The 260,747-nt window shown below is 41.7% G+C and overlaps 9 protein-coding genes across 15 annotated transcripts; 6 read left to right on the top strand and 3 right to left on the bottom strand.

The window, feature by feature from the left end:
• The first annotated feature begins 35,057 nt into the window (after positions 1–35,057).
• Positions 35,058–38,405, top strand: LOC119629489 (uncharacterized). The gene is made up of 2 exons (XM_038015429.2): positions 35,058–36,132; positions 36,453–38,405. The coding sequence occupies exons 1-2, from the start codon at positions 35,998–36,000 to the stop codon at positions 38,388–38,390; spliced, it is 2,073 nt and encodes a 690-aa protein (XP_037871357.1). The 5' UTR covers positions 35,058–35,997; the 3' UTR covers positions 38,391–38,405.
• Positions 38,406–48,918: 10,513 nt separating this feature from the next.
• Positions 48,919–49,572, top strand: LOC101741139 (uncharacterized). The gene has a single exon (XM_004922809.1). The coding sequence runs from the start codon at positions 48,919–48,921 to the stop codon at positions 49,570–49,572; it is 654 nt and encodes a 217-aa protein (XP_004922866.1).
• Positions 49,573–67,367: 17,795 nt separating this feature from the next.
• LOC101737468 (GDP-Man:Man(3)GlcNAc(2)-PP-Dol alpha-1,2-mannosyltransferase) lies at positions 67,368–78,542 on the top strand. The gene is made up of 9 exons (XM_038015489.2): positions 67,368–67,529; positions 67,720–67,947; positions 69,012–69,244; positions 69,691–69,908; positions 70,415–70,537; positions 71,098–71,259; positions 74,198–74,396; positions 77,444–77,627; positions 78,375–78,542. Exons 1-9 carry the CDS (start codon positions 67,510–67,512, stop codon positions 78,451–78,453), a joined length of 1,446 nt encoding a protein of 481 aa, XP_037871417.1. The 5' UTR covers positions 67,368–67,509; the 3' UTR covers positions 78,454–78,542.
• Positions 78,543–78,945: 403 nt separating this feature from the next.
• On the bottom strand, positions 78,946–81,788 carry LOC101735450 (ubiquitin-fold modifier 1). Of its 2 annotated transcripts, XM_004922772.3 has the most exons (4): positions 81,639–81,788; positions 81,502–81,558; positions 79,823–79,953; positions 78,946–79,112 (listed from the first exon to the last, which is right to left on the bottom strand). In XM_004922772.3, coding segments are annotated over exons 1-4 (264 nt in total). In that variant the 5' UTR covers positions 81,641–81,788; the 3' UTR covers positions 78,946–79,038. The 2 variants fall into 2 exon arrangements, with proteins under 2 accessions (XP_004922829.1, XP_012552672.1); XM_012697218.4 differs by lacking the exons at positions 78,946–79,112; positions 79,823–79,953; positions 81,639–81,788 and adding an exon at positions 80,028–81,371.
• Positions 81,789–83,950: 2,162 nt separating this feature from the next.
• LOC101740850 (uncharacterized) lies at positions 83,951–98,912 on the top strand. 4 transcript variants are annotated; one of them, XM_062671999.1, is made up of 15 exons: positions 83,951–84,521; positions 85,164–85,810; positions 86,132–86,289; positions 87,190–87,362; positions 88,627–88,722; positions 89,134–89,260; positions 89,336–89,397; positions 89,968–90,086; positions 90,286–90,380; positions 91,391–91,463; positions 93,920–94,049; positions 94,694–94,817; positions 96,161–96,292; positions 97,392–97,568; positions 98,026–98,912. In XM_062671999.1, exons 1-15 carry the CDS (start codon positions 84,066–84,068, stop codon positions 98,193–98,195), a joined length of 2,739 nt encoding a protein of 912 aa, XP_062527983.1. In that variant the 5' UTR covers positions 83,951–84,065; the 3' UTR covers positions 98,196–98,912. The 4 variants fall into 4 exon arrangements, with proteins under 4 accessions (XP_062527983.1, XP_012552670.3, XP_012552669.3 ...); XM_012697216.4 differs by having other exon boundaries at positions 83,952–84,521; positions 85,164–85,806; positions 86,128–86,289; positions 87,190–87,332; XM_012697215.4 differs by having other exon boundaries at positions 83,952–84,521; positions 85,164–85,806; positions 86,128–86,289.
• Positions 98,913–99,483: 571 nt separating this feature from the next.
• Positions 99,484–216,264, bottom strand: LOC101740576 (glucosylceramide transporter ABCA12). The gene is made up of 70 exons (XM_038015485.2): positions 216,102–216,264; positions 176,640–176,729; positions 175,202–175,292; positions 174,389–174,518; positions 172,963–173,102; positions 171,951–172,078; positions 171,132–171,311; positions 169,201–169,364; positions 168,632–168,892; positions 167,854–168,106; positions 167,529–167,711; positions 166,123–166,355; positions 165,608–165,821; positions 164,840–165,016; positions 163,763–163,995; positions 162,844–162,989; positions 161,879–162,009; positions 160,484–160,675; positions 160,083–160,294; positions 159,394–159,629; positions 158,632–158,762; positions 157,588–157,776; positions 156,184–156,911; positions 155,544–155,793; positions 154,407–154,589; positions 153,388–153,647; positions 152,557–152,725; positions 152,050–152,216; positions 150,924–151,176; positions 150,126–150,266; positions 149,622–149,833; positions 149,123–149,259; positions 148,511–148,641; positions 146,464–146,676; positions 145,363–145,567; positions 145,010–145,150; positions 143,754–143,893; positions 142,909–143,136; positions 142,009–142,144; positions 141,035–141,143; positions 139,407–139,601; positions 138,072–138,192; positions 136,434–136,624; positions 135,832–135,970; positions 133,711–133,909; positions 132,514–132,715; positions 131,739–131,936; positions 129,870–130,031; positions 123,582–123,693; positions 122,317–122,558; positions 120,235–120,386; positions 119,406–119,574; positions 118,305–118,448; positions 116,460–116,568; positions 115,658–115,806; positions 114,504–114,710; positions 113,747–113,927; positions 112,355–112,467; positions 110,897–111,044; positions 110,102–110,209; positions 109,148–109,299; positions 108,382–108,527; positions 107,235–107,380; positions 106,018–106,159; positions 105,499–105,596; positions 104,734–104,882; positions 103,916–104,098; positions 103,432–103,577; positions 102,095–102,207; positions 99,484–101,188 (listed from the first exon to the last, which is right to left on the bottom strand). Exons 2-70 carry the CDS (start codon positions 176,703–176,705, stop codon positions 101,069–101,071), a joined length of 12,129 nt encoding a protein of 4,042 aa, XP_037871413.1. The 5' UTR covers positions 176,706–176,729; positions 216,102–216,264; the 3' UTR covers positions 99,484–101,068.
• A 6,864-nt stretch (positions 216,265–223,128) lies between these two features.
• On the top strand, positions 223,129–238,487 carry LOC100862758 (TRAF3). 2 transcript variants are annotated; one of them, XM_038015184.2, is made up of 10 exons: positions 223,129–223,776; positions 227,390–227,503; positions 228,064–228,209; positions 229,287–229,500; positions 230,360–230,501; positions 231,819–231,988; positions 234,860–235,055; positions 235,834–235,949; positions 237,146–237,301; positions 237,761–238,487. In XM_038015184.2, the coding sequence occupies exons 1-10, from the start codon at positions 223,663–223,665 to the stop codon at positions 237,983–237,985; spliced, it is 1,593 nt and encodes a 530-aa protein (XP_037871112.1). In that variant the 5' UTR covers positions 223,129–223,662; the 3' UTR covers positions 237,986–238,487. The 2 variants fall into 2 exon arrangements, with proteins under 2 accessions (XP_037871112.1, NP_001243916.1); NM_001256987.1 differs by lacking the exon at positions 230,360–230,501 and having other exon boundaries at positions 223,663–223,776; positions 229,287–229,528; positions 237,761–237,985.
• A 536-nt stretch (positions 238,488–239,023) lies between these two features.
• Positions 239,024–252,582, bottom strand: LOC101735308 (NEDD8 ultimate buster 1). Of its 2 annotated transcripts, XM_004922771.4 has the most exons (13): positions 252,369–252,581; positions 251,706–251,965; positions 251,469–251,569; positions 250,224–250,345; positions 249,461–249,618; positions 248,784–248,980; positions 247,281–247,405; positions 245,675–245,838; positions 245,159–245,327; positions 243,852–243,941; positions 243,287–243,392; positions 242,412–242,493; positions 239,024–241,200 (listed from the first exon to the last, which is right to left on the bottom strand). In XM_004922771.4, exons 1-13 carry the CDS (start codon positions 252,492–252,494, stop codon positions 241,074–241,076), a joined length of 1,827 nt encoding a protein of 608 aa, XP_004922828.1. In that variant the 5' UTR covers positions 252,495–252,581; the 3' UTR covers positions 239,024–241,073. The 2 variants fall into 2 exon arrangements, with proteins under 2 accessions (XP_004922828.1, XP_062527985.1); XM_062672001.1 differs by lacking the exon at positions 239,024–241,200 and having other exon boundaries at positions 242,446–242,544; positions 252,369–252,582.
• Positions 252,583–252,626: 44 nt separating this feature from the next.
• On the top strand, positions 252,627–254,609 carry LOC101747105 (uncharacterized). Its single transcript, XM_004922770.5, has 4 exons — positions 252,627–252,809; positions 253,224–253,267; positions 253,580–253,768; positions 254,435–254,609. Exons 1-4 carry the CDS (start codon positions 252,748–252,750, stop codon positions 254,593–254,595), a joined length of 456 nt encoding a protein of 151 aa, XP_004922827.3. The 5' UTR covers positions 252,627–252,747; the 3' UTR covers positions 254,596–254,609.
• Positions 254,610–260,747: the final 6,138 nt, after the last annotated feature.

The raw sequence follows: 260,747 nt of genomic DNA, 5'->3' as shown, positions 1-260,747 counted from the left end.
TATGCATATTCTTAGCCAGTTCATGAAATCAAGAGATAAAGTAAAGAACAGAAAACGAAAGTGGGTGTCCCATATCAACAGTTAGTTCGATATTATAATCAACATGTGGGAGGAGTCGACCTGTGCGACATGTTGATAACTCTTTATAGAATATCTTTCAAAAGCCGACGTTGGTACATAAACATTTTTGGCCAAATGTTAGATATAGCAGTTAACAATGCTTGGCTTCTCTATAAAAGGAAATGCAACAAAAAGAGCCTAAAAAATATTAGACAAAGATTGGCGGTTGAATTGACGCAAAAAGGAAGGTCAGTTCAAATAGAACTATAAAGTCAGTTATTGAAAAAGGCGCTAATCCAAAACCCTAACTCTAGCCGAGGCTCCCAGATTCTGTACGTTACGATGGCTACAACCACTAGCCTGGATATACAACGTACGGACGTTAAATTCTACAAGGACAATAAAACGAACATACTCTGTTTTAAATGCAAGCAGAGGTTGTGATTAATGACGAAAAGAAATTGCTTTTATAATTTCCATCTTAAGTAAATAAGTACATTATTCTAGATTAATTTGTATTGATACTTTTGGGAACCAGAAGACTGATTGTTTTGTATATACATTCGTGTTGATGATGATATTATGAAGATTTTATGTACATTGATCACCATGTTCAGAATATAAATATTTTATGTCAAAATTACTTGTTTCTATAATTCTTTCCCTTTGACAGTGGGAACTATACTGCACACGGTAGGAGTGCAGCAGTTTCTTATAAACTTGATAACGTCCAGTATAATAGATGTACATTTTTCAGGAAATTGAAAAGGTATATTTTTTCAATCATATTTTAGGGTTTCTTACAAGCTAAGAATCAAGATCTGGAAAGATTCTGCAAATTCAATTTTAAAAAACAATCCGTCGTATTAAGGTTTAAAATAAAAAAAGTAAAAAAAGTATGTTTGTTTTCTGAAGAGTGGTAGTTGATTAAAAAAATACTGTTTTTGTTTTCTATGGTCAAAAGTCTTGTCCATTGAATTAGGTCACTATGGTTCTCATGGCCTCAATTATAGGAGTGTATACGAAACAGAGAATTATTGTATAATCATACATTAAAAGATAACAGAATTATAGCTTCAATTCAATTTCCAAAATGCGCGTAGATACCTTCTAGTTAATTCTCATTCCAATTGTGTGAATTGAATGAATTTCGAAAAATCCTATTACGAAAATAACACCCAACAAAAAACGGCACATAGATAACTATCATGAAGATATGTTGAAGTTAATGAAAGCAAAATTGGAGAGATCTGAAAAAAAAAATACATCTACTAGTAAGTACACTTTTAACAGTGTCGCTGAGACTTTCAAGAAGTTTCCTAAATGAGAGCAGGTTCAATAAAATTTAAAATTTAAGATAATATAACGCGCACATCCCTATTTGTTCTCCTCCTGGGTCTTGGAGGGGCATGCATGCGGGCGGAGGGGCAAAGATGCCGCCGACCGACCACGAAGCTTCTAGAAAGGAGTCAGTTGAACAGTCGATATAGAAGCATCGAACTATGCCTTACATCGATATCATTAAAAACTATACACCTTAAACTGAGTGTTCGAAACCAATCCGTTGGAATTTGAATTTTTACCACGGCAACACGGGTCGCGATTTGACATCTGTCACTTTGTATGTGACGGTCTACGCTAACGATTTGTATTATCGCTAATCCTTATCCATTCCTGCCCTAAACCCTTCTCCCTAAGTGATACGGCGTGAGACGACGAGGTCATCGGTTCCGGTGAGTGATTAGATGATATTTTGTTAAATTTTGTTAAAATAGTATATTCGGCACCGCGGATCGCGGCACATGTTCGACGCGCACCTCGTGCTGGTTTCTGGAGCCCTAGGCTGCCACGAGGGCGCTGGGTTCGGATCGAACACTGAGATAGTAACAATTCGTTTTAAGTGGCGTCCCAACTAGTGGTCGCGAACCCAGCGTAAATTAGATTTTCGTACCGTATTAAAATCGTTTTGTCGTCTACCTAAATAGTTCGTTGTGTGTGCTAGAAGCTGCCGCCACGCAAAGTACGTACAGGTGCTAACATGAGTGAGAACCAGTCCAGCTCGGAAGATGAAGCCGTAAGACCTTATGTCTGGGGACCAGTTGACTTCATTCCTTGCCGCCTTCACGAAAACTCAGGCGGAAGTGAATCGGCAACTCGTTGCATCCCTTATGACATCGTATGCGAGAGGTGGCTCAGGTGCACCCCCTGAAGGGTCCGGTGCTGCGATAGCATCCTCACAAACACCCACGTCGTTAACAAGTAAGTCCGGCAACATGTCTAAGTGTACTGTTATATATATGTACTGAACCCTAAATGCTGATACCCTCGAACCGCTGACTAGACGGTCCGAGGTAGAGAATTTAGAGGAGACCGGAGAACAGTCAATAGAGAGCGAACTGTCTTAGAGTACGGGTGTGGCTGCCGGAATTGCTCTGAGAGTTATCATTCCATATTGTATAATTCAAATAAATAGTTCGTATCCTAAAAGTTTCCTTTTTTAAAACGACCAAAATAAAAGAAAAAAAAATCCCATAACAAATTGATGGCAGCGGTGAGATGCGAAAATCGCCAGTTCGCGGATCCTAAAATCATTAAAACTAAAACATTATAAACTGTGCCGTGCCCGGTGAAAAGTGAAGAAGAAGACCATATAATTCATCTGGACATCCAAATTCAAGATGAGTAAATCGTAATGCAGAAATTTTAATATCCACCTTAAAATAAGAAACATTAAAATACCACATCCAAGTCTAGACGTCGCCTTATCGCTCCGGAATATATCGAAATGCAGTTTTGAGCTGCGTTATCTTTTACCTGTAAGTCTTTGGTCATAGCCAATTAATAATTAAGTTAGAGATCCTGGATAGACAACTAAAACCATTTTATATTTGATGTTGAAATTATCTGTGTCCGAATTATATCCTATTAAATTAAAGTAACGTTAATCGTAGTTCTAGATCGTAATGACACTCTTCATTATTATTTTTGAATATCATCGTATCAATTTGTTTCACCGTAATGGTTAAGGGTACCACAACATCAAAATCCGAAGATAACATATTATATATAGACATCCCAGAACTGCCTCCATCTCCCTGCGAACCTGTAAAGTCACCGAGGGTAACAAGATCAACTTCTGTGCAACCAATTACAATGGAGTTAAACACAATATTCAAATTCATCAAAGCATATGACGGCAGCCGTGAAACCTTAAACTCATTTTTGGTAAACTGCGAAAATGAGCGGGGCTTCGGATGCGAGTATGAGAGCTCGCATCCGAAGCCCAGAAATCGATTTTATTCAAATATATCCTCAGTCAATTGAACGGCAAAACGGAAATTGCCTGCTCTATCAAAGAATTTTCAACCTGGGAGCAGTTAAAAGAATTTCTAAAAAATCAGTTCAGTGAGAGAAAGTACTAATCTCATCTTCTAACAGAGCTCCAAGAGATCAGGCAGGATCCGCAAGAAAATGTTAACCAATATGCCTTAAAGGTGGAAACCCACATTTCACAACTACTCACTGAAATCTCCTTAGCTAACGCAAAAAGTAAAGAATTACCCAGACGCACTATGGCTATGGAAGACCTTGTCCTCCATCATTTTCTCATGGGATTACACCCTAGAATATCTAATATTGTGAGGTGCAGGTCCCCCAGGATCCTAAATGAAGCCATTAGAAAAGAATCAGCAGACACTTTATAGACGTCCACAGCCCGAACAGAAATTTGGTAATTTTAATAGAAACAAACCAAGTTTTAGTACATCCAGACCGGAGTATAGGGCTAATCCGCAAAAAACATTCATCCCTTCAAATCAAGGACCACCCCAAGCCTTCTGCCGGTACTGTAAGCTGCTAAAATGATAAATAATATGTACAGGCTAGTTACACACAGTGTTCCAGCATACACATCAGCTTCAACAGAGAATGATTTTTATTTATGGCATCAGAGAATGGCACATTTAAATTTTGAAGATTTAAATAAACTATCAGAAAGTGCAGGAGTCAAATTAGAAAATACAGACAAAGTGATATGTATCTCATGTTTGGAAGGGAAGCAGACAAGATTTCCATTCCCTTCAGAAGGTTCCAGAGCACAAGCAAAGCTAGAACTTATTCACTCTGATATCTGTGGTCCAATGGAGACACTGTCTCTGGGAGGAGCTCGCTACTTTCTTACATTCATCGATGATTTTACAAGGAAAGTATTTGTATATGTATTAAAAAGAAGATCTGAAGTATTCCAAAAATTTCAAGAATTTAAAGTATTAGTTGAAAATCAACTTGATTTGACAATAAAAACTCTCCGCACAGATAATGGGGCTGAGTACTTGAGCAATGAATTTCAGGGTTTCCTAAGAAATCTGGGATTATACATCAAACCTCCACTCCGTACTCGCCACAACAAAATCGTTTAGCGGGAAGAATGAACCGCACATTGTTAGAAAGAGCCAGATGTATGCTTTTAAATGCAAAACTTCAGAAGCATTATTGGGCAGAAGCTGGCTTACATCACCAATAGGTGTCCAACAAGAGCTTTAGCCTTTTTAACACCAGAAGAAATGTGGAGTGGTAAAAAGCCAGATATCACACATATGAAACTTTTTGGCTGTGAAGTGATGGTACATGTTCCTAAAGAAAAAGCTAAGAAGTGGGACTCAAAGACAAATAAATTGATATTCATTGGATATAGTGAACAAACCAAAGGATACAGGCTTTTAGATCCCAAAACAAGAAAAATCATTATAAGCAGAGATGTGATTTTTCTAGAAAGCTCAGTAAAAGGAAATTATGTCGTGAGTAATTATATTATGTAAATATAACATGCAAGATGCGAACTGCAATAATATCTCAGTAAGTCCACACACCATTCTGGAGAAAAGCACTGAGTATGTGGACAAGAATATTCCATACCGAGAGGCAGTTGGATCACTAATGCATCTGGCTGTGGTAAGCAGAATGTATAGCTATGCAAAAAGGTAGGGAAGCAAAGATTTTAGGCAAGAATATAATAGACTTGAGGTTGAATGCCACTGAAACAAAGCATATTGTCCTAGCAGGTTATGCTGATGAATCTGGGACTTGCTCAGGTAGCTCTTGGTGATAGACACTGGCAAAATGTGTATGCTACAGTCGATGTTGTGATTACTCTGCAAGACAACAAGTTACTTACACCGGGAGGTGTTTCGTGCATTTTCTCAGATGGAAGTTGCACAGATGTGGAGCTAGGATTCTTAACATGGGACCACCAGACAAGGAAAAACTGTGATAGAACCTCGTACCATGTTCTGTATACGGTAATCGCATCCAAAGTGATTGTTATAGAAGTCTACTGCAAGTCCAACATATACACTGTATTCTGTGAAGTCTGGAGGATTTCTAGCAACCTTAGTTAAGACTGGCGAGATTGATGTATGCGGTATGAAGATGTCAACAACTGGTCATACTAAATTGATTGTTCAAGAAGTTACAAATGGAGTTCGATACTTCTCAGATGATTTGATACCTGCTAAGGACATGGACCTTTTCCTATATGTCAATGCTAAGTTCACATATCTTGAGAGGCACACAAGAAGGAAGTTGACAAGTACAGGGTGGCCCATAAGTCCTTTGAAAAGTAGAATTTGAATAAAACGAACAGGGCGCGCGTGAGCGGTGCAGGGGAAGCGGGGGGAGTAACTTCGGTTTCTGGGAATTTAGTCGCGATGGAGCGTTTTACCGGAGCGGACCGTGCGTTTTGTGTGCGCGAGTTTTATAAAAACGACAATTCGGCAACCGTTGCGCGGCGTAAATTTCGAGAACACAAAGGTTTACACAACTTTGACGACACTCCCACTCTTCAAACGATTAAGAACTGGGTTGCTAAGTTCGAGGAGACCGGTTCGACGTTAGATAAACCGCGGTTGGGTCGCCCAAGGACGTCACGTACGGAACAAAACATAGACACAGTGACACAGTCTATTCGCGAAAATCCGACACAGTCAACTCGTAAGCGCGCCAGAGCATTAAACGTATCCAGGACATCGTTACAACGGATTTTGAAGAAAGATTTACATATGCACCCTTACAAAATTCAGTTGGTTCAAGAATTAAAGGAAACTGACGGTATTCAAAGACAAAATTATGCGAATGAAATGTTGAATCGGTTTACTTCCTTCAATAACATAATGTTCTCTGACGAGGCTCATTTCCATCTTAACGGGCATGTTAGTAAACAAAATTGCCGCTATTGGAGCCCCATCAATCCAAAACTTAAGCATCAGAAGCCCTTACATAGTCCGAAAGTGACTGTTTGGGCCGCTATGTCAGCCCATGGTATCCTAGGGCCTTACTTCTTTGAGGATGGCAGAGGGCGCGCAGTTACTGTTACGTCGGAGCGATATGTGGCTATGATCGAAGAGTTTTTCATACCAGAATTGCAAAACTTTTCAGGCTTTAATGCCAGGACGTGGTTTCAACAGGATGGGGCCACTTCTCACACCTCTAACACTGCTATGCCCGTTATCCGTCAACTTTTTCCTGGCAAAGTTATCTCTAAGAGAGGAGACATTTCCTGGCCTCCACGTAGTCCAGATCTGACCCCGATGGATTTTTTTTGGGGCTACCTTAAGGCTAAAGTATACGACACAAACCCGCGGTCAATTGAGGCCCTAAAAGAAAACATCCGCAGAGAAATGACAAGCATTTCAGCAGTGACGTGCCGCGCAGTCATCGACAATTTTAGACGTCGTTTGCAAGAGTGCCGTGATCGCAACGGATTACATTTAGGAGATGTTATTTTCAAAAAATAATTCCCGTTTTTTAAGCTTTTTATATAAATAAAAATTTAATTCATAATGTAATTAGTTTTATTTTAATAATTTTTTTTTCATATCAAAGGACTTAATTGTATGTTTCTTTCATGAAAGAACTCTGTGAGGTGAAAAGGCATAGTCTGAAAACTCTCTTGACAATTGCCTCTGTTGACCCTGTAGAGTTTGCATACATTTACATAGGGAAACTAAGATATACAGCTCTGCTGATGGGTGAAGTTGTCGATATAGTCCAGTGTAAACCAGTTTATGTCACAGTTGCCCATGTTGACACATGTTATATGGAACTCCCTATTAATTATACTGGAAAACTGTACTTTATGACCCCCAAGTCCCACATCATTCAGAGAACTGGAACGCCCTTGACATGCACTATGTTTATGCAGCCATCTTATAAGTTAGAGAGTAGGTGGTTTGCTTCATCTAATCAAGTTATACTTGTTAAGGAACCAACAAAGATGTCAGTAGGAATGAAGCCCACGTAGACCTATACAGATGCCGGTGATCTAGCAAAAGCGGGGATCTATAGTGAAGAGAACCTAACTCGACTGAGAAGCCAGATAATGTACCCTGCTGAGAGGAAGGCTATCACACAGGTCATATTAGCTACTATTAACGAAGACTCCGTTGTTACAGATGCAACGATGTTTAGAAATCTAATCACACCTGAGGCTATAAAAGAGTCAGTGAATGATTTCTTTAGTACAATATGGTCACACTTTAACTCAATAGGGTCTTTCTTTTCAGGTGTCTTTGGTATAATGTTGGTATTCAAACTCATAAAGATATTCTTTGACAACATCATCAATGCTCGAGGCCTCTATGAAGTATATGGATTTGGTTGGAGACTGGTAGCAGGCGTATGGGATGCTGCTACCACATATCTTCTATCTCCTACCAGAGTATGGAAACATCAACAAAGGAAAGAAACTGGAAAACCACCAAAATACTCGGAGTTTATTGAGGGAACAGCACCAAAACTGGACATAGAGACTCCAGTCTTGAGTGATCCAGCGCCTGTTTATCCCAGGATTTATCATGATACAATGATTGACGTACCGTGTGTACATCCAATAGAGGAACAAGGAGCATCGACTTCATCAGAGTCTAATTCAGAGATAAAGAAACATACACGAGTATCTAAAGGAAAATATATTTACTAAAGCTCTGCCTAGAGATAAGTTACAGTATCTTAGCAGTTAGCTTGGTATTAAGAAATTAAAAGTTTGTTAATACTGTATTAAACTTAATATAAGCTTTGGTCAGTTTGATAACTTAATTGTGTTTTAAGTTCAGATTGTTATATATGTTCTAATGATATCTATGTATTTAAGTTAAAGGGTTCAAATTTGGTGAGAGTGTTGAAATTAGAAAGTTGAACCCTACTTTATAGTCTATTGGTGTGATAAGTATATCTCTATTTTATACTTCAATATAATCTATGTAAGTCTGTGATTCCGTTTCCGGGTCTTTGATAGAACTCTCGCAAATAAAACTACGTGTTGTAAAACTGCTATACTTTCATTTAATTCAACAACCAGGAGTGGACTGCAATACCGGTGACATCAAGGCCGCTTAACTCATCGGCGGTGATACCCTATATACTCTTCATTCCTAACGTCCGAATACACGAACGGATCAGTCAACTACCTGGCGAGAGGTCACACGGTCGATCCGACTAACTGGAAAGACAAGCAGTACAATTGTTCAGAGTGGATAATGCCGAGGTCAAACTGTTGCCACGTGCCGGGCATGAAGTCGGCGGTTCTAGTTGTAGTGGATGCATCGGAAAACTCGCTACCTGACGCATATTCATTCACATCCGGGGCGGTGAAATTGAGTAGGGGAGAGTGGGGTAATTGAGAACGGCGGGTAATTGGGAATAGCTAGGTAAGTACTACTTCCCGCTATACTAGATCGTCCCGATATTTTTCAACGCATGCTTCCAGCATCCCTCAGTTCGTAGGCAACAGCGAGAGTGAAAGGCTGCATGCTGTCACGGTAAATCAAACAATTTTCATTACGTTTTTTATGTAAATTTTGTCATGTGTTACAATAGATGCTATCAATTTTTTGAGTTCAAATAGCACCCCATTTAGTTACTATCATGTACGTACTGTATGTATTCAAACCTTACGCGACTTGAAGTTCGCCAAAAATTATATTGAGCATAGCGGCCATTTTACTTTGTATTGACTACTTCGGGCAATTGGGAATGGCATCAGGGGGGTAATTGGGAACATTTCTAATTTCCCCTTGCGTTCTTAATTACCCGCAATGCCTAGAAATTATGTACATAAGACTGAAACAAAATACAAAATTGAAGATCTTGCATTTGAAGAAGGTTTTAGAAAATGAAAATGAATGAGTTGTACTGTATAATGCGTAACGAAATATTAGAGTCACCACCGACAGAGGATTGGATCATGTGCACCATGTACATAAACTCTTGAACACATGAAAAATACACTGCCGGCAAGACTAGTCAAGGTTAATATGTGATATGTGCCGATCAAACAATTTGTAGTTATTATCGAGATTTAATTGTGTCCATCCTGTTTGTCCCGTACCGTTCCCATTTCCTCCGCGGGACGATCTCAATTACCCCGTATGGTATCGGGTAAAAAGGAACGCTATTGTTTTTTTTATTTATTAAATTTTTTAATAAAACGTTGATTTTGGAGTTTTTTTTTGTTATCAATAAGTAGACAGGTAAGCAAAGCTTACGTTTCAATAAAAGTTAATTGTGTTTATGACTTTTTTCTATTAGTTTTGAACATTTGAAGTTAAGTGTTCCCTATTCCCCCACTTTCCCCTATATAACTGCGAAAAGAGGGCGGATAGTGTCGCAGGACAACCCGTTGCTAAGTGCTACATCTGTGGACAAATTAAGAAACAATTGGTGGAGAACCCCCCTCATTAATTCCATACACACGGATTTACTAGCAGCTATGAGCGAGATCGAGGGTACGCTGTTGGTCGAGGGTGTTAACCAGGCGGCATCCAGCGCTGCTGCTGAATGTTATGCAGCTCTGTATAATGGAGTTTGCATGGAGCCGGCTAATCGCTCGTATGTGGCGAACTCGTGTGCGCTTTACTGCGGCAACAGGAACAGAATGTACAGAGTCCCCAAAGATATACTGTTCCGGCAAATTGCTAGCTGTCCCTCAGTGGAGAGGCGCGGGGAGGGAGGTTTCGGCTCGCGGCTGGGAGCGCGGCCGCCGGCCACTTCTCCAAGGACTAGCTAAGCGTACGCGCAAAATTTTCAATTCAAAACACAATTTCGGCCACGGCAATTTGTAATCAATTTGTAATAATTATTATAGTAATGTCACAAGTTTAAACCGTAATTTCATTAAGAGAACCTACATACAAAACATTGGTGACCCCGACGTGATTAACGATATCGAAACGCTAAGCAAAGGCGCACGGACCTCGGACCCGCTACGACCGCTGCGTGACCTTTACGCACGGAGCGTATGATCGCTGCTCGACGCAATAGAAGGTTCCAGACATCGCGCTATGCAATTTGGAGTGCAGACGGAAGGATCTCAATAAGGACGGCATATTATCCAGCTTGAAGCCCGCCGGTCAGCGAAGTCTACGCGCCGCAGCCACAGCTTAGCCAGGAAGTGCCCAGTCCCTGCCTGTCTGTATGCTTTAAACGTATTTTAATTATCTTCACGGCTGTTTTATCATCTCGTTTGCCTGAATAGCATTGCCACTTTTATATCCCTGTCTATCGCAATTATTCAGCTATTGCCGTGCAGCCCACTGTGTTTTACCATTATATTTCATAATTAATAGATCTCACATTATTAAACAATATACTTTTTTTAATTAATTGCAACTTATTTACAATTAAGAATACTTAGCTTCACTATTATTAAACTTTTTTTATATATTTTTTATATTGTTTTGGTTCAGTTCTGTTATATAAGTAACTAAATATGTTTAGGGGCGGTGAATCTGATACTAAATCCCCTTTAGGGAGTGCGCTTTCATTAAACGCACCACAAATCAGTATAAATAGCGATTTAAAAGATTTAAACAATAAACGTAGCTCAGTCAAGGGTCGTGTCACCAAATATAAGAATTTTTTGAATGCATTTACTGAAGAGACGTCAATCTCGCGAAGCGATTATTATTTAATCGAACAAAGGTTTGAACGCTTCCGAGAGATGCTCACAATTTTCGATGACATTCAAGCGCAGATTGAGACCTTAAATTCAGAGGACCTAGATGGTGAATTAGATATTAGAGAAAATATTGAGTCTGACTTTTCTTTACTAATTGCAAAAACGAATATTTTAGTGTATTTTAGTGTAATACTAATATTATAGTTTAGTATTATATTTTAGTGTATTATTTAGTGTATTTTAGAAAAGAATGCGCCATCTGGATCTCTTCATTCTGAATGCAGTTATCATTCCAATAATTGTAATAATAATCACAATTCGATGGGATTTAAACTACCCGTCATAAAGATTTCAAATTTCGACGGCAACTACTTTAAATGGTTGGAATTTCGAGACTCATTTTCTTCTCTCATTGATCAAAACAACAAAATGGAACCAATACATAAGTATTATTATTTAAATTCTTATCTTGAAGGGGAAGCCTCTCGCGTTATCAGCAACCTGGAAATTAGCTCGGCCAACTATAACGTGGCATGGGAGCTTCTTTGCGAGAGGTATAATAACATCAAGCATCTCAAAAGCCACCATTTGCATGCGTTATGTAACATGCAACAGCAACGCGATTCAGCAAAGAGCTTAAGGTACCTGATTGATAATGTTTCAAAAAATTTACGTGCGTTAAAGACTTTGGGTGAAAAAACCGATACATGGGATTCTTCAGTCATACATTTAGTCTCAGCCAAGCTCGACAGTCCCACTAGTGCTAAATGGGAAGAATTTAAAAATACTTTTAGTGAAAGTCCCTCCTTAAATGACTTCTTTCAGTTTTTAAAAGGCCGTTCGGATGTTCTAGAATCCATACGTCATAATAATAAGCCCGAACGACAAGCCAATAATTTTAAGGGAGAAACAAATTCATCTTTTCATAAATTTGAAAGGTCTCATGCAAAATCCTTTGCAATTTCAGCCTCGTCTGCGTCTTCTTCTGTGGCGTGTGTTCTGTGCAACAGCAGGCATCGCCTGTACGACTGTGATTTGTTCCTGGGAAAGCCGGTTGACGAGCATATCACCGATGTGGTGCGGTTGAAGCTGTACTTCAACTGTCTGCGCAAAGGTCACTCTTCTCGTCAATGCATGTTACGCCCTTGTTCTTCTTGTAAACAGCGACATAATTCTCTGTTGCACAAGGGTGGTTCTCAGGCTGTAAATACTTCCGACACACACGCTGTTGGCGACAGCGGCGTCGCCCCATAATTATAGAATAAGTTGAAGAATATAATAGAATATAGAATAGAATAATAGATTTATATAGATACGTACATAGACATAGAGTTATAACAAATAGATAAATAACAAATAGATAAATTATATAGAGTGCATATAGATAGATAAGGATATAGATAACGTGCACATAGATTTTACTAAGAATAGAACGTAAGTTGCTTTGAAATAAATAGTATACACTTTTGCTTTATTATTCCCGATAGTTTTAAGATTAGCATATTAACTTAAATGAACACGCGCCCGGCCCGCGTCCCGAAACGATGTAACAAACAGCATTTATCTGTGTTCAGGACCGGGTATTTTGTTTATACGGGCGCGTCATATAGATTAAGCATAGAATAAGTTATATGTATCGATAGGGATTACAACATAGAATAGTTACGTATAAGGCATTAGTATATACATTTATTAAATAAATAGATATAACGAATAAACCGAGCCGATCATAGTGAAAATGATCTCGACGAGAGCCGTATTTTACACGAGATCTCTGTAGGGTAACATTCCGAGGTAGTTAAGCGACCCTGCGACGCTGTCAGGTACCTGCCGACCTGCCGACCGACCCTCGACCGACTACCTGCCAACCGCCAGCCGCCGACCCTCCGAACGAAGATCACAAAAAAACGCACGACTAAAGACATCTGCGCCTCGAAGATATTTATTGAAGAATTGAAGAATTGAAGACTATTGAACAGATCGTCGGTTATTGAACATAGAAGAAATTCGGTTGTATTGACAGATCGGTCGGCTCGGTTTACGTTAATTAGTAAAGTTTTGTTTTAATTTCGAGTGAGCTTGTACGATATCGTACGCCTTAGGACCCTACATCGACTGCTTCAGATCGACACGAATAATCGCCACGAGACGGGCATCCGGCGTCTTATAGGATTTCAAGAAATCTTATAAGATTCATAAACCCGTCCAACCTGGGTTGGCGTCACTCGCCTTATCGACACGGGTGACGTGCTGCGTACCCAACAGCTGGTCCTTCGAGCCGGATCCAGCGATTATTCAACGATGCCGATCACCAGGAGCAACAAGGGATCATCGAGGGAACAGCCACTCGAACCTGCGGTTCAAGAATCCAGTCCGGAGGCAACAGAAGCGACGTCGTACGAAACATACGAGAGCTCCGCGACCGGTACGACCCAGAACACAAAACTTGAAGAGGCAACGACGCGGACACGTGGTAAAAATAGACCCGCGTCGAAGAAATCGCTACGACGTAAGGAACTGGCAGCGAGAGCGGAGCTGGCGGAAAAAGAATTGATAGAAGCACAAGCAGCCACCATAGCCGCCAGACTCCGCCTGCAATTGATTCAGGCCGAAAGCGAAGACGACGATGATTCCATTATAGAAGAGCCAAAGGACCGGGAGGACCAGGTCAGGGCCTGGGTCCAGACGTCAGCGGGCAGTATGGACAAGGAGCCCGCAGGCGCGCACATTGAAAACTGCCCCGTCAGCAAGGCCAACATAGAAGATTGCAGCAACAGGGACCTGGCTAAGGCGATAGTGGAAGCGGTGAGGAGCGCAACGACCAAGGAGCTGCCACCACAACCCGACTACATGCATCAGTTGCCGACGTTCGAAGGCGACTGCAGGGAGTGGGTGGCCTTCAAGGCTGTCTACGAGGATACCGCTCCACTCTTCTCAAGCGCTCAAAACATGGCGCGGCTGAGAAGAGCGCTGAAAGGACAAGCCAGGGAAGGAGTTCGCAGCCAGCTGTACTCCGAGAGCACACCGGAGGAAGTAATGGAATCACTGCGGCGGTACTATGGAAGGGCGGACGCTTTAGTCTTAGCGGAGCTAGACCGCATACGAAGACTTCCGACGATAAGCGACTCCGCCTACGACATTTGCTCACTGGCGAGCAATGTTAACAATACCGTCGCAGCGATCAGGGGACTGCGGAAACCCCAATATTTGATGTCGCCTGAACTGCTGAAGAGCATCGTCGACAAGATGCCGACCATCCTGAGGTTCCGGTGGTACGACCACATTATCGATAAAACTAAAGGAGACCCGGACCTCAACACGATGTGCGGCTTCCTGAACAAGATGGCGGACCGGTGCGGGCCACACGCCGTGGCCGAGGTGGCAACAAAAAGACAACCATGGAGGCGACAGGCGACGCACGCCACAACCGACTGCACCGAGCGCGCAACTTCGGACAGAGTAATAATAGACAAGCCGGCGTGCCCGCAGTGCAAGGAAGGACACCCGCTGTATGATTGTCCGAGGTACGAGAGAGCTACGGTGCAGGAACGATGGAGAATGGCAAAGGAGTCGCGCCTATGTTACAAGTGCCTCAACGGTAAGCACCGGAAGCAATCGTGTCAACGACCGCCATGCCGCACGTGCAAGCGCTGGCATCACCACTCGCTACACAACGAGAAGCCGGAGACAGAGCCAGCAGAGAACAGGGAAATCGCGAACAACGTGCGACTTCCCATCAACTGCACACAGATCAGCAGGGCGTACTTGAAGATGGTGCCCGTTGAAGTGTACGGGCCGTTGGGATCGACGACGGTGCTGGCCCTGCTGGACGAAGGCTCCACGGTAACTCTCCTGGACTCGAGCGTGGCGAAGCAGATCGGCCTGAAGGGACCCAAGGAGACGCTCCGCCTCGAGACCGTGGGCGGGAAGACCCTAACGAAGAAGGACTCGATGAAGCTTAACATCCGAGTTCGAGGGCTTCACCAGCGGCAGAAGAGGACGATCGTCGGAGCGCGCACAATGGATGACATGAGCCTTGCACCCCAGCGACTGAAGAGGGAAACCATCGAAGGCTACGCGCACCTGAGGAGCCTGGCGGACCAGTTATATTACGATGAACAATCCCCCAAACTATTGATCGGGCAGGACAACTGGGAACTCATCGCCGCCAAGACGACGCGCAGGGGCAGGAGGAACCAGCCGGTAGCCTCATTCACCCAATTGGGATGGGTGCTACATGGTCTCGATGGCAACAACGCCAAAGAGGTCAACTTCCTCACCTGCGCCCATGTATCGATGCGTGAAGAGGCCTTGGACAGACAGGTGAAGGAGTACTTCATGATAGAGTCGAACCCAAGCGTCCGAGCACGGATATGGAGGCGAAGGCGCTCGACATCTTGGAGAAGGAGGACGACAGAGGTCGGAGACGCGAGGACGGCCGCTTCGAAGCTTGGACCTACAATCCCTGTTCGGAGTGTTGTTGCGGTTCCGGCAAAGGCTCGTCACGGTTGTCGCGGACATCAAGGAGAGGTTCCTGCAGATAAGGATCAGGGACGTGGACCGCGACAGCCTGAGATTCCTGTATAGAGAAGATCGACGCGAGGCCGCTCCAAAAGAGTATAGAATGACGTCGGTCATATTCGGAGCGGCCTGTTCACCGAGCACGGCGTCGTTCGTAACAAATAAGAATGCCAAGGATTACGGACATCGATATTCAGAAGCCGCGTGGGCAATAGAAGGCGCTGCATTCTTGCGAGCCTCGCAGGCGGTGTGACCCCAGGAGACATAGAGCTGGGGTCGAAGGAAGAAAAGACCCTGGGCCTGCGGTGGTTCTACGAGTCGGACGAGATGGGATTCCGGACACATCCACGAGACCCAAAGGATGTAGAAGCACGGACCCCGACCAAACGAGAAGTGACTAGCGCGGTAATGTCAACCTTCGACCCTATGGGGCTGGCATCACCCGTGCTAATAGCAGGGAAAGCGCTCATTCAGAGCATTTGGCGGAGCGGGATCGACTGGAACGACGTCATCCTGGAAAAGGACGAGGTGGCGTGGAAGCGCTACATGGAGAACCTTCGCATGCTGCAAGGCCTCCGAATAGCAAGGTGCTTCTCGTGCTGTAACACTGAGGGGGAGCTGCACACATTCACCGACGCCAGCGAGAAGGCCTACGCGTGTGCAGTCTATTGGCGTCAGAAGACAGACGAGAGCACCTACCGCGTCACGCTTCTAGCAGGGAAAGCCAGGGTGACCCCACTGAGACCAGTCTCTATCCCAAGGCTGGAGCTGCGAGCTGCACTGCTGGGGACAAGGATGGCCCAGGCGATAGCGAACGAATTGGACATCGCGGTCGGCAGAAGGACGTACTGGACTGACTCCAGTACAGTCCTGACATGGATAAAGACCGACCCACGCACGTTCAAACCTTTCGTTGCGCACCGACTCGCCGAGATAGAAGAGTCAACGAAGCCCCAAGAATGGCGATGGGTGCCTGGCTCGCAAAACCCAGCAGACGAAGCAACTAGAGAGGCGCCGGCGGATTTCGACCACACGCATCGGTGGTTTAATGGACCTGAGTTCCTGACGTGGGATGAATCGCGCTGGCCCAAGCCGCGAACATTCAAGCAAGAACCGTCTGGAGAAGAGAAAGAGGCCTTCCTGGTCGCCACGGCGAGGACCGCTGACGCTCGACCCACGCCCGATCCGCACAGATTCTCGAGCTGGGTCAAGTTATTGAGAGCAACAGCCAGGGTCCTCCAATTTATCGAGCTGTGTCGACCCCGGAAGGAGAGCGCCTGCGTGTCCAGACAATTGGAGCAGCAAGATCCCACGTGGAGGACGACGCGAGCGAAGCAGCCCCGATCAACATGGAAGATAAGGACTCCAGAAGCACCTACAGAAGCGTGGCTGCCGCTTGATCCGCCCCACTTGAAGAAGGCGGAGAAGATCCTACTGAGAAGCAGCCAAGGAGAGAGTTTCGGTGAAAAAGATCCCGAACGACACCCCAAGTTGCGACGGCTCGACGTCGTGATGGAAGATGGCCTGTTGCGCCTGCGCGGACGTATCGACGCAGCGCAATACATAGATGCAGGCTGCAAGCGACCGATCGTGCTGGACGGGAAGCACGTGATAGCGAGATTATTGATCAAACATTATCACGAGGCGTTCCAGCACGGTAACCACGCAACGGTGATGAACGAGGTGCGGCAGCGCTACTGGATCCTAGGTCTAAGATCGATCATTCGAGCGACGGCCGTCCGATGCCAGTGGTGCAAGGTCTATCGGAGTACACCACGACTACCGCCCACCGGAAACCTGCCGATAGAGCGGCTACGACATGGAGAGCCGCCGTTCACCTGTGCTGCCGTCGATTACTTCGGGCCGATGATGGTGACTGTAGGACGACGTCACGAGAAGAGGTGGGGCGTGCTGTTCACATGCCTCACCACGAGAGCAGTTCACATGGAGCTAGCAGCGTCACTGACGGCAGACTCAATGCTGTTAGCGCTGCGCAGGATGGCCGCCCGACGAGGAATGCCCAAAGTCATTTACAGCGACAATGGGACTAACTTCGTCGGCTAACGCGAGGGAAATAGACGTCGTGTCACGGGCCGCTCAGATGAACATAAAATGGAAGTTCATCCCGCCAGGAGCGCCGAACATGGGAGGCGCGTGGGAACGTTTGGTGCGGTCCGTGAAGACCGCGCTGGCAGTCACACTGAAGGAAAGACACCCGAGGGAAGAAGTTCTGCACACTCTTCTGTTGGAGGCGGAGCACGTCGTCAATTCAAGACCGCTCGTCGCTAGGGAAGAGAGTTGGGAGTCAGAAGCACTCACGCCGAACCACTTTCTCATAGGGAGGTCCTGCGGAGCTCCGAGCATCGGCGACTACAGAGACGAAGACCTGACCGGCAAAAGGACATGGAGAGTGGCGCAGCGTATGGCGGACCACTTCTGGAGTAGGTGGGTCAAGGAATACCTGCCTACGCTGCTGCCCAGGAAGATCGACGGGAGAGCAGCTGGCGAGGACTTGCAGTGTGGGGATACCGTCCTCATAGTGGACTCCACGCTGCCACGCAACACATGGCCGCGCGGGCAAGTTGTCCACACCTACCCAGGCCCCGACAACCGTGTACGAACTGTCGACGTCAGAACGAGCGGCGGTCTGCTTAAGAGACCTGCCTCCAAGATGATCCTGCTGGTGCCTGCAACGAGCGACGAGCCCACGCCCATAGAGTCGCCACGACAAGGAGTCGGTGCTACGCACGAGGGGGAGGATGTTGGCGACAGCGGCGTCGCCCCATAATTATAGAATAAGTTGAAGAATATAATAGAATATAGAATAGAATAATAGATTTATATAGATACGTACATAGACATAGAGTTATAACAAATAGATAAATAACAAATAGATAAATTATATAGAGTGCATATAGATAGATAAGGATATAGATAACGTGCACATAGATTTTACTAAGAATAGAACGTAAGTTGCTTTGAAATAAATAGTATACACTTTTGCTTTATTATTCCCGATAGTTTTAAGATTAGCATATTAACTTAAATGAACACGCGCCCGGCCCGCGTCCCGAAACGATGTAACAAACAGCATTTATCTGTGTTCAGGACCGGGTATTTTGTTTATACGGGCGCGTCATATAGATTAAGCATAGAATAAGTTATATGTATCGATAGGGATTACAACATAGAATAGTTACGTATAAGGCATTAGTATATACATTTATTAAATAAATAGATATAACGAATAAACCGAGCCGATCATAGTGAAAATGATCTCGACGAGAGCCGTATTTTACACGAGATCTCTGTAGGGTAACATTCCGAGGTAGTTAAGCGACCCTGCGACGCTGTCAGGTACCTGCCGACCTGCCGACCGACCCTCGACCGACTACCTGCCAACCGCCAGCCGCCGACCCTCCGAACGAAGATCACAAAAAAACGCACGACTAAAGACATCTGCGCCTCGAAGATATTTATTGAAGAATTGAAGAATTGAAGACTATTGAACAGATCGTCGGTTATTGAACATAGAAGAAATTCGGTTGTATTGACAGATCGGTCGGCTCGGTTTACGTTAATTAGTAAAGTTTTGTTTTAATTTCGAGTGAGCTTGTACGATATCGTACGCCTTAGGACCCTACATCGACTGCTTCAGATCGACACGAATAATCGCCACGAGACGGGCATCCGGCGTCTTATAGGATTTCAAGAAATCTTATAAGATTCATAAACCCGTCCAACCTGGGTTGGCGTCACTCGCCTTATCGACACGGGTGACGTGCTGCGTACCCAACACACGCGATCATAACTACAGCAGAAAATGAGGTTGAGGGGGATCATGATGACAATATAATGAGTATGTCAGTCTCAGTTAACAACCATGTATTGCTTTCAACAGCGTTAATAGAAGTTTATAATTCAAGCTCAAATAAGCGTCTAACAATTCGAGCGCTGCTGAAAGCGGGAGTCAAACGTCTTTAATAACCAGTAAGGTAAAAAATGAATTAACCTTGACTCCTCAGCCATACAGGCTCGCTATTGTAGGTGTAGGTAATCAGCCTTTATCTAATACTATGCAACGCACCAAGTCAGGGCATAGGCCGGCACTGCACTCTGTGGCAGTCACCCTCAAAGGAAACCTGGAAACTGCTGACGAGTTGCTGGAAAGAGTAAAGAAGGCGGTCGACGCCAGGGCAACGGGATTAAAAATTAACAAGGTCAGGAAAGCAAAAAACCAGACAGTAATTCTAGGGTGCGACACGGAAGCTGAACTAGAAAAAGTCAAAAGTAGAATTGAAAGCAAAGGGGAAGGCCTAGTTGTAGCGCGAATTCAAAACAAAAACCCTCTCGTCGTCCTTAAAGATGTCTTCTTGGACAGTGAGGACGACGAGATGGTCAAGGTGCTGCACTCACAGAACCGGGATGTCTTCACGGGACTTGAAGAAATAGAAGAAATAGATAAAGAAATCACAATAAAATACAAGAAAAGGACGAAGAACCCGAAGACAGGGCATGTTGTGGTCCAGGTCAGACCTGTAGTATGGTAGAGGATGACGGGGGCTGGAGCCCTTTACCTTGACCTGCAAAGGATCAGGGTGGAGGACCAGTCTCCGTTCGTCCAATGCACGAAATGCTTAGCTTTTGGACACGGCCGAAAATTTTGCACTGAAAGTGCGGACAGATGCAGCCACTGCGGCGGACTAACGATTCACTGCACAATGATTTAACAAAATTTTGGGAATTAGAGAAAATTCCTACAAAGAAAAATATATTAACTGCAGACGAAATTGAGTGTGAAAATCATTTTAAAAAACATACATACCGTGATGAGGATGGACGTTTCCATGTGAAGCTCCCTCTACTGGCAGAACCAGAATGCTTAGGGAATTCATATAATTTTGCTAAAAAACAATTTTTATCCTTAGAGAAAAGGTTATCACGAGAGCATAATCTAACACAAATGTACTCACATTTTATAAAAGAGTATAAAGATTTGGGCCATTTATCAGAGTCTAGTAAATTAATTCCTGAGCAATCATTCTTTATTCCTCATCACCCAATTTTTCGCCCTACTAGTGAATCAACGAAGTTACGCGTCGTTTTTAATGGAAGTTCTAAAACCACTTCTGGTTATTCGTTAAATGATTTACAAGTTGCATGCGTTAAATCGGCAAAATATCATCTCAAGCGCATGTTGGGACAGACTCATTTAACTTCCGAAGAGCTGGCTACGCTATTTAGTCAAATTGAGGCGATCTTAAACAGTCGGCCCCTCTGTCCTTTATCCTCAAGTCCAAATGACCTACAGCCTCTTACCCCTGGGCACTTTTTGATAGGTGGACCTTTAAATTCATATCCTAATGAAAACTTTGCGGACAGAACCTACAGAACCAGGGACAGATTTCTACGCCTCGAGTTCCTGCGTCGACTGTTTTGGAAGCGGTGGATGTTGGAGTACATAACACAATTGCAAGCCCGACAAAAATGGCGAACTCCTGGCACATCGCTGCAATTAGGGGACTTGGTACTCCTAAAAGAAGAAAACGCTCCTCCCATGCACTGGAAGGTGGGACGAATCACTGCTCTGTTCCCGGGAGGGGACGGAGTTGCTCGGGCGGCGGACGTCCGGACTACTACTGGCACGTACCGGCGTGGCATTCGGTATTTATGTCCATTACTGGATCCAGCAGCGTCTTCATTGGAAGCAATAGCTTCCAACGCCCCGAAGGATGTTCCGGCACATTGCTAGCCGTCCCTTAGTGGAGAAGCGCCGGGAGGGAGGTTTCGGCTCGCGGCTGGAAGCGCGGCCGCCCGCCACTTCTCCAAGGACTAGCTAAGCGTACGCGCATAATTTGCAATTCAAAACACAATTTCGGCCACGGAAATTTGTAATCAATTTGTAATAATCATTATAGTAATTTCACAAGTTTAAACCGTAATTTCATTAAGGGAACCTACACACAAAACATATACTAATGTCACAGGCGGTCGCAATCACGACTTAGACAGTCTCGACTGTGTTCGTTGAGCGCCGGGGTGTCCCACATTGCAGCGCAAGTAATGACGGACATAATTCCGACGAAGCACGTGGATTTAGTGAAGGAGGCGTGGGAAAAAACATCATCCAAGGCGATGGAGAAGATGGAGGAAAAACACAAGCAACAACAAAAGAAAGAACGGGAACACCAATTTATGGGCAGTGGGACTCAAGAAGCCCACGAGACAGACGTACAAAGCACGTAAATACGCTTTCCCTGGGCTGCATGAGCACGGCATACCAATTGGAGTACTCGGGTGTTGTGGACAGCAGTTTACTAGGTGAACTGGTGTCACCGAACGAACTGCAGAAACGTCCACAGGGCATCGAGTCGCTCAGGAGGTGTTCCGGCAATGTGCCTAGGAATTGGCCGATACAGCATGATGTGTCATGCTCATATCCACTATACTTTTACTACAAGGGACTTCTGAAGTTAGGACAACGAATCATGGCGCGAGAACTCTGGTATTTGCTCGGTGTGATCAAGTCCAGATGGAATTATGTTAAATCAAGGTTTGAGGAAAGCTGTATAGACGACTTCTTCAGACAGATGCTGAAGCAAGTTAGTAGATATTGTTTCCCAAGAGTATTCTCACACGGACCGGCGTACCAATTGTTCTGCCACCTTAATGCACTCACGGGGTTGGGGGTTGGTGCTTCCCGCTTCCGTAGGTTTAACCCGCGTTTCCCTACAAGTGACCCCTGGGTGGTGCTAAACGGGAGCCAAGAACAAAACCGGTGGTAGGACGTAGTCCGACTGGCTGGCGACCACCCTCCAACTAGTCCGCCGCCAAATAGCCTAGCTGTGTTCCGGCGTGTGGGTTGGAGAGCCAGTTCTATTCCTTCCCTTTCCCCTTCCTTGTTGGGGGTGAGTCTTGGTGATGCCTGGAACATGCGGAATAGAAGTGTGTGCGAGCACGCGGGACGTGACTGGTTGACGGGGGTATAGGGAGACCCAGTGAAACGGTATTCGCCGCCACCCGCCGGTCAGTAGGGGACCTGAACCCGGGTGTCACTACTAAACTCCGCCCCGGGAAGCTGTCCCGCCAACCGGTGTAAAATCCTGTCGTGCGGTCGCCGTGCCGGAGTCGGAGACCGGAGTGGATCCCGGCGATCGTACGCAGGGTGGACTGGGGGTCCTTCCATGCCCTGCGTGGTTGAACATACACTGTGTTCCGCGCTTTATTCAGGTATTGCCTTGATTTCGCCTCGAACGTCCTACCTCTCCTAATCCCACTCTCCCAACAAATCAAAATTCATGACAGTCCGAAAAAGAAATAGGGTTTTATCGGCGACTCCCCATTCCACATTTAACGTGGATTACACCACCACCTTGAGACGGCGCAGCCTTTTTTTTTTTTTTTTTTTTTTTTTTTCGGGTAGAAGGCCGAACCTCTTACGAGGTCCCCGCGCAAATGGGGCGCGCGGGGTATGTGAGACTCAACGATCTGCATGGTGTTGTGAGCAGACCGCGGGCCCAAGGATTTTAGAGCCCACCCACTAAACGACTCCCCTGCACTCTTACACCCGACGTCCGATCCCCTCCGAGGTCAGAACCCGGATGAGGTAGGGGGGCTACCGCGGTCAACACTACAACCAGACGGCGCGGCTCACCCCAAGGACGCCCAGCCGACGGAGCCTTCGAGGCGAATCGAAGGCTCTGAAACGTCGGCCGTCTCGGTACGGCAGCCCGTCGGGCCGCCCAGACGGTGCCGCTGGTGTCCCGGAATACCCCGCTGGACCAGAACCAGCCTGCCGGGTCGGGACGCGATACACCGTCGACCGGTCGCTCTATTCATTCCACGGCAGCGCGCTAGAGTGCTGGTAGCGCGCCGCGCGGCCTCACCCCCTCAGGTCGCCCCTTGACCTTCACCGGGGGGAGGTCGCCACCTACAGGGGCCGGGACGTACGGGCGTATTCCCGCCTCCGGCCCCCGGCTCGACGGCGACGGATCGGTGCGGAAAGGGAAGAGCTCTCCTTCTCTCGCTCCGCCGCCTCCTTCTGCGAGATGGTGGACTCGCAGAAGTCGAGCATCGCCTTCCAGGACGCGTCGCTGCCGAGCATCGTAGCCACGACGCGCCGCAGCGAGAGGTCCTCTCCTATGACCGCGACGAGGGCGGCGCGTTGCTCGTCGAATCCAGAGCAACGCGCCAGCGTGTGTTCCGCTGTGTCTTCCTCGTCGCGGTCCGCGCAGTGGTGGCACTGCGCCGTCGGTTCCCTTCCGGCTATCTTGTGCAAGTACCGGCCGAAACAACCATGGCCGGTAAGCATCTGCGTTAGCCGGAAGGTGAGGCATCCGCGGTCGCGGCCCACCCAGTCCGCGAGAACCGGGCGGACCGCCTCGACGGTTCGGAGGCCGGCCGACGGGTCCGCCAAGCGGCGAGACCACGCCTCCAGCACGGACCGCCGAGAGTGGAGCCTCCGCGCTCGAACTACACCTTCGCCGGGGCGCCCTTCCCCCCTAGAGCGGAGGTCGCTACGCCACCTGTAATCGGCAGCGAGCGCCTCCGCCTCCAGGTCCCAGGGTGGCGCCCCGGCGAGCAAGCACGCCGCCTCGAAGGAGACGGTGCGGTATCCTCGGATCGCCCTGACCGCGATCGCACGCTGCGGACGTCGCAGAGCCGCGACGTTCTTGCGGGTCAGGGCGCGGCACCATACGGGAGCCCCGTATAGTGCCATCGACCGCACCACCCCCATGTAGAGGCGGCGCGCCACCTGATCGGGACCCCCGACGTTTGGAAGCAGCCGGCTCAGAGAGCCGGCCGTCGCCATCAGTCGAGGGCCCAACTTCTCAAAGTGAGCGCGGAAGTTCCACCGACTATCCAGTTCGAGGCCGAGGTACCGAAGACCGGTCACCCCAACCCCGACGCGGACGCCTCCGATCACGAGGTGGGCACCCACAGGCGGCGCTCGTCCCGGCCCGTGAAAAAGCAGGGCCTGGGTTTTATCGAGCGCCACCTCGAGCCCCAACCGTCGGATCCTAGTGACGACGTGTGCCACGCCTGCGCACGCCAGACGGGCAGACTCCCGGTAGTCCCTCCCCGGAGCCACGACCAACGTGTCGTCGGCGTAACATATTACGCTCAGCCCGGGGAGGGGACCCCGAATGACGCCCCGCAGGACCCAGTCGTAGCCGATGTTCCACAGCAGGGGGCCCAGGACAGACCCCTGCGGAACACCGCGCTCGACGGGGAAGCGGTACATCGTCCCACCGTGTCCGATGCACTGGATCGACCTGCCCTCGAGGTAGGAGCCGATCAGTCGGCGGAGGTATGCGGGGACGCCGTGATACTCCAGCGCCCCCGCGATCACCGACCAGGGCAGGGTGTTGAAGGCGTTCCTTACATCTAAGGATAGCGCCATCGCCACCCCGCCCCGGGATACGGCTTCGTCGGAGAGGGCCCGCACGCGCAGAATTGCGTCGATAGTCGAGCGGCCCTCTCTGAAGCCGTATTGCTCCGCCGAAAGATCGGGACCCGTCTCGGTCAGGTGCCGGACGATGCGGGCGGCGACGATTCTCTCGAGCATCTCGCCCGCTTCGTCCAGCAACACGATGGGGCGATAGCCCGCGGGTGAGTCCGCGGGGCGCCCGTCCTTCCGCAGAAGGACCAGTCTGCCCGTCTTCCATTTCGACGGGAACCGTCCCGACTCGAGGCACGCTTCGAAAAGCCCCCCGAGCCGGTCCCCTAGGGCCTCGAAGGCCAAGCTCCAGACCCGGCCGTGAACGCCGTCAGGGCCGGGGGCCGTGTCCTTCGCTCTCATTTTGGACACGGCCGCATGGATCTCCGCCCCCGTGATAGGGGGAGGGGGCTCCTCGGCAGCGGGAACGCTGGGGCGACGTGGAGGTGTGCCCCACGTGGCGTCCATCTGGGGGGGCTCAAAGTCCCCCCCCCGCTGCCGGCGGGAAAAGCGCGGAAACTATCTCCCGCAGCTGCCGAGGCTGGAGCCGCTCGGTCACCGGGAGCGCCCACGGCTGCAGTTTCCTGCGAACCATCTTGTATGGGCGCCCCCAGGGATCTTCGTCGAGCGACTCCAGGAGAGTCTTCATGCTCTGCTTCTTGGCCTCGCCGATGGCCAGCTGCAGCGCCGTCTGCTTTTGACGACAGTCAGCGTGCAGCTGGGCCGCCGTCTCCGCGAACGCAGCGTCGCGACGACGGCGGCGGCGGTGGCGTGCGCTCCGGCGGCGCGCCCTCACGCACTCCTCACGGAGTCTCGCGATCTCGGGCGACCACCAGAACGCACCCCCACGTGGTGCTCGGGGGCCGACCCGGGGCATGGCGGCATCACAAATGTTTGCCATGGTGCCCCGGAACCAGTCGACCTCCGCATCCACGTCCGCGAGCCGCGCGGGTTTTGGCGCCCACGCAGCAACAGCGGCCGCCTCCATCAGCAACTCCTTGTTCATCCGTTTCAAGGCCCACCTGGGGAACGAACGGGGCGCACCTTGCGGGAGCTCCTCCTCGCCGCGGGCGCCCGCGGCTGACGAGACGGCGCAGCCTGCCCTCCTTTTTCTAACGGAGACGCAGTTCTAACGGAGACGCAGATATCTGCTCCGGATGATACCTCATACCTTGAATACCCCGGCTACGTATTGGAGCATAACTTCCTGCGTAAAGCCGGGGTGTGTGTATTCGTCCGGGCTGATGTCTGTTGTCGCCGTCTTCGTGGCCTCGAACAACGGGACCTGTCCTTCTTGTGGCTGCGCGTAGATCACGGGGGCTGTACCCGAATCTTGCGTGCCTGTACAGGTCCCACAGCAGTGATGCAGGTTCAGCTCTGATAGAGCATGTGCAAGAGGGGACTAACCGCGTGCTTGAGCAGTACCCTTCTGCGAAGGTGGTGGTTCTTGGAGACTTTAACGCTCACCACCAAGAGTGGTTGGGGTCCAGAACCACTGACCTCCCGGGTCGGGTCGAACTTACATCGTCGGATAACAGACCAGTAGCATTAATTAAGTTAAAGTTTAATTGTAACCACTTAAATTTTTAATAAGCTTTAAATTCATTTTCGGTTTTTTCAAGACTTAGGCTGCGACCTCCGTAATTGGCGCAGGTAGGATCTTGAGAAGCAGTGCGCGCGCGATTCGAGGAGGACCTCTAATATCGAAACCCAGCGATCACGCATTGACGCTGCCCGCACTATTAAGTGTTTTATCTCGAGATTCGAACTTTGGTAGACTCGCGGCCGAAGGCTATCCACTTGAACTTCAGTGGACCGAAGATAATGAAAAATCTGTAAGAACCCGTCACAATTTTCACCCTCACAATCAGGCAGATCAATCGCAATAGGGAGCTAGCTACTGGAGCTAGAGTTAATAGAAATATCGACCTTTTTGAATTAGAATTAGACTCAGGTATAGATAGGTTATTTAGTGGTAGTATAGTAGAAATAATGGACCCTGACACGATTTATAAGGCCTGGCGCTCAGTGCCGGAATTCGACAGGAATCCGAATGTTCTCACGAGTTTCATTCGAATTTGTGATCAAATTGTAATTCAATATCTAAGAGCTGAGCCAGGCGCGGAATTAACTAACTTATGTTAATTGAATGGAATTCTAAATAAAATTACTGGTAATGCGGCAAGGGGGGTTGGTGCTTCCCGCTTCCGTAGGTTTAACCCGCGATTCCCTACAAGTGACCCCTGGGTGGTGCTAAACGGGAGCCGAAAACATAACCGGTGGTAGGACCTAGTCCGACTGGCTGGCGACCACCCTCCAACTAAAGTCCGCCGCCAAATAGCTTAGCTGTGTTCCGGCGTGTAGGTTGGAGAGCCAGTTCTATTCCTTCCCTTTCCCCTTCCTTGCTGGGGGTGAGTCTTGGTGACGCCTGGAACATGCGGAGCAGACGTGCGTGCGAGCTCACGGGGCGTGATTGTTTGACGGGGGTATAGGGAGACCTAGTGAAACGGTATCCGCTGCCGCCCGCCGGTCAGTAGGGGACCTGAACCCGGGTGTCTCCACTAAACTCCGCCCCGGGAAGCTGTCCCGCCAACCGGTGTAAAATCCTGTCGTGCGGTCGTCGTGCCGGAGTCGGAGACCGGAGTGGATCCCGGCGATCGCACGCAGAGTGGACTGGGGGCCCTTCCATGCCCTGCGTCGGTCTCTCACGCAACCCGTGGTCGAGCACGTACTATGCTCCGCGCTTCATTCAGGTGTTGCCTCGATCTCACCTCCAACATCCTACCTCTCCTAACCCTACTCTCCGAAAACTTAAGAATCATGAAGACGACAAAAAAAAAGAAAAGGGTTTCACAGGCGGTCCCCCATTCCACATTTAATGTGGATTTCAGCAATGTCAGGGGCCTACATAGCAACCTTGACGCCGTACACCACCACCTTGAGACGGCGCAGCCTTTTTTTTTTTTCGGGTAGAGGGCCGAACCTCCTACGAGGTCCCCGCGCAAAAGGGGCGCGCGGGGTATGTGAGACTCAACGATCTGCATGGTGTTGTGAGCAGACCGCGGGCCCAAGGATTTTAGGACCCACCCACTAAACGACTCCCCTGCACTCTTACACCCGACGTCCGATCCCCTCCGAGGTCAGAACCCGGATGAGGTAGGGGGGCTACCGCGGTCAACACTACAACCAGACGGCGCGGCTCACCCCAAGGACGCCCAGCCGACGGAGCCTTCGAGGCGAATCGAAGGCTCTGAAACGTCGGCCGTCTCGGTACGGCAGCCCGTCGGGCCGCCCAGACGGTGCCGCTGGTGTCCCGGAATACCCCGCTGGACCAGAACCAGCCTGCCGGGTCGGGACGCGATACACCGTCGACCGGTCGCTCTAATCACTCCACGGCGGCGCGCTAGAGTGCTGGTAGCGCGCCGCGCGGCCTCACCCCCTCAGGTCGCCCCTTGACCTTCACCGGGGGGAGGCCGCCACTTACAGGGGCCGGGACGTACGGGCGTATTCCCGCCTCCGGCCCCCGGCTCGACGGCGACGGATCGGTGCGGAAAGGGAAGAGCTCTCCCTCTCTCGCTCCGCCGCCTCCTTCTGCGATATGGTGGACTCGCAGAAGTCGAGCATCGCCTTCCAGGACGCCTCGCTGCCGAGCATCGTAGCCACGACGCGCGGCAGCGAGAGGTCCTCTCCAATGACCGCGACGAGGGCGGCGCGTTGCTCGTCAAATCCAGAGCAACGCGCCAATGTGTGTTCCGCTGTGTCTTCCTCGTCGCGGTCAGCGCAGTGGTGGCACTGCGCCGTCGGTTCCCTTCCGGCTATTTTAAAAAGGTACCGGCCAAAACAACCATGGCCGGTCAACATTTGCGTCAGCCGGAAGGTGAGGCATCCGCGGTCGCGGCCCACCCAGTCCGCGAGAACCGGGCGGACCGCCTCGACGGTTCGGAGGCCGGCCGACGGGTCCGCCAAGCGGCGAGACCACGCCTCCAGCACGGACCGCCGAGAGTGGAGCCTCCGCGCTCGAACTACACCTTCGCCGGGGCGCCCTTCCCCCCTAGAGCGAAGGTCGCTACGCCACCGGTAATCGGCAGCGAGCGCCTCCGCCTCCAGGTCCCAGGGTGGCGCCCCGGCGAGCAAGCACGCCGCCTCGAAGGAGACGGTGCGGTATCCTCGGATCGCCCTGACCGCGATCGCGCGCTGCGGACGTCGCAGCGCCGCGACGTTCTTGCGGGTCAGGGCGTGGCACCATACGGGAGCCCCGTATAGTGCCATCGACCGCACCACCCCCATGCAGAGGCGGCGCGCCACCTGATCGGGACCCCCGACGTTTGGAAGCAGCCGGCTCAAAGAGCCGGCCGTCGCCATCAGTCGAGGGCCCAACTTCGCAAAGTGAGCGCGGAAGTTCCACCGACCATCCAGTTCGAGGCCGAGGTACCGAAGACCGGTCACCCCGACCCCGACGCGGACGCCTCCGATCACGAGGTGGGCACCCAGAGGCGGCGCTCGTCCCGGCCCGTGAAACAACAGGGCCTGGGTTTTGTCGAGCGCCACCTCGAGTCCCAGCCGTCGGATCCTTGTGACGACGTGTGCCACGCCTGCGCACGCCAGACGGGCAGACTCCCGGTAGTCCCTCCCCGGAGCCACGACCAACGTGTCGTCGGCGTAACATATTACGCTCAGCCCGGGGAGGGGACCCCGTACGACGCCCCGCAGGACCCAGTCGTAGCCGATGTTCCACAGCAGGGGGCCCAGGACAGACCCCTGCGGAACACCGCGCTCGACCGGAAAGCGGTACATCGCCCCACCGTGTCCGATGCACTGGATCGACCTGCCCTCGAGGTAGGAGCCGATCAGTCGGCGGAGGTATGCGGGGACGCCGTGATACTCCAGCGCCCCCGCGATCACCGACCAGGGCAGGGTGTTGAAGGCGTTCCTTACATCTAAAGATAACGCCATCGCCACCCCGCCCCGGGATACGGCTTCGTCGGAGAGGGCCCGCACGCGCAGAATTGCGTCGATAGTCGAGCGGCCCTCTCTGAAGCCGTATTGCTCCGCCGAAAGAGACGGCGCAGCCTGCCCTGCTTTTTTTAACGGAGACGCAGATATCTGCTCCGGATGATACCTCATACCTTAAATACCCCGGCTACGTATTGGAGCACAACTTCCTGCGTAAGTTGAAGGCTGCGGGGCCGTAGCCGAATCTACGCGTGCCTCTACAGGTCCCACAGCAGTGATGCAGGTTCAGCTCTGTTTGAGCATGTGCAAGAGGGGACTAACCGCGTGCTTGAGCAGTACCCGTCTGCGGAGGTGGTGGTTCTTGGAGACTTACGCTCACCACCAAGAGTGGTTGGGATCCAGAACCACTGACCTCCCGGGTCGGACTGCCTACGATTTCGCTTTGGCCTACGGCTTCTCCCAGCTGGTGACACAGCCCACCCGTGTCCCAGATATCGAGGGGCACGAGCCTTCTTTGTTGGACCTTCTGCTGACCACAGATCCGGCCGGATACAGTGTGGTGGTCGACGCTCCGCTTGGATCGTCTGATCACTGCCTTATTCGTGCTGCCGTACCACTCTCTCGTCCTGATCGTCGAACGACGACCAGGTATCGAAGAGTTTGGCGGTATATGTCAGCAGATTGGGATGGATTGCGTGAATTTTACGCATCCTACCCATGGGGGCGGTTCTGCTTTTCCTCTGCTGATCCTGACGTCTGTGCGGACCGTCTTAAAGACGTGGTGCTCCAGGGGATGGAATTGTTTATTCCCTCCTCTGAAGTGCCCGTTGGGGGTCGCAGCAGACCCTGGTATAACAATGCCAGCAGGGATGCTGCACAACTCAAGCGGTCCGCATACGTGGCATGGGATAATGCCAGGAGACGTCGGGATCCTAACATCTCGGGGGAAAGGCGGAAATATAACGCCGCTTCCAGGTCCTACAAGAAGGTAATTGCCAAGGCGAAGTCGGAGCACGTCGCTAGAGTTGGCGAGCGATTGAAGAGCTATCCCTCCGGGAGCCGTGCTTTTTGGTCGCTCGCCAAAGCTGCAGAAGGAAACTTCTGCAGGTCTAGTCTCCCACCACTGCGCAAGTCCGATGACAGTCTGGCCCACAGCGCGAAAGAGAAGGCTGACCTTCTGGTCAAACTCTTCGCCTCGAACTCGACTGTGGACGACGGGGGTGCCACACCACCGAACATCCCCCGGTGTGATAGCTCCCTGCCGGATATCTGCTTCACACAGTGTGCAGTCAGGCGGGAGCTCCGACTCCTGGACGTCCATAAGTCGAGTGGGCCAGACGGCATCCCCGCAGTGGTTTTGAAAACGTGCGCCCCTGAGCTGACACCTGCGCTAACGCGTTTGTATCGCCTCTCTTATTGCACTAACAGGGTTCCGTCTTCATGGAAGACCGCCCACGTCCACCCTATCCCCAAGAAGGGTGAGCGGTCGGACCCATCGAGCTACAGGCGTATCGCGATAACTTCCTTGCTTTCCAAGGTGATGGAGCGAATTATAAATACACAACTCCTGAAGTATCTTGAAGATCGCCAGCTAATCAGTGACCGACAGTACGGTTTCCATCACGGTCGCTCAGCTGGCGATCTTCTTGTATACCTTACTCACAGGTGGGCTGAAGCCTTGGAGAGCAAGGGCGAGGCTCTTGCTGTGAGCCTTGATATCGCGAAGGCCTTCGACAGGGTCTGGCATAGGGCACTTCTATCGAAGTTACCATCTTACGGAATCCCCGAGGGTCTCTGCAAGTGGATCGCTAGCTTTTTGGGTGGGCGGAGCATCACGGTCGTTGTAGACGGTGACTGTTCTGATACCATGACCATTAACGCTGGCGTTCCACAAGGTTCGGTGCTCTCCCCCACGCTTTTCATCCTGTATATCAATGACATGCTGTCTATTGATGGCATGCATTGCTATGCAGACGATAGCACGGGGGATGCGCGATATATCGGCCATCAGAGTCTCTCTCGGAGCGTGGTGCAAGAGAGACGATCAAAACTTGTGTCTGAAGTGGAGAACTCTCTGGGACGAGTCTCCGAACCCGATAAAGACACAAGTTTGCGCGTTCACTGCGAAGAAGGACCCCTTTGTCATGGCGCCGCAATTCCAAGGAGTATCCCTGCAACCTTCCGAGAGTATCGGGATACTTGGGGTCGACATTTCGAGCGATGTCCAGTTTCGGAGTCATTTGGAAGGCAAAGCCAAGTTGGCGTCCAAAATGCTGGGAGTCCTCAACAGAGCGAAGCGGTACTTCACGCCTGGACAAAGACTTTTGCTTTATAAAGCACAAGTCCGGCCTCGCGTGGAGTACTGCTCCCATCTCTGGGCCGGGGCTCCCAAATACCAGCTTCTTCCATTTGACTCCATACAGAGGAGGGCCGTTCGGATTGTCGATAATCCCATTCTCTCGGATCGTTTGGAGCCTCTGGGTCTGCGGAGGGACTTCGGTTCCCTCTGTATTTTGTACCGTATGTTCCATGGGGAGTGCTCTGAGGAATTGTTCGAGATGATACCAGCATCTCGTTTTTACCATCGCACCACCCGCCACCGGAGTAGAGTTCATCCATACTACCTGGAGCCACTGCGGACATCCACAGTGCGTTTCCAGAGATCTTTTTTGCCACGTACCATCCGGCTATGGAATGAGCTCCCCTCCACGGTGTTTCCCGAGCGCTATGACATGTCCTTCTTCAAACGAGGCTTATGGAGAGTATTAAGCGGTAGGCAGCGGCTTGGCTTTGCCCCTGGCATTGCTGAAGTCCATGGGCGACGGTAACCACTCACCATCAGGTGGGCTGTATGCCAGTCTGCCTACAAAGAAGGACTGTTAATTCAAACGGGATACCCGAAAGCTGACAAGGCATTCGTAATGCTATATGTAATTAACAATTTTTCAGACCAGAGAGACGAAACCGCTCTTTACAATGACCTTTCACTATTAAGACAAGGAAACAGCACACCCATTGAGTTTTTTGAAAAATGCCAGAACCTCTTCAGTACCATAATGACTTACGTCACATTGCATGAAACGATTAGCACCACTATTGAGGCTAAACATGAATTATACAAAAAAATTAACGTTACAATCTTTTGTGAGAGGGCTTAGAGAACCTCTGGGGTCACGTATTCGATGTATGAGACCCAATACAATTGAAAAGGCACTGGAATTTGTCCAAGAGGAACATAATTTATTTACAACAATGTAATGAAAACGCTGACAAACGCCATTCATATACGCCGCAACAGCAGACCCGTGGGCCACCTAAAGTTCCCGGGTTCACCGTCTTCACGCCACCTAAACCATTTAACATTATGCCACAGCCGCAATCGTATAGACCGATAATGATGCAACCGCAAGCCGGTTACCAGCCGCCTAACAACTTTTACCAGCCGCGGATGCCCGTCGCACACAGCAGATGTTCCGCGCGTCTCCACCTACCTACAACCCCCAAATGGCATTTAGATTTCCTTCGCGTAATAACCCCCAATATATTGGACCGAAACCAATGAGCGGAGTTAGTCATTTTGTTATCAAAACGCTTTCGCCTACGATGTTGGGACATGACTGGCATAAATTCGGGAATCCACCACCGTCAAATTATTTCAAAACGCGCGAAATCTAATATAAGAAATTCTCGTGTCACAGTTTTCGTTGCCATACTCCTCCGAAACGGCTTGACCGATTTTGATGAAATTTTTTGTGCTTATCCGGTATCTATGAGAATCGGCCAACATCTATTTTTCATCCCCCTAAATGTTAGGGGTAGTCCTACCCTAAATTTTATTTTTTATTTTTTAGACAAAATTTTTAATTTCTATTTTTTTATGATACAACATACAAAAATACATACAACTCTAAATTTGCACTTTTTTATCACCAACCCTTGCTTTTTAATAGTCATTTTCATAATTTTATCATTTTCTATCCCGCTCGATAACATCAATTATTATCACTTGGTAAGTTATCCCCTCCATGTGTCACTTCTCACCCTGTAAACAGCACGGAGTAGAGATGTTACCTCTACAGTTTTCGGCTATTTTTAGTGTTTATGCTTCAAGCGTAGTAGTTAAACATTTTTAGTTCATCGCCTTGCATGTCAGATGGAAAATGTACAAAAAAATTGCCTGAAGATTTCACTAACGATACAATCACAAATGTCGACGGATATCCAATATATCGTCGGAGGAATCCAGATAATGGCGGACAATCATTTATTAAAAACATCAGCAATACAGACATTGATATTGACAATCGTTGGGTCGTGCCATATTCGCCCCTGCTGAGCAAAACATACAATGCTCATATTAATGTTGAGTTCTGCAGCTCTGTGAAGAGCATCAAATACATTTGCAATTATGTCCATAAAGGCAGTGACATGGCGGTGTTTAGAGTGGAAAATATGAATGTACCATGGCACACAAACATTCGCTTGAGGCGTTGAACAGGACATTGAAAGATATTAAAAACAACGACAAACTATTTGGTTGCACTCTGTTAGTTCTTACAGGTGACTTCAGACAAACACTTCCCGTCATTCCACGTTCAACATACGCTGATGAAATCAACGCCTGCTTAAAATCATCGACATTGTGGCGTAATGTTGAAATAGTACAGCTGAAAGTAAATATGCGCGTTCAAATGCTTCAAGATCCATCCGCTGAAACATTCTCAAAACAACTCTTAGATATCGGTGATGGAAAAGTCACTATAGCTGAAACTGGATACATAAAATTAGCGAATGATTTCTGCACTATCATTGATTCGCAAGATGCTCTCATTGAACAAGTATTACCCGATGTACACACGAATTACATAAATCTCGAGTGGCTTGCAGAAAGAGCAATGTTAGCTGCAAAAAATGTGGACCTTGACATTTTAAATCTGAAGATACAACAGTTTTTGCCAGGGGACTTGGTATCATATAAATCAAATCAAATCAAATCAAATCAAATAAAAAAATTTTTATTCAACATAAATGAAAGTACATACTTGTTGAACGTCAAAAGAACTACCGCCAATTCACAAGAACTAGCCTCCGTCCTGAGAAGAATTGGCAAGAAACTCAGCGGGCATGTTTTTTTTTTTTTTTTTTTTTAATAAATTGTTATTTTTTTTTTTTTTAATATTACATTATTTTTTTTAAATATGAGTTTTTTACAATGAGTATTATAACGTAACAATTACTACAATATTGAAATGCCCGGAGCGAGCAACTCATTCCCACTTTGTGCAATCTTCTAGATAATCATTGACTTTATAGTAAGCTTTATTGCACAGATGTTCTTTAACAGTTTTCTTAAACCTATGTATATGTAGGTTCTGAACATCTTGTGGGATTTTGTTGTACAGGCGCACAGACAAACACCCGAATGAATTTCGTATCTTATGTAACCTACTCATCGGCACAACAAGCTTGTGTTTGTTCCTAGTATTTCTATTATGTATGTCCGACTTTTTAGGAAACTCCTCAATATGTTTACGAACATACATCAAATTTTCAAAAATGTACTGGGATGGCATAGTGAGAACTTTAATTTCTTTAAAGATCATTGGGCGTTTTTTACCCGCTTTTTTTAAAGTCGCGAACATAAACCAAAACACTTTTAAATCATAGTGCTTCCAATCATATTTAATATTATGTGGTTATTTTAATTCATAACAATGGGAAAATGGAAATAAAAGTAAAATGAAATTCATATTTTAAGTTGACTATTTGTCCTAATTACTAAATATGACCGCTCAGTAAGTTAAAATATCACTCCGTGGTATTTTCGTAAAGTCAACCTGACTGATATCCGATAAGTGGGTGTGCATGTTGCGTTCTCTTTCTCGCCCATTGTCGTAAAACAGGTTTGGTTGCGCTCGCGCAGGTAGCTAGCTTATCTTACTACAACGCAGTCCTTCGTCATCCGTCGTAGCGATCTGTGTTTTACTGTGTTCCCATTGTGTTCTGAGTCTACTAATTACCTACTGCTTGTTTACTGGATTTTGTTTGCCTTCGTGTTGGATTTGGCTGTGAAATGGAACGACGAAATAGTTGTGTGTCGTGTGAGCGATCAGTTCTACGTCGTAGAAGACATCGTCTTACACAAATGTTTTTAGAAAGATATCATGACTATGCAGTACTATTATTACAAGAAATAATGCCACGGGAGGTAAGTTTCTCAATATTTATTATATATATTAAACATTCCTGTTATATACATCCTGTAACAAAAGCTAGGCAGCTATTTTTTCTTTCGGGATTTCCATTTTGGTTCCATAGAAAAAGTTGTTTATGACGGTTAGAATGCCCCCTAAAATATTACTACACTACATTGTATGAATAAGTACTCACAGCCACGTCAGCCAGCTGTGACGTCATACCAGTCCTTTTCAACCATTGAAACTGTTCATTCCTTGGTCATAGTGTATTTCGTTGTGACCTTTATTATTATGATTATCAATTAATAACCGTAAAATAAACTTGTTACAGATTGCATTTGATGGAACACTATCAATATGCAACCCTTGCTGGCTGAGATTTTATCGCGCAGTGCAAGTCCGGCCAGTAGACGATCCATTACCTCAGCAAGTTCAAGAACCATTACCCCAGCAAGTACAAGAAGAGGAAGTCCAAGAAATAGTAGTTGACGTTCAACAACAACAAGACATAGGTCTTATGACTATTCCTGGATATTTGCGTGTATCTAATACTGCTCGACGCTGTGTTTTTCAAAACTGCAGAAACGTACCAGCAAATGCTGTGCCAAAATATGTCAGGTTACATTTTTTTCGTATTAATAAGCTATTCATACCAAAACTTGCTCGAGTTTGCCAACCCCATATGATAAACAATGAATGGGAAGATCTACTTAATGAGCAAATACCTCTTCATGAAAACTTTAATAGTGCTCATGTTCTCGATATTATCGAGCTGTATGAATGGAGATTGGAACGAGGAACTCAGTTGGACTTCGAAAATATTGAGGAGATAGATGACAATGAACTACATTTTTATACGGGTATGGATAAAATTCAATTCAATAATATTTTGAATCAAACATCTTCTCTACGTGATAGAACCAACAGTTCTGCTACTGTTTTGGGACTGTATTTAGTTAAAATAAGAACAGGTGAACCAGACGAGCGTATAGCTTCTATGTTTAATATGTCGAGAAGAACATTGGAACGAAAACTAAAAATAGCTCGAGAATGTTTATCTGAAGAGTTTGTTCCCCGCCATCTGGGTTTGGATCACATGACGAGAGAAGATGTAGTAGCTCGCAACTTAACCATCCCGAGTCATATTTTTGGAGGTAACCAGAATGAACCTGCGGCCATTCTTGTGTGTGATGGAACATACATATACGTGCAAAAAAGCTCCAACTTCCTTTTTCAGAGAAGAACGTATAGCCTGCACAAATTCCGCAACTTAATAAAACCCTTTTTAATTGTATGCACAGACGGCTATATTGTAGACGTATTAGGCCCGTATCCAGCTATTACTACGGATGCCGAAATAATGCGTCACATGATGGAGGAGGAAGTTTGGTATTGGTTTCTGAACGCCAACGATATTTTCATATTGGACCGCGGCTTTAGAGACTCTATCCCTGCCATCGAAGAGCATGGATATGATGCACATATGCCGCCAACAAGGACGAGAGGAGAGCAGTTGAGCACAGTAGATGCAAATAAATCACGTCTAATCACTATGTGTCGTTGGGTGGTAGAGACTATTAATGGTCGCTTTAAAAAAGACTTCAAAATATTCCGCCATGTTTATTTTAATGTAGCGCTTACAAATATGATGACTGATTTTAAAATAACTGCAGCACTTATCAATGCCACTTATCAGCCATATAGAGATAACGCTCATGCCGCAGAGTTTATAAATATAATAAATGAGAATATAAATAGAGAAAATGAATTGGTTGATTACGTGATTCGAAACAACTTAAACAGGCAAAGAGTTGCATTCACGCCGATAGAGGCAAACAATCCCGAATTAAGAGATTTTCCACAATTAACTTACGACGAGCTATTTTTATTTACCTTGGGAATATACCATTTGAAATTGGCCAAATTTTATTGCCATGAACACATGCGGCCAAACGGAGTGTATATAATGGAATTATACCATCGCAGAGAGTTGGTAGAAAATAAAATATTAATACGAGGCAGAATACAGTCTCGTCACATAAGAGCAAAACGCTATTATACATATATACTAATAAATCCGGCATTGCAAGGAAGACAAAGCCTCGAAGGGTATTACTGTTCCTGTATACACGGCCGCCGCACTGTAGGGAGTTGCGCGCACATCGCCAGTGTGGTATACTTTTTATCTTGGGCTATATATCAAGAAGAATTTCACGCACCTGCGGCGTTTTTAGACGAAACTCTTGTAGATTTGGATGCGGCAGAATAAAAGTAAAGAGAAAAACATGTTTTTTTTATTCCTTTTTTCCTCTTGAATTATTGCACAAAAAAGTAAAAAAAAATATATTTTTTTAATGTCCAGTTTCTCCTTATTCCCACGGCTCACAGATATGGGACCTATACCATTGTAAACTAGATTCAATTGCCTATCCACCAGACCTAATTTCATTTTTGTTCGCTGTAGGTAAGTGTCCCATACAAAGGTGCCCGATGTCTTTTCTCCCTCAGGGATTCCCTTGAGTGCATGTTATAAATAGCGCGTATAGCTCTTTTCTGCAGAATAAATATCGTTTCTACATCGGCCGCATTGCCCCATAGCAAAATGCCATAGGACATGACACTGTGGAAGTAACTAAAGTAAACTAAACGAGCCGTGTCCGCGTTTGTTAACATTCTAATTTTTTTTACTGCGTATGCTGCAGAGCTGAGCTTACTCGCCAATTTATGAATATGAGGTCCCCATTGCAGTTTGGAGTCCACTGTTATACCAAGAAATACGGTTGACTCAACAAGCTCCAATGATTCCTCAGAAACAATTACATCACTATCCACTTGTCTCACATTTAAAGATGGTTTAATACATTTTAAAGTAAATTTAATACATTTAGTTTTCTTACTATTCAATAATAGGTTATTGATACGGAACCAATGAACCACACACGAAATGGCATCATTCACTTCGTCATAGACTTGTAATTGTCGTTTAATTTTAAATAATAAAGATGTATCATCTGCGAATAATACGACCTCGTGTCGGGATTCAATAAAACTAGGTAAATCGTTTATATATATTAGAAATAAAAAAGGACCCAAAATGGAACCCTGAGGTACACCCATTTTCAACAAGGTACCTATAAATATATTGATACAGTTTGCGATGGCACTGAAGCTATAAATTTTCCAACAGAGTTTTTGAACTCACTGGATTTGCCAGGCATGCCACCACATAAGTTACAATTGAAGGTTGGATCTCCAATTATTTTGCTTCGTAATTTGAACCCGCCACGGCTATGCAACGGTACGCGATTAGTCATTAAAAAAATAATGAAAAAAGTTATCGAAGGCACCATTTTCAATGGTAAGTTTCGAGGTGAAAATATATTGATACCACGAATACCTTTTATACCCACAGATGTGCCAATTCAATTTAAGCGTATTCAATTTCCGATTAGATTGGCATTTGCAATGACTATTAATAAATCCCAAGGCCAAACAATGTCTGTTTGTGGCTTAGATTTGAGCACACCATGTTTTTCACACGGAAAATTATACGTTGCATGCTCTCGAGTGGGTAAACCATCAAGTTTGTTTGTATTAACTAAAGACGGGCTAACAAAAAATATTGTTCACGCTGCAGCATTAAGGGATAAATATTATGTAATGAATTAATTATTTATATAATTATTACTTTTAATAAATTAAAACAATTAATGTTTGGTGTTTTTTTATTTTTAAACAACATTCCCTCATCTTTCACAGCGCTCCAGGCCTTTTTCACTCATATTCCACATCCTTTTACACTTCCAATAAGTTAGTAAATTTTTTTCTACACTAGAAATTCTCTAGAAATCTTATATATGGCAAGACAACGTTTGCCGGGTCAGCTAGTAAATTATAATATTATGACGGACAATGACGACATATATTACCACTCTGACCCGTATACTGAAACGAACGATTATTACTATGACTATAACACATATTACGATAAAAGCCCGTTTGAATACGAATATAAGAACACGTACCCTGATGACCTTGGGCAACATCAGTACTCGGGAAATGCGTTGGAGGGTCCTCAACCTTCAACCAGTCAATACAACCAAAATGAATCGTACCCTGATGACCTTGGGCAACATCAGTACTCGGGAAATGCGTTGGAGGGTCCTCAACCTTCAACCAGTCAATACAACCAAAATGAATTGGATTTTCACTAAGGTCGAACCGAACTCGAACCAAAATAGAACTTAAAGTTCATTCTAAAAGAGAATTACGTTATATACAGATGTCCGAACCACCATTTAAATTTCTAGTAGATACTGGCGCAAATCAATCGTTTATCAGCCCTGAAGCCGTGCAGAAGTATTTTTCACACGTACCTCTCAACCGAGACCCTTTCGAGGTTACGAATTCACGTATCACGAGCACCCACGACTTCTCAATAACATTACCTAACTTTATAAAACTTAATGAATAAAAAGATATTAAATTGTTGTTGTTATTTAATTGTTGTTGTTAGGACCTGACCTATTAGACGGAGCTTAAATCGATCTGAAACGCAATTTTCTTATTACCGATCATGCTTGTACACACTCACACAAAACATGTACTTTTTTTTTTTTTTTTTTTTCGGGTAGAGGGCCGAACCTCCTACGAGGTCCCCGCGCAAAAGGGGCGCGCGGGGTATGTGAGACTCTACGATCTGCATGGTGTTATGAGCAGACCAACATGTACTGCACACCCACGACCTCTGGCGCTGCTAAAAAGCCCACCACTTCCAGCCCTGTCACCACAACCGTAGCAGCGCAGGGCGCGGCTAGGACTTTTATCAAAAGACCAGACGCAAAGAGGAGATCACTCGATAACATGGACATATATGAAAAACAACAACAGAACTACGCTGCACTATCGAGTGAACAGCTCCTCCAGGGGATAATGAAGACCTTCGAGGATATACCCTCGAAAGTCCAGGAGTACTGTTATAATATCCGATTACAACACGATCAATATAAAGTAAACTGCTGACCTAGCCTCAGTTGTTTACTTCGTTTCTAAGTAATGACGCAAATCAAAAGTTCGTCAGCATTTCCGTTACCACAGAAAGGCAGATCGGTTTGAAACCTCGTGGTGGACACTTATCTAAAACGTGACAAACTTGTACTTTCTTATAATAAAATTACTTTTTTTCCAGTTTCTGTAAAAAGTGTTTTTTTAAAAAGTCTCCATCATCCCACCCGTAACATTGGTGTCAGAAGTGGGATGGTGTGGTAGACTCGCGAAATATCAAATTTAAACACGTGTCCACGTCGCCGCATCTCACATAAAAAGTACAAAGTCTTACCATACCAAAGTAAAACCGTGAACTTCTGTATGTGTAAAAACTGTGAACATCTGTGCAAAAACTGAATAACACAAACTCTATCGATCGGAATCCAGAAATCCACTGTATCGAAAACAGACTATCAAAATTGCTCCTTTTTTTTTTTTTTTCGGGTAGAGGGCCGAACCTCCTACGAGGTCCCCGCGCAAAAGGGGCGCGCGGGGTATGTGAGACTCAACGATCTGCATGGTGTTGTGAGCAGACCGCGGGCCCAAGGATTTTAGGACCCACCCACTAAACGACTCCCCTGCACTCTTACACCCGACGTCCGATCCCCTCCGAGGTCAGAACCCGGATGAGGTAGGGGGGCTACCGCGGTCAACACTACAACCAGACGGCGCGGCTCACCCCAAGGACGCCCAGCCGACGGAGCCTTCGAGGCGAATCGAAGGCTCTGAAACGTCGGCCGTCTCGGTACGGCAGCCCGTCGGGCCGCGCAGACGGTGCCGCTGGTGTCCCGGAATACCCCGCTGGACCAGAACCAGCCTGCCGGGTCGGGACGCGATACACCGTCGACCGGTCGCTCTATTCACTCCACGGCAGCGCGCTTGAGTGCTGGTAGCGCGCCGCGCGGCCTCACCCCCTCAGGTCGCCCCTTGACCTTCACCGGGGGGAAGCCGCCACCTACAGGCGCCGGGACGTACGGGCGTATTCCCGCCTCCGGCCCCCGGCTCGACGGCGACGGATCGGTGCGGAAAGGGAAGAGCTCTCCCTCTCTCGCTCCGCCGCCTCCTTCTGCGATATGGTGGACTCGCAGAAGTCGAGCATCGCCTTCCAGGACGCGTCGCTGCCGAGCATCGTAGCCACGACGAGCGGCAGCGAGAGGTCCTCTCCAATGACCGCGACGAGGGCGGCGCGCTGCTCGTCAAATCCAGAGCAACGCGCCAGCGTGTGTTCCGCTGTGTCATCCTCGTCGCGGTCCGCGCAGTGGTGGCACTGCGCCGTCGGTTCCCTTCCGGCTATCTTGTGCAAGTACCGGCCACATTCGTGGCCGGTAAGCATTTGCGTCAGCCGGAAGGTGAGACATCCGCGGTCGCGGCCCACCCAGTCCGCGAGAACCGGGCGGACCGCCTCGACGGTACGGAGGCCGGCCGACGGGTCCGCCAAGCGGCGAGACCACGCCTCCAGCACGGACCGCCGAGAGTGGAGCCTCCGCGCTCGAACTACTCCTTCGCCGGGGCGCCCTTCCCCCCTAGAGCGGAGGTCGCTACGCCACCAGTAATCGGCAGCGAGTGCCTCCGCCTCCAGGTCCCAGGGTGGCGCCCCGGCGAGCAAGCACGCCGCCTCGAAGGAGACGGTGCGGTATCCTCGGATCGCCCTGACCGCGATCGCACGCTGCGGACGTCGCAGCGCCGCGACGTTCTTGCGGGTCAGGGCGTGGCACCATACGGGAGCCCCGTATAGTGCCATCGACCGCACCGGCCGTCGCCATCAGTCGAGGGCCCAACTTCGCAAAGTGAGCGCGGAAGTTCCACCGACCATCCAGTTCAAGGCCGAGGTACCGAAGACCGGTCACCCCGACCCCGACGCGGACGCCTCCGATCACGAGGTGGGCACCCAGAGGCGGCGCCCGTCCCGGCCCGTGAAACAACAGGGCCTGGGTTTTGTCGAGCGCCACCTCGAGCCCCAACCGTCGGATCCTTGTGACGACGTGTGCCACGCCTGCGCACGCCAGACGGGCAGACTCCCGGTAGTCCCTCCCCGGAGCCACGACCAACGTGTCGTCGGCGTAACATATTACGCTCAGCCCGGGGTACGCTCAGCCCGGGGAGGGGACCCCGTACGACGCCCCGCAGGACCCAGTCGTAGCCGATGTTCCACAGCAGGGGCCCCAGAACAGACCCCTGCGGAACACCGCGCTCGACGGGGAAGCGGTACATCGCCCCACCATGTCCGATGCACTGGATCGACCTGCCCTCGAGGTAGGAGCCGATCAGTCGGCGGAGGTATGCGGGGACGCCGTGATACTCCAGCGCCCCCGGGATCACCGACCAGGGCAGGGTGTTGAAGGCGTTCCTTACATCTAAGGATAACGCCATCGCCACCCCGCCCCGGGATACGGTTTCGTCGGAGAGGGCACGCACGCGCAGAATTGCGTCTATCGTCGAGCGGCCCTCTCTGAAGCCGTATTGTTCCGCCGAAAGATCGGGACCCGTCTCGGTCAGGTGCCGGACGATGCGGGCCGCGACGATCCTCTCGAGCATCTTGCCCGCTTCGTCCAGCAACACGATGGGGCGATAGCCCGCGGGTGAGTCCGCGGGGCGCCCGTCCTTCCGCAGAAGGACAAGTCTGCCCGTCTTCCATTTCGACGGGAACCGTCCCGACTCGAGGCACGCTTCGAAAAGCCCCCCGAGCCGGTCCCCTAGGGCCTCGAAGGCCAAGCTCCAGACCCGGCCGTGAACGCCGTCAGGGCCGGGGGCCGCGTCCTTCGCTCTCATTCTGGACACGGCCGCATGGATCTCCGCCCCCGTGATAGGGGGAGGGGGCTCCTCGGCAGCGGGAACGCTGGGGCGACGCGGAGGCGTGCCCCACGTGGCGTCCATCTGGGGGGACTCAAAGTCCCCCCCCCGCTGCCGGCGGGAAAAGCGCGGAAACTATTTCCCGCAGCTGCCGAGGCTGGAGCCGCTCGGTCACCGGGAGCGCCCACGGCTGCAGTTTCTTGCGAACCATCTTGTATGGGCGCCCCCAGGGATCTTCGTCGAGCGACTCCAGGAGAGTCTTCATGCTCTGATCAAAATTGCTCCTTTTTTTTTTTTGACCACTGTATTTTTTTTTTATTTCTTAGTTGTGTGGACGAGCTCACAGCCCACCTGGTGTTAAGTGGTTACTGGAGCCCATAGACATCTACAACGTAAATGCGCCACACACCTTGAGATATTGTTCTAAGGTATCAATATAGTCACAACGGCTGCCCCACCCTTCAAACCGAAACGCATTACTGCTTCACGGCAGAAATAGGCGGGGCGGTGGTACCTACCCGTGCGGACTCACAAGAGGTCCTACCACCAAATTACGCAAATTATAATTTTGCGGGTTTCATTTTTATTACACGATGTTATTCCTTCACCGTGAAATTTAATCGTGAACATTTGTAGAATACGTATTTCATTAGAAAAATTGGTACCCGCCTGCGGGATTTGAACACCGGTGCATCGCTTCAACACGAATGCATCGGACGTCTTATCCGTTAGGCCACGACGACTTCAAATCTTGCCGCTGTATCTAATCCGTGGTAACATCAGCACGACGTGACCGTCGCACCTGCTGTTCCTGGTTTCCTGAGACCTGAGAAAGGTCTACACCGGCTGAACTCTTCGTCCTCTGGCTCACCTGTCTCGCCGTGCTACAGTCATGCTACGCCGATTCCTTATTCTATTGTGAGTAAAATATTCTGATTACATTGTTGCCATAAATGTTTGTTGGAGTTTATTAAAAAAAAAGAAAAAAAAAAAATTATATTTTACTAAAATAGACAGTTTTACCATTACTATTTTTACTATTCCTATTACTATCCCTTTATTCTTATTCCTTGCTAATTCTACTATATTAAATACATCAAAATTAAAATGTCTACTTCCGCCAGCGAAAGTAAACGTGTTCCAATTATCTCTGAGCAATACCCCATGAAAGTCCTGTGTGACTTCATAGATACTTATAGTGGAGAACGTGATACATTGCCTGCATTCTTAACTAATTGCAAGAATGCTCTCGACTTAGCTTCGGAGTCGCAAAAAGAGCTCTTATTAAAGTTCATTGTTTCAAAGCTTCGGGGAAAAGCTCAAATTGCATGTTCAAATAGAATATTTGATAATTACGACAGTTTAAAAGACTTTCTGAGACAAAATTTTGGAGAACGTAAACATTATAACCATTTATTATTAGATTTACAGTCATGCAAACAAAACACCAACGAAACTGTTGCCCAATATGCAATTAGAATCGAAACTTGCCTCACAAATCTTCAAGCGGAAATACATAATTCACATACATTAAAAAAAGAATTACCTGGCCGCATTGCTATGACCGAAGACCTAGCCTTATACACATTAACAATCGGGTTACATACTAACATAAGTAATATAGTTCGCTGTCGTGACCCACAAACATTAAACGCTGCCGTTAATATCGCAATAGAGGAAGAGAAAATTTTGAATACCCAAAAGAACACCACAGTACACATAAAAACTAAATTCTGTAATATTTGTAAAAAAACGGTTCATTTGCAATCGGAATGCTATTTTAATAACAGAGGTAACAACACTCGATTCCAGGAAATAGTGCCGTCTTCATCGAATAAACCTACAAATAATCTGCCTCCTATTATCTGTAGATATTGTAAAAACGTGGCCCATGACATATCAGAGTGTCGAAAGAGACAATTTAATAATTCCAGGAAATTACAACTAAGGTCATCCTATCAAAGACAACATCATGTCGAAACACATGACGCGGATATGTCATCGCCTATACCTACTTGAGAGCACCGAGGAATGTCCCATGATCTACGACATATCTCAGAATAGGAAAACGTCGTTACCCTTCATCGAAGTTCACACATCTCATTCAAAAAATCCCTTAAGACTGCTTGTTGATACGGGTAGCTCTATTTGCCTAGTAAAAGATACAAGTTTATCAAATATTCTATGTCTCGATTCGAATAAAGTTAAATTTAAAGGTATAAACGACTTTGGCTCACATGCCGAAACAAGGGGTAGGTTTATGTTATAATCTATAATATAATAAAAAAAAAAAAAAAAGAATTTCTCTTTTATTTTCATGTCGGTGACAAAGTTAACCTTGATTATGACGGTATTATAGGAACGAACTTTCTTTCTAATTACCGTGCTTCTATATGTTATTCTACGTCTCAATTACAATTACCAGGAAAAACACCCGTGTATTTTGAAATTAACACTGAACCAATTTATGTCATTCCGGGTCGCACAGAAATGATGATTGAATGCCATGTCACAAATCCTGAAATAAAAGAAGGTCTAAGCCTAACGACTAATTTAAGTGACTACCCTAAACTTCTTTTTTCAAAATGTCTCACTCGCGTAAAAACAAATAATAAAATTAATATCTGTTTTAAACACTTCTGAAAGTAAAGTTATTTTAAAGCCAATCAAGTTAGCGTTAGAGCCTGTGTCATATGTATTAGAAAACAACCCTGACGTTTCTCAAAGTATAGCTGAGGAAACTGTCCCTTGCTTTCCAACAACCTTCGCTGACTTAGATACCGATAAGAAGGTCCAAAATGCATTAAGATGTGATCATTTAAATTCAGAAGAAGAGTCTAGCTTACGAAAGTTATGTTCAGGGTTTAATGATCTAGTTTCTAGAAGATCTGTTAACTGCCACTAAAACTATTCAACACGAAATCCGCACTACATCCGAGACTCCTATACATGTTAAACAGTAGTTAAACAGTAGTAGAGTAGACAGATAAAAAATATGTTAGATCACTGGATACGACGATCAATGCGCCGCCCTCGTCACGGTCATAGGAGAGGACCTCTCGCTGCCGCGCGTCGTGGCTACGATGCTCGGGACGGCGATGCTCGACTTCTGCGAGTCCACCATCTCGCAGAAGGAGGCGGCAGAGCGAGAGAGGGAGAGCTCTTCCCTTTCCGCACCGATCCGTCGCCGCCGAGCCGGGGGTCGGAGGCGGGAATACGCCTGTACGTCCCGGCCCCTGTAGGTAGCGGCCTCCCCCCGGTGAAGGTCAAGGGGCGATCTGAGGGGGTAGAGGCCGCGCGGCGCGCTACCGTAAACTGATTGAGGAAGATCGACATGTGACATACCGCGAAATTCAGGCAACTTTAGACATTAACATGAGACCAAAAATGAAAATCGAGATGACTTTGGATGGATAACCCAAACCATCAATTACCACGAAGAGTTCAAATTTTTTTAGGACGATCCAAAAAACTGGCTCGGATTTTGGGGACAATTCCGGAAAGTGCACGAAGACAAGTCGATCAATCCTGAAGTCAAATTTCAGTACCTCTTGCTTGCTTTGAAGAATGGTTTCAGTGCCAGGGCATTGGTGGAGTTTCTCGCCTAGTGCAAAAAACTATGAGAACGCGGCGGATCAGCTTGCAGCAAGGGTTGCTCGGCAGGGTATGTTGATTCAAGTGTACATTAGAGAAATTTTACAGTTAGTTTTGTCTCAAAATAAAAACCAGTTAGATATTAAAATTTTGTATAATAAATTATCTACATATTTGTTGGCATTAGAGTGATTACTAAATTAAAATATGAAACTACTTTAGTTCCATTGGTAGAATCTGCTATTAATATTTTGATAGCCTGGAATAGGACCCAGATAGGTGACAAAAAACAACTGGCATATTCATTAGACTTTATGAAAAACGAGGTCGAAGCTGAGAAGAGGATAAAACTGGCTAGGAATCATTTTAAAATCCCTTCTACCCACAGCAATATAGCCGATCAAGTTACTCCAACGGCCGGAAAAAATTGATAATGGTTAGGAATGTTGTTTATTTTGCAAAAAATCTAATCATATTGTTTATGAGTGCAGCAGGACCACCAAATTTACATTGGAGCAAAAGAGGGAGGCAGTGAAAAAGGCCGGCTGTTGCTAAATATTTCTGAGGAAAGGTTAGTCTGGCTAACAAATGATTTTTTTTTGTTAAATATTTAATTTGTAGTAAGAAACATCCAGTTATTATGTGTGTTACATTACATACTTGAGTGGTTAATGTTACGCATAATAATAAAGTAAAAAAGATGAGAGCGCTGTTAGCGGATCTCAGAGGTCGTATATAAGCAATTCAATAGTTCAGAAAATATTTTACATATTGTTTTTGGAGTTGCTGATCAACCGGAAAAATAACATTTAATTGCTTTGAAGAACAAAATAGTGACATAGACAATAATTTTTCTATGAAAATAAATGCGTTAGATCAGCAAAAATTATGCGGATACCTTCCAAGTGATAATAGTAAATAACTATTTTCATTGTTAGAAAAAAAAAGGTATCAAGATGGTATAGATGCTATGTAGAAAAAGAAAGGTATAGATGCTATCTGTAAAGTATACGAATAAATCTGGGGAACAAAACTCAGCGCGAAAAGTGACCTTGGTACAAACTTTGTTGTTTTGATGTTTTTATTGTTTTACGTTATGTTTTTACGAAGTAGTTATGTCAATTTTATGTGAAATTTTAATGGCATTGGGCTGTCGGCTCATTGATCGACGCTCGACTCGCGAACCTCGGGGGTCGACTCCCATCAGAACCGCGCCTACGACCATCTTTGGCGGCGGATGCGAGGAGAAGCGATGAGACGGAACCGAACACCACTGGAAAGAAGACGGCTCCAGTGAAGACAAAGAATAAGAGGCGGCTTCGGCCATCGCGTTCGCAGGCTGTAGTCCTAAAACTCGACCGGAAGCCATGGAGCGAGGCCTGACATATCGTGACCTTCTGGCGGAGGCACAATCGAAAATCGACGCAGATCTCGGTATCCCCATCCAGCGGACATCGCTGACAGGAGCAAAGATCCTCGTTGTGGCCGGGTATGAAAAAGAGGTAAAGGTGGACCTGCTGGCTGAGAAGCTGCGGGAAATCTTGCCCACGCGAAGAATAACGGTGACAAGACCAGCTGTCACCGCCGCGATTCGCATCAGCGGTTTTGATGACTCCGTATCCCGGGAGGAAGCAGCTGCAGAGCTCGCCAAGGTTGGAGAGTGCTCCGTGGACGCCACGAAGATCGGCGAAATCAAGCCAGGCCCCGGAAGGATGGGCCAGGTTCTCGTCCGCTGCCCAATCGCAGCGGCGAAGAAGATTGTCGCAGTGACGAAGCTGCGTATCGGGTGGAGCGTTGTTCGCGTCCGCCTGCTGGAGACCCGGAGGCTACAACGCTTCCGCTGCCACGCGCTGGGTCATGTGGGCGCCCTGTGTCCGTCGTCGGTTGACCGCAGTCACGACTGCTACGGTGCGGACAGACCGGCCACGTGGCATCCGGGTGCACGCTGGCACCGCGCTGCGCCGTCTGCGCCTCCGCCGGGAGACCAGCGGACCACACTTCGGGGGGCAAGGCCTGTGTAAAGCCTCCGAGAAAACCGAGGAGAGATGACGTCGCTGCACCCGCCGCCGCACCCGTTGCTGCAGACCGAAGCCAACTCGGCGAGACGACGACTCCTACAGACGCCCAGCCTCCGTCGGGCACAAGGAAGACCAACCAGGGCTTTATGAAGACCTGGGCATGCCGATGAACCGAGGAGGAAGTCGTGAGGAGAAGGTCGTGGACCTCGGTTCGTAGGCAGTGAAGGCGGAGCGGGTGGTGCGGGCAGAAAACCCCCGCCCGGCTCCTCCAGGGGCCGCCGATTGCTGGGTGCGGGGGTGCCCGGTGCTCGACACTAAGGTCCTGTTGGGTGGTGGTGCGCTGTGGCTCCGGTGCGCCCCTCACGAGTTGTGGAGATGAGAGGGGGAGAAGTCCCCGGTGGCAGATCCCGCCCAACGTAACATTGGGGTGGTAGCCGGCGAAGGGAGAGCGTGGACCTCGGTTCGCGACCTCTCGCTCTTTTTCCACTGGAGGCGGAGTCCGACATAGCCCGGTCCGACCCCCGTCGGCGGGGTATCCGTTAAGACTGGGATTCCCCATCGATACAAAAAAAAATGTTCCATGGCGCGCTGCTGTACAGCATGTTCAGCAAAATCTGCATTTCATATTTTATTCTTGATAGAATTTATAACGTAAAAATTTAAAATAACTTAATTTTATTGTTTATATTTTATATAATTTATAGTATTTAAGTAGAAATTTTGATATTTCCTATTTATGAAATCATTTCAAATATTCTTTATATTTATATTTGAATTTCCTTAACAATTAGTATTTTTAACCGTCTTCAGAAAAAAAGAAGTTCTAAATTAGTTTCATTTTGTATTATTCTTTTTTATGAATATAGAAATGTTTAATTTTTAGTGAATTAGAAATAGAAAGTGATTCGCTGCCATCAACACCTTCGGCCAGATAGTTGGTTGTGAAGATGGAAGTGGAGAGGATGTCAGGGAAATAACCGGGTATTTTTTTTATTTCTCATGAGTTCGTATTATTTTATATTTGAATTTCCATCGCTATTTTTTTAAAGAATTTCTCAATTAGTTTATTGTGTATAGATATAGTGAGATATAGTCCTAGAGGCCGGAGCCCCAAACGTTGGTTTGAACAGATCTCTGAGCATACCAACGGACCACTTAGCGCTGCACTACACCAGGCAACTGACCGGAACCGATGGAGACTGGCAATCGACAAGCTGAAACGGAGTCACGATCCTCAGCAATGAGGGAGCGATGGAGAAGAAAAAGAAAAATAGTGAGAAAAGATTTTCCTTCGTAAATTTTCGGAAAAGTTCATATTTATCGTGCTCTCTCAAATAGCTTCAGTGCCATCTTAGAGCTGTAGGGGTAAGTCTCATCAGCAGACCAATATAATATATAATGCGTGGATAATACGCAATTCAAATGATCGCTATAGTTTTAATTATATTTCCACATTACTTATAAAAAGGCTGTATGGCCATGCCGAAACCTCCGGTTAAAAATTCCAGTCCAAGGAATTTTATATTTACCTGTACTTCATATTATATCGGAAAATAGCAAATTCAAAAATAGCAACAACTCAGAGTAATGCGCCCATCTTTAATACCGCAAAGCCGCTTATGATACCGAATATTCGGCAAGCTGCGAGGCCGGAGCGCCGGATATTCAGCCTTTTCGGAAATATTCGTGCCCATTCAGGTGTCGTTGCACGTGAGGGTAGATCACGACGACTGGGGGCGTTCGAGAGTTCGCGCGCGTCAGTTTGTTTTTGTTTATGCGTGTCGTTGTGGTTTTATGTTTGAATTGAAAAGAAATGTCATCATCAAAAAAAACGAACGCCAATTTGGCAATATTTTTATTTAAACAGTGACGATAACAAGTACGCGGTATGTTTATTCTGTCAGGTTCAATTTTTTTTTAATTTTTTTTTTATTGCCTAGATGTGTGGACGAGCTCGCAGCCCACCTGGTGTTAAGTGGTTACTGGAACCCATAGACATCTACAACTTAAATGCGCCACACACCTTGAGATATAAGTTCTAAGGTCTCAGTGTAGTTACAACGGCTGCCCCACCCTTCAAACCGAAACGCATTACTGCTTCACGGCAGAAATAGGCGGGGCGGTGGTACCCACCCGTGCGGACTCACAAAAGGTCCTACCACCAGTAAACTCGGGGTGGTGAAGGAAAAAAGGCAGGTACGTAAATTTTTGAAGTTATTGTTTTGCTTTTATTAGACGACATAAAAAATATGAATATTCCTATATTCCTAAAATGATTTTGTTCATAAATCATGACCCATACATTTGGTGGCCAGTTAATTTAAATCAGTATCCGCAGTTTTCAAGATTTGCTAGAATTTATCTTTCAGCACCTGGCAGTAGCGTTTACAGCGAAAGACTATTTTCAGAAGTCGGTCTCGTATACGAAGCCAAGCGGAGTCATCTGTTACCAACAAATGCCGAAAATTTGGTATTCATTTCCCACAATTTGCCACTTGTTAATTTTGAGCATTAAACAAACTAATTAATAAAACAATATCTTTTGACGTGCGATTATAAAAATAAAAGTTGTGGTATTATTTGCCTTATACAAAAGGCCATGAGATTTTTATAAATTTTACCATCCGAAATTCGGCCGGATACTGAATTACTATCCGGTGAAAACATGGCCGGATAGGCCAGATACCGTATAGTTACCGGATATCCGTTTCATCTCTAGTATAAATCCACGGACACTATAGATGATTATCACAATGAAAAGAATAAAGATAACTACGAGAAATGGCTGGTTAATCAATTAATCCCAAACATACCCAGAGTCTGTTCTAGTTATCGACTACGCACCCTATCTCAATAAATATGTTGAAGGACCCCCAATCCAAACACCATTAAACAGGAAATGATCAACTGGTTAAACGGGCATGAAATTCCAGTAGACTCAAAATTGACAAAGCCCCAGATTCATGGTATTATATGTCGGCATAAGGAGAGCTATACAGTTTTCCGTATACTTGCTGAACATGGGCACACTGTATTACGATTGCCACCGTATCATCCGGATTTTAATCCGATTGAAAATGTATGGTCTCAACTGAAAGGTTATGTAGCCTCTAGATTTAATTAACTGACAGATATCAAAGGGTTGAAATAGACAACATATGTCCACTGAGTACAGTACAGTACAAAGCTATCACTCAAATTGGATGAAAATGAAATTCGGTGTACCTCAAGGCAGCGTACTAGGGCCGCTCCTTTTTCTAATTTATATTAATGACTTCCCTAAAGCCATAGAACATCCGATGATTCTCTTTGCCGATGATAGCACCGTCATCTTTACAGAAAAAGAATTAAATTCCTTAGAGTCCGCTATTAACACTACTCTTAAGCTAGTTATAGAATGGTTATTAAGAAACAATTTAGTAATTAACCTAAATAAAACAAAAATTGTCACATACCCACAAGAAATACAACACTCTTTGAAAATAGAATATGATGGGACACATATTGAAGAAGTGAATAGTACTAAATTTCTGGGTATTTGGATTGATAATGATATGAAATGGCAAACACACATTGATACAATATGTAAAAAATTAAACCAATATACGTATGCCTTGTATAAGTTAGCGAAAGTAGTAGACCAATCAGCTGTACTGACAGCTTACCATGCATATGTGGCGTCAACCCTTAGATATCTATACTAATATTATAAAGAGGAAAGATTTGTTTGTTTATTTGTTTCGAATAGGCTCCGAAACTACTGGACCGATTTGAAAAATTCTTTTTCCATTAGAAGCCGACATTGTCCCTGATGAACATAGGCTACTTTTTTTTAAATTTTTTTTTTTTTTGTTTCATGTGTGTTTTAATGTTTCCGAAGCGAAGCGAGGGCGGGTCGCTAGTGCTTTAATATTCTGGGGAAACGCCACTAATACAGAGTACGTATTTAAAGCACAAAAGAAATGTGTGCGTGCTATAGCAAACATTCATGTACCAGACTCATGTAAGCCTTTCTTTCAAAAGTTTAAAATCATGACTTTTACATCGTTATATATTTATGAGGTAGCGATTTTTGTCAAAACGAACAAACATCTGTTTGCAAAACCGCAATCTGTTAGGAATACTTTAAAGATTTCTTCGCTACCTCATAGAACTGCCCTTTAACAAGTTTTTTTAGTATGTCATCAAGAATATTTAATAAACTACCAATAAAAATTTTGAAGACAGTAGATTTACAAGATTTTAAGCAAAAATTGCAAGTATTTTTAATAGATAAGGCTTACTATAGTATGTCAGAATATTTAGACGATAACTTTAGATAATTAAGATGATAAAGTAGAATAATTTAAGTTTTATTTTTTATTTTTATGTAGACTTACACCTAATATTTGTACGCTTTACTAGCAGGACATAGTCATACATTTATTAATATTAGCTTATTAATCTTTGTTAAACTATGACCACAAATAATAATAAAATAAATAAATAGATATGTGGGTATGAATTTAACTACAGTAAAAACATTCTTGGCGGGAAAAGTAAACATGATTGGAACTGAAGAATGGAAAAGGTTCGTGATCATGCAATTAAATGTAAGAATGAATTTCGAAGATTTCAACACGGTCTAGATAATTACACTGATAGACTGGTAATAAATACGGCTGATAACGACAATTATATTGATTCCTTGAGAGCACTGAGAGTGACTCTGAAGGAATTGAGGATTTATAATTGTTTTGTCAGAATGTATCAGTAACATACATGTTTTTTTTTTACTATAATCTAAGGACAACACATAGAAAACACAATTATTTTATAAAAAATAAATAAATAGAATAATCCAAATAAGCAACTGACAATAATTATTTTAACAGCTCTTAATAGGTATCGGACTGTTAGTATTTTGTGCGAAAAGGACAACACTCTACAAAACCGAAATTAGCCGAATGTCTCTTTCTAGCGATTGATGTGCATTATCTCTTGCCCAGTACTAACTATACCACATTGACGACTCGGGGTCTCTAATATCAACCAATAAACAACACAAGTACATACTTAATGTAGTCAATGCATTAACAAAGTTTACCAGGACTTATCCTCTCAAGACGCTGACTACCAGAGACGTAAAAAATTTAAATTACAGCATCAGACTTTTGGATCACCTAAAAGAATTATCACAGACAGATACTGTATTTACTACTGGAGATTTCCAAAAGTATTGTAGAAATGAAGGCATTGTCCAATTATGACTGGCCACCAAAGTGCAATGGGTAAGTTCAGAGGATCTAACAGGTGATTATTGCAGTGTTGAGTAAACTTTCCGTTGATGACTCTAGATAATGGTATCGTCATGAGCCCAATTTACAACGATGTCTGAACAGAACGTGTCAGTGAAGTATCGGAATGACTCCATTTGAGCTCATGTTTGGAACTAAAATCAAAGGTCAAGATGATGATTTACTTAAAATGATAGAAAAAAAATATATAAATTTACCGCTGACAAAAACTAAGAAAGAAAGCAAAAGAATCAATATAGAAAATACAAGAAGAAAAATAAGAAATTACAATAAAAAAAGAAAAAAAGCAAACTTAAACAAAATTGGTGACCTATTTTATTGGCCATAAAGAAAACACAAGTGCCAAATTATACCCAAAATATGTCAGACCATACGAGCTCATAAAGTGTAAAGGAAATGACCGATACATTGTAAAGGAAATGGTAAATAGTGATATTGATAAACACAACCACCCCTGTGCTTTCAGTATTATGTAAAAGTAGAGGTGATTAAGAATAAAGACTGGTTATGGTATCAAGTGTATGTTTTGTTATAAAGTATTGTTAAAATTTAAAGTGCTATAAATGTTGGAATTTCGGCACATCCCAAATTAATATATTTTCCAATAATTACCTATGGATTTATATGTACACGCATGTTCAACTTCATAAAAATACTTCATAAAAAAATAGGACTTCATATCTCAAAACATCACCGGTTGTTATTACTAAATAAGAGTAGTCCCTTCGAAGTAATTATAACAGATTTTGACTATATTTTATATTGTATTGTAACTTACTAGTGTCCTAATTGTCACAAATGTATTGCCAATGCCAAACGGGAAAGCAGAGGAAGAATAAAATGTCTATTTTTGAAAAAAGTAGTTTTGGCAATTCAATCATGGGATTGGGTTGTGCTTTGAATATCAAAACACACTTGCAAGCAAAACTCTATTTATGAGTTTTCTCTAACCAAATTGCGAGACTAAACTACCACACCTACATCATTGTTTAACCCTGACGGCGATAAATTTTTCACTTTTTCCTTAATTAACTTCTCACAGAAAAGAAAATACACATAAAATATTCTCCAAATTTCTATCGATGTCATTTTTTTTTTAGGGGATTTTATGACCTGGTAACTGAGACCTTTAAGTCACGTCTTATTTTAACGATGTCATTTAATGCCGGTACACCATAGATTATACACTTAATATGCGGTACACTTACGTGTTAGGTACGCGCATAGAGTTACTATTCTAACTGGAGTGCTTACTTCGTTTGACATAAAAACTAAAAATATACTTTATCTCTATGGCTTAAAGTTTATTTTTAAATAGCAAAAGATGTAAGGAAAAACGGTCTGAAAAGAGAATGATTATTAAGTGGTGGTGTCCCTCTCGCACATTTTACAAACAAAAAGCAGTGTTGCTAGCTTAGAGGATTTTCCATAAAATCTCGGAATTTGGACCCCCGTCTTAGTTATCAAAAATGGCTTTTAGTGGTTAGTGGATTTTTTAGTAGCTTGGGCGTTGTTGAAAATTATTGAAAAGGTTAAAATCAATCCACTTTACAGGATTTTAAACATTTTATGACAATAATATATCTAAATACATATTATTTAAACGATGTGACTTAAACTTAACTAGAAAATATTGCGACAATTTAGAATTTCCATCAACGTCAAAAATTAAATTGGTTCAACATAAACGTACAAAGTTATGGTGAATTTAGTTTCTGATGATGACAATTTATTAAAATAAATTATATAAGAAGTATTGATTATATGATATATATTGATTTTTAATAGAACATCATATATTAATAAAGCTCATTAACAAAAAAAATATTGTTCTATATTAATAAGAACTCTGTTTAATGGAAAATTTAATGGTAGGTACGTAGATTTCTGATGGTTTTCATGTTGAATTTGGTGGGAAGCCAGATTAATTGTTGGCATCACCGAAAAAGAGCTATGAATGGATTAAAAGAAAAATGGCGTCTATTTACGTTTGTAGTGCGAAGTTAAAATGGCACTGATACAGCTTGTGGCTTGTTTTTTTTTCGAAAATCGTGAAAGTTTCCGTGTAATCATGGTGAACACTTTTAATATAAGTGGTTTTAAGCGAGAATCCTCTCCAGTTTGTGGAATATCCTTCCATATGTCAGATTCATTGATAAATTTTTACTAGTGTGAGCATATATTTTTAAAATGTGAGATATTTTTTCTCATTATAATATTTAATACCATTTGTCTTGTAAATTGTACTTAATCTATGTCATATACTAAATTTGAAAAAACAATCGTGAAAACTATAATTTTGCAATGTATTTTTCATATTATAAGAGCCATCCCGTGGTATTTCTTGAACTTTTTTTATTGTATTGAATAGCGTCGCACGCAAGCATGTATATCATTTGCCTGACGTTAAGCGAACGAGGAGGATCTTCTAGTAAATATGACGTTGGAATTTCTGGAAAATGTCCTTTAAAAAGGTCAAACAAGAAGAATCAAGTACTCAAACGCAAGAAATAAAAAATACCCCGAGAAAAGCAAAATTACGACAAGATGTTAAGGTATTGAAACAAAAACTTAAAAGTCGTGAAATAGTGATTGTAAATATAAAGTCGATTTTAGATTTATTAAAGAAAAATGGCGATTTTTAATTGAATTGAAATTTAAATTGCGAAATTTTAATGATACTCATGGTCCACTTAGATATTGATTAAAATAAATTATGTATTTCGTTGAAAAAAAAGAATTTACTTAAAAATAAATAGAGGAAATGTTATATTATAAGATTACAGAAAATTTACTGAACTTAATAATAATAATATAACCAATATTTTGTAAATAGAGATCAAGTACTATGTGTATTGTGTTATGTGTATTGACTTGTCATTTAAGAGTTATTTAATTGTCTACATATAACAAATAAATGAATTTCAGTTCATTTCATTTTATTACCCATTGTGTTTTATTTCCTAAAATGTAACTAGTAGACTTAATATACACGTGTCATGAAAATAGCACAGAAGTAAAAATACAAGTAATTTTAAATCAATTGAAGATGTGAATGTAGGAAAAGAGCACCCGATACGCGCAGACCATGTGTGTTGCAGTGTCTCACTCAGTGTGTCAAATATTAATTTGCACGGCCCACTTAGCCAGTACACTAAAGTAGGAATTGCGTAATTAAGTTCAACATAATATTTAAGTCGCGGTTGAGTATTCGGACGTTAAACATGAGTTTGAGGAAGTTTAAGTAATAGCACTGAGGTAATGATGTTTGTAATAAAACTCAGTGCTAGATTTTCGACAACGCAGCAACTTCAAAAAAAACCGTCGAAAAAAGGCACCATGACGACGAAGCAATGTTTAGAATTGAATTTACATAAATAAAACGTTGCAAGCACGTGTTTTGTATTTACATAGGGTTACACAGAATTACTTAAGGTAAATTCAAAACTGATGCATGTGTATAATTTTATCCTATAAATAAATTTTATATGGTCACCACATTAGACAAGGACACCGCGACCAAAAAGTATTCTCTTTCGAGACCGATTTCTCGGCATCAGACAGCACTCCAGTTGTAGGTACTTATTAACTCCATGGGTACGCGTTACATACTCTTTGGTACTTACTCTCAAATATAATAGGTGTATAATCTATGCTGCTTTCTACGGGTGAGGCGTATTTATCTGAACAGTCAAACGGAACAGGTTCGTCTATGAAAAAACTTGGAGCTTGTTGTCTTTAATATAGACCGAAACAACTGTTCCGACTGTTCCACAATATTCCATATGTTGCGCTGTTCCGTTTCACAGCGAACAGCCAGAAACGAAACAGCTTGGAACAAGCTCTTTTCCTTTTTCACGTACAGAAATAGAAAAAGATCCAGTTATCGTCCTCGTCGAACCCGTCGCGTCGCTTGCGACGAAGGGCTCGACGAGCGAATTGACCCACAGACACAGCCCACTGAGCTTCTCGCCGGATCTTCTCAGTGGGTCGCGTTTCCGATCTGGCGGTAGATTCTGCGAAGCATGGCTCGTATTAAAGGTATAATACACTTGACTTAATTTAGTCGACTGAATTCATTGAAGTGTAATAGCATTAAATAAGTTAGTCTACTAAATTCAATAACAAGGATGGTTTCTGACTGACTAAATCATTTAGAAGCCTAATTAAAAACGCATTTAGGAAGGTGTAATCGCATTTAGTTACCTAATGGTTTCAGTCGTTCCATAGCTCTCCGTGCGTTTTAGTTTGTTTTTTGCTTCCGAATAAAAAGTATTAATTTCGGTCGCCTTTAATTAATGTGTCAGACGTTTATAAATAGCCCGACATGTTTCAGGGATAGTTTTTGTCATCAAGGGTTGGGGTATTGAAGAACTAAATTTTAAATCTTGATACGAATTTCCTGTTGCAAGAAATCTTAATTTTACAACTAATCTTTCTTTTGGACTTATACTATCGTAGAATTAGATATGTAATAGTTATATAATAGTTATATAATAGGATAGTATCCTGCTTTTGAATAAACGGTGTCACAAGGTTTAATATTAGGTCAAACGAGATCGCCCGGGGCGGGGTGGCAATGGCGGTGTCCTTGGACATAAGGAACGCATTCAACACCCTGCCCTGGTCGGTGATCGCGGGGGCGCTGGAGTATCACGGCGTCCCCGCGTACCTCCGCCGGCTGATCGGCTCCTATCTCGAGGACAGGTCGATCGTATGCGTCGGACACGGTGGGGCGGTCTACCGCTTCCCCGTCGAGCGCGGTGTTCCGCAGGGGTCTGTCCTGGGCCCCTTGCTATGGAACATCGGCTACGACTGGGTCCTGCGGGGCGCCCTATGGGGTTCCCTCCCCGGGCTAAGTGTCGTCTGCTATGCTGACGACACGCTGGTCGTAGCCCCGGGAGGGGACTACCGGGAGTCTGCCCGTCTGGCTTGCGCAGGTGTGGCAAGCGTCGTCGCAAGGATCCGACGGTTGGGGCTCGAGGTGGCGCTCGAAAAAACCCAGGCCCTCTTATTTCACGGGCCGGGACGGGCGCCGCCTGCGGATGCCCACCTCGTGATCGGAGGCGTTCGCATCGGGGTCGGGGTGACCGGTCTCAGGTACCTCGGCCTCGAACTGGATGGTCGTTGGAGCTTCCGCGCTCACTTTAAGAAATTGGGCCCTCGGCTGATCGCGACGGCCGGCTCTTTGAGCCGGCTTCTTCCTAACGTCGGGGGTCCCGATGAGGCGGCGCGCCGCCTATACATGGGGGTGGTGCGGTCGATGGCACTGTACGGGGCTCCCGTATGGTGCCACGCCCTGACCCGCAAGAACGTCGCGGCGCTGCGACGTCCGCAGCGCGCGATCGCGGTCAGGGCGATCCGAGGATACCGCACCGTCTCCTTCGAGGCGGCGTGCTTGCTCGCCGGGGCGCCACCCTGGGACCTGGAGGCGGAGGCGCTCGCTGCCGATTACCGGTGGCGTAGCGACCTTCGCTCTAGGGGGGAAGGGCGCCCCGGCGAAGGAGTAGTTCGAGCGCGGAGGCTCCAATCTCGGTGGTCCGTGCTGGAGGCGTGGTCTCGCCGCTTGGCGGACCCGTCGGCCGGCCTCCGTACCGTCGAGGCGGTCCGCCCGGTTCTCGCGGACTGGGTGGGCCGCGACCGCGGATGCCTCACCTTTCGGCTGACGCAAATGCTTACCGGCCACGGATGTTTCGGCCGGTACTTGCATAAGATAGCCGGAAGGGAACCGACGGCGCAGTGCCACCACTGCGCGGACCGCGACGAGGAAGACACAGCGGAACACACGCTGGCGCGTTGCTCTGGATTTGACGAGCAACGCCGCCCTCGTCGCGGTCATAGGAGAGGACCTCTCGCTGCCGCGCGTCGTGGCTACGATGCTCGGCAGCGACGCGTCCTGGAAGGCGATGCTCGACTTCTGCGAGTCCACCATCTCGCAGAAGGAGGCGGCGGAGCGAGAGAGGGAGAGCTCTTCCCTTTCCGCACCGATCCGTCGCCGTCGAGCCGGGGGCCGGAGGCGGGAATACGCCTGTACGTCCCGGCCCCTGTAGGTGGCGGCCTCTCCCCGGTGAAGGTCAAGGGGCGACCTGAGGGGGTGAGGCCGCGCGGCGCGCTACCAGCACTCTAGCGCGCTGCCGTGGAGTGAATAGAGCGACCGGTCGACGGTGTATCGCGTCCCGACCCGGCAGGCTGGTTCTGGTCCAGCGGGGTATTCCGGGACACCAGCGGCACCGTCTGGGCGGCCCGACGGGCTGCCGTACCGAGACGGCCGACGTTTCAGAGCCTTCGATTCGCCTCGAAGGCTCCGTCGGCTGGGCGTCCTTGGGGTGAGCCACGCCGTCTGGTTGTAGTGTTGACCGCGGTAGCCCCCCTACCTCATCCGGGTTCTGACCTCGGAGGGGATCGGACGTCGGGTGTAAGAGTGCAGGGGAGTCGTTTAGTGGGTGGGTCCTAAAATCCTTGGGCCCGCGGTCTGCTCACAACACCATGCAGATCGTTGAGTCTCACATACCCCGCGCGCCCCTTTTGCGCGGGGACCTCGTAGGAGGTTCGGCCCTCTAGCCGAAAAAAAAACAAAAAAAAAAAAAAAATTCATACGATATCGAATCCATTTATAGATCATTTCTGAAGTCTGCTGGTTCTAAATCGCTCATAATGTTCATATTTGCTAACATTCTGTTAAGATTTTATATGGAAGAATAAGCAGACTCTTTTTAATATCATAAATTATATTTTATTCACACGACACAATCTTGTGAAGAAAAGAATATATCCATGGTAACAAGTCAACATTACTAGTGCGGCGACACGCAGCTAGTACTATACCTCAACACATTCCGCACAGCAATAAATATTTCTTTACCGATATTCTTGTTTTTATTTATTTTTTATTTTGAGAAATTGAAACAAAACACAATAACAAAAACAAAAAAACAAAATTTTTATTGCTGTCGAGACAGTACTGAGGCCATCCTTTTACGCACACGACACGTCTTACTTCGTCGCGCTTAAACTGACAATTGATTCAGTAACTGAATATGAAACAGTGTAATCCGAAGCTTCTGAATTTGCTTCTGAATTCAGTCGACTAAATTCAGCCAAGTGTAATAAGCCTTATAGCAACATCGACAGGTTTGAGCTCCGTGAGCTCACCTACTATAGTAGAATTATTTTGTACGTGCAGTTTGGGTCATAAAACATAGCCCGACTATATAGGGCGGTAAACATGTTGCGCGGGCGCAACGCCATTATAGATAACGAGCGACCCGCCCTCGCTTCGCTTCGGAAACATTAAAACACAAATGAAAGCAAAAAAAAAAATCAAAAAAAAATAAAAAAAAGTAGCCTATGTTCATCAGGGACAATGTCGGCTTCTAATGGAAAAAGAATTTTTCAAATCGGTCCAGTAGTTTCGGAGCCTATTCGAAACAAACAAACAAACAAATCTTTCCTCTTTATAATATTATATATATATATATATATATTAGTATAGAAAACAAATGAGTCATCGAAGGCAGGTACACGGCGACGGGGTGTTATACGAAGGGTGGTGAGACATTGTTATGCTAAGAGTCATTTGTACTTACCTGCAAATTATAGTACATTATGTCGAAGAGAAATGTGTTTTGATGCATTCGTTCTCTGAATTTCTTTAGTGACACAATTGCTACTCCTTTGTTTTGTATGAAAACGGCAGAATTTATTAAAAATAATACTTGCACGTGTTATTATCAACAATGTGTCAAAAAAAATCCCTGAAATAATAATAGAACCCGAAAAGTTACAAAGTGTTAATTTCTGCCGTTCTCGTTAACTTGCTGCGGCGATATGTGGTGTAAGTGTTCGATTAGTGATTTTTCTTTGATTTTTATCACTAACCCACAAAATGACAAAACTAAATACACTATCGATAACGCTTATCGACAACAATAATGCGCATCACTATGCCCGTCCATAAGGCTCGTGAGTGGAAGAGCGAAATACTCGCTTTACCAAACTGCACGGACAAAATAATTCTACTATAGTTAAAGGTTATGGTCTCTCTAGACAGTCTAGACCATCAGTTTAGGTGGGGAAAAAAAGATAGCATAAACATCCTGTTCCCAAGTAGTTTGTAACATGCTCTCCTTTCACTCCTCTCCTTTCACTTATTGTAATAGAAAAAGATAGCAATAACATTCATACACATTTTGGCATAACTAGTTTCACATATCATTAATATTAATAAATCAAGTTGCCAGTCCTATGCCCGAGAAAACATGAAGGATTGTTTTCATTTAAAAAATGTATATAACCATTACATATCTATGACTGTTCCTTTATGTGGAACGTATTCTACTTAAAACATTATTAAACCTGTTGCAACACAACAGGCTGTTATATTGGAACAGGCTACTGGAACTGTTCTTTCACGGGAGCAGGAACATGTGGAATAGGTCTCTAATTTCACCTGTTACAGACCATCCCTACTACTTTTGTTATTAGACGTTTTGTTATTAGAAAAATACTTAGTATTCAATTAAGCATCTCTGAATTAGTCGTGGTTCTATTTCATCCACTTAACTTATTATAAAGAAGCTAGAAGTACATAAGGAGTAATATCTCAGTATATTAAAGTGTCCGCTGAAAGAGAGCCAATTAAGGTGGCGCCATAGTATCAAGTTGAAGTTGTAGGTACTGATTAACTCCATGGTTGAAAGATTTAAAAAACAGCGCCATAAACTACCACTGAAATAAGAGAAAACCTTTACTGAATATAAGGTTTTAATAAGCTAAAATTAACAGTAAAATTTGCTTTGATTACATTAGATACATTGACAAATAACGAATAAAACAGATTGACAATGACGTCAACTTATGGCTGATAATTTCAACTAAGAAGTTTACATCATTCTCCCGCACTATTTTAAAATATAATCTTTCAAAAATCCTGGCGTTTTATGGACGCGACCAGATCTACGAAGTGTTGGCTCCGGCGGTGGTGATGATGGTAATTCTGTCTCTAGCTCTCTGCTATTATCAAGTACTACAGGTCCCGTTTCATTGGATGAAGGAATCTCCAAGTTTTGGTCTTCTGTTTCCGGAAGTGGTTCTGCGACGTTATGATAATCAATAGTGTGTTCATTATCTATTCGCAGATCTACCCTTTCTGAACCCAATGGTGCTAGATGACGATTCGACACTGTTGTTTCTCGGCCATCTGGAAGCCGAATGTATGAAGTCAGGATTGCTGTGTATCAATTCAACCTCTTCTACTAATGGCTGATATTTATTTGTACGATTAAATTTCTTCATCAAGACTTGTCCAGAATTTGTAAGCCACGACGGAACAGAAGTGCCGTTAGTAGATCTTCGAGGGTGTCTAAACATTCTTTCATGTGGAGTGCACTTTATGGTTGTACAAAGTAATGATCGAATTGAATGTAAGGCTTGTGGTAATACTTGTTCCCAATTTTCTACCGAAAGATTCTTCGTCTTCAGGGCCAAAAGAATCGTTCTCCAAAGAGTAGAATTTAATTTTTCTACTTGACCGTTACCTTGAGGGTTATAAGCTGTAGTTCTACTAGTGGCAATACCTCGAACATGTAAAAATTCCTGTACTTCAGCAGAAAGAAATGCTGTTCCGCGATCTGAATGAACGTAAGAAGGCATGCCAAATATCATAAACAAGTTGTTAAGATGTTTAATCACTGTTTTCGAGCTTACATCTGAGCATGGGAATGCAAACGGGAAACGTGAAAATTCGTCAATCACGGTAAGTATGAATTTGTTATTATTATTTGTTGGAACTGGTCCTTTAAAATCTATGCTAAGGCGTTCAAAAGCAGCCGTTGCTTTAACAAGTTTCCTCTGGTCATCAAAGGTATTTCGGAAGAATCTAGGTTTTATTTCAGAGCAGGTTCGACAAGATTTTGTCATTGTTCTGACTTCTTCAATAGAATAGGGAAGGTTTTTAGAGCGAACCCAGTGAAACATTCTTGTTACCCCTGGATGACAAAGAGCCTCATGCAGCGAGAAAAGTTTTGCAGTACGTGTTTCTACAGTGGCACAAACTCGGGATAGTGCATCAGCAGCATAGTTCTCTTTCCCCGGTCTGTATATAATATCGTATTTGAAAGCAGCAAGTTCCAGTCGCCATCTTTGAATCTTTTCATTCTTTATCTTACTTGAATGTTTCATATTAAACATAAAAGAAACTGAGCGTTGATCAGTAACCAACTTAAAGTGTCTACCAATAAGGAAATGTCTCCATTTCTTCAATGATTCCACAATGGCGTACGCTTCTTTTTCAATGGCGGAATGGTTTTGTTCGCTTGAATTTAACGTTCTTGAGAAAAACGCCACTGGTCTAGAATTTTGCGTAAGTACTGCTGCAATGGAATGATCGGAAGCGTCAGTTTCCACTGTAAAAGGTATATTTTCATCAATTGCATGTATAGAAGACTTTGCGATATCATTTTTCAAGCTTTCGAAACATTTAATTTGCTCGCTGGTGAGTGGAAAAATCGTCGTATTAGCAAGTGAGTGGATCCGTTCAGAAAATTTTGGAATCCACTTGGAATAATGTGCGAACATACCGAGTGTCCTTCTTAAGGTCGGTAAATCGCTTGGTGGAGGTAAATTAATCAGTGGCTTGAGTCGCTCATTGTCAGGTTTAATTATGTGGTTTTGAATATTATAGCCTAGAATATTAATTGACTTTTGAGAAAATTTGCATTTTTGTATACTCAGTGTTAAACCGTATTTCTTTACGGCATTCATAAAACTTTCTAAGTTATGATCGTGTTCTTCAAGAGTACGGCCAGAAATAGTTATATCATCAAGATACGCATATGTGTTTTGAAGCTTCTCTTTTCTTATAATCCAATCGATTGTTCGCTGGAAGCTCGAAACACCATTTGTTACTCCAAAAGGAATACGCCTGAACTGGTACAAATTTCCCAGTGCTTCAAAAGCGGTAAATTTCCTTTCTTCGGGTAGTATAGGTACTTGATGGTACGCGTTTTTCAGGTCTATTAGGCTAAAAATTGTATTCTTTGCCACTTTCGAAACTAAGTCCTCAATGTTTGGTAAAGGGTACGCGTCGAGTTCTGTGTAACGATTAATTGTCTGAGAGTAATCAATTACAAGGCGTTTTTTTATGAGTTTCGCTTTTTGTTATTAGTACTTGGGCCCTCCACGGTGATTTACTTTCTTCAATCACGCCCTCTGCTATAAGGTTTCTGATTTCTTCTTTAATAAATTCACTATCCTCTTTGTTGTGCCTTCGAGACTTTATAGCAATTGGTTTGCAGTTGGGAGATACATTCGCAAAAAGCGGTACAGCTGGTACTGATGCTTCAGCTACGTTACATACTTGAAGTGGATGTTTTGGCCCACCGAAAGAGAACTCTAGCGATGAATGTTCTTCGAGGACGTCATGGCCGATAATTATATCAGCACAAAGATTTTTCACGATAAGAAGATTCACATTATCATATCTATGATTTCCGATTTTCAGGGTTTGCCAAGTTTGACCTTCTACTTGTGAAGTATAATTAAGAGAGGCCATAGAAATAGTCTGATTGCAGGATTTTCTTTTTAACCCGCATAGTCTTGCAAAGTTGTCATTTATAAAACTGATGGAGCTGCCGGTGTCGAGAAGTGCTTCTGCTCTTATTCCTCGAATATAAGCGGGTACAGTAGCTTTACGTAATGAAGAAGGTGACGCTGCTGTGATACAAGCGGAAAGATCTTCAGTACCTACTACCACAGAATTTGTAGATTTAGAAGAGCTTCTACAAACAGTGGCAAAGTGCCCCTTCTTGTTACAGAGTTGACAAGTCTTTTCAAAGGCAGGGCAGTTCTTACGAGGATGTATTTGACCCCCACAAAAGAAACAAAATGAAAATGAAGTTTTCGAAAGTTTTACGCCAATGTATCCAAGCTCTCGTACTAGAGCTATCTGACGGGTCGATATCAAACCTTTCAGGGCGGAGATATCTATCCATTTTTTATATATTTAGCTTATTAAATTGAATGAAACCTTTACTGAATATAAGGTTTTAATAAGCTAAAATTAACAGTAAAATTTGCTGTGATTACATTAGATACATTGACAAATAACGAATAAAACAGATTGACAATGACGTCAACTTATGGCTGATAATTTCAACTAAGAAGTTTACATCAACCACCCTTCGGTTATGTTCTGATATGCACTAGGGGCGGTGTAAAAGTACTAACACACGCTCGAATTTGGTTCGAACAGACCACAAATGGGAAAATGAAACAAAGCCGCTAAACGTAACTTCTCGTGTTCCTCCAAAAAGTCCACTGAAAAAATCTCAGTAAATGACCACCATTCTACTGAGATTATATTTCATCTCATTTTATTTAATTTCATCCCAGTTGATTAATATCTCAAATTAATCATCTTCATTTAATTTCGTTTCACTCCATATTTTCATAAAATTAAGAATATAAACTAAAATAAGACATGACTTAAAGGTCTTAGTTACCAGGTCACAAAATCCCATAAAAAAAAGTCAACTGTCAAACATCAACAATATTTATAAAAATGGTGAACGGTGTATAAAAAATTAAACGTGTATTACTATAGCCACTATAGGTATTCATTAGATTGGTGGTTCCAAAAACTAGCATGTTGTGGCAATGGGTTTTGTAAGTACTTTCATAATTGAAATTAGTAATGTAATTTCTTATTAAGTACATACTTTTTTAATTTATTGGAGCGGTTTGATCTCTTCTCCGGTTTTACTCGGTATAGCAAAGAACATTTTAAAAAAAATTGCCTGCCGCGTACGTAAGTTACTAATAATTTTGAAAATAAACAAAATCATTTCTTTAACAGAACGCTCATAATTCTACCTACCGTTTTTATAGCGGTGGTAATAGTGAGCACAGTTGTGCTTATACCTCTAGCCGTAATCTCTATGTCATGGTTCATGAGAATTAAAGAACGGAAACTGGAGAGATTGAAACAACATGGACCAAACGTGGCATTCTTCCATCCCTACTGTAATGCTGGAGGTGGGGGTGAAAGAGTACTGTGGGTGGCCATCAAAGCTGTCCTAACCAGGTTTGTATTGAAACAATGCTGTGGTCTCTACCACATTTCCAAAGATAACATCATGAGGTCTAAGGCTATGGTTTAAGCAACATTTTTGCAACTTACAGGATAGCAATTTCAAGTATAAAATTTGGAAAAAAAAAATTTTTAACAAGAAAACTTCTTCAGCTAATTATCTGAATGGGATAAACATAATTGAAGTTCAATTAAAAACATCTTATTGTTGATACTGATACCAAATAAAAGACATTTAATTATAAAGATAAATGTCACATATCAATTGAAATGTCGCTTGAAGCAAATAACCTTTGATCCCCTAAACTTTATTATAGTCTACTATACTAGAAACCATGTTATATAATTACTAGCTGACCTGGCAAACGTTGTGTTGCCTTAAATAAATTTCTAGGGAAATTCTAGTCTAATATATAAAATTCTCAAAAACCTCATTCAACCACATAATACCTGATTATAAACAAAAAAAATTATCCAAAAAATAAAAATAAATAATAAATGTTTGGGGTGGACCACCCTTAACATTTAGGGGGATGAAAAATAAATGTTGTTTGATTCTCAACCCTGACCGATATGCACGCTAAGATTCACAAAAATCAGTTGAGCCGTTTTGGAGGAGTTCAATCACGCACACCGTGACACGAGAATTTTATATATTAGATTTATAGAAATCAAATTGCTTCCCTTTGTTTTTTCAATAGTGTATAATTTTTAAACAATAGTGGAGTTCATCTTATACTATGTCTACTCTTTGGTTCTTATTTCGTTTCAGTATTGGACATCTGCCAAGTCAGTGAGCTATTAAAACCTTTAAGTAGGATGTGGGTAGTGGAAGGAAATTCTAGAGCTTGAGATAACAATTTCATATCTTCTTCGAATAATACTTAGTTATTACAATGTCCCAATCAAAATTTAGTAATAATACTTTTTTGACAGCAATACTTGAAAAATATCCCTGAACTGTGGATTAATGCAGGGGCTCTTTAAGTAGTAAATATGAAATATGATTTGGTCACGGATGATGTGATGGTAAAAAGGAGACGATCGGATTATTTCAGGTATCCAGATTCAAATATTTTCATCTATACAGTGGAAACAGAAGAACCTCAAAAAATACTAGATAAAGCACAGAATCACTTCAATGTGAAATTGGACTTGAAGAAGATAACATTTGTACATCTTACTTTGAAAATCTTGATTGAAGCAAAAACATACCCATACTTTACCTTAGTGCTCCAAAGCCTTGGATCTATGGTGCTCGGAATGGAAGCATTTTTGAAACTAAATCCTGGTAATTTTCGTTAATTTGTTTCTCTCTATTGTCCTTTTTAGAGCTATTATAATTCTAGTTTTGCAGGATGTAAAAAACTCTAAGAGTTTCTAAAAGAGAAAGAAAAACGCTAAAAGTAAAAAACTCTAAAAGAGTTTTTTTTTATTTTTTTTTTTATTGCTTTTATGGGTGGACGAGCTCACAGCCCACCTGGTGTTAAGTGGTTACTGAAGCCCATAGACATCCACAACGTTAATGCGCCACCCACTTTGAGATATAAGTTCTAAGGTCTCAAGTATAGTTACAACGGCTGCTCCACTCTTCAAACAGAAACGCATTACTGCTTCACGGCAGAAATAGGCAGGGTAGTGGTACCCACCCGCGCGAACACACAAGAGGTCCTACCACCAGTAATGTACTTGACTCAATCTTCAGCCAAGAATCTACACCCTATTAATAAATTGCAGATGTTTACATAGACACGATGGGATGTGCCTTCACGTTCCCAATATTCCGTTATTTGGCTCAGTCCAGGGTCGGATGTTACGTCCATTATCCCACCATAACGACAGCAATGATGCGCAGGGTCAAACACAGGATAGTTTCATACAACAATTCTGGTATAATTGCCAGGAATCCTTTGTACACTTGGATAAAGTTGCTGTATTATAAGATATTTGGTTGGGTGAGTGTTTTTGGTAAAATATATCTTATACCTTTAAACGAGCAATTCTTGTATATAATATATAATCTGAATCTCGGAAACGGCTCCAACGATTTTCATAAAATTTAGTATACAGGGGATTTCGGGGGCGATAAATCGATTTAGCTATGATTTATTTTCAGAAAATGTTGTTTTATTCGTGTTTTCAATAATCAACTTTATCGATAATCAACTTTATGACTCTTCCCGACATCTATTGGCGAATAATAATACTATTTTTACTGCTTTAAAGACACAACATCATCTAGTATTTTATTAAATGACAAATTTAAATAATTATTAATTTAATTTGTAGCATAAATAACTTTGTTTGTCTTAGTATTTATTATAATTGTATACAATTGAGACTGAGATCTTGTTCCAGGGAGACTGGTGATATTTCCATTGTGGTTTCCATAGGCTCCAATAATCTCTCTCAATGAGCAGAAAGTGGAAAAATAATAATTATACATTAAATAAATTTTTAGTTATACGGTATTGTGGGTCGGTGTGCAGACGTTATAATGGTAAATGGAACTTGGACAGAGGAACATATCAATGAACTTTGGAAGGAACCTTACAACACTTACAAAGTCTTCCCACCTTGTGAGGTATGTAATATAAGAATAAATTACCTGTAACTAAAAATCGCCACAACGCTCGTAGAGGCCCCGATAGCTTAGAGAAGCTGATGGTAGTTGGTCAGGTTGACGGGAGAAGATCACGCAGACGTTCACCTACCCGCTGATCTGATCTGGTTAAGACGCTCACCGGCCTGCTATAAAGACCGCCGAGGACAGGAAGACGTGGGGAAGCATTTTGCATCGAGGGTCCACATTTCAGATTAGACACGACCTTCAACAATGAAGAGACCGACTCAGAAGAGAACAAAAAATTTCAAATTTGCTACTATTTAAATATAGACAGAGAAATTTAGTTAGATTAAGTTAAAGATAATTAAAAAATTATAAACATAATAATTTAAAAAAAAATCAAAGCTAAAAGATTTATTGTGATATAGTTGATAAAAGACATCCGCTCGCCGGATGATTAACCCTCATGTCATCCACCATACATGGATTATACTTATAATTTACGAATAATTATGTTTTTATAAATTGCATGAATAATGTATCATGTAAAAAATAATTTACTTAGGTGAACTTTTTAGGTTACAGAATTGAAACAATTACGTTCTTTAGTGAAAGAGTCAGATCCTATCCGGATCCTGTCGGTCGCCCAGTTCAGACCGGAGAAAGATCATCCGCTGATGCTGCAGGCGATGTACGAGCTGAGGAGCCTGTTGACCAAGAATGAATTCCTTTGGAATAAGGTTAGAGTAAATATTTTGAATTTTTTTTTTATTGCCCTTGTAGGCAGACGATCATACGGCCTGATGGTGAGTGGTTACCGTCGCCCATGGACTTCAGCAATGCCAGGGGCAGAGCCAAGCCGCTGCCTACCGCCAACATTTGCTTAATTAAAAATTTTCTGAGCTTATGTCCATACATATTCATAGTATTTTGCTGATATAGACAAAACATTATTTATTATTTATATACCATACCAGTAAACCTGGCTACCTACACCTAACCTAGGTAAAGTTGTATGAAAAACTATACGCCAACCAACAGGTCAGGAACGCCTAGACGACAAACATTGATTGTTGTTTAAATTTATAATATACAAATGGTAGCTTAGATGAAACGTTTAGACTTAATGTAGCACCGTCTGTCAGATACTCTACCCAGACACTAAAACATAGTGTCGTAATTTAATTTGGAGTTTTATAGACCTTAGAACTCATATCTCAAGGTGGGTGGCGGCATTGACGTTGTAGATGTCTATGGGCTCCGGTTACCACTTAACACTAAGTGGGTCGTGAGTTCGTCCACCCATGTAAGCAATAAAAAAAAAATTTAAACCGCGATCTGTGTGCTTAGTGCGAGTTTTGTAATGTTCTCGATAACGTAAAAGTTAACTCAAATTTGTATGAAGTTGGAACAGCGCCCCTAGTGGCAAACGTAGGTTTATCTGTGAAGTTATCGTTTTAAAATATTGGCCAATTGTAACGTAATTTATGCAGGGGTGCCAATAAATTTTAAATTCCATTTTTGAAGTTGTCGTGGCCTACAGGATAAGACGTCCGGTGCATTCGTTTCCAACGATGCACCGGTGTTCGAATCCCGCAGGCGGGTACAAATTTTTCTAATGAAATACGTACTTAACAAATGTTCACCATTGTCTCCCACGGTGAAGGAACAACATCGTGTAATAAAAATGAAACCGGCAAAATTATAACTTGCGTAATTACTGGTGGTAGGATCTCTTGTGTGTCCGCACGAGTAGGTATCACCCCCCTGCCGATTTCTGCCGTGAAGCGGTAATGCGTTTCGGTTTGAAGGGCGGGGCAGCCGTTGTACTATACTGAGACCTTAGTACTCATATCTCAAGGTGGGTGGCGGCATTGACGTTGTAGATGTCTATGGGCTCCGGTTACCACTGTGGGTCGTGAGTTCGTCCAACCATCTAAGCAAAAAAAAAACGGTCAATTTTATTTAAAAAAAAAAGGAATTATATTTTTAAATTCTGTCATTTGTTTATTGATTGGTGTTTTTTGTTCACGACATTTGTATGTTTTTCATCAATATGGTCACGATAAAAATACGAGTAATTATGGAATACGAATTAAGTCGGATAATTAATACCGTAGAAACGGTTCGCAACATTAATGTGAACACTACCAACAAACGCACGACTTTATTGGTTCGATTGAACGCTTGCGACATGGAAATTTTGATCTAAAAATGAATCCCGCGGTCGCCCGGAAACTAACGTCAACAACGACGAATGAAAAGCGGTAGTGGAAGCTGACGATACTCAATCTGCCGCTGAGTTAGCATCAGCTTGGCTCTGCGCCTGGCATTGCTAGCATTAAGCATCATGCATCATTGCCTAACATCGTATACACTAGAACAGTATGAAGATAGCACCTAGAACCATGTCGCGTATTTTAAAAGATGCCTTAAGACTTGCAGCCTATAAGAGACGTACTGGTCATTTCTTAACTGATAATTTAAAAGATAATAGGGTGGTAAAATCAAAACAACTACTGAAGCGGTACGCAAAGGGAGGTCATGGAAAACTTTTGTTTACGGATGAGAATTTTTTTACAATTGAGCAACATTTTAACAAACAAAATGACCGTATTTATGCTCAAAGCTCTAAGGAAGCTTCCCAATTAGTCGACAGAGTGCAACGTGGGCACTATCCGACTTCAGTGATGGTTTGGTGGGGTATTAGCTATGAAGGAGTGACTGAGCCATACTTTTGTGAAAAAGGTATCAAAACATCGGCACAAGTGTATCAAGATACCATTCTTGAGAAGGTAGTGAAGCCCCTTAACAGCACCATGTTCAATAATCAAGAATGGTCCTTCCAGCAAGACTCGGCGCCAGGTCATAAAGCTCGGTCTACGCAGTCTTGGTTGGAAACGAACGTTTCGGACTTCATCAGAGCTGAAGACTGGCCGTCGTCTAGTCCCGATCTTAATCCGCTGGATTATGATTTATTGTCAATTTTAGAGAGTACGGCTTGCTCTAAACGCCATCATAATTTGGAGTCCCTAAAACAATCCGTACGATTAGCAGTGAAAATTTTTCCCAGGGAAAGAGTGCGTGCTTCTATTGATAACTGGCCTCTACGTTTAAAGGACTGTATTGCAGCCAATGGAGACCACTTCGAATAAGCTTTTTATACTTTAAATTGTTTTATATTTATGTATTAAACTAACACACTGTAAAAGTAATAAATGTTATTTGCAATAGATACACCAAAATAACATTTTTTACAATTTTTGTCTGTCTGTCTGTTTGTTCCGGCTAATGTCTGGAACGGCTGGACCGATTTTGATGAGACTTTCACTAATAGTAAACACTAAAACTAGTAGCTGATGATATAAGGAGTAACTTAGGCTACTTTTTTAGACTAGCTTCGCCCCGCGGCGTCACCCGCAGTTATTGTCGTACCGCGCGCAATATGACGGGCTTCGCCTATCGATGATAAAATTTAATGTTTCCGAAGCGAAGCGAGGGCTGGTCGCTAGTATTTTAATATTGTACACATTATAGATATTGTTGAATTGGTGTGTTTGACTTGTATATGATCATAGTAAAATATTCCGCCAATGCGAGGGACAAATAACAAACCACACGTTCAACAAGGGTTGCCGGTGACGCAGCATGAGTTACTTCAGCTGTTTTTATCTCCAGATCCAGTTGGTTCTGGCGGGTTCCTGCCGCAATGCCGAAGACGAGGAGCGCGTGAGACACCTCAAGGACCTGGCCAAGCACTTGTCCTTAGAAAACAACGTGCAGTTTGAGGTGAACGTGACGTACGCTCGACTCTTGCACCTTTACCAGACCAGCCTCATCGGTCTTCACGCCATGTGGAATGAGCACTTCGGAATCAGTCAGTATTTTAAAGTTTTGGTATGCGTTTACGGAGCGTTGTTACGGAGCTCCTAGAGTAAAAAAAGCGTGGGGTACATGGTATAAGTAGTTATAAATATTTTATGAACAGATATAAGTAGAAGGGTTATTTTGATAATATCCTGAAAAGCACCTCACGCTTTTTTACAATAAAATCATTATCTTTTACACTATTTTTAATCCAAATTTATTAAAATTAATTTTCTATTTTTTAATTGGATTTTCTATAAAAGCGTATTTTGTTAGTTTTTTTGAACTATTATTTATTTTTCATTTTTTAGTTGAATTTCAATTTTTTCAATATTTTTTTTCAATATTTAATTGTCATCGGTCCTTAATAAGTAGGTATACCAAATTTCGAGTTAATCCGACGTTTTCAAGAGGGTCAAAATCATGTTCAAAGATTCCGTTACAAACATACATACATACATACGTCTGAAGCTGATAAATGCGTATTAAAAATTCAAAGCAATATAAAATCCGTTGCGTGCGTTGCGTCCGACGCGGGCCAATGGACGCGTACCTTAACACAGTGTTGTCAGGCTGTTAATCGTTAATCTTACTTAAAATCGCATTTTAGATACTTGAACGCAAGCCATGAGAAAAGTCTACGTTCTCCACATAATCGTCTCTTACAGTGTCCTATCCATCGCTCAGATTTTTTACATTCTTCTTTCTTTGTACAAATTCAAATTCAAAATCATTTATTTCAACTTAGATGTCAGTATGACACACTTGTTGAATGTCAAAATACAAATAACAATGTTAACTCTACCACCGGTTCCAAAAAAGCCACAGTACTGAGAAGAACCGGCGAAACAAACTCAGCGGGCTTTTTTTTTTGTTTTTTCTCAAATATTTTCTTTTTTGAAAATAAATAAAAATATTTACAATAAAGGAAAAAACAAGTCAAAAAAATACAATTGAAAAATAATAATAATAATGAAAAATGAAAAGGCCAGGAGCGAGCGCCTCATTCCCACGTAGTGCCATCTAGTAAATAATCCTTAACTTTATAATATGCCTTGTTGCACAGTCCATAATATTATGGAATTCGCTTCCCAAAGAAATCAGGATGACCAGCAATCGCTTCACTTTTAAACTCAAAGCTCGCGAATACATCCACAAAAAAACTGGAAGAATCGTCTCCAAACTAATTTCTTTTATTTTTCAATTATTATTATTATTATTTATTAGTTTAATTAATTAATTATTTTTTAATTATGATTATAATTTAATTATTTTTCCTTTTAGCCATTCTTAACTATAAAACTAAATTGTGTATTTTAGGAGTGGGTAATATCGGTTTTGCCGCGTATCGAATCGTATCTATATATCGAGTATCAATATCGGATATTGAATCTATATATTTTCTGAATCTATATATTGATGGATGCTAGTAGATTTTCTCGATTCATGATATTTGAGATTTGAAACGATACGCTGATATAATATCGTAGTAGATATAGATTTAAGTCAACGTTATACGGTTGGTTTTCTGATATCAATTTATAATATGATTTTAAAGTAATAAAAAGAACATGAAAATAAAAATATCAAAAAAACTTTCCTTCATGCTTTTATCAGGAAGGCTTAGGACTGGCTACATTATTTTCAGTTTTTAGTATTTTGTGTCTTAATTTAAAATTACAAAATATACCAAAAGAGTGTAGATTTCAAATTAAAACACAAGAAATAAACTCAATTATTTGGATTCAACTAAAAATAGAAAAATGTGTACTTTAAAAATCAAACACAAAAAACTTTTAAGTATTTATAAACACTTGTCCAAAAATTCTAGTTCAAGGTCAAAGCGCGTGAAATTAAATTCAACGATGCAAATAGGCTATACTGCATTCAAGTTAGGGTCGAAAGTTGAAACTTCTTTCCTAAATTGTATCCTGTTGATACGCTAAGAATAATCTACAGACATATGGACTTAAATATAAGGTTTACAATTGTATGGATAATGCCTGTTTCTGTTTCATTCATCACATGATATCCCTATCGTGCGCTCACTCACTCTGGCCGATTCGATACGAACCAAACGAATATTGCTGATATTCACGAATCGGTACGATATGCCGATGCGCATCACATCGAGCAATATCGTGTATCGGCTGATATCGATATATAGATTTCGATTCACGAATCGGTACGATATGCCGATGCGCATCACATCGAGCAATATCGTGTATCGGCGGATATCGATATATAGATTTCGTGCGGGGCGATATCGGATTCAACGATATTGCTGCGATATATAGATATTGAATCTAGATACGATTTATATCACCCACTCCTAGTGTATTTTCATGTGTATTTATATATTATTACTTTACATGTATATTATGTTGTGTGTAATTATGTGTATGTATGTATGTATTTTACTATTTTATACATAGGTATATTAAATTGTAGTATGTTTATTTTTGCATACAAAGTCATATGTAATCTATATAAGTACCTATATCTAACATTATGTGTATTCTATAATACGGATATATTTTATGTTATTTTTAGGAAGATTTTTGTTTTGATTTTGTTCTTTTTTTGTTTTGTTGTTGTTGTTTGTTATTGTTTTGTTAATGCACCTACCATGCATTATCTCTGCACCACCCTATGGTCGACTGGAAGGGAATGCCCATGGCATTAGGTCCGCCTGTGTACAAGTTTTGTTTTGTGCATAAAGTATTAACTAGATGATGACCGAGCTTTGCTCGATTTTTTTTTGATAACGCCATCTTTTTGTGTCTTTAAAGCGGTTAGTTGCCCTCAATTAAGAAAAATAGTATTATTATTCGCCAATAGATGTCGGGAAGAGTTGATTATTGAAATCACGAATAAAACAACATTTTCTGAAAATAAATCGTAGCTAGATCGATTTATCGCCCCCGAAATCCCCTGTATACTAAAGCCGGAGCCGTTTCAGAGATTCAGATTATATATATATTAATATACAAGAATTGCTCTTTTAAAGGTATAAGATAAATAAAATAAATAAATAATTGGGGCTGGTGTGCGCAGGCGTGGTGGAGAGCATGGCGGCGGGGCTGGTGACGGTGGCGCACCGCTCGGGCGGGCCGCGCGCCGACATCGTGGCGCCGCACGCCGGCTACCTGGCCGCCGAGCCCGAGCAGTACGCCGCCGCGCTGCTGCACGCGCTGTCGCTGTCCGCCGCCAGCCGCGCCGACCTCGTGGCCGCCGCGCGGTGCGTGCCCCCACCCAGCAAATGGGCCGTTCCTTCATTAGTTAATCAAGTCGTCGTGGCCTAAAGGATAAGACGTCCGGTGCATTCGTATATAGCGATGCAACGGTGTTCGAATCCCGCAGGCGGGTACCAATTTTTCTAATGAAATACGTACTTAACAAATGTTAACGATTGACTTCGACGGGAAGGAATAACATCGTGTAATAAAAATCAAATCCGCAAAATTATAATTTACGTAATTACTGGTGGTAGGACCTCTTGTGAGTCCGCACGGGTAGGTACCACCGCCCCGCCTATTTCTGCCGTGAAGCAGTAATGCGTTTCGGTTTGAAGGGCGGGGCAGCCGTTGTAACTATACTGAGACGTTAGAACTTATGTCTCAAGGTGTGTGGCGCATTTACGTTGTAGATGTCTATGGGTTCCAGTAACCACTTAAGACCAGGTGGGCTGTGAGCTCGTCCACACATCTAAGCAAAAGTAGTCACGAAGGCGAAACGTGTGGATTAACTAATGACTAAAAAACTTTATTTTTTATTGTTATTATACGTATGTCAAGTACGTATTTCATTAGTAAAATGATACCTGTCTGCGGGATTCGAACATCGGTGCATTGCTACATACTAATGCACCGGACGTCTTATCCTTTTGGGCCACAACGACTTTATATAATGGCCGATCAATCTGTTAATATAATACCTTTTTATTGTGTGCGTTAAGTAATTACTAGATATCTTATTTTGTTTGCAGTGCATCCGTGGATCGTTTCTCGGTGAAGGAGTTTGAGAAATCATTCCTTCGAGCGTGCGAACCGTTAATGTCTTTCTAGTTAGTGACGCAAAATGTTCCATTAGTTCATAAGTGTTAATTAATATAATTATTAACAATTAATAAAATTAAATGTAAATATTAATTGTATATTCTTTTTTATTGAACTACATGTGTCTCAGGATTTTATATTATTAAACAAATTTTACAAAGCTCAACCAGTCCAGAGCCTGAAATTTCTGTCTATTTAAATATTTCAATATAATTCAGATATTTACGACATCAGCTAATATCACATGGGCCATCGACGTGCTGTCGTCTGCTCATAGCTATAGCAATAAAGAATATGACAGCTGTAGAAATAGATTGTGTAGTATGAAAACATTTGGTCTAACTTAAAGTGAAGTTTTTTTTTAAGTTAAACAAGGAATTTACATGTAGATCTTATTAACAACAGGCTGCATTTCTCTTCAAAGCTGGTCAATCTCTAAACAATATTTCCTATGGAGTCCATCAATCGACTGACGGATTGGATGTAAACAAACAAAGTAGAAAAAAAACATTTAATTACATCAAAACAATACTTATAAAATATATACAAATTATTCTTCTTAATATAACGGAATGATTTAACATATTTATGTACTTAAATGAGAGAGAAGCCGACACGGTCCCTTGGGATCAATCTTAATTCTGAACCGTGCTTCAGGAATACATTACCTGTAAAATTTGCAAAAAAAAAATGAAAATGTTAATACTGGTGGTAGGGCGTCTTGTGGGTTTGCACGGCTATTACCATTTGTGAGGTTTATTGGGAGATGAAGGAGGAGGAGGAGGAGGCGTGTGCGTTGGTTGTTTGTTGCGTGTTGTCCTCCATAAACCTCATCGGAGCGGTCAATAAAACATTACGTATAATTACATGTTTATTCGCGTCAGCGACCGCAGTGAATCGCTGCACGTTAATCACTGACTGACTAACGTATGTTGCTCATTACTATAAATGCATGGTAAGCAGCTAAACGGGGTGGGGTATCATTCCCCTACACCCTGTTTATTTCTGCAGCTGCCTACTTTTGATAGGGCTAGATTTGTTAGCAAATTCTCTCAGGTTGAGCCTATTATCTCACCCTAGCTGAAACAGCCCCTTAAGCTACCAGCAAATAAGTAGGGTAAAAAGAACACCAGAGGAGTTATTAGTGTAATGTGTTCTAGTAGAAGCACAAACTATCATCAGTTGACGATTATGTCAATTCTTTAATTCAATCCACATCATCATATAATATCTAACCACAGCATACTACACTATGAAAGTGGTTGTTTCGAATGCCATATTTCAAATAATTTCATTGAGTACTTTTCTTTTTCTGTCTGTTTTAAGTTATTCAATATTCTACTGATATAATAGAAATAGTCTGGTGCGTATATCTCACCGGCTGTCTGCTGAGGATTTATGCCGATACCGTCATCAGTGATAATAGCACTGGTGGCAGGGTCCACCCTGAATTCTTCAGCTGCAAACTTCAACACTGCAGTGAATGGAGTCGCTTCCGGCACGCTAAGTCTAGTTTAGAAGAATAGAGAAAACCAGTCTAGTTTAGAAGAATAGAGAAAACCAGTCTTGTACTTTTCTTGATATTTTGATGAGCAATTAATAGAATTATACATATCTTAGTTTTAGTAAAGAAATTCTCACATGATAAAGATTTTAACTCTGTATCGTATTAGCAGAAAAACTTAAGACTCCTTTTAATAAAAAATCAGCACAGGTGTAAAAAATATATATACACATCATTGAACTGACATGTTAATCATGTGCTGAAGCTTTTAATTCAGGAACAACATAGTACACGCAATGGTAATGCGTAACTAACTTCTTATTATGTTCGTTGTGGTTTAGAGATATTGAATTTAGATAATCTAAACTACTAACAATCAACTTCATGCAGGCATATAAAAATGATGAGATGTGGATTGATATAATATAATGAAATAATAAAAAATTAACACCCAATACTATCCCAATATCCTACATCTAAATTATTTTCATTCATAATAGACAAAAATTGTTTCTTCAAAATATCATTATTCATAATTCTCTTGATTATATCACTTAATTCTGAATGTGGTAAATCTAAATAAAAATATTCCAGAGACATATTGTTTTTTAACAATTTGGCAATATCTATTAATGTTTCAACCATGCACTTAAACAAATCAGTATATGAGATGCATAACTGAATAAAATACTTTTCATCAACATTAAAAAGGCTTTTCCAGAAACTTTTGCAACTTTGGTTTTTCAGAAGCATAACATTTATAAATGCTTCATTGATCCAAACAATTTCTTTATCGTGTTTGTGGTTATTACTTAATAAACTTACAACTAAAACTTCCATTAGACTATTGTTGCAGTTTGTTAATAATTGTTCTAAAAACATTTTCGAATCTTTGGTTGTGGAAAGATTGTACAAAAAAATTTGACTTTTTAATTCTAGTAAAAAACAATTTGGTATGTGAGCCGGCAAATTGTCTAGCAATGTGCGTTTTGATGCTGTTTCTAGCATAATGTCAGATAGACACTCCACTAATTTGTCTTCATCGAATATCTCTATGTAAATGTTAAGAGATATGTCTATTTGATTGATAGAGCAATCGGAAACTATAATTTTTTTTAATACAGCTTTTGTAGAGTCTGCAAAGCAATTTTTTAAAAAGTAACATGATTTATCATCATAATTATACAATGTTGAGAGAAATTCATTTAACAGGTTTCTTTTTTGAAGTTTTTCCAAACATTTCTCTATATGTTGCGCTATTTTAAATGCATTTCTTAGTTCTATGTCAGTTGTTGTGTTGTTGGGCCAATTTTCTGCCTGACAGAGATTAACGAAATCTTGAAAAAAGTCGAAAAACTCTCTCAGTACAGTCTCTTCCATTTCGCAGCGATGTAACTTCAACAATAACCCATGAATTCAGCATCTGTTGACAATGAAGTGGATTTAATTTAACCTTTAGTTAAAATGCTAATTTTGTGTCATAGTGGATTTGTGTTGAAGTTACATTGCATCGAGACTCGAGTGCTTGTCGTGAGAAATAAACTAAAGCTTACACTTTAAACGGCAGTTTCGGATCAGATGTGAGTGTAATCTTGAAAGTTACTTTCGACCTGAAATAACCAAAATTGTCAATGGAAATTAATCCGATTACAACTGAGATAAATTATTTGCGTGTTATAAAAAGGCTTACATTTTAAACTATACACAAATTAAAAAATTTATGTTCAATTTCGTTTCCCAATTTATTACAAATTACAAAACTGAAGTGACGTACACAGTAGTACAAATATATTAAGTATATAATCTATGGTACACACAGTCAAAATAGTATAATATAATCTGTGGTTTATTATGTAGAACAGACAAGGGGACTTTTTGGCGGGAACGCGAGAAGTGAAGTTGTGTGATTTGTTTTATTTTGTCTATTTAGTGTTTCTTCAGGTTTAAATGTGTAATAATGGTGGTTTATTAACTGTTTAATATCTGTGAAAGTGCACAAATGTGGGAAAATGAAACAAAGCTGCTGGACGTAACTTCTCGGGTTCCTCCAAAAAGTCCACTGAAAAAATCTCAGTAAATGACCACCATTTTACTGCGATTATATTTCATCCCATATCATTTCATTTCATTAAATTTCATGCCAGTTGATTAATGTCTCAAATTAATCATCTTCATTTCATTTCACTCCATATTATCATTTTTCATAAAATTAAGAATATAAAGTAAAATAAGACATGACTTGAAGGTCTTAGTTACCAGGTCATAAAATCCCTTAAAAAAAAAAAAAAACAGACAAGGCGGACTCTTTGGCGGGAACTCGAGGAGTGAAGTTGTGTGATTTGTTTTATTTTGTCTATTTAGTGTTTCTTCAGGTTTAAATGTGTAATAACGGTGGTTTATTAACTGTTTAATATCTGTGAAAGTGCACAAATGTGGGAAAATGAAACAAAGCTGCTGTACGTAACTTCTCGGGTTCCTCCAAAAAGTCCACTGAAAAAATCTCAGTAAATGACCACCATTTTAGTGAGATTATATTTCATCCCATATCATCTCATTTCATTTAATCTCATCCCAGTTGATTAATGTCTCAAATTAATCATCTTCATTTCATTTCACTCCATATTATCATTTTTCATAAAATTAAGAATATAAAGTAAAATAAGACATGACTTAAAGGTCTTAGTTACCAGGACACAAAATCTTTTAAAAAAGAAAACAGGCAAGGCTGTATGGGCTTAGATCCCCTTGCCTTTCCTAATAAGGAAAAATTGTACAAAAAAATCTATGGTTTACCTACATTTTTTTTGGGATTTTATAACTTGGTTACCTTTAAGTCATGTCTTATTTTAATTTATATTTTTATTTTTATAAAAAGTGATAATATGGGGTGAAATGAAATGAGATGAAATGAAACGAAGATGATTAATTTGAGACATTAATCAACTGGGATGAAATTAAATAAAATGAGATAAGATGTTGGGATGAAATGTAATCTCAGGAAAATGGTGGTGATTTACTGAGATTTTATCAGTGGACTTTTTGGAGGATCCCGAGAAGTTACGTCCAGCGGCTTTGTTTCATTTTCCCACTTTCACAGATTCTAAACAGTTAATAAACAACGGTCACCGTTTTATGCGAAATATCTGGTTTATCAATTTTTTGATCCTGTAGTAGTATTCAGAGCTTGCAGAGAGCTTTTTGGCGGGAACGATAAGAGTGAAGTTGTGTGTTTTGTTTTATTGGAGTTTACTCCTTTAGAATCGATTTACATATATAGGCCCGGGGTATGAAAATTATGGGGACCAAAATCGTACTAGCATGTCACACGAAATGCGTTATGCGCCTGATTGCGCATGTCACACGAAATGCGTTATCGCAGGTGACGCCGGGCTGCTGCGCCGGCAGTCCGCCACAAAGCCTCGTACTGATCGCGCGTTTCTCTCATTATTGTATTTTCATATATTTGTTAGTCGTTTGTTTTGTGTCTCGTTAATTTGTTAATAATCTGTAGTGTATCGTGTTGTCGTAATATAGAACTATTTCTCGTATTGTTTCGTTTAATTTTTTATATCCAGTAAACTCCAGTCGTGCGTCGGAGCGGACACACACACTTTTTTTTTGTCTATTTCATGTTTCTTCAGGTTTAAATGTGTAATGACCGTGGTTTATTAACTGTTTAGAATCTGTGAAAGTGGGAAAATGAAACAAAGCCGCTGGACGTAACTTCTCGGGATTCTCCGAAAAGTCCACTGGAAAAATCTCAGTAAATGACTACCATTTTACTAAGATTATATATTTTCATCCCATATCATCTCATCTCATTTGATTTAATTTCATACCGGTTGATTAATGTCTCAAATTCATCATCTTCATTTATTTCATTTCACTCCATATTATCATTTTTCATAAAAATAAGAATATAAATTAAAATAAGACATGACCTAAAAGCCTTACTTACCAGGTCATAAAATCCCTTAAAAAAATGAGCTTGCAAGACCATAGATTATATACCTAATTGCAAAACAATCGATTGACGATACCTACAATACCCACCTAGTTTAAAAACGATATAATTATTTTTTGCCCTAGTTAATTAAGTACTCATTATTATGTGAAAATGTTATTGAGGAGCAATTTATTGGAAAGTGTGAGCCTTGTTTCAACCACTGGAATTGTGGCTTGTATTGTTTTACATGCCCTAACACCTATATCACCGATAGGAAGTGTCTGGCTAGCTTTATATATCGCTTTTTTTGCTATCTCCTCTTTATTTCTTACTATAAAGTTTATACGTTGGTTGTTAAGTCTGAATAGACCTTTAAAATATGATTTGGAACGTTTCAAGACACAATATCCTTATTTAAATTGTTTATGGCGATTCCTACCTGAGTTGGAGAAATGTCGCGTAAAAGAATCATTCAAAGAGTATGATACTAGTGAACTGAGTATAATATCAACAGTTTTGGAGAAAAAGCTCGTCTCTTCCTGGTACGTTCCGTTTATATCGCAGGAGATCAGCTTCCCATTTGCTTGCAAGCAGATGTTAGATCAGATGATACAGAAAAGTTTTTTGGTAAGTTTAAGGGCTAAACTTTCCTTTATGGTCCGTCGATTTGGAAGTTCACAATTTTTTTGTAGATAGTACTCAGAAATAGAAAGCTTTTTCCAAAATTTCAATTTGCGGAGACTCACGGTTACGAGATATAAAAAAAATACTATTGTTTTAAATAACAGACTAACTAGATTAGATTAGGAGCTGAACTTTCATTTCATGAAAGTTGCTAGTTGCTAGCACAAGGACAAGAAAATGCAAATAATTGTGATGTTTCAAATAAGATGGGTCTGTTGTTAGATGTGTTTTTTTTTTCACTAACACACTAGCAAATAATTATTGCTTTCAGCCTTTATTTATTTTTAAATCCAGATGATGCTCACGGCCCATCTAATGTTAATGTTAACAGTGTTAATTGGTTACAGGAGCCCATAGACACATCAATGCTAATGCAGTCACATACCTTGTGAAATGAGGTCTAAGTCTGGATTGTATAGTATAAAGATTCACAAGACACTCTTCCACATAAAAGCTTATATTAGTTTAGTAGTTTGTTAGAATTTAAGCTTTGAAATTGCCCTCTTACGAGTTCTAGAAGAAACATACCTCTACATCTTTTCTTACACTTCATTATACTAACTAATTGAATAAATACATTCACAGGTTTGTAATAAAATAGAAACAAGGGATGTTTTCATAGACATCTGTACAATATTTGCTTTACATCTCAAGGAATATAAAAAAGCATTGAAACGCTTGGAAAAATCACCTTCAGAATCTATAGAAAGTTTCTACAAAAAAGCGCATGCAGTTTCTGACCCAATGAAAAACTTAACTAAGACTGATCATTGTACGAACCTGCTACGATTAATTATGAAAGAATTAGTACCATGGGAATTATGGGACACACCCCACTCAGAGCTCATTGTTCGTATACTGTCAAGGAAACTTGATAGCTTCATTGACAGCACCTTAGTAGATCCTATTTGGTTAAATGATAAATTGCTTGCTTATTTCAAAGTTGAAAATAAAGTGTTGCTTTCGGAAAAATCTGAGCCAATCTTGGAAAACATTCCGACACAAGAGGCAGATACAGAATGTACAAAAAAGAAAACTGAAGATGAATGTAAACCTGAAGAAAAGAAAGAACTTAAAGCAGTTCAAATACAGAAGAAAGACGAGACTATAAACAAGAAAGAGGAGTTGACCAGTGACCCAGTTGATTTGAAGAGTTCTCCGATATTAAGGCAACGAAGAGGTCGACAGGGCAGGAATGAGGTCAAAATATATGATAGAATTATTGAGGGTAAGTTCTACAGATATAGTGTAAATTTGACGTAAGCCAGTTACGAGTAACTTTGGTTGATTTCATTAAAGACCTTTTGGTCTTTTCAACATCAGACATACTGCACAGTACAATACATGATTTTGCTTCTTGTTAAGTGTAAAGAAATATATTACAAAATTTCATGAATCTCAGTCTCTTGATGAGTGTTTTACATATATCAAAAGAGCAACGTCAACAGGTTCCACTCTCCCTTCAATCACAATGCATTTGTGATTATTTGTTCAATTTTTTAATTAGTTTCTTGAATGAGCTGTGAGTGAATAAGTGCATCTTCTACAGGCAGTGTCAAAACCTGGGAGACGGACATGGACTTGCAGTGTATCAGCCTTGGTCAAGATTTGCTGGCTAGCTTAGATGGTGAGATAACACTAAGCCGGCTTTGGGGACAGGACGGTAGCCCTAACCCGCCCAGGACCAATTCACCACAGCCGCTCTGGTTTGGTATGTTTGCCTATTTAGTCAAATTATATGTTTAATAAACAATACTTGAAACTTTTTCTTGGATTAAAACAATTAATAATAATGAGATCTATCTTAACTAGTTAAGATCATAATACAATTACACATAGGTACATTAAAATAAATATGTAGAAAACATTAAACTACCACATGACATACACTACACATGCACACACACAACATAAACATATATTGTAGTAACAATTACATTCTTGAACATCTTTGTTAGTCAGTCATGAGAGCAACAACAGCATTATGTTTGGAATATTGTGCTCAATATGAAGGTTTTTAATGTTTTCTTCATAGTGAAGAAGAGAATTTGTGCTAACAACAGTAGCCCTGGTAATTAACAAATTAAACAGCGGACGGTTAGCGTAGTATGGACATGGGATGCGTAGAGACAAGATGCCTGTGACTAGGAGATGTATGGAAATGGTAGTGCAAGGTAGAGGGGGAAGAGGTCAACTGAAGAAGACATGGATGGAGTGTGTGAATGACGGTATGAGAGAGAGAGGAGTGAGTGTTGAGATGACAGCTGATAGAAGAGAATGGAAGAGAAAAATTAGCTGCACCGACCCTACCTAGTGGGGTAAGGTGGAGAAAAAAATGAGATATAAGTTCTAAGGTCTTAGTATAGTTACAACGGCTGCCCCGCCCTTCAAACCGAAACGCATCACTGTTTCACGGCAGAAATAGTCAGGGTGGTGGTATCTTCCCTTGCGGACTCACAAGAGGTCCTGCCACCAGTAAAAAAAAGTCTTTTGTAAGTCATGGCATAAATGTAGTTATGTCTGTGGTCCCGGTGACTATTCACTATCAGAATGGCTCGTACATGCACTTACGAAAAAAGAAGACATGCCAAATAAATGAATAAATCTATAGGGGAAGAAGACAATATAGATGTGGAACTAAGTACGACTCCACCGAAAGAAAGAAAAGAGCATAGCCCCAAGTCAGCGGACGCTTTGCTCAAGGACATCCAGAGCACCGTCAGCCAGGCCAAGACCAAGATCGGTGACCTCCAGGTCCGAGATAACTTAGACTACAAGCGCTCAGTATGTGTTTGCATGTTTATGTACCGCTTTAGCATGTCACCATTTAGTTTCCAGGGGCCGTCGTCAAGGCACGACAATAAGGATGTTTATTTTTAACATGTACCAAAAAGCTATACATATAATAAGAATGTTATTAATAAAAACAGTCGAATTATCAACCACCTTTTTAAATCTTTGGTTAATAAACACCCATATTGTATCATCAGGCCTTACAGTGTGGGCCTTAGCCTGGTCCAGTATGTCTCTCCAGACTGCTCTGTTCAGTAGTGTTTAGGGGTTTCTCCTTCCAATTCCTGACACCGATAACTTTGAGGTCCCATGGAGGACCCATATTGTATAGAAGGGATATATTATGTATGTAGGTAGCGATATCTCTGTGCACGAGTCCGTGTGGTGAACGGACCGCGACGTGTCGGCTCCGTGCTTCATGTGTAGCTATGAGTGAAGTCGACGCACTGAATCCATGTTTAGCGAACTCCGACTTGTTCTCCATTACTGTGTGTTACTTATTGTCTGTCTAGTTTGAGTAGAAATTAACACTTTGACTGCCATGCGGGTCAAAGTTGCCCTACGCGGCGCACTCAAGTAATTATGTCGATTCCTCTCTTCGATCTTCTTACTAAGGCTTCGGAATGTCGAGTACATTCTATGGAGGAATGTCACATGTGGCCGAGATCCTCAGCAGTGAAGGAACGATATAGAAGAAGTACATTCTAGGAAAGACAAATCCGAGAATACTAAGAATGAGTCTATTTCTAAGAGAGCTAAGAGTCTAAAACATACATTAAAAATAAAAGAAGGCAAAGTTAGGCAATTCAGGCGCCTAACAGAAACCGACAAAATTATTTCAGTGCGCTACGTCACCTCTGATCTGCCTACATGGCAGTCATTGGGTTAATGGGAAGCGCATGTTCAAGGCAATCTACGAAGCTTATTCTGAAACTAAAATAGTAGGAAACTGATTCATTCCTTTGGGTAAGATGCCGGAGTCAAGTTCAGCAAGTCCTCTTGGCAACTAGACATCAGACATCAGGGTGCGCGTGACGGGAGACTGACTAGAATGTGGAATAGGCTGGTTACTGTCAAATCTCATACGACGAGAGAAAAACACTTTATTACCAAATATCCTTAAATCTCAAACGACATGAGAATTATTACTAAGGTTTCCTTAGAGTAAAATCTTTGAACGAGAGCATTACAAACGTTACCCATTGAAGGGGATACGTACCATGATCACTTAGCTCGTGAGGTCGTTGTGTACCAGGATGAAGCGGCAGGGATGATGGAAGGGCTACTGGACTTCGGGATAGCAGGTCTGAAGAAGGGACTCCGCTTTACTGGACTTAGTGATGACTCGCAGGTAAAAGAAATCGCCTCGGTACTAAACACTTTACACCGGTAGTTGCAGCATAACAAAAAATGCGCGTGCAACTTGGTGCGCGTGAAAGAAGTGAAACTTCTTTTGCGGTGTGTAGTATTGTGGTTTTCTTTATTTTTCATCCCTAAATCAAATTCCTCTTGTAATAGAGAATGCTGTGTATAAGAGAAACGACTCAGTTCGCTTTGTCGTTTACCTCTCTTCACGGTCGACTAGTTCGCGAGACGCTCTGTCTATTTTCTCACTCTCGCTCTCCCTAAATTGTATCTTTTGTCTCTAGCCGTAACGAATCTGTCGCGAGTAAAATTTTACTCTCAACTCGCCTAAAGAAGTTTCACTTCAAAAATGAATAAAGTGATCCACATTCATACTTGTAGTCTGCTGTTGCTTTAGGACAAGTCTCCGTCCCATCAGAAATCTAAACAGAGTCCCGAGAAACTTGGAGATAAAATTCCGGCTGACTTCAAAGGCAGAGACGTTTCGGAGTGCAGAGAAGCCCCGCCATTTTCGCAGAACAAAGGTGATTTCATAAAGGAGGCTTTTATGTTCATCTAATTATTCTGATTGTTGAAGGAGTCGTTTACTTGTATTTCAGAGGACAACAGTTCAATGCCCGTGCTGTTGAAACAACACAGAGTGACGTCACAAGACAGTATGGTTAGTATTTAACATTTATATTTCGATGCCTCCAATGAACACTACTCTAACTAAAAATTTTGAAATTTTCGTTTTTCACGCAAATCGCTTCACTATTTTAAAATTATTACAAGTCATTATTGATGGGGTTCGAAGCAAGAGCTAGCGTCAGCTAGTTACACAAAAAAAACATAAATATATCTGCAATAAAGATTTTATCAACTTTTTTCGTTTTAACGCTCCTCCTGTAAACCTACGAATTTGGAGTTAGCGTAGTGTTCATTGGAGGCATCGATTTAATTGGTGGTAGGACCTCTTGTGAGTCCGCGCGAGTGGGTACCACCACCCTGCATGTCTCTGCCGTGAAGCAGTAATGCGTTTCGGTTTGAAGGGTGGGGCAGCCGTTGTAACTATACTGGAGACCTTAGAACTTATATCTCAAGGTGGGTGGCGCATTTACGTTGTAGATGTCTATGGTCTCCAGTAACCACTTAAAACCAGGTGGGCTGTGAGCTCGTCCATCCATATAAGCAATAAAAAAAAAGGTTTTTTTAGTTTTGGCCTAGCCAGTCCTCAATTATCATTTTTCAGCCGAGCCTCCCCCGGCCACCTCCCGACTCCCCGGAGCCGCAGTACGAGGAGGTGGCTGACCTGTCCACCAGCATCGCCAAGTTGAGGAGTTTGCTCCAACAGCGGGAACAAACTCAGAGGTTACAAATAAATTAATTACCTACCACAGTAATTTAAACGATAATTGCGTACATCGTTAAACTGGTTTTCACTTAAAAACTTACAATGATTTTTAGAGTAGAAATATTTAACAACCTACCTCACTCAGCCCCCAACGAGCTCTCGGCGGCGCGCGGCCGGCAAATAAACCAGCTCATATGTCGTCATTTCCATGTTTAGGGGAGAGGAAGTGTGGTGGGAGGGCGCGGAGGAGACCCGCGGGAGGACGCAGGCGCACCACTCCTCGCGCCCGGTGGACGCCGCCAACATTGCGGGTAAGCCACCAGCGAAACCGCGCTAGTCGTCGCCCACGCGCTATACTGATGAAACCTTTTTTTTTCTACCTAAGCTGATAGCCTCGAGAGGTTATTTCAGCGTAACCTTAACTAGTAGGTGAGCTCACGGGGCTCAAACCTGACCTGCTGTCAACACGAACCCTAGCAAAAGCTGTGTTTCGCAGAATTTACCACCGGATCGGAAACGCGACCCACTGAGAAGATCCGGCGAGAAACTCAGTGGGCTGTATCCGTGGGTTAATTTACTCGTCGAGCCCTTCGTCGCAAGCGACGGGTTCGACGAGAACGATAACTGGTGCTTGGGGTACCTAAAAGCACCGTTAATGGATCGGGAGGATCCGGGATGACGTGATGAAACATTCAAGAATGTTCTCGCTTATAAAGCATCGGCGGGGGAGGGGCGGGGAGGGGATGGGGGGCGCTTGTACCCTGAACGTCATAGACTTTGCTTTAGTCTTGAATTTAAGCAGACGTCTGACGACGGCGTCCGTGTGCCCTGTCCGCTTCGGGGATCTATGTCTTACCAGCATCGTCTTCACCAGCAAGTCTGCCGGCCGCCACGTGACCCCGTGGCCCCTGCACACTGCGGCAGATGAGATGCCGTCCTTACGGATCCATCAGATCCAATAACCTTTGCATTAGACGCCTTCAGCTCTAACACTAGGAGCAGGCTTAGTGACCTCGGTAACCGTACTCGTCGAACTCGACAAAGAGTTCGCCGTGCAACCTAACCCATGAATCAGCTCGCTGAGTTTCTCGCCGGATCTTCTCAGCGGGTCGCGATTTCGATCCGGTAGTAGATTCATTCGCGAAGCAGCTACTCTTGAGCTGTTAGGTCTCCTTCGGAGGCGCTCGGGTAGCTGCTAGCAAATCCCACCCCTCTTGGCTGAGCCTTTGCTCGCCCACCTGTCCTGGTGAAACTGGAAAGGCCTCCGGGTCACCAGTAATCCTTCAATCATAAAAAAAAAAGATGAGATGTCTTGTTTCAGATGAATACGACATGAATTTAGACAGAAACTCATCCCCGGGACAGACTTCTAACAACATGCAGAGACTTGACAAGTGAGTTGCTGTATACAGGGTGCTCCACAAGCGGTCTGTCAGGCCGATAGCTGTAGATAGTGTTCTGTTAGACTGATCGATTTGAACGAAAAAAGATGTGTGGTGTCGTGGGACACCGGATAGGAACGAAGTTCCTTATTAAAAAAATATTAATTTTAAGTTCTATTCGAGGTATAAAGAAAATAAAACTGGAGGTTTCGCAACAACCCACGGTCATTCGGTAACGTGCGAACTTATTGTGGTACACTTCATTCACGGTTGTTTGCATAAGAGTTGTTAGTGTATTGCGCAAACGAAGGCTCTGAGATCGTGGTCAATGAATGAAAAAAAAATGTTATTTTTTGTACTTTATTACAAAGTTAAGTCGTACACTGTGTGTATTACTAATAAAAATCTTACGTTACGGACGTTTTTTCCCGGTTAGGTTACCCCTCCGCATCGTCCCATAAGGAACTTCGTTCCAACAAATGTTCCCAAGTAACAGCCTCGGAATAATGAGTACCTGAACATAACGAACAAACTATTATACTGCCAACCCTTCAATGGAATATGCGATTTCGAAAAGGGCACATCTCTGAAAATATAAAATGTTCAGGCAATGAAAAAAAAAAACTGATTATTTTCTAAAGCAGTGTAAAATTTAAAATATTAACTTTTGAGATATATTTTAGTGTTAATTTGCAATTGAAAATTACTGGAATTACTATAAAATAGGTGTAGGTAAGCCTCAAAACAACCTGTATATGAAAAAAAACGTATTTGACAAAATATGCGACATGTGCCCTTTTCGAAATTGCATATTCAATTGTATTTTACGTAAGGTACTGTAATAGGAGTCGTAGTGGAAAATAAGGGAAATTATTTATTTATATTTTAATGGCTTAGAAGGATGCACGAGCTCACAGATCACATGGTGTTAAGTGGTTATCGGATAGCCCATAGACATCAACGACCTAAATGCCGGCACCCAACATGAGAAATGAGTACTAAGTCTGAGTTTTAACAGTACAACGGCTGCCCCACCCTTCAAACCGAAACGCATTACTGCTTCACAGCAGAAATAGGCAGGGTGGTGGTACCTACCCATTTGGACTCACAAGTCGTCCTACCACCAGTCAGTACCACCCAGAAGTAAACGTATTAATACAGGTCGTACGAATCTAGTACTGAATATGTTTTCCTCCACTAAACTGGTACTATATCTGTGGTATCGCTTTTATTAACCCCTCTATGGCACGTGATCAACAATCTGTATCTTTTAGGTCGAGTTAACGTATGTTTGATACCTTGAATCACTTTAATCAGCGCCCGAAAAACATTTTTTTTTTTGTAAAAATGTAATGCAATGTAAAAAATATTATAAAAATTCCAATAACTTCCTATTGCTTTCGGAAGTCGGAAGTTGTCTAAAAACGCAGCAAAGGCGATGATAATACGGCATATCTAATCAAGCGGGTACTCAGAACTCAAAAAGCTACACTTTAGATATTTTTTGACATTTCTAACGAGATCTACATTGTTGATAGTACTGCTATGTTTCGGCTTGATATACCCCATTGTGGGACATCCTGTATATATGTATATCTGTATTATTTATGGTTGTCAGTTGACCATTGGGTTACTGGTCGTTTGGACGAGCTAAGGGTTCATGCAATGCAAAGCGGTTCCCAAGCCCATCTACGTGAATAGCACCATGTCCAGCTGTCCCTCCTTGAGAACGCAACACGTGACCGCAGGATGGTGGTGCTCACCCCTGTGGTCACAGCGCGCTGGTATAACTCTCCACAGCACTGCCATCCTCCAAGGAATCGCTCGGTCGCCTCACGACTAACGGGAAGGCATGAGGTGGTGATAATCTAAACTGACACCGCACAGCCAATGGCACACTTGAACATTGACGTCATTGTGCAGATAGTGCTTTCTCTATAATGCCTTGAGCTTGTGTATTGGTGATAAGAAATTCATTTCGTTTTCGTTGATTTTGTTATTATTATTTTATTTTATTTTTTTATTGCCCTTTTAGGCAGACGAGCATACGGCCCACCTGATGGTGAGTGGTTACCGTCGCCCATGGACTTCAGCAATGCCAGGGGCAGAGCCAAGCCGCTGCCTACCGCTTAATACTCTCCACAAGCCTCGTTTGAAGAAGGACATGTCATAGCGCTCGGGAAACACCGTGGAGGGCAGCTCATTCCATAGCCGGATGGTACGTGGCATAAATACCTCTGGAAACGCACTGTCGATGACCGCAGTGGCTCCAGGTAGTATGGATGAACTCTACTCTGGTGGCGGGCGGTGCGATGGTAAAAACGAGATGCCGGTATCATCTCGAACAATTCCTCAGAGCACTCTTATGGACGCAAACTTTGGACTCGACGCAAAACTGGACGCAAACTTATGGACGTGCTTCAACTTTTCACTACACTTTCTCCTCCAATCAATCGTAACTGGTGTAGGTTGTTCCAACGAACGGTGACGGGAGTGTTCAACTCTATAAAGACGGCGGTCGGGGCCGAGGGGGAGGCTCCTGTCGCGATGCGACCTCAACACGACTGGGTCTACGTCTGCACCTCGCTTGAGAACAGCGTGAGTACTGAGGGCGCGACCTGAACGCACTGCAGCTGCGAGGGTGCTTTTTTTTTCCTACCTAAGCTGAGCCTTGAGAGGCTATATCAGCGTAGCCTTAACTAGTAGGTGAGCTCACGGGGCTCAAACCTGACGACGTTGCTAACACGAACCCTAGCAAGAGCCGTGTTTCGAAGAATCTACCACCGGATCGGAAACGCGACTCACTAAGAATATCCGGCGAGAAACTCAGTGGGCTGTGTCTGAGGGTTAATTTACTCGACGAGCCCTTTGTCGCAAGCGACGGGCTCGACGAGAACGATGACCGGTGCTTGAGGTACCTAAAAGCACCGTTAGTGGATCGGGAGGATCCGAAATGACGTGTTTGGGGCGACGTCAACTGCTTTCCATTCTGACCGCAGGATCGGGAATGTAGTTACCGGCGGCCACGATGAGAGGGTTCTCGTGTCGTGCCGCTTTATCGAAGTGGAGCGAGGGTCCGGCGTGGCGGCGCCGACCATCATGTGGTCACGAGTTGGTACCATTGCTCTGCCTATTTCTGGGGCCAAGATGCGTTCCGGTCTGAAGAGTGGGGGACGTATGTGTCGAAGCGGGCGCCCCCTCCCCACCCCCCAGCTAAGAGTGACGGCGCCCCCGGGCTGTAGGTGGGCGGCGCGGTGGCGCGGCTGGTGGGCGCGCGGAGAGCCTTCACGCACGTGGACGCGGCGCTGGACTCGCTGGAGCAGCTCGCCGTCGCCAAGCAGGAACAACTCGTGCCCGACGACTTTGGTGAGTAAGATTAAATTTGTACTTACTGTCGACTTCATTGAATCAAATAAAAAAAAAATGTACCTATTTTGGTAGGGGCTGTTATAGATTCACCGAGCTAGTAGGTGAGCGCACGGGGCTCAAACCGGGAGTGCTGCTAACACTAGCTCTAGCAAAAGCAGTGCTTCGCAGAATCTACCACCGGATCGGAAACGCGACCTACTGAGAAGATCCGGCGAGAAACTCAGTGGGCTGTGTCTGAGGGTTAATTTACTCGTCGGGCCCTTCGTCTCAAGCGACGGGTTCGGTGAAGACGGTAACCGGTGCTTGAGGTACCTAAAAGCACCGTTAATGGATTAGGGTGTAATTATAAAACAAATAAACGGGGTCTTAGCACGAGTCCTCATCTGGTCCCAAACCAGTATTGCCTGTATTATGGAAACCAGAGACTAATATACACACAGATGTGCAGCCAAGGGCGTGGCCATTGCCTCCACCGTGCTGTCGATGGTCGATGAGGGTCGGTGACGTCATCGAGTACCCAAATAGTTGTTAGACAGACACCAATATACCAACGAGTGTAAGGAATTTTTGGTATAAGCGAGATTTTTGCAGCTTTATAGATGAAATTTATACAGTTTAAAGTTTGGAAAAAAATAAAAAAAAACTTCTTCAGCTATTTCAAAGGAGCAAATTTAATTGAAGTTCAATTAAAAACATCGAACTGTTGATGCTAATATCAAATAAAACTCACCTTTGATTACAAAGATATACAGTAGATTGGGGGGAATAGAGACTAGTTAGAATAGGGACAAATCTGAGATGTCACAATACTTTTGTGGAGTTGTTAGATTTAACTGAAAATTACTTTTATTTAGTGTTTAAGAATATTAAATAGTTTAATTTAGTCATCAAAGTTTTGTAACTCATTAAAGATATTGAAAAGTTAATTACCTAAAGTTAGTTACCTACCTAACAACTAAATAGTGCCGGCCCTATCGAAAAACTATTATCCCCATACGTAACCTGATTCACCACAAAGCCAAGGTGAATCGGGTTAAGTTTTTTTTTCTTCAGTTTTTGTGTATATTTTGTAATGAACAATGTATAATAACGCATCGTATATTAAAATTTAAGCTTCCGGAACCATTTTAACCTCAATTTTCTTGGTATTACACTAAGAAAGACCATTGAAAATTTGTGTTGGATCTGGAAAGGGTCCCGATTCCCCTCAATCTACGGTATGTCGCGTATTAAGCGAAATGTCGCTTAATCCAAATAACCTGTCACCCCCTCAATATAATACCCCACACCCCGTGTGACCAGACATACCGCGACATATTGGATGCGTTGAACGTTCGCAGAGGAGTGGTGTGTTGAGTGCGGTGCTGCGTGGAGCGCGGCAAGCGCGGCGACCGGCGCGGGGAGCCCCGCCGCCCCTCCCGCCTCCCCGCCCGCGCACCTCGCGCGCCGCCTCGCCGCCGTACTGGCCGCCGGTACTGTCCCAAAACCAGCCCGGGCTACTTTGTTGGGAGACCTGTTGTTAGGCCAATCTTTCTTTTTTTACCTTAGGATGGGTTCTAAGGTCTCAGTATAGTTACAACGGTCGCCCCGCCCTTCAAACCGAAACGCATTACTGCTTCACGGCAGGAATAGGCAGGACGGTGGTACTTACCCGTGCGGACTCACAACAGGTCCTACCACCAGTAATTACGCAAATTATAATTTTGCGGATGTGATTTTTTTACACGATGTTATTCCTTCACCGTGGAAGTCAATTGTGAAGATTAGGTACATATTTCATTAGAAAAATTGGTACCCGCCTGCGGGATTCGAACACCGTTTCATCGCTATATAAGAATGCACCGGACGTCTTATCCTTTAGACCACGACGACCCAAATCTCTTGTCAGGTTGCGCTGACATAGCCTCTCAAGGCCATCAGCTTAAGTAGGAAAAAGCAAAATCCAATCTTGATGTACGAAAATGATCATTAGACACGCTATTGAGCGAGGTTAATTCTTACTGACCGAAGAAATTGCGCAACTTCAAGAAAGCTAAAGAATTTTCTAGCCACTCAAAACTCAGGTAGACGATGCAGCTTCTTAGAATACGTTTGTGATATTGGAAAAACACAGAGTCTCCCATCGCACCAAAGCTAAATACTCTTGAAATTTAATTTTAAATTCATATTTATCCATCAAACTAATCCCGACTAGGTGGAATAACCAACTGCGTCGTGCTGCACGGTACCAATGCACAGTTATTCAATAAATTTTGGAATTATCTCCCAACTAGCTGTACCCGTCCGCTTCGCTGGGCATTTAAAATTAACATTATTATTTCTCAACCCCACAAAGATTCTCAATATTAACACCCCCACAACTGGTGTAGGGAGTCCAACGCTCATATAAATATAAGTCTATCCATTAAGTACATGTATTTTCTACATGGATATCAAATTTCAAGTCGATCGGATGCACGGTTCAGTAGTTATAACGGAACATCCGCAAAAAGCACGGTAGATTTATATATTAGTATAGATAGATAATGCAATTTTACATAACCAACATAATCCCGAAATGCATGCCTCCAGATATCTTCGAATCAATGATCACGGTGTGGCTGGACGAGCTGACCGCATGGCTGAAGCGGCAGATCTTCCTCTACTTTGAGGGTTTGTCTTCGACCGAGGACACGGCGGCCAGGCCGAAAGAGCTGCGGAACTTCGACCCTGAGCAGACTTGTGAAGTGCTGTTGCAGAACGCGGGACGTAAGAGACTTATGTATTCGACTATATCGGGGCGAGGGGAGCGACTCAGCTGCAGGTGCTCTATACTGGTGGTAGGACCTCTTGTGAGTCCGCGCGGGTAGGTACCACCGCCCTGCCTATTTCTGACGTGAAGCAGTAATGCGTTTCGGTTTGAAGGGTGAGGCAGCGGTTGTAACTATACTGAGACCTTAGAACTTATATCTCAAAGTGGGTGGCGCATTTACGTTGTGGATGTCTATGGGCTCCAGAAAACACTTAACACCAGGCGGGCTGTGAGCTCGTCCACCCATCTAAGCAATAAAAAAAATATATCATGAAACAATTATTATACATCGACGATTGTCATATTTGCATCCTACCATGTAAGATATTCTAAAGATCTCTATTGCGCAGTAGCAGTTATTTATCTTAAAACCTGAACGTTTAATAATTTTGATTGCTTCATCTTCGTCCGCAGTGCTGCAGCTCCTCGGCGAAGAGACCCTTAAGTCATCGATAAAGCTGTACGTGAGCAGTTTGAGTCACAAGGAATTGAATCGTGACCTCATGTTCAGAATGCTGGACCTGTTCGTTTTGCACTTCAAGAAGTCAGCCTCAATACGGAATCCTTCTTTTGACTCGAACTGACGTCACGCGGCGCCGACCCCCGCCGCGCTTACACTGCGAGCAGCGTGACGCGTGCGGGCGGCGCTGCCGGGCGTGCGAGGGGCAGGGAGTGCGGGGCGTGCGAGGGGCATGGAGTACGGGCTGCGTGCGAGGGGCAAGAAGTGCGGGCTGCGTGCGAGGGGCAGGGAGTGCGGGCTGCGTGCGAGGGGCAGGGAGTGCGGGGCGTGCGAGGGGCAGGGAGTGCGGGGCGTGCGAGGGGCATGGAGTACGGGCTGCGTGCGAGGGGCAAGAAGTGCGGGCTGCGTGCGAGGGGCAGGGAGTGCGGGCTGCGTGCGAGGGGCAGGGAGTGCGGGGCGTGCGAGGGGCAGGGAGTGCGGGGCGTGCGAGGGGCATGGAGTACGGGCTGCGTGCGAGGGGCAAGAAGTGCGGGCTGCGTGCGAGGGGCAGGGAGTGCGGGCTGCGTGCGAGGGGCAGGGAGTGCGGGGCGTGCGAGGGGCAGGGAGTGCGGGCTGCGTGCACACAGCCGCGTGACGTGGGCTGCTCTTCTTCGATAAAAATATCGGGAAAAAAATATAAAATGATCTCTGTAATTTATTAATCATGTATTGTAACTAGCGATGTTATTAAATAAAAATTATTTTATTATGTCTGACGGCGCCAGGGAGGTCTGAGCGGCAGTTCCGTCATCATTCGTATTCGGTGGAACTGAGTTTATTGCAATAAAAGTCATAAAACCTTTTGAATAATTATTATTGAAACTCTCAACAAATGATTTTCACAATGACAGGGTAAACCGACAGTTTCGTTCCAACTGACCGACTACGAGTAGAAAGGCTTCGTCAAACAGAACGCGTAATTAGCGCGCGTCATAGCGCGGCGTTAGTTTAGCACTCTGACGGGCGCTAAGTACGCGTTATGTTTGACAAAGGCTTTACATTTAAACAACCGACCGTCTTAATATTACTTAAGTCATTATCCACGACTTAGGTTTTATTTGCGTTGGATCATTTCATAAAAAAACAGCACGGTAGTGACACTTGTTATTTTGACATTGACAGATAAACGTCAGCTTTTTCGTCGACATCAGAGTTTATTCGCCTAATTGTTGCCATTAATGTGAACGGCGATAAGTAAATATAATTTTAACAGCTGTCCAGTGCTTTTCGCAATATCTTTCGCAGTAACTTATCGCAATTCCTAACGGAGATTTTTGTCAGGAATTCATACGCTATCTGTCCGTTAACGCATGTGACAAGAAACTTAATTTTGAAAGAAAATCAACTGTTCATTGAATGAGAAATAAAAGATATTTTATCCGTAAACCATTTTAATTCATTCAATAATTAAAATTAAAAAAATAATATTTTATAAAACATATCACAGAGATCGCGTACCGCTTATGAGCATAAAGAAATCTTAAAAGTCGTAAACCTCAATTTAAATACAATCATTTCCTTAGTCTTACCATGTCAATAATATTATTTCAGTGCTGCCATTACAGAACAGTAGGTACTTACAAAATTTAACTTAAAAAAGTAAATGATTTGCAATCTGAAAACAATACACTATTAGGTACTAAATCAAATATAAATGTTTATCTATATATTAATACGTGAAGGAAAAACTTTGTATCCCTTTTTACGAAAATTGCGCGGACGGAAGAGTATGAAATTTCCCACACTGATAGAGAATATAGAGAAGGAGTGCCGAATGCTAATATATTTTTAAATTATGCCTAAAAAATACATTAAATCAATAAAAAAAAAACATTACACACACTACCATGTATTTGACGCACACACGCATGCATACTATTTATTTATTGTCAAACTTTTGTTCTTGACGTCTGTGGTCAAGTTGAGAATAGATTAAAAATATTGTTTGTCTTTATTAATATTTTTCTATAGTGTAGTCTTGGCGAAATTTGTGATTATAGAAGTATAAAAACAGTCTTTGAAAATAGAATCATAATAGTGTACGAACTTATAATTTCAATTAACTATAGTCGAAATTCGACTACCGGGCGACCACTAGTAAATGTTAAAACATTCTATTTTACAATCAATCATAGGTAATCATTTCTTCGTCGTCTACTCAAACGTCTTATCCCTCCCGTCTCAGGAGTCTTTCAACATTAATTAAACTAAAATCACAATTAATTTACATATAATTTGAGCAATTTATAACTTGTGCGTTATTTAAAAACGATCTTAGTAATAATGTGGGCACTGGCGGCGTCTATCCGTCATGGCTTGAAACCTGAATCGCTCTAACAATCCGCAAGTGAATCTCATAATATCGGGTCAGTGTGCTTAGTGCGAGTTTTTTAACTTTCTCGATAGCGTAAAACAAATTTGTATGGAGTTGAAAAGTTTTTTTTTATTGCTTAGATGTGTGGACGAGCTCACAGCCCACCTGGTGTTAAGTGGTTACTGGAGCTCATAGACATCTACAACGTAAATGCGCCACCCATCTTGAGATATAAATTGTAAGGTCTCAGTATAGTTGCAACGGCTGCCCTGCCCTTCAAACCGAAACGCATTACTGCTTCACGGCAGAAATAGGCAGGCCGGTGGTGGTACCTACCTGCGCGGACTCAAGAGGTCCTACCACCAGTAATTACGCAAATAATAATTTTGCGGGTTTGATTTTTATTACACGATGTTATTCCCTCACTGTGGAAGTCAAGAAGTTTCCGTACGTTTGCCGTTAGGGGCGCTGTTCCAACTGCATACGAATTTGAGTTAATTTTTACGCCATCGAGAACGAAAAACTCGCTCTAAGCGTACAGAGTGGAGACGCCGCTCGGTAGAAGATTATTGTCTTCGTCATAGGAACATCAACTAGCACATCTCCTGAAGGCACTGTTCTGAGCAAACACGTAAAGTCTTCATTTACAGACAGGTGATGCTGTCATATTCTTCTTCACTCTTGACAAATTCGGGCGTTGGCAAAGGTTCCATCTCGATGGGACCCGTTTCTACATCCCTCTGGTCCGTGAAGCTTAGGAACATCTGGAAAGAGCAGATCAGATCGTTAGTCAGAGAAATCTAACTGTCCACCGAATTGTTTTGTTTTGCTAGTTTAAGGGGCTATTCCAGCTGCTCTCAAACTAGAGAGATACATTTCAGTAACAATAAGTCTACGGACAATTTTGATTCTCTGCTGAATGACAGTTTATTTATCTCGGCAACTATTATGTTTCCCTCGTAACCGGGGTTTTATCTTCTCCGCCAATATTTTTTAATTTTTATTTTATTGATTCACAAACCAAATTACAATCATTACAGTGCATATTAGCTAAATCGTACAAGTAGTACCTAGATCTAATCTGGATTGCAATCTAAATGGTACATGCACTCAGCAACCCGTATTAATGTACATAGCTTTGGCTTTTGAAAACAAAAATTAAAAATTACAAATAAAAATAATATTACGTGTTCTAAGAAAAAAAAAAACAAAAAAAGCGGTATCCACATAAGTAGACAACAATACAACCAACACAGACAAATAGGATATCCTTCACACATCTGAGAAATCCTATTGGGTCATGTTCGAGTGTAAACTATTTTTGGAATTGAAATAAATACATTAATAAAGTTTCAATAAACTGTCTAAAGGTCTACGAACCGTAGTCTTGACCCGTTTCTCTTATGTCTGTGTACGCGGAAGATTTCAATTTACTGTCAATATTGAGTCTAGCGATTTTGTGTGAGTTTATCTTCTATCTTAGCGTGTCTCTCACTATATTTCATCCTCAAGAAGTTGTTGTTTTTGACGTGACAACGTCTTATAATTCGATGGAGCCGGCTGCACGCACGAAAAAACATGACTCATGCGGCATTACCTCGCTCTGAGGCGTATTTTCTTATGACGTTGTCGTTGTCTGTTGTTACAGACAACCGATTTTTTGTAATTACCTGTTCCAGCGAGCTCTGGTTCACTGTGTAGTCCTCAATTTCACCGGCAGTCTGCAGTTCGTTCATCAAACGGAATATATCGCTGAGTCGTATCGGTGTCTCCTTCTCGTTAACTGCAAACCAGAGGGATGGCCGGAAATGATCTACTTTTGTTCAATAGCATATTATATTGGTAGATATTTACATTTACTTTGACAAACAAAATCGTAACTTTTTTTTTCTCCTACCTATGCTGATAGCCTTGAGAGGCTATTTCAGCTTCACCCTAACGTGTACGTGAGATTACGGGGCTCAAACCGGAGTGTTGCTAACACTGGCCCTAGCAAGAACAGTGCTTCGCAGAATCTACCACCGGATGGGAAACGCGACCCACTGAGAAGATCCGCCGAGAAACTCAGTGGGCTGTGTCTGCGGGTTAATTCGCTCGTCGAGCCCTTCGTCGCAAGCGACGGGTTCGACGAGGACGGTGACCGGTGCTTGTGGTACCTAATAGCACCGCTAATGGATCGGGAGAATCTGTAATAACGTGTTTTGGGCGACGTCGACTGTTTACCGTTCGGTCTACAGGATCGGGTATGACATGAAAAATCGTAACAATATCTCGATTAAGTTTGTTTGATTTCAAGTTATGTATATTACAACAAGGCTTCGTTGATTAACAATTTTGTCTTCCGTGAGCACTGGCACCGGCGAAGTGATATAAAGACAACGAAAAACGATGGATTAAATCGTAAAAGCACGTTTAATTCTGTTTTGTGCATCTGCGGACAATTCAACGACCGTGTGATACCTAAACCGTTTTTAAGCAGGTCACGATGCGATTTAGATTATAGGAGGTATTCAACTCATTGTATTTTATAAAAAAACCGCTTTTTCGTCAATGTGCGTAAATACTACAATAATAATGCTTTCCGTGTGCAAGGGTAGAACACCTGCTATGCAATACAATTGAGACATCGACCTCATGATTTAAGGCACTTCAATAACATTCTGATGCTAAAGAGTCCCGCTAATTCCTTGACAACAGCAAGCACGTCTGTCCGTCTAGGGCAGAGGTTCCCAAATTTATTTTTCTACTGCCCACTTTGAGAATAAATTATTTTTTAGTGCTCTCATTTTTTTACCTACTTAAAAACCACTATAATGAGAGCTTAGTCGGTGTGTAAGAGTCCTCCTAGATGAAATTACAAATCGCCTCCCAAGCCTCTATACAACGCCCCCATTTTTTTGTGGGTTTCTTACCGCCCCCCTTTAGGCCTGCAGCGCCCACAAGGGGGCGTTATCGCCTACTTTGGGAAAAGCTGGTGAGGTAAAAGTGTCGAGACGTAGAAAATTACCTGTAACGTAGTTGGGTAGCAGGAACTGCAGCGTGTGTGCGTGCAGCACGCGCAGCACGGCGTAGGGGGCGCGAGCACGCACGGTCCCCCACGCGACCCCCGCCGCTCCCGGCGCGCGGCACTCCACCACGTGCCCGCCGCCGAACCTGCGCGTAACACGCCAGTCAGTAGCTGCCATGGCTCGTCGCATCGACGCCACAACAACCCGAGTGATACGGCACTTGTGCGATATCATATCAAAGGAGATTTCATGAAAAGGCTTTAATTAGACTAATAAGACTTATTAGACTCAAGCGATTGAAGTTTTTGTCAGATTTCTACTTACCATTAAACTCAAACATCAAACTGCGGTTTTTAACCATAACATTTGGGTAAATAATCGGGCTTTTCCCGGCTACTTTAGGAAATTGTAGTACCAGAATCAATCGGAATATTGAAGTAACTAATTACAACAAGTCTCAATTGACCGAAATTGGCTAGGTACCTCTGTAGGCAGTCGTGTAGCGGCGCTAGAGCCACGAGGCGTCCCTTCCGCAGGAGTGCGATGCGCGCGGCCAGACGTCGCGCGTCCCGCAGCGCGTGTGTGGCCACGAGCACGGCGCGGCCCTCGCCCGCGCACTCGCGCGCCCGCTCGCACACCGCCGCGCCCGACGACGCGTCCATACCGCTGCACGTTATACATTACTGTGTGCTTAGTGCGAGCAAGAGCAAGAAAGGTCGTCGTACCCCCTTACAGGGGCACAGAACGGGCCTCGGGGCGAACCTCACCGGGCGAAAAACTCCCTGCCACGCAGAGCAGGGGTGAAGTGGATGCAGGATGAGATGGCTTAGTGCGAGTTTTTACGTTCTCGATAGCGTAAAAGTTAACTCAGATTTGTATATAGTTGGAGCAGCGCGGTACAAGCGGTAAACGTAAGCAAACGTTCCAACGCCACAACTCGGCCTCACAAGAGGTCCTACCACCAGTAAAAGCCATTAGTAAAGCTTGTAAACATTATATCATGATCCACAGCTTACCTTGGAAATCCCTAACGAATATCTCAATTACATTCATATATCGCTGTTCTGATCTTCAAAGCAAAGCACGTGATTAGACTGTCAACCTGTGTGCTCAGTGCGAGTTTTTTAACGTTCTCGATAACGTAGAAGTTAGCTCATATTTGTATGGAGTGGGATCGTTTGCGTACGTTTGCCGTTAGGGGCGCTGTTCCAACTGCATACAAAATTGGCTTAACTTTTACGCTATCGAGAACGTTAAGAAACTCGCACTAAGCACGCTGGTCATAAAAATGCCTTAGGTACCTGGTCGGCTCATCGAGTAGGACAAGCGGATTTCTTCCCATGAACGCAATAGCGGTGCACAACTTCCTTTTGTTTCCGCCACTAAGATTTCCACTCAGCACGTCACTGTATGAATTCAATTCAAACATCGCTAATGTTCTTTTTATCACCTGCGAACAAAAATAAATCTTGATTTTATGCTAGATTAGGTGAAAAAGTGATTTATTTTATAACTGGCGGCACGCTCCGGCTCCGCGCGGGACTTTAACAAAAATTTCAACGATATTTGACGTTTTATTTTTTTAAATAAAAGAACACTTATTGCGGCATAACTATAATAGTTAGACATATCCTGTCCCGACACTTTTTGTAAATAATAATGTGTTCTACAAAGTCGTAGTACATTATTTTATTATATCATCAATAGTTTTCGCAGGGCACGCGATGTAAAGAATATTTTAGGTAATTTTTTTACACCTTGGGTTACTGGAGTTTTAGTAACGATCCCTAACTTTTTTCAAAAAAGATTATAACCTATGTCACTCGGGAATAGAGTAGTTTCCAAACAGTGAATGAATTTATCAAATCGGTTCAGTAGTTTGGGAGCCTATTCAATACAAACAAACAAACAAATCTTTCCCCTTTATATTATTATTATATTTTATAACTGTTATCACTAGTGGACACTGATTTTTAGTAGATTTTAATAATATGTTCGATCTTTTCTGCGGCGATGGAACTCTCTTTGAATATTAAAATATTGCGAGATTCAAAGATAGCACTCACATCGTCCTGGTCAGTTATTCCTCTTAACTGGCAGTAGAAGGACAGGATCTCTCTGACCGTCAGCAGGGGGTCTATAGCGTCGCTTTGTGGACAGTAACCTGCAATAACGGTATTACTGTGAGAAAGAGAGAGAGGGAGAGAGAGTATTCTTTATTGAGTTTATTTTACACCAAAAAACAATTAAACAGTGCAATACATTAAATACAAAAAAGTACAATTGGCGGTCTTATCGCTAAGAGCCATCTCTTCCAGACAACCATCATATATATATGTACACATACATATACACATAAACATAGGTACATACATATATCCGTAAATATACCTACAATTAACACAATGTAATATAAAAATAATTATTGAAAAAATTTGCTTCTTTACACATAAGCAAATTACATATAAAAGATATAAAAGTATACAGAATTAAGACGAAAGGAAGTTAATTTCGGTTAGAGCAGTAATGCTAATATTTCATTTAATGTTTCTGTCTAAAAGATTGGCTGAATGAACGAAACTTACTTATAAGTCCTTGACAGAGTTTCCTAGGGGTCATCTTCTGTTCATTGAGGTACACTTCACCGGCAGTAGGTCGGATCTCCCCGGTCAGTATCGAGAAGGTCGTGGATTTACCAGCGCCGTTCTCTCCGAGTAACGCTGTGCACTAGGGGTGGCATAAATTTATAGTGGCAATGACTTAGCGCTATGACATGTCCTTCTTCAAACGAGGCTTGTGGAGAGTATTAAACGGTAGGCAGCGGCTTGGCTCTGCCCCTGGCATTGCTGAAGTCCATGGGCGACGGTAACCACTCACCATCAGGTGGGTCGTATGCTCGTCTGCGTACAAGGGCAATAAAAAAAAAAAGTAGTAACGCAGTCATAGATACTACTGAAATGAATAATTATTAACATTTACATTATGAATCGTTAATTTAATCAGAAAAGCATAAAAACTTTATTAATCCAAATATTCATCTCTTTATTGTCCAAAATTCAGAGTACTCTTTATCTATTCCTAATAATTTAAATATTGCAACTAGCGCCATCTCTATACCAGAACCGAAATTAGAGTCGATTAGTTGCTCATGTTTCATGTGTTTTTTACAGCACGTGACGTGTGTTTTTTTCACCTCGAACGTGAATCCACACCAGTATTTAACGCGTTCTTCCTACGGCTTTCTATATAAGTTCCTGATAATGAAATGTGACTAATGAAATGAGCGGTAAGGGCCCGATGAATAATAGTGGGTGTAATGTAGAATGTAGATAACTGTGATAGTTTAAAACAATTGGAATATGAAATTAAGGACAGACTGTATACTTGTGATAAGCATTCTGCATACTTCTGCTGCAATGGATGCGTTCTTGTGGGGCGTGCAGCGCTTGAGACTTCTTTTTTTTCCTACCTATGCTGATAGCCTTGAGAAGCTATTTCACCTTCGTCTTGACGTGTGAGTGAGCTCACGGGGCTCAAACCGGAACTGTTGCTAACACTGGCCCTAGCAAGAGCCGTGCTTCGCAGAAACTACCACCGGATCGGAAACGCGACCCACTGAGAAGATCCGGCGAGAAACTCAGTGGGCTGTGTCTATAGGAGCTGAGACTTCAACTACATGTCTAAGAATCGGTATTTTTACGTATGTCACGTGACAATGCAGGTCACAATAGGCATGCCTGCACAGGTGGTCGGATCTCCTCGCGGACACGTCGTAATGTGTTAGGTATAGTAGGTGCGGTACCTGTCCCTCAGGCAGCGAGAGCGTGAGGTCCACGAGCGCGGGGCGGCGGTACATCTTGCCGAGCCGCACACATTGCGCCACGCCGGCGCCGCCGCCACGCGCCGCCCGCCGCACTCGCTTGCCGTCGCACTCCGTATGTACGTAGCCTGTGTATAATCACCGATCTTCATAACCAACACGTTATATTTACTATAGACGAGGTTACGACGCCACCTGTGTGCTTAGTGCGAGTTTTTTAACGTTCTCGATAGCGTCAAAGTTAGCTCATATTTGTATGGAATGGGATCGTTTGCCTACGGGGAACCCTCAGACACAGCCCACTGAGTTTCTCGTCGAATCTTCTCAGTGGGTCGCGTTTCTGATCCGGTGGTAGATTCTGCGAAGCACGGCTCTTGCTAGGGTTCGTGTTAGCAACATCGTCAGGTTTGATCCCCGTGAGCTCACCTTCTAGTTAAGGTTACGCTGATATAGCCTCTCAAGGCTCTCAGCTTAGGAGGATAAAAAAATTGCCTACGTTTGCTGCTAGGGACGCTGTTCCAACTGCATACAAAATTGGGCTAACTTTTACACTATCGAAAACGTTAAAAAACTAGCACTAAGCATACCTTAAGAGGTGAGCTTTAAATCTAAATCGTCATGCTCCTCACCTCCAGTTACGTGCATGTAATGTTTTTGTATTATAGTATTTTTTGTGTGTTTTGTTGATATTTTGTTTATATATCTTATTTAACTGCCTGTGGAGAACAAACGTTTTACGATAGTATTCATCATTTATTGTAGACTATTAAGGCTCGTACCGATATAAAGACATGTTTTAATATGCTTGCGATGTCCTAAACACTCTCCTTGTGTGTTCCACTCCAGTGATTCCCCTAGTGCGCGTCAAGTCGGTCGACTGTGATGGCTAAATCGGCATGTATATGAGATTATCAATTTCAAATGATTCGACACATTTGCTACTAGAACTTTTTTTATTCTTCGTCGCTTTCTTCATTACTGAAGGTCGTGTCCCTGAAACTTGACCGTGGCCTGTCTCGTGAGCTCTTTCCATCTCGTCCGGTCCTCAGCTTCTCGAATGGCGGTTGCGACTGGCAGCCCAGTTAGGGTATAACTAACATAATATAATATAACCGCTACTAGAACATACCCCTATTAATATTGCCGATGGTGTTGACCCGGATGTGTCCCTGAGCGGAGTGCAACAGTGCCGCTCGCACCTTCTTCCTCTCCTCAGCGACTTCCACGGGCTCCAATTCTTCGTAGTTCGTCTGCGGCATCTTCTCGCGTCTCAACCTTCATAACATGGGAATTAACAGAATTTCTGCATTGTTTTTCAATTACTTTTCATTTGGCGTGGAAGAACGAACGAGTTCATGATTTATAGTTTATGTTTAAAGAATAGGGTCATAAATACAAATGTTGCGATGACTTTATGCCTCATGATGACAGCGGTATTCATGTCGTGATGCCTCTGAGCTCCAATCACATAATCGATTGATACCTTTATTCGTCTGCTTATCTCGTCATTACGGATCCTCCCGATTCATTAACGGTGCTTTTAGGTACCACAAGCACCGATCATCGTTCTCGTCGAACCCGTCGCTTGCGACGAAGGGCTCGACGAGCGAATTAACCCATAGACACAGCCCACTGAGTTTCTCGCCGGATCTTCTCAGTGGGTCGCGTTTCCGATTCGGTGGTAGATTTTGCGAAGCACTGCTCTTGCTAGGGTAAGTGTTAGCAACACTCCGGTTTGAGCCCCGTGAGCTCACCTACTAGTTAAGGTTACGCTGAAATAGCCTCTCAAAACTATCAGCTTAGGTAGGAAAAAAAACTGCTTATCTAGGCCACTAAGTTTGGTAGTTTTATGCCTCACGCCAGGAGTACAGGAGTAGGCTTATAGAGTAACGCACCTGCCAAGAAATATTTCGAAGCAATCGTACTCGATGGCCAGGTTGAGTAGGAAGAGGGCTCCGCCTACCACTACCAGCGCCAACACGTGGAGTCTTAGCAAACTGGACCTGAACGGATCTTGATACGTGTCCATACCGAAACGGCTTAACACCTAAAAATATAAACAGTAAATTGTTATTAACAGAGTATTCACTCTGTGACCTATTGACCTATGTATGTCTTCTTGTTTGAGTGCCAAGAGGATATTTAGCGACTAGTTTCTACTCATGTTGCTTCCGGTGTCCTCATGCGATTTATCACGCGCGCCACGATTGAAGGATTTGGAAGCGTCGGAGTTATAAATTAAATAAATTTGAGTCTAATTTAACGTATCGCATCATATCTATATCGTATTTAAAATATTCGTGTTAATTAATGAAAATTTATCTTATGTTATTATTCGCAACTTTGTATCGTAGAGAGATGATACTCTCCGCTTTAAAAATATAGCCATTGTTTAGATTAAATGTTTTAATGGCTATCTTAATGTGGTACATATTTTTAGTTTACCAGGCGAGGTGATGTTCTCCCGGTCGACAGGGAGTCAGTCCAATGGCTACCACAATTGTTAGACATCACAACGTGAATGCTGCCAGTCGCTTTGAGACATGAGGCAGCATTGTCAATGTTGTAATCAAATATTGTAATGGAACCATCGCCGGGTCGTGTTCTTCACATAGAATCGCGGTAATATTTAGTAGCGAGGCAAGCAACAGGGCTACATTCTACTATCAATAATTTAGGTCAGAAATAATTTGCAACAAATATGGTAATTGCCAATGCCACATCCGTATTGGCAATTACCAATCTTTTAAGGTCAATAAAACAGTAGATAGCTACTGGCTGGCTGACCATTCTCCGTGTTTATTCTATTATATTTGTATTAATAGATCGATGTAGTACATTATACACACCTCCGACTGAATAGTGTTCTTGGCTATTTCCAGTAATCCGTCACCCAGCGCGAACTGTGGAGCTATCAAGAATATCTTGTGTAAGATCCACCGAGCGTTGTCTGTTGCCTGTAGGAATCAACATTTTCTTACAAATCTGTTATTGATATTTTATGACGTCACAGTTATTAAAAAAACACTAAAGTAGTTTATAAGTTAGTTCGTTAGTTGTTAGTTTGAGATTATAACTATCAGAGTGAATTTGATGTTCCAATTTGATTCTAAGGGTATACTCTATAGCAGGATAATGATGCTATACTGTTAATAAGCTTCTAAAAATATGTATATCATCACCAAATTTATGAACTTTTGTGATTCGTAAATAACATTAAAGTATTCCGTGTATTAACAAGCGTGTTAGGGGAAGCACACATTTAGCTTGATGGAAATCAAACATGTTTAATTTAATTTGAACTTTGAAACACATGCTATAATAAATTATATTATAATTTATTTTTAATTTATTTCATTTTAATTTACTATACTTCTACTCAACTATAATATTAGAAGGGTCGGTACTTGGAACAGCTAGGAATTATCGGGAAGTCATGAAATATGACGATCGTTGTAAGAACCCGTCAAATAATAGTGTGTATAATGTTAAAAAGAATCGCCATAGTTGTTCGTTTTTGTCACAATAAAATGTGATTAAAAAATTAGGCGTATTTCATATATTTAGAGATAGTAATGCCAGTAAAGCCGAGTTAAGCCTGAAAACTAGAACCTCATCGATAGATGGCGCCACAATACACTTACGTCGGAATCCGATATGATGTCGAGTATGAGAAGTATTGTCATCCCGGCGAGCCCCAGCAAGGAATTCGCGCAGAACAACACCATGTTGGCTAGGCTAGCTTCCGTAAACAGCTTCTCCAACAGATGGACGAGGTTACCGCACGCAAATCTGAAAGAATTTTTAATGTAGACGAATATAAACGAATCCTTAATTTGGGGTTGCCACGGTAACAGCTCACAAGCGGGTCGCATATACATATCGAGGAGTGAAAGATTTGATTTAAGCGACATTTCGCTGAATACGCGAAATTTATCTTTGTAATTAGATAAGTATCAACAGTTCGTTGTTTTTTAATTTAACTTCAATTACGCTTACTCTATTCAAATAGCTGAAATAAATATTTTTTTTTTAATTATATTTTTTCCAAATTTTATGCTTTTCATGGCTCTCCTGTAAAGTTTCAAAAATGTCGATTAAACCAAATAGTTTTTCCTACCTATGCTGATAGCCTTGAGAGGCTATTTCAGCTTCTCCTCGTGTAGGAGAGCTCAAGGGGCTCAAACCGGAGTGTTGCTAACACTGGCCCTAGCAAGAGCCAGTGCTACGCGGAATCTATCACCGGATCGGAAACGCGACCCACTGAGAAGATCTGGCGAGAAACTCAGTGGGCTGTGTCTATGGGTTAAATTATTCATCGAAGCCCTTCGTCGCAAACGACGGGTTCGGCGAGGACGGTGACCGGTGCTTGTGGTACCTAAAAGCACCGTTAATGGATCGGGCGGATCCGTAATGACGTGCTTAGGGCGACGTCGACTGTTTACCATTAGGTCCACAGGATCATCAGGCACCAGATCCAAAGGTCGACCAAGGGCCAGATGGGCAGACGAAATTGTAGCGTGCGCGGGTCGAAGTTGGCTTAACAGAGCCAAGGACACAGAAGGGTGGCATTCCTTGGGGGAGGCTTTGACCCGAACGGGGTCCATACATTGTAATTACTATGCATGGAATTAAATAAAGCTTATTATTATTATTATTATTATTATTTCTTGAGAGAGCGAGAGAGAGAGAGAGATAGTATAATTTATTTTACACTAAAGAAATAAATAAACAATGCGATACATTAAATACAAAAAAGTACAATTGGCGGTCTTATCGTTAAGAGCAATCTCTTCTAGACAACCATCAGGTGGACAAGATTCATTTGGAAACGAATTAGGTACGCGCGGTGTACCAATCCAGTGAAATATATATACACATACACGTACATATACATACAGAAATACCATACATTATTCATAAATATTCATACAAATACACAATGTAATATGATATTAATTATTAGTAATTTTGCTTCTTTACACATAAATAAGCGTATTTTATTTATTATATTTATTTTACTTGAGCGTATTTTGGCTACATCCATCACGAGGGATGTTTGCTTCCCTTAATGGGTTGGTTGAGAAATAATCAAAACTCACCCATATAACATAATGAGTACGCATATCGCCGGCAAGTTGTTTTTCGCCACGAACACGGGGAAGCCGAACGCCAACATTACCATCGCCGTTATTATCATATTTATGAAGATGATCTGAAATATTATTAGGTTATAGTATATATTTTATATTCGAAAGACTTCTCATCACCGGCAAAGTGGAAGGAAAGAGGCCTAGGTGGCGTGGTCCCATGCGCTGGTCCGATCAGATTAAGACGACTTTGGAATCCAGCATCAGTGTCGCTATCCACTGCGCGGAGGACAGAAGTGAATGAAGGAACATAGTCCTAACAAAAGTGCTCAGTAAAGGTCACGACCCTCAGAACTGAGGAATACGACGCACGGGAGTACGTCTTTTGAAGTCGTCGTGGACTAAATGATAAGACGTCCGGTGCATTCGTATCTAGTGATGCAACGGTGTTAGAATCCGGCAGGCGCGTACTAATTTTTCTAATGAATTATACGTACTTAACAAATGTTCACGATTGACTTCTACGGTGAAGGAATAACATCGTGTAACATAATTACTGGTTTGTGGTAGGATCTCTTATGAGTCCGCACGGGTAGGTACCATCGCCCTGCCTTTCTCTGCCGTGAAGCAGTAGTGCGTTTCGTGTTGAAGGGTGGGGCAGCCGTTGTACTATACTGAGACCTTAGAACTCATCTCAAGGTGGGTGGCGGCATTGACGTTGTAGATGTCTATGGGCTCCAGTAACCACTTAACACCAGGTGGGCTGTAAGCTCGTCCACCCATCTAAGCAATAAAAAATGTATTATGGTAGCAAAAATAAAAAAAATTCAAAATAATATCTATCGAAAAAATTACTTTTATGCAATACGCACTCTATCAGATAATAATATTCATATACGTTATACAAATGTTATACTACCACGGCTCTTGCTCTTGGCTTTGCCAATGAGCAGCGGTGACTACTCACTGTTACTCACCAGCCTACTCTCGTCTGCCAACGGAGGCAATCGATGAGAAGTTTATAGGTGGGGATCGAGTGCCTCTTCTTCATTCATTCACATAAATAATTATAAAGGTTTGTGTCTAAAGACTTTAATTATTTCTTTGAAGAAAGTAATTGTTGACTAATTGTTGGAAATTTTATTATTTAAAGGGTTAATATTAACTCACAATCAATCGCATTAGTCGGTACCATTGTACATATATGTATATCTTAAAGATTTATTATATTGAATGTGATTATAATTAGAGACGTATTCGGATTTCATGAATAAAATCCCAAAATTTAAGCCGCAGGTTGAGATTTGAAGACGATGATCCAATGGACGGTTCCTCCTAATACAAAGCGAAATAGCGGAGAGGGCTCATCCCATGGCACTTTCTGTTTTCGAGCGTGTGACTCACAATGACATCCCAAGTGAGTGCAGCGGTCCAGTACATTAGTGGGCTGACTCCGCAGAGTAGCTGGAGCCGCTTCTGCTGCGAGGTGCGCGCCGCCACCAGCCACACGCCCGCGCCCGCGCTCACCAGCCCGTACGCCACCAGCACCAGGCTCGATATGCCAGCGTCTGCTATGTGCTGATACCTGCGAGGTAGTATATTGTGTAGAAGCAATGCTATGCTCTAAGTTCTAAGTTATAAATATATGAATAAATATTATCATATCATATTAATGAATATGTTAGAGGAAGTCTGAAAGTGTCACAACAGAGAAGTTGAGAAGTACACGTTTGGGATGGTATGGAAATGAAAATCAGTGTTAACTATGAATGTGGAAGGATATAGAGGAAGAGGTAGACCTAAGAAGAAATGGATGGATTGCGTGAAAGACGATAAGTGTAAGAGGGGAGTGAGCGAAGAAATGGTATATGATAGAGGAGTATGGAAGGAGAAAACATGTTGCACCGACCCCAGGTAACTGGGAAAAGGGCAGGAGGATAATGAGAAGCAATGCTATGCGGGCTACAGTAGACTCTATATGTTACACAACTAAAGTTAACATCCATTACTAACAGAATTAGAATGGAAAATGCCATAGAAGGAAAAAAAAAACATCAGTTTTCTGAAAGTAATAGTGTCTTGATCAACGCCCTGAGAGTGGGTGTACGCTATGAGAACGACACGTCAGAATTGGTCAGCAATAAACAGTTTTAAAACTTACAAAGTGGCTTTGTTGATCTTTTCACTGGATATCTTCAACGGATGTGTGTATACTGTGATGTTTGCACGACGGTTACCGCTCACCGTCCGATAGATGGCGTTGTTCATGACGTTGAGATATGACGGTAGCGCATGATGACCCTTGTTGTTGTACCACGTTATGAAGTTTGTCTTGTTGTCTCTGACTGTCGACGAGAAGCCGCCGTATCTGTTTAGATTTAACGCGATATCATTTTGATTGAATTTATATGAAAACATTAGTTGTTCGTGTCGAAAAATAAACAATTTTCTATGAAATATGGTTGTAGCTCCGAATACATGAAAGTAGCATACGGCAGTGGTGATAAGGCTACGTTCCATATAAGTATCGGATTCATATTTGAAGGTGGTTAGCGGCCTCAATATTGTATGGTCTATAGTTTCTAGTAACTATTTTAGATCATGTGAGCGAATATAACAAGTAAATGTAACACAGGAAGACAAAGATAAGAAATTTTTTAAAGGTTTTTTTTTACTCTTTTTTTTTACAAGTATAATAAATAGTCAGCAAAGCTAACCTAAGCATAACCTACCTGGTATTAAGCGGTGTTCAGTGCCCATAGAAACTATAACGGACATATTGATAGTTCAAAGAATAATGTACAGTAGATTGGGGCGAATAGAGACTAGAGTTGAATAAGGACAAATCTGGGATGTCACAATACTTTTGTTGAGTTGTTAGGTTTAACTTTGTTGAACTGAAAATTACTTTTATTTAGTGTTTAAGAATATTGAATAGCTTAATTATCAAAGTTTTGTAACTCATTAAAGATATTACAAAGTTAATTACCTAAAGTTAGGTACCTACCTAACAACTAAATAGTGTCAGCCCTCTCGAAAAACTATTATTCCCATACGTAACCTGATTCACCCCAAAGCCAAGGTAAATCGGGTTAAGCTTTTTTTTTCAGTTTTTGTGTATATTTTGTTATGAACTATGTATAAATAACGCATCGTATATAAAAAATTAAGCCTCTGAAACCATTTTAATCTAAATTTTATTGGTATTACCTTAAGAAAAATCACAGAAAATTTGTGTTTGATTTGGAAAGGGTCCCGATTCTCTCCAATCTACGGTATCTATAGTTATGCACTTGGCAACCGTGACAAACCAACCTCTTCTCAATGTATATTTCGTGTGAAGTCAGCAGCCATTCGTTGAGTGTATCCACATCAGGTAGCGCCATCATGGCCAGCGTGCTGACCGCAGCCGGGTCTCCGTCGCAGATCTGCCGCGTTATGTTGCACGTGCACGAAGGATTGTCCTGCAAATAGAGTTTGAGGGGTAATCAAAAATCGATTAAAAAAACTAGGAATCGGTAGGATTTTAACTGTGGCCGCATCACTCGAGACGGCGGCAGTAGGCAGCGGTTTGGCTCTGCCCATGGTATTGCTGAAGTCCATGGGCGACCGCAACCACTCACCATCATGTGGGCCGTATGCTCGTCTGCCTACAAGGGAAAAAAAATGTGTGGTGTCGTGGGACACCGGATAGGAACGAAGTTCCTTATTATAAAAATATTAATTATAAGTTCTATTCGAGGTATAAAAAAAATATTTATTCGGGTACACATTTTTTATTATGATTTTTTTATTGATAAAAAAAAAAAATACTTTACAAAGTTATCAACTTTATTTTATTCACAACGACTTATAAAAAATATATAATTACAATATACAAAGAAACAGCTATTTATATGAATAATAATAACCGTCATCACGTAGACTAAACATTAGACACTGTATAGTCATCATACTATGACTATACATAAATAATAAAAATACTTACGTTACGGACGTTTTTTCCCGGTTAGGGGTACCCCTCCGCATCGTCCCGTAAAAAACTTCGTTCCAAAAAACGAGCACACCGGAGGCCTTATGAGGCAAGAGATATGTCTATTAGTTGTTATCCGCTTACCTTACTAGTCCACGTGGTCACGTTGTTACCGCCAGCTATGTTCTGGAGGACGTCAACGCCGAACCCTACGTACTTTTCGTCGTTGTTCTCATACGTAGACGGCTGCAGCCTTGAGAGGAAACAAATGAAGACAATTAATTCATTTTAAATTATAAAACTTCTAATCAGCTTTGCTACAACGATCGCTCGATCCCCTTATACTGTTTTAACGATGTTTAGGCCAAAGAAAAATTGCTTTATTTAGTTTTATTTATTATTTATAATGAAACAATTAATACAAGATTCATTTTCAATTCATCCATTCTATCGTTATCAATAACATTAAATGTTTTGTTTAATATAATCTAATTAAGATCACCTTTGAGAATGAAATAATGAAATTCAATATTATAAATAATATAATGATTCATCCGACCGATTTCGGCCATGGCGACCACTTTGACTCCTATCCGTCGATTTGGCGCTCGTGCGCTCGAAGATGGCTTATATAGCCTATCTTCGCGGCAAAACTCCTTGCGCATTGAGGGCACGTAAGCACGCCGTTCCCATAATTATAGGTTATGACAGCAGGTGGGCGGGCCTTCAACTGGTCGCGTTTGTAATCAAGGTCAGCTTTACGCTGATCCTCGAAGTCGCGTACTTTGCTGTTCACCATCCTGCGCCATTCTGGCCGCTGTGCTGCCAAGCGCTCCCATTGAGAGGGCTCTATATCACATCTCTTCATGTGTCGTTTCACGACGTCCTTGTACCGCAGGAGCTGTCCGCCATGCTTTCGCTTGCCATCCTGTAGTTCAGAGAAGAAAATGCGCTTCGCCACTCTTTCCTCCGTCATGCGTGATACATGACCGCACCACCGGAGCTGCCGACGCATTAAATAGGTCTCATTGCCACCAACATTGGCACGTCGCAAAACTTCGGTATTTCGCACTCTATCCGACCATCTGATTTTCATGATGGCACGAAGGCATTTAAGGTGGAAGCGATCCAGAGTACGAATGTGGCGGCAGTACACACACCACGACTCAGAGGAGTATAGGAGGTTTGGCAGCACAATTGCCATGTATACTGAAATTTTAGTGGCCAACTTAAGGTCATGCGAGCAGAAGACCTTGGAACATAGCTTGCCAAATGCCGCAGCAGCGGCACCAACCCTGCTATTGATCTCATCATCAAGGCCACACTTGGATGTTAAAGTGTTCCCCAGATAGCGAAATTTATCCACCTGCTTCAACACATCCTCACCAAGCTTTATGGTTAGTGCCTCGTGACCGTGACTGTCCAGGGACATCACCTCCGTCTTATTGACACTAATCTTCAGGCCGAATTTACCGCAGGCTAGGTGAAAAACGGACATCAGCTGTTGCAGGCCGGCTGGGGATTCTGCTAAAAAGCACAAGTCATCAGCATACATGATCTCAGTGATCAATGCATACGACACTTTGGTGCGAGCCTTAAGTCTAGCCAAATTGAAAAGGCTGCCGTCCGTACGGAAGCGGATGCGGACTCCTTGGGAAACAGTTTGTAGAACCTCTCTAACTACGACCGCAAAGTACAAGGCGAACAGAGTAGGCGCTAAGACGCATCCTTGCTTCACCCCACACGTAACGGGAAAGAAGCCCGTCTGTTCACCATCTACAGCGACGCAGCATTGTATGTCGTCATGCAGGAGTCTAAGAAGCGCTACAAACTTCTCCGTGTGTATAAATAATATATACGAATTCAGTCAAGTTACGAATTAGTTTGATTACTTTAATCAAACAAAAGACCAGTGATATCAATGGATCCTGTTTTGGGCTATTTAAAAATACAGCTTTTGAGTTATAATGATTAAGAAACAACACTTACACAATATACTGCGTAGATCCTTCGTACAGGTCTGCATTTAATTTTAGAGCTATTTCTTTGACAGCCGGCGGTCTTAAAGACGAGAATCCCATAGCTACTGTTACGAAAACCGACGGCAGGAGTAGTAACATGAACATTAACCATCTGAAATTGAAAATGAGCTTTAATGCTTACATAACAAGCATAATATACATATAATCAATTTAGCGACGTTTTAGTATAGATAGGGAGAAGATATTATAACGCATTTGACTCAGTAAGTGATGGTATCCACCTTGAAACATAAAGCTAATATTTTGAATAATTAATTGTAGACTTTCATGGTAAAAGAGCATCACCATAAAATGAATGGCGCCGCCATACTTAAGACACGAGGTCAAGTCTCAATAGCATTTTAAAATAGCCATCACATTCTACAGATCGGGACGTGTATGAGCTTATTCGGGATAGAAATCGTTAAGACATTGCAATTTACCCGTGTGGACTTAAAATATGTACTATTAAGTAAAGGCGAGGCACCGGGGTAGCGCATGTCCAGCAGTGGGCGTCGTTGGGCTGAAACTAGAAGGCTGATGAAAAGAACACTAAATAAGTTTGAGAGGAGAATGCAGTTGAGGAGTGGATATTACGGATTAGTTACAGAGAAGTTATGAAGTCGTGGCTTATGGGATTAGACGTCCGGTGGATTCGTATCTAGCGATGCAACGATGTTCGAATCCCGCAGGCGGGTACCAATTTTTGTAATGAAATACGTTCTTAACAAAATGTTCACGATTTACTTCCACGGTGAAGGAATAATATCGTGTAATAAAAATCAAACCCGCAAAATTATAATTTGCGTAATTAGGTAGGACCTCTTGTCCGCACGGGTAGGTACCGCCGCCTTGCCTATTTCTGCCGAGAAGCAGTAATGCGTTTCGGCTTGAAGGGTGGGGCAGCCGTTCTAACTATACTGAGACCTTAGAACTTATATCTCAAGGTGGGTGGCGCATTTACGTTGCAGATGTCTATGGGCTCCGATAACCACTTAACACCAGGTGGGCTGTGAGTTCGTCCACCCATCTAGGCTATAAAAAAAAAAGAGACCAATGAAAAAGTTACCTATTTCGGACGTGATGCAAGTACCGCGCGTACATGAGGGCCGCGAACATCTCCCGGCACGAGGCTCGCAGGGCGCCCTCCCCGCGCACCGCCCCCCGCACCGCGCCCCCCGCCCGCCCCCCACGGGACCTCGTGCTGGCGGACGCTTCAGACGGCGACTCTATGGATACTTTAATACACAAATAAAACATAGATTAATAAAAATAAAATTAATTAATAGTTTAAAAAAAAAACGCTTTTATAGAAAATAGAAAATAACTAAAAAAATAAAAAATAAATTTTAATAAATTTGAGTTAATGTAATAGTGTAAGAGAAAATGATTTTACTGTAAAAAAGCGTCGGCTGCTTTTCAGGATATTATCAAAATACCCTTGTTCATTAAATATTTATAACTACTGATACTATACACTCCACGGTTTTTTTACAATAACTTACACTATTTTTAATTCAAATTTATTAAAATTTATTTTCTATTTGTTATTTGGATTTTTTATAAAAGTGTATTTTGTTAGTTTTTTAAAACTATTATTTATTTTTCATTTTTAGGTGAATTTAAATTTTTTCAATGTTTTTTCAATTTTTTTTTTTTTAATATTGAATTGTCATCGGTCCTTAATAAGTATACCAAATTTCAAAGATTTCGTTACAAACATACATACGTCTGAAGCTAATAAAAGCGTATTAAAAAGAATCATAATGACAAACAGAGCTACAAATTATTGCCAAAGGGAAGACTTCTAGCCCGTCTCATTTCCCACCTAGAACAACTCTTGTTTACCGATAGATCATTATTTATTAAGGCAATTTTGTAATTTGGTTTTAGCTTACCGTATTTCGACTCGTCAGTCTGAGATGCTCCTAGGTCGGCTTGAGTGCAGATGTCACAGAACACCTGCTCGAGACTGCTGCAGTCCATGGCGTAGGTCTTATAGCCGAGGACTGGCTGCTGGGACTCCAAGTTCAAGCATAGGCGATGTAGGCTATGACACACACAAGCTTATTTCACGCATGATGAAGCTAACACTCAGACATTTTTGGGTATCTAAGAATATAGGATCTGGTGCGGCTTGTAAGCTGCTGACAAAGCCAAAGCATGCAAATACAGCGGCTAGGCTCGGAATATGTTTTTGTCCCATTCGGTGTCGAGACCCTTGGTCCGTGGGGTCCTAGCGCTATAAGGCTTTTTAAGGAAATAGCAAAAAGGCTAGTCGACACCACACGAGACCGAAGAGCTGGCTGCTACCTTGGACAAAGAATTAATCTAGCTATAAAAAGGGAGAACGCTGCCAGTATCTTCGGAATCTTGCCTAAAGGGACTCCTTTTAATAATATATTTTAGTTATTAAATTTATTATTATAATTAATTACCTAGTCAGGTCATAAATTCTGTCACATGTTTAATGTAAAATAATTGAAACAAGTTTATTCATTATGTAACCATTCATATACCAAAATGAACTTAACAAAACATAGATTCTTATGACACTAAAGTTTATTCAAATGACCTCCGTGATTTTGAATACAGGCCTTCAATCTGCGCGGCCAGTCGTCTATCGCAGCACGAACGAGGTCCATGTCAATATCGGCGGCTGCCTTAATCAAGGATGTCTTGAGTGACTCCAAATTGGTATGAGGCTTTGAGCACGCCTTTTCCTCCAAGTGTTGCCATATCTTGTAATCTAACGGATTCAAATCTGGACTGGAGGAGGGCTAGTCTTCGTGCCGGATGAAGTCGATTTCACGCGCCGCCAGCCAGTCTTGTGTGCTCTTCGCTCTATGAGCTGGCGCCGAATCTTGTTGGAATACCCAGTGCCTGTTATTGAACATGGTATGAGAAACAGGTTCCACAAGGTTCGTCAGGACTGTATTTTGATACACCTTTCTCCAAAAAATGTACCTCTGTTAAGCCCCAATAAGAAACTCCCAACCATACCATGAGCGAGGATGGAAAATGACCTCGTTGGACACGCGGAATACGGTTGCTCGCTTCTTCACTACTGTGTACTACTACTACACCTTATCATTTTGTTTGTTGTAGCTCTCTTCTACGGTAAAAATTTTTTCATCCGAAAAAAGAATTTCCCGATATTTTTTTCCCGCGTACCGCTTCAACAAAGCGCGGCATCTCTTCAGTCTCAGGTCCATTAGACGAGCATTCAAACGATGTCCTGTTTTTCTTCGATATGCCCGAAGCCCTAAGTCTTCATTTAACACCCTTTTCACCGTGGTTCTGCTTAACTCCATCTGAAGGGCCAACAGTTTCTGCTTACGTTTGGGATTTCTTTGAATTCGCGCCTTCACAGCTTTTATCACTGCTGGAGTCCTAACAGACCGAGGGCACCCATTTCTTGACCTGTCATCTACACTAGAGTCTTCATTGTATCGTTTGATGGTACGATAAACGAATCTTTTTGGTTATATTCAAAATTTTCAGTATGTTAAAAATTTGGCGCGTAACCGCAACGATGCAACGCAATAACTGCAACACGGTCTTCTTTAAGCGTCCACTCCATATTTAAAAATGAGTAAAATTCTAAAAGTATACATTTTTATTTTCATGAACAATTCGAGATTCGAATTCAATAAACTTTTTTGTGGCCAGCATTCTAAAAGAAAAGTTTTTACTGTGTGACAATACTTATGACCTGACTATTTATTATTTAATATTATTAATATTATCGGAATTCAAGAAATACGGAAACTTTTCCATGGGTCCTACGTAAGTGTGTGTGAGTGTAAAAACATAATCTGACAGGGCTGGAGTTAAGGTTTATAATGCAAAAAAGAAACAAACTATGTTAACATGGAAATCCATTAGGCCAGAGTGTTAGTATTTTTTGACATTGTTAGTGACATTAACAACGGTAAAATTTATGTTTGTTTGATAACGTAAGCTGATAAAAATCGTACTCATTGCTAAGTCCGTCAGCGTCATAGAAAGGCAGTAGAATCTCCACATCAGTGTCGTTAACATCGACGATGTTGGCGTTCTTGACGTCGTCCCTGACGGTAGAGAGCAGTTGTTTGGTCTTCTCATCCAGGTCTTCAGGGCGATCTTCGCAGGTCGTCTCGGGGAAGACCACGGTTAGCTTGTACCCGTTGCCCAGGGTGCGTTTTATCTCCACCGGAGAGCCTGTTGTGTGGACTTGGCCCTTCATTCGAGAATAGAAATGGATTCTGTAGTATTTTTGTCATTGTATTTAATTCGATTGTTGAGGTGCTTCGAAATAGTTACATTACTTTTTTGAACTGAAACTTCTTTAGGCGCGTTGAAAGTAAAATTTAACTCTCGACAGATTCGTTACGGCTAGAGAGAAAAAATACAATTTAGCAAGAGCAAGAGTGAGAAAATAGATAGAAGGTTTCGCGAATCACTCGACCGTGGAGAGAGGAAAAGGACAAAGCGAGCTGGGTCGTTTTTCTTAAACACAGCATTCCCATATTACTCTCTAATATTTAAGGATAAAAAATTAAGACAACCACAATACTATACACCGCAAAAGAAGTTTCACTTCTTTCACGTACACCAAGTTGCACGTGCACCATTTTTTTTAATTAATAATAAGTGAACATGAAATTATTCAATTTGTCAACACATGAATAATGATTTAAATTTAATCAGACAAAAATCTGTATTCCTAGAGCACGAGCAAACAATGAACATTAGAACATCGCTCCAAGATGAAAATAGATGGATGCTGGTTATTTTGATTGCTATCAACAAAGTCGTTCCTGAACACTCGTGTTTGTATGATAGCGTGTAATCTATATTATTATTATTATTAATGCTTTATTTCAGTTATTATTTTTTTTAAAACCATAACATTTTGTTAGTAAATATATTTATATATTACATAAAAATGAATTGCTGTTCGTTAGTCTCGCTAAAACTCGAGAACGGCTGGACCGATTTGGCTAATTTTGGTCTTGAATTATTTGCGGAAGTCTAGAGAAGGCTTAAAAGGTAGATAAATATGAAAACACTAGGAATTCGTTTCAGTTGTGTATTATGTATATTTGGTTCTTTTGGTTGACAAGGTTGCTGATCACTGGTTAAGTGTATCACTACTGTGTTTAGTTACCGTTCACTTTATTTGTTGTTGTTTTGAGTTCGGGAACGGATCGCGATGTCCGGTTTGTATTTCATTTACAATGTAGGCTTAGATAATTATTACCTTATGCATGATGACGATTTGGTCGCTTAGCAACTCCGCTTCGTCGAGATGATGCGTCGTGAGGAGGATCGTCCGGTCCTCTTTCAGTTTCACTATCATTGACCAGATTTCTCTGCGAAAAATTATACGTATACATTCACGATGGGCCAAAAATATAGCTGTCAAATATTTTCAAGAATTTCTTAATTTGTAAACGATTCTTTTGTAGAGGTCGTCTGTAATATACGTTTTTCATTATGTTTTACTGTGCAATAAATACTCTAAAAATACAGCACGTACCCAGAACGATACAAAGTTACTTATTGTATGCACATAAACCAAAACAGCTTACACGTTGGCGCATTCACGTGGGTTCATTACGGAATTGTATCACTACATAGTATATAAATCATTCCGATAGAGGCACCCGTCACGTGCGGACGTGCTCATCGTCCACTCGATCGCCCGGTCTTTGTTCGCCTGGCTTTTGTTAGCCCGGCTATTGTTCGCGCGGCCTGTGTTCGTGATACATCTGCCGACCAATAATCGCGCCGCATTGCCACCTGTGTTCAATAGAACCGCTCAGGTCCGAGAAGTTGGGGCCTCGCCGCAAGGCGAGTGTTTTCAAGACCCGGGGCCGCCCCACCTGGGTACTCAGCGATCATGGACGCTGTATTCGCGGAATTCCTCCGACTTCGCCACCCACAGCTCGCCTCAGAGTTTCAGGCCTTCAAGGCCAATCACACTGCGAGCCCTCTCGAGGACTCCGCCGCGCTCGCTGCTCCTGCGTCGCCTGTACCTGCGTGCAGAGCTTCTGCATTGAGCACCGCAGCCTCTGTCGTGCCTGCCGCTCCCGTGTCGCCTATACTGGCGAGAAAAGCTGCTGCGTCGTCCGCCGTGACCATCGTTTCAGCTGAGCGATCATCCGCGGCCTCCGTCGCGCCCTCTAAAACACCTACACTTGCTCGTAGGTCGCCTGCACCCGCCTCCTCGTGCTCCGACTCTGACTCAGACATGGAGGTCGACCTCGCCCCCGCCTCATTGACGGATGGATTCACCCTGGTACAGAAGGGTAAGAAGCGTGCCGCGGAGTCTCGAGCTCCCGCGGCCGCTAAAATTAGCAAAGCCGTGAACGCGTCGCGCCCCCGCCCTCAGACTCCCGTTGCGCCCCCAGCCCGTGCCACTCCGTCGCCGCGCCCGGTGGCACAAAATAAAACCCAGACCCCTCCCCCGGTTATCCTTCAGGAGAAGGCAGCTTGGGATCGAGTTTGCCTGGCCCTTAAGGCCAAAAATATAAATTTCACGAATGCCCGTAACCTCGCGAACGGCATTCAAATTAAGGTTCAAACACCCGACGACCATAGGGCCCTCTCTTCTTACCTCCGTAAGGAACGTATAAGTTTCCATACTTATACGCTCCAGGAGGAGCGCGAACTCCGCGTTGTAATACGCGGAATCCCTAAAGAGTTAGATGTAGAGCTCGTCAAGGCCGACCTTCTGGAACAAGGCCTACCAGTAAATTCAGTGCACCGCATGCACACCGGCCGCGGTAGGGAGCCATATAATATGGTTCTAGTCGCCCTCCAGCCTACCCCCGAGGGTAAGCAAATTTTTAACATACGGACCGTCTGTAGGCTCTCCGGTATCGCCATCGAAGCCCCCCATAAAAAAGGCACTCCTAGCCAGTGCCATAACTGTCAATTGTACGGGCACTCTTCCCGTAACTGTCACGCGCGCCCCCGATGTGTTAAGTGTTTGAGCGATCACGCCACGGCCCTCTGCGCCCGCGACCAAAAAACCGCGACGGAACCGCCTAGCTGCGTCCTGTGTCGAACACAGGGTCACCCCGCGAATTACCGTGGTTGCCCCCGAGCCCCTAAAATAAATCGCCGCGTCGCCCGCCAAAACCGCCTCCGAGCTTCCGGCCCAGACATCAAAGCCTCGGCACCCTCTGCGTCGCAGGCTAAGCCAGCGTTCGTTCCGGCGGCGGTGCCCAGTGTCTCGGCCTGGGCAAAACCGCTGCCGTACACGAACACGGCTACAACTCCCTCCTCCGCGATTCGTCCCGCCCCCGTGACTCGTCCCTCTCCCGCGACTTGCCCTCCGACCGCGTCCGAAAATCTCGCTTTAGCGATCGACTTCTTTCAGTCGATCAACTTTGAGCGCGTTAACGCTTTGGGCGACGCCATTCGCGCTGCCTCCACTGCACAACACTTTATCGCCGTTGTGCAGGAATACGCCGACGTATACGCGTCATTAAATACGTACGTCCTCCCCTCACTCCGCCGGTAATCAATGGCGTATATAAGTAGAATAAAGCCCCTATCCGTAACGATAGGATTTTTTAACGCTTACGGTCTCGCAAATCAACGTGATCAGGTTTCTGACTTTTTGCGTGACCATCAAATTGATATCTTTTTAGTGCAGGAGACCCTACTTAAGCCCGCGCGCCGTGACCCTAAAATCGCGAACTATAACATGGTCAGGAACGACAGGCTCTCTGCCCGTGGTGGTGGTACCGTCATTTACTATAGAAGAGCCCTGCATTGCGTCCCGCTCGATCCTCCCGCGCTCGCTAATATCGAAGCATCAGTGTGCCGAATCTCACTGACGGGACACGCGCCGATCGTTATCGCGTCCGTTTATCTTCCACCGGATAAGACCGTTCTAAGCAGTGATATCGAGGCGCTGCTCGGTATGGGGAGCTCTGTCATTCTGGCGGGCGACCTAAATTGTAAACACATCAGGTGGAACTCACACACCACAACCCCGAATGGCAGGCGGCTTGACGCGTTAGTCGATGATCTCGCCTTCGATATTGTCGCTCCGCTAACCCCGACCCACTATCCGCTAAATATCGCGCATCGCCCGGATATACTCGACATAGCGTTATTAAAAAACGTAACTCTGCGCTTACACTCGATCGAAGTAGTTTCAGAGTTAGATTCAGACCACCGTCCCGTCGTTATGAAGCTCGGTCGCGCTCCCGATTCCGTTCCCGTCACGAGGACTGTGGTGGATTGGCACACGCTGGGCATCAGCCTGGCTGAATCTGATCCACCATCGCTCCCGTTTAACCCGGACTCTATCCCGTCTCCTCAGGATACCGCTGAAGCCATAGACATCTTAACGTCACACATCACCTCGACATTAGATAGGTCATCGAAACAAGTTGTAGCGGAGGACTTCCTTCACCGCTTCAAATTGTCCGACGATATGTCCTCGATACGCGCCTACGACAGGTATCCTACCGCGGAAAATCGTATTCGAATGCGTGCCCTACAACGCGACGTAAAGTCTCGCATCGCCGAAGTCCGAGATGCCAGATGGTCTGATTTCTTAGAAGGACTCGCGCCCTCCCAAAGGTCTTACTACCGCTTAGCTCGTACTCTCAAATCGGATACGGTAGTAACTATGCCCCCCCTCGTAGGCCCCTCAGGCCGACTCACGGCGTTCGATGATGACGAAAAAGCAGAGCTGCTGGCCGATACATTGCAAACCCAGTGCACGCCCAGCACTCAATCCGTGGACCCTGTTCATGTAGAATTAGTAGACAGTGACGTAGAACGCAGAGCCTCCTTGCCACCATCGGATGCGTTACCACCCGTCACCCCGATAGAAGTTAAAGACTTGATCAAAGACCTACGTCCTCGCAAGGCTCCCGGTTCCGAGGGTATATCTAACCGCGTTATTAAACTTCTACCCGTCCAACTCATCGTGATGTTGGCATCTATTTTCAATGCCGCTATGGCGAACTGTATCTTTCCCGCGGTGTGGAAAGAAGCGGACGTTATCGGCATACATAAACCCGGTAAACCAAAAAATCATCCGACGAGCTACCGCCCGATTAGCCTCCAATCATGTCTCTAGGCAAACTGTATGAGCGTCTGCTCTACAAACGCCTCAGAGACTTCGTCTCATCCAAGGGCCTTCTCATCGATGAACAATTCGGATTCCGTACAAATCACTCATGCGTTCAACAGGTGCACCGCCTCACGGAGCACATTCTTGTGGGGCTTAATCGACCAAAACCGTTATACACGGGAGCTCTCTTCTTCGACGTTGCAAAAGCGTTCGACAAAGTCTGGCACAATGGTTTGATTTTCAAACTATTCAACATGGGCGTGCCGGATAGTCTCGTGCTCATCATATGGGACTTCTTGTCGAACCGCTCTTTTCGATATCGAGTCGAGGGAACCCGCTCCTCCCCACGACCTCTCACAGCTGGAGTCCCGCAAGGCTCTGTCCTCTCACCCCTCCTATTTAGCTTATTCGTCAACGATATTCCCCGGTCGCCGCCGACCCATTTAGCTTTATTCGCCGACGACACGACTGTTTACTATTCTAGTAGAAATAAGTCCCTAATCGCGAAGAAGCTTCAGAGCGCAGCCCTAGCCCTAGGACAGTGGTTCCGAAAATGGCGCATAGACATCAACCCAGCGAAAAGTACTGCGGTGCTATTTCAGAGGGGAAGCTCTACACGGATTTCCTCCCGGATTAGGAGGAGGAATCTCACACCCCCGATTACTCTCTTTAGACAACCCATACCCTGGGCCAGGAAGGTCAAGTACCTGGGCGTTACCCTGGATGCATCGATGACATTCCGCCCGCATATAAAATCAGTCCGTGACCGTGCCGCGTTTATTCTCGGTAGACTCTACCCCATGATCTGTAAGCGGAGTAAAATGTCCCTTCGGAACAAGGTGACACTTTACAAAACTTGCATAAGGCCCGTCATGACTTACGCGAGTGTGGTGTTCGCTCACGCGGCCCGCACACACATAGACACCCTCCAATCCCTACAATCCCGCTTTTGCAGGTTAGCTGTCGGGGCTCCGTGGTTCGTGAGGAACGTTGACCTACACGACGACCTGGGCCTCGAATCAATTCGGAAATACATGAAGTCAGCGTCGGAACGATACTTCGATAAGGCTATGCGTCATGATAATCGCCTTATCGTTGCCGCCGCTGACTACTCCCCGAATCCTGATCATGCAGGAGCCAGTCACCGTCGACGCCCTAGACACGTCCTTACGGATCCATCAGATCCAATAACCTTTGCATTAGATGCCTTCAGCTCTAATACTAGGGGCAGGCTTAGGGACCCCGGTAACCGTACTCGTCGAACTCGACAAAGAGGTCGACGTGCAACCTAACCCATGCATCAGCCCGCTGAGTTTCTCGCCGGATCTTCTCAGCGGGTCGCGATTCCGATCCGGTAGTAGATTCATTCGCGAAACAATTGCTCTTGAGTTGTTAGGTCTCCTTCGGAGGCGCTCGGGCAGTTGTTAGCAAATCCCACCCCTCTTGGCTGAGCCTTTGCTCGCCCACCTGTCCTGGTGAAACTGGAAAGGCCTTCGGGCCACCAGTAAATTTTCAATCATAAAATAAAAAAAAAAAAAAAAAAAAAAAAAATAGTATATAAAACAAAGTCGCTTTCTCTGTCCCTATATCTATCTGCCCCTATGTATGCTTAAATCTTTAAAACTCTGCAACGGATTTTGATGTGGTTTTTTTTAATAGATAGAATGATTGAAGAGGAATGTTTATATGTATAATAACATCCATTAAATAGAGGAAAAATCAATAATAAATTACAGTTTCCGAAGCGAAGCGAGGGTGGGTCGCTAGTTACCAATATAATAAGGATAATGCATGTAGGAATATACGACAAAGGGAAGATCTTTCACCGAGCAGGTGTTATTGCTCGGTAGACCGACGGTCCGAATGTTGTTGTTCGGAACTTGTATATATGCGCTTTATCTTGAAAATGTCGTAAGCGAGATTCAGGCATCTGTCAATTATCTTGCGTTGTATGATGGCTACCCGCCACATCACTCCCCTCCGAGACCGGAGGTCGTGTCATTTTAGTTATCGTTGTCCGTGCTGAGATTAGCTTGCAAGTGCCAGTGCTGCTCGAAGTTTGCGGTGAGTCGAAACTGAGCTTGAATGCTGCGTGATTGTCGCCAGAGCTCACGGGGCTCAAACTTGATGACATTGCTAACACTAGCCCTAGCAAGAGCAGTGCTTCGCAGAATCTACCACCGGATCGGAAACGCGACCCACTGAGAAGATGCAGCGAGAAACTCGGTGGGCTGTGTCTGCGGGTCAATTTATTCGCCGAGCTCTTCGTCGCTAGCGACGGGTTCGACGAGAACGATGACCGGAAGCCATCCACCTTGAGATATGAGTTCTAAGATCTAAGTGTTTACAGTACAGTATAATTTCATGCATAGCATTTATTTGATAGTTAAAAGTGTAGTTTATGTATCAGACCACACAGTGCATTGTTGTGTGTAAGATGTGTACCTTCTCGCGGCCGGGTCGACCCCGCTGGTGGGCTCGTCGAGCGACACGAGGCGCGGGTCCCCGAGGAAGGCCAGCGCCACGCACAGCCGCCGCCGCGCGCCGCCCGACCACCGCGACACCGCCTGGCGGACCTGGCTATCCAGGGAGAGCGCCCGGATCATCCTGTAGGACGATCTTCGTATTAAGGACTAGCTGTACCCGTCCGCTTCGCTGGCTATTTAAAATTAACATTAATGTTTCTCACCCCAACAAAGAATCATCATTAACGCCCCCGCAACTGGTGTAGGGAGTCCAACACTCATATAATACTTATCCATTAAGTACACGTATTTTCTACACGGATACCAAGTTTCAAGTCAATCGGATGCATGGTTCAGTAGTTCAAATTCAAATTCAAATTAAAAATCATTTATTTCAATTTTGATGTCAGTATGACACACTTGTTGAATGTCAAAATATAAATAACAATGTTAACTCTACCACTGGTTCCAAAAAAAGCCACGGAACATCGGATTATAACGGAACTTCCGTAAAAACCACTGTAGATTTATATATTAGTATAGAAGTACATCAAGTACAAGTTACATCATGAGAACGAAGCGTGCGATCTTGGGGTCCTCGAGCTACTTCTACTGCTCTCTTAAAATCTGTCTTATCTTCATATACCCAAGGTTTTTTTTTCCTACCTATGCTGATAGCCTTGAGAGGCTATTTTGCCCTAACATGTAGGTGAGCTCACGGGGCTCAAACCGGAGTGTTGCTAACACTGGCCTTATCAAGAGCAGTGCTTCGCAGAATCTACCACCGGATCGGAAACGCGTCCCATTGAGAAGATCCGGCGAGAAACTCAGTGGGCTGTGTCTGTGGGTTAATTCGTTCGTAGAGTCCTTCGTCGCAAGCGACGGGTTCGACGGGAACTGTGACCGGTTCTTGTGGTACCTAACAGCACCTTTAATGAATCGGGAGGATCCGTAACGACGTGTTATACCCAAGCTATCACCAAAGTGAGTATTAACAAGTTTTCTCCTTCTACACATTTCTTATTAATTATTGTGAGAGCCGTGCTGATATTCATTAAGTTCCATTTGTTTGTCTGTTGATGTTCCAAAACTACTTATTATATTTCTGTTTTGTGTATTCTTGTTATAATAAGGTTACCTCGTCGCCCCGTTGCTCTTTTCAGCACCCGCTTTAGCAGAACCAATCTAGGCAAGCACTCACCTACTCCTCGTCTAACTAACCTTTATAATAATCTAGTTAGAAAAGTTGAAAACCTTGACATATTTGGCGATTCCCTTCCAATATTTAAGAACAAAATTATAAAAAGTTGTTGTTGAACCTCAGCCTCGGCCTTGGTCTGAGTACTCGGGTATTACTGTCCTTGTTGTCTTTCTGTTTTTAATTTTTTATTATTATTTATAGTATTGTTAAATCTCTATTAATATGTTAATGTAATGCATGCTGTGATTGCCTATAATCAGAGTTGCAGTTATCAATTGCTCTATACATGTCAATGTTATTTTATGTCTTACTGTAAACCCAGTCGGTAATCCTTAAATAAATAAATAAATAAGTGTTGGCAACCCAACAAATTGCTATAAAACCTTTTTTATTGTTGTGGTTGTGATTTTGACATTACTTTTGAATTTTGAAATGTCTTAGATTTGTCATTCTCTTTTTGCTGTGCGAATTATAAAATTTCCAAAAAAAAAATTTTTATACAATCCTCGCGAGTTTATTTATTAAGTTCCTTGCCCATCCTAACCCTACAGTCAACTACAATAAGAGGAAAATAAAATAATAATTTTAGGGGCACCAGAAAATTTAACTTGGCTTGTTGATCATGAGCTATTAAAACGTGGGGCTGACCTGTCGACCTCATCCTGGACCTCCCGCGGCCCGAGGCCGGTCTTGAGCTGCGCGTACAGCTGGATGTGCTCCTCCGCGGTCATGTACTCAAAGAGCACGTCCTTCTGCGGACACACGCCCAGCTCCGTGCCTCCGCCGCGGTCCGAGCGCACTATGATGTGGCCCTTAGTCGGCTTCAGCATTCCCATTAAGATTTTACTGCAAGATAGTTAAGCTGTTCTGAGCTTCAAGTCAATATAGACCCCAGAAGGGATGCAATAGTCAAAGGAAAGAACTCGTAGACTGTCGTGTGGAAATTTCAATATTACACTAATTGTTACGTTATAATACCACTTGTAAAAATGAATATTAAAAAAAAAAACTAATTAAAAAAATATATTAAGACATGTCCGCTGAGTTTCTTGCCAGTTCTTTTCAGGACGGAGGCTAGTTTTTGTGAATTGGCGGTAGTTCTTTTTGACGTTCAACAAGTATGTACTTTCATTTATGTTGAATAAAAAAATGTTGGTTTTTATTTTGATTTAATACTATTTACCAATTTACAAATTGTGTATAAATGAATCCGGTTTTGAAACAGTGGAATTTTGAAGTATTGGAAGGTCGGTATTGGAAGTGGATGAATTGAGACGTTAGTCGCAAGTTGGATGGCGATGATGGCTTGTAATAATATCCATACCGGTAAGCGATCCACACGACGGTCATCATAATACTATTTGATGCTCAGGGAACAACAATATAAACAAACAGTAAATATGTTAAAATAAAAGAGACTCACATCAAAGTTGTTTTCCCAGCGCCATTGTGTCCCAGTAATGTAGTGATCTGGCCTTTTTGTAGTTCAATGGAGACATTGTCCAGAGCCAGCTTGGGGCGACGGCTTCCCTCACCATAGATCTTGGTAACGTTCAGTATACTAACGCCGGCCTTCTCGTCTGTGGTATGGCAATTGGTGATGTTGCTCTGTAAGGTCTGCATACCTGGTTGTGGAGGATTTTTGTTTTATTAATTATTGAAGTGAAAACTTCTTTAGAATCGTTGTGATTTCAAACCGGATGCAACGGAAAAAACGACAGGTAAGAGACACAAATACAAAAGAATGAGACAGAAATATACATACTATTTAATACAGCGCCATCTGTGAGATTTTTTTAATACTAACGTGTGTATGAAAGCTCTTGTAGTGAATTTTAATTTAGGATTATACGTGAAATTAAAATATCAATTCACAGAGGGCGCTACCTTAAAATTATTTACTAATGACAAAATTTTAAGACGTTTAGGATAATTGTATTTTAATTTTGGAAGGTTTCACTTCTACCACGTGTGAATTGCACACATGTATTTTTTTTTATTAATACATTTAAGGTAGAAATAACAATGCGCGGCTGCAGTGTAGATAGATCCTTTACCGGATATCTGTTTAACTTCTGAAGATTGCGGAGATGAGTCGGAGGTCGTGGCAAAATTTTTTTAACGACCCATATCTCACAGCGCCCCTGTGGGCTGATAATATTAAACTATATTTGTATATACTATAGTTGTACTATATTATATAATATATACTATATTGTACCTATATCTCCCGCGAAGAGATCACCAATTCAATTTACATTATTTATCCACGTTCGTATTTTTAAGGTGGTAAGACCTATTGTGAGTCCGCACGGGTAGGTTTCACCACCCTGCCTATTTATCTCGTGAAGCAGTGATGCGTTTCGGTTTGACGGGTGGGGCAGCCGTAGTGACTATATTGATATATACGTTGTAGATGTATGTGGGCTAAAGTAACCACTTAACACCAAGTGGGCTGTGAGCACGTCTAACCATCTAAGCAATAAAAAAAAACAAAAATAAAAGTAGGGTAACACATTCAGAGCTGATGTACTAGAGTGGATTCCACGATGATAACGACTCAAGCAATGGCATTGTTGTTTTACTGCAGCCGTGAAATACAACACGTGAAATACCTTACCGAAATATTTATCTATGAGCCATCCAATGAACAGATAAAGGCACGTGTCGAAGATCATCATGAGCGCCGCGAGGCCGATGCTCATGTCCCCCTCCCCCGGCGCCTCCCACACGTGCCCCCACTCCGCGCCGCCCCCCGCCGCCTCCCGCCGCGTCACCAGCAGGAACGCGTAGCAGAGCGACGAGGACATCGAGAGACACTGAAAACACATAGTATTCTTTTTAGATTCATTATTAAATACCCGATATTAACTTCTACGGTGCTAGTACTTTGACAAAAAGGATACAAAATTGCTTACATGTGTGGACGAGCTCACAGCCCACCTGATGTTAAGTAGTTACTGGAGCCCATAGACATCCACAACGTAAATGCGCCACCCACCTTGAGATACAAGTTCTAAAGTCTCAAGTATAGTAACGACGGCTGCCCCACCCTTCAAACCGAAACGCATTACTGCTTCACGGCAGAAATAGGCAGGGTGGTGGTACCCACCCGCGCGGACTCACAAGAGGTCCTACCACCAGTAATTACGCAAATTATAATTTTGCGGGTTTCATTTTTATTACACGATGTTATTCCTTCACCGTGGAAGTCAATCGTGAACATTTGTTGAGTACTTATTTCATTTGAAATATTTGGTACCCGCCTGCGGGATTCGAACACCGGTGCATCGCTTCAACACGAATGCACCGGACGTCTTATCCGTTAGGCCACGACGACTACAACTTAAACATTAAAGTGATACTGATGAGACGAAATGAAAATGAGGTTGGTAAGAGAGTGTTAACTATGAATGTGGAAGGATACAGAGGAAGAGGTAGACCTAAGAAGAAATGGATGGATTGCGTGAAAGACGATATGAGTAAGAGGGGATTGAGCGAAGAAATGGTATATGATAGAAGAGTATGGAAGGAGAAAACATGTTGCGCCGACCTCAGATGACTGGGAGAAGGGCAGGATAATGATGATGATGATGACTGATTACAAGGCTGAAGGAACATATTCCGGTTTAGGAAACGCAAAGTTTTTCGTTATTGCTTGGGAAAGCGGACGGACTCGCAGCTCATCTGTTTTTAAGTGGTTACAGGAGACCCTAAGACGTCTACAACGTAAATGCCGCCACCCATTTTGAGATATGAGTGCTGTGGTCTCGGTTTTTACAGTACAACGGCTGCTCCACCCTTCAAACTGAAACGCATTACTGCTTCACGACAGAAATAGGCTGGGTGGTTATTATCTATCCGTGCGGACTCATAAGACGTCCTACGACCAGCTATCGGACTCGATCACCAGATATAAGACACATTAGTAACGAACAAGGTTAGGATAAGAGTGAACGCTAACTTTCTATGGGAAATAAAAGCCAAAGAGAGAACTACAATTGTGAAGCGCTTGCTCCCGGCGATTATAATACCTTTATTTTATACATTTACTTTTGATCCGTGATTGTGGCTCTTTTTGACAACATACCATCCAATTCAGTATAGAGGTTTTTGACGTGCGTCATAAAGCAAAAGAGTAGATACCGATATATCGTTTACAGGTGAAAGGCATTTCGTTAGGCTGCTGGGGAGGAACCACGTCGACACTATTCAGCCGCCAAGCGCTTTTTCGTTATTGCTTTAAGAGCAAGGCAGCGGTTATAATACTAATTGATGGGTCGAATTCACATCGCATTGGTTCCGGCTATCACTTTACACCAAGTACGCCGTGAGCTGGTTCATATATCTCTAATAAAATAAAATCAAAGTAGGTATATTTTTGTGCCTACGTGTTCACCGTTCGCTAATGATTTGTCTTGTGTCCTGGACAATTTAATATTTCACCTATAGTGTGCTTAGTGAGAGTTTTCGAACGTTCTCGATCGCGTAAAAGTTAGCTCATATTTGTATGGAGTGGGATCGTTTGCCTACGTTTGCAGCTAGGGGCGTTGTTCCAACTGCATAAAAATTGGGCTAGCATTTACGCTATCGAGATCGTTAAAAAACTCGCACTAAGCACACTGCTTGTTTAATTCATAAACCGTCTTCGATCGAACGTACTGGGGCGGTATTGCGTCTTGGTGTCAAGGAACTGTGGGGTGTCGCAGTGTCTGCGCGTTCTACTGCACTAACGACTCACCACTAACATCTTCAACTGGCTGTTCATGACAGCCTCCAGGGACAAGATGAGAACGAAGGGCATGAAAGTGATCATGTAGGTCAGCGCAGTGCACACCGCCGCTAGACTCGCCGAGGAGAACAGCTTAGACATCATGTAGCTGTAAGAGAGAAGAGATGCCTGAGCTTATTCAATTACCAGAATTATTGTTGAAGAAATACTTTTATTCTTATTGTTATATTTGCAGACGAGCATACGGCGCACCTGATGGTGAGTGGCTACCGTCGCCCATGGACTTCAGCAATGTCATGGGCAGCTAAGCCACTGCCTTCCTTAAAGTACTCTCCACAAGCCTCGTTTGAAGAAGGACATGTCATAGCCCTCGGGAAACTCCGTGGAGGGGGGTTCATTTCAAAGCCGGAGGGTACGTGGTAAAAAGGTGTCTGGAAACGCACTGTGGACGACCGCAGTGGCTCCAGGTAGTATGGATGAACTCTACTCTGATAGCGGGTGGTGCGATGGTAAAAACGAGATGATTGCCGAGATCGTTACGGCTATATTGGTCCAGTACACACTTTAGAGTCAAGGCTGCAAATTGAAAACGGTTTTAGCTTGAGACTGACCAGAAACTGAGCACGGAGACGACGAATATGAGCAACAGCACCAGCAGCAGGGTGGGGTCTGAGTGCGGCAGAACGCGGCCGAAGTGTAGAACTGCCGCCGCGCCGCACGCGCTCACCGCCAGCTCCGCCGCCGTGCACGCCGCCCACGACAGTGACTGCCACCGCACCTCCACGCCCATCACGTACATCAACTGTCAGCACAACAACAACACAATAAGCCTGACGATCGAATGTGCGAAGCATTATCTGCATGAAGTTTTCTGATTGTTCGTAATCTGTGCGTCCGCACGGGTAGGTACCGCCACCATTTTTTTTTACGGACCGGGTGCCGCACCTCCTACGAGGTCCCCGCGCCTAGGGGGCGCGCGGGGTATGTGGGACTCAATGATCTACAAGGTGTTGGGAGCAGACCGCGGGCCCAAGGAATTTTAGGGCCCACTCACCAAACGACTCCCCTGCACTCTTACATCCGACGTCCGATCCCCTCCGAGGCCAGAACCAGGATGAGGTAGGGGGGTTACCGCGGTCAACACTACAACCAGACAGCGCGGCTCACCCCAAGGACGCCCAGCCGACGGAGCCTTCGAGGCGAATCGAAGGCTCTGAAACGTCGGCCGTCTCGGTACGGCAGCCCGTCGGGCCGCCCAGACGGTGCCGCTGGTGTCACAGAATACCTCGCTGGACCAGAACCAGAATGCCGGGTCGTGACGCGATACACCGTCAACCGGTTGCTCTTTCGATTCTCCTTGGCAGCGCGCTAGAATGCTGGTAGCGCGGCCTCTACCCTCTCAGAAGCCGCTACCGCAAGGGCCGGGACGTACGGGCGTATTCCCTCCTCTGGCCCCCGGCTCAACGGCGACGGATCGGTGCGGAAAGGCATGACCGCGACGAGGTAGGCAAGTACCACCACCCTGCCTATTTTTACCGTGAAGTAGTAATGCGTTTCGGTTTAAAGGGTGGGGTAGCCGTTGTAATATACTGAGAACTTACAATGTGTATCTCAAGGTGGGTTGCGCATTTACGTTGTAGATGTCTATGGGCTCCAGTAACCACTTAACATCAGGTGGGCTGTGAGCTCGTTCAACCATCTAAGCAATAAAAAAAGTCTTTTATTTATTTATTTTTTATTGCTTTCATGGATGGACGAGCTCATGGTCCACTTGGTGTCGAGTGGTTACCGGAGCCCATAGACATCTACAACGTAAATGCCGCCACCCACCTTGAGACATGAGTTCTAAGTCTCAGTTTTTACAGTACAACGGCTGTCCCGCCCTTCAAACCGAAACGAATTACTGCTTCACGGCAGAAATAGGCGGGGTGGTGGTTGCCCATCCGAGCGTTGTTGGAATTCGAAGTTTTGGATCGATCCTGATTCATGGCATAAGGATAGCGACCAGAGACGCGCACGGTACATCCTCAGGTGGACCCACAGAAATATACATCTAATAACAAAATAATTCGCAACAACAAATCCAAAACAGTTTGGCAAACATTAGTTCACTAATTATAGTTTCAGATTACATTGTATAACTCAGCGTTTTTGATATTTTATTAAACTAATCATTTCGATAACATTTTGCTGTAATTATGTGTAATGATTGTGACTAGAAGTGTGTTACGAGTTTGATTTGCACTCACCATAGTGTTGCCGGACTCTTTGTCGGAAACTATGAACCTTATGGCTGAAGCGACGGTGAACACGAGCGAGAAGAAGAAGGCCACGATCAGCGCCTGGGACTCATACAGAGACGTTTGGAATCTGAAAAATGAAATTCATTTCTCTATTCGAGATCTAGAGCACTTAATTAATTTAATCTTAATTTATTTAGTTTATTGGTCTTTTCTCTTCGGAAATAGTAAATAAATAAATTAAAATATAAACTTTTTTTAATTTTTTTATTGCTTGGATGTGTGGACGGGCTCACAGCCCACCTGGTGTTAAGTGGTTACAGGAGCCCATAGACATCTACAACGTAAAAGCGCCACCCACTTTGAGATATAAGTGCTAAGGTCTCTAGTATGGGACAACGACTGCCCCACCCTACAAAACGAAACGCATTACTGCTTCACGGCAGAAATAAGCAGGGTGATGGTACCTGCCCGTGCGGACTCACCACCAGTAAAAGTTTATTTATTTCTTAATCTAATCTTATCTTATTTTAATTTATTTTTTATTTATTAATCTAATCAATTTATTTCGGTGGCACACAACAGAATAATGCAAATGAATACCTATCTATATCTATCTATCAGCCCACAGAATGAATACAATACATACCACAATATAATGACAGTAAATAAACATGATATTACAACAAAACCAACATAACCAGTTTTAATTAACAATTTTGACGTTTTTGAACTTCAGTTGAAAGAAAGTCCACGTCCACAATAGTCTCCGGTAACCACATAATATCATCATGAGACCTGTGTCAGCTTGTATAGACATCCAATGCATTAAAAAAACAATGAATCAATTATAATGTGGTCGGTACCTATATTCATATTTTCCTATCTTCAATCGATATTATTTTGGTGAACAATAATGCTCTACTCGACTCTACTTCACTCTACTACAATTTACTCTTCTCTATTCCGTTACAACAATGTTTTTATTTATGGTATTCAATTGTTCCCAGAATTCACAGACTTCACATAGATTTCTTTATTGGGGGGTAGGACCTCTTGTAAGTTCGCGCGGGTAGGTACCACCACCCTGCTTATTTCTGCCGTGAAGCAGTAATGCGTTTCGGCTTGAAGGGTGGGGCAGCCGTAGTAACTATACTGAGACCTTAGAACTTAATATCTCAAGGTGGGTGGCGCATTTACGTTGTAGATGTCTATGGGCTCCAGTAACCACTTAACACCAGTTGGGATGTGAGTTCGTCCACCCATCGAAGCAATAAAAAAAAAACGGGTAAGAATAATTCTTTTTTTGTTTAATTAAGAGAAAAATTATATATTTAAACGTACAAATCTTTCCTGTAACACGGGTATGGCTCCTGTTGCGTGTACATCGCCCAGTCCACTTCATCATCAGCGTCCCGCTTGTGTCTCTTCCTCGAGAGCTGGATGACGGCACGGTCGATCATATCCTGGATCTGAACGAAGCCGCGGAAGTAACGCATCTCCTCTACGAAGCTGGACTCGGGTCCCGGGATCCAGAGACTGGGGACAAGAGGAGATCGGTGATGATATTAACGTGTTTTATTCGTTATACTTCTATTGACGGCTTCACAGCCTGGCGAGGATTGGCTTGCAAAGCTTGATGATGATTCATCCGACCGATTTCGGCCATGGCGACCACTTTGACTCCTATCCGTCGATTTGGCGCTCGTGCGCTCGAAGATGGCTTATATAGCCTATCTTCGCGGCAAAACTCCTTGCGCATTGAGGGCACGTAAGCACGCCGTTCTCATAATTATAGGTTATGGCAGCAGGAGGGCGGGCCTTCAACTGGTCGCGTTTGTAATCAAGGTCAGCTTTACGCTGATCCTCGAACTCGCGTACTTTGCTTACAAAGCTTACAAATATCACAAAGTGTATATCGCAACTTAACTTGACACAGAGATAGAAGTTTCATTGAGTTCTATATTAGACTGTTCTTATCTCGCCCTTCGAATCAGAACGCATACATAGTAACAGAAATAGGTAAGACGGTGGCATTTATAAATATGATGTGGGAATGAATTGCCCGCTCCGGGCATTTTCAATATTGCAATAATTGTTACATTATAATAAATACCTCTTGTAAAAATGAGTATTTAAAAATAATCTAATATTAAAAAAAAAGACATGCCCTCTGAGTTTCTTGCCAGTTCTTCTTCGGACGGAGGCTAGTTTTTGTGAATTGGCGGTAGTTCTTTTTGACGTTCAACAAGTATGTACTTTCATTTATGTTGAATATTTTTTTTTTATTTGATTTGAAACTTTTAATTTACCAAAAAATAAAAGTAATCTTTGCAAACGCTGTGCGGGGTTTAATATGATCTCCCTGACTAATAATATATACGTATCGTGATCGTATACGTAATATATACGTAATCGATATATTCGTTTGCAACTCTTCTCTAGCTTCACTTGAAAGAAATCTCGCAGAGAAAATATGCAATTTTTTTTTTTAATTTTTTTTTATTGCCTTTGTAGGCAGACGTGCATACGGCCCACCTGAATCAAATAATATTGTTTAAACGTCAAGACGGTCTGAATAACATCCATAATCCATCAATAGCATGATCTCTGACAGCTTAAACTATATAGATCAGAACCTCCTCTCGGAGTGGATCAATAAGCGAAGAGGCATGAACATTAACTAATTAATTAACATTATGACTGTCGGTACTTGAACCATTGTACCATGGTTCACTTGCGGACTAAATAATATTAGTAATAATAATGGTTGGTTCGAAGTAGGTATCAGTGGAATGGAATATTTGAAATGTATTCCACTGATAATTACTTTTAATAAATGTATATTTTTTATTTGATTGGTTTTGTTAATGTTAAGTATATTTCAATGATACTATGTACACATATGGACTTATTGTTGTCTGAAATAAAATAAATCATTCATTCATTCATTCATTCATTAACCAACTTACTAATTCTTCGTCCATCGCGTTGCGGGAACATTTTCATAATCCATTCTAATCTTATACTCCACATTCGAGAGAGAACCATTTTGTTGTTTCGTGTTCATGAACACGATACCTGTTAAAAAAATGTAATGTATAATGAATGGAAAGTAATCCAAGGAGTCAGTCTGGTTTATTATCTTTTCGAATCATAATCTAGTGAACGGTGTGCTTAGTGCGAGTTTTCTAACGTTCTCGATAGCGTAAAAGTTAGCTCATATTTGTATGGAGTGGGATTGTTTGCGTACGTTTGCCACTAGGGGCGCTGTTCCAACTGCATACAAAATTAGGTTAACTTTTACGCTATCGAGAACGTTAAAGAACTCTCACTAAGCACACAGAGCGTACAATATCATTCGTGAGGACATTGCAATGATTTCTTCAAGGGACGTATTTCGTGGGGTGGGCTTTATCAAGTTTTTCTTCTTATGCATGGGTGGATAAGATGAAGTATCTTGTGTTAGGTAGTCGCAGGAGTCAATAGAAATAACAATGTGAAAATCGTTGCGACTAGAGATGCGTCTGCGATGCAATTGCGTCTAGAGATGTGAGCCGACGTCTCAATTGAGACATTGTATACCAGAATCCACGAGTATTCCGCGGCAGAAATAAGTGAAATGGTACTAATATCTGGGCGGACCTACAATATTCCCTGTTACTAGTAAAGGAAGTGCCAATGGATGCTTGAAAGATTATTGCAACAACAAATGCATTATTTTGCTTAAATAGGTGAACAAATTCACGGTTCACCTGGTGTTAATTGCTCACCGGAGCCCATAGACATCAACCATGTTTTAATGTCGTCGCCAATCTTGAGATAGAATTATCGGTTTTTACAATCCCACTCCTGCCCACCTATCAACCGACCGACCAGTACGGACGCACAAGATACCCCATCACCAGGTTCCCAATGAAAACGATCCTAGTTAATTTCTACTGACCAGCTGAAAATTCGTCGAGTTGCGACAGTCTGGCGGCTTCGATTGTCATCCCTTCTTCGTCCGTTGAGGGCTTGAATCGGTTCATGTTGAAGCAGTGGAGGAGGTCCGATGCTTTGGACAGTAGACTGCCGATACCCTGGAGAAACGACTCATGTAATTTGAACGGATCCAACGCAGGTTTTGAAGTTACAGCCTAGGCTATCACCGCGATAAAGACACATACTCAGCTTTTCTCATTGAGGATAGAGTTAAGCATATTAGCGCAACACCACTATTTACCTATAGTCTAGTCGACAAGTTGAAAATGGTACAAAATAGAGATACTGCTCTTAAAATTATGTGCGATAGCTCATTGGATCCGGAGTGACACCTAGAAAAATGTGCCAAAAGCGTGTAATTAGCACATAAAAAATTGCAAAAGCTATAAATAATTAAAGATGAAAAAAAAATGGTATTTCGTTTTTTGCCAATATTTCATAAACTATTAATAAATAAGAAATTTAAAAAAAAAAACTCTAAAAGAGGAGGAAATTTGCAATAAAAAACCCCTAACTCCCGGAACTCTATCTTAGTAAAATATTAGTCATCATGACTTTGAACTAAAACATTTATTGATCAAAGGTTTTGTTTTTATTTTATTTTTTATTGCTTAAATTAGTAGCTCACAGCCCACCTGATGTTAAGTGATTACAGGAGCCCATAGACATCTACAACGTAAATGCGCCACCCACATTGAGATATAAGCTCTAAGGTCTCAATATAGTTACAACGGTTGCCCCACCCTACAAACCGAAACGCATTACAGATTCACGGCAGAAATAGGCAGGGTGGTGGTACCTACCCGTGCGGACTCGCAAGTGGTCCTACCACCATATACCACCAGAATAGTTCATCTCTTACCTTTAAGTCTCCTAACTGGTCAAAGATGCCATCAACATCCAAATCTGGAACGCCCACGTCTCCTATGATCATATTTCTAAGTCCTTCAAACTTGGGATCGGTGACCAGCGTTTTGAGGACTAATAGTCCGTGTCGGTGGTCCAGCATTGTCTCCAGGGAGGGGAAGGTGGCGGCGAACGAATGAACTAAGTTCATCATTTTTATCATTGTTTCGAAGGTCGCGTTCGCCTACGGAGTAGAGATGCTTAAGTAACGTATTCTAGATTTTTTTCTTCCACGGGTGAACAACCTTGCGGCCTATCTGGTGTTAAGTGATTACGGAAGCCCGTAGACATGAACAGTATTAATACCGCCAACAACCTTGAGGCAAGTGCTCTAAGCTTTAGTTCTATTGTACAACAGCTGCCCTACACTTCAAGCCAAAACGCATTACAGCTTTGTGACAGAAATGGGCAGGGTTGTGGTACCTAGTCTAGGTTCCCAAGTCGTCCTACCACCGGTAATTTTATAAATGATTCTTCTTTACTGGACATAAGGAACCATGCTACTACGTCATCCACAGGCACTGGTGTTGCCAGCAATATTCCACCTAAATTGTGCTTAACATGAATGATTTTTCTATTTAGTTATTTTTTGTATTTTTATGGTTATTTAAAAGAATAATAAATATTATTATGTTTTATTATAATTACAACGTGGTTATTTCTTCACAAGTAATCATTGCATCTACTTATCAGCTTTCGATTTTTAGGGTAACATCCCTAGCGTTTAAAAAGAAAAAATGTTAACTGATTAATTTCATAAATCTCAATATTATCTAATTATATCAGATTATTTCTACTCACCTTTCCAATAATCATATTTACTGTCGGATTAACCGGAGTGTACAATATCTTTCCCATTATGAGCGGCTTTATAAAACTCCACACAATTTTCCCTCCCTCGACTTTCGTGATGTCAGTATATAGACTCCTGCAGAAATCGGCTGTAAACAGACTTAATTTTACTCTTCATTTCAACAGTATGTTGCTGATGTCGAGAATGTCCTGCCCCCAACAGCATCCTGAAGGCATTAACAGACCGTTATGACTGTCGGTACTTGAACCATTGTACCATGGTTCACTTGCGGACTAAATAATAATGGTTGGTTCGAAGTAAGTATCAGTTGAATGGAATATTTCAAATGTATTCAACTGATAATTATTTTTAATAAATGTATCTTTTTTATTAGATTGGTTTTGTTAATTTTAATTATGTTTCAATGATACTATGTACAGATATGGACTTGTTGTTGTTATCGGAAATAAAATAAATCATTCATTCATTCATTCATTCAATGCCGTTATTTCTAGCACAAATCTGTATTGAAAGACGTATATCTTTTCACAGAGTGCTTCCAAGCTTTGCTGTTTCCATGTACCCACCATCCAGCCCTAGAATCAGCTCCACTCTACGGTCCTTCTAGAGTGCTGATAAGTCCTTCATAAAAGAAAGTTTAATAAGTGTCTTATTTCATCTATCTCGATGTAGCTTGGCTATATCCTAGCATTGTTAAATGCTATAAAAAATATAAATTTTTTTATAAAAAAAATTATTTTATTGTTAGTCGAACTGCTCTACTGTTAGTGGCTAATAATGACCGTATTAACCCCTTCGCCTAACGAGAAAAACACCTGCGCGGCGAGCATCCTTTTGTATTATAGTTTCCTATTAATTAGTTAGCGATATATTTATATCTATATAATTCCCTCACTGAGGATCGCGACCACATGTGACATTCGTCCACAGTGTTCGGTCATTGGTGGCATGGATTGCATGTACAGACTACCATCTAGTGCTTCCCTTATTAGATCTGACCATCTGGCTAGTGTTCTGCCCACGGCGCGCTTGCCCTCTATGCGACCTGTTGTTATGACCTGTAGTTATTCATGTCTGGGAAACCGCAAGATGTGTCCGAAAAAGCTCATAACACGTTTCCGGTAGATTGTAGAGAGCCTTAGCGATTACAGAGAGTTAGCGAGAAGAGAGAGTTAGCGATAGAGCATCTGATTGTAGCACCTTTCAAATTACAACATCGCATCATCAATTAAAGATCTCTCACTTGGTAGAACGTCGAGTTGTTCTTGACTGGGCCCGTTAGAGTGATCTTCATTATTCAGGAAACCTTTCAGTAGACGAGGTACACTAGCTTGGAACGGTTTCCCGCAGAGCATTCTACCGGCGTCCGCCATGAAATCCGATCCTGGAGGAATTACAATAAATGTGGTGTAAATTGCCATTGGGAATATCCTATGCCATTGGAAATACAAAAGTCGACCATTTTAAATAGTACTTGCAACATTGAGCAGATTTTTACTAGAGCAAGATCAAGCAAATCTGGTTGCATGGTTTAAGCCTCATATTAATTAAAAATATCAATTTACAAAATTATGATCAATAATAAATTCAACTCACCAGCAAGCAAGTTACCGATAGAACTGAAATTCTGCAAACTATGGAACAAAGGTTCGTTAGCGAAAGTGCTGCTCAAGTCGGCCATGTTACTTTGTATGACAGGCAACAGTGCTGCCATCTCTGGGTATTTTGTGAAAACATCGTTTCCATTCTCTTGTGTTAGGTTCGAGGCGGTGTATAATTTTGACAGCAAAGTGTCCATTAGCTGAAAAAATGAATCTTTTGTATTAGCATATCGCGGTGTTTCTAATTTTTTTTTATTGCTTAGATGGGTAGACGAGCTCACAGCCCACCTGATGTTAAGTGGTTACTGGAGCCCATAGACATCCACAACGTAAATGCGCCACCCACCTTGAGATACAAGTTCTATGGTTTCAAGTATAGTAACGACGGCTGCCCCACCCTTCAAACCGAAACGCATTACTGCTTCACGGCAGAAATAGGCAGGGTGGTGGTACCCACCCGCGCGGACTCACAAGAGGTCCTACCACCAGTACAAAATTCTACTAAATGGTAATTGTCCATTCATGTCTCCTCCTATTCATCTTTTATAGTATTGTATTGCATTTCTAACTGCAATAGATGATTTCATAGAGGCAGAACAAATATCCTCTGGTCCTCCTTTATGTGTCCATCAATGGCGCATCATGGCTATTGTCGATTGTAATATGGCTAGCGAGGCCAAACTTTGTCGGGAAGACTCTGTTACTGGGCGCACAGAAATAAGCTAATAGTTAATCAACAAAATGCAAGAACGTTTGCAACCTTGAAAAATTGCTCGACCAAAGCCTGTTTTAAAGTATGATTTGAAAGGTACTTTACGTACGCAGCACACCGCTAACTCCCCGACGCATCGTGCTGTCTCGCTACTCAATGGCTTGCTAGCCTATGCTCCGGAAATGGATATATTCCATGATGGTTTGCAGCGATTTATTGTTGTTGTTAGGAATTACTTAAGCTAATTATTAATGCCTTACAAATGTTTTGGTTTATACTGTTAATTTGTAAGTAGATTGAATGAATAAATAAATAAACTGACACCGCTAAGTATCAGATATCTTGTCTTCTGTTTTCTACTTTAATCTATAGAAACTAACTAACCTTTCCAATTACCACACTGAAGTTAAAATTCTCTAATAGCACAGGAACAATCCTCTTGGCTCTCTGGTCCGGTACTCCGCAGAATTGTTCCACCACCGCTCCCATCACATCCTCTGATGAAACCAGGTCTAGGTCGGATGGCACGATCACTTGAGACATTGCGTCAATTTGGCAAACAAAATCGGCAACGTGAGAGACTCGTTGTGTGAAGATCTGTGAGCATTTTATAATTCTAATTTTGAGTGCTGACGCTTTTATATCAAGCGTACAATACTTAGAAATCTATATACCTAGTCAGGTCATAAATTCTGTCACGTGTTTAATGTAAAATAATTGAAACAAGTTTATTCATTATGTAACCATTCATATACCAAAATGAACTTAACAAAACATAGATTCTTATGACACTAAAGTTTATTCAAAATGACCTCCGTGATTTTGAATACAGGCCTTCAATCTGCGCGGCCAGTCGTCTATCGCAGCACGAACGAGGTCCATGTCAATATCGGCGGCTGCCTTAATCAAGGATGTCTTGGGTGACTCCAAATTGGGATGAGGCTTTGAGCACGCCTTTTCCTCCAAGTGTTGCCATATCTTGTAATCTAACGGATTCAAATCTGGACTGGAGGAGGGCCAGTCTTCGTGCCGGATGAAGTCGATTTCACGCGCCGCCAGCCAGTCTTGTGTGCTCTTCGCTCTATGAGCTGGCGCCGAATCTTGTTGGAATACCCAGTGCCTGTTATTGAACATGGTATGAGAAACAGGTTCCACAAGGTTCGTCAGGACTGTATTTTGATACACAACTGCATTCGTTTTTACACCCTTCTCACAAAAATGTACCTCTGTTAAGCCCCAATAAGAAACTCCCAACTATACCATGAGCGAGGATGAAAAATGACCTCGTTGGACACGCGGAATACGGTTGCTCGCTTCTTCACTACTGTGTGCGTACACCTTATCATTTCGTTTGTTGTAGCTCTCTTCTACGGTAAAAATTTTTTCATCCGAAAAAAGAATTTCCCGATATTTTTTTCCCGCGTACCGCTTCAACAAAGCGCGGCATCTCTTCAGTCTCAGGTCCATTAGACGAGCATTCAAACGATGTCCTGTTTTTCTTCGATATGCCCGAAGCCCTAAGTCTTCATTTAACGCCCTTTTCACCGTGGTTCTGCTTAACCCCATCTGAAGGGCCAACAGTTTCTGCTTACGTTTGGGATTTCTTTGAATTCGCGACTTCACAGCTTTTATCACTGCTGGAGTCCTAACAGACCGAGGGCGACCACTTCTTGACCTGTCATCTACACTAGAGTCTTCATTGTATCGTTTGATGGTACGATAAACGAATCTTTTGGTTATATTCAAATTTTTCAGTATGTTAAAAAATTGAATTGGCGCGTAACCGCAACGATGCAACGCAATAACTGCAACACGGTCTTCTTTAAGCGTCCACTCCATATTTAAAAATGAGTAAAATTCTAAAAGTATACATTTTTATTTTCATGAACAATTCGAAATTCAAATTCAATAAACTTTTTTGTGGCCAGAATTCTAACAGAAAAGTTTTTACTGTGTGACAATACTTATGACCTGACTAGTTATATAAAAATGAATTGCTGTTCGTTAGTCTCGCTAAAACTCGAGAATGGCTAGACCGATTGGGCTAATAATAATTTTGGTCTTGAATTATTTGTGGAAGTCCATACAAGGCTTAAAAGGTAGATAAATATGAAAATGCTCGGAATGAAATAAAAATAACAATTTTGTTTTTCCTTTGATGTGTCCCCCGTCGGACGGATTCCTTTTGTTTGTTTTAAGCTTATTTTATACAAAAGTTTAGGTCTTTTATTTATCGATTGAGGCTTTACGAAGTCTGCCGGGTCAGCTAGTTTATAATAAAACTATTATGAGCCCCGCCACATAAATTACAACTGCAGATACGAGAAACATTAGCGAAAGTGTACTTTCTAAAGAATTAAGCACACGTAACACACATTACGGTACACATAGTGCCAATATCATCTTCTGAATTCAGCTACAAATTACAAACCGGTTTCAGTTCAAGATATCCATCCTGGATCCTCGGCGCCGCCAGAGACCAGAAGTTTGTGTTGTTGATGCCAACCGCAGACAGACTAGTTTCCATGGCCTCAGAATCCGGAAAGTATTTTAATACTTGTACTGTAATAAAAAACAGCTTGAAAACGTAGAGCCCGTAGACTGCTTGTAAATTAGACCCTTAGATTCTTGGCTGAGCTCATGTTAGTCCATCAATCTTCACGAAATTGAGAAGTTTTCGGGCCACTAGATATCCTTCTATGATAAAAACAGGTGTCGCGAATAAGCGAATCGGCAAATCAAATTCCGAAGTACTTCTGATCGAAGTATTGAAATTGAAACTGTCATCTGCCCATTGTAAGAATATCGGCTAATTCTTAGGACCGCACGGTTATGCCGTCTGTAGCAAGCAGGGTGGATTATTAACCGTCTATGTATATTTATCCAGCTTTATCATTAAAATAAATGTCGTTATTCTAGTTGTGAGAGAGTCTACCTTTCTCAGATACCAAAATATATGGTGCGCGAATGTAAGTTACAAAATATGTAAGTCCGGATACCAAAAACCATTAGAAAATACCATTGTTTCATAATATACACATACATTTAAGATTCTCCTCTTCTAATAAATAGTTTTTGAAGTCGCTCATTATCTTCAATCCAACAGAAAGAGATTCCAGATCATTTTCCAGAGCGGTACCGGCCAGTAAAGGATGTACTTCTTGTATAATGCCCTGAAGACTGAGAAAGAGATAGAGATTAAAATTTGATAATTCCTATCCCGGTCTACGTAGATACTACCAGTAATGTAATAACTTTCGAATTACATATCTATTATGGTGTTTCCCGAGCGCTATGACATGTCCTTCTTCAAATGAGGCTTGTGGAGAGTATTAAGCGGTAGACAGCGGTTTGGCTCTGCCCCTAGCATTGCTGAAGTCCATGGGCGACGGTAACCACTCACCATCAGGTGGGCCGTATGCTCGTCTGCCTAAAAGGGCAATAAAAAATATATCTATTTAGGATAGGTAGTGCTTTCAAGCATTTTAGACCTATTTCAAATTATTTTTTCTGCCAGCATAAAATCAAGTAGACTTCCTTACCTATATAGCACACTGTGAACTATATCATCACTTAAAATGGTAACCACCACATCGACTATCGATTCAAGTTTTCCTTCCATCGCTCCCTTAACGTCGAGATCGCTGGCAACACCCAGCAGCCGAGCTGCATGAGACAGCACGCCCTCAATATGCCGAATTATATTTGACATGAACGAAAACTTCCAAAATTCCTTGCTTTGAAGTTTTGGTAGCTGAAAATCGGAAAGCATTTCTAGAAATCATTATAGTCGTGACTAGGAGACTTATGGTAGTGCAAGATAGAGAGGGAAGAGGTCGACCGAAGAAGACATGGATGGAGTGTGTGAATGATGAGAGATAGAGGAGTGAGTGTTGAGATGACGGCTTAATAGAAGAGAATGGAATAGAAAAATAGAAGTTATTCTAATGATATAAATGTCTTTAAACAAAAAACGAATAAGATTCGTCAAGATTATTATGTTTCATTAAGAACCAATAACATTGTACATATTTTTCCATACTTACATCAGTTAGAACGAGTGTTTCATTCAAATTGTTTTTGATTATCATCGCTATGACGGTGCAGTTATGTTTACTGCAAACATGTCTCCATTTCATTGTATTCAATTTGATATTCTCGTCTGAAGGCATTGTAATTTCACGTATCTGATAACATTACATATTTATCAATCACACTAATTACATTAGAATAAGTCGATAAAAATCTTGAAAATGGGGCATTATCGATCTGCGATACCCAGATAATATTCCAATCAGATGGGTCGTGAGCTCATTCAAATATCCATGTAAAAAAAAATTGGTTCCTTAGTGTAGGCCGTGTGAAGTCGTCGTGGCCTAAAGAATAAGACGTCCGGTGCATTCGAGTTGAGCGATGCACCGGTATTCGAATCTCAGGCGGGTACCAATTTTTCTAATGAAATACGTACTCAACAAATGTTCACGATTGACTTCCACGGTGAAGGAATAACATCGTGTTATAAAAATCAAATCTGCAAAATTATAATTTTCGTAATTACTGGTGGAAGGACCTCTTGTGAGTCCGCGCGGGTAGGTACCACCGCCTTACCTATTTCTGCTGTGAAGCAGTAATGTATTTCGGTCTGAAGGGTAGGGTAGCCGTTGTAACTATACTGAGATCTTAGAACTTAAATCTCAAGGTGGGTGGCGCATTTACGTTGTAGATGTCTATGGGCTCCAGTAACCACTTAACACCAGGTGGGCTGTGAGCTCGTCCACCCATCTAAGCAATAAAAAAAAAGGCCCCAACCGACAATCATAGGTAATTATTTTTAAATCACTCACCGATCTAAGATTTACATCCGAAGCTTCTATTTCATCAATAACATCCAAATCACTAATGACTTTATTAAGCTGCTCGTGAATATCACTATTAGCTTTGATATATTTGTTTAATGGTCCCATAACATTTAATTTATGACCAATTTTATCGTGTAACTGATTTAGATATTGAATGTCTTTTATTCCCTCTATTTCGTGTATATGTGGTAATGCAGACCGTAGGAGATGAGCAATTTTTGATACAACTGATATTGATCTGAGGGTAAAAATCTGAGATTATTTTGGTTTATTAGCCGACTTTAAAAAAGGAGGAGGTTCAATGTCACACATAAATATTGTTTTATATGTGAGCGATCCCTTAGTCATTTGTAAAAAAATAAATAATAAAAAAACAAAGTAACAGCATCAACTCTACAGGTGAAGCATTTTGATTCATTAAATTGATTTTATAATAATTTTAAATTAAAAAAATCTGTCGTGTAATTTCTTAGGGCACGATAAAAGTAAAACCGATAAATTAGATTTACTTTAAAAGAAAAACTTTCGTGATTAACTTAATAAGGGGGCGTTTTTGAATTGTCACATATAATAGAGCCTATGATCTATTTATTTCAATGTGAGTGGTAGCATCCAGGTAGCGAGGTCTATAGTTTCAGTAGCCACTAAACATCAGGAGGTCTTTGAACTTGGTCAAATTTATATGCAAGCAAAAAATGTTTCAGGCACAAATTACACATGCGAACTTTTTTTTGCTTTGAGAGGCTATTTTAGCTTCGTCCTAACAAGTAGGTGAGCTCACGGGGCTCAAACCGGAGTGTTACTAACACTGGCCCTAGCAAGAGCAGTGCTTCGCAGAATCTACCACTGGATCGGAAACGCAACTCAGTGAGAAGATCCGGCGAGAAACTCAGTGGGCTGTGTCTGTGGGTCATTCGCTTCGCATTCGACGGGTTCGACGAGGACGGTGACCGGTGCTTAAGGTACCTAAAAGCACCGTTAATGGATCGGGAGGATCCGTAATGACGTGCGCGAACATAATACCTATATTAGACAATCAATATAAAACGTATTTTTTAGCTTAACATTGAATAGCTAGTTAATAGGTTGGTATAAACCTTGAGGTACTCACAACGCAGCATCACCGAATATATTTTTAGTGACATTACTGGCGAGACATTCGCCGAGCCTAGTCGTGCTCGCGGTGATGTCCACTAGCAGATGTAGTTTTACCAGCTCCAAAAACTCATTCATAGATTTATTCAGTTCGTATTTCGTGTAATTTCTTGTTTGTATCAACTGTGAATGAAAGTTATATTAAATCTATTAATTTCTCGGTTTCCCCTTTTAATTTATTGAGATTTTTTATTATTTTTTTTTTTACTGGTGGTAGTACCTCTTGTGAGTCCGCGCGTGTAGGTACCACCACCCTGCCTATTTCTGCCGTGAAGCAGTAATGCGTTTCGGTTTGAAGGGTGGGGCAGCCGTTATAACTTGAAACCTTAGAACTTTATCTCAAGGTGGGTGGCGGCATTTACGTAGATGTCTATGGGCTCCGGTAACCACTTAATACCAGGTGGGCTGTGAACTCATCCACCCATCGATGCAATAAATAAAAAATAAATAAAAACCAACGTACCTCCTTAATTGCCATGTCCCAATGGAAATTGTTCTTCAGGGTGTTGTATATCTCAGGCATGGTCATCGACTGCATTTGACATAACAATATATCGTATTCCTCCTTCTTGAAGAGCTGGAGGTTCAGTTGTTTGAACCACGACGTCAATTGAGAACAAAGAGTGCATTGGCTGTTGGTTGTATTTCGTTAAAAGTTAACTAAGATACATAGGTGAAGAAATAGCGGGACGAAGTAAAGCCATGAGCGCCAAATTATATTGTACCTTCGAGTTTAGTAAGGATCCAATCCCTTACCCTGATATCGCCAAACGCGACTTAAAGATTCACAGGAGAAAGGGCAAATTTCTCAAAGTAGTGTATCATAGAGATTAGAGTGTTTTTTTTTATTGCCCTTGTAGGCAGACGAGCATACGGCCCACCTGATGGTGAGTGGTTACCGTCGCCCATGGACTTCAGCAATGCCAGGGGCAGAGCGAAGCCGCTGCCTACTGTTGAGTACTCTCCACAAGCCTCGTTTGAAGAAGGACATGTCATAGCGCTCGGGTATCACTAAAATACAGAGATTATAAACTGGCATATAATGACAGAACGGCCTATTGCGGATTCACTCTTTTTGGTATCGGATTGAAGGTCATGTTTAGTACGGTTTAATTGAGATTTTGATGTCTCAAGATGGACAGCAGTTTGTATGCCTATGGACTCCTGCTATATTCGAACGACCCTAAGCTCGCGATGATCAAGTCAAATAAATAAGGTTAGCATACGCAAATTCCATCACGATTTGTAAACCAGGCAAGATTGTCAAAAATATCAGTATCAGTCTCAGACTTACCTATTGTTCAGAAACAGTGTACCGGCATCAACGAAATTACTTAAAACGCCAAAGGACATCTTAGTCAATGATTCCTTGGAAAGCATGCTCACTGCGACATTCCTCAGATTGTTAATCTTGTCATCAGTAGCCCACGATGGCCTTTGAGGTGATTCGGGTGTGTCCTTGATAAGGTCAAGTTTGGACTCTACCATAGTCAGGTCAGAGCTCAGTTTACCATAGTCTATAGTCTTCGATACTTTAAGAGAGTTGTCGTAGCCCTGTTAAAGAAAAAAAATCTCTAAAATCAGGCTATAGTCAAAACCTTTCCGAACAAAAGCTATTAGAATGTATACACGGCGTCCAAAGCGTAAAAATCTCTTTTGATGAAGTCCATTGCTGCTATAATTATCCGTAACGACTTTGCTAAAGTTAAGAATACGGATGAATATTGCCGTGATCGCGTTCAATTCACGGAACAATTATAGTTAGATGTTATCAATACTACTGCTGTGGCTATCCAAAGTAATGCTTTAAATAAGATTGAAGTGGCAGTAGTTAAAATACTTTTACTGAACGAAATTTTTAAACAATTCAAAATTTTATTGGGTTCTAAATATACTAGCGCTGTTAAAAGATCCAAAGCTAATAGTTGACAGTGTCTAGGAGGAACCGTCAAATAATAGCATCTGTAATGATATGAAATAAAACAACAACAATAAATAAAACTGTAATTTGGCAGTTCGTTGATCATAGGTCGTAAAGATTGAGGATAGTTGAATATTTTTACTGGCGGTAGGACCACTTGTGAGTCCGCGCGGGTAGGTACCACCGCCCTGCCTATTTCTGCCGTGAAGCAGTAATGCGTTTCGGTTTGAAGGGTGGGGTAGCCGTTGTAACTATACTGAGACCTTAGAACTTATATCTCAAGGTGGGTGGCGCATTTACATTGTAGATGTCTATGGGCTCCAGTAACCACTTAACACCAGGTGGGCTGTGAGCCCGTCCAACCATCTAAGCAATAAAAAAAAAATTTAAACCTGTGCGGCGAAGAGCAATGGTGGTATCTCTTTAAATAGTTCATTGGCATTCTTCGTACAGAGCTGCTGCTTCATGGCGGAGAGTGCACCGGTGCTGTCTGGTACGTAGTCGGATAGATTGATACTGGACTGGCAAAACGCGTCAGTTTCGTTCACGTTTATATCACGAAGAAGACGAACTAGCTGTTGGAAAAGAAAAAACAGTTGTGTTTTTTAATTTAATTTAAAAATACAGATCATCATCATCATCATAGTCGGTTACTCTTGGCAGAGCAGTCGTGGTTATGTGGAATCCTTGTTTATTAAGACCTTACAGCTGTTCTCCATAGTCCGAGAACTCAGGCTTGGCGCACGCACTCGTGAAGTGGGCTTTTGGTAAGGATTTTCACTTGATCAGTCCAGTGCATGGGGCTTCGTCCACGAGATCTTTTACCATTGACCCTACCCTGAACAACAAGTTTCTCTATAGACTCTGCTGGCCGTCGCGAAACGTGTCCAAAATATCGGAGAATTCTGGATTGCATTGTTGACGAAAACCTTTGAGATACGGATACAGTTCGAAAAACTCAAAATGAATAGTCGTCCAGACTAAGGCCTAAGTATATCGGGTAAGATTGCAACACACAAATGATTGAGCGAAATAATAGGTAGGATGTTATTCTGGGCGTCGTTCGTGGACATGTGTTAAGTTTTTTTTTTTTTTTTTGTTGCTTATATGGGTGGACGAGCTCACAGCCCACCTGGAGTTAAATGGTTACTGGAGTCCATAGACATTTACAACGTAAATGCGCCACCCACCTTGAGATATAAGTTCTACGATCTCAGTATAGTTATAACGGCTGCCCTACCTTTCAAACCGAAACGCATTACAGCTTCACGGCAGAAATAGGTAGGGTGGTGGTACCTACCCGCGCGGACTCACAAGAGATCCTACCACCAGTAAATTCGTATTGACTTAGATATTTAAGTACCTGGCAGAGGTATTGGAATCCGGTTATGTACGGTGGGAATACGAGTATGACGGGTATTCATAATACTTAATTGCTGATGATGCTGTGTACTGTTTATTAAGATCCTAAAAAATCTATTTATATTAAAATTAATATCAACAAATATTAAGAAGCTATCTCAACTTACATGGATCCGATCAATGTTAATGAGAACATCACTGGCCACATCCAAGCTCTTCTCGACGTAATCGAAGAATGCGGATGTGTACGGACCATTTAATATGTTCTTAGCCTCATTCCACCAGTCACCTCCCGAGAGGAAGGACGTTATCACATTGTAGCTCTGGATGTTTGACTGAAGGTATTTCAAGTATACAGGTAAGCCCAAGTCGTACGAGTATTTTACGTTGTGCTTTATAGAAGAGAGTAGTTGTTTTCTGCAATATATGTAAAGCATTAACTATCGCACACGTCGGTTATGATTTAGGTTCATGACAGTGAATATTGACCGGCTGTTAATTAGGATCTTGCTTTTGTATGTGTGCGACCTCCTCGAGCGAATAATCTTATTACCAACGTTTTTGGTAATCTAATCATCACCACACGCTATTCGTCTTGAAGGACGATATTGCCAATATTCTAAAGGAATTACGACTCCAAGTTATTAACTGAAGACGGGTGGCGGCATCCATGTTGTCCATGGGTTCCAATAATCGATAACGGTAAAGGTCACTCCAGATCGTTAGACAGTTTTAAACCGCCTGTAGTCTGTCTGTCTTTAGTAATAGAATCAAATAACAAAATGCACACTTCTCGATAAAACTAACCTATCATTGAAGAATTTGTAAATGTCCGGTAAATTCTTCTTATCATCATCCTGAAGAATGTTAATTAGATTTTCCAAGCTCAACCTCGCTGCTTCGTAATCGCCATCAACGACAGTTTGTATTTTATCAAAAATGATCTTATAGTCTTGTGCACAGAATTGTATTTTTGTTCTTCTTTGACCCCCCAAAATTATTTTACTTTCATTTTTCAAATTGTCACACATTGCTTCGAATGATTCGACTAAATTATAACTTTTATTGTTAGCCCACAGTAAATCCGTTATTACATCATAGTGAAATGAAATCGTATCCACAGGCTTTCTTTTATACATATTGTTAATATATTTCAGTTCTTCTTTTGTTTTATTCTTGTCAATGTTATTATCTGGTAGCTCATCTACATTAAATCTCTGTAGTTCTGCGTCCATTTTATTGACCATACTAACGATTCTAGCTAAATAAATCATGGCGGAAATTTGTTTTTTATTTATATCGTTAAACAGAATATACTGGGGATTAGATTTTTCAATTTTAAAATTTAATATTGTATCGGCGAATTTTTCTAGTTTTCCTTGTAGGCTGTTCATTTTTATTTCGTCTTCGTTTATGAATGTTTTGTTTTGCTTGGCAATGTTTAATATGAAATTTGCTAGTTCTACAGCCTTTGTAAAAGCACTTTCGTATTGACTTGTAGCGTTTCGAGCGTCGCTCGTGTAGAAGTAGTATTGCTGGAAGAAATAACAATTATTTGTGATGTTAGTTTTGTTGAATAACATCAGGATGTTTTTCGGTGTTTTAAGTAGATGTAGTATGGTTTCCAAAAAGTTTTGTTCTAATCGTACCAATATTGGAATGGAGACATCACCTACAACTACAGTGTAATTTTCATTAAAAATAGCGACACCAATAAAACTATATTCATCTTAGTTGATAATTTAAAAAAAGTGTATAGTATATCTATATAAATAATATATTATAGTGTTTTGGTTAAAAAATACATGATCACCGATTTAGAATACTTTCAAATCTTAAGTGAGTTATAACTTTTTTTGTTTTTCTTTTTTTCTTACTTATCCTAGTGACCTCGAGGGATTATAGTAGATTTACAGAATGAGTAGGTGAGCTCACGGGGCTCTAACCAAAGGACGTTGCTAACACTGGCCCTAACAAGAGCAGTGCTTCGCGGAATCTACCACGGGATCGAAATCGTGACCCACTGAGAAGATCTGGCGAGAAACTCAGTGGGCTGATATCACGATGTTTGTCATCAAGGTATATTGGTGAATATTAATAAAAATTAATTAATCGATGTGGTTGCGATGGTGGATTCGATGCTCACATGAATATGATTAGATGAGATTAGACTCACAGAGGCTTAGTCTAATTAAATGAGATGAGACTTACCGGCTTAGCTACGATGTCAAGGAACTTATTATCCCCTCGAGGCAAAGACAGCCAGTAGATGAAGGACGGGCAGATATAGGGCTGAACTTTGAGTAAAGTGGTGGCATCAATTGTACTCCCAGCAGGAGGAACCAAGGCTGACACCACGGCCTCGCAGTCCCAAAATTGAGAAAGAGATGCTCGACGAACCTGGACGGAATTTATATTTCATAGCATATGGATCGATTAAGAGATCGTTCTCTTATCAACGTGAAAAAACTAATTTTAAAAAACCATTGTGCTCTAACTATTCTTGTTTATTTTCGACTACGTGTTAATAGCGGGCCTCGTGGCGTGTTGGTAAGTGATACTGACTGCCGTTTCGAGGTCGCGGGCTCGATCCCCGCACAGGACAACTATTTGTGTGATGAACACAGATATTTGTACTGCGTCTGGGTGTTTTACGTTACGTATTATATGTATATATTTACAATAAAACGTAATATATGTAGTATATCCGTAATCTGGCACCCATAACACAAGCATTAAGCTTAGCTTGGGGCCAGAGAAGGTTGTGTGAAAAAGCCCGTTTATAAAAAAAAGATTTGTGGTGTCGTGGGACACCGGATAGGGACGAAGTACCTTATTATAAAAAAAATAATTTAAAGTTCTATTCGAGGTATAAAGAAAATAAAACTGGAGGTTTCGCAACAACCCACGGTCATTCGGTAACGTGCGAACTTATTGTGGTACACTTCATTCACGGTTGTTTGCATAAGAATTAGTGTATTGCGTAAACGAACGCTCTGAGATCGTGGTCAATGAATGATAAAAAAATATGTTATTTTTTGTACGTTTTTACAAAGTAAAGTCGTACAATGTGTGCATTACTAATAAAAATCTTACGTTACGGACGTTTTTTCCCGGTTAGGGTATCCGTCCGCATCGTCGCATAAGGAATATCGTTCCAAAAAAAAAATTAACACAACATAACATTCAATGTCAATTTCAATCCAACATTGAATGAAATTTTAGAGTATTTAAACTGTACTGAAATAATCGAACCTGACTCATAAATCCGTAATCCCAGTAGGAGTTCAGGAGAACCGTGACGAAATCGCCTATCTTATCGTATAGAATGTAAAGCCCAGTGCTCTTCGTGAAGCCCATCACTTGTAACAAATTTGAATCTGGATCTGAAAGAACGAAATATGAGGATACAAAAATATTTTCTTCGAATTCAATTTTTTTTCTTGTTGATTTTGAAATCGATATTAAACGATACACGTGATGGTAGAACGTGCTTTTTTACTGCAAGGACCGTATCTATAGTGCTTCCTTTAGACCCCCCGAAGCTAATTGCTATCACAGTTCATATTTACTGGTGGTAGGACATCTTGTGAGTCCGCGCGGGTAGGTACCCGTGCCCTCCACCCTGCCTATTTCAGCCGTGAAGCAGTAATTCGTTTCGGTTTGAAGGGTGGGGTAGCCGTTGTAATTATACTTGAGACTTTAGAACTTACATCTCAAGGTGGGTAGCACATTTACGTTGTAGATGTATATGGGCTCCAGTGACCACTTTACACCAGGTGGGCTGTGAGCTCGTCCTCCATCTAAGCAATAAAAAAAAACAAAAAAATACACCGCAAGAAATCATCGCAGCGCTCCCTCTTTTAGACATGAGGACAAATCCTCAATTGTATTCCCATTCTTCCATTCTTCTATATTCTTTAGAGGCATGACTACATTCCTATGATTAATGAGACCTTCTCGTGAGGACTTATAATAAGCCCTACCTCTAGTAAATAGAAAACGGAATGGCCTTACCATTAACTTCCTTAAAATAGGTCAACAGATCATCAGCGATATTACTGAAGATAACTGACAGAGTTCTTATCGTGTACATCCAAGCGGTTCTGCCTGTGTCCTTGCAAGACGCGTCTATGATCCTGTTGTTACTGCACTTGATGTAATCTTCCAAGATGACGTTTAATGGAACTAAACGATCTACAGACGATGTGTTGATAGAGTTCAGGACTGTGTCTAATTTGTTGAAGAATTTCCTGTTAAATTAAGTCAATTGAAATCGTAAAGTATTTAAGGATAATACGACAAGGAACATATTGGAGTAATAAACAATTAGGGTTTTATTAAGAAACGTCTAGTAGCTGCAGCTACATTGAGTTGTCTTTTTATTTTTTACTAGCTGACCCGGCAGACTTCTTAGTGCCTCAATCGATAAATAGAAGACCTAAACTTTTGTATAAAATAAACAAAAGGAATCCGTGAAACTGAGGACACATCAAAGGAAAAACAAAATTGATATTTTTATTTAATTCCGAGCATTTTCATATTTATCTACCTTTTAAACCTTCTCTGGACTTCCACAAGTAATTCAAGACCAAAAAACAGCCAAATCGGTCCAGCCGTTCTCGAGTTTTAGCAAGACTAACGAACAGCAATTCATTTTATGTGCTTGAGAACCTTCTTACTTTTTATGATCGATTAATACTCACCGAAGTATGTCATCCCTTTCTGTAGTGTTCAGAGAATCGAGAGCGTATCTTAAAGAAGACATCAAACTTAAGTGTTCTGTTCCTTCATCATTGATAATATACTGGAACATGTCTTTGAACTTCATGACGTCATCAATCAATGAATCAAAGGTTCTGGAGAAGTTCAAGAAGATGTTCCTTTCGTAGCGGCTGCTGTTGTAGTTGTCAAGTTTCTGGGAATTGAAATACGAGGTCTAACTCTATTGCATAAGAATAGAAGCTACCCCATTCTTCAAGGCGGGAATCATGACTGCTTTGCGGCAGAAATAAGCAGAATTGTTAAGGTTGTAGATGAAGAGATCGACTTAAAATTTGCTAAAAACAAAATCATCTCATTGTACATAGTATTAGTTTTAACTTACTTGTATTTTACCCTGTTTCATTTCCAAATACTGAACCCATTCAGCTTGTAGCTCTTCATCCAAGCATAACAGTCTTTCTAGACTCTTCGTCGCAGCCTGAGACTCGATGCTAATAGGTAATAAGTCTGCTAAACTTGTGTTGGAGCATGGCCAGGTTGGTGCGCTATTCATTATGTTTATTATTGGTTCTACCTGTTTGAAGTTAAGGTATCGTTAGAATTTTTAGCGACAATGAAGGCAGCCGAATGTGTGCCCTTGTGGTATGTGGTTACCGTCACTAACGCCGCACAAAGCCGCTACCTAACTCAGTATGTATTTTAATTGCTACTGTTTATTGTTCTGATGCTTCTTCTTCTTTTCCTCCACCTTATCCCACTAGGTGAGGTCGGCCCAGAGAAATTTTCTATTCCATTCTCTTCTATCAGCCGTCATCTCAACACTCACCCCTTTCTCTCTCATACGTTATTCACACCCTCCACCCATGTCTTTTTCGGTCGACCTCTTCCCCCTCTACCTTGAACTACCATTTCCATACATCTCCTAGTCACATGCATCTTTTCTCTACGCATCACATGTCCATACCACGCTAACCGTCCGCTCTTTAATTTGTCAATCACCGAGGCTACTTTCACACTTCCTTTCATATACTCATTCCTTGTCTTGTCTATTGATGGCTATCTAGAAGATTGCACAAAGTGGGAATGAATTGCTCGCTCCAGGCATTTCAATATTGTAGTAATTGTTACGTTATAATACTCAGTGTAAAAAATTCATATTTAAAAAAAAAATATATTAAAAAATTAATAAATAATAATTTTATATGTAAAAAAAAAGACACGCCCGCTGAGTTTCTTGCCAATTCTTCTCAGGACGGAGGCTAGTTCTTGTGAATTGGCGGTAGTTCTTTTGACGTTCAACAAGTATGTACTTTCATTTATGTTGAATAAATTTTTTTTGATTTGATTTGATTTGATTTGATTTGATTTGATTTGATTTATTCTTGTCACTTCTATTTCAACACATCTATTTCAACATTCGCATCTCTGCCATATGTACTCCTCTTTCATGCTTATTTGGGAGAATTAATCGATATATATTATAGATAAGCCTAGATCGGTTGAATTTTTAATCTTTAATTAATATAATAAAAGTACTTTTGACTTTTAACATTGTTGAAAAGTGTTTTGTCGAAGACGATTTCAAAGCCCACTTAGTAATAAATTAGCAGACTCCTTAGTTAAGACCAAGCTAATGCCACTACTCCTTTGAACATTTTGAACACAGAGGACTACTTTGTATTATTTTGTAAAACTGACCTATAGATACCGCTTCGTTGTAATAACAGTAGTTAGTATTTATCGGCAAAAATCGAAGGTATGGAATTATATTACTCACATCTGTTTCGTCGTGTACAACGAGTTTGACGGCATCAACAATCAACTGTGGCACTTTAGGTATGATGATTCCAAGAGCTTCGACTGTGATCGGCGGCAAGCTTGTTGCGTAAGCTTTGCCCATGATAATACCTGTTTATAACAAATAATCATAAGTGAATTGAGATTATAAATGAGCTACTGTAATTTGCTTTGGTTAAGTTCTGTCCTTTTGTGTTGAGGTATACTACTGGCGACTGTCAATTTAAGTGGCTTTGATATCGATATGTCTAAAGCAAAACTTCATATGGTGTGGAGCGTAGGGATAGCTGCCGATTTGAAATCGATTACATGTGTACCAAATATATGGACACAGGAGCTAGCTAACGTCAACTAGACATCAGTTACTGCTGGTAGGACCTCTTGTGAGTCCGCACGGGTAGGTACCAACGCCCTGCCTATTTCTGCCGTGAAGCAGTAATGCGTTTCGGTTTGAAGGGTGAGGCAGCCGTTATAACTATTTTTTTTAGACCTTAGAACTCATATCGCAAGCTGGATGGCGGCACTTACGTTGTAGACGTCTATGAACTCCGGTAACCACTTAACACTAGGTGGGCTGTGAGCTCGTCCACCCATATATGCAATAAAAAAAAACTTAAGAATCTACTAGAGTTTATACGCATTTCAATGTGTGTGGCGAGGTCCACATTCAAACACAAGGTTTTACTAATTGCAGTGCAGTAATGGCTACCCCAATTCAAACCGGTATTAGCTTTTATAGACACTGCGCACTTAGGCTGTTTTTCAATTTTTATTTTTATGTTTCATATGATTAAGCGAACTCACAGTCCACTTGATGTTAAGTTAAGTTGATGTTAAGTTGTAATTATGTGAAACAATGTAGCGTTAGCGTTAGATGCAATTAGCTTACGGATACCTTTACTATTTAAAACAAAGCAAAATATTGTGATTTATATCAAAGCTTACCCGAGACCACGTCAATTGTCTCATGAAATACATTCAGAGGACCGTTCACGTTTTTCAGAGTATGTTTAATTTTCAACCAAGTTACGTCAGTGATGTCGAATACGCCACAATCTAAAACGTCCAAGAATCGCAGGCCGAGTTTCACACTGAAAACGGAAACAAAGACGTAGTTTTTAATTTAGTTTGATAGATTCCCCTGCGTATGACGGTTACATATGTCTGAGGCGGGTAGCCATAATACAACGCAAGATATTTGACAGATGCCTGAATCTCGCTTAGGACATTTTTAAGATGAGCTTGCATATATACAAATTCCTAACAACAACATTCGGACCGTCGGTCTACCGAGCAATATCACCCGCTCGGTGGAAGATCTTCCCTTCGTTGTTATTCCCAAATGTCTATGGCATCCCAGAGCGTATTAATAAGTGGAATAAATCTACATTAGTGTTCCTCACCAGCAATGCACTCTAAATTAGTGCTATAGTTGCAATAGTAGCAATTGAGATGGACCGGTGAGAGATAAAATGAACCTTCCCATACAACGTCTTAGCCATAGCGAGAATTAAATACCCTTTATAGACCCTGATGTTTCTCGGGGCCAAATATTTAATTCCAGAGCCAGATACCATGGTATTCCATAGATTATCCTCTCCATAGTATTTCTCGAGTGCTACATATGCTTTTTCAAGGTTAGAGATGTCCTTAGCGTTGCTGCAGTCCATGAGCCAATTACCATATGGAAGGTCTGGTGCATTCTTTTCGTAATCTCTGCTTCCGTTCACAAGCTATGTTCACGAGTGCTCATGTGCAATTTATTTAGTTAGTATATAAGGTTGGCTGTCTTAAAACTACTTGTTCTGTATTATGCTGCTGCCCTTACGCAGAGCTGTTTGACAAAACCCTTGTAAATTCATACCTCAAACGCAAGCTTCTCTGTAAGTTTCTAACTCCAAACCAGTAAGCTTCGGCTTCATCATGAAGCTCCTTCACAGTTTTCCGCGTACCTTCGTCCATTCCGTAGCTCGAGAAATCGAATAAATACGTGTAATCATTGTTAATGTTCACGTACAGCTTTTTAATGCCGTTTATTAGTTTGGTCCAGTTTATGGCATCGAGCGCACCGGGGGGCGAGCTTCGTATTTTGTTTATCTATAAAAGTTCAAATTAAATTTTACGTTAGTTTAAAGTGTCCTAGATTAGGTACTGCAGACGAGGTGACGGGGCGATTCTGGAATCTGAATCTTATATATATATTTATATATATATATATATCTTATCTATAATCTGAATCTCGGAAACGGCTCCAACGATTTTCATAAAATTTAGTATACAAGGGATTTCGGGGACGATAAATCGATCTAGCTACGATTTATTTTCAGAAAATGTTGTTTTATTCGTGTTTTCAATAATCAACTCTTCCCGACATCTATTGGCGAATAATAATACTATTTTTCTTAATTGAGGGCAACTAACCGCTTTAAAGACACAACAAGATGGCGTTATCAAAAAAAAATATCATTATCTATATTACTATTAATCATCGTAATATCTTTTATTTGGGGCACGGCGGTCTGTGCATGGGCTAAGCCACAACTTAAAGCATATTCACACTTTTCCACTCTTATTAGTTTGTCTACGTTAAGGCAACTTTTGCCACGTACCATCCGGCTATGGAATGAACTTCCCTTCACGGTGTTTCCCGAGCGCTATGACATGTCCTTCTTCAAACGAGGCTGTGGAGAGTATTAAGCGGTAGGCAGCGGCTTGGCTCTGCCCCTGGCATTGCTGAAGTCCATGGGGGACGGTAACCACTCACCATCAGGTGGGCCGTATGCCCGGCTGCCTACAAAGGCAATAATAAAAAAAAAAAAAATGTTCATACAGCCGATGTTCATTATTATAGATATTTTGCATTAAAATTACTCTGTAAAAAAAAACTTTGATTTCGAAATAAACGTGAACAGATAAGTTGCGAAAAATTAAGAATTCTCACGGCTTTGGCTATGATTGATGTGTTCTTCAAACCATTTTCGATAGCCAGTGTGGCGTCACACAGGGTTGTCACTAGTCCTGCTCTGTCGATGTTGTCAGGGAATTCCAAGTAATCCCTCGCAGTTTCGACTCCGTTACATAAAATATCTTTGCTGGCTGTCGATAGAGAGCTGTACGTCTAGAAAAGTACAGTGTGATGTGAGAATTGTGTTATATAAGGTTACGCGGGCAAACTGGTATTTCTAATGCGAATAAGTTTGAGAGACGAGACAGCCGTTATGCAAAATAATTGAGGCTTCGATCTCACGTGGGACAAGGTGAGTGGCGGCATTGATGTTGTGATGTCTACCTAGCCACCTAACACGGGGTGGGCTGTGAGTTCGCTCACCCATCTCTGTCTGCTTACTTAGTCGTGCTCTTTATTGCTGAAGGTCGTGTCTAGCTTGAAGTGCTAATCAATCGATGCAATATGTTTCTCCACGTCTTCCTGGCTTCTAAGCAATTAAAAATAAATCTGCGACGAATAATTTTACGTAACTGTTGCAGTGCTATGAGTTTGCACAGGTGGATACCACTATTATGTCAAATTTTACCAAGAGAAATCATGTGTTCTCATTTTTATGATAGGGCGGCAGTTATTCAAAAGCAGTTGTTTTAAACATACACAAAATTCAAGGTGTTTGGTAAAATTATTAAATCAATGCTTATCGAGCGATCAAGTTTGCACTGCTATTTGTCCATTAGCACAATTTAATTAGCAGAAAATCACCTTTTCCTCATTTAAAGCAGTCTTCATAACGGTGACAACAATGTCACCGTACAAGTTCTTCAACGCTGCGACAACTTGGGCTGGAGCGCTACCAATCTGCTCGTTAAGTGCTTCGACCACTGCGATCATGTCTATTAATATTGGAGCTATTTTGAGTTCAAGTATTGGATTCTGTTTGACCACTTCTTTGGCTAAAGCACCGTGGGTGGTTATTCTGCGAATTTTAATGTTATTTATTGAAAATAGAATTTCCGTGTTATCTTTTTGAACTACGATGTAAAGGTTTCTAGTTAAATGAAAGTTATTCTGTAGAAATGAAAGGGATGGTGATTTAAATTTGAGTTTTTGCTAATAATGAAAGTAAACATTTTTAAGTTTTAATTTTATATCTAATTATGGCAAAAAAATATACCCAAAATGGGTGAACGTTATAAATATTTCTCAACGCAACGTCCGCCTTGAGACATGAGGTCGTAATTTGAAAACAACAATTGTAATTTAATGAAGGTACTAACAAGATCTGGTTTCCGAGATGACTTTTCTGTTTGACCACGGTCATGAACTCCGAATCATCGGGCAAATTAAAAATCTTGTTCCATTGTATTTCCATCTTCTTTTCTTCGCCGAAGCGTATCAGAGTATTCGTGAAATTCTTTAAAATTTCGAAGTCTTTCTCTATCGAATACAATTTAGAACTTGTGTCTTGCCCCAGAGTTTCTTGAATTATTAAGGAAGCTAAGTTATTGATCTGGAATTAAAAAGCATAATTAAGATACCAATTTTAACTAGATGACGCCAAATGACCTAAAATAGCATCCATCTCTACCAGTGGGTGTCGTGAAAGGCAATACGGAATTCAGCGGAGGCCATTATGAAAAGCTTCTTATCATTACCCATGTAGTAAGTACAGTATCCCGCAAAAGTCCACCATAATTTCTTTTTAGACGTAGGACGGGTTACGCACGTGTAGGTTTTTTTTGTTTTTTTTTTTTTTTTTTATTGCTTAGACGAGTGGACGAGCTCACAGCCCACCTGGTGTTAAGTGGTTACTGGAGCCCATAGACATCTACAACGTAAATGCGCCACCCATCTTGAGATATAAGTTCTAAGGTCTCAATTATAGTTACAACGGCTGCCCCACCCTTCAAACCGAAACGCATTACTGCTTCACGGCAGAAATAGGCAGGGTGGTGGTACCTACCCGTGCGGACTCACAAGAGGTCCTACCACCAGTAATTACGCAAATTATAATTTTGCGGGTTTCATTTTTAGTACACGATGTTATTCCTTCACCGTGGAAATCAATCGTGAACATTTGTTGAGTACATATTTCATTAGAAAAATTGGTACCCGCCTGCGAGATTCGAACACCGGTGCATCGCTCAACATGAATGCACCGGACGTCTTATCCGTTAGGCCACGACGACTTCAAAACCGTCATCTACCAATTTCTGCCGCAAAACAATGATGGGGTTCGGCTTGAAGGGTGGAACAACCATTATTGAACACAGGCAGGATTGGATACTTGGATCTCAAATCTTAAGATAAGTGGTGGCGTGGTACCTGGAGTTTATACTCCAGGAAGCACTAAATGCCAAAAGAAACTCATAACCGATACTAATAAAAATCTACACAAGATATCTTAGTTTTCTTTTTGTATAGTATAGCGCTAATATCTTATAATCTAGTGGTATTAAAATATGTTAGCGCTGCAAGAGGGCTTATTAGAGCTACCAAACAGCTTCGTCGCTCTTTAGCTCAAGCATCCGATTCGTGTGGCTTGATGCAAATTTATCTACCACCAGCACAGCAAGCCGGACCTGCGGTAGACGCTTTCATGATAGACAGAACGCGCTCAGTAGCTATAACAGTAAAATAAATTTAGTTGAATATTTATAATAAAAATACTTCTGTTGCTCACATTATTTTTAACCTCGAAAATACCAAAAGATTTGATTAAATCCGATACATAGTTCTTCCAAGCGTTGCTGCAAAGCTGTTTCTTTATTGTGCTGGCTTCGTTCTTCGAGATCACAAAGAATTCAGCTATTTTATTTGTGTCGCAGAACATTTGGCCCGGGAAATTAATTTTCGATGTGAGAATCTGGAACAGGATTACTTTAAAACCGATACATTTACAAGCTAGCGTTGTAAACAAAGTCTTTTCATAATTGAAGACTAAGTTTATTGTCATTCTAATCAAAATTGTCATGAATTGTTACTATATACGCTAGAAAGGATTTTACCTGTATTCTGTTTGCATCCGAGAGAGCCTCAAAAGCTTTGCCAACAATATAGGGCGGCAATGATAGGAGGATTTTCACACTCTCTGGATGTCTAAGAGTGACGTCGTACGTGATTTTTTCCAAGTGCATGTTGATGTCAATAACCTTGTGCGTGCCTTCAATTAATTTTGACATTAATGTTGAATAGAACAGTATGTCGTGCTTCTGTTTCGCCGGTAGAAATTTTTGAACGAATGATAGTAGTTGAGAAATTCTGCGAATGAGACCAATAAGTAGGTAGGTAAATATAAGTATTCTTCTTTGATTGTCACAGTTGTTTTCATCTTGCATTCAAAGATTGATGTAGGCTTATGGTAAGACCATTGGATGTTGTCGGTTCTAGATTCAGCTGGTACGTAGCAAAAATTGGTTCTAGAGAGAAAATGTCGGTGAAAGCAGTGCTTAATAATCTTTGGATCATAATCAAAATGTATCATTAAAAAATTGAAAATTGTGAATAGAAAAAAAATTTAATCGTTGGAAACTATAGAAAATGCTGAATGCTTTTTTATCGTAGTCAATTTGTTATAATTATCGTTATCATTGCTCATTCACTACAACGATAACTGCCGTGGTATCTTCTATTGATGATCTATGGATGCAGAACCCAGAGTTTCGTAGTCAATTTGTACAGAGTTAGAAGTTGAACGCTTTCTGATAAAGGGTTCCCAAAAAGAGTTCCCTATTGTCGAAAGTTTACTGGAATTTAATATAAATAAAATTTATAAATTACACTCACACATTAAATGGATCTATTGTTTTATTCTGCTTCATATCGTCTTCGAATATACTAACAGCCCCATCCAGAATGTTGGAGACTTTCCTCAAACCACTGGCGGTCTCGTTATCAATGCTTGTGATATCAGTGCTGAATTGTTTCGAAATTATTTTATCCAAATATTTGATGCTGGTTATGGCTGTATCCGCGAATTCATTTATAGACTTAAACGATAGAGTTTCACCGAATGTTGATTCGAATAGATTTACTAGTTTTGTTATTCTGAAACAAAGAGTAACTTTGTTTGGATGTAGGTATTGAGTCAAAGCACGTTAGTAAAAATCAATGACTATGTCGGACAATGGAATCTTTAAGCTAAATTATCAGGCTATTTAGTTGTCGTCAACATTCTCATCGTCCCTTTGTTTGTATTCACCATATTTTTAACGTAATTCTCGAGTCCTCCTACTAGTTCCCTTCCAATTTCTTTTAAAGGAATAATGGAACGAAGAAATAGAAATATGTCTAATATAATCTAAATTTGCAAACTCTTGGATTAGGCGGAATAAACTTTTATTAAAATTTCTTACAAGCCTAGATCAAAATAGCTGAAGTCTCCATCTCCATAGGCGATGTTTATGATCTCCTGGGGTAAGAAGTTCTTCAGGTTGATCATACGGACTATTGATGTGAGCATGTCTCCAAGCTGCGTGATGCTTTTGTCTCCTGACAGTTTGTAGTACATTCCACCAAACTAGAAGTTGTCGAAATGCAAACTATTACATTCAAATTAATATGAAAAACAAGAAAACGAATTTAGAGACTTAGATCCTTTCCGATTATGGTATAAGTAGTTACAAATATTTTATGAACAGGTATGAGTAGAAGGGTTATTTTGATAATATTCTGAAAAGCACCCCACGCTTTTTTACAATAAAATAATTTTTTCTTACACTACACTATTTGTAATTCAAATTTATTAAAATTTATTATATACTAGCTGACCCGGCAAACGTTGTGTTGCCTTAAATAAGATTTCTAGGGAAATTCTACTGTAGAAAAAAAACCTCATTTAACCACATAATACCTCATTATATCCAAAAAATTAAAATAAAAAATAAATGTTTGGGGTGGACAACCCTTTTCACTTAGGGGTATGAAAAATAGATAGTAGCCGATTCTCAGACCTACTGAACATACTATTGATACACAAATAAAACCAAAAAAACATGGCTGAAAAATGTATAGTATTGTATAGCTCTCAAATTATATATTAAGTGTATAATCTATGATGTATAAGTGAGTAAGTAAGACAGGAGACCGGCTTCGTCCTCATCCCTACTACGTGATGTTTGCTGGATGAGTGGTGACATCTGGCGGGGATAGGTGATCAATTGATAGTTGATCAGTAGTCGACCGGCGAGGGCGGGAGATCAAATTCAATTTAAAAAAAATCATAATTAAAGGAACTTGAAATTATAAACTCTGAATAAGAATTTATCGTACTACAATTATAAAATTTGATTGCCATCTTGCAACCTTATTGCAGATCTGTGCATAGAAAAAAAAAAAAAACGGGGTGGAAAAATAGGGGTTGATCATATTATAAGAGTGAAAATTGAGAGTAATATGATTTTTTTTATTTTAAGTCATAACAAAATAAAATAAAAAACTTGCCAAAAAAATTAAAGTTTATAATTAACAAATAAAAAATAGCGGTTGATCATAGAGGGATGAAAAATTGAGAGTAACATCAGATTTTTTATTTTAATTCATGACGAAATAAAAATAAAAATGAAAATCTTGCCACAAAAATTAAAGTTTATAATTAACAAATAAAAAATAGGGGTTGATCATAGAGGGATGAAAAATTTAGAGTAACATCAGATTTTTTATTTTAATTCATGATAAAATTAAAATAAAAATGAGAATCTTGCCCAAAAATTTTAAAGTTTTTAATTAGCAAATAAAAAATAAGGGTTGATCGTAGAAGGGTGAAAATTGAGGATTGTATGTATTTTTGTATGTTGTATCATAAAAAAATAGAAATTAAAAATTTTGTCTAAAAATTAAAAAAAAAAATTTAGGGGTGGACTACCCCTAACATTTAGGGGGATGAAAAATAGATGTTGGCTGATTCTCATAGATACCAGATAAGCACAAAAAATTTCATCAAAATCGGTCAAGCCGTTTCGGAGGAGTATGGCTACGAAAACTGTGACACGAGAATTTTATATATTAGATTTTTTAGTTGGATTTTCTATAAAAGCGTATTTTGTTAGTTTTTTTATACTATATTATATTAAATATTATATTATTTATTTTTAATTTTTTAGATGAATTTCAATTTTTTCAATTTTCTTAAATATTGAATTGTCATCGGTCCTTAATAAGTATACCAAATTTCAAGTTAATCCGACGTTTTGAAGGGGGACAAAATTATGTTCAAAGATTCCGTTACAAACATACATACATACGTCTGAAGCTAATAAAGCGTATTAAAAACATGAAATCCAATTACCATTTTAATGTATTTGCCAAAATTAATCTCCATTATTAAATCCATGAATATTTTATACATTTCGTCGTCGGTTAATGAACACAATCCTTTAGCGATCGCTTCTATTTGAGTTTTATTTCCCACTAAAAGTACTTTTTCTATTGTTTCTTCACTGCATCCTCTCAGATTCCCTTTAAGAATCTGGAAAATAAGTTATTATAATTTTAGCAGGTCGAATATGCGAAGCCGGATATCATTCGAGAGCATGTTTTAAGTTTTTTTATTTTTTTTTATTGCTTAGACGGATGGACGAGCTCACAGCCCACCTGGTGTATTTTTATTTTATTTCGTTTTTTCTTTTTTTTCTTTTTCTTAGATGGGTGGACGAGCTCACATCCCACCTGGTGTTAAGTAGTTACTGGAGCCCATAGACATCCACAACGTAAAAGTGCCACCCACCTTGAGATATAAGTTCTAAGGTCTCACGTATAGTTACAACGGCTGCCCCACCCTTCAAACCGAAACGCATTACTGCTTCACGGCAGAAATAGGCAGGGTGGTGGTACCCACCCGCGCGGACCCACAAGAGGTCCTACCACCAGTGAAGTACGTTTTTCTTTACAAAATCGGTTGCCTGACCGCGAGATTTGAACATCAGCACAGTTGCTTTGCTCGATACGAGCGTGCTGGGCATCGTACGCTGTAGTCCACGACGAGTTCCTTTCTACGATTTTGAGATCCGCCCGAACATGCCCCTAGCAAACTTTATTCCAACTTGTGGGCTGTATGCTCTAAGTGCATTCGACAACTAATATAAAAAAAAAACAATTGAAAACTTACACCTTCAAATTTAATTTGAGCATTCATGAGGCTCTGTGCGACGTCAGCGTCGATGCCTAAGTGACTGACTGCGTACCTCTTCATTCTCGCTGTGTTTGTGAATAAATCTTGCACTATTAATCCGTTTTCTGGTGAAAAGAAAACAATGATAAGTGGAGTTATTTTTTTTGGAGTTGAATCTTAAAGTAGGCTTATTGTAGTTTAATTTAAAATACAGTTTCACTTCCAGCTATCTGCCTGGCGCTGGAAATAACAGGATTAGCAAAGCGTAGCGTAGGAATTAGTTGTAGTTTCGATTAAAGAAGTTATAAAGGATACTTGGACACAAATGCTGGGTTCTTCCGTCTTTTTTTTTATTGCTTAGATGGGTGGACGAGCTCATAGCCGGCTCGAGAACGGCTGGACCGATTTGGCTAATTTTGGTCTTGAATTATTTGTGGAAGTCCAGAGAAGGTTTAAAAGGTATAATAATATGAAAATGCTCGAAATTAAATAAAAATAACAATTTTGATTTTCCTTTGATGTGTCCCAACGTCGGACGGGTTCCTTTTGTTTGTTTTACTACTTTTTAACACTTACTACACTACGATGTCTGCCGGGCCAGCTAGTTAGAAATAAAAAGAAGAGTACGTATGACAGAAGTATGACGAACATATTGCAAAGCGAATATTAAATTTGAATAAGCACACCGAAGGAATTCAAAGTCTGTTTAAAGAAAGTTAATAATTTGCACTGGTGATGTAAGAGATTATTTATATCAGAACAAAATAGGGAGAAGACCACTATTGTGCGAACAGATGATGGGACGAGACAATAGTTAACTTAGTTTGGTCTTAATAAAAGTTCAAAATCGATTTGAGTTCATTACAATTCAATTTTAAAGTAGTAGAATCAACCGTACGCTTCTGATATCGATACGAAGAATTATGACTATTATTTTCGAAAAACTTAAAAGTACATAGCACCCACATATATAAGTGTGTACTTATGATTTTTTTACACTGAAACTCACTGGTGAAATTCACGAAAGCGGGTTCATCAGCCACGTCTGCCAGGGTCGAAAGTAGCTTCAAGGCGTCCGGTACTGATGTGACAACGTCCAGAACTGTTTCATTCATAATCGGAGCCAACTTCTTTCTTATTTGACTTAACCTGTAGAAATAAATATACAAAGTATCGTTTAAAAATAGGATCATGATAATGGAACTTATCATCCGTGATAAAAAAAAATATTGCCTTTCTAGGCAGACGAGCATATGGCCCGCCTGATGGTAAGTGGTCACCGTCACTCATGGACGTCAGCAATGCCAGGGGCAGAGCCAAGCCGCTGCCTACCATGAAGTACTCTCCGCAAGCCTCGTTTGAAGAAGGACATGTCATAGCGCTCGGAAAACACCGTAGAGGGGAGTTCATTCCAATGCCGGATGGTATGTGGCAAAAAAGATCTTAATTATTTTATATTGGCTGTGCAATGGCATCCTAGAATAGGACAAGTCCATCCTTTCCCATGGCTGTTTTTAATAGTGACGTAAGGACCTAAGTGACCTAAGGACAGAAAAATGGAAAAAAAATCTGTATTATGTGCTATTCTGTATTATGTGCTAGTCTGTATTATAACATATTATATCGTGCGGCAATCGCCAAGATATTTTCTGGTGGTAGGTCGTAATTTAAACCCGAATGGGTAGATAGTCCTATTATATATCATGCGTTTCGGTTTGAAGGATAGGACTATCGTTATATTCACTATGCTCACTGCAATGGGCATCCCGGGCAAATGTATTGTTATATTCATGGACCCAGCAACAACTTAAAAAAAAGATGGGCGTTAAGCACTTACACCCCGCTACGCAAAAAAAACTTAAAAGCAATAAAATACGTACTGAAATCTTATTGCGTTTTTTTTACTCCCTATGCTGATAGCCTTGAGAGGTTATTTCAGCTTCTCCTTGACATGTAGGTGAGCTGACGGGGCTCAAACCGGGTGTGTTGCTAACACTGGCCCTAGTAAGAGCAGTGGTTCGCAGAATCTACCACCGGATCGGAAACGCGACCCACTGAGAAGATCCGGTGAGAAACTCAGTGGGCTGTGTCTATGGGTTAATTCACTCGTCGAGCCCTTCGTCGCAAGCGACGGGTTCGACGAGGACGGTGACCGGTGCTTGTGGTACCTAAAAGCACCGTTAATGGATCGGGAGGACCCGTAATGACATGTTTAGGGCTCTCCCTATTGCTATTGCCTGTCCGTTTGTTTATTATTCAGAAGTATGTCAATCACAGTGCCGATAGTCGGACTGTTGCAGTCGATAACTCGCATGGATCGTCTGGAAGCTGCGATTCTACTATGGCTACTTGTATTTTGAACCGTATGTTCTATGACCAAAGCTCTGGTTTTGGTTGGTATGGTATTGGCTAAGGTATTGTTTGAAATATCTTACTTTGAATTTTCATATGCAGGGATCTCCTCGTAGTCATCCATGGGGGAGCACTCGTTGTTGACGCTGCATATGAAAGACTGAAGGAACGTGATTGTCCCAGCACTTGGTAGGGCTCTGGCGGGGAATGTACCTACAAGGTCCACGACATATTGTGTACTTAAATATATATTTTTTTGCTTAGATGGGTGGACGAGCTCACAACCCACCTGGTGTTAAGTGGTTACTGGAGCCCATGGACAACCACAACGTAAATGCGCCACCCACCTTGAGATATAAGTTCTAAGGTCTCAAGTTTAGTTACAACGGCTGCCCCACCCTTCAGACCGAAACGCATTACTGCTTCACGACAGAAATAGGCGGGGTGGTGGTACCTACCCGTGCGGACTCACAAGAGGTCCTACCACCAGTACATACATATGGACGTAATGTTTTGGTATGGGTAGTGTTGGAGCGAGCAATTTGGATCATTCAGGTATTTTGATTCCGAGAGCACTTTAACAGCTCTGGATCCATTGCAATTGATTTAAATTTGATTACTTCATGGCCCCATCATTATTAGACTAGTTTCTTTTTACTTAATCAATAAATAGATACACAGATACATAAAGAGTCTTAAGATAATCCACGACTTATTGGACGACTTGGAAAAGCCAAGCGGTTAACGATGCTTACATGCACTAGAAAGTAAATATCATCGCTAACCTTGAAACATGATATCTAAGTCTCAAATGGATTAGGATATTATATTATCTTGATTTGAACAAGTGACTGTTTTGTTGCGGAAATGGCAACGAGCATATGGTGCGAACTTACATGACGGAAAATCCTGATTATCCACGTTGATCCTGACTACATAAAGCATCATCATGATGCTCAAGGTCCATACTATGCCTCCTAGTGTCACCTGGAAATAGAAAAGGGTTTATTGTGTACGCCTGAGAAACTTCACTATACTAGCCGCGTAGAGTATTTCCTAGAAATAGGAAGTGATTAAGGAAAGTTTATTTTATTTTTTTATTTTATTGCATATATGGATGTCCGAGCTCACAGCCTACCTGGCGTTAAGTGGTTACCGGAGCCCATAGACATCTACAACGTAAATGCCGCCACCTTTTTTTTTTTTTTCGGGCCAGTGGCCGAACCTCCTACGAGGTCCCCGCGCCTAGGGGGCGCGCGGGGTATGTGAGGCTCAACGATCTGCAGGTGTTGAGAGCAGATCGCGGGCCCAAGGATTTTAGGGCCCACCCACTAAACGACTCCCCTGCACTCTTACACCCGACGTCCGATCTCCGTCCGGGGTTAGTACCCGGTCAGAGTAGGGGGGTTCCCGCGGTCAACACTACAATCAGACACGCGGCGCCACCCCGAGGACGCCCGACCGACGGGTCGTCGAGGCGATAGTCGACGACCAACGACGTAGGTCTCCGCGGTACGGCGGCCCTACCAGGCCGCCCGGGCGATGCCGCTGGTGTTCCGGGATACTCCGCTGGGCCAGAACCAGCCTGCCGGGTCGGAACGCGATACACCGCCGACCGGGTTGCTCTTCCATAGTAGGTTCGGCGACGACAGCGACGACGAAAATGCGGACCGCATCGCAGTCCGCAGCCGCCGATGCGCCGTCCCGTCCTCCTGGTGCCAGCGCACTAGAGTGACGGTAGTGTGCAGCGCAGCCTCGACGTCCTTATGTCGCCCCGTGACCGTCACCGGGAGGAGACTGCCTCCTCATAGGGGCCGGAGCTGGACAAACGCCCTCTGCCGACCCCCCTACCTTGAGATATGAGTTCTAAGTCTCTGTATAGTTACAACGGCTGCCCCATCCTTCAAACTGAAACGCATTACTCCTTAACGGCAGAAATAGGCAGAGTGGTGGTACCTACCCGTGCGGACTCACAAGAGGTCCTACCACCGGCAATATATATTCAGTTCGTTGGAAATATTTTTTATTATTATTGCTGTATAGACGAGCATACGGCCCATCTGATGGTGAGTGTTTACCGTTGCTCATGGACGTCAGCAATGCCAGGGGCAGACCCAAGCCGCTGCCTACCGAACCGATACTTTAGCACCTGCTTATGTTATTTCGTTGGTTCGCTTTTATCTGGTGAGGAGATTTGCCATTCGAGTTAAAGTCATTACAATATTTTCAATATTTAAATTTACATTGCTGTATATCCAGTTGAAATAAATCATTAGTTGCTGACAAAAGCATCAATGTTTGTTGAAGTTATCTTTTTAATAGTATTTAACGTACAATTTTTCGTTTCCTTATGAGGTAGTCCTTCCACAGCAGCAGTCGTAGCTGCCGTCTTCCTGCCATGTTGCCTGCTAGTGCTGGACATCACTGTAACAAATAATAATAATTCACCTTTTGATTTTAGCAGTCGGAAAGCGCATTGTCGGATCTTATAAATTAACTAGCGACCCGCCCTCGCTTCGCTTCGGAAACTGTAATTTATTATTGATTTCTCTACTATTTAATGGATGTTATTATACATATAAACCTTCCTCTTCAATCACTCTATATATTAAAAAATACCGCATCAAAATCCGTTGCGTAGTTTTAAAGATTTAAGCATACATAGGGATATAGGGACAGAGAATGCGACTTTGTTTTATACTCTGTAGTGATAGTTAAATTATTATAAAAAAATAATATATATCATACTATAACCCTCTGGTAAGAATGGTCAGGCAGTATAATGATTTGGATAAATGTCACGGTGACCTTGATACCTTTGAACCTAGACTCAGGGAATTTGTCAGATGTGTGAAGGATATCCTATTTACTAGATGGCTAGTTATAAATATTTGTAATTTTGTTTTCAGTAGCGAAAGCTATTTACATTAATATGGATTTGCTGAGTGCACATAACATTTAGATTGCAATCCAGATTGGATCTAGGTACGATTTAGTTAATATGTACTGTAATGATTGTAATTTGTTTTGTGCATCATAAATTAAAAAAAATAATTATCAGTTTTTGTGTGTTTTCTTATCTGTGGATGTTTTAACTTCAATTATCACCCCCACACATATCCGGACGTCTGAATAAAATCAAATTATAGTTATATATATTTTTTATTCTGTATTCATTAATGGAAAGTATTTTTGTTGAGTTGATGCTATTATACAGGAAACCTTCTCCTTTGTATTACGGTAAGCATATGCACAGAGTTTCGGGACAACGACAAAGTGTTGATCTTCTGACGAGCGGATGATATTGCTCGGTAGACCGACGCTCCGAATGTTGTTGTTCGGGATTGGAATATGTAACTCGTGTATTGTAAATGTTGTTAGCGCGTTTCAGGTTTAAGCTAAATTCCTTTCATTCACTACGAAGAAGGACCCCTTTGTCATGGTGCCGAAATTCCAAAGAGTATTCCTGCAACCTTCCATGAATATTGGGATACTTGGGGTATAAATTTCGGACGATGTCCAATTTCGGAGTCATTTGGAGGGTAAAGCAAAGTTGATGTCCAAAATGCTGGGAGTCTTCAACAGAGCGAAGTGGTACTTCACGCTTGGACAAAGACATTTGCTTTACAAAGCACGGGTCCGGCCTCACGTGGAGTACTACTCCCATCTCTGGGCCGGGGCTCTGAAATACCAGCTACTTCCATTTGACTTCATACAGAAGAAGGCCGTTCGGATTATCGATAATCCCATTTTCATGGATCGTTTGGAATCTCTGGGTCTGCGGAGGGACTTCGGTTCCCTCTGTATTTTGTACCGTATGTTACATGGGGCACGTTTCCATAGATATTTTTGCCACGTACCATCCGGCTTTGGAATGTGCTCCCCTCTAAAACAAGCACGCACAGAATACGCGTAAACAATCAAAGTCACACTCATTAATCTTTATTGATTCTAAATAAGATGTTGTTATGTATGGTATGTAGTTATCCAAGTTCTTGTTATTTCGCATGCAAAATAAACAGATTACTGCATGAAATATTTTAGTTATTTTTATTTATAACTTCGCGTTTTAAGTCAAACAACTTTTTGTTTTTCATAGATTAGTTTGTATTTTTTGCAATGCCATTGAGTTATGAGCGTCATAGCAGGAAAACAACATAACGTAGTAATTATCGTAGCTCTTAAATTACCTTGCGGTCGGGCTCAGCGTAATCCATTACCGTGTAACAAAACGACAGTGCGGCGGTGTGTATTCAACGTTTTTAAACCACACTCTTTTGTGTCATAAATATGGGCTGCGAGTTCAGGGCTGCGAGTTATTTAATAACAGTAAAGAAACAAAGTTAAATTAAATAATATATACTTCGAACATAACGGAAATAATAAAGCAGGGAACGATTTTTTTTTCCTACCTATTCTAGTAACCTTGAGGGGTTATTCTAGATTCGCCGAATTAGTGGGAGAGCTCACGGGGCTCAAACCTGATGACGTTGCTAACACAAACCCTGCGAAGCACGGCTTAGCAAGAGCGTGCATTTACGTTGTAGATGTCTATGGGCTCCGGTAACCACATAACACTAGGTGGGCTGTGAGTTCGTAAACAAATCTATCCAATAAAAAAACGATATGTAAGAGAACGTACTTTTAGTTCTTATAGGAATTTACTTACAGCACAGCCCTGTATTTTCATATAGACAGTCACATAAAGTCAAAATTCAATTCCATCCAAACGGTTATCGGGCCCCATAGTTACAATTAACATGAATGCTTAAGTCTACTAAGAAATCGGGTCAAAGTAACAGTAGCAAAGTGAAATGCTAACAAAATGATTTTCGTCTCTCTGCCAGCCCTGTTCGGTCTGAAGTTGACGCGCCAAAGTTGGCTAATGTGTAAACAATTGATTTGACACGATCCGATGTGTTACGATTTCATTGAAGCTGTTTTGATTGTCGAATGATAACATCATGCGTCTCCTGTGTTTTGATTTGCGTATCCGAAATATTTAGAGCAAAGTGTTCGTTGGCGATATTTACGTTGTTGATGTCTATGGGCTCAGCTAATCACTTAAGATCAGGTGAGATGTGAGCTCGTGTATCGATCCATATTATTATAAGCAATATTTTACGGTCGCCTATAAATGACTAAAAACGTTATATCTAGAAAAAGCTTAATCTATTCCCGTAATTTTTATTTATGGCACTGTTAGTAAACAATATTAGGAGCCCGCATTTACCACCCTAGCTATTTCTGCAGTGAAGCAGGCATGGGTTCTGCATTGGAAGGCATAACAATTACCGTATTAACGACGCTCAGATTTCTCATGTCTCAAGATGCTGGTAGCCCTTTAAAGTATAAGTGTCCGGGATTTTCTCTGCGCTACATTCTATTCTTAGAGCGAAATGGTAACTTTCTTCGATTAACTGTGCTATAGTGCCGGAGATCATCCCTGAATTGACAAGACCACACTAAGCTTTAACTCAATCGCATCAACGGCGTGCAGAGCACACGAATCAACAAGGGAACAAGAAGTCAAAGCCCCAACTGTTTTTTTGTAATAAGTAGAAGTTAAAGAATGGTAAGATAGACACATGCTGGACAGACGGCTTGCAGACGATCTACCTCCATCGTTACTAGCTGAACTTATGAGATAATAGTCCGAAATTTCGGTTGGAGTTTTTGTGTATTGTCTTTGAAAACCGGCCCAACATAATGATGGGTGCTCCCCGCCGCTCATCCGCAAGAGGATTCATTTCGGGCCTCATTTGGAGTAGAACATGTCCTAATACCCAAATTCGTTCGTGGGCCAGTTGTAAAATTATTTCTGTTAACGTATTCTGGAACAGCAACCATGCCTTCAGGTGGTGGAGATGAGCTCTGCTCCCGTAGACGATGGTACGATTGCGAGACAAACCCATGAGGATCCACCCTGATGAGACTTTCAACACATGCCAGAAGATACGGAGACAATCGGTGTTTTAGTGGACAAGGCTTACGTTTAACAACGGACTTCTTGCCGCGATAAATTATAACGCAAGATTGTATCACATACGCATGATTGTATCACACATGGTGTTTATGGTATAATAATCTGTGTGCAGCCGTCCATCCGTGTCGTGTCACATCCTGTCACTGAACCTGCCATCCGCCGTCACAGGCTGTCAATCTGTCTCTAATGATCAGCTCTATTTATCTTTTATCTACCAATATAGATATGCATGTTAGTATGTTTGTACTGTATGCGTTTCTAAGTCATTTATCCGATTGAGATGAAACTTAGTACATCTGTTGATGGCAAATCAGGGAAGGCTTCTGTAACAGCATCAGTAATGCGCGATAGATGGCGCGTAATTTAATATGAGGTTATCACGAAGGATTTTTAGTTGAAAGCGGCACCGCGCGTATACCGTATTCAAGAGGCTGGTATGGTTTAACGATACGGATTCTTGAGACATTAGGGGGGGGGGGGGGGTAAATGGAGGCATCATGTCCAGGGGGGCTACTCACAAAGAGGCGCCAATTTCTCCGCAAAACAAACAATTCCTGGATAATATACACAGATATGCTACGTCACTGACCTTAACAGAAGGGGATAGTTTGCTTACCTAAGTTTAGTTTAAGTTTTAACATAATCAGGATACAATTTAAAAACGTGCTATTACACTTCAACATATTTATCTGCAGTACAAATATGTATAATAATCAGTATAAAGTTATTAGTGAAACGTGCCTTCGTACCGTCTCTTCGAAAACGAGTCTCTGTTTTTGCTAACCGAACTAAAAATAAATGCAAGATATGCTGAGTTTCTTGTTATATTTTCTCATTATTCATTTAGATATATTTAATATTAGTATGTAATGTATGTTTTCGGAAGGCAGCGGCTTGGCTCTGCCCCTGGTATTACTGATGTCCATGAGCAACGATAACCACTCACCATCAGTTGGGCCGTATGCTCGACTGCCTACAAGAACAATAAAACTATATGTTACTAGCTGTCCCGGCAGACTTCGTAGTGCCTCAATCGATAAATAAAAGACCTAATCTTTTGTATAAAATAAACTTAAAACAAACAAAAGGAATCCGTCCGACGGGGGGGACATCAAAGGAAAAACAAAATTGTTATTTTTATTTAATTCCGACCATTTTCATATTTATCTACCTTTTAAACCTTCTCTGGGCTTCCACAAATAATTCAAGACCAAAATTAGCCGAATCGGTCCAGCCGTTCTCGAGTTTTAGCGAGACTAACGAACAGCAATTTATTTTTATATATATAGATATAGATTATTGGTTAATTATTTATTTTAATTACTTAAATGACACGTCTTCGAACAGTATTTGAATACAAAAGTCAGTGGATTCGAATTGAACTGCCCTTATTAAATAATGCTGTGTTCTGTCTTTCAATCACGATTCAAGGTGAATGTCAGTGAGAAAGACAACGCTATTTAACTAGTCTTATATACATTTATTTATTATAGCTTGTAGATATGAAAGTCGTTTTGGGCATTAATGTATAATAAATAGTAAGTAGGTAGATTTAACAACAGATTTTTTCGATGTGCATTCTTTTTGTTTATTTGGGTGAACGAGCTCACGGCCCATCTGGTACTAAGTGGTCACCGGAGCCCATAGACTTCAACGACGTAGTTTTTCAATACAACGGCTACAGGACTCTTCAAACCGAAACGCATTACTGCTTCACGGCATAAATAGCCAGGATGGTGGTATCTACTCGTGCGGACTCACAAGACGTCCTACCTCCAGTAATTACGCAAATTATAATTTTTTGATTTTTATTACACGATGTTATTCCTTCACAGTAGAAGTCAACCGTGAATTAAGTACGTATTTTATTTGAAAAATTGGTACTCGCCTGCGGGGTTCAAATAACTTCACAGTCACATCGCTAGATACGGATGCACTGGGCGTCTTACTCCGCAGGTTTTAATGCCCGTCGTCGTGGGGAGAGGCGTTATATCGACAGGCACTTAAATCCAGGTTTCCAGTTCTGTCTGTCTTGGAAAATTCTTCTCCAGATTGGTCCTGCGTTATTCTTCTATCGTTTTACGAGTAATTTTCAATTATTTCTTTTACCTTCGCTGGAATAGCAATAGGTACCAATTTGCAATTGCCCAGCTCAACTGTCCTTTTTTTTCCGCATCATATCACCTGACTATCTCCATTTTGTTGGTGGATTTGTTACAAATGTCCGAGATTTTTGGTTGAGACCGGAATTCCATTTTCGGGTAAATTGTTTACGCTTACAACCGACCTACCTAGTGCCTCATGACCCTAAATATCGAGGAGACAATGATGAATGTACAATATTCTACAATACAATATTCTAACAATAATAAATAAATATTGTAAATTCATAGGTCCAAGTTTTTCCTCGACAAGTCTTTATTCCTCTATCTTTTCAGAGTATCTGTAAATAAAACGGTTGTCTGGAAAAGATCGCTTTTAACGATAAGATCGCCTATTGCACCACTATATCTGCTTGATGACTGTTTTTTCTTAAGTTATATGTGTTTCGGTGAGCAATAAAGTATATTCTCTTTCTCTGTCTCTCTCTCTCTCTGTCTATTTCTCTCTGTCTCTCTCTCTTTCATTCTCTCCATTTCTTTCTCTCTCTCTCTCTCTTTGGCTTTCCGGGAAAGGTAGCATGTTTCTTTCTCTGTGAGCTAAAACGTATAGCAAAAAAACTGCCAGACACGCTAGTAGTTACTTAAAAATCATGTTTATTAAAAGCGTGCCTATCCAATTACGATTAGCAAAGTACTATCAGGCTCTTTAAAGTAGCCTCTTCAATATTTCCCGACATGTTCTTCTCCAATCTAAGTGCGAAATTAAGCAGGACATTGACATTGTTAATATGCGTGCTCGCTGGAATACATTTACTATTTTCTGGGATCTAGACTCATTGATGGCAATGTAAGAATGGAAAAAAAAAAGTGATAAAAACCGGTATTGGAGACTGTAATGCTGGGAATAAATCTGGACCAAGATCACATTACCATTACCACTAACAAATGGTCGTGAAGCGAAATGTATGATGACATAGTATACTAACAATGGCAGCTAATAAATAATCGTGGGAAATGTATTTGGCTGGTAAAATGACATAACATCCGTTTGTCATTCAAATTAAATTAGCGACTTTTGTATTTAAGCGTTATACGTTACAGAGATGGTAGTCAAATACCATATTCTTAATATTGGAAGTCGTCGTGGCCTAAAGGATAAGACGTCCGGCGCATTCGTGTTGAAGCGATGCACCGGTGTTCGAATCCCGCAGGCGGGTACCAATTTTTCTAATGAAATACGTACTCAACAGATGTGCACGATTGACTTCCACGGTGAAGGAATAACATCGTGTAATAAAAATCAAACCCGCAAAATTATAATTTGCGTAATTACTGGTGGTAGGACCTCTTGTGAGTCCGCACGGGTAGGTACCACCACCCCGCCTATTTCCGCCGTGAAGCAGTAATGCGTTTCGGTTTGAAGGGTAGGGTAGCCGTTGTAACTATACTTGAGACCTTAGAACTTATATCTCAAGATGGGTGGCGCCATTACGTTGTAGATGTCTATGGGATCCAGTAACCACTTAACACCAGGTGGGCTGTGAGCTCGTCCACCTATCTAAGCAATAAAAAAATAAAATAAAAAATTTCAATATGTTGGCATAAGGTTCGGGAACCTCTGGGTCTGCAGAGGGACTTCGGTTCCATCTGTATTTTGTACCGTATGTTCTATGGGGAGTGCTCTGAGGAATTGTTCGAGATGTACCGTCATTTCGTTTATACCATCGCACCGCCCGCCACCGGAGTAGAGTTCATCCATACTACCTGGAGCCACTGCGGTCATCCACAGTGCGTTTCCAGAGGTCTTTTTTGCCACGTACCATCCGGCTATGGAATGAGCTGCCCTCCACGGTGTTTCCCGAGCGCTATGACATGTCCTTCTTCAAACGAGGCTTGTGGAGAGTATTAAGCGGTAGGCAGCGGCTTGGCTCTGCCCCTGGCATTGCTGAAGTCCATGGGCGACGGTAACCACTCACCATCAGGTGGGCCGTGTGCTCGTCTGCCTACAAGGGCAATAAAAATAAAAAGAATGTTTCCGGCATTACCCTATCAAAGTACTGTAGGTAGCGCGCGAGTCACTTCTATTACACGGGTTACCACAATGAAGCGTGATCAAAAATTCGAATATCCTCCTCCTCTATTTCAGTTATTGAAGTCATTTCCGGTGGTCAAGTTGTCACCCCCTACTCGCTCCAGGTTCTGTCTGGGGCGGAGCTGAAGCCTTCAAGCGAGATGCTGGACGGTCGATTAGAGGATAGCTTCTGCTGTTATACGTATATGTTACATATACTAGAGTATTAAGCGGTAGGCAGCGGCTTGGTTCTGCCCCTGGTATTGCTGAAGTCCATGGGCGACGGTAACCACTCACCATCAGTTGCGCCGTATACCAGCTCGTCGGTCTACAAAAGCAATAAAAAAAATACAAGTTACCCGATGAGGCAGATCTGGGTTTTCAGAACCGAAAAAGAAAACTTTGTACTGGTGGTAGGACCACTTGTGAGTCCGCGCGGGTAGGTACCACCACCCCGCCTATTTCCGCCGTGAAGCAGTAATGCGTTTCGGTTTGAAGGGTAGGGCAGCCGTTATAACTATACTTGAGACCTTAGAAGTTATATTTCAAGATGGGTGGCGCATTTACGTTGTAGATGTCTATTGGCTTCAGTAACCACTTAACACCAGGTGGGCTGTGAGCTCGTCCACCCATCTAAGCAATATAAAAAAAAAACTAAAACAAAATATTCAAAACTATCGTTTAAAAAATACGGTAATCTAACACGATGTTGAAACGACAACATAGACGTTACTTAGTTAATGTGTATTCGTGCCGTGATAAAACATCTTCGTGTCGGGCCTCAAGGTTTGATCTGCGACCTCAATCGCTCAGAATGACGTGCCTTCATGACGGTCTCGTTTTAAAAATAATTCTAAATCAGCTTAATTTTTTTGATATTAATGTTGAGAGACGAAATGACAATGAGGAGTTTTGACTATGAACGTGAAAGGGCTTAGAGGAAGACGAAGACTTAAGAAGAAATGGATGGATTGCGTGAAAGACGATAAGTGTAAGAGGGGAGTGAGCGAAGTAATGGTATATGATAGAGGAGTATGGAAGGAGAAAATATGTTCCTCCGACCCCAGATGACTGGGAGAAGGAGCAGGAGAATGAGATGTTTATATTAATTTTGTCATTAGTTGATTTAAAAAAACGAATCAGGATTTTAATTTGTTTTTGATAGCAATCGAAAGACGTTTATATGTAAAATTGTTAACAATTGGCAATAAATAAAACAGTAAATATTTTCCACATCGAACCCGAACCCCGTGGTCAGCAAGACTGAGTAACGAACAAGGCGATTGGATCGCAACTAAACATTGACATCCGGCATGATGAAGCCACATTACTAATTAATAAAAATTACTTCACAATTGGATAATCCGAGTGATTGTTGTTTACGTGAAACTATTATCAAGTTTGACGGATACGTGTTTATTTTTTGCATATTATGTTTTTAAATTAGTCAGTTTTTGTTATCTTTTATTTTTTTTTGTCGTTAAACCGCGCTGAGTATATGTAGGCTATAAACAATCGACATTGAGTTTATTTTGACAAATGTTTATATTTTTGCTCGGCTCTTAAAAAAAAGGAAGATTATAATAATAATTAAATACCGGTGATACATTGCGTAGATGGCTGAATAAAATTAATATTTAAAAAAAAGGTAATATAAAAAAAAAGACAATATGCCCGCTGAGTTTCTTGCCAGTTCTTCTCAGGACGGAGGCTAGTTTTTGTGAATTGGCGGCAGTTTTTTTTGACGTTCAACAAGTATGTACTTTCATTAATATTGAATAAATTTTTTTTGATTTGATTTGAACTCACTCAAGGTCCACCTAGTGTGTTTGTATATTAACTGCACACCAATTTCTCGTTGTCATCCGCCCCCAAATTATTATTCCCTGTGTTATAGGTACCAGAGACTGACAAACTAAAATACGTTTAGATATATATTTTAATTTTTAATAGTTTTTATTATATTACACTGTGTATTAATTGTATTTTTTTTTTTTTTTTTTTTTATTGCCTTTGTAGGCAGACGAGCATACGGCCCACCTGATGGTGATTGGTTACCGTCGCTCATGGACTTCAGCAATGCCAAGGGCAGAGCCAAGCCGCTGCCTACCGCTTAATACTCTCCACAAGCCTCGTTTGAAGAAGGACATGTCATAGCGCTCGGGAAACACCGTGGAGGGGAGGGAGCTCATTCCATAGCCGGATGGTACGTGGCAAAAAAGACCTCTGGAAACGCACTGCCGATGACCGCAGTGGCTCCAGGTAGTATGGATGAACTCTACTCCGGTGGCGGGCGGTGCGATGGTAAAAACGAGACGTTGGTATCATCTCGAACAATTCCTCAGAGCACTCCCCATGGAACATGCGGTACAAAATACAGAGGGAACCGAAGTCCCTCCGCAGACCCAGAGGCTCCAAACGATCCGTGAGAATGGGATTATCGACAATCCGAACGGCTCTCTTCTGTATGGAGTCAAATGGAAGAAGCTGGTATTTGGGAGCCCCGGCCCAGAGATGGGAGCAGTACTCCACGCGAGGCCGGACTTGTGCTTTATAGAGCAAAAGTCTTTGTCCAGGTGTGATGTACCGCTTGGCTCTGTTGAGGACTCCCAGCATTTTGGACGCCAACTTGGCTTTGCCTTCCAAATGACTCCGAAACTGGACATCGCTCGAAATGTCGACCCCAAGTATCCCGATACTCTCGGAAGGTTTCAGGGACACTCCTTGGAATTGCGGCGCCATGACAAAGGGGTCCTTCTTCAAACTTGTATATAAATTGTATATATATTTACGGCTATATGTATGTACCTATGTGTATGTGTATGTATGTGTACATATATATTTCACTAGATTGGTACACCGCGCGTAATTAGTTTCCAACTGATTCTTGTCCACCTGAGGGTTGTCTGGAAGAGATCGCTCTTAGTGATAAGACCGCCAATTGTACTTTTTTTTTTAATGTATCGCACTGTCTATTTGTTTTTAGTGTGCAATAAAGAATACTCTCTCTCTCTCTCTCTCTCTCTCCCTCTCTCTCTCTATGGATAATAAACACTCAGACAATAAGCAAACAAACCTGTTCATCACAAGAATGTTTGCCCGATGTGGAAATCGAACCCACGACCCTCAGCCCAACAGTCAGAGTAACTACTACACCACCGAGTCAGTCTAATATGTAATGTCTAGTTCTGCCGCGGAGCAGTTATGTGTTTTGATTAGACAAGCAGAATATCATCTCTTATAGTGCAATTGATTTATTGCGGCTTTGAGCTCAGAGTGTGTTTGATTGAGCACCTATAAATACCTTTTTTTTATTGCTTAGTTGGGTGGACGAGCTCACAGCCCATCTGGTGTTAAGTGGTTACTGGAGTCTATAGACCTTGAGATATATGTTCTAAGGTCTCAAGTATAGTTACAACTCCTACCCCACTCTTCAAACCGAAACGCATTAATGCTTCACGGCAGAAATAGGCAGGTTGGTGGTACCTACCCGCGCTGACTCACAAGTGGTCCTACCACCAGTAATTACGCAAATTATAATTTTGCAGGTTTGATTTTTATTACACGATGTTATTTCTTCACCGTAGAAGTAAATCGTGAGCATTTGATAAGTACGTATTTCATTAGAAAAATTGGTACCCGCCTGGGATTCGAACACTGGTGCATCGCTCGATACGAATGCACCGGACGTCTTATCCTTTAGGCCACGACGACTTCTTAATAACAATCTTATTACAACAACACTTAATAACAGATGGGCCATGAGATCATTTGCATCTCTAAGTTAATACAAAACTCAGCGACGTCACACAATCTTTACGAAGAGCCTTTGACCAATCAAATCCTTGACCCAAACGGTTTGACTTATCAATCTTGAATAACATAAATAATAAATCGGTTCCACGCGTATAATGATACGAAATGTATTTAATTTATTCAAATTAAACCGGAAATGCTTTGACCCAGTTTTTGGCTAAGGGAGACGGGTACTGCTGCATTGAACCGAATCGAACCAAGGCGAACGGGTCGAACTAATAAAATTGATAAAAATAACATAAATTTAGTAACATTATTTTATTGGATATAAAAAAAAAGCGTTAGTGGATCGATTCGAGGTGTGTGACCGTGGTACCGATAAGCGTGTGCCATAACGCTCTATTATCAGTACTCACTGTATGGATTAGAAGGAGTCGCTAAGTCTAGATAGGAAAGAAGTTGAGGCTACTGTTTTTTTGTTTTAGGATTGAAGGATTACTGGTGGCCCGGAGGCCTTTCCAGTTTTACCAGGACAGGTGGGCGAGTAAGGCTCAGCCAGGGTGGTGGGGTTTGCTAATGGCTGCCCGAGCACCTCCGAAGGAGACCTAACAACTCAAGAGCAGCTGCTTCGCGAATGAATCTACTACCGGATCGGAATCGCGACCCGCTGAGAAGATCCGGCGAGAAACTCAGCGAGCTGATTCATGGGTTAGGTTGCACGTTGTACTCTTTGTCAAATTCGACGAGTACGGTTACCGGGGTCCCTAAGCCTTAAGCGTTAGAGTTGTAGGCGTCTAATGCAACGGTTATTGGTTATGATGAATCCGTAGGGATGTGAGGCTATTGTTAAGAAGGAACCATTATTATACACTGTATACACATGATTTTATATCGGCTTTTTTTGTGAAGGAAGGATTACTTGTGGCCCGGAGGCCTATTCAGTTTCAGCAGGACAGGTGGGCGAACCCGAACTTTTTTATTTATTGATTAGTTTGGTGGACGAGCTCACGGCCCACCTGGTGTTAAGTGGTTACCGGAGCCCATAGACTACTACAAAGTAAATTCTGCCACCTACCTTGAGATATGGGTTCTAAGGTCTCAGTTTTTACAGTTTGTACTGTAAAAATTGTCTGGCTGTCCCACCCTTCAAACCAAAATTCATTACTCCTTCACGGCAGGGTGGTGGTACACTACCCGTGCGGACTCACAAAGAGTCCTACCACCATTAATTACGCAAATTATAATGTTCGATATTAATTTCCGAGAAAGACAATATTTAACGTAAACAGTAAGACGACGCGTCTAGAATTCACGAGTTCAAATAGTGACAGAAAGCTGGTACAATCCGGTTAGCCTTCTACGAATTGAGTTTGTTACCTAAAAAGCTTATATGTATACACACATAAGGTTGTTCAACTAATAGTTGTGTTTCTCGTCGCTGTTCTGTGTTTCCGAGTGTAAGTACATTATTGATGAGTTCCCAACCATGAGTTCTCGTGAACACCATCGCAATACGTACTTAAGAATTTTTAAAAAGCAAATACTGCAATAACTTTCAGGTTCAGTTCAGTTTTCTAATTAAGTACATACTTAGTAAATATTCACCAATGAAATCGACGGTGAAAAAGTAGCATGTACTAAAAATCAAAACTCGCCAAAACTATAATTTGCATAATAATTGGTGGTAGGGGGCGTTGTGAGCCCACTCAGGTAGCTACCACCAGCTTGCTTATTTATGCCGTACAGCAGTAATGCGTGGGATAATGGAGCTTATTCACTCGTTAACAGCAAAACTGAAGACATGCTCTGGTTTACCCTTGAACCTTTTAGAGCCTGTAGGGAAAATAGAATCGACAAACTCACGCCACAAGAGAGGTACTTGATAGACAACGGTATTGAATGCTTGAAGCTCAACAATATCACAACGTTAATTCGCCATATCTAAATACGAGTAAACAATAAGGAAATTGTCCTGCAGAGTCATCTATGTTACTGCAATGAAGAACCATAAATATAGCCACAAGCGGACGTTGTGTTAAGTCGACGTTAAAAAACTTCAGCATTGACGATGTTATATGAAAGATTTAATTCAATTCAATCTTTGGCAAATGGACCTTTTGGCAGTAACACCACAATTCTGTCAATGTCAACTTGACACGGGACACCGTGTATCGGAACGCGCTAGAACATGACATCTGTCAAAAGCCCCGCGTTTTTTTGGTTTTTCCTGCTGCTTCGTTACATTCATCTGTCGTGTACACAATTAATTTTGCAATAAAGGAGTTTTGTGCGGACCATTTAGTTTGATTCGTTAACAGACGATGTTCATTAAATTAGTTGAAAGCTGTAGCCGTAATGTTAGACAGTCGTTCTTCCAAAGAAGTGGTGGAATTGGCAGACTGCATGCACCTGAGCTCTGTTGCGTATCTTCCGCGTGACTGAACTGAAAGTAGAACCAACCCGCAAACGACCGACGCTGTGTGGGAAAAGAATCGGTACGTCACGCGGAACCGCTAAATCTATATTAAATCTATAAAGCTGAAGAGTTTGTTTGTTTGAACGTGCTAATCTCAGAAACTACTGGTCCGATTTGATAAATACTTTCAGTGTTATATAGCCCATCTATTGAGAAAGGCTATAGGCTATATAGCCAAGCAGCAAGAGTCAGCAAGCTGAAGTGGCAGTGGGCTGGCCATATATGCCGTAGGACTGGCGATCGCTGGAGCAGACGGGTTCTCGAGTCGAGACCGCGCAGCGGAAGACATAACGTGGGACACCCCCTGGCTAGATGGTGCGATGACCTCCGCACGGTGGCCGGCAAGAAGTGGATGAGGAGAGCAGCAGACCGGGCTCAGTGGTGTAGATTGGGAGAGGCCTATGTCCAGCAGTGGACGACTGTGGGCTGTTGATGATGATTATGATGATAGGTTATATAAAAAAAATAAAAAAAAAGGCTATATAACATCACGGTAAGGCCAAAATACAAGCGGAGCACCAATAAATAATGTTTCAAATTAGGGATTTAAATAGCTCCTTAACATTCTATAATTCAAAAACTATTTTCACTTTCTACGTAAATGAAGTGGGGTCTATAATTTAGCGTTGCGCCAAAATAACTATTCCACGTGGACGGAGTCGCGGGCAAAAGCTAGTTATTCATAAACTTGATTCAATTATATAGGAAATCTTAAGGTCGCTAGAGACATCGTGCCGGCAGCGGTGAGCTCTAGACAAAAACAAAAGACGTAAATTCTCGCGGGCAACCTTCGGAAGTCAAAGACCTTCCGCGATGTATCACAGGATATTTAATAGCAAACTATATTAAAATGTAAACGTTACCATTAGTTCCGAGTAAATTAATTAGTTTTGGTTATTGTTTTAGAAGACAACCTTAAAGGTATTTGAACAGGCCATGCCTTAATGGTGGTTTTGTATCTATAAGTCGAGGTTCAAATCCGAAGATAGATCAATACGGCCGTCTGGTGTAGTGGTAAGTGATATGGTCACTACACAAGGGGGTCGCGGGTTCGAATCCCGCCAAGGGAAGATATTTGTATGATAAATATAAATGTCTTTCCAGGGTTATGGGTGTATATTAATTATACGTATGTGTATAATAAAAATATTATATTTATTTCCGTTATCTGGTACTTGTAACACAAGTTCTTTACGAACTTAGCACGAGACTAGTTAACGTGGCGTGATTGATAGTAAATATTTATATTTATATTTTATTATTTATATCCAGAAACCAGATCAAATCCCAGTCAATCTCTAAATAACAATTACTAATTAGCGTCTCTGCCTATGTATACAAACCAGTGATGGGTTCTGTGGCGAGACAGCTTTTGTCTCTGACTTCATGCCACAATGCGAGTGACAGAATTGTCAATTCAGCTCCGATAAAAATCTGAATCGCGCTAATGACATTCGCAAGACAAGTTTGCATTTATTATTATATTAGCGGCCCGCTCCGGCTCCGCTCGGGTCAACAAAAATTTCAATGATATTTAACGTTGTTTTATTTTTTAAATAAAAGAACACTCATTGCGGCATAACTATAATAGTTAGATATATGCTTTAGCGACACTTTTTGTAAATAATAATGTGTTCTACAAAGTCGTAGTAAATTATTTTATTCTATCATCAATCGTTTTCGCAGGGCACGCGATGTAAATAATATTTTAGGTAATTTTTTACACCTTGGGTTACATTATTGAAGTTTTAGTAAAGCTCCCTAATTTTTTTCAAAAAAGAATATGGCCTATGTCACTCGGGAATAGTGTAGCTTCCAAACATTGAAAGAGTTTTCAAATCGGTTCAGTAGTTTTGGAGCCTATATAGACCGTTATGACTGTCGGTACTTGAACCATTGTACCATGGTTCACTTTGACCTAAGCCAATCTCACATAGACAGCAAGGCATCAAACATGTGGCTCAAAACAGGAAGTCTGTTCCCCGAAACGGAAGGATTTTTAATTGCCATACAGGACCAAGTAATAAACACAAAAAATTACAGAAAATATATTATTAAAGATCCCACTATTAGAGACGATAAATGCCGCAAATGCAACACCCAGCCAGAAACCATACAGCACATAACTGGAGCATGTTCAACCCTTACACAGACAGATTACACTCACAGACACAACCAACTTGCTAATATTATCCATCAACAACTGGCTCTCAAACATAAATTGATACAAAATACAAACACACCGTACTACAATTATAAACCACAAACCGTTCTTGAAAATGACTCCTGTAAACTTTATTATGATCGCGCTATTCTTACCGATAGGACGATTCACTACAATAGACCGGATATCACTTTACAAGATAAAAACAATAAAGTCACCTACATTATTGACATTGCAGTCCCGAATACCCACAACATTCAAAAAACGTTTACAGAAAAGATGACAAAATACACAGAACTTAAAGAAGAAATAGTTAGAATTTGGAAACAGAAAAAAGCTTACATAGTCCCAATAATAATCTCAACCACTGGAGTTGTTCCAAACCACATCCACAACAGCTTAAAGCTTCTAGATTTAAAAGATAACATATTTATTTCACTACAAAAGGCAGCTATCCTAAATACATGCAGAATAGTGAGAAAGTTCATGCAGCTTGAAGAAAACCAAACTTACTACACGCAATAAAAACTAGCATAATTATTAACTCATAACTAAAGTATATTACTTGGCCAAAAGCTCGTATATACAGTTCCACCGGCTCTGTCGACAGACTGAACTGAGAAAGGGGAAACATATGAAAATAATAATAATAATAGCGGTGGTTGGTTCGAAGTAAGTATCAGTTGAATGGAATATTTGAAATGTATTCAACTGATAATTAATTTTAGTAAATGTATCTTTTTTATTTGATTGGTTTTGTTAATTTTAATTATGTTTCAATGATACTATGTACACATATGGACTTGTTGTTGTTGTCGGAAATAAAATAAATCATTCATTCATTCATTTAATACAAACAAACAAATCTTTCCTCTTTATAATATTAGTATAGACAAGATCCGGACATAATCGAGACCGTTGTACCGAGTATCATTATCCACTTATTGAAAGACCTTCGCCTTCATGATCAAGTCTTTCAAGGAAATTCGTCCAAAGCGATAAACACGGGATGCGAAAACTGCAGTCTATGGTGTTTGGATGATATCAATTTGGATAATATATAGCAAATAAGCCTACAAGGATATTATCAACTAGAGACACGCCCTCGCTTCGCTTCGGTAACATTAAAACACACATGAAACCAAAAAAAAAAAATTAAAAAAAAATTTAAAAAAGTAGCCTATGTTCATCAGGGACAATGTCGGCTTCTAATGGAAAAAGAATTTTTCAAATCGGTCCAGTAGTTTCGGAGCCTGTTCGAAACAAACAAACAAACAAATCTTTCCTCTTTATAATATTAGTATAGATATAGATATTGAGGCTTGTTGGCTTGATATTTGCTTGTTGTAGATGGTGTGCAAGTCAAAGAGATACGCAGTTCAGCGCATGTAGATCAGCGCATAGGTACCACCACCCTGCCTATTTCTGTCGTGAAGCAGTAATGCGTGTCGGTTTAAAGTGTGGGGCAGCCTTTGCACTGTAAAAATGGAGACTTAGAGCTCTAGGTGAGTGACGTCATTAGCACGGTCGATGTCGATGTCTGTAACACAAGATGGGCCGTGAGCTCGTCCGTACATATCTATATATATATAAAAATGTATTGCTGTTCGTTAGTCTCGCTAAAGCTCGAGAACGGCTGGACCAATTTGGCTAATTTTGGTCTTGAAATATTTGTGGAAGTCTAGAGAAGGTTTAAAAGGTAGATAAATATGAAAATGCTCGAAATTAAATAATAATAACAATTTTGTTTTCTCATTGATCTGTCCTCCGACAGACGGATTCCTTTTGTTTGTTTTAAATATATTTTATACAAAAGCTTAGGTCTTTTATTTATCGATTGAGGCACTACGAAGTCTGCCGTGTCAGCTAGTTAGCAATAAATTTTAAAAACTTAGAGTTCATGGCTTGAGGAAGCTGACGGTATTTCACATTGTGATATCTATAGCGTTAAACGCAGTTGTAACGCGCAAAGGTTGCGATAGAAATGTGCAAAAGGAGTTGTTGTATTATTCCAAAGCGCCGAACATAACCTATCATTTGTTATTCCACATATTTATGTATCAGTTTTACTTTATTTATCTATTATGACAGAAAATATTAAAACAAAAAATCAAAAATGTACAATTATGATTCTAATTTGAATTCTTAATTGCTCCTTGGTGGCTCGCGATTCAAAGTCATTACGTGTATATAACAATTAACTGTCGGATAATATGTTACGCAATATTTCCTATGTACATAGGAAACTATTATATTTAAATACGCAATTAATTATATAATTAAATTATTATTTATATTTAAGTTATGAATCCTGACTTGGTTTCAGAATAAATGTGTTGAATATTTTTTTTTTACTTAGATGGGTGGACAAACTCACAGTCCACCTGGTGTTAAGTGGCTACTGGAACCCATAGACATATACGACGTAAATGCGCCACCCACCTTGAGATTTAAGTTCTAAGGTCTCATGTCTTTGAAAATTTTGCGTTGCCAAAAATATCTCTGTCCAAATTTAATATGATATTATTTGCATTCAAAACAATAAAGTGTTTTCCACGTTATGACGTAATACAATGTAATAAAAGCGATTGGCGAGGCGTTTGGCTCAAGTATTAACGTAATTACACTTAATTCAAGTTGATATGTGTCTTGTGATGTACAGACGTGCACAGAAATACAGAAATAGAATTTTATACTGGTGGTAGGACTCTGGTGAGTCCGCACGGGTGGGTACCACCGCCCTGCCTCTTTCTGCCGTGAAGCAGTAATGCGTTTCGGTTTAAAGTGTGGGGCAGCCGTTGTAACTATACTTGAGACCTTAGAACTTATATCTCAAGGTGGGTGGCGCATTTACGTCGTAAATGTCTATGGGCTCCAGTAACCATTTATCACCGGGTGGGCTGTGAGCTCGTCCACACATCTAAGCAATAAAAAAAACTTTATAAATATGCTGACGCGGGAATCGACCCTGGCTCCCGTCCGCATGGTGGTCATACGATTCTAATCTTCTAATATTTAAATTGAGTGGTTTTGTGTTAATGTTTTGTTACATGACGTTGCATAGTTACTCAGCATGCTGATTGACTTCGACTGCACTGTCAAAGCTCCGTCGGAAGCGCTCGGGGAGTTGTTAGTAAGCCAACCTCTACCGGGTGAGTCCTGGGGCTCGCCCACGAGAGCCAGTCAAGGCATAAAGGCCCCCAGACTAACAACCAACCCCCCACAACAACAAGAAAAGCTTATCTTTTTAAGTTGAGTGTTTGTGCAACTGGTTTGACATTCCGGGAGACGTTTTTCCATTGTATCAATAATGAGACTTTTTCTGTGGACTTTTTGGAGGATCCCGCGAAGTTACGTTCAGCGGCTTTGTTTCATTTTCCCACATTTGTGCACTTTCATAGATACTAAACAGTTAATAAACCACTGTTATTACACATTAAAAAGTGAAGATACACTAAATAGACAAAATAAAACAAACCACACAACTTCACTGCTCGCGTTCCCGCCAAAAGTCCTCCTGTCGTGTTTTTTTTTTTTAAGAGATTTTATGACCTGGTAACTAAGACCTTTAAGTCATGTCTTATTTTACTTTATATTCTTAATTTTATGAAAAATGATAATATGGAGTGAAATGAAATGAAGATGATTAATTTGAGACATTAATCAACTGGGATGAAATTTAATGAAATGAAATGATATGTGATGAAATATAATCGCAGTAAAATGGTGGTCATTTACTAAGATTTTTTCAGTGGACTTTTTGGAGGAACCCGAGAAGTTACGTCCAGCAGCTTTGTTTCATTTTCCCACATTTGTGCACTTTCACAGATATTAAACAGTTAATAAACCACCATTATTACACATTTAAACCTGAAGAAACACTAAATAGACAAAATAAAACAAATCACACAAATTCACTCCTCGCGTTCCCGCCAAAAAGTCCTCCTGTCGTGTTTGAGCGAAAAATGCACAGATAATATAAGAAAATTAGCATAAACATTTCGTTTCACGCTTTGAGATTTTGAACAATCACTATGTTCAAGACGTCCTATGTTGCCTGTTCGCGATTGTACATAAAAACAGACAGTTCATGTTGATTCTAAGTAAACACGTCAATACTTGTAGTGCATGAGATTGACCTTTGCTTGAGTAATAATTTAATACAAAGAGCACGCTGCTTGCTCTACGAATATATTTTGTAACTAAAATTCATTTTTTGTGTTACCTCTAAGGTCGAGTTAGTGTTATATATTTATATTTATTTATAGTAAATATTTATATATTTATATATTATTATATGTATATTTTTTTTTCTATCACTTAAAATATGCACTCATGGTATCGACGTCAGCGCATTGGTAATTTTTCAATGCCCTTCATTGCTAGAAGAAAACCCTAATCAATAAATAAAGGACTAAAGTTGGAAGTATTATTCTTTATTTTTCAAATAAAATTCATTGTAATTTAGAATTTATTGGTAGCCCTGCAATACTGGCTAGTTAAGTTATTATTTATTACAGAAACGGCAACATCATAGGCAAGGACCTATTATTTGCTTCATCGAATTTCACTTCTTCCTTGGCGGTATGAGGTTAACCCAATTATTGTTAAGTGAGATGAAAACAGATTGAAAAAAAAACCCGATTACACTATTTGGTTTCAAAGCGCCGTATAATGCGCCGCGGCTAGACCATGAATTAGACACTCACTAAAAACCTGTTTATATTACGTAAATGCTAACCTGTCTGTAATATTTAGCTAAGGCGCATAATATCCGTTCACGTCTGTCCGGTAAGTTTCCGTCTGTTCCTTGCACTAGAACCAGATCGGACGGCCTCTCTTGGCGGAGTCGAACCTACAAACATTATCTTGTCTTCGTTTGCAGACGAGCATATCTGATGGGTTACCATCGCTTGAGGAAATCAGTGATATCAACGGCACAGCCGAGTAGCTGACTTCAGCGCAGGACTCTTTTAAGCTTTAGCTTGAAGAAGAACACGTCGTAGCGCACAGGAAACATGATGGTTGTTTATTCTGGATTTTACGGCCAGATCATGCATGGGAGCTCAGCTCTGATGGTAATACTTAAACCTTTGCATCAGACGCACATTGTCCGCTGCGATCTATTTATCATTTGTACATTTAATATGGCGAATAACAAGGATACACTTTTCGAATTATACGACTTAAGGTGTAGTTTTATCGTTTTCTTACTCTAATTACTTAGATAAATGTTAGCTTTAAAAATGGTCACATTATTAATACATAGAAAACTAGTTACGAAATGTTTTATCAGTTTTGTTCATGGATCTACACAGACTCTAATATAACCATTAGATTAAGACAGAGAAGATGACAGTGGTCACACGCCAGTGGTTTTTTTTTCTATCATTCGTTGATAGGTACGGGGCTATTCCAGCCTCGTTCGGGTAGGTGAGCTCACGCGCTCAACCTGTGAGAATTTGCCAACACTAGCCCTAGCAAGAGCAGTGCTTCACAGAATCTACTACCTCATGGGCTCAACCTGTGAGAAGTTGCCAACACTAACCCTAGCAAGAGCAGTGCTTCACAGAATCTACTACCTCATGGGTTCAACCTGAGAGAATTTGCCAACACTAGCCCTATCAAGAGCAGTGCTTCGCAGAATCTACCTCACGGGATCAACCTGAGAGAATTTGCTAACACTAGCCTTAGCAAGAGCAGTGCTTCACAGAATCTACTACCTCATGGGCTCAACCTGAGAGAATTTGCCAACACTAGCCCTATCAAGAGCAGTGCTTCGCAGAATCTACCTCACGGGATCAACCTGAGAGAATTTTCTAACACTAGCCTTAGCAAGAGCAGTGCTTCGCAGAATCTAATTCACGGGCTCAACCTGAGAGAATTTGCCAACATTAGCCCTATCAAGAGCAGTGCTTCGCAGAATCTACCTCATGGGCTCAACCTGTGAGAAGTTGCCCACACTAACCCTAGCAAGAGCAGTGCTTCACAGAATCTACTACCTCATGGGTTCAACCTGAGAGAATTTGCCAACACTAGCCCTATCAAGAGCAGTGCTTCGCAGAATCTACCTCACGGGATCAACCTGAGAGAATTTGCTAACACTAGCCTTAGCAAGAGCAGTGCTTCACAGAATCTACTACCTCATGGGCTCAACCTGAGAGAATTTGCCAACACTAGCCCTATCAAGAGCAGTGCTTCGCAGAATCTACCTCACGGGATCAACCTGAGAGAATTTTCTAACACTAGCCTTAGCAAGAGCAGTGCTTCGCAGAATCTAACTCACGGGCTGAACCTGAGAGAATTTACTAACACTAGCCCTAGCAAGAGCAGTGCTTCGCAGAATCTACCTCACGGGCTGAACCTGAGAAAATTTTCCAACACTAGCCCTATCAAGAGCAGTGCTTCGTAGAATCTATCACCGGATCGGAATCGCGACCCACTGAGAAGATCCGGCGAGAAACTGAGTGGGCTTCACGGAAGTGGCTGTCTGACATACATAAGTGTATGGTGTATTAGAACACTCCGTGTAAAAAGACCGGAAAAGTCAGTATTTTATTAAAATAAAAATTGTCATTTTAGTTAGATTGACCCTTGACCGTTGACCCTGCGCGTCAATTTATGATTGTTTGTGTTCCATTGCGTGCGATCCGAAAATTGTTGCAAAAATACAAAAGTGTACAAAATGTAGCTGATACAATAAATTCACTTTCGAGAATCATTTAGAATACACTTTACAAGCAAAGGCCCTCCTTTAATCATTTTGTTTATATATAAAATAATATATTTATTTTGTGCGTGTGTTTGTCACTGAACTCCGTCTAAACGGCAGGACCGATTTTAATGACATTTTCGTGTACCTTCAGATAGATTCGAGAATGGTTTAGATTTACAAATCAGTCCGGCAGATGGCGCGGCAATCGGTATCTAGGTTATTTACCTTTCCTAGAAATAATTTATATGGCAAAACAACGATTGCCGGGTCAGCTAGTTTTATTTATAAATTTTAGAAACCTCACAGAAAATCTTAGATAAATTGAGAACGAAATTCAAGAGAAATGAAACATATATCTAAGTTTTTTTTTTTTTTATTGCCCTTGTAGGCAGACGAGCATACGGCCCACCTGATGGTGAGTGGTTACCGTTGCCCATGGACTTCAGCAATGCCAGGGGCAGAGCCAAGCCGCTGCCTACCGCTTAATACTCTCCACAAGCCTCGTTTGAAGAAGGACATGTCATAGCGCTCAGGAAACACCGTGGAGGGGAGCTCATTCCATAGCCGGATGGTACGTGGCAAAAAAGATCTCTGGAAACGCACTGTGGATGACCGCAGTGGCTCCAGGTAGTATGGATGAACTCTACTCCGGTGGCGGGCGGTGCGATGGTAAAAACGAGATGCCGGTATCATCTCGAATAATTCCTCAGAGCACATATATCTAAGTTGATTTAGGACAGTTCCGCGTGGATTGACGCACTTATTCTACTTGTATCGATTCAGCATGTACATCAAAATAACAATAGTATCGAATGGAAAAGTACAATTGACGATTTCATAGTTTATAGCGATTACTACCAGACAACTATATTTTTTTTGCTTAGATATGTGGACGAGCTCACAGCCCACCTGATATTAAGTGGTTACTGGAGCCCATAGACATCTACAACGTAAATGCGCCACACACCTTGAGATATAAGTTCTGAGATCTGAGATTACAACGGTTGCCCCACTCTTCAAACCGAAACGCATTCTGCTTCACGGCAGAAATAGGCAGGGTGGTGGTACCCACCCGCGCGGACTCACAAGAGGTACTTTATATATAAACTAATAATATAATAATACTAATAATATAATACTATATATATACAAATGAATTGCTGTTCGTTAGTCTCGCTAAAACTCGAAAAAGGCTGGACTGATTTGGCTAATTTTGGTCTTGAATTATTTGTGAAAATCCAGAGAACGTTTAAAAATTAGATAGATACGAAGTTGCTCGGAATTAAATAAAAATAACAATTTTGTTTTTCCTTTTTTTTGTTTTGTTTTAAGTTATTATATTTTATACAAAATTTTAGGTCTTTTATTTATCGATTGAGGCACTACGAAGTCTGCCGGGTCAGCTAGTCTTAGATAAATTATTAGGGTAATATTTATCTTAAAAGAAGGACAATAACAAAACGATATTACTTCTACAGTATGTTCGTAAAAGATTTAAATATATAATAAGTTTAAATAATCACAAACATTATGGCTCGTTTCGATTGATTTAGTTATTAGTTAACATAGAATTAATTTATAAAATGTTCTCGTATGAGATTCGGGTCAAGACTACAGCCGTGACCGATGGGTGTTGCATAATTATATTTTTGTGACTTATCAAGATTTATGTGGCTCTCACCTGTTATTTTGTTCGAGTGGTATTTCGCGAGATTGACCCTCGTGGATTATTGTCGAAGGCTTTTTTATAATACTAATTGTCGGTAGTGTGACGTTGTCAGAAGATCCTCACTTCGGTAACAAATTGTTCAGCTTAAGACACATGTGCGCAACACAGTTATTAGCTGGATAGATGATCCTCGAGATGAAGAATCTTTTCAATTGTTTTTTACTTCCTGATATCTGTGGACTCAGTAAATATACCAAAAACAGTACAGTATTCAGAAAAACAAACAGTACAGTAACAGCGGGTACCAATTTTTCTAATGAAATACGTACTTAACAAATATTCATGATTGACTTCCACGGTGAAGGAACACCATCGTGTAATAAAAATCAAACCCGTAAAATTATAATTTGCGTAATTACTGCCGGTAGGACCTCTAGTGAGACGCACGGGTAGGTACCACCACCCCGACTATTTCTGCCGTGAAGCAAATAATGCGTCTCGGTTTGAAGGGTGGGGCAGCCGTTGTAACTATACTGAGACCTTAGAACTTATATACCTCAAGGTGGGTGGCGCATTTACGTTGTAGATATCTATGGGCTCCAGTAACCACATAACACTAGGTGGGCTGTGAGCTCGTCCTGCCATCTAAGTAATAAAAAATAGAAACGGGAGCTCGCCGTTTACTCATTTAGTATACTAAAAATATATTCACACTAAATATTAAATAAATATTCGCTGGCTATGTAAGGCAATGTCAAGAAGCACTTTATTTAGTTACAAGACCTTCTTTTACCTGTTTAATTTGATTATTGGCACCAAAACATAATTAACATTTGTTTGGTTAAGATTATAAAATATCCGAGAGCATTCAAACCTTATTTATTGGTTATAGCGGGGCCATTGTCCACCTTACATTAGTACGAACCTCTTGAACTTAATTTTGTTTGCATTTAACAATCAAGACTTATTTTGAGTTTTATTTACATATTCTTTTGAAAACATTTCAAAGTTAATAATGTCAATGCTCTTGCAATTTTATATTGTTATATTGGTAGAGGAATCATATTATATACATTTTTTTTAATGGACTGGTATATCAGCGGCTTATGTTTAATGTGTCCCTAATTTTATAATAAAAGAGAGCAAACATATTCAGTGCTCTTATTGCGAATTTTTTAACGTTCTCGATAGCGTAAAAGTTAACTCGATGCAGTTTGGAACAGCGCCCCTAGAGGCAAACTTAGGCAAACGTTCCATACAGAATACATTTTAGAAGTCGTCGTGGCCTAAAAGATAAGACGTCCGGTGCATTCGTGTTGAAGCGATGCACCGATGTTCGAATCCCGCAGGCGGGTACCAATTTTTCTAATGAAATACGTATTCAACAAATGTTCACGATTGACTTCCACGGTGAAGGAATAACATCGTGTAATAAAAGTGAAACCCGCAAAATTATAATTTGCATAATTACTGGTGGTAGGACCTGTTCTGAGTCCGCGCGGCTAGGTACCACCGCCCTGCCTGTTTCTGCTGTGAAGCAGTAATGCGTTTCGGTTTGAAGGGTGGGGCAGCCGTTGTAACTATACTGAGACCTTACAACTTATATCTCAAGGTGGGTCGCGCATTTACGTTGTAGATGTCTATGGGCTCCAGTAACCACTTAACATCAGGTGGGCTGTGAGCTCGTCCACCCATCTAAGCAATAAAAAAAAAACTAATTTGAGTTAACTTTTACGCTGTCGAGAACGTTAAATACTCGCAATAAGCACACGAAGGCGGAGATGATATATCTACTGGTGGCGGTGGTGGTGTGCGGGCTGTGGGATCGGTACGTAACACTATTGCTTGATAAACATTTTATAGTAACGCTCCTGGCCTTTTCATTTTCATTTCCATTTTTCATTATTATTATTTTTTTTAATTATATATTTTGACTTGTTTTTTCGTTTAATGTAAATATTTCTAAATATAAAAAAAAAAAAGAGAAAAAACAAAAAAAAGCTCGCTGAGTTTGTTTCGCCGGTTCTTCTCAGGACTGTGGCTTTTTTCGGAACCGGTGGTAGAGTTAACATTGCTATTTATATTTTGACATTCAACAAGTGTGCTATGCTGACATCCAAGTTGAAATAAATGATTTTGAATTTGAAGGAACTTATAACAGACAGCTGTTAGTCATAAATCTTTTTTTATTTATTTTTTATTGCTTAGATGAGTGGACGAGCTCACAGCCCACCTGGTGTTAAGTGGTTACTGGAACCCATAGACATCTACAACGTAAATGCGCCACCCACCTTGAGATATAAGTTCTAAGGTCTCAATTATAGTTACAACGGCTGCCCCACCCTTCAAACCGAAACGCATTACTGCTTCACGGCAGAAATAGGCAGGGCGGTGGTACCTACCCGAGTGGACTCACAAGAGGTCCTACCACCAGTAAGTAAGTAATTCGGATAGTAATTATCTATATATTAATACGTGAAGCAAAAACTTTGTATCCCTTTTTTAGGAAAATTGCGCGGACGGAGGAGTATGAAATTTTCCACACTTATAGAGAAAATAGAGAAGAAGTGCACAGTGCTAATATTTTTTTAAAATAATGCATAAATGATACATTAAATCAATAAAGAAAACGTTACCTACACTACATGCCATGTATTTGACGCACACACCACGCATGCATACTATTTATTGTCAAACTTTTGTTCTTGACGTCTGTTGCCAAATTGAGAATAGATTAAATATTGTTTGTCTTTGTTAATATTTTTTATAGTGTAGTCTTGGCGAAATTTGTGATTATAGAAGTATACAATATAATCATAATAGTGTACAAACTTACAATTCCAATTAATTATAGTCGAGTTTCGACTACTGCGGGACCACTGGTAATTATAAAAACATGACGTCTGTCGTCATTTTTTCTGATTGTTTTTTTCCTGTAAGTACCGGCTTCAGCTGGTTTATATCACCATATAATTTCCAACTTACACGTTTGTTTTAATTTTGTTATATACGTAATCTTGCGTGATCATTGCAACAAGCAAAGTGATGAATGAAATTTATTGGCGGTGTTGTGCGTATATTGTCACTGACATTACCCACGTCATTAAGACTTCATCCACCATTCGGAAGCTTATATGAAGAACAATGAAGACATTTATATTCTGTACAATTAATGAGGAATACGGAAGTTTACGGAGATATGATTCAAGATTAAGAATTGCGTTAATGAAATATTTTCGAAGCTCACATTAGTATCTGATATCTCCAAATCATTTATACGAGAATACACTTCACAAATGATGTTTTTTTTTTTCCTACTTATGCTGATAGCCTTGAGAGGCTATTTCAGCTTCACCCTAACGTTTGTAGGTGAGCTCGCTGGGCTCAACCGGAGAGTTGCTAACACTGACCCTAGCAAGAGCAGTGCTTCGCAGAATCTACCACCGGATCGGAAACGCGACCCACTGAGAAGATCCGGCGAGAAACTCAGTGGGCTGTGTCTATGGGTTAGTTCGCTCGTCGAGCCCTTCGTCGCAAGCGACGGGTTCGACGAGAACGGTGACCGCAAATGATGTAATGGTAGGTTTATATTATAGACTAGTGACCCGCTCTCGCTTCCCTTGGGGAACTGTAATTTATTAACTGTAATTTATTGTTGATGAGTCTCGCGATGCTACCCGCGGTTGTTGTCGTACCGCGGGTAACGCCGCGGGGTGAAGCTAGTCTAATAAAAGTAACCTAAGTTATTCATTATATCATAAGCTACCTATCAGTGAAAGTCCCGCCAAAATCGGTCCAGCCGTTCCAGAGATTAGCCCGAACAAACAGACAGGCAGACAGACAAAAATTTTGTACTTGACAGGTTTTTATGGTCACGGACGAATGTCTATAGTGAATGTAATTTTAATTCCTAGGTACATACTATTAAATCGAAGGCGGAAAGACTAATTGGCTTAAGCGACATTTCGTTTAATGCGCGACATTTATCTTTGTAATTAAAGGTGCGTTTTATTTGGTATCTATATATTAATTATTATTATTATTATTAATACTTTATTTCAGTTTTTTTTTAAAATCATAACATTTTGTTAGTAGTAATTACTTATAATCTATGTTAGTAACTTAAAAAATCTAACACATAACTATCATTATATACATTTTATACCATTACATTTTTTATTTTATTTTTTCTCCTTCCAAGTGACTACTGCAAAGGCTATTGATCAGCAGTCCCTCGATCTTGCTCGATATTATTCTCAAAAGACTGTTGCCACTGTCACGAACTCGACGCAATAACGATGCACTTCTCTTCCGCATTATTGCAAAGAAGTCATCGGTGTGAAATGTCGCAAACATTGTGGATGCACTACAAAAGCGCGGCAGTGACAACATCATCCTAAACGCATTATTATATTGAACGCGTAGGGCATTGTAAGCTCTCCGCGTGTATGTGGTCCACAGACTACTGGCGTAAAAATTCTGGCAATAAGCTTTAAAAATTGTAAGTTTGACATAGCTATCGCAACCAGTAAATCTGCGGGCCAGCATATTGCATCTTACTATCAACGTGAAGCAAAAACTTTGTATCCCTTTTTACGAAAATTGCGCGGACGGAGGAGTATGAAATTTCTCACACTTATAGAGAATATAGAGAAGGAGTGCACAATGCTAATAGTAGTTTTTTTTTAAATAATGCATAAAATATACTTTAAATCAATAAAGAAAACATTAAACACACTACCATGTATTTGACACAACACATACATAAAAATATACTCTTTGTTTACTGTCAATTGGGAAGCTTTTGTTATTTTTTAAAGTCTGTGGTCGAATTGAAAATAGATTAATATTGTTTGTCTTTCATATTATTGATCTATAGTGCAGTTTTGGCGAATACCGTAATTATATTATCGAATTATAATAGTGTTTGACAATAGAACCATAATAATATTTAAACTTATAATTTCGATTAATCATAGTCGAGTCTCGACTACTGCGGGGCCACTAGTTAGCATTAACATTTCAATCTATTTAACTGAACTTCAATTAAGCTTACTCCATTCGAATAAGTGAAGAAGCTTTTTGTTATGATAATTTTTTCCAACATTTTCATCTTTAAATGGGTCTCCTGTAAAGCCTTTTACTCCTCGATGTGTACTATACGAGTGTGGTAAGCTTTCCCATCCTTTTTTTCATTTGTTTTTATTGCTTTGATGGGTGGACGAGCTCACAGCCCACCTGGTGTTAAGTGGTTATCGGATCCCATAGACATCTACAACGTAAATGCGCCACCCACCTTAAGATATAAGTTCTAAGGTCCCAGTATAGTTACAACAGCTGCCCCACCCTTCAAACCGAAACGCATTACTGCTTCACGGCAGAAATAGGCAAGGTGGTGGTACCTATTCGTGCGGATTCACAAGAGGTCTTACCACCAGTAATTACGCAAGTTATAGTTATGCGGGTTTGATTTTTATTACGCGATGTTATTCCTTAACCGTGGAAGTCAATCGTGAACGTTTGTTAAGTACGTATTTCATTAGAAGAATTGGTACCCACCTGCGGGATTCGAACACCGTTGCATCGCTCGATACGAATGCACCGGACGTCTTATTCTTTAAGCCACGACGACTTCTAGACATTTCTCTATATACTAAGATCAACGAATGACATACTTCTCCTTACCTTACTTTATACTTAGCATCGCGTATGGGCGTTGCGAATACCAGCCTATTGGCTACTGTTCGTATTAAGAGGTAAAATCGATTCAATCTCGGATATACAGCTTTGCGAGAACTATACAGAATGAGACAATGTGTTCGTATACAGCATGGGAGCTGCGCCATTGACGGGTGCTCCTGTCACAGTTCTCGTGGGAAATAATTGCGAAATGTCCCAGTTCGGAGGCAATCGTTGCGACAGGGATTGTACCGAATGCTATCCGAATTACATTTGTAGTATACAGTTTTAGATAAAAACTTATAATGTTGCTAAACATACTATTAGAGACATGTTTTTCAGTTTAATATTTTATTTATCTTCTATCTATATACTTATATATAAAATGAATTGCTGTTCGTTAGTCTCGCTAAAACTCGAGAACGGCTGGACCGATTTGGCTAATTTTGGTCTTGGAATTATTTGTGGAAATCCAGAGAAGGTTTGAAAGTCAGATAAATATGAAAATGCTCGGAATTCAATAAAAATAACAATTTTGTTTTTCTTTTGATGTGTCCCCTGTCGGACGGATTACTTTTGTTTATTTTAAGTGTATTTTATACAAAAGTTTAGGTATTTTGTTTATCGATTAAGGCACTACGAAGTCTGCCGAGTCAGCTAGTACTAATATATAAATCTACAGTGGTTTTTACGGATGTTCCGTTATAACTACTGAACCATGCATCCGATTGACTCGAAACTTGGTGTCCATGTAGAAAATACATGTACTTAATGGATAGGTTAATATTTATGTGAGCGTTGGACTCCCTAATAATAATGACAATAAATAATAATGGTAAATTTTAAATGCCCAGCGAAACGGGCGAGTACAGCTAGTATATGTATAAAGTTTTAAATTAGTCGTATGAATAGTTCGTGTGTGCACAGCCTAAGTGACAAATACTCATTTTTGTAATTACTTTTCTTGCTTATTATTAGATTGTATAAAAAAAAAACTTAGTCAATTACACAAACCTGAAACTTTTTTCAAAGTTGTAAGATTTATTATAAATTATGACCAAAAAACAAGAACTTGTTTCTCATGTTAATTGCAAAAACCTACTGTTTAGTTTTTGCTTCGACAACAGAACTTGAATTTTTTTTGACGTATTTTTTACTATTTAAGAGAACAGAGCTTAATGCTCGTTTAGCTGTAGGCTACGTGGCGCACTTAAGTAATTATGTCGATTCTTTCTTCGATCTTCTTAAGGCACCGGAATATCTAGTAGACTCCGTAAATAGGTGGGGTGGTGGTACCTACCCGTGCGGACTCACAAGAGGTCCTACCAGCAGTAATTACGCAAATTATAATTTTGCGGGTTTCATTTTTATTACACGATGTTATTCCTTCAACGTGGAAATCAATCGTGAACATTTGTTGAATACGTATTTCATTAGAAAAATTGGAACCGCCCCTAGATTCGAACACTGGTGCATCGCTTCAATACGAATGCACCGGACGTCTTATCCTTTAGGCCACGACGACTTTTAAGAGTGCGGCGCGTAGAGCACCGGTGACCTACATAGCAGGCAAAGGGTTAATATTAAGCGGCTACAGAAATCCTTAGGCTAGTACTACATTTATCGTAAATAGCGCTGACCGGTTTGAAGAACGAGGCTTGAAATCTCGATTCACGCGCCTTCGTGAACTTCAAAACAAAAGAAAAAAACTGTTATCCTTATATTTATACATACCAAAATATATATGATGTATTTTTTAATTGACTATAAATCTAATAAAGATACTTCGCACGTATATTCGATACATTAGATGGTTTTTGCTCATAAAAATTGGAAAAAAAAAACAATTTATATTAATGATGGTAGGGTGTCGTGTGAGCCGGCATAGGTATGTACCACTGTTCTACCTATTTCTACAGCAAAGCATAAATGCGTCCCTCTTTGAAGTTAGGAGCAGAGAGCGTTGAGTCTTAGACCTCATGTCTCAAGGTGGCAGCGTTGATGTCTAAACGCTTCCGTAACCACTAAGCATTAGATGAGTATAGTCTACGTCTATACTTAATATTATAAAGAGGAAAGATTTGTTTGTTTGTTTCGAATAGGCCCCGAAACTACTGGACCGATTTGAAAAATTCTTTTTCCATTAGAAGCCGACATTGTCCCTGATGAACATAGGCTACTTTTTTTTTTTTTTTGGTTTCATGTATGTTTTAATGTTTCCGAAGCGAAGCGAGGGCGGGTCGCTAGTAATATGTAAATAGATTGCTATATCTCATCTATAAGATTGACCTTAGCAATTACGTGTAATTTAATAACTGCCTGGGAATGAAGTTTTCGTTCAGTGCATGTCAAAGTGTAATTACTATTGTGATATTTTAGAATAATCAATTGTTAATTTGGGGTCTGTGTGCTTAGTGCGAGTTTTTTAACGTTCCAAATCGCCTAAAAGTTAAATAAAATTTGTATAGAGTTGGAACGTTTGTCTATGTTTGCCGCTAGGGGCGCTGTATCCAACTGCATACAAATTTGAGTTAACTTTTACGCTATCGAGAACGTTAAAAAACTCGCACTGAGCACTCTGAGGACGTACGGTAGAGTTAACGTACTCAACAATTTGAAGCTAACATTCTTTGATTAGTATTTAATTGAATATTAAACAAGATTATGCCCCTGAATTATGTATACACAAATATATCCTTGCACTAAAATTTACATTAGTAATATGGCATAAGTAGGTATATTTTAAGAACAAATTCACCTACTTTACGCTACACATTCGAACCAATTTTATTTACAAACTAGCGACTCGCCCTCGCTTCGCTTCGGAAACATTAAATTTTATTATTGAATAGTTGAGTCCCGCGATGTTACCCGCGGTTGTTGTCGTATTGCGGGTGACGCCGCAGGGCGAAGCTAGTCTAAAAGAAGCCTAAGTTACTCCTTATATCATCAGCTACCTATCAGTGAAAGTCCCGTCAAATTCGGTCCAGCCGTTCCAAAGTTTAGCCGGAACAAACAGACAAACAAAAATTGTAAAAAATGTTATTTTGGTGCATGAACCGTATATATATTCATATGGATGTAGTAGTAAAAAGCGATTATTTCATAATTACAAACAGACACTTTAATTTTATTTATATTTATAGATAATCAGAATCAATACATGAATTCGCAAAAACCCTCCCAAACAGACCGAAATGGCTTTGGAGTGGAAAAAAAATTTACATTCTGATAAGTGGTCGCTAAAATTTAAGTTGCAAAAACTGTTTTGCGTCATTACGGGTCAGTTTACATAACGATTTTGATACATTGCGTATTATACTATTGACATTAACGGGTTTGTTAGAGTTGCTTCTGGCCTAGATACCCGCCTCTGATCCGCTTTTAGGAGTGTCCTTGGAGTAAAAACATTTTATAAGACATTAGTCAATAAGTCTCACCTTCTTTACATTTATCCCAATATCAGGGTCTAAGTTAAATGTTTACTCGCTTCGGCTACTTTTTTTTATTGCTAAGATGGGTAGACGAGCTCACAGCCCACCTGGTGTTAAGTGGTTACTGGAGCCCATAGACATTTACAACGTAAATGCGCCGCCTACCTTGAGATATAAGTTCTAAGGTCTCATGTATAGTTACAACGGCTGCCCCACCCTTCAAGTCGAAACGCGTTACTGCTTCACGACCGAAATAGGCAAGGTGGTGGTACCTACCCGTGCGGACTCACAAGAGGTCCCACCACACAATGCAATATTTTTGATTTGACGTCCCCTCACCGTTTTAACATTCTTAATAAATTCATATCTCTTCCGCTTTTTTTATCTTTTCTCCCAATATGTCGAACTCAGCATAGTCTAACTTTATCGGAGATGGAGCTTTTTCACCTAGCTTCAGACATGCATATTAGTATTGGTATATGTCATTCCAGATAATGGAACAGTATTACAAGTCATAATGGAGTGGGGTGTGGTACTAATATTCCTCTTAATCCGTCGCGTAGTATGTCTTCAACATTTTTGCCTATTTGAAGTTTGATTCTTCCTTACATCTGTAATTCTTTTTTAAGGGTTTGTGTGTGTAAACTATAGAGTAATAAAGTAGATTTCATATCTATATTGTACTAGCTGACCCGGCAGACTTTGTAGTGCCTCAATCGATAAATAAAATACATAAAATTTTGTATAAAATAAACTTAAAACAAACATAAGGAATCCGTCAGACGAGGGGATACATGAAAGGAAAAACAAAATTGTTATTTTTATTTAATTTCGATCATTTTCATACTTATATACCTTTTAAACCTTCTCTGGACTTCCACAAATAATTTAATACCAAAATTAGCCAAATCGGTCCAGCCGTTCTCGAGTTTTAGCGAGTCTAACGAACAGTAATTCATTTTTATATATATAGATATATAGATTGTACACAAAAGTTTTATCTGATCATGACGTGTGAATAGAGTGGGAGAAACAGACAGAACCCATGGAAGCTTACAAAACTAGTTTTACCCGTAAAGGTCATTATCCTCGAATTTTTGTTCATACATGTCGGAATTCAAATTCGGTTTATTATTAAAATTTTAGCAATATCTTACACAACTTTATACATGTATCAACCTTGGTAGAAGATTACTATTTTTTGTTCGTACCGAATTAAATTTGATTCTGATTTTATTTGATGACTACAAAAATACTAGTCGTAGGACCTCTTGAAAGTCCGCACGGGTAGGTACCACCGCCCTGCCTATTTCAGCCGTGAAGCAGTAATGCGTCTCGGTTTGAAGGGTGGGCCAGCCGTTGTAACTATACTGAGACCTTAGAACTCATGTCTCAAGGTCGGTGGCGGCATTTACGTTGTAGATGTCAATGGGCTCCGTTAACCACTTAACACTAGGTGGGCTGTGAGCTCATCAAACGAAATATGCTATAAATAAATAAAACAGGACAAACTCTGCCATTAACTTTGAGAGGCTATTCTACTTTCACTGTGACTAGCATGTATGAGTTTGCTAACAAATCTCCTAGCTAGAGCAGTACCTGCCGACCGAGAGGGCTAGTGGTCGTGGCGCCGACGACCGCCAGTCCGGCGTCCCGAGGGGGAGGGTGATGTGAGAGATGTGCTTCGCACTAAACGCTTCACTTTCCCCCCTTTGCCTTGTCATGAGTTCTGTCTCATGCGAGGTTTGGACGTTGGTTGTTAAGCGACAGGAGGTTTTAGTCAGTTCGAGTCTGGCATACCCCGCCCAGTATCTCCAGAAAAGGGCGGAAGTCCGGCGATTTCCTCCTGACCAAAAAAAAAAGCTAGAGCAGTGCATCCGTTACTTTCACTTTCACCGTAACTCCGTTAGTTTCAGGGGTCCGACAACCGCCCCTACCCCGGTACGGGAGGTGGCTACTTTAACGTGATCATTATAGTGTACACCCAATGAGAATATCTTCATAGAAATTTGAAGGGTGGGCAAATCATTCATAATTAAAGAAAGTCTTCGATCTAATGACCCCAAGAAGAGCTGTTTCAATAAAATTTGACGCACAATTTAAAGAAGCACCAGTGCGATGAAGAGCTGGGATGTAACTCTTAAGTTAATTGCTGTATTTCTTTTCAACTGGAACTGAATTCGCTGGGAACTCATGCGGACGTATGTAACTTGAGATTGCTGTATCAAAAACCCAAACCCAAAAACAATAACTGTGACAACTCAAACAGCTTCACAAACAAACATACGGAACGCAGTACTATTATATACAGGGCTTAGAAGTAGCTACCGTAAAATATAGTAGATAGGACAAAAATCTGAATCATGAAAATGACAGTTGATGATTTTGCACACATACAGGCTGCGAATAGTGTATTTTTTTTGGATGGAAGTATTTTCGGTTGCCCGAAAGGTCTTTCCAGTTTCTTTCAGAAGTAATCTGGGAAGGGTAGGATTTGTTAACAGCTGTACGGGCTCGAGAGAAGCTGCTGTTAAATTACCTATGCATACTATCGGATCGGAATCGCAACCCACTAAGAAGATCCGTCCACAAACTCAGCGAGCTGAGGTTATGCATTAGGTTTCACGTCCAACTCTTGACGGGTCCGACAAGGCCGGATATAAGGGTCCCTATGCCTGCTCCTAGTGCTAAAGCTGCAGGGGTCTAATAATTGTGTTAATAGATCTGTCAGGACGTGTCAAGCCGCGTAATAACACCTTTTTCGTAAACTGTCATTTTCTGTGGCTATTTTTTAGATGCCTTATTAGTGAATACTTGTGACGCCAAACGAGTAGGCTTTGATGAGATTTAAGTTGATATAACTGATTTGAATTTGATTGGAGCAGCTCCGTGTTTATTATAGCCGTAGTAAAAACGAACAATGCGCAAGTTAGACACCCGACTGTGTCGCAACCAGTGGCGGCGTTCACTCGGTTTTGTAAGCCAAACTCAATTAGCCGAGTTTGAAGAGCGATGCTTAATTTTTTTTTATTTATTGAACTGATAACACGCAATTTTATGATTATCGCTAAATCTTTTATTACAACAATGTTTATAATGCTGTAAATTAGCAATAGAGCTCACGAGCCGCCTGACGTTGAATGATCACCGGAGCTCATAGAAATCAAATGCCAACCCTTCCTAAGCTCAGGTTTAAGCTTGTGTAGCTTAGTTGGCTTAGTCTTGTAAGTGGAGCCGGCATGACTGATTCGCGGTAGAAATATGCAAGATGGTACTGAGCTGGTAGCGGTCTCATACTACGGTCTACCACCAGTTCTCGTCAGTTAGCGATCGCAGCACGCCACACCGAAGGCCACTGGCCATTCTACAGCGAATCTCTTAGTATAATTTGTAAATATCTATACTAATATATAAATCTACAGTGGTTTTTACGGATGTTCCATTATAACTACTGAACCATGCATCCGATTGACTTGAAACTTGGTATGCATGTAGAATATACATGTACTTAATGGATAGGCTAATATTTATATGAGTGTTGGACTCCCTACACCAGTTGCGGGGGCGTTAATGATGGGTATCATTGTGGGGGTGAGAAATAATAATGTTAATTTTAAATGCCCAGCGAAGCGGACGTGTACAGCTAGTATATGTATAAAGTTTTAAATTAGTCGTATGAATAGTCCGTGTGTGCACAGCCTAAGTGACAAATACTCATTTTTGTAATTACTTTTCTTGCCTTTGAAGCGAGACGAACATACCGCCCACCTAATGGTAAATGGAGAGTCTGCATTTTTTTTAAAGTCTTATACTGAGATAGGCGGACGACGCAACTGTTGTTAACTCTCCACCCTTCATACCGAAAGGCATTTATGCTCTTTAGGTACCTCAAGCATGGGTCAAAGAACTATCCTTATAGCATACCTAATGCTAACGTAATACACACAAATATCAAACCAACACATTCTTTGGAATAGTACGACTTATGTTCATTGACGCTGTGAGCACGTCCAACACATAATTCTCAGAAGGTCAAACATTATGTGTCACAAAATTCACCACTGCCCGTCACTTGGGACAATTTGCTTGTCTGCCTTAGAAATAAATAAAAAGAATTGAGTTGTATTTTAAATTCAATCGTTGATCATGACGGTAACAGGTTGACTGTCAAGTCTGCGTGTGCATTAGTCAACATATCGTAAAATGGGGGGAATCGGGAGACTTTTTAAGTTGGACATTGATTTAAATCGTTTTTTTGTAGATATAGTAATAAAACAGAGATCATAATAGTTCCGGTAATTTAAATTTTCATTTACGATGCATTAAGATATAGTTTATTAAAGGATAATAATAAAAAGTTACAGAAACCCACTTACTTGTTCCTATTTACGTAGGCGTTGGGGTGAATCGGGTCGGTTGAGGGGTTAATAGAGTTTTTCGCTAGGGATGGCACTATTTAGTTGTAAGGTAGGTACCTAAACTTTAGGTAATTAATTTTTTAATATCTTTAATGAGTTATAAAACTTTGATGACTAAGTTAAACTATTTAACATTATTAAACACTAAATAAAAGTAATTTTCAGTTCAACAAAGCTAAATCTAACAACTCAACAAAAGTATTGTGACATCCCAGATTTGTCCCTATTCTACCTCTAGTTGCTATTCCATCCAGTCTACTGTACATTATGTTACGGATATTTTTAATATAGGGTTCAATTTGTGTAAGTTTGCAAACAAAAAAACGCGTTATGTATCAATTCTCGACTGTATGACATCCAGAAGTATTTATATCAAGAGAGTCCTTCTTCAAACGAAGCTTGTAATGAGTATTTATCGGTAGGAAGCGGCTTGGCCCTGCTCCTAGCATTGCGAAGTCCATGAGCGACGACAACCACTTAACATCAGGTGGCCCGAATGCTTGTCAACCTACAAGACTAATAAAAAATGCTTGCTGTCGCTGATCTAAGAGAAATTGTTTATTTGCACTAATTAGTACATACACAAGTCACATTTCACACAGTAAAAATACATATATAGTAAACTTTTCCAATTTTTTTTACTTTATTTTTTTATTGCTTAGATGGGTGGACGAGCTCACAGCCCACCTGGTGTTAAGTGGTTACTGGAGCCCATAAACATCCACAACGTAAATGCGCCACCCACCTTGAGATACAAGTTCTAAGGTCTCAAGTATAGTTACAACGGCTGCCCCACCCTTCAAACCGAAACGCATTACTGCTTCCCGGCAGAAATAGGCAGGGTGGTGGTATCCACCCGCGCGTACTCACAAGAGGTCCTACCACCAGTAAAGATATAAGTATATATCCACCAATATAAGTATTTCATAAAGATATAGAGTTCAATTAAAATAATTTGCCAAATTAAATATCTACTTAACAAAACGATTTTAATTTCTCTATACGGTCTCATCTCTGGATTCGACAATAAATTCATGATTAGTTTGAACTTTATCAGTAAAAAATTCTGTTTGTAAACTGTTTGTAAACTGAAAATCGCCGAACCTATTTTGGTTCTGTTGAAAACGTATTGCATTAGTCCGAACAAGATCTTGAGGGATACCAAAATTGATAAGGTTGCCGGGAATTTTGAAAAATTCATGAATCCGTAAAACAACCAAGTTTTAGTGGTATATCTCTTATCTAGGAGAAGATAGGAGACCCAGTACGTCCGTTTCTTTCCTGCATGCGAAATCACATTCAACTAAAAAATTAAGCTGTACTTACAACAAGAAAAAACGTTTTAAAAATTTCTCCGTCACACTTCACAGAACACCATGCGTTTTTGTTATTTCGACGCGTTTACAGTGAATTTGTGAACGGAAGCACACGTCTGTCACCCGCGGACAGCAATAAGGTACTGAAGCGAAGGTTGCTTCACTGTTACGAAGCGCTCACGACTGACGAAGGCTGTGTTCAAGCACTAGCCCCTCGATATTCCCGACATAAGGTCGGATATTCACGGTTTTCATTTTTGAAATTCGTCATTTTAAAATCTAATTGATTACATTTATTACTAGCTGACCCGGCAGACTTCGTAGTGCCTCAATCGATAAACAAAAGACCTAAGCTTTTGTATAAAATAAACTTAAAACAAACAAAAGGAATCCGTCCGACGGGGGACACATCAAAGGATAAACAGCTTTTTGTTATTTTTATTTAATTCTGAGCACTTTCATATGTACCTTTTAAACATTCTCTGGACCTCCACAAATAATTCAAGACCAAAATTAACCAAATCGGTCCAGCCGTACTCGAGTTTTAGCGAGACTAACGAACAGAAATTCATTTTTATATATATAGATTTGTAAATACAGATATGATTATTTTTAAGTAAAGCCTCGCTCGCAAGCCCTCTTATCTAGTGTTTTTTATTGCTTAGATGGGTGAATAAGCGCATGGCCGTGGTGTGAAGTGGTTACTGGAACCCTAAACATCTACAACGTATATATCGCCATCCACCTCGAAACATAAGTTCTAAGTCTCCGTTTTTACAGTATAACGGCTGCCACACTCTTCAAACCGAAACGCATTACTGCTTCACGGCAGAAATAGACAGGGTGGTGGTACCTACCCGGGCGGACTCACAAGAGATCCTATCACCAGTAATTACGCAAATTATTATTTTGCGGATTTGATTTTTACTACACGATGATATTCCTTGCATACCTTACAAAGGTCTTGGTTATACAGTCCGTTTGTAAGAAGACTGAAATAAGTAAATAAAACAAATAAATAAATTCCTTCACCGTGGTAGACAATCGTGGACATTTGTTAAGTACGTATTTCATTAGAAAAATTGGTACCCGCCTGCGGGACTCGAACACCGTTGCATCGCTATATACGAATGCACCGGACGTCTTATTCTTTAGGCCACGACGACTCAGAACTTAAGTGACTTAGTGTGAAATTTTCAACAGAGTCTGGTTTGGGAGACCTGTTGCATGTTTTAGATTTGCAATGCTATTTACGTTTATATAAATATGTAGAAAAAAAAACAATCAACTTAAGTACCATTTTCTATGCTATTTTCCAACCAAGTTTCAATTCTTTAACTCTTTTGACCAGCATATGTGTTTGTTTTTATTTTTATATGTCAATAGCTATACAAAAAGAGGTTATGACATAAAATGAATCCAAATCTGAAGATGTCACTGGCCATTGTCGAATTTAGACAATCGGGCGAAAACTATGATTTTACATCTTTGCTCTAATAGCCTTCGTAATATAAATATATCCTTGTGTGAACATTGTGTCCTAATGTGAACATTCCATAATTAGATGCTAAGCTGTTAATGCCCGCAAATAGAAGGTCACGTCCTAAACAGTTTGCGGCAACAACTGATAGGTTGATAGCACCTGATAGATGCTTCTAGATTAAAAAACCGCAAAAAACTTCGTTTTTAAGTATGTGATATTCGCTTTTTTATTTCTTTTTGAATGATAGCGTTCTTTTAAATATGCGAAGTGCGTTCATTTTTCGGTTCCGAACATAAAATCATAATTGTTTTTTTTTCCTACCTATTCTACTGACCTCGGTGGGTCATACTAGTTTCCCCGGCAAGTAGGTGAACTCACGGGGAAATTAACCCATAGACACAGCCCACTGAGTTTCTCGCCGCATCTTCTCACTGGGTCGCGTTTCCGATCCGATGGTTCTGTGAAGCACTGTTAACGGCCGTCTGGTGTAGTGGTAAGTGACATGGTCACTACACAAGGGGGTCGCGGGTTCGAATCCCGCCAAGGGGAGATATTTGTATGATAAATATAAATGTCTTTTCCAGGGTTATGGATGTATATTAAATATATGTATGTGTATAATAAAAAATCTTACATTTATTTCCGTTATCTGGTACCTGTAACACAAGTTCTTTACGAACTTATCACGGGACCAGTTAACGTGGCGTGATTGTTAGTAAATATATAAATGTAAAAATGTAACTAAATGTAACTGCCCTTGCTAGGGCCAGTGTTAGCAACACACCCGGCTTGAGCCCCGTGAGCTCATCTACACGTCAAGGAGAAGCTGATATAGCTCTCAAGGCTATCGGCATAGGTATGAAAAAAGGGGGTCTAGCCAGAGGACCATAATTGTAATTTTGTCGTTAGCACGTTCGTTTTTTTATTACATTTATTCTGTGAGATTATTCTGCGGTAGATTCTAACAAAAAGGTTATAAATCAAATACCTTTTTCATCGTTTTTTTTACTGCACGGGGTTTTGTTATTTTTATCATTTTGGATTTCGTCGTATTGCTGAGTTGTTGATGAAGGTTCTAAGGCTGTAGACTTTTGGTATGTAAATAAAAAAACCGCACATGTCATATCCATCGTCGCCTTTATTAAGTTTTATTGATTTTTGAAGATGTTTCTGTGAATCTGATCACAAAGCTTGTCTGCAATTCCTCAGTGCTATTTATGTTTGACATCAGATTTTATCGGTTCTCATTTCTCATTTTAAGATTTTTTATAATGTTTTATTTTCGATAAAATTTTAATTTATATAGTTATTAGCTGTTACCCGGGGCTTCGCTCGCGTGGTCAAGGAAAAGTATCAGCGTAGTCTTCCGTGGCATGAAAGGTAGCCTACATCACTGTCCTGACCTAAAAATTTCACATAAACTGTAATAAAATATCACTAAAACTAAAATTAAATACGTACTTTTATTTCTGCCAATGCCGGTCCCAAGCCCGCATGAGAGAAGAGGAGGGTTGAGTTAGAGTTCGATCTTTCCACCGTAAAACAGTCAACGCCGCATGTCTGGCGGCGGCTAATTAGCCGGACCCAAGGCTTCAGCGGCCTTGAAGAGCTACATCTCTTCCAAAAGCACTGCACGCGGGAACCCACCATGTGTATTTTCCTAAGAAACCCTCATGAGGCCACGACCCTCAGGATTGAGGATTATTGACGCCAAGAGGAGGAGGAATTAATGTTCACGAGTGATTTCCATGGTGAACGAATAGTAATCAAACAATGGTGTAAATCAAACCGGCAAAAATTACAATTTATGTGATTACTGGTGCGTCTTAAACCAATAGAAGGCGGACGTTCTCGATTCGATATTTTTGTGTTTCCCTATTATTTTTTTCTGTTGTATTTTTAAAGAATCCAATTAAGTTTTAAGTTTCTTTTTTTGTGTCGTCATTTCTTGTTAACGGCTGTACAAAGTTGGCAGTTATGACTTGTCTGTAAATCTAAATTTTCTGTTAAGTGTAAGTATATTGTTGTGAGTAGTATAATTACGTTGAGTGCTGTAGTCAGCGAATCCTCCGTTTGCCTCATCGGCCGCTAATAAAAATATGACCTTGTTACATATTGCATGTTGTACTATAAATTATTTATAAATGAACTAGCTGACCCGGCAGACTTCGTAGTGCCTCAATCGATAAATGAAAGACCTAAACTTTTGCATAAAATAAACTTAAAACAAACAAAAGGAATCCGTCCGACGGAGGACACATCAAAGGGAAAACAAAATTGTTATTTTTATTTAATTCCGAGCATTTTCATATTTATCTACCTTTTAAACCTTCTCTGGGCTTCCACAAATAATTCAAGGCCAAAATTAGCCAAATCGGTCCAGCCGTTCTCGAGTTTTAGCGAGACTAACGAACAGCAATTAATTTTTATATATACAGATTATCGGGCCCCAATCTGGGCCTTGTATTTCGGGAGACAGTGAATATTTTTATACATTTAAATAATAGGTCGCACAATGTTTTTCCCCGATTTATTAAGCAAATTATTATTATTTTTATTCGTTACATTTGACTATTTAATTATATAACTTGCCATTTTGTAGGTACTAACATAATTCCATTGGTGTAGATATTTCGGGACGGACGGAGGTTTTTGCTTCAAAAATGTGACAAGCAGTTTTGAAGGCTCCTTCGGTTACCTGAGAACTTCCTAAAGAGTTCTAAAGAAACTAAAACAGGCTGTATGGTGCATCCACACTTTCCAATAAAGCTCTCTTAATAATTATGGAGCGGCCAATTTGTGTGATCTGGTGATGGCATGATGAAAAACCTGATTATTTCTGTTGAATAAAAGATTTTCTCCATTTCTTACTCCGGCCTTATCAGCTGCAGGCAGCACATCTTCGAATCGATGGTTCTACCCAAGGGCGGATCCAGGGGGGGTCATGGGGGTCATGACCCCCTCCTGAGCTGGTTCCAGGTGGACCACATATTGAACATAATGATTTTAGGACCACGGTTATGGAATATAAATAAGCTGCCTCATTCCGGGCGTGATAGTGCTTCTCTGGATGTCTTCAAGAGAAGATGACAATACGTACCTACGTGTATATGTACAAGTTATTATGTGTTAAGTTTTTCAAGTGTACATTAAAGAATAAATATTTTTAAGTACAGTACTTACGTACATGAATAAAATACCTACTTTTCACTTGTATCTATTGTTATCAAAATTAAATTATAAGTTCTTGACTTGACCATGACTATGTGACCCCCTCCTGGCACCAAAGCTGGATCCGCCCTTGGTTCTACCTGATGGTGAAATCACCTAGCACCTAGCGCCTAGCATCATTTCATCGCAAATTAATCCGGGTTTCGTTATAATCAGTAGAGCTTGAATACCTTTTGTTTTTACTTGTGTTTCCTAGTATGATTCTTTTAAACAAAACGCTTCGATTATAACGTATCTTCTCCCTGCTTTATAACTCTCTATTCTCTTGCCCAATTTCTATTTTAAATCGATTAATAAAGCTTTAAGCTTAAACTTTTCCAGTCAGCACAGGTAGAAACTGTTGCAGCAAAAAAGTTATTTGCTGTTTGATATTGATATTACATCTCTGTCTACTCTATAAACAGTACGCATGTCGTCGTAAAGATGAGAAATTTAACTTACGAAAGTTGCAACAAAAAAGCACGATTGTCTAGCGCAAGTTTATGTAATACGTCAACCGGCGTCACATTAGTGAACTTCACAGTGTAATAAATTTGCAGTTACTAAACTTAACCTGCTTAAAATCATAGATTTGCGTATGGGAAAACTGATCAAATTTATTTGTATTTAGATTTTTTTTGTCTCTTAACACCTGTCATTTTTGTGTCTACTGTGACATTTGCAAAATGAATGCTTAAGGCGTCGGAGCCATTTTTTTAATAAAAAAAACCTCATCTTGCTTTTTTTTTATTGCTTTGATGGGTGAACGAGCTCACAGCCCACCTGATGTTAAGTGGTTACTGGAACCCATAGACATCTACAATGTAAATGCGCCACCCACCTTGAGATATAAGTTCTAAGTTCTCAGGTATAGTTACAACGGCTGCCCCACCCTTCAAACCGAAACGCATTACTGCTTCACGGCAAACATAAGCAGGGTGGTGGTACCTACCCGCGCGGACTTTCAAGAGGTCCTACCACCAGTGGTTACGCAAAATTTTATTTTGCGGGTTCGATTTTTATTACACAACGTTATAAATTAATTATTTGACGTCTTTGTCATCCTGTTAGATTTGTCGTCTGTGCCCATTTACGGTAATACTCTCTACATACCGGTTCTTCTCAGCGGGTCGCGATTCCGTTCCGGTAATAGATGCTTTCCAGAAGATGCCCTTGGGCCGTTAGGTCTCTTTCGGAGGCGCTCGGGCAGCTGTTAGCAAATCCCACCCCTCCTGGCTGATTAATTGCTCGCCCACCAGTCCTGGTGAAACTGAAAAGGCCTCCGGGCCACCAGAAATTCTTCCTTCATAACTTAAGTCCCAAGGTGGGTGGCGCGTTTACGTTGTAGATGTCTATGGGCTCCAGTAACTGCGTAACGCCAGGTGGGCTGTGAGCTCGTCCATCCGTCTAAGCAATAAAAAAAAAGTGTGCATATAACCTAAATATTATTATATTTTTGATCTATGTCAACTTTGTGACACTGTGTGCGACAATTACTAAGCCGGTCAAGAGCAAGCTGTCAAAGAAATGTTCGAGTTGCATAACCGATATTTAATATTAGCTGTGTTCAAATCGCTAATGTATGCAAATATATCAGATGACCTTTAAATTTTAAATAGTCGAAATATATTGTTGGAATATTATTATTGCAACTGACATAGAGATTCAGATGAGCTAAAATGCCCATCACTCTGTTTTAGTAATCGGGTTAGATTGAAAGACGAGCACGCCGTTCTACTGATGTTAAGTGGTCACAAGTGCTCGTATAAATCGTTTCGTCACACACTTTGGAAACGAGAGTCTGTCAAGCAAAATCCCATTTTTTTATTTTTTTTTATTTCCCTTGTAGGCAGACGAGCATACGGCCCACCTGATGGTGAGTGGTTACCGTCGCTCATGGACTTCAGCAACGCCAGGGGCAGAGCCAAGCCGCTGCCTACCGCTTAATACTCTCCACAAGCCTCGTTTGAAGAAGGATATGTCATAGCGCTCGGGAAACACCGTGGAGGGGAGCTCATTCCATAGCCGGATGGTACGTGGCAAAAAAGACCTCTGGAAACGCACTATGGATGACCGCAGTGGCTCCACGTAGTATGGATGAACTCTACTCCGGTGTCGGGCGGCGCGATGGTGAAAACGAGATGCCGGTATCATCTCGAACAATTCCTCAGAGCACTCGGCGCAAGATATTCTAAATTATGTCTTCACTGGCTAATCCCGCAAAAAATTAGGTTCACCTTGACCCATTTGAAGCGAAAATACTAGATTCACAATTGATACGGAGTATTTACGTATCTGTTATCACGAAAACGCCCAGTATCAGCTTACGGTATAGATAACAACCGTGAATCATTTTGTAACAAAGGATATAACGGTGTTGACATGTTTCTGTGAAAATATCTTTAAATAGTTTAATAAATTCGTTATTGTTTCGCTATTGATGGTCTTATTGAGGACAACGTTAAATCTTCGGTTACGGATAACGCGCGTCTTATTTTAAGTGTGATAGTTAATCGAAATATGGAGGAATTGAGAATATATTGAGAATATCTCTTGAGAATATACACGCCTTTATGGTATTAAAAAATCAATGATCGGTGCCCACTTAAAACACTGCAGACCGTGAGTTCGTTCAGATACTGCAACAAAGAGTATACTGTCAATTAAATTCTCATCTAAATTAGTGAAACCATTGCGTCGTATCCTTTATTTATTGAATCCAAGCTCTCAAGTTCACCCGATGTTAAGTGCATTTAGTGAAAAGCCTGGTGAAGGATAATTCTACTAAAAAAATTACGATTTTTTTTTATTAAAAAACCCGTACACAGTTGTTTTATGATGAGTGTTTGAATACATTATTCAGGAGAACTATGCGAAAATGAGTTTAAATAGGATTATCGCAAATGGAGTCGGCGCGTCGGGAAATAAGAAGAATCCTAACGAAAGTCCCTGCTACTTCTGTAATGAACTCTTCGAAATGGGTCAGCTGCAGGTAAATATAATTAACTATTGTTATAAACCGTAATGTAATATATTTAATTAAGTTATCAAAGCAATTTAATAAAGTTTATAAATTTAATAAATTGAATAAATTTAATTTATTTATTTACTGACCCGGCAGACTTCGTAGTGCCTCAATCGATAAATAAAATACCTAAACTTTTGTATAAAATAAACTTAAAACTTTTGTTTAAAAGCAATCCGTCCGACGGGGGACACATCAAAGGAAAAACCAAATTGTTATTTTTATTTAATTCCGATCATTTTCATATTTATCTACCTTTTAAACCTTCTCTGGACTTCCACAAATAATTCAAGACCAAAATCAGCCACATCAGTTCAGCCGTTCTCGAGTATTAGCGAGACTAACGAACAGCAATTCATTTTTATATATAGAGGTTAACTAGCTCTATTAGCCTATTCTCCTATTCCTATGGGATGGTATGGACATGTGATGAGACAAAATAAAAATGAGGTTAGTAAGAGAGTGTTAACTATGAATGTGGAAGGATATAGAGGAAGAGGTAGACCTAAGAAGAAATGGATGGATTGCCTGAAAGACGATATGGGTAAGAGGGGAGTGAGCGAAGAAATGGTATATGATAGAAGAGTATGGAAGGAGAAAACATGTTGCGCCGACCACAGGTAACTGAGAGAAGGGCAGGATGATGAATGATGATTAGCCTATTCTCATATTGGATGCAGATATTGCAGCCGAAAACGTAGTACGTATTGCGTATTAAAAACGAAAATAAATATCGTCTTTTTCCGTAAGACTAGTTTTTATTTATGCCAACAACTCGCTAAAACTGATGAAAATACTATAGTAATTTTCTATTTCGGTTATGTTAATGTTATGTGATATCTAGATATACCAGTACTGGCATTTAACCCTCAGACACAGCCCACTGAGTTTCTCGCCGGATCTTATCAGTGGGTCGCGTTTCCGATCCGGTGGTAGATTCTGCGAAGCACGGCTCTTGCTAGGGTTCGTGTTAGCAACGTCGTCAGGCTTGAGCCCCGTGAGCTTACCTACTAGTTAAGGTTACGCTGAAATAGCCTTTCGAGGCTCTCAGCTTAGGTAGGAAAAAAAAACTGCCACCTGTCTCGTTTTCAGGATCGAGCTCACACTCAGCTTATCAAGACAATAAGTAAAATGCGTGGAATGAATTCATTATAAGTCAATATCAGTTGTTGTTGTCGATAGCGCTCCGTTGTATCGATTGATAACAGAACGTTGCGAAATGTTATCTTTCATCGAAGGACGGATTGCGCGTGTGCTCGATGATGGGTAGGGCCGTTCGCTTAGCTATGATCATGGGCTCCTATACTTAACAACGCGTTAAGTATAAGTATGGGTTTAGAGGTCAAGTTCCCAACTTAGCACGTGTAAATAAAAATATTAGCATAGTTTTGTAACGTAATGTTTATTTATTTATTGGTTAGATGGGTGGACGAGCTGACGGGCGATCTGGTGTTAAGTGATTACCGGAGCCCAGAGGCATCTACAACGTAAATGCGCCACCCATCTTGAGACATGAGTTCTAAGGTCTCAGTTCAGTACAATGTTTTAAAGTCTAAAAAAAAAACTGTCAGGATCACTTGTATCAGCAATACCGACACCGTAAAAGGCGTCGATGGTGACATTTAGAGTTGTGGTCTTCTCCGGGAAACGTATTGTGTGGGTTCAGAGTACGTATTGAGCAGGAAACAATTTACTCTGATAACTATACTTTAGTAGCGGACCCGACAGACGTTGTCCTGTGAATTCATACGAAAAATACACTCTCAAGTCGATCCAGCCGTTTAGTTGCAGTATAGATAAATATTATAGATACCGACTGCAGCGCCATCTGTCGGGCTAATTTGTGAATCTTAACCATCCACGGCGCTACCCAAACGCATACAAAAACAATTCATTCAAATCGGACCAGCCGCTTAGGAGGAGTTCAGTGACATAATATGTCAATATGTACAGTAGAATTATACATAGGTATTGTTACGCGCGTAAATTAAAACTGTATTCAACACATAAAACACTACACAAACACTTTAAAATTCTCAGTTCGCTTTTTCCTCTTCGCTTCAGGTGATCCGTTCGCAGTTTCGCTTCGAGTAGTTCCAATTACTAACTGACTGCGTGCCATCTCTACAACGCTTTTATAGCCGATATCATATCCCTAGAATTATCGAGAATATTCCACACATTTCGAGTATTGTGTTTTTCCGATATCTGACAATAGATGGCGTTGTACTCCGCGAGCGTTCTAGGTGTTACTAGATCCTTCGATATTCGTTCCGCTATTCGGCGATAGATGGCGTTACTCTTACCGGCGTAACAATATAAAGATTTGGCGATTAAAGTATAAAACGAGTTCTAAATAGTTCTGGGCTAGCGTTTCGTGCGATAACTCATTGAGAAGTCTCCTCGATCGATCGAATTAAGAATCTCTTACATTCAGCTCGGACGTACACCAGCCGGGCTCTACCGAAGCGATAAAGTCACCGAAGGTTGCGCCTAGTTAACAATTCAGCGTCTATAGACATCTCTGATACATATAAAAAGCCTTGACAGTAATCTTTGTAAAGAGCTAAGGTAGATTAATTGCATCAGCAGGGTAGCATTTTTGTCAATCAAGCTTAAGTGTTTTATTTTTTGAGATCAGTGGGATTAGATGGGCTTAAATATGCTTAATTGAGGCGTTGGTCTGATCAGCGACTCGATCCAGTACACCTCGCCAAGTGACGCGCGGCTCCTGACCTCGGCTCTAAGTCCGTCTCTGTTGGTACCTCACCAGAGCGACCAGGAGACAGCTTGCTGATCTGATTGTAGTCCTTTGCTGACATCGATTCCATTAGTCAAACTTTAAATATTTATTTTGCGCCAATTCAATGATTTATTAATAAAAAAGAATATTAATGTGAGTCGTATGATTTATTATGCACAAAAAAAAGTATTAAGTGGGCAGGTAATAAATAAGGAAACTAATCAATTAAATTAATTAAATTTCGGCAAAAAACTCCGGCTTAGCTTAATTTTTGAAATGATCCACAATTGTATTGAGAGAAAGAAAAGCGGTTTGACGTGCAAGGTAGTACACCCGCCTATTTCTGCCGTGAATCAGTCTTGTGTTTCGGATTGATGGGTGGGGCAGCCGTTGTAACCATACTGAGACCTTAGAACTTATATCTCAAAATGAGTGGCGGATTTACTATGGTCTATGGTTAATGGGCTCCAGTAACCACATAACACTAGGTGGGCTGTGAGCTCGTCCACCCATCTTAGGAATAAAAAAAAAACATTTCAACTACACAACATATGTCTGTCTACATTAGGGTGCGCTGATTATTCTATTCTATCAGTCCACAGACATCCACTGCTGGACATATGACTTTTTTTTTTGTTTTTTTTTTTTATAAAAATCAAACCCGCAAAGTTCTAATTTGCGTAATTACTGGTGGTAGGACCAACCTTCGCCATAAAGATCGGTCCTGGGCTGCATGCATCCAGCGGATCCCCGCGTCATCGCAATAGGTCGTCCAATAGGAGCTCCATCCTGTGACGAAGCGCTAACAACAGAACTAATTTATTAGTATTTTTCCAGAATCATTTGAAACAATGCGGCAGTATCCTGGAACAGTGTCCTCTGCGCTGTGGCGCGTGGATACAGAGGAAACACAAGGACACGCATGTCAGGGAATGCCCGCAAATGGAGAAGGTACATAACGCTTTTTTTATTTATTGCTTAGGTGGGTGGACGAGCTCACAGCACACCTAGTGTTAAGTGGCTACTGGAGCCCATAGACATCTACGACGTAAATGCGCCACCCATCTTGAGATATAAGTTCTAAGGTCTCAGAATAGTTACAATGGCTGCCCCGCCCTTCAAACCGAAATACATTACTGATTCACGGCAGAAATAGGCGGGTGGTGGTACCTGCCCATGCTGACTCACAAGAGGTCCTACCATCAGTTATTACGCAAATTATAATTTTGCGTGTTCAATGTATCGAATAAAAAACTGAATAAGCAACGTATTCATTTCTGAAAGTAAACGTTTTAATTTCCAAACATCGGACATGTGATAAAAGAATCGATCAACTTCTCGACACGATACCTATAACCATGTCATCGATTTCACGATATTTAGTGTAATTCACATTAATGTCTATGGGCTACAACAACCAGATCGAATGGACAGTCTACTCTTTAAGGCATTGATGCAATTAAAAAGAAAAATCATTGTTTTGGGTTTAAATTTTGTCTTTTTGCCGCTAGGCTCGCAACTCTACATCTCCGAGTCACGCCAGCATGCCAGCCCCTGCCCCACCTGTACCACCAGCCTCCGTCCACACCTGGTCTCCGAGATCTGTACCTCTGGAAGACTGCGTCTCGTACCTTGAGAAAGAAGTCGCTAACATCAAGTCAGTATCATGATAATTATAATTAGCATTTGAATAGTATAGATTTGTAAGAAGCATTGAGATCTCGCTCAGGCAATCCTGTGTTCTAATTTAGGACTACAATAAATTATTCGAAACGATATTTCGACCTCATGTCTCAAGGAGAGTTGCGGTGATAGCGACTTAACCTAACCTAATCTATCCTAAGAAGGAGGAAGTCTGGAGATCAGTAATACAGGTCTTTGAAGCTAGTACCTACTTCAGCTCTTTCAAAGGCTAACAAAATAAATTATTGTACTATTTGTATTTCTACTATACCTTCCAGCAAGAAATAAATAAATAATAATTATTATTAATGTCTCGTAGCTTTCACAGGTTGTATAGGCTTCGGTAATACCTAGTGTATAGCCAGACCACCGTTGAACCACATGTCCAAATATGGTTTAAGTTGCCATTGCTCTGAGATCACACCGCGCAGTGTTCTCTTCTGTATTTAGATCGAATTCTCCACAGGTTCGATTTGAGGCTTACCATGTTATAAAATTTGCTTAATTACTGGTAGGGGGTATATTGAGAAATCGACCACATTTACCAACGTGGATGATGGTATTGAAGAAGAAAGGGCTGCAGTGGGTACTTAACTGCAGCTCGTAAGATTGTTCACAAATCAATGCGTTAAAATCTTGAACGAGAGACGATAAGACGCACTACCAATTGTCCTGCATGCTGATGTGCTAGTCTTCTTCTTCTCCATCACACCCTCATTGCTGAGAATCGTGACTCCGTTTCAGCTTGTCGACTGCCAGTCTCCATCGGTTCCGGTCAGTTGCCTGGTGTAGTGCAGCGCTAAGTGGTCCGCTGGTTTGCTCGGAGATCTGGGCGGACCAACGTTTGGGGCCCCGGCCTCTAGGACGCTTTCCTTCTACTTTTCCAGTGACCATCAGACGTTCCAAGTTGTCTACACCTCTGCGGGTAACGTGGCCAAAGTAGCGCATTGTGCGTTGCAGACAGGTGTTAGGCAGGCGTTGAGCGTTCTCCATGATGTGCTAGTGTCGAGAGTATAAAAAATACAATTTTTTTTGGTAAACTCTCCTTCAGGCTAGTGATAACAGAAGAAAGTAGTCACCGCGACATCCAGTCTACAGAGATGGAGACGATTCGCTCTAAGTTAGTGCTGGTCGAGGAACGGACTCAGCATTTCCTGTCGACCCTGGTGTCTCTGAGAGCAGCCGTGGATGATGAGGCTAGTCGTTCCGCTAACTGGGCTGCACAGTTCAAACATGACTTAGCCAACGTCCAGATAGCTTTACAGGTAATAATGATTGAATGTTGCGCTAAGGGTAGTTGGTTTTTTTTGTTGCTTATATGGTTGGATGAGCTCACAGCCCACCTGGTGTTCAGTGGTTACAGGAGCCCATAGACATCTACAACGTAAATGCGACACCCACCTTGAGACATAAGTTCTTAGGTCTCAAGTATTATTACAACGGCTGCCCCACCCTTCTAACTGAAACGCATTACTGCTTCACGGCAGAAATAGGTAGGGTGGTGGTACCTACACGTGCGGACTCACAAGAGGTCCTACCACCAATACTAAAGGTTCGTTTCCCACATCAAGCAAACCTTCGTGCGATGAATTAGGTAGGTAGTTATGTCATATACTTATCAAAACAAAAAATGTTAATAAATTTGATTTAAAAATAGTGTAACAAAAAATGATTTTATTGTAAAAAAGCGTGGGGTGCTTTTCAGGATATTATCAAAATAACCCTTCTACTCAAATCTGTTCATAAATCATTTAGAACTACTGATACCATGCACCCCACGCTTTTTTAACAATAAAATCATTTTTTCTTACACTATTTTAAATTCTAATTTATTAAAATTTATTTTCTATTTTTTAGTAGGATTTTCTATAAAAGCGTATTTTGTTAGTTTTTTTAAACTATTATTTATTTTTAATTTTTTTAGTTGAATTTCAATTTTTTCAATATTTTTTTAATATTTAATTGTCATCGGTCGTTAATAAGTATACCAAATTTCGAGTTAATCCGACGTTTTGAAGGGGGACAAAATCATGTTCAAAGATTCCGTTACAAACATACATACGACATGAAGCTAATAAAAGCGTATTGAAAATGAGAAGCTTAATTTTTTATTAAATTTCACAGGAGCTTCAAAGTCAACAGTTATCAACTGCGATGCGCTTGGAGAGCGCAGTCAGCAGTCTGGTCCACGAGCAGAACGAGAGGGAACTCCTCGAGCAGGCCCTCACGCAGCACGACAGCAGGATACGGGCCGTTTATAAGCTTGGTACGCTCTAAGCACATCATCATCATCATCATCCTGTCCTTCTCCCAGTTACCTGTGGTCGGTGCAACATGTTTTCTCCTTCCACATTCTTCTATCATATACCATTTCTTCGCTCACTCCCCTCTTACCGATATCGTTTTTCACGCAATCCATCCATTTCTTCTTAGGTCTACCTCTTCCTCTATATCCTTCCACATTCATAGTTAGCACTCTCTTACCAGCCACATCACATTTCGTCTCATCACATGTCCATACCATCCCAAACGCGCACTTCTCAGCTTCTCTGTCACAGGTGCCACTTTCAGACTTCCTCTAACATATTTGGAGTGATTTCGACACATGAACCTAGGTACTTGTATGAGAAGTTAGATTGGAGAAGCACTCAGTACAGGTATGGCTCACGAGCTGCTGTTAAGCCATTGTTGACGCCCAAATATAAAACAGCTGCTTTTCGGGGAGCGTTTAAATACGCAGCTACGCATTGCTGGAACGATCTCCCACCACCTATTCGTCACATTGTAACAAAGCATGGCTTTATTAATCGTTTAAAATCATTTCTATTGGATTCACAAAAACTAATTTAATTTATAGTATTTATAGGAACTAGTTTATCCTTGCTTGTGAAAACTTCCTTTTATTAAAGTTATTTTTTATTTATTTTTAATGTACAAGTGTAAATGTTGTGCTGCTTGCCAGTATTAGTAATAGTATTATCGTGCTTTATTTTATTTTATTTGTTGTTTCGTTGTGGGCTGCCTACGGGGTGTTGTTACTGTGTGCTTATTATGTTATATATGTATGTATTCGGGTTCACAATTTAATTTGATTTTTGTTTTGTTTTTTTTCTTAAATTTTTATAATTTACTAGATTTACTAATTTATACCATTTTCTAAGTATGTACACACGTAATTAGCCTTCATTCCCGCTAAGAACCAAGGGGAAACGGGGGTGACTGAAAATCAGCGCTGTTCGATTTATCAACCTCGAACAGCAATAGCTGAGCCACCTCCTTTTGCCTTTTTCTCTTTTTATTTTCTTTTCTTTATTTGTATTTCATTTTATTTTCTATGATGTGAAAGGCAATAAATGATTTTTATTATTATTATTATTATTATTATATTCATTCCGTATTCTATCCATTCTCGTTACTCCACACATCCATCGCAACATTCGCATCTCTGCTGCACGCAATCGCCTTTCATCCGCCACTTTAGTACGCTTTAAGCACGTCCTTACAAATCCATCAGATCCAATAACCTTTGCATTAGACAAAAATTAGACACATTGCAAAAATCCGTTTGTTTGTAAACTTGCAGAGGATGTCATTGAATACTTGAAGCAAACAGTGGAAGAGGAGAGGGAACGCAACGCTGAAAATCGTGCGGCATTAGAGACGGAACTGCTGGAGGCGCGCAGGTCTTCGGAACAGCTGGCCCAGCTGTCCGCTTTGAGAAGCCAGCTGCAAAACAGTGGCCCGGATAGACCGGTGAATTAAGTGACTTTAACTAGGTTTTTAGGAGTGGATAAGTAATTGAACAGTAACTAACTGTAACAAACAATTTTTTTATTCCATCGGTCGAGTTATTCTACATAATTGTAATTGCAATATAACTAGTCAGGTCATAAGTATTGTCACACAGTAAAAACTTTTCTTTTAGAATGCTGGCCACAAAAAGGTTTATTCAATTCGAATTTCGAATTGTTCATGAAAATAAAAATGTATACTTTTAGAATTTTACTCATTTTTAAATATGGAGTGGACGCTTAAAGAAGACCGTGTTGCAGTTATTGCGTTGCATCGTTGCGGTTACGCGCCAATTCAAATTTTTAACATACTGAAAAATTTTAATATAACCAAAAGATTCGTTTATCGTACCATCAAACGATACAATGAAGACTCTAGTGTAGATGACAGGTCAAGAAGTGGTCGCCATCGGTTTGTTAGGACTCCAGCAGTGATAAAAGCTGTGAAGGCGCGAATTCAAAGAAATCCCAAACGTAAGCAGAAACTGTTGGCCCTTCAGATGGGGTTAAGCAGAACCACGGTGAAAAGGGTGTTAAATGAAGACTTAGGGCTTCGGGCATATCGAAGAAAAACAGGACATCGTTTGAATGCTCGTCTAATGGACCTGAGGCTGAAGAGATGCCGCGCTTTGTTGAAGCGGTACGCGGGAAAAAAATATCGGGAAATTCTTTTTCGGATGAAAAATTTTTTACCGTAGAAGAGAGCTACAACAAACAAAATGATAAGGTGTACGCACACAGTAGTGAAGAAGCGAGCAACCGTATTCTGCGTGTCCAACGAGGTCATTTTCCATCCTCGCTCATGGTATGGTTGGGAGTTTCTTATTGGGGCTTAACAGAGGTACATTTTTGTGAGAAAGGTGTAAAAACGAATGCAGTTGTGTATCAAAATACAGTCCTGACGAACCTTGTGGAGCCTGTTTCTCATACCATGTTCAATAAGCACACATATTCAGAATATTACCAGAAAGAGCTTTAAAACATTGGGATTTATATTTCGCAATTGCAAAGATTTCAAAAAACCAAACACTAAGATCACAATTTATAATGCTCTCGTACGCAGTACCTTGGAATATTGCTGCATTGTGTGGAATCCTTACTATGAAATATACAAGAAACGATTGGAAAGTGTCCAGAAACGGTTTCTATGGTACTTATCTTACAACTACAATCTGGGTAGGAAGTTACCCAGCTATGAAGATAGACTTTGCCACTTTAATTTAGACTCTCTTCTAAACCGGAGAAAACTAATGGGGGGTATATTTCTGTATAAACTAATTCATGGAATAACCGACACACCTAATCTATTAGCCCAGATAAAAATATCAGCCCCTAAGTACCTACCAAGAACGAAGAAATATAAACCGTTTATAAGAAAGCCCGCTCGTTCGAATTTAGGTGCTTACTCTCCCTTAAACAGAATCATTTGGGACTATAATAATGTCCACGGTAGCGCGGTCTCCGTCAATGTTCCTTCGGAGTTGTCCGATTGCGCTGAACTTATTTTAAGTGAAATAGATGTTTTTTCAAATTGTCTCACTACTTACAGGAAAAATCTGTCGCGGATCATCTCCCAATTAAATTAATCTTAAGCAATGAATGAAATGTATCCAATTCTTAGCTGTATATTTTATTTTTATTTTTGATGTTAATGTAATGTCGATTGCACCTATAATTGAGGTGACATCTGCCATGAACTTTTGTCAATTTGTCAATGTTTTGTATTGATGATCACTTTGTTGGTGCAACTTATTAAATAAATAAATAAATAAATAAATAAATAAATAACGGGCACTGGGTATTCCAACAAGATTCGGCGCCAGCTCATAGAGCGAAGAGCACACAAGACTGGCTGGCGGCGCGTGAAATCGACTTCATCCGGCACGAAGACTGGCCCTCCTCCAGTCCAGATTTGAATCCGTTAGATTACAAGATATGGCAACACTTGGAGGAAAAGGCGTGCTCAAAACCTCATCCCAATTTGGAGTCACTCAAGACATCCTTGATTAAGGCAGCCGCCGATATTGACATGGACCTCGTTCGTGCTGCGATAGACGACTGGCCGCGCAGATTGAAGGCCTGTATTTAAAATCACGGAGGTCATTTTGAACAAACTTTAGTGTCATAAGAATCTATGTTTTGTTAAGTTCATTTTGGTATATGAATGGTTACATAATGAATAAACTTGTTTCAATTATTTTACATTAAACATGTGACAGAATTTATGACCTGACTAGGTATAGTTATATAACATTAGTGGTTATTTTGATTATATTTTTTTTATTGCTTAGACGGGTGGACGAGCTCACAGCCCACCTGATGTTAAGTGGTTACTGGAGCCCATAGACATCTACAACGTAAATGCGCCAACCACCTTGAGATATAAGTTCTAAGGTCTCAGTATAGTTACAACGGCTACCCCACCTTCAAACCGAAACGCATTACTGCTTCACGACAGAAATAGGCAGGGTGGTGGTACCTACACGTGCGGACAAGAGGTCCACCAGCCACCAGACCACCAGTAATTATGCAAATTATAATTTTTTCGGGTTTGATTTTTATTACACGATGTTATTCCTTCACTGTGGAAGTCAATCGTCAACATTTGAGTACGTATTTCATTAGAAAAATTGGTACCCGCCTGCGGGATACGAGCACCGTTCCATCGCTAGATACGAATGCACCGGACGTCTTATCCTTTAGGCCACGACGACTTCAAAAGAAGCAATAATAAATAGACCACAAAATTCATGAAAATATTTTCAGCTCGATTCTGGATTCTTATAACACAGCTCTAATTAAAAAACTCATTTGTAGTTTTATAATTGCTCAGAGTATAGATCGGCTGGCAGTGTTAGAAGTGGCCACAGCCGATGCCAGGGCAGAGGCGGCGGAGCATGCAGCGAAGATGGACATCGTTTCCAGAGACCTCCGAGCGCTGACTAAATCCTACCACAAGCTGAGAACGGAACTAGCAGACTTCCAAGCAAAAATCAGTTTTAACCATCACGAGATGGGCAGTGATGACGGTTCGTACTGATTTAACACGTGGATTGCATAAACAATACGACTCACTGTTGAAACTGTTCCTCTTAGGGCCTTAATATATTGTTACGCGCAGGGGTTCGGGAATAAAATTCCACCAAAGTACAACTAAAAACTGTATTCAACACTTAGAACACTTAAAACACTCAACAAACACTTTAAAACTCTCAATTCGCTTGTTTCGCTTCGCTTCAGGTGATCCGTTCGCTGTTTCGCTTCGAGTAGTTCCGATTACTGACTGACTGCGTGCCATCCCTGAAACGCTTTTATAGTCGATACCGCATCCCTAGAACTATCGAGAATATCTCACACATCTCTAGTATTGTTTCCGCTAACTAACAATAGATGGCGTTGTACTTTTCGAGCGTTCTAGGTGCTACTAGATCCTTCGATATTCTTTCGACTATTCGGCGATAGATGGCGTTATTCTTACCGGCGTAACAATATTCTTCTAAGCTCAACTCTGCCAGTGTCATGTACTTAATCTCGTCGAAGAGTTCGACGTGCGAACTAGCCCATAGACACAACCCACTGAGTTTCTCGCCGGATCTACTCTGTAGTTCGCAATTCCGATCTGGTGGTAGATTCTGCGAAGTACTGCTCTTGCTAGGGTCAATCCGCGAGTAATTGAAATAGCACCTTAGGCTGCCGACGATTTGGTAAAAAAAACGAAAGATCATCTTTCTCGAATACAGCTTGGCGGATTATATATGATTTTTTCTAATGTATTACATATTCTAATCACGAATTTATTTCGTACAGGGCATTTCATTTGGAGAATCGAGAACTATACAGCGCGAATGAAAGACGCCAGAGAAAACGACACAGTTCTGAGTAGTCCTATATTCCGGACTCACAAATATGGATACACGCTTAAGGTAGGAGGAGAGGCACTCATTGCAGGGGAGTCGTTTAGTGGGTGGGCCCTAAAATTCCTTGGGCCCGCGGTCTGCTCCCAATACCTTGCAGATCGTCAAGTCCCACATACCCCGCGCGACCCCTAGGCGCGGGGATCTCGTAGGAGGTTCGGCCCATGGCCCGGAAAAAAAAGAAAAAAAAAGGAGGAGAGGCACTCATAAGTTAAGCTAGAGGTCAGGAGACTTTAGTCCAGATAAGACCGAAGGATATTTCAGCTCATACCTGCGCTATTGCGTGAACGAGTTAATGATACAGCACCGGTTAACTAGTTTTTGGAGTTCATAGACATCACGAAGTGAAAGCCGTCATCCTATTTGAGGTAGAAGTTTTAATTATTGTATTATGACTAATTATTTTACTTTTACTTTACTTTTTTTTTGACGTGACAACGTCTTATAGTTTCATGGAGCCGGCTGCACGCACGAAAAAACATGACTCATGCGGCGTTAACTCGCTCTGAGGCGTATTTTCTCATGACGTTGTCACGTTCAACTATCAGTAAACAGACTTTACAGACAACCGATTTTTCTTTTTTTTTTACTAACAATCACGCCACGTTAACTGTTCCCGTGCTAAGTTCGTAAAGAACTTGTGTTACAGATATATTATATATAATATACATCCATAACCCTGGAAAAGACATTTTATATTTATCATACAAAAATCTTCCCTTGGTGGGATTCGAACCCGCGATCCCCTTGTGTTGTGACCATGTCACTTACCACTATACCAGACGGCCGTTATATGTTTGATCTTTCAAACGGGAATACCGCGACGAAGTTAGGCATTGTGATGGTACCCAAAATGGTATCTTCACTATCATCTAGCTATAGCAACATCATCTTACTAATATTCTTACCTAATTACCGTTGTTCTTGGTTCTAAGTACCGGTCCCAAGGTATGTTACAAGTCCACAGGGGTACCATGTTTCTATGTTAATTAATTTCCATATTAATTTCTACTGAAAATAATTCACCAATGATTTCTCAGTTTAAAAAACGGCCTTTGTGACAACATCCTTACGACTTCACAGATGTTCAATAAAAAGGAAAACTTAAAGGCCAAAAAAAAAACCTTGAAATAATTAAATTTGTAAACATATTGCATTCTTCCGGGAGCCGGCGTCTCACGAAGACTTACCCCTTTGTTTTTCAGGCGGAATTGAACCTTAATGGCATAGGGAAATGGAAGGGCCGCCACATCACCTGCACGGTGAGGCTGGTCGGAGGGCCGTACGATCCTCTGCTGGAGTGGCCCTGTGACCTCAACATCAACATCGTACTTAAAGACCAGCCTGCTAACAGAAAGCAGGTAGTTACTTGTTTTGAAATTATAGTTAATAGCGTTTATTAATGATAGGCCATTAGGAGAAAATACTTCTCATCATTGATAGACAGGATTACTAGAAGTATTCTGAGTTCACACGGATGGATACCCTATCCTATTTCTGCAGCAAAGCAGTCATGTTCTTTTACCTCGAGTATTGGTGGCATTTACGTTGAGGGGTCTAAGAACTTCTACTGGTGGTAGGACCTCTTGGGAGTCCGCGCGGGTAGGTACCACCACCCTGCCTATTTCTGCCGTGAAGCAGAAATGCGTTTCGGTTTGAAGGGTGGGGCAGCCGTTGTAACTATACTTGAGACCTTAGAACTTATATCTCAATATAGCTCCTCCACCCATCTAAGCAATAAAAAAAAACCTCCCCTCAACACAAGCTGGGTCGTGAGCTACGCCGTGGCGCAGTAAAAATAAACATACCCTCCCTTCCAGGCTATGGACATTGTCAAGTCCTTACAATTGCGTCGGAAGTCGTCATCGCAACGTCACGACTACGACCACGCAGACGAGGAGGCGAAGACCAAGTCGAACGAGGCGCTGGACAAATCGGTTCTTCAAATGAAGAGGCAGTACATATTCATACCACACGCCAGCTTAGACAAGTTCGATTACATCAAAAACGATGTTATGTTCCTTGAGTTTTTAGCCAATCAGTAATTTGTTTTAAAAGGTATATGTATAGTGCGTTTTACGGGCAACTGTCTCTCTTCTAAATGTAATAATAATTCTCTTATTTTATTATAATAGTAGCGACTCGCCCTCGCTTCGCTTTGGAGACATTAAATTTTATGTTGATAGCTGAATCCCGTGATGTCACCCGCGGTTATTGTAGTACCGCGGGTGACGCCGCAGGCCGAAGCTAGTCTAAAAAGAGTAGCTTAAGTTACGCCTTATATCATCAGCTACCTATCAGTGAAAGTCTCAGTCAAAATCGATCCAGCCGTTCCAGAGATTAGCAGGAACAAACAGACAGACAGACAAAAATTGTAAAAAATGTTATTTTGGTGTATAAAGCGTATACATATTCATATGCATGTAGTAAAAAGCGGTTATTTCAAAATTACAAACAGACACTCCAATTTTATTTATATGTATAGATGATATGTCATTATTTACGGAAAACATTTGATTACACAATGAAAACTACTTTCACGATTTAGTCTTGCGTTTTTTATTGTAATGTTATTAAGATCTTCGAAGTTTCCTACACCATAGATTCCGTCATCACAGACGATTTATATTTATATTATAACCGGATATTCCGGTTACAAGTGTGAGCCTGTATTTCTTTGTTAAGGCTTTATGAGCCAACGGACCACACGCTGTCGACTAATTATATCCACAAACACAGCCCACTGAGTTTCTCGCCGGATCTTTACTGATGGAATTTTACTGGCGGTAGGATCTCTTGAGTCCGCACGGGTAGGTACCACCACCCCGCCTATTTATGCCGTGAAGCAGTGGTGCGTTTCAGTGTGAAGGGTGGGGCAGCCGTTGTACTATACTGAGACCTAAGAACTCATCTCGAGGTGGGTGGCGGCAATTTACGTTGTAGATGTCTACGGGATCCAGTAACCATTTAACACCAGGTAGGCCGTGAGCTCGTCCACCCATCTAAAGAAAAAGATCGACTGAAACCGTGGTCCGTGTTGCATTTAGTTATTTCACGAGGAAACAAAAATAAAACACATCTCGTTAATTCACATTTGTATTGTTCTAATACACCATAATATATTATTCTTATACAAAATCGATTACACGTTAATTTTGTATTTAAATCACACGATATTAATAGGACAATGTATGTCGGTTTATTTAAAAAGTTTAGTTAGAAAATGATTCAAACATAATTCAAACATACGGAGTTGTGCAATAATTAGAGAAAGCACCGCGAGCCCGCACGGCTGGGTGCCGCCACCCTGCCTGATACTGTTGCCAAGGATACACACAATTGCTGATGTCCACGGACTACAGTTTGCCTAAATTTCGAACCAGTTTTTTTTTAAACTTTTAATTAAATAAAAATAAATCAACTTTTTTTTTTTAACCTGTATTTTATGACCTGGTAACTTAGACCTTTGGGTCAAGTCTTATTTTAATTTTAATGATACGTAACTTTTTTATATGAAAATGGTATTATGAAATGAAATTATGTTGATTATTATGAAACATAGCATGAAATGAAATGAAAACGGAATGAAATGAGATGAGATGACATGGGATGAAGTATAATCTCAGTAAAATGGTGGTCATTTACTGAGACTTTTTCAGTGGACTCTTTGGAGGATCCCGAGAAGTTACGTTCAGCGGCTTTGTTTCATTTTCCCACATTTGTGCACTTTCACAGATACTAAACAGTTAATAAACCACCGTTATTACACATTTAAACCTGAAGAAACACTAATTAGAGAAAATAAAACAAATCACACAACTTCACTCCTCGCGTTCCCGCCAAAAACTCAAATATATCTACAAATACATAAACTGCATCTACCCACAATTTATACGAACCACTACTTACAGCTAGATACGTTTCCTGTCGGCTAATACACAAATATTTTTTGTATGAAAACTAGCGACATCTTGTAGCGAATGCCCCTAAGCTTGTATGTTAAACACAGAAAAAAAAAAAAAAATTTGTGCAATTCACACGTGGTAGAAGTGAAACCTTCCAAAATTAAAATACAATTATCCTAAACGTCTTAAGTATATGTAAAATTTTGTCATTAGTAAATAATTGTAAGGTAGCGCCCTCTGTGAATTGATATTTTAATTTCACGTATAATCCTAAATTAAAATTCACTACAAGAGCTTTCATACACACATTAGTATTAAAAAATCTCACAGATGGCGCTGTATTAAATAGTATGTATATTTCTGTCTCATTCTTTGCTGGCTTCATCCTACACATTTTTGTATTTGTGTCTCTTACCTGTCGTTTTTTCCGTTGCACCCGGTTTGAAATCACAACGATTCTAAAGAAGTTTTCACTTCAAAAATAAAAAATCATACAAGTCTTTATTTGTTATAGACAAATTGATTAAATTTTATCGATTCCTAATTTCTGAAAATTCACAAAAGCCTTCATTAAAAATAAAATATAGGATAGGTAATATGTTACTGCCATCTACAGGAGCAATGAGAAACTAATCGAAGCGAAGCCATCTAGTGGACGACACCCGTAAACATTTTGAGTGCTTGAGTTGCTTATCTATAACTGATTTAAGAATGTTATCTATGGGCTAATACTCCCACAGTCGGGTTTGACTATGTCAATAACATATCCTACAAATCTCTACTGACTAATAACACCATAAAAGTCTCTCTACCAACTACGATATGAAATTCGATCGATTTTCCAGAACACTTCATGATCTCCCCACGAGGATGGGGGGCGGAGTGCGGCGTGGCCCCTAACGCGTTGACTCAACGTTTTTGTAATAGTTAAGCCCCGAGTGTGTTTGTCGTCGGTTACAGTGGCACTACCTCTGTTCTAGTATTGAATCAAATTTACGTGTGTACTTTCCTACCTTCCTTCCGTCAAGTACCACGATGCCTTTCACGAAGTATAGCAGCAGAAAATCGTCCGTGAGTAAATTATGAAGCGGGGGAGTCACGACTCAGTAATGAGGAAAGGGACGCGAGGGGGAGGATTCACTGGTAGACTAAGGGGCTATTCCGCGGACGGGGGCTGGCGTCGTGGGTCAATGACCGCGCGCGCTCGTGACGTCACAATATTCATGGCTTAGAGCAAGGATTTGTATTTAGCGAGGAATTCCTCTTCATCCACCAGGCTGGTGTCCAGGTAGTCGTCGTCTTCCGTCTTCACCGACGTCTTGAGACGCTTCAGAGCCGAGTCGCGCTCTTGTCGGCTGTAAGGGCGCGGGCACATTAGTAATACGCGGGGCAGTTTTTTTTTATTGTGGTTACCGGAGCCCACAGACATCCATAACGTGTCATCACCCACCTTGAGATATGAGCTCGAAGTTCTCAGTATAGTTACAACGGATGCCCTACCCTTTAAACCGAAACGCATTACTGTTTCACGGCAGAAATAGACAGGGTGGTGGTACCTACCCGTGCGGACTCACAAGAGGTCCTACCACCAGTAAAACCTAACTTGGTCGTGCTCCTCGACTGGCTGTCCTCGGACGACCGGGACGATAGCAAATCATTTGTACACTAACATGCAGCTGAAGATATCCTTTTATTTCGGTAAATTGGGCAAAGACACTAAAACTAAAAAGACGGGTAGTCCGATTTAAGCGAGACTCCTATATACAGGGCGTGTGAAAATGCCAAACAAATATATCGAGGTTTTTGAAATAAAATCGCTCCCGTGTCGCGGATCGCGTCTCATTTTAGGGTTTCAACAAACAATTCCTTGATAAATCGAACCTCAAAATCTTTTATTACTCGTCCCAGTGTGGCGATCGGGGGCAAGGATCGGTATTCATTCATTTATACAAAGTAATCAGGTTGTATTTATCAAAGCAATCTGTAATCGGTTGGGGTTAGCGAGCCTCGTGAGGGGACATCGTGAAGGCTGAAAATGATAAGTTGATACTGCGAGCTTATTGTGTTCCATAGCAAAAAGCTTCAAGCTTGAGAAGCTTTCATTCTTCAGCTCCTATTTAGGGTTTCGGACAGAAAGCGTTCACTGATTAGACGCATATTCTGAGATCCCTCACAGTGGAAATCACCACCAGTGTCGTATTTACTAATAGTTTTCAATATGACTATATCACTGTTAAGATCTATAACAAAATTTGTTGTACCATAATAATGATCTTACGATACATCAGACTGGATTAGAAGGTTGAGTTTAAAACATGACCTTGTGTCCGAGGTGAGCTGTAGTCCGCAGACCGCACGCTCCGGAGACTAAATGCGAATGATTCTTTTTTTATTGTCCTTGTAGGCAGACGGGCACACGGCCCATCTAATGCGAGTGGCTACCGTCGCCCATGGACTTCAGCAATGCCAGGGGCAGAGCCAGGCCGCTGCCTACCGCTTAATACTCTCTACAAGCCTCGATTGAAGAAGGACATGTGATAGCGCTCGGGAAACACCGGGTAGTTACCGCTTCTCCCTCTTCTCTCGCTTCAGTTTCCGGAGTCTCTTCTTGCTGGCCGCCGCCGAGCTGGTGGACGGGTCGCCGACATCTGCGGTGGAAAGGAACTGCGTGCATACTGGTGGCGCTTAGTACTCTCTACCTGCAGGGAAGCAGTCGCTCGAGCTTGTAAAATAGTGACGTCACTGTTTACTATTCTCCGTTATTTCGTGCGTGTTATATAAAAACGTCAGCATTTTAAATGGTTTTTTTTTTATAGAATATTATCTATACTATCTACACTAATATTATAAAGCTGAAGAGTTTGTTTGTTTGAACGCGCTCATCTCAGGAACTACTGGTTCGATTTGAAAAATTATTTCAGTGTTAGATAGCCCATTTATCGAGGAAGGCTATAAGCTATATGCCATCACGCTAAAATCAATACAAGCGGAGCACCAATAAAGAATGTTTCAAAATCGTTTTTTTTTTTCTTTTGAAAGCTTCAGCTGCGTGCGCTGCAGATACGGTTAAAGTTTCGTTAAAATAATGTATGACAGAATTGTTGCCCTTTAAAAGATCTAAAAAAAAGTCCGCGACAGCATATTGTCTATATGTTAAGGTTGGCTCACTATAACCAAATTTGTTCTAAAATAAAGCATTATTTGTTAACTATTCCACGCGGACGAAGTCGCGGGCAAAAGCTAGTTAATAAATATTTTGGGGAAATCAGGTAGCCTTCTGTAACTTAAGTCTGGTCAAAATTATGCATATTTCCCGGGGTATCCATGACAATTGTCTCAAATTTGGAATCGCTGTTTTTGTATGAATTCGACAGTCGACGAGCACACGGTGGTGAATGGTCACCGTCGCACCAAGCGTTGATGTAACTTCAATTTACTCACCGCGCAGCTGTCCCCCGAGTAGGATGTCCAGCGCCCCGCCCAGCTGGTTCCGCGACAGCTTCAGGGCGATCCTGGCGTCGTCCAGATCGTAGCCCATCGCCTCCAGCTGGAAACGAGACGATTAAACTGTCGTATGAATTATATTACCGACGATCGAAATTGGTCCTTATTTCTTAGTCGTACTATTATTATTAAAGAAAGAAAAAATAAACTATTAAAATACACTCTTTTTTATTTTTTATTGCTGAGATGGGTGGACGAGCTCACAGCCCACCTGACATAGACATAGCCCATAGACATCTACAACGTAAATGCGCCACCCACCTTGAAACATAAGTTCTAAGGTCTCAGTACAGTTAAAACGGCTGCCCCACCCTTCAAACCGAAACACATTATTGCTTCACGGCAGAAATAGGCAGGGTTGTAGTACCTACCCGCGCGGACTCACAAGACATCCTACCACCAGTCAATTTGAATACTGGATCATATTTGGATTTCGTGATTTGCTGTTACTGTAGGTTTCGTCGAGGTCATTGAACCAAGTGTGTGACGTCACGTGACTCACCTCCGCCGCGAGCTTGTTGTCGGGCTCCAGCGTGGAGTCGTCGGAGCTCGGGGTCTCCGGGTCGCTGGAAGACGCGTCACTGTCTTGAAGCTTTAAAAAAACAAAAATAAAAAAGTTGCATGACGTAACGTTTGATATCCACCAGCTGTCGATCACCGCTGAAGCTTTCAGGGGCTCAGCGCGGCGACATTCCCATACATAGCATAGGTATGGCTATGGAATGAGCTCCCCTCCACAGTGTTTCCCGAGCACTATGACATGTCCTTCTTCAAACGAGGCTTGTGGAGAGTATTAGGCGGTAGGCAGCGGCTTGGCTCTGCCCCTGGCATTGCCGAAGTCCACCGGCGACGGTAACCACTCACCATCAGGTGGGCCGTGTGCTCGTCCGCCTACAAGGGCAAAAAAAAAAACCTGCCCCCCCCCGCCTATTTTTTTATAGTGGAGCGCTTGACGCGGCGGTACTCGCTCCAGGCTGAAGGATGGATGGCGTTTACAAAATGAATAGGGACTTGATAAAGTGCGTGCTCATTACTCGTTTTTTACTGGTGGTAGGACCTCTTGTGAGTCCGTGCTGGTAGGTACCAACACTCCGCCTATTTCTGCCGTGAAGCAGTAATGCGTTTCTGTCTGAGGGCTCCAGTAACCACTTAACACCAGGTGGGCTGAAAGCTCGTCCACCAATCTAAGCAATAAAAAGAAGGATTGTGTGGTTTTATGAAGCCACGGTAAAAGTTAATAGACATTTAACTCTGACAAACAACATTTACAAACAAACAAAATAGCGTGGAGCACAAACGAGTAATAATCTATACACTACACGGTCAGCTGCTGCGAACTATAGGCGCCGCCATATTGTCCTTGGCTGCTCTGACGAGCGCCTTTCACTTTATTCCTACTCCGCGGTCGACCGTCACGCGACATGCAACACACCGATGAAAAAGTTTGAGACGACTTTTTGGCGGGAACGCGAGTAGTGAAGTTGTGTGATTTGTTTTATTTTGTCTATTTAATGTTTCTTTAGGTTTAAATGTGTAATAACGGTGGTTTATTAACTGTTTAAAAATTAAACAAAGCCGCTGGACGTAACTTCTCGAGATACTCCAAAAAGACCAATAAAAAAATATCTTATTAAATGATCACCATTCTACTGAGATTATAACTCATCTCATTTCATTTAATTTCACTCCATATTATCATGTTTTCATAACAATAAGAATATAAATTAAAATAAGACATGACTTAAAGGTCTTAGTTACCAGGTCATAAAATGCCTTTTAAAAAAAAGTTTGAGGCGATGTAATAAGTACCAGTTCCCTCCTCTCCTGCATGAGGTACAGGGCTTCAGCCACGTTGTTGTTGGAGTTCTTGAGAGCTAGCAGGGCAAGGCGGCGCGCGCAGCCCATGTCCAGCAGCCCCGCCAGCAGCGCCGCGCTCACCGGGCTGCCGTCCGCGCACCGACCCAGGGCCCGCTCCTCTCTGCGACAACACATCACTTTTTTTATTGCTTAAACGGGTAGATGAGCTCACAGCCCACCTAGTGTTAAGTGGTTACTGGAGCCCATAGACATCTACAACGTAAATGCGCCACCCTCCTTGAGATATAAGTTCTAAGGTCTCAGTATAGTTACAACGGTTGCCCCACCCTTCAAACCGAAACGCATTACTGCTTCACGGCAGAATAGGCAATTTAAATTATAATTTTGCGGGTTCGATTTTTATTACACGATGTTATTCCTTCACCGTGAAAGTCAATTGTGAACATTTGTTAAGTACGTATTTCGCATCGCTATCCTTTAGGCCGGGTTACAGGCGAGGCTACTCACCTCTCCTGTCTGTGTCTCTCCCTCTCCCTCTCGCGCTCCTCGCTCCTCTCCTCCAGGAGCTGGTGCGCCCTGTCCACGTGTCCTGCGGCGGCGCGGAGGCCGGTCCTGGCCTGGCTGCGCGTCCAGCCGAGCTCCATCAGCGCCGCTACCGAGCCGTCGTCCACCTGGACCAACCAGCGTATGACGATCCATAAATTCTACTGGTGGTAGGACCTCATGTGAGTCCGCGCAGGCAGGTACCACCACACCGCCTATTTCTACAGTGAAGCAGCGTTTCGGCTTGAAGGGTGGGGCAGCCGTTGTAACTATACTGAGACCTTAGAACTTATATCTCAAGGTGGATGGCACATTTACGTTGTAGATATCTATGGGGTCCAGTAACCACTTAACACCAGGTGGGCTGTGAGCTCGTCCACTAATCTAAGCAATAAAAAAAAACCAGTGTACGACGATCCATAATTTCCAAATAAATATTGGGTTCCGTAGACTTTGACTAACGAGTCCATTCTAAGGCAGCTAAGCATCCGAAAAAGGCTCTCTTCCATCTGCCGGGAACGGGTTACGAGCTTCTTCGGACACATCATGCGGTCTCCCGGACATGAATTACAGAAGCTCATAATTACGGGTCGCATAGAGAGAAGCGCGCCGTGAGTAGAACACAAGCCAGATTGTCAGATCTAGCAAGAGAAGCTCTCGGTGGTAGTCTGTACCGTGCAGTCCATGCCACCCATGATCGAGCACATTGGAAGTACGTCGCATGTGGTCGCGATCCTCAGTAGTGAGGAAACGATAAAGAAGAAGAAGACTTCGATTAAGGTAGTGTGAGGTTTTTAGTATCGGAGTGTGTGTGTTGGTTGAGTATCCATTTTGGGTTGTCCTACGGAAACCTCAGAGCGGTAATAAAACATTACGTATAATCACCATATTTATTCGCGTCATCGACCGCCGTGGACGCGCTGCACGTTGACCATTGACTGACTAACGTATGTTGCTTATTACTATAACTGCATAGTATACTAAGCGGGGTGGGTATCATTCCCCTACAGTAGCTCTCGATTTGAGACCGTCCCCCGTTAGAACGTTGGCGGGTTCGGGGGTCGGGGGCCGGGGCGGGCAACATCACCGGCTTGTGGATGATTACAGGAGCCATTGGCAACTCCAACATTTTAGTATGGAAAATAACATTATATGACTGGCAACATTGTTGATGTCGGTCTCTTCCTATTCCACTTTTCATTGCAAGCGGACGTGTTTATTATACTCATAAAATATCCGTACAAATATATACAAATAAACCGTATATCTAAATATCAAACAAATAAACATCGTAATAAATATCATACAAATAAACCGTATTGCAGCACAAAGCACAAATTTTCTTTATCTCAGCAGCAGCAATGCCCATACAGCCGGCACCAAAACAAGAGATCTGTCTCTTTTTTTAATTACTTATTGGTCCCACACATGGGTGGCGTCACCGATGGACGTCAACAATTTCAGAGGCATAGCTGAATTGCTGCGTGGGGTCGTAAACCGTCAGGCGGGTGAGGCCGGATCGCGACCGATTATAAGAATACACTATGATAAATGAGACAATAGAACCTACTCTCAGAAAATTCATCTCATTTTCAGCTTTGTCGAAGAGTCGCCGCGCCTCCTCCCTCTTGTTCTGGTGGTAAGCCACGATGCCCTGCAGCAGGTACAGCCGCATGAACAGAACGCGTTCGTTTGCTGGAAACGCAACAAGTAGGGTAGGATTAAAAAATATATTAGTTAAAAAAAAACTAACTACACCGCACTTAATAAATAGGCTTAAAAGGCGACAAATCCTAAGTTTTGATAGACACGGTTGACAGAGTGGAGCAGTCTCGATGGAGATTTTGCTCTGACCGCCTAACAGCTCTCAACACATCTGCTCATAGTTTAGCTGACTGATTGCAAGATAAAAAAAAAAGTTATAAAAATGGATTTTTTGGCAGGAACGCGAGGAGTGAAGTTGTGTGATTTGTTTTATTTTGTCTATTTAGTGTTTTTTCAGGTTTAAATGTGTAATAACGGTGATTTATTAAATATTTAATATCTGTGAAAGTGCACAAATGTGGGAAAATGAAACAAAGCCGCTGAACGTAACTTCTCGGGTTGCTCCAAAAAGTCTACTGAAAAAATCTCAGTAAATGACCACCATTTTACTAAGATTATATTTCATCCCATGTCATTTCATCTCATCTCATTTCATTTCATTTCATTTCACCCCATATTATAAATTTAAAAAAAAATAAAAATAAGGCATGACTTAAAGGTCTTAGTTACCAAGTCTTAAAACCCCTTAAAAAAATTAAAAATTTACTTGGAAATAAAAAAAAACACATTCACACACACACCTTAGTGCCATTCATTCTACCACCATCATGTGTAATAACAACACGGCGCCGGTCGCGCCGTCATCTGCCGTCACTGACCTCATCAGCAATACTGAGGTCATCATTTTTAAACCACCATGGAACCAGTTTTTCCGTCATATACAAACGAAATATAGACTTGTACTTTCGCGACACCCGGCGTGTGTTGAGCTCGTTATTTCAATAAACAAGGGGACGCGCGGCACACGAACAAACTAACCAAACAAATTTCAGTTTTATGTAATCAAATTAGAAAACTTCAACCGCTGTGAATTAGACGCAGCTTTAGAATAGGGCGTGTTATACTAGGTGTTAGGAGACCGCTTCCGAAAACGAAGACAGACGACAGTACTAATTATACGTTTGATGATGGAGTTATTTAGACAAATGTTATATGTATATATGTGCGAACGCGCGAGTCTGCGCCGCGCCCGCGAGTTCGTTGATCCGAGCATCAGCTGTTTTTAATTTTGTCTTTCATTGCTGGTTTTTTTTTAAGTAATGTATTTTTTTATGAAACTATCGTTTTATTTAGCTGTACTGACATGATGGAGCGTAAATAATGCTAATAAAACGTTGTAAAAATATGATATTTTTTTTAATCAAGGTCGATTTTTTTCCGTCCTGTCATCAAAGGTGTCATTAGTATTATAGTGTCTTCATTTTCGGGAGCGGTCTTCTAACACCCAGTATATGAATCTCCAACGGACCGGCGTTTCCTTTCAGAGCGATGAGCCTCTCGTGGTTCTCGCCGTAGGTGTCCTTGAAGGACGCCTCGGCCCTCTGTAGTCTGGAGGCTACATCAGTAGCCGAGGCGAGGTTCTGGAGATGAAGGTAGCACCAGGATATGTCCAGCTGAAGGACGGCAATGTTGTCCACTGATTTCAGGAGATTCGAACTGCATTCACTAGAAATAATTGTAAGGGTCGACATGACGATGACATGGTGGTGCATCCGTCGTGAGAAGGTGACCGCGATGATGTCCCGATTTTCATAAAAACTTTACAAGCACATACAAATTATGATTTAAAAATATGAGTGGTTCAATGTAAGGAAACATGAAAAACAAGTCAGCCTCGCGCACAACAAGTCCCTCTGCAGAGAGAATTCAGTTCTCTCTGTGTTATGTATGTATGCTCCATACATATGTTCGAGATGATCTCATTATCTGTGTTTACTACCCCCTAAATATAAATATCGATTTTATTCTTTGGGTCCCAGGGTTGGATCTCCTACGAGATACCTACAAGGTGACAGATCGGAGGGCTCATAACCCGCTAAGACCCACCCTGCACTCTTCGCCGAGCGTCCGTATACTGATGATCCGGTTTTGTAACTCTTTAATCATGGAGCTTCCAAGGACCCGGTCCGGACCACGGTTTGGTACCTGAACTGCCTGTCGGCTTCGAGCAGGAGCACCAGCGCTAGCGTGTAGTCCTTTTGCTGGACAGCGGCCCGACCGCGCTCGTGCAGTGCCAGTCCAACCGTCAAGGATCTTCGCTCGGCTGCCGGTAGTTGGAGTGCTTTTCCTGATTGGTCTTCCAGCTGAAATTAATGCACACGGCATTAATTGCAGTAGGAGATATAAGGCAATATAAGATTTCAAGAGTTACGTGTTATCGTCACAAAAATATGAAATTTGATGGTAGTGTTTACATATACATATACATATCTTATCTTATATCTTTAAACGAGCAATTCTTGTATATAAATATATATATAATTTAAATCTCGGAAACGGCTCGAACGATTTTCATAAAATTTAGTATACAGGGGATTTCGGGGGCGATAAATCGAACTAGCTACGTTTTATTTTCAGAAAATGTTGTTTTATTCGTGTTTTCAACAATCAACTTTATCGATAATTTATTTACATAACCAGTTCATGTTTTATTATTATTCTGTCGGTAAGATCGAAAAATATTATTCCTATTTCATTATTTTATCAATTTGTAATTCGTATTTAAATATAATTGCTAAAAAACACAATTTATCAAAAAAAAAAAAAAACTCCAGGTCATCGAGGTACTGTTATTATATTATAAAAAAAATATTTATGTAATAATAAATATATTATTATACAAAAAAGTTTCGATCCGACGTCAAAACGCTGGGAAAGGTTGTTCTAGTGTTAATAGATAAAACATTACCTTTAAATACTCATCGTCGCCAGTCAACTCTTCGGCGCAATCGGTCAGCAGCAGAGCATCGTCACGTGTGGATTTCATCTCCATGTACATATCGTTTTCTTTCTTAACGTTCTCTGGGGCTTCTATATTATAGGGCATTCTAAGGTTACTAACAGTTTTTTTTTAATTCAGAAAATTTTATTTTTAGTTAAATCCGCTTGACCGTTTGACTGCTTGTACGGTGACCATCGCTAAATACAAATCTTATTCAATGATTTACACTCTTTCTTCAGTTAATTGAAACGCACGTACGGTTAGTGTTAGCAACGTCGTCAGGTTTGAGCCACGTGAGCTCACATACTTGTTAGGTTATGCTGACATAGGCTATCAGCTTAGGTAGGGAAAAAAACTATTCAAGATCTGGGTGTTTCTTCCTTATGCAAGTGTCAGCTGTTTAATTTGCAAGCCGTTCCCCTGACTGGTCCACAAAAAAATGTGTCATCTTTATGCCATTACAAATAGGGGAAAATCATGTTGAGACTGCTTGGGACAAGAACATTATAAAATAGTGACATCAGCTGGGTAACATAGATTTAGACAGTAAGTCATTTCAGCAAGACAGATCCACTCTCCACATCACACATGGGATAGCATGAGCAGTAAAAATTTTCAGACCATATGATCATAGCAAATTCTAACATCAACTGGCCACCAAATCAATATATTTTCAACTATTTTACGCCATACCTAATGAGAATGTGTCTACTTTACAATATGATATACAATTACAATTTACTCAAAAGATGTGTTAAAAAAATCATGATCTCTTTAAAGAGACATCCTAAACAAACTTTACAGAACATAACTATTAATATAGTTTTTTTCTATTGTCTTTGTAGGCAGTCAAACAAATCATCGACCTGAAGGTAGGCATACTCATAGGCATAAGCCATCTCTTTTTCTTTTTTAGGATGGAAGGATTACTGGTGGCCCAAAGGCCTTTCCGGTTTTACAGGACAGCTGGGAGAACTCAGACTCAGCTGGGAACCAGAAATGCTACTGGTAAAGCCAAGCTTCTGCCTAAAATATAATGTTTAACTCTTAATATTAAATCAGTTGCAAAGCTGTCATAAGTCCTGGATTGAAGGTTGGCATAGATGTTTACCAATGTAGTGAAAACCCTAATGGGCAGAGGCAATAGTGTTTTGATGTCAAAAATCAGCTTTAAGCCCTGATTAGTATAAAGGAAAAAATTATATTACTTACCTCCCATAATAAGTGCCATTATTTGTACTCCATTTTTTATATTCTGTTCATTGAGATTCATTGTCGGTTTTATAATTTTACCATTGCATATCAATTTTATTCTGAAAGAACGATAAATATATCAAGCTATGAAACTGATCCCTATTTAATCATACAGTAATGGGGTTGGAATGCCTTAAATGGCAAATATTGTGAGGAGCTATTCTTTGAGAAAAATTTCAGAGAGCATCAAATTACCTGTCAGTTCCAACACTAATCTCCTTAGCCACTGTTTCAATGAGATCACTGCCTGGCACTTCCAACTTCTTTTGAATTTTTAAGACTACAGGTTTTTGTCCTGATACATTAGCTTTCACCCTGAATGTAGCCAGTCCTGTCTCCTTGTACTCCGCATTTGCTTTGGATCGGTCAAGTGAATGCAGTTGTAATTCACGTAATGCAGAAAACACCGTTTCATCGTCTTGTAATAGCTGTGATGAGTATTTTAATGCTAGATCCTGTTAATTATAATAATAAAATATTGAAAATACAACTTTTTTTATTATGGTTCCTTTTAGTCTATGAAATTAACTCAGTATTTCGACTGTGATGTTTTTGTAGCTCTGCTATGAACACTGGTAACCAGTCTTTTTAGTTAAATAATACTAATCTCACTCGAGTTGTGTTCTATAACATTTTTCTTGTCTTGTTTGAAAACTAAGTCAAATCAACACACTGTATTGAAATAATTTATCAAGTGATATAGGCCGTTTTGTAAACTAAGTAAAATGTATTAAATCGAAAACAGTTCAGTATTAAAATACGTACAAATATAAATTAGTTTTAATTTATTAAAAACAACATACGGCACGTTTAAAGCCACATTTAAATTATAGAAAAAAATAAAAAAATAAAACGCACCCGCAAATTTTGAGAGCGATCGTTGTCAGCCTGATAATAAGGTGGTTCCCATAATTTAATCTTTTCTTCGTTCAGCTTAGCTCTTAATTTAATCAATAAATCTTCATGTTGAAGATTTAATTCCATTGTTTTGATATTTAAATAAGTATGCAAAAAATGAGATTGCAAAAATCAACACTTTGTCTTACATATCAATTGTCAATATGACGTTGACAGCTGACTTTTAGGGTTGAAAAACATCAACATGTTTGAGCAAACATTCTTAAAATATTCTGACTGCTAGCAACTTCGATCAACAATAGTGTTGATCGAAGGCTAGCAATTGAGCTCCCCACCCACCTAACATTAAGCGCTTACTAAAGTCCCTAAAGATGAAAATATGTTGATTAACTGTATTGCATCCGCCGTCCACATCACGTTTACGTTCAATGCAGAATGGCGGTAACTATCTGTACAAGCACAGAATACACTTTATCGTTCTTAAAACTTAATAATATGACTTATAGTACATAGCGGTGGCTACAAATAATTTAGTTCTAGTTTAAAATTAGCAAGATTACATTTCTAATTTGGGCAACACAAGTAACATTTCAATTGATGATATTGTGACTTAGCTTAACTAACGTATGTGATATTTTTATTTAAGGGAAAGTATATATAAAAGTTTGGGTATTTCAATTATAATCACATTCAATAAACAAACTGTACAGGTATATCTATAAATTTGTAGGTACAAACGTAATAATATTTCTAATTGCCCAAGTACTGCATTTCACACTACATTAAAATTTGAATTTAATGACATTTTCTATTAATATCAACCGTTTAATGCCACTTTCGTTACATATTTTCCAGTTTTGGACGAAGCACCATGATTATTCCTATGTTTTTTATATTTTGTGAGTCCTTTAATTTGTATTTTTGATATCCTCGGTATTCTTCGATTTTCCCGAGCTACAGATAAAAATAAAACTATTTTTATGGTATAATGTCGCGTTTATCACGACGTTTTGGACGAGCTCATGGCCCAGCTGTTGTTAGTTGGCTACCTGAACCCGTAGACATCTACAACCTAAATGCTCCCGCTCAACTGGAGAAATAGGTTTATTGGGAAATTGTTTGATCATAGCCTACTAGATAAAATCCATTTGTGGTGGAGCATTTCATTTTTTAAATGTTAATTGTTAGTTTGATTTATGTTTTCCCTCCAGCCCTTCTCATTAGGACAGAGTCGTACATCCTAATAACAGCTAATGTAGACGACGTGCAAGCTTTGGCTAAGCAGATCGTAGCTTCTCCTGTGGCTGGACAGTTGAGTAAGATGGTGCGCAGAGCAGCCAGTATCTTCAATAGGGAGTTCGGAAGGTACCCTAATTATCATCCTGGATACGATATTCAAGGTAATTTATTTTTAGTGCTCTCATGGGCAGGTTTACGTGGGACCCCCCTCATGGTACGTGGTCACAATCAGTCATGGACTACAACATTAGTGCTCTCAAAAATGTACCATTGGGTTTAGAATGAACTTCCTTTTTTATTGCTTAGGTGGACGAGCTCACAGTCCAACTGGTGTTTCGTGGTTACTGGAGCCCATAGACATGTACCACGTAAATGCGCCACCCACCTTTAGATATAATTTCTAAGGTCTCAGTATAGTTACAACGGCTGTCCCAGCCTTCAAACCGAAACTCATTACTGCTTCACGGCAGAAATAGGGAGTGTGGTGGTACCTACCCGCGCGGACTCACAAGAGGTCCTACCACCAGTAATTACGCAAATTGTAATTTTGCGGGTTTGATTTTTATCACACAGTGTTCCTTCCTCGGTCCAGAGTGCTATAAATTGACTTTCTAAAAACGAGGTTCGAGAAAAGTCCTCCGCGTTAGGTAGCGGCTTGACTGTGCTACTGACTCTACTGGCTGGTGTCCATGACGCCGCTGACCAGTAACCATCATAAGTTCCAGCAACCACCCAATGTACTACAATGTATCTACCACACATTATATTCCGATTACGTTTAGTGTCTATGGACAGATTTTAGGATTACGTCTATTTAAAATCCACAGATGCTAAACGACGCTCTTCAAAACTGATTGTTGAGGACATTCCCCGTGATCCCGTTCAGGGCAGCAAGAACAACAGTACATATGAGGCCGAAAAACTGGGTCATGACAACGAACCAGTTACACGACTTAGAGACGATACAACGGAACATTCCAATAGATAAATTTCAAAAACATATTTATGTTATTTTATTCGTTCTGCGAAGCTGTCATGTTTTACCGTTTGAAAGATGGGGAAGTCGTCGTGCATGTGCATTGAGCCCATAAATATGGTAGCGTTATCTTTATTGGCTCCAGTAACCTCTTGATGCTAGGTAGGCTGTGAAGTAACTCAGCCATATGTGAAATAAAAGCCTGTAAATCAGTAGTGGCATATAAAAGATTCCTTTTTATCTTTCCTTACCACCTCTGGGGTTTTTTAGTGTTTTTTTGTTAATGGCTTAGATGTGCCTTCACGATCCACCTGGTGTTTTACCATAAAATATCAATGACGTAAATGCCGTCACCCACCTTCAGACATGAGTTCCAAGTCTCGAGTTTAATAGTATTGTTACGCAGGTAAGAGTAACGCCATCTATCGCCGAATAGTCGAATGAATATCGAAAGATCTAGTAGTATATAGAGCGCTCGAGAAATATAACGCCATCTATTGTCAGATAGCGGAAACACATAATACTAGACTTTTGTGGAATATTCTCGGCGATTCTAGGGATTTCGTCTCGACTATAAAAGCGTTGCAGAGATGGCAAGCAATCAGTTAGTTATCGGAACTACCCGAAGCGGAACAGCGAACCCATTCCGATAGAGGCACCCGTCACGTGCGGACGTGCTCATCGTCGACTCGATCGCCCGGTCTTTGTTCGCCCGGCTTTTGTTAGGCCGGCCATTGTTCGCGCGGCCTGTGTTCGTGATACATCTGCCGACCAAGTGTGCTTCCTGGAAGATTTTATTTGTTTTGTTTTAGTTATTTTTGTGTTCGTGGAACATTTGCCGACAAAGTGTTTTCCTGCAAGTATTTATTTGTTTTGTTTCTTTTTGTAATTTCTGTTTTGTTGTGCTTTTCTTTGTCCTTTAGTAATCGCGCCGCATTGCCACCTGTGTTCAATAGAACCGCTCAGGTCCGAGAAGTTGGGGCCTCGCCGCAAGGCGAGTGTTTTCAAGCCCCGGGGCCGCCCCATCTGGGTACTCAGCGATCATGGACGCTGTATTCGCGGAATTCCTCCGACTTCGCCACCCACAGCTCGCCTCAGAGTTTCTGGCCTTCAAGGCCAATCACACTGCGAGCCCTCTCGAGGACTCCGCCGCGCTCGCTGCTCCTGCGTCGCCTGTACCTGCGTGCAGAGCTTCTGCATTGAGCACCGCAGCCTCTGTCGTGCCTGCCGCTCCCGTGTCGCCTATACTGGCGAGAAAAGCTGCTGCGTCGTCCGCCGTGACCATCGTCTCAGCTGAGCGATCATCCGCGGCCTCCGTCGCGCCCTCTAAAACACCTACACTTGCTCGTAGGTCGCCTGCACCCGCCTCCTCGTGCTCCGACTCTGACTCGGACATGGAGGTCGACCTCACCCCCGCCTCATCGACGGATGGATTCACCCTGGTACAGAAGGGTAAGAAGCGTGCCGCGGAGTCTCGAGCTCCCGCGGCCGCTAAAATTAGCAAAGCCGTGAACGCGTCGCGCCCCCGCCCTCAGAATCCCGTTGCGCCCCCAGCCCGTGCCACTCCGTCGCCGCGTCCGGTGGCACAAAATAAAACCCAGACCTCTCCCCCGGTTATCCTTCAGGAGAAGGCAGCTTGGGATCGAGTTTGCCTGGCCCTTAAGGCCAAAAATATAAATTTCACGAATGCCCGTAACCTCGCGAACGGCATTCAAATTAAGGTTCAAACACCCGACGACCATAGGGCCCTCTCTTCTTACCTCCGTAAGGAACGTATAAGTTTCCATACTTATACGCTCCAGGAGGAGCGCGAACTCCGCGTTGTAATACGCGGAATCCCTAAAGAGTTAGATGTAGAGCTCGTCAAGGCCGATCTGTTAGAACAGGGCTTTCCAGTGAATTCTGTGCACCGTATGCACACCGGTCGCGGTAGGGAGCCATATAATATGGTTCTAGTCACCCTCCAACCTACCTCCGAGGGTAAGAAAATCTTCAACACACAGACCGTCTGTAGGCTCTCCGGTATCGCCATCGAAGCCCCCCATAAAAAAGGCACTCCTAGCCAGTGCCATAACTGTCAATTGTACGGGCACTCTTCCCGTAACTGTCACGCGCGCCCCCGATGTGTTAAGTGTTTGGGCGATCACGCCACGGCCCTCTGCGCTCGCGACCAAAAAACCGCGACGGAACCGCCTAGCTGCGTCCTGTGTCGAACACAGGGTCACCCCGCGAACTACCGTGGTTGCCCCCGAGCCCCTAAAATAAATCGCCGCGTCGCCCGCCAAAACCGCCTCCGAGCTTCCGGCCCAGACATCAAAGCCTCGGCACCCTCTGCGTCGCAGGCTAAGCCAGCGTTCGTTCCGGCGGCGGTGCCCAGTGTCTCGGCCTGGGCAAAACCGCTGCCGTACACGAACACGGCTACAACTCCTTCCTCCGCGATTCGTCCCGCCCCCGCGACTCGTCCCTCTCCCGCGACTTGCCCTCCGACCGCGTCCGAAAATCTCGCTTTAGCGATCGACTTCTTTCAGTCGATCAACTTTGAGCGCGTCAACGCTTTGGGCGACGCCATTCGCGCTGCCTCCACTGCACAACACTTTATCGCCGTTGTGCAGGAATACGCCGACGTATACGCGTCATTAAATACGTACGTCCTCCCCTCACTCCGCCGGTAATCAATGGCGTATATAAGTAGAATAAAGCCCCTATCCGTAACGATAGGATTTTTTTAACGCTTACGGTCTCGCAAATCAACGTGATCAGGTTTCTGACTTTTTGCGTGACCATCAAATTGATATCTTTTTAGTGCAGGAGACCCTACTTAAGCCCGCACGCCGTGACCCTAAAATCGCGAACTATAACATGGTCAGGAACGACAGGCTCTCTGCCCGTGGTGGTGGTACCTTCATTTACTATAGAAGAGCCCTGCATTGCGTCCCGCTCGATCCTCCCGCGCTCGCTAATATCGAAGCATCAGTGTGCCGAATCTCACTGACGGGACACGCGCCGATCGTTATCGCGTCCGTTTATCTTCCACTGGATAAGATCGTTCTAAGCAGTGATATCGAGGCGCTGCTCGGTATGGGGAGCTCTGTCATTCTGGCGGGCGACCTAAATTGTAAACACATCAGGTGGAACTCACACACCACAACCCCGAATGGCAGGCGGCTTGACGCGTTAGTCGATGATCTCGCCTTCGATATCGTCGCTCTGTTAACCCCGACTCACTACCCGCTAAATATCGCGCATCGCCCGGATATACTCGACATAGCGTTATTAAAAAACGTAACTCTGCGCTTACACTTGATCGAAGTAGTTTCAGAGTTAGATTCAGACCACCGTCCCGTCGTTATGAAGCTCGGTCGCGCTCCCGATTCCGTTCCCGTCACGAGGACTGTGGTGGATTGGCACACGCTGGGCATCAGCCTGGCTGAATCTGATCCACCATCGCTCTCGTTTAACCCGGACTCTATCTATACCCGTCTCCTCAGGATACCGCTGAAGCCATAGACATCTTAACGTCACACATCACCTCGACATTAGATAGGTCATCGAAACAAGTTGTAGCGGAGGACTTCCTTCACCGCTTCAAATTGTCCGACGATATTAGGGAACTCCTTAGAGCTAAGAACGCCTCGATACGCGCCTACGAGAGGTATCCTACCGCGGAAAATCGTATTCGAATGCGTGCCCTACAACGCGACGTAAAGTCTCGCATCACCGAAGTCCGAGATGCCAGATGGTCTGATTTCTTAGAAGGACTCGCGCCCTCCCAAAGGTCTTACTACCGCTTAGCTCGTACTCTCAAATCGGATACGGTAGTAACTATGCCCCCCCTCGTAGGCCCCTCAGGCCGACTCGCGGCGTTCGATGATGACGAAAAAGCAGAGCTGCTGGCCGATACATTGCAAACCCAGTGCACGCCCAGCACTCAATCCGTGGACCCTGTTCATGTAGAATTAGTAGACAGTGAGGTAGAAAGCAGAGCCTCCTTGTCACCATCGGATGCGTTACCACCCGTCACCCCGATAGAAATTAAAGACTTGATCAAAGACCTACGTCCTCGCAAGGCTCCCGGTTCCGGCGGTATATCTAACCGCGTTATTAAACTTCTACCCGTCCAACTCATCGTGATGTTTGCATCTATTTTCAATGCCGCTATGGCGAACTGTATCTTTCCCGCGGTGTGGAAAGAAGCGGACGTTATCGGCATACATAAACCCGGTAAACCAAAAAATCATCCGACGAGCTATCGCCCGATTAGCCTCCTCATGTCTCTAGGCAAACTGTATGAGCGTCTGCTCTACAAACGCCTCAGAGACTTCGTCTCATCAAAGGGTATTCTCATCGATGAACATTTCGGATTCCGTACAAATCACTCATGCGTTCAACAGGTGCACCGCCTCACGGAGCATATTCTTGTGGGGCTTAATCGACCAAAACCGTTATACACGGGAGCTCTCTTCTTCGACGTCGCAAAAGCGTTCGACAAAGTCTGGCACAACGGTTTGATTTTCAAACTATTCAACATGGGCGTGCCGGATAGTCTCGTGCTCATCATACGGGACTTCTTGTCTAACCGCTCTTTTCGATATCGAGTCGAGGGAACCCGCTCCTCCCCACGACCTCTCACAGCTGGAGTCCCGCAAGGCTCTGTCCTCTCACCCCTCCTATTTAGCTTATTCGTCAACGATATTCCCCGGTCGCCGCCGACCCATTTAGCTTTATTCGCCGACGACACGACTGTTTACTATTCTAGTAGAAATAAGTCCCTAATCGCGAAGAAGCTTCAGAGCGCAGCCCTAGCCCTAGGACAGTGGTTCCGAAAATGGCGCATAGACATCAACCCAGCGAAAAGTACTGCGGTGCTATTTCAGAGGGGAAGCTCCACACGGATTTCCTCCCGGTTTAGGAGGAGGAATCTCACACCCCCGATTACTCTCTTTAGACAACCCATACCCTGGGCCAGGAAGGTCAAGTACCTGGGCGTTACCCTGGATGCATCGATGACATTCCGCCCGCATATAAAATCAGTCCGTGACCGTGCCGCGTTTATTCTCGGTAGACTCTACCCCATGATCTGTAAGCGGAGTAAAATGTCCCTTCGGAACAAGGTGACACTAAACTTGCATAAGGCCCGTCATGACTTACGCGAGTGTGGTGTTCGCTCACGCGGCCCGCACACACATAGACACCCTCCAATCCCTACAATCCCGCTTTTGCAGGTTAGCTGTCGGGGCTCCGTGTTTCGTGAGGAACGTTGACCTACACGACGACCTGGGTCTCGAATCAATTCGGAAATACATGAAGTCAGCGTCGGAACGATACTTCGATAAGGCTATGCGTCATGATAATCGCCTTATCGTTGCCGCCGCTGACTACTCCCCGAATCCTGATCATGCAGGAGCCAGTCACCGTCGACGCCCTAGACACGTCCTTACGGATCCATCAGATCCAATAACCTTTGCATTAGATGCCTTCAGCTCTAATACTAGGGGCAGGCTTAGGGACCCCGGTAACCGTACTCGTCGAACTCGACAAAGAGGTCGACGTGCAACCTAACCCATGCATCAGCCCGCTGAGTTTCTCGCCGGATCTTCTCAGCGGGTCGCGATTCCGATCCGGTTGTAGATTCATTCGCGAAACAATTGCTCTTGAGTTGTTAGGTCTCCTTCGGAGGCGCTCGGGCAGTTGTTAGCAAATCCCACCCCTCTTGGCTGAGCCTTTGCTCGCCCACCTGTCCTGGTGAAACTGGAAAGGCCTTCGGGCCACCAGTAAACTTTCAATCATAAAAAAAAAAAAAAAAGGAACAGCGAACGGATTACCTGAAGCGAAGCGGAAGAAACGCACTGAGAATTTTTAAAGTAATTGTGAAGTGTTTTAAGTGTTCAAAGTGTTGTATACAGTTTTAAGTTGAACTTTGGCGAAATTTTTTTTTATCCCGAACCCCAGCGCGTAACAGTACAAAAGCTATTGTAATCACATCCGTGCTACAAATTGTATAACAGTTCTTTGAGTCCTACTTTCTTCTCCGCCAGCTCCAAAATTCACTGCACTCCATGTGTAGTGATAGTGAAACACAACAAAGTATTGATAGATATTTATTAATGAATATTTAAGACAACACCAGAAAATATATCATAAATTACTTTAAAGTTAAAAGAGAC

The sequence above is a fragment of the Bombyx mori genome, chromosome 14, assembly GCF_030269925.1.
Source record: "Bombyx mori chromosome 14, ASM3026992v2".
NCBI lineage: Eukaryota > Metazoa > Arthropoda > Insecta > Lepidoptera > Bombycidae > Bombyx > Bombyx mori.
This window is presented reverse-complemented; position numbering and strand designations above follow the sequence as displayed.

What these genes read in the sequence shown, in the direction of transcription:
- LOC119629489 (XM_038015429.2), top strand. Translation starts at nt 35,998, where the DNA reads ATGGAACGACGAAATAGTTGTGTGTCGTGTGAGCGATCAGTTCTACGT. An exon ending in AAGAAATAATGCCACGGGAG is followed by an intron (nt 36,133 to 36,452) that starts GTAAGTTTCTCA and finishes AACTTGTTACAG; the next exon opens with ATTGCATTTGATGGAACACT.
- LOC101741139 (XM_004922809.1), top strand. Translation starts at nt 48,919, where the DNA reads ATGGAGCGAGGCCTGACATATCGTGACCTTCTGGCGGAGGCACAATCG.
- LOC101737468 (XM_038015489.2), top strand. Translation starts at nt 67,510, where the DNA reads ATGTTGTGGCAATGGGTTTT. An exon ending in ATGTTGTGGCAATGGGTTTT is followed by an intron (nt 67,530 to 67,719) that starts GTAAGTACTTTC and finishes TTTCTTTAACAG; the next exon opens with AACGCTCATAATTCTACCTA. An exon ending in AAGTCTTCCCACCTTGTGAG is followed by an intron (nt 70,538 to 71,097) that starts GTATGTAATATA and finishes TGAACTTTTTAG; the next exon opens with GTTACAGAATTGAAACAATT.
- LOC101735450 (XM_012697218.4), bottom strand. Translation starts at nt 81,328, where the DNA reads ATGGAAGAGACTGTACTGAGAGAGTTTTTCGACTTTTTTCAAGATTTC.
- LOC101740850 (XM_062671999.1), top strand. Translation starts at nt 84,066, where the DNA reads ATGTTATTGAGGAGCAATTTATTGGAAAGTGTGAGCCTTGTTTCAACC. An exon ending in ACTTAGACTACAAGCGCTCA is followed by an intron (nt 87,363 to 88,626) that starts GTATGTGTTTGC and finishes GTTGTGTACCAG; the next exon opens with GATGAAGCGGCAGGGATGAT. An exon ending in GCCATTTTCGCAGAACAAAG is followed by an intron (nt 89,261 to 89,335) that starts GTGATTTCATAA and finishes CTTGTATTTCAG; the next exon opens with AGGACAACAGTTCAATGCCC.
- LOC101740576 (XM_038015485.2), bottom strand. Translation starts at nt 176,705, where the DNA reads ATGGCAGGAAGACGGCAGCTACGACTGCTGCTGTGGAAGGACTACCTC. An exon ending in TATCGGTAACTTGCTTGCTG is followed by an intron (nt 145,151 to 145,362) that starts GTGAGTTGAATT and finishes TAATTCCTCCAG; the next exon opens with GATCGGATTTCATGGCGGAC. An exon ending in GCTCATAGATAAATATTTCG is followed by an intron (nt 132,716 to 133,710) that starts GTAAGGTATTTC and finishes CTCCACAACCAG; the next exon opens with GTATGCAGACCTTACAGAGC.
- LOC100862758 (XM_038015184.2), top strand. Translation starts at nt 223,663, where the DNA reads ATGAGTTTAAATAGGATTATCGCAAATGGAGTCGGCGCGTCGGGAAAT. An exon ending in AAAGAAGTCGCTAACATCAA is followed by an intron (nt 228,210 to 229,286) that starts GTCAGTATCATG and finishes ACTCTCCTTCAG; the next exon opens with GCTAGTGATAACAGAAGAAA. An exon ending in AATATGGATACACGCTTAAG is followed by an intron (nt 235,950 to 237,145) that starts GTAGGAGGAGAG and finishes TTTGTTTTTCAG; the next exon opens with GCGGAATTGAACCTTAATGG.
- LOC101735308 (XM_004922771.4), bottom strand. Translation starts at nt 252,494, where the DNA reads ATGGAATTAAATCTTCAACATGAAGATTTATTGATTAAATTAAGAGCT. An exon ending in ATCGCTCTCAAAATTTGCGG is followed by an intron (nt 251,966 to 252,368) that starts GTGCGTTTTATT and finishes TATAATTAACAG; the next exon opens with GATCTAGCATTAAAATACTC. An exon ending in ATGAGATGAATTTTCTGAGA is followed by an intron (nt 245,839 to 247,280) that starts GTAGGTTCTATT and finishes TGGTTGGTCCAG; the next exon opens with GTGGACGACGGCTCGGTAGC.
- LOC101747105 (XM_004922770.5), top strand. Translation starts at nt 252,748, where the DNA reads ATGTTGATTAACTGTATTGCATCCGCCGTCCACATCACGTTTACGTTC. An exon ending in TCCTATGTTTTTTATATTTT is followed by an intron (nt 253,268 to 253,579) that starts GTGAGTCCTTTA and finishes TTTTCCCTCCAG; the next exon opens with CCCTTCTCATTAGGACAGAG. An exon ending in TCCTGGATACGATATTCAAG is followed by an intron (nt 253,769 to 254,434) that starts GTAATTTATTTT and finishes TAAAATCCACAG; the next exon opens with ATGCTAAACGACGCTCTTCA.